General features: G+C 42.5%; 2 protein-coding genes across 7 annotated transcripts; one reads left to right on the top strand and one right to left on the bottom strand.

The window, feature by feature from the left end:
• Nucleotides 1-2,194: 2,194 nt before the first annotated feature.
• GPD2 (glycerol-3-phosphate dehydrogenase 2) lies at nucleotides 2,195-89,147 on the bottom strand. 4 transcript variants are annotated; one of them, XM_080399288.1, is made up of 18 exons: nucleotides 76,517-89,147; nucleotides 66,309-69,664; nucleotides 52,579-52,687; nucleotides 43,025-43,196; nucleotides 39,465-39,589; nucleotides 38,382-38,479; nucleotides 37,213-37,376; nucleotides 22,538-22,702; nucleotides 21,633-21,777; nucleotides 16,562-16,755; nucleotides 13,777-13,911; nucleotides 13,359-13,534; nucleotides 12,710-12,841; nucleotides 12,093-12,251; nucleotides 9,431-9,543; nucleotides 9,257-9,335; nucleotides 9,038-9,136; nucleotides 2,195-5,317 (listed from the first exon to the last, which is right to left on the bottom strand). In XM_080399288.1, the coding sequence occupies exons 3-18, from the start codon at nucleotides 52,678-52,680 to the stop codon at nucleotides 5,192-5,194; spliced, it is 2,184 nt and encodes a 727-aa protein (XP_080255414.1). In that variant the 5' UTR covers nucleotides 52,681-52,687; nucleotides 66,309-69,664; nucleotides 76,517-89,147; the 3' UTR covers nucleotides 2,195-5,191. The 4 variants fall into 4 exon arrangements, with proteins under 4 accessions (XP_080255414.1, XP_080255413.1, XP_080255412.1 ...); XM_080399287.1 differs by lacking the exon at nucleotides 76,517-89,147 and having other exon boundaries at nucleotides 66,309-69,791; XM_080399286.1 differs by lacking the exons at nucleotides 66,309-69,664; nucleotides 76,517-89,147 and adding an exon at nucleotides 65,848-66,269.
• Nucleotides 89,148-89,149: 2 nt separating this feature from the next.
• On the top strand, nucleotides 89,150-129,222 carry NR4A2 (nuclear receptor subfamily 4 group A member 2). 3 transcript variants are annotated; one of them, XM_080399285.1, is made up of 7 exons: nucleotides 89,150-94,445; nucleotides 95,137-96,300; nucleotides 97,073-97,202; nucleotides 97,290-97,453; nucleotides 97,880-98,082; nucleotides 98,521-98,699; nucleotides 98,803-129,222. In XM_080399285.1, exons 1-7 carry the CDS (start codon nucleotides 94,137-94,139, stop codon nucleotides 99,057-99,059), a joined length of 2,406 nt encoding a protein of 801 aa, XP_080255411.1. In that variant the 5' UTR covers nucleotides 89,150-94,136; the 3' UTR covers nucleotides 99,060-129,222. The 3 variants fall into 3 exon arrangements, with proteins under 3 accessions (XP_080255411.1, XP_080255410.1, XP_080255409.1); XM_080399284.1 differs by having other exon boundaries at nucleotides 97,073-97,378; XM_080399283.1 differs by having other exon boundaries at nucleotides 97,073-97,453.
• The last annotated feature ends 115,900 nt before the right edge of the window (nucleotides 129,223-245,122 follow it).

Here is a 245,122-nt window from a genome sequence, read left to right as displayed (position 1 = left end):
AGTTAATTGTAGATATGCAAAAATAAAAAAAGAATCTGTGTGCTTCAGTAAAATAAACTGAGCAACAATTTAGAAGAGAGAATGAAAGGCAGCAAAGTCCTGTGTTTATTCTGGGGAGGGCAGGAGGCTGGGGAGGCAGGCAGGCTGCCTTTCTAAGGGACCTTTGAATCGGTTACACCGACCCAACTCCCTTCACTTTGTGTCAATTTTACTGATCAACCTAATTACATTTACATCAGTTGGACAAACAGATTACGGTATCTTGGTGAGACAGAACCAAGTTTGCCTTATTTAGTCAAATAAAGTCTACGGAAGGGAACTAGTGACACACAGCCAGCTACAGCATGGCCCTGTTGCAGACGTTTGCACAGAGAAGACACAGCCCCGCTGCACCAGGGCCAGCAAAAATCACAGCTGCCGCCGAATAAAACCAGCCTCACCTGCTGAAACATGGAAAGTTTAACACAGCCCCAGCCTGCCGAGTTCCACCAAACAGTCTTGGGCTGTGATGGTTCGGGATGCAGACAACGCACAGTGGCCGATGCTGGCATTTGCCGAGCATCAAGTTCAGTTAAATATACAGTTAAAACTTCCCAAAATGTTACAGAAACCAGTCCTCCTCCTCCTCATAGCCAGCTGGATAATCTGCCATACATGACAGCCCTTGCACAAGACTGTTGTGAAGGAAAAAAAAAAAAAACCCAACAAAAAAACCCCACCAAACACCCTGCCCCACCCCCAAAACAGCAGGCTAAAGGCTTGCTCAGGGGAGCAAAATTTAATCTCTGCCTCTATTTGCAAAATAAGAAGAGGCGAAATGATCCCAGCACATGCCTGCATCAGCGGCATCTTCCGAGTGAAGAAAGTATCGATTCTGAAACGCAGCCTGTAATCTCCAGCCACAGCAGCCCTGCACATGCTTTGTGCAGCCAGTGCTCCTGTGTCAGGGTACAGGCATGTAAGAATGTGGGGCTGGTGAAATAGGGGGAACGAGGAGTAAACCCTTGACGCAAATACACCTACAAATCTGAAAACCCTTCTTTTTCAGTGAGGACAAACAGCACTTACTTAGCAGCAAAGATTCATCCCCACTGAAGATGGTTTTCTCTCCTCGACAGATGCAATCAGTTCATATCTGACACGGGAAACACCCAGCTCAGGCACCAATGCTTAAATATTAATGTTGCTATGATATTCCGTATCATATTTCTAAAACAGGCTGCAAAGCGCAAGTGAACATAAGTTGCAATAAATCTGAATTTTTGAACGTTCAGTGGAGAAATGGTGCAAAGCCAGGGAACCCAGCCCCAAAACACTGTTCTAGAAAAACTCCTATTCATTTCAGTTCTGCCTCAAGTAGCAAATTCAGGATCATGACCCAAGGCAATTTTAGTGCTGCAAAGTATTTGGGACAAAGATGACTGTAGCAAACGTTTTCTGACATATTGCTTACACACCACAGATTAGATAAAATTCATAATCTTTGTGATTATACTTGGGAGGTTTCCATCCTGTTTATTTCTGGGGGGGACATGCTGAGGGGAGCTACTCTGGCCACACGTACACAACCCCCATACTCAGTATAGCTACATCGCAGTTGTAGAATATCCTTATTACAAGTGTAAATTAAAACCTATAAAATAATATGTAGATTATAAAAAATGTGTTAAAACTGATAACAGCTTTACTGATTTACTGACAATGAAAATATATAGCATTTTTCCTGTCAGAACATTTATCAACACATGGCAACCCTGGACTAACTTGACATGTAAAATGATCAAAATGGATTACGAAATCTCTTCCATTCATTTCTATTGATTTTAGTTATGATAAAATTCATCAGTGTGCAAAGGAACACTTGCGACTGGCATTTCTCACACACACACACAAAATCCAGGCCAATTGGCTGGCTGTAATTTTAGTATGTGATGGCTGCAGAATGCCTTACCCTGCATGTCACCAGCGAACACACACAGTTCCTACATCCCAAGAATGCTAAGTGCTGTATTAACTCCTAATTTTCACTTTTAAACTACGAAGTATTAAATTCTGAGCTAAAATGGGAAAGCATGGATAAAATTATGTTTACTACAAAGCATCTATCTGAACATTTTTCCTTTAAAAATAAACTTTTTCGAGGCTAATCAAAGTTATTTTTGTAACTGCCGTAACAAACTGCCAGTGAAGGGACCATTTTTAATCAGTTTTATTGATTCATGCTTTCAGTTCTTACTCTGTTAAAAACAAGGCACATTAAATACATCTTCTTATTGCTCTATAAATGCATGCGGCTCATTCTGTATATCAAAAGTAATAAATAACGGCAGTAAAACACCAAGACAGTTATAAAAATGACAACCCAGCCTCAAACACAGTATTTAACAGTTCAGTCTAGAACAGTAACCTGACAAAATATGTAAGTGCCACACGTAAAACTTGCGGTGCGTATACATGCATGTACATATATAGATATATTTGTACACACATAAACACACTGCATGTATATGCATCCCCTGCCCCCAAGGCGAGCAGTTTATTTAAGACACAAAATCAACCCCCCCATCCGGAAATCCAACTCCCATCTTAAAAAAAAAAAAAAAAAAAAAAAATTACATTACTGTTTTTTCCACCTAGGATCAGAACAATGGAAAACAGTGACATTTTACAACTCTTTCTACAGTACATTCACGAAAACAAACAAACAAAAAAAAACCAAAAAACCCCCCACCCCAAACAACAAAGCCATCACTCCTGAAAACAGATGTGAGGTGATAAATAAATACTTCTAGATTTTTTCCATGCATAGATTTAGCTGTTTTAAGTAACACGTGCAATCTTCTCTTGTTACACAAGGTAGTCATACGAGATCTTGCTGTGCCATACAAAAGAGCCGAGAAGCATGACAGTAAAGTGCCTGAGATGCAAAGCAAATTCGTATCGGAGGACACACATATAGCCATGAATATCCCAAAGTCACATTCTGTATGCAGCATTACTAAAACAAGAGAACAAAGAGTATACTTTGGGTACAAAGCAGAAAATCCTGGCTTTACAGGTAAACTTGTATTATTAATTCTTAGCAGTGCCATTTATAGAGTGGAGAATTTCTCTTTAAACCGTACAAAAGATGTTAAATATTGTAAATATTTTTCCTTATGTACCCTGGAAAAGGTCTCATTACTTTTTTTTTTTTTTTCTCCTTTAATTATTGTGAATCATAAAATCCTAGCCCCTTTCCCTCCCTACCTTGCTCACTGAACCAAAATAACCTGTGTATTGTACATTCACTTCCCTCCAATTCTGCAGCGTATGTAAAATCTGTTACTGTGCTCTTATCTGAAAAGGGTTTTAGAAATACGAAGCTGTGTCAAACACTACAAACTTAACCTGAATATACTGGAACATATTTCAAAAAGAAAAGTTTAGAGGACCACAGAAAAAAAACCCTTTGTTCATAAAAAAATTCTCACACTGTCAAATGTTCTAACTCCTTATTCACCTGTGCCTCACTAGCACAGGACTTGAAGCAGAAAAGCCACAACCCTTTAACAATCTCTGCATTTTGGTACAAGGCAGCATCAAAAAAAAAAAAAAATTAATATGCAGAAACTATCTGAAAGGCATTTTACCCAAGACAATCTCCTTCCCTCCAGATTTTACCAATTTTTTGGACTGACAGAAATATAACCAGTACTGGATTTTAAATGAGGCTTGCCCATTTTTTTTATCTACTATTTTTAAACACATGAATTTTAAATTATTTTTTTTAAAAGGACTCACCTCCTCAGACAAACACAACATCTGCACTTACTATGCGACATACTAACGCTCCTCAGCATCTCCATTTTGTGTATGTAATAATTTCCCCCTTTAAAATATCAAAGTAATCCTTGGTGTTCATTCCTGTATTGTTCTTTTCCATTAGTGAAAGTGGTGATATCAGTTAAAATAGATCAGATTTTACACAAGTATAAATTCTGACATTTTGGAACTGAAGCTTGGTTTGAGTTGTATACTGGTATTTACACTCAAATACTAGAATAGAACAACAAATTCATCAATAAACTATTCTTACATTTTTCCCTTCCTTGTTCTATATTAAGCAGAAGTATTCCATCTGACCTCAAACCTAGTCGGTCTAACAACAGAAAGGCAAATAGCCACATACAACATTGTTGGAAACAGCTCAAGTGAGTGGTCCTAATTTATTTTTTTTTTAATTGATCTGCTGAAAAATAGCCCTTTTGCTTTTACAGAAAAGTTAGTGGAATGCAAAAAACATTTCATTTTGTTTCACGTTGTGGCTGAGCATTTTCAAACAAACAATTAAGACTGTCACACTGTCAAAACCTGCCACCTTCTACATATAACCAGTGTTTGTCCAAAACTTGAAACAGTATGAAGCCCTTTACAGCACAGAACACCACCTGCTAGACAACGCTATTTATTAAGGGAAGCTTATTTTTATTAAGATGGGAGAAAAGAAAGCTGTCCCCTAGCTTTTAACTAAATTATGAGCTTGGGTGATTAATCAAGATGTCTTGCAGTTTTCCAGTTTCATACTGCTGATATTTTTGTCTGGCCAAGTACTGGTACCACTGAAATAACAGAGCACTCGAAACAGCAAAACCAACCACCTACAGAAGGCTCATGACAGCTCCTCACCGTAATCACTACCTCAGGAAGCGTCAGGTTTGTTCCTTCTGTGATACCATCTTCAATCCAAAACATCAGCCTTCCCTCGCTTTCTCTTTGCTGAAGAGGACAGATCAGCAGCTTTCAAATACTAAACACGTTTTTTCACATTTAAAGGCAGGATTCACTTTCTGAGCATCATTGTTGTTAAAGGTAACGGTGATATAAAAGTTAATGAACAAGGCAGTATCTGCACACGTGCTTGTGCGTGCACCCAAATCTTTCTAGACCGTATTCCTGAACTCTTGTTAATAAACCCATCTAAAGAATATCCAATCAAAAAGGCCACATACTGGAGTATTAAGAGCTGCACAGAAAACCATTAATAATAAAAACAAATGCACCAACGTATTTTTGTAAGAGCTACACCGATGGACTGATACTGGTCATCTCGGACACACAAGGACAGTCAGAAGCACTGGAATGTTTTTCAGCAGGGACGCAGCTATGTGGCTCCATCAGCTGCAGCTGGGAGCAGACATTGTGTTTGAACTCACAGTCCGCCACCGCTCCGGTCCACCGGAATCACCATCCGCTGGCGCAGATTCTCCTCGGCAGTCTTCATCAGCACAGCCAGCCGGCTTCCAGACACGTGGCCCTTCTGAATGGCACTCATGAGCTTAAGGTAGGAGAGGGAGAGCATCCCGTTAACTCATTTGCAAGACAAAGAATGAAGGTAGAAGGTACAGCCCCTGATGGCCAGGCCTCAGGAAGCAGCCAGAGGGACACGGGGTAACTGGGCCAAACCCACAACCAACAGCAGTCCCTGAGCAGGCACCGCACCAGCCCTCCGCTGACAAGGCTTAGGGGGCACAGACACCAGCTCGGTGCTACTCCCTCCTCCGCACGAGGCGGAGTGGAACTGCTGGCTGTCCTGCGCATGGGCCACCAGCGGTGGACACTGGCACACTTCCAGTCTAAACAATGACAGAGTTAATTACTTTGTCCGTGAGCCATTAGCAAGTGTTAATGAATATACAGAACTGATTTTTCCATACATAAAGCAAAACTGCTGTACGGTTTCAAAGACTCACCTCGAAGCTCATTTACATTTTCCAGAAATATCAATGAAAGTTTTGGCCAGGCATGGGTGGCAGGAAGAGTAGAAGTACTAAATATGATCCACTTGGAAGCGACGGTGCAGGCAACCAGCAACACCAGCTTTTTTTCAGTGACATTTAAGAATGCAAGATAACCCATGTAACTGCACAGGCTTGGGGAGGGGGGGTGGGGTGGTTTTTGTTGTTTTATTGTTGTTTTGGGGAGGGGGGGTGCTGCTTTTTTAAAAAAAAAAAAAATACCTGAAAGATGTAACTAACAGAACACCATTCCTCACCTACCATTGATCCCAGACCATACACCTTCCTCATTTGCCCTTCTTTGTAGGGATAGTGTACTTGACTTCCACAATTCTTTCAAATCCAAATTCCTTTATAGACTTTTAAAACTAATTTGCCTTTAAGTCCTGGAAACTGGACTCAGCTCTATCTTAACGAATACACACTAGTGCTAAGATTTTAGTTAATTCTTTTTTATCCCATGGATAAAGCAAGCATTAGACTTGAAATTACATGCAGTCAGCTTGTCAAAGACTACTATGGAAAGCAATCGGCACTTAGAAAATGCAATTTCTTACTCCCACTGAGTGCTAAGAATCCTTCAGATTTCTTTCCCTCTACAGGAAAACCTATTCATTAGATCTGCAGCTGGACCTATGCAAATGTGGCATCAACCCTGTCAAGGCAGGAACAAGTGCCAGGGAGGGGAAAGGGAGAGAAGGGACCCCCGTGCTTTACAGAACCAGCTGAGGATGGCAAAACCTCCCTGTGTTTTAAAGGAGCTTTGACTACCCTGTGCAGCCCCGAGGCAGGACAGATGACAGAGCTGGGAAGGAGAAAACCAACAGTAACAGCAGTAGCTACTGCCAGCAAGGGAAGCTGACCGTTGCTTGGGCTTGGCGTTCTCCCTTGGCTCCCTTCCCGCTTCCAGAGCAATCCCTACACATGGATGGGAGGCCCTACTCGCACACCCATTCACCCCGCTTGACAACACACCTGACTACCAGTGTGTCCGGTCGGACTACACTGCGTGCGCTGTGTGGAAGCGACCACAAAAAAGATGGCTGATCCTCTGGCACTGCCATGAAAGCAAGAGTTTCTGGTACAAGGGTCCGTCAGGTTGGGAAACAAGCTTCCTCCTGATTTAACACGGGGGGGTGGTGCATTTATGTACCAAAACTAATTCCCAAGGTCCCCCTCGTTTCTTAAGCATAAATGACAACAGCACTAGGCTTCTGTGTGCAAGTCTCTGGAAAAAGAGTCACTGCGGTAAGACAGCTCCGCACGCTCCTCAGCGCTGTCAGCGCTCTGCCTCCCTGCTGCGGTGGAACGACCTGTTTGTATTAAATGCTGATCAATGCAGTCCACTTTCTCTGTGTGAAACACCTGTAAGCCGGTGAAACACGGTGTCTGCTGGGACCAGTCCTCACAAGACCATTATTTGAGTTACATTGGCAATCTGCAGTTGGCCAAATGAAAGCCCTTGGCATTGCCCTGCTCCCACCTGGAGAGCTATGCAGCCACCCTGGTACAACGTGTTCCTATATTCTAATATAAACGTCCACAAATATTTGCACATGGCTTTCCACAAGCATTCTGCGGTAAAATGCAATTACTTGAAAGTTTTCAGAAAGCAAACACAAAAGTATTGGGAACTGACTTAACAGATCCATTAAAAAAAAATTAAACAAACATTTAATGTATTTTGTTCCTTCCATGGCAACCTCCTGTTAATGTTATTACCATGCTTCTCCTTAGCACTTGGCTACGCAGCAGCTCCCCATGTGCTGCTCTCTGCCTCTACGGGAAAGAGGTGCATAGGCACAAGTGATCATTACTGCAGGGCCAATCACTAATGTTAAATATTTAGACTGCATTGTGAAATGTACAGAAGAAGCCACAGAGTTACACAGTTTTGCAAAAGTAATTGTGAAACTACACCAAAACAGTGACTTGCCTTTTATGTTTTACAGATATTATGACTCAGGGCAGGCAACCCCTAATGAGACGGTTCAGCACAGTAAAGCAAAAACTCCAGAAAGCCACCAAAAATCCACAGAAGACATAATTACTAGTTGTTTCAGCTTCTTAACAACAAGGTATCCAAACTAACCAAACTGTAGTTTAACACAGCCCTTACAATAAATGGTGGGTTCCCCCCCCACCAATGAAAAGTTTTCACATGCAAAGGGATCTAAGACGGAGACCCTTTTCAATAGCCAGAAAAACAGCTGTGGTTTTCTTTTATATTTGAATACGTAAGCACAAACTCCCAAAGCCATTGTTTCTTCTTTCCTCCCCATGGTTTAGTTGGGGTATTTTTTTCCTCTTACCCCAACTGCATTTCATTTACCCAGCTAAATTGCTGCATTTTAGGCAAATAAATAGTCCTTTTTTCTAATGCTGGACACAACCTGTGAAAATTTTCTGCATTTAGATTCAACAATGCTGCTCTTATCTACAGCTCATCTCGAGAGAGACAATTACCATTTCCTTTGCCTTGATCTTGTTTGTTTAACTTGACACAGTGAAGAAAGGGCTGACATTGACCAAAATCCCTAGCATTAATTTATCTCATGTTCGGCATTCATCATTGCCACCATGCAGGAAAGACATGGCAGGCACTTGAAATACCACACCAAGAAAGGGTCTACAAAAACAAGGCTGGCGGGCAAGCTGCACATGCAAGAGGAGCTGGGCAAACAAACATTTCAGTAGCACCCTTAATTTTATTTTAAAATCCTGCAAAAAGTAGATGTGTGGTTGTCAACGTAATGTCTTCCATACAAACTGAGATAATGTTAGCCCATCCAGGAATTAAAATGGGATTATATTGACTGGATGTGCTTTAACTACAAGCTCGTTCTTTAAAATAATCAAAATAGTTTAGAAACTCTAATCACTTAAAAGACCCAGATAAGTGCCAGTTGCATAGCTGTGCCATATACCTTCCAATGGACAATTCTAACATATTGAATACATTTAAACAGCATTTCTGTATTAAAAAAGCCAAATTCAGGTCTGTACTTTGTAAATTGGACCTGTTCTTTGGGTCCCATTGTTTCTGTACAAGAAAAAAAAAAAGCTGAATTGACGATGGCTCTGTGTGTCACTTATCTTGTGATCTGGCAAATAGCATGAATATTCCAGCATTTACCCAAGTAACACTCACATAGTCTACAACCCAGCCCTTCAGCAAAGAGCGTGTGTGTGTGGAAACGAAATACTTATGCCTTTGTTCATTAAAGTTACAGCTTATCTTGTAACAAAGAAACACCTACCTGCAAAAACTCATTGAGTTCAACCTGTCCATTTTTGTTCAGATCCACTTCATTTAGAATATCATGAAGTGTATTTTCAGCAATTTGCACACTGATGCTCTAGACAAAATAAAAGCACAGAAGTATGTCAACTGGATTGTTCAGCACTATTTATGCCCCACTCTGAAATTCAGATAAGAGGCTTAAAAAGGAAACTAAAAGAGCACAAGGAAACGTTACCTCCAAGACACGCTGTACATCCAGTATAGTAATAAACCCTTTCTTGTCCTTGTCAAACATGTGGAATCGCTTCTTGTACCTGCAAGATAAGGATTATCAGTGGGAAAAACTGCACTCAGAAGAATGACAGGTATGAATTCCTAGCAGCACAGGGATCTCTTTTACTTTACTTACCTTTCAATATCTGAAGGCAGTAGACTGATTTCAGAACTGTCTGTTAATTGATCCGATTTTACTTTGTAGCCCATTTCATAATAGAGAAATTTTTTAGCAGCTTCAAGTTCTTCCTGCAACAAAAAAAGAAAAACTGTATATCTCAGGAATAGCAAGTTCTTACACAATTATTTTTAATGTAGTGTTTCTTAGATTCTTCCACTTAACTAGAACTTAACTAAAGTCCAAAAATTAAGCAGATGGTAGCTGAAAAGTATTAAAAAAATAAATTAGGCTTAGGCAATTTTTAATCTTGAAAAGAGTTACCAAGTCTAGTTAAGACTTCTAATTACTGTGTAAAAGCTTTTAGGACCATACCATGCCTTCAGTCACAAATGGTACATCTACCTATTTCATGAAGAATGGCACTTGCAAGTCAGGCCCACAAAATGCCATTTGAATCAGAGCTCATATCTTAGCAGAATGTTTCACTTACCTGTCTAAAATCAGGGGGGAAAAAATACTGGCTCAACACCAGGCAAGTTCTTTATGTTTTGAACTAGTTTTCCTGATGGTAATGAAATTAATTTATTACCTGAAAGTTCAGCGCAAGGCCTTCCATAGCCAGGTTTTTTAATAAGTGATAAAGAACTGACATATATAAAGTACTGTCAAACGCAGTTCTTTCTACAGCCATGAGTATACCAAATAGGGTTCTAAGAGTGATCAAGCATCTGTCACATGGACAACAATATTAAATGGTGTGCGCTGCACTTAACAAACAAGAGTAAGCATGCTAAGTAACAGCAGCAGTAGCAGTAAAAGATTCCTAGGCACGTACACATAAGCCACTTCATCTAGCAAGGACTTGTTCGTGAAGGCATATTAGGAGACCAACTAAACTATACCAGACTACTCTTACATACTTCAATATAAGCACACAAATTAGCCTTAAAGTCCCAAACCAACAGAGACTTATTTAATGGTCTTACTATAAGATCTAAATTAAAGAATGCTCTTCTGGATAGGCATTGAATTGCCTCGTCCGTCAAGCTGAAATATAGCCCATGCTGTAGAAAAGTAGCACTTCAAAATGGCCCGAGACTGGTTACAGAAGGGATGCTCAATAATTAAGGTGGTCTAGCTTCTTTTGAAAGAAAAGGAGACTTTTCCAAAAGAAACCTCAGCTGACATTCAGGGAATGCAGAGGCTGCCTTGCTAGCATTAGTAAGCCCACACAAGCCACAGGCGGCTTTGTAACTTACAGGTGCACGCAGTATTTGCTAATTGTTCTTCCAGCAGGTTACCATGAGAATGGGTGCCGAACTACCCAGCTACAGGCTGTTGTAATTAAGGCTGTCCATGCAACTTTAACATCATGCTGGTTTCAAATTCTTTGCTTTGCAAGCTTCCCATTTTCTAATCTATTGTTATGGAAGAACTGATATAGCTATAACACAGTCAATTATTATATCAGCAAATCTCATTGGGTATGGGTGAGACACATCTAACTTCAAACACCTCTGACTATGAGGTTGCTCAGCATACATGCATGCCAGCAACACAGGTCACATCTGTGACACAATGGTATCCCTTTCTTTATGCATTCCTGTGGGAAGACTTTAGGATCACAGCAGGTCCCCTGGCTAGGAGGATTCTAATGAGCTCCTTCCAGAATGTTAATCAAAATTCTAACTGGCTAAAAGGTTTCAGGAACAGTCCAATGGAAACTTCCCATCCCCTTTGCAGTGGAAGAGCTAGGTGAGCATTCACAGGTTGTGTTTGCTTCTGAATCAAAGAAGCCCTGAACCACGTGTTCCGTTAGGGTACAGCACTCCTTGCGCTGCCTTTCCTCCGTCGTGCTCTTGACAGCATTGCAAGCGCAGCCTCCAGTATTCTGGGCATTTATCTTTTTATGACAACAGAAAGAAGTGATAATCGGTAACTTACATGATGTAATAGCTCAGAAGGAGCAAGATTCATGTCAGTAAGTGGGATGTCTACATCTAAGCTAGTTATCCAAGGTACTCCTGGCAGTTTCTGGAGATCTAAACAGGGCTGTAGGGTGCAATTCAGTGCACGCACAGCAGATGCCTTCATTAGGGTAAGTCATCTGAATGAAGTTTGTTTACTACAAAGCAGGCATACAGCAACCAGCTCAGAGAGAGACAGCCTGTTACGACACTGAAAGTAAAAGAGAGACGAGTCCCATGCGGTATGTCTAAGCGAAGACCCACTGGGGGCAAAGGAAGCTAACAATGACCTTAAACATTGATTTAGGCCAGAGATGGTGCAAACTCAGTATCGTAACTTTTCAAAAGTCACAGCAGACAAAAAGGAGTGACATGGATTACAAGATCCTCCTTTTCTGAGGCAGATCTGTTGAAAAGTACCAGTAAACAAAATATTTGAACAGGAATTGGATAGCAATGCGAAGTCTGCTTTCGTTTTTAAAGCTGGGGAACAACAGGATACAGATTTCACTTTCCCCTCCACCCCCCAGCCAATACCAACTCATTTCACAGCTATTTTGATAAAGTCTTTCTAATGAAATACACCAAGTGAATCATCCTCTCAGGGAGAAAGCATCACTTGAAGTTTTCTATTCTACTGATTTAGATCGTTAACATGGAAACTACTTAAGAAAAACAAAACAGTTTCAGATGAAAAAGGCCCTTTGTACCTCTTTTTTCTGCTCACTCCAGTGAAGTTCTTTCCCCATTATATCTACGATTCTTGGCAGGGCTTCCTCTGCAGCCTGAACATTCAGAAAGGCCAAACGAGTACGTCGGGAAATCATATCCACTGCCGTGCGGGCATACTCTTTAACACCATAGACAACCTAGAACAGTAAGACAAAGGGGGAAAAATGCAGATGAGAAAGTAGACAGACATTGTCAGAAATTATGCTTAGTGTCACAAACCACTCTGGTGGGCTGGCTATACAAAATGAACTTTCTGTAACTACTTCACACCCAGCCAAGAGCAGGGCTTGAAAAGCTCCCTTTTCCTTGAAACATTTTATAAAATGCATCTGGCATCAAACATGTATATATGAAATAAAAAAAATAAACATTATCTAGTTATAAATATTTAATTATATATATTAAATATGTGTGTATATAAACATAAAAATAAAGCATGCTTCAGGGAAGAGAAGAAACAAGAACAGAAAAAAATTCTGGACCTCACCAAAGGAAAGGGCTTATAGAGAGGTTTTCCAGAGCAAGACTGACCTGCTCTAGAACCGGTTTATCCCAAGAAGAGAATCAAAGAACATTATATAGTTTTTCCACGTACCTCAGCTTCAATATAAGGAAATTCTGACACAAGACGCTTCCCAACAATAGGCCATCTCTTTCCTGTAACTTGGGCTATTTTGGCCACTTCAAAAGCCTTGTCACCATAGGTTGAAGCTAGATGCTGAGCCACCTATGGAGTTCAAACCAAATTAAATATGCTTCTGAAAGAATAACAAATATACATGTTTTTCTTGTCAATTCTCTTATCAGCAATAAGAAATAGGCTGAAGAAGTTATTAGATTTTGATTGTGTGGGAAGAAACTATTTTTGCTGTGAATGGGTTAGATCAGCACTGACACCACTGCGTATGTATCAATGCAACTGTGACCAATGATGCTCCGCTCTTCTGCTACGCTGTGATCACATCTGAGGTATAGATTTTGTTGGGCTCCAAGACGACAGACCCCAGCATGTCAGAACATTTTAAAGCAGGAAATAGTCAAGATTAGGAGGAAGGGAAAAGGGAAGACAAGAAGAACAATTACTAAAATGTATTTTTGTTAAAACTATCTTTGCCCCAGCCAGATAATAAGCTCTTATTAGGTTCAACAGACCTTTGTACAAGTTATGCTGATATTAAATTTAGTGGAAAAACAAAACCCTCCAACACAGAAACATCAGAGCATCAACAGACACCATGACTCACCTCACTTTCAAGTCCATAGTCTTGGACCAGCCTAATGTAGAGAGTGGGACTCCAGTCCTCAGCCCCTTGTAGCTGCAGTCTAATAGTTTTACTGGAACCTGCCTTCAGATCATGTGCCTGAACAGCTGCATCGATGGCATCCTGTGCCATGGCACGGTAGGTTGTCCACTTCCCACCTGTAACCACACATTTACTTCTTTATTTGGGGAATGCAAGAAGAATACAAAGGCAGTATGTACGATATATATATTTCACATCTTCATTACTAGACTTGCTCTAAAGAGCCAGTCATGCTACCACTGACAGATCATTATCTAGTCATAGGTACATGAAGGATTAACCTGTAACAAGAAAAGTTTTGAATAAAATACACTGGGAAAGCCCAACAAAGCTATACCTCAAAGAGAACTTCCAGTACCTGCTATCGTGACAAGGCCACTATCGCTAATGGTAACAACATGATTCCGGGATATTGACTGTGTGTCTTTGGAGTTGGGGTCTGTGACCAGAGGACGAATGCCACTCCATGCTGCCAACACGTCTCCTCTTCTCACTGTCCAGAACCAAAGATCAGCCAAAGTCAGCCAGGAACAGATGGGTATTATTATCTCCTATCCCTCCCACGGTCCTTGTGGCATTGCCTCCAAGTAGATACCTGCTGTGAAACAAGGACTGTACCACACAATGCTTGTTAGCTGAGCAACTCACCACGCTGGAGAAGATTCTCCAAAGTAATGGAATAAGCTGGGCTCCAGAATTAAAAACAGCACTGCCCTGGCTGGTATCAGTAAAATTCTCTAGCCCAAAGCAATATCAGAGACAGAAAGCTCTGTTTTTCACACGGTTAAAAATCCAACAAAACAGAGACATCCTGGGAATGGATCAACCAAGAAAGATTCAACTGCTAAATCCACCGATCAGCTCAAAAAAACCCCAAACCCAAAAAACAAACCCTAACAGAAACAACACAGAGCCCCCAGCACTAAGTCTTCTCCTTGTTTGCTTGTGCTGACAGGACAGTCATACAGAACCACAGAAGATCTCAAGTTGGAAGCACCACTGAGTCCAACTCCTTAATTACATTTCAGAAATCAAAATAAAGTTCTTTCCACATGAGTGTAACATTTGCTTTTAGGACTTCAAAGGTTTTCCTCTAGCTTGTAGGTTATTTTTCCAAGTTTTCTTCTTGACAAGTCATCTTTATCCACAGCTTTAATCATAAGTGCAGTTACACAGATAGACATGGAGGAAATTTATTGGCAAGGTTGTGGCTGGCTGTAGCACATCCCCAAAGCTTGTACCCTTATGCCAGCGCTTGTCACGGCACAGCAACCCAAGAAGGCCCAGCTGTCTTGTCAAAACCACCCAACAGAAGTCCACATCTCCTAACACAACTGCCTCTTGCAGCCCTGCCTTCTCTTCCTCCTTATCGCTGCATCAGGAACACCATGCCACTCCACAAGAAGCCTGACCTAACGGCCATTTACTACTTTGTTGCCCCGTGCTACTCTTCTGCTTCCTGTCCAGTTACAGGTATATCCCCAAGACCAACCCTGACTTCTCAGTAAACTTGGAGGAAGAAAACCTGAAGGCATCAAGTAGTCACAAAAGCCCTTCCCATTTGTAGAGAAATACCATAGCCTCCAAAAGTCACCTTTTTAAATATAAAAAACATTGGACAAATAGAGAATTTAATGAAATTAATTTTGTTGCTTATTAAATTTGCAATATTAAGATTGACAGATTTACTTTATACTGAAGTCTTTGGAGCATATTTTTGTTACACAACTTTCAAGTAAATGATAATTGAAAATCAGTAAAAGGGTGTAAAAATATCCCCCAAAGAACACCAAATAGATTTCAGAAATCAATGGTGCTCTGCCAGCATGTTTAACCTGCCAAAATGAAGTGTTAATCACAGAAATAAGATACCATATTACGTTTATAAACTAATGAAACTAGAAAAAGCAGCATGCGTGACACTATAATTAAACAGTTGGAACACATCCAAGCCTGTGTAAGTTGATAACCCTGGCACTGTCTCTGGCAGCAAAAAGGCAGGTCTGCAGTGAGTTGATATGGCCAGCACAGTTGTTAATTCAATAACAACCAATCTATAAACACTGCTAATTGCATATGTGAAAAACAGCGTGCACCTAGGTAGGTTTCATTCAAAAGAATTAAACACTTCATAATGTACTTCTGTAAAATAACTTGCAAAATCTCCATCTTATTCCCATTCTTAACTCTACCAGTCTGGCCTACTGCACTTACTTATTATCGACTTCTGCTGAAGAAACTCAAGGTACATTTCCTAAAGATTTTTTTTGAACTTCACACAATACAAAGCCATCAGTTATCCGCTTCAGGAAACAAGTAATCTAGCATTTCCAACCTCCAGACAGCAAGTTTTCCTAAATGTTGCAGAATGTTGCAATGTTACTGACTGAGTGCTTTTCAGATTTATTTTAATGCTGCTACTACAACAGAAATACAGAAGTACAAATGCTTTCACAGAATAATCAAATAAAACCCACCCTCACTATGAAGGAAAGAAACATCTCTCCTTTAAACCAGCATTGAGTCAAAGCAGGCCAGCACCTTACAACAAATGTGTTTTCAGCTCAGCTACTGAAGGCAACAACTGTCAACAAGTAATTTTTATAAACTCTCCTTTCTTCCCATTGTACTTTCCCCTCCCCCGGAAATCTGACACTATTAAATATTCACCATATCAAGAAACGTAAATTCTAAGAATAAAGTGCCTAGAAAATGGAAATAAAAACAAAGACATGGGAAAAGTCAGGGCAATTTTCCCTTTAAGAAAAGCAGGTGAATCACTTGATGTACTTGTGTTGATGTATGACCAAACTGTCCCAGTCCTGCAAACCTTGACCAGAATGACCTGGCCATGCAGCTGGACAGCTAGCCCCAGGGAGGTGAAAGGTATGTGAAATCTGAACATGCAACTGTCAACAGATTCGCATTTAAATAGTCCAAGTAGTGCAGGTATACCGGGCAAAGCATCATTTTATAGCTCATGATGACACTTGTGACCCACCTGTTTTAAAAACTCCCAGAGGCACAAGAACCATAGCTATCAGAGTCACAAAAAAAACGGAAGACAGACAGCACTTACTCAAACTGAAATGCCACAGACTCATCAGTACCTTCCCAGGGAAAAACAGCTGACAAAAGTTTACCTTCAACATCAACACTAAGGTAGTTGCGCACTTCATTCAAAATGAAGTTTATATCTTCTTCTGTTGGTATGGGATGGGAAGTGACATCAGTTGGGCTGTCTGTGGTCCCTGCAATAGTCATCTTCTCCCATGGCAGGAAGAAAATCACTCTACCATCACTGGTGGCTGGGTCAAGCAGACCCATATTATCAGGGCTGAAATAAAGAAGGGACATGGTTCAAAACAGGTCAGGCATATCCAGGGATTCTGGTTTTGCACACCTGGTACCCCAGATAAGGTATTAGAATATTACCTTTGTTCTTAGATCAAATTATTTAAAATAAATAAATAAATTTTTTTAAAAAAATCAGAGATTTCACATGTGGCCATGACCTGACTTTATATGGTAGTCCCAGAAGATCTGAGAGAAATAAGGCCCTTGAATGTGATGCTCAGATATTACTACAATTTGATTTCCTAAGCAAGCTAGTAGACCACAACCTTAAATCGAGCCATCAGGCCTTTGGCACGTCACATCTCCATTCACTCTGGAAAATCTTGCTCATTGCAATTTCAAATACAAACATTTGGAAATTTTAAAACAATTACTTGAAACTCATTAGAAATGAACAACTGCTTTTAATCAAAAAATGAACAATCGTCTATATTATGCCACAAAGGAAAGGGAAGGCTGAAACAGAATGCACATTAAAATGGAAGAAGTAAGCACAGAACCCCAGTACTGTTTTGATGCATCTAGGTATGTCACATGAAAATTTAAAGATTAAATATTATTAACCCAAGTTATCAATTATCTGCACCCTAAACAGAGGACAAAAGACATACATAATCCCAATGACTTCTACACCCTGTATTCACAAAGAATGTAGGGCAGGAGGGGGCGAGCGTTAGCAACGGACAGAAAAAGTAAAGAAAATAAGAGAACAGCAACAGTGAAATCATAAGCATTATGAGTACATTTGAACCCTAAACTTCCAGTGATACCACAGCCCGAGTTTGTTAACCACATGCCACTTCAACAGGGATGAGCACCCACAGACTCCTGAGGGATTCTGACCAAGAATTATACTCTGAATGCTCCCGGCTCTTGCATTCCTGAACGGGGAATCGTGTTTTGAGGAAAAAAAAGACAAAAGAGACACTAACTGGATACTGCTATTCAGAGATTTTTCATTTGTTTATGCCAGTACTACAAACAGAATGATTCAGTAAAATGAAAAAACTGCAATTCTTCGTACAGGAAATTTTAATTTATGTATCAATGTTTTCTGGTATAACATCAAAACCAAAAATAATCCTCAGGTACAAAACCGTTTATCTTCATGAATTATTAAATAGCTCTGCTTACATTTCAGAAAACAAAAGGCTTCTATAGACATTTCAAAGTAAACAGCTTTTATATATGAAAACATTTAAGTTGCCCCTTTTTTTGTTCATTTTCATTCAAAGGAAAGATGTGGACTTCCCTTTCAGGTGCTGGAAGTCCTTGTAAAAACATCTGCAGTCTGTTTAGCAGTCTTCAGGTTTTGCATCTATTTCTGATAATGGAAGGAGGCTATAGGAGGTACATGGAAGGAGGACGGGGGGGTATGTCGGTGGTGGTAAGGACCACCAGAGGGGAATAATTCAATGGACTCAAATAACTAGTAACAGAATAAGCTGAAGGCAGACAAAGACCTGCTTGGATATCAATTACCTATTCAAGAGAGCCACAAGCTGAATCACTGAATATTTTGTTTTTAGGAAGTCTGAACTGACTACTGAAGGTAAGTTTTCAATATCTGGAAAGGCTAGAAGAGAAGCTGAAAATTTTATACATAGCATGTATATTAGAACTTTTTAAAATGATATTTATAGACAGCTTAAGCATACAGTTGGAGAAGTACAATTTAATAGGGGAAGTCAACACAGATTTGTGAAAGGTAAATCGCGTCAGACAAATGATTACTTTTTAAAATGAAAAAGCTATTGATTTAGAGACAGAGAAAACTAGAGAATTAATATACAGTATCAGAATATTCAGAAAACTTAAAAAAAGTTGTACTTTGAGAAAATGTCTAATGTGATTTTGTAAAAGCTGTTAAAAATAAGGAAGAGAAACAAGTAAAGACTTAAAACTAAGTTTCACCGCAACACCTATGGACTGGAGTGTTTTCAATCAGATTACACAGCAAATGATAAGAAAGGATGAAACAGTTTTCCATGTGATGATTAACTTGCTGAATTAATGACTACCAGCTGTCCTGGTAAGCTCTCTCAATTTCCTATTACTATGCTTGTTTCATCTTATATAAATAACTGAAGAGCCACTAAAACTAATGAAAAATAAGGTGCTTCCCATCAAAAAGAAGCATCCTAATACCTAAATACTGGCTGTTCTGGAATGTCTCTAGAGTCATGCCACTACACACCAAGAATAATTCTGAAACAACAAATTTTTATAAGACATGAATTCTTATGATTACAGAATGGATGCGAGCTACAGCAATATCAGCCATTGCAAGATTTCTCTAGTAATTCTGAAAGACTATAAAGACTACTAACATGGGTAAGTTCAGGATTGTAAACTCTAATATGAGGTATAAATTAATGTCTTTACACGGAAATAGAGTAGCAAATGGTCTTGGAGTATAATAAGGATGGCTCTGAAGTGACTGTCAGCAAAACAAACATCAAGGTACCCAGCCTAACGATAAAGCAAGAGTATGGTATTTAAGAATTGACTGAAAACAACTACTTTTTAAAAAGCCTCCTTTCCTAAAAAGAAGTGCAGTTAAATTGGGCAATATATGTCGAACGTATGAGAAATCAGGAAGAAATCTTGGAAAGAGATGACTGAAGTATACATAGAACGTAAGAAGCTATAGACTACTGAACTAGACAAGATGATTCAGCTGAAGGACAGATCTGAACTCTTGAGCTTGAAGTCAGTACATGTTCATTCCTAGACATTAAATATGGCATTTTACAGAGCAGACCAGATACACGGAAACCTCTAGTTGAAGAAGCATTTGACCAAAGCACCACAAATGCAGTTAAAGAACGAAAAAGTATCTTTTCGTAGAGTAGAACTAAGGTTTAACACACAAGTTTACCTGGAATCTGGAATGCAGAGCAGAGAGGAAAATTCAAGACAGACATAAACCATCTGAAATTTGGCAGAAAGAAGGGGAAAAAAGTACTGCATTCATAGACGATTTCAGGCAGGAAGCCTATCTGAACAAATGCAGCCAAAATCCTGTCATTTTAGCAGATAACATACTTAAACAATAGGGAGTGAAAGAGACTTGCATAGCTACTAGAATAGACATGCACGTACTAAAAATAGAATTAATGAGAGGAGGAATAGTGGGACTATTAACGAAGAACCTAAATGAATAAGAAACCCATGGGAAACGAATGCATTAGGTTAGCATCAGTTTTACAAAACTTTAACTATGTTTATATATAAAAACCTCTACCTGTTAAAAAAATGTTCATTTGGGTAAGCATGGGCCAAAATTCTATAAAACATTTACCACAAGGCAAATGGACACACTGAAATTACAATCTTTGTTTGTTGAGGAATATTCCTTGGCACCAGGAGAAGACCTGATACAACTAAGATTAAATAACACAAGTATTTTCTATTTAGCAGACAGCTCCTTGGTTTAAGCTATCCCACCTCAAGGAAATTCAGTACAGTTTTATCTAATCAGCTGTTCTGTGGAGGCAGTATGTGGGTAGATACTATTTTACAAGAAAAGTAATGCCCACATGCTGACATACACAGGGGAACAAGGAGAACAAGAATTCTCTGTATTTCCAATTAAAATTATTAAGCTATTACAGAATAAATAAATTAGAGCCCTCATATATATCAAGCCATCTTCAACTTTGAATTTACAAAGTGAGTCAAAGTCTTAAACCTTTACATGTTTTTGCTGTAGGGCCATAAAATCAATCACACATGCCCTTCTCATAGTATATGAGCAAACCAGGATTACAACCCATTTCCCCACACTGCTAGTGCTTTACAGCTGCTATCAGGCCATTTTCCCATTTTTCATGTGGAAAGACACCAAAACCCAAAAACGGAACAGCATGCAAGAGTGATCTTACGCTAGGCCAAAACCACCTCGATTTTACAGTCTATGGTCATGCCCTGTTGGGACAGCTCCAGCAAAAGCCACCATGTTGTGCACTGGAAGTCTAAATTCATATTCACAGAGGAGTGCAATGATGATATGGAAGGCATTATTGTAAAGTGCACTGTATCAACAGAATTGGGATAAGTCTATAAATGTGAATTTCCATTAGGATGCTAATGACTTCAGAAACCAAAGGTAATATTTGAGTTTCAACTGACACGGCTTACGTGGTAGAAAGGGATTTGGTTCTGCACAGTAAATAAGGAAAGAGAGCGCTCTCAGAGTGCCACGGGAACCTCTTCTGCAACAAGGGCAGCAGAGGGAGGCAAGTCCTTTCCACCAAAACAACCATGGGTGTGTGTCCACCGCAGTGTCAGAATCTAATCCTGTTATTTTGAACTACTCATTACAGTGCTTACGCGCTGCATTCATACTTGCTACAAGTGGAGTCGTAATGTGGCAGGGTATAGTGGCAGAGTGTCATTGCACAGACAGCTTTGTATTTAATAGGACAAGAGTTTTTTTATGAAGGTGGCAACCCCTCCGGAAGGTTTCATATGCTTTTTTGTTTTCTTAAGGTGGGGGTGAACAAACAGTCAGCACACTCATCTCAAACTCATTATCAAAAAAGGTGCCTTTCACAAGTCTGTTGTAGATGCTTTGCCTAAACACCCTTCTGCTTCAGCACAAGTTCTGCCTTGGTGAGTTTTAACTAAGAACTACAAGACCTCAGCATTTTCTGAATATGTGAAACTGTTCTTCTAATAGGCACAGTGCCAGAATCCTCTTTTTAAAAATAAATAAATAAATAGATAAATAAATAAATAGAGAATTGTTCATCCAAAACTACCGTAAAACCCACAAATGCATCTCTGCAAGCTTATTTATTACAGGCACCGTCAGAGATTGTTACAAATGGTTTAGGCTTTGAATATCGTTACCTGTAATAACCAGGCATCACAATATGCACGCCTGCACTTGGCTGACAGATGTTTGGTACTTCCTGATCATCCATTTTGCGCACAGAGTCTGTGAAAGGTCCTGTAGCATTGATAACACATTTGGCTTTGACATCAAATTCCTGCCCTGTGAAAGAAAACAGTATCAATCACATACACCATTTGTTTTCCTGCTCACTGACACTCACTATTATTAATCTATCTACGAACTTAACCTACTGTAAAGTATATCGTGCTTGTCTGAACAGAACAGCTGGAATGGTTTTTAAAAATTAACAAAGCTTTCATGTAACACCAGATTTGAAAGAAAATGTTTTGCAGTGAAACACCATCTTATCTGTAAAGGCAGAAGAAGATAGACTGGGTGGGAGAAGTTCAGCTGAAATCTGCCTCTCAAACAAGAGATTTCAGTCTCAACCTGTAGACTCGGTAAATGGGATTATTACTGTACAGCACGTAGCATTTTACAATATCATCTTTGCTTGACAGAAGGGTTTGGATGTAAAGCTTAGTCTACTCTGCCAAAACACTAGGATTTGAGTGAAAAATCTGACAGAAGTTAAACATGATTGACACTAATGGTATGCCACTGCACTCTGGGAAGATGGCTCCTTTGTCGGTTCATTGATATTTACAAACAGCAGTGTTTCCCACTCCTCTCTTGTTTCGTTATCTCTGTGTTTCTCTAACGAAAAGAGTACGGTCTCCTCAAGGGCTGCACTTCCTATTCAGCTGTGGCACAGTACAACCCACCGCAGGTTGCTTCCACCCGCCGAGCAGGGTGATGCAGGTGGAAGGGCATGCAGTGCTGCACCGCTCGCCGACCGACCAGCGAAGGTGGGCAGGCGGCTGCCTTTGGGTCCCCGCGCTGCTGGGAAGGCACCCACCTGTTAGGACGTCCCTGCAGCGTACCCCACACACGCGCTCCTTCCCGCTGGCCGGGTCTGTCGTCTTGAGCAAGCGCAGCACTTCAGCGTAATTGGCCGTGGCAGCGCCGTACCTGGCAGCAGTGAGGGCGATGGCGAGGTTCATCCGTGCATCGTTGTGCTGTCCTGCAGCGGGGACGGGACCAGAGGAAGGACACCAGTCACCTCCAGCCATGGACTTGTGGTATGGAAGCGTGTCAGAACCGATCTGTCACATCTGTCCCTGTCACACTGAATAGGCGTGATGGCTGCTCGCATCTAACGAGAATTATTTAAAGATACATTCCCTCTGCTGTGCTGGAGCATCCGACCGCTGTATGGGAAGCAACACACCCCCTGCGTTACCCACACAGGCCTATGTAGCACCTGAGACTATGAGACCATACAACACGCCACAGCCTTTGCATGTTACGAAACTGAGAACTAGCACTCGATCGCCTGCAAATTAGGAGCAGACAAATCGCTTTTTTCTTTATCTCTTCCTACGCAATCATGCTGTAATTCCGTAACTGTATCTAAGCATTCGTTTGACAGTCCAACCAGTATTAATCAACAATTCCTACTAGCAAGTGTACCACACAACATTCAACATCCAAGAAACAACCTTCCAGAGACTGTGCCAAATTACCAGCTTCCTGTAACTTTTTTCTTGTATATGCATTTTAACTTCCCAACATAAAACATAAAAGCATCAAAAAAAGAGAAATAAGTAGACAAGAATTAATGAAGGATCCTTAACATATATCATTAAAGATTTATTACTGAAATTCCCTCGTTAAAGAAAACCAAGAGAGAGGCGGAGGGACCACGAGGGGAAGATGATTAATTACTCTGAAATACTGGCTTCACCTGAGACTTTTGCTATTTATTATTGCCACTGAAGTTAGAAGTCCTGGATGTTGGCTAGAAAGAATTACTATACATTGAAGGGGCCAGGCTCTGTGTGTCCTGAATAATTAATTTACAAGAGGGCTAAACTTCCTGAGGTACGGTTCACTTCCCCACGTGTTTGGACCACTTCTATCAAAGATAATACTGATAAAGTGATAAATTTGTAATAGATATTGTAGTTGATTTATGTTGCCGGCATTCCCAACATTTAGTATAAATGGTTTATGTAAAGTTTGGTCCTTCTGATTCTGCCTGTGCAATCTCAAACCACTGCGCAAATAATCTGTTCCTAGCTAAAAGGGCAAAGTTATAAAAATGGGATCAATGGCCTCAAAGGTGCCACCTCCCCTCCCCAAACTTCTCATTCTAACACAGCCGAGACCATACAGTGCAATCAGTCTTCAACTACAAGAAAAAAAAGTTATGCGAGGCGTACAGAAACAGTAACATGATAAAGCACCGATGAAGAAACAAATAGTAACTTCAATTCAACTAAGCAAACAATGCCCAGAATAAACTGCAAAAAAGAACAGCAGAACAACTGAGCAAGATGTCAAGAAAAGTTGGGGATGCTCCATCACACAAGATGCATAAGACTAAACAACCATCTGTCAGAAGTGGCAGGCAAATCATTAAATAAATGCATCAACATTTACGTTGCAGTAGCATCAGGGAATGGATAAAATGACCTCACGACAGTTACCTCAAACCTTAACGTTTTAGTGCAGGGTTGAGAGAATGTACATCTCATATACGGAGGGAGAAAAAAAGACAAAGAACAGTGACAAGCTGCATTACAGTAGCTGCTTCTATGTAAAGCAGAATACAGCACAGATTCTAAAGTAATCCAGGCCATGCTCCTCCAGCCTGAAGTCGAAGGCTTTTGGAAGTGCAGTGTTCCAAAGACACTCCTCTTTATCGTGGTGCTTGATTTGGGGGACCACCTGACCCACAGGATACTGCAAGTCTTGGCTTCACAGGACAAGAAACCCATCACAAACCAGCAATGCCACCCTCAAACAAGTGAGGTCTATGCATAAATGAAACCCTGAAGTACCCGTGTCTGTGTGGTAAGATTTATTTTTTTATTGTAGGAGGTCTACAAGGCCAAGAGGGTTTCCTTACTATTTCTTGATCCTCCATCAATATGTTTTTGCCATCTGTGCATAAAGTGGTACTCGATACAACTTGGTCATCTCTGGCTAATACAGGGTGTGGGTTCACCACACAAAAGCAGCACAATTTGCAGCATTAGCCAATATTAGTTTTGGTCTATAGGAAGTCTTACTGTTTAAATTTTGCAAGCTTGCCTCTTCCCAGTTTTGTGACTTATTTGGCCAGACCCAAAGCCATCCATAGAAGCCAATCAGCAGAATAAATCATGTAGAAACAGGTATAATTTCTAAAAAAAACCCCAAACATCTAAGTAACAATTGTTTATTAAGCTCCAAATCCAAGAGCTGCTCAGCATTTTCTTGAAACTCCTAACACTCATAATGTCAGTGAGCTAAGCGCATGTCTGGTGCATTTCAGGTTTTGGACCACTGTGTTCAAGAAAATGTTTTCAGGCTTCTCTGAAACTCTCATTTATTTTCCCCTCATTATTCTGATGTGAGAAATCCCTTGCTATTACTCAATTCTCAGCTGTCCAAAAAGAACTCTGAATGCCTATGTAATGTGTTTGCAGGGAGAGGACTGGGAAATAACCAGTTCCTGATTAACTACACATCTAGAAAAACCACTGGCTTCAGAGTGATGTGGTCTACAGTGTGGAATCCTAGAGTATTTCATAGTATAAACAGCAGAGATCTGTAGAGGTCTAGATTTGAAAGAAATGAAGAATGACTTACTGGCCCAGAAATTTATCATCTGTGGAGAATAATACTGCAACAGTTTGGTAGAGATGGGGTAACAGTACAAAAGTTTTTTTATACAGGAACAGCTATTTGGTTGTGTTGTGTTTTTTAAACCCTCCAACTCACATGTGCACATTTTCCCCCAGACAATTACATTAAGATCCTCCACTTTGTATGCAACTGTCATTTTTTCTCAAAGTCTGAAGAAGCAGTTGCTGTTCTTCCATGCACGCACCCCATCCTAAAGGTACCACAGTCAGATCGGTTCTTATTACAGCACTATTCACAGTTGACAAAGCATATTTTCTGCTGATTAAAAGCAACAGTCAGTATTTACATGTGTGCCAGTTTGGAATCAGGAATGTTTATTTCAAGGAGATTAGTATGTGTCCTGGTACTTAAATGATCCTTTCTGCTCTATAGAGAAATAGAAGGATGAAGCAAAGCAAAGATTCTGCATCTCAACCTTTCTGACTTTTCAGTTAAACACTATTCTCCCCACAGATCCTCCAAACCCAAAATAAAAGCATCTCCAAGCTTAGCTTCCTCCAGAACAGCCACGTAAAGCTTTCTGGACACGAGCACTATTACCATTTTCAGAAGATGCCCAGGGCACTCAAGGCTAGTTGTGTGATAAATAGCAAGGCAACCAAAAGCTCCTGTGGAAGGTCCTGAATTACCCACTCAGGACAGCTCTGCATCCATTGTCCTTCACAGCAGCCACTGGTGCTCCAAAGCAAAACAACAAAAATAATTACTCCCCCTTGCTACCAGCAGTAATCCCTCTATGATAACATGGGTTTCTTTCCCAAATTTTGTAAGTCAGAAAGTTATTTTATAACAGAATGGCTAAGCTAAATTAATTTGGCATCTTTTTTCCATAAATGAGTAAGCTCCTGCAGATCTCATAACTAACCTGTAGGCAATATAGTGAAATTATAATTATGACATTCACCAACAGCAGATGTTCATAAACACCCTGCCCTGGAGAGGTCACTGCTGCTTCAGTCCTGTTGCCCAAGGGCTAGTTTTCAAAGCACTTGTTTGTAGTATGCGTGTCAGTTGTCAGCTGGATGCATCTCAATGGTGGTGCGAAAGGCAGTCATACCTCAGCATCTTTGGAAGAAGCGTCCAAGAGCCAACTGATGGAACATGCTGAGTTTTCTTTACAACTTCTCCCACGACAGGTCTCAAAAATAAGAGGATGTTTAAACCCTTAGTTATTTCTAGCAAGAAAAATTGAAAGAATCATCCATCTCATTATTCATTATTGTCATCTGCTTGTAATAGAGTAACAATGGAGTAATACTTTGATTTGTATTAAGGGCAGTCAACCTAGCTTTTAATGAAATGCTGGCCTAAGTGCTTTCACTAAATTAACACTGAATCCTCTTTAAAAAATCCCTTATTCTTAGAAGGCATACTGCTGAAGACATTTAGGGTGCAAAGACATTTTGTGTAAGTGTGTCCTACATCATGGTGAAACCAACAGTGATGCCATTTGGTTTATAATTTCTTTTTTGTGTAATTTAGGAAAACTCTATTTTCATTCCTTAGTAGCAAATGTTGTACTTCTTCAAAGACGAACAGACAATGCTTCCGTTGGCACTAAAAGAATCCTCCCACAGAGTGCACATAGTGTACATTCAATTTTATTTTTATCAATGCTGAGCCACTGCCAGTAGTGGTAACAAAGCCCACAGACTGTAGAAATTTGTTTGTGACTGATGCAGTAGAGTTGTGTGAAAACCACAGTATTAATAAGGCACTCTGGTAGTTCTAGTATATTCTGTCCTGTGTCACGCTCTGACACCTATTATGCTTACACCAATTCCTGCTTTCTCTGTTGCAACTCTATTCAGTTGAAGATCAACAGCACAAAGTAGCCAGTGACTGTATCTTTTTTTAAAAAGCTGGAAGCTCTTTTAATCCTAAGAGGGTAGCTTTTGTTCATTATAACCTTTTTATGATATAAATATATATATATAAAAATAAATACATACTTATATTTATACTTCACTACTGAGTATACCTGCTGTGTGACAATTAGTCTTGAAATAATGCACGTAAGCAACTGCCACAAACATGGCTTTGGCTCCTACTGCAATGGCACAGCTGTAATATGTGGGTTTGCAAACTTCTTGCTTTAAAGAGCAGGTTGGTCCCTGCAACAGACATGAAAGCCTTCTCACCTTTCCACAATTCACAGTCTTTTCTGATTAGGCATATCTAGTTATTGCTGTGGAGGTCAAGTTTAATGGAGAGTTGGAAATTAGCCATGCAAAAAACTATATGACAGTCTTAATGAACATTCAAGAGGGCAGATCCTTCCATAGAACCACCTACCAGGCTTCTTTTGAAGGGAAAAATACATTAACAGAAATACTTGAATGATACAACTAGGCCCACAGTACGGTCACAATTCTATATCCCACATAATGCAGCCGTACAAATAAGCAGGTGTGGGGGTTTTGTCTTCTTTTAAAAAGCTGAGGGGATAAAGGCAAAACAAATACTTGCAAATTAATCTCTTGCATGTACGTTGCTCCTTTACTGACACCAGTGAGCTCCACTTACTTAGCTAGAATACTCAGCTGCAACTCATGAGGCAGTCACTTGGATTTGGAACATACCCAAAAACCTATCACCCAGCATCAAGACAAAGATATTACTGGATCACCTCAATAATGACACCCATTGTCCCCAAAAGCACGGATATCCTAAAAGCTATGTTAAAACTATATTTCTGTACCTGTACGTTATATTCTCACAGCAGCCTTGCACTAGATAATTGCATGCATATAGTGAAGAAAAGCAATGCACAAAGTCAAGCAATTTCACGTGCATGGAAGTTTTCTCGCTGTGTATATGCAAACTTTACCAAAACCCTACCAAGTTTAAGGCTAATGAGTGATAATTATACATCACTATAGATAACTAAGTTACCAGGACTACCCGTTATCCTCTAATTTTTAAATAAGTGCTTAATTGCATGAACAGTTTTATTACAAGCATTAAAACAGGAACTCAACATCTGTTGTACATATGGAAATCAGTTACATCCAAGTTTAGGCATTATGAATCAGCTGGAGTGACTCAAAATTGTTCCAGACTTCTCTGAGAAAGAAGTCAGCAAGTTCTTTTCCCCAAACATAAGTAGAGTAAGGTCAGAGGTAAACATCGAATTTGACTTGTGAGTCACAAGTCATTAAAAATGCCCTCAGACCTGAACTATTTCTTGCTCTCTGAATCACATGAAACTTAAGTCAAAAATTCACTGAAAACTAACAGACTTTCTAGGATACGTAGCAAGCACGCATTTGTTCTTGGACTGCTTCAGAGGGAAGAGCCTTCTGACTCAGTTAAATCAGTTCCATCACACCCACATATAACAACACAGCAATATCACACCAGACTGTTAATAAGTGTCATACAAATCATGTATAAATTGAATTCTGCTTTCCACAGTGATATCCGTGCTGCTGAAATATGGCCCAGCCAGGTGGGAAGAATGATACAGAGCTAAATATGCACTTTGCACCGGAAAGAACCACACACCCCACATATTTTAGGTCTTGAAGATCTGCCCTGAGATGCAGGTATTTTCAGCCCTCACTCTGTAGGAGCTTTAATGGAAAGGAAAGCCTTCTCACAGGTAAATTTATCGTAACATTCAAGCTCAGATTTGACACATCAAGTTTAAATAATCCAGTAGCAGTCATTTTAAATAATTTCTGCTTCCTCCATTTAGCACCATCTTAGGCCACAAGAAATAAACTTCCTTTTTCCTCCGAGCCATAGAGGTGAAGGGGTAACCATCAGCATCTGACTTCTAGGTTCTGCTCCTCAAGGGTCTGAAAGAACTAATGCCCATTTACCAGTAACAGCTACATTTATCAAACCTTAACACACACAGCTTGAGAGTACACTGCAGAGACCACCCAAGGTGCAATGTAACCATTATTTTACAAGACAAGCCTAGGGAACTTAAGAAAGTCAAGATTATATTCATCAACCAAGATTAAAGGAATGAAGGAACCTATGACCAAACAAATTGCATGTATGGATAAAAACAAGCAAGATCATAATGAAGATTAGGAAATGAAAGTATGATACATTCCAACTTACATACAGAATTATAAACAAACGAGTAACACAAGCAAGAGACTGGAAGTCCATAAAAGCTTTTAAAAAAAAACAAAACAAAACAAAAACTAAAAACCACAACACCCTGAGAATGTCTGTCTAATCAAGTCTACTGCCAAGTTACAGTACAGAAGCTAAAACTTGTACGGAAACTAAGATATCAGAATACAAAAATAAGCTGCAATATCCAGGCACATCAAGTGAGAGACAAAATTTGGAATTATTGTTCTGTGCTACTGCTTTATAATTATGTTGTTTCCCACTTCTTTTGTATCAGCCTTCAACTTGTCACTACAATCATATTGCAATGTCAGTGTAAGTAAAAGCACAGTGTTAAAATGAAACTAAACATTGTCACTGTCAGTTTATGGAAACCACGCTAAAATGTCACCGTGCACAACTGTCACAGCAGTTCTGCTGCGGCCATGCCACCGTGCCAGAAAGAAACGTGATGATGTCAACAGAGCTCACTGCGTACCCGCATGGCACAAGAGCTGACTAGTACTCCCAGCACTCACGTTAACAGCCTAAATTTGGGGCAAACTTAACTTTGAGGCAAAGTTTGCTTTGCACACCCCAGTAGCTATTTTTTAAGCCTAAACAAAGCAGCAATCGGTTTGTCAGCTATCACATGCTGTGTTCAGCAGGTGGGACACACATGAGACCGGCCAGGGGTGGGGGGGACCAGCCAGGGAGCAAGAAGTCACGGGAGGGCCAGAGTGCTGTGCCAGAGCTGGGCAGAGGCAGTGAAGCCGCCAAGGGCAGGGACGTGGCACACTGCAAGTGCCCGGGACAGGCAGGCAGGTGCCAGCTGGAAGGGATCTCCTGCACCAAGCGGAGAGCAGGCAGGGCTGCCACGGGGGGGGGATCCACCCCATCTGTTCAAATGCCGCTGCCTGATCAGATTCTCCCCTGAACCTAGAGAAACCCAGCGCGCAAATGGATACAGAAACAGGCTGGGCGAGGTGAACTCTGCTGATGGGAGCGGAGGAGCATGGCGAGGAAGATGAGCAACATGCACGTCCCCAGCCCTTCCCGAGGACCAGGGTTGCTCTGGACCCATTATGCTGACACAGGGACAGCCACCAGAGCAGGGGAAGAAGCAGCAAGACGTACAGGCATCCCATAATCTGTTTTCCTTCAACATACATATAACGATATCTACAATACGGAACCGTGTACATATTAACTAATGACCGACCATTAAGTTCACATAAAATGCACACATATAAATTACAGCAGAGTTACATGCTTCGATGGAGTCTTTCCCCTAAAAGCCACGACACACTGGGGAATGCTCAGATGTTTGTGGCACAATGTGCAAATAATGTCATTTTGCTCAGGAATAATCTTAAATCTTTTAGGTAACATGATCTGAAGAATTATTCCCCGTTCTCTTCTTAAGGGACACAAAACCCATCCTTTGCTTATATGAGCATTAAAAAAAGAAAAGAGAGGGGCACAGAATTCACTAGAATATTCATCATTTCCAACCTTAAACCCAGAGCGTACAAACAGACGAATCCAGCAAGTCAGAGAGCAAAGCCAATTTAATCTGTGGCTCCCCTGAGGTAAATGTAGTTCACAGTCCTGCCCCCACCCCAACCTCAGCCATAATCCCTGCTTCCTGGAGGTAAGAAAGCACTGGAGTGAGGAAAATTCTGCAGCAGGATATAATGATCCAAAATGACAGGGACAATAATGACAATGAATTTCATGTCTCCCAGTCATGAGCTGGGGATGCTTGACTGGGCTGACTTACACAATTAAATTGTTACAGGTACAGCAGGAGATGCAGTTATCATCTGCATGCTTTTGGGAAGGATGCCTCCAGCAAAAGGAAGAAGAGTGCTGCGGATGCACGGTCCCTTTTGTTCGGGGCAAACGGCTGCTCCTGCAGGGACGTTCATGTGGCTGCACCCTTTGACAGAGGCAAAACTGGGTTAAAGATGCAAGCCATTTTAGGCTATTGATTTTATCCCTTTTGAAAACAATAAAAAAGCTCTGACGGATAAAGCACAGTATGACTTGAGTCACCGTGCACTGAGAAACATTACAAGCCAGCAGAGACCCAACGGATTCTACCAGAGAGTTGGGAAGCACCGTTTATAACGGATCCCCACTAGTGTTCATACTAGTGCTGGCAAGAAAAAAATCCTACCACTTCCATCGCTTCAGCTGGAGACCTGCATTCCATTTTACATGCATTCCACTAGAGGAAGCCAGCGTTACCTTTACGAGCCCTCTCATAGCAGGCTGCCGGTTTTCTTCAGGATTTCACATACAACTCTATTATATAGAACATGGGACAAAATGTATTTGAAAGCAATGGGATATGGAGAATACGCATAGTATTTTCCAGGTTATACCTACGGTTAGTGTGCCTGCAAGGCTTCTCTCATTCATCCAGCTTCAGTTTTGAAATACCAAGAAATATGGTTAGCCGTGTATTTCACCTATAGAAAGTATTTTTAGTGACAAACTGTCAAAGAGTTTTTATATCCAGGGAGGGAAAAAAAGTCATACACTTGTCTGCATCTGTAATAGGGTAATACCCCTATTACAGCTCAACATTCGCAAAATATTAATTTGTCAAATATGAATTATAAAGCTATAACATTTCATAATTCAGGACACACTCAAACACTAGGAAAAATAGCTACAAGAGCCCAAATAAAAAAAAAGCATTTATTCCATTTTTGACAGCTTAATGAATGCCCTACTCTTTTGCATTGATTTTTGTGTGTATGTCCGTCTGTGTGTGTGCATGTGTGCCTGGGAAGGATTTCTCATGGGGTTTGCTGTAAACAAGGAAAGCTAAATCCTCTGCCAAAGCTTCCTTTTCTACCTTTAAATAACCTCCATATTAAAATATTTCAGGAGAGAATATATACAAAAATACTGAGAATGCAAAAAATAAACAAAAATTACTTATTCCAGCAAATATACTGGAAATTCGTAGAACAAGACATTAAGCAATCAAATACCCTGATGTGACAAAACAGTCACACAAGTGGTATATGTTATTCCTGCTTTCAGAAAATAGCAGTAAATTCAAAGAGCAGGGTCAACAAAGCCCAAAAATCTTAAATTCAGGACTGATTCCAGAACACAAATTTTCCTTACACACCTAAAGGCTCATCTTGCAAGGCAAAAATATGTTAACAAAGAGGTCTGCAAGCACCTGGAGATAGAAAAATAATGCATCCTAAAAATAATTGTGCCACTTAGAATTTCTAAACACTTTAAATTGAAATATTCTGGCCAGCTGGACCTCTGCTTTAATGTTTTTCCTAGTTCTTAACATAATGAACTATATATAATTTAAATGGAGATTAATTCTTCCATTTAAAGTGCTTTAAAATAATTCTGCCTATGATCTTGAGATCTCAGCCCAGCATCGCCATAGTGCCTCTTCTCCAGTCTTCCTTGAGCTACGTAAGTGGAACTGACAGATCACTGCTCAGATAGCAGCCACGTTCTTCCCCCAAAATGTTGCCTTTTTGCTATTCAGGAGTATCCTAATACCAACAAATGCTAAATGAAGTCTGACATGTACCCCTAAGAAACAAACTTGTAAGTTGTGGCTTCAAAGAAAACCTTGAATAAATAGGACACATTGTGTACACCCAGGCTAACATCCAACATATGCTTTAGTTTCCTGATGCCGAGACAGAGCAAGAATAGCCTCTGGTAAAGTCTGTGATTTGCTGTTGCTGGTACTTCCAACATTTATAATGTACTTTTCCCTCCCACCCACCCCCACCCCCCAAAAAAAAACCAAAACAATTTTAAAAATGTAATTAAGACAACCACAGCAACATTTCAGAACACAACATATTCATGAATAATGGATTATTTGACATGCCACTAGTTTGATCAACAATTACAAAACAAAACAAAAAGCTTTCCCGATCTTTCCTCTGCAAAAGAACGTTGTCACCAAAAAGTCACAACTGGACAGGTGGTTTTATCAAACAAAAACATTCATTATGTAGGTTACTTTTTTAATTCTTCCCTTTGGTGGTGGTGATCAACATGCCAGACAGCAAGATGCTGCTAGTAGGTGCTGTTAACAACTACAGATACAGGGAAAGTATGATAGAAATAGGCAAGAAAAAAAGATAAATCTACATTCAACTGCACATACACAATCAGTTAAGACACACCATTCTTAAAAGGCCAATTTATTTATTCATTATTTAGGGAAGACAGAGAAAGGATGGACAGAGAAGACACAGATATGACCTACTTTAAGACAGGTACAGATACACACACACACACATATATATATAAAATTTTGTCATTATTTAGTGGCTTTATTTTATGACTAATCCTTCTGAAAGAACTAAAAGGAGTTCAATTTGATCTTATCATCCCTTTCTCCTCTTTAAGGAGGATTTAAGTTCAATTCCCTTTCCCTTTTGTCCTCCATGTCTCCAAATTCAGGGCATGAAGGTATAATATTAAAGTATAATAATTTACAAGATCTAAACGGTGCTTGCTGAAACATTATGGCTTAAAACAAATTCACTGTGGACAGAACACAGTTAATTGACCACAATAAAATAACATGTTACAACACAGCATGAGTACACATACACCATGGGCCACAGGCTGACCTACAGAGAAGTCACTGCAGATAAAATTTAGTTCTGAAATGTAGCATGTTAAGAATTGATTTAACATTGTAGCTGGAAAGTTTTTATTCTGGATTAGGTACAGCCTCAAAGAACCCAAATGTACATTATGAACTCACGAATTTGATACTTTCCTTCAGAACTACTTTAGTCTTCTAGGAAAATGAGGTTTAGTGGAGCTTTGAGAATTTCTTTAATTTTTTCACTGCAAAACACCGTTTCTTTAAATTCTGCACTAAAAATGTGGATAACCAAGCTGTACTCTTACAAGGAAAGCAAAATAAGGCCAGATATACTGGCATGAATAAGTAGCTTCACTGGCAGCAAAACTTCAAAGTCTATTTTCGATATCTCTCATCAAATTAGTCCAAGAGTCCTGCTAGCATTGCAGTTACTCCTCTGAAGGAAAACTGTTAAGATGCTCTGTCAGCTACCTGATTTTATTGAGATTTGTATGAATAAACAGAACAATTACACAATCCTCTTTCTCTTTAAACTGTTCTTCAATAATCCTGTACGTTTCCTTTTTCTTTCTCTTTTTTTTTTACACTTCTTTGTGTCCAATATGCAGAGTGCAGGTTTGTCTCTTATTGCTTGGGAAGGCAACAAAACCATCAGAGACATCTCTCAGTCATCCAGAATTCTGCACTGTATTGCTACACAGATGTTTTCCACTAAAACTCCACATGGTTATCTTCATGCTGAATTTTTAGGTTTATTATAACACTGTTTAAAATAATTACTCAGCCAAGAAACCTGAAAACTAATGTTAAGGCTATCTTGTAAATGTGTATCTTTGGAATGCTGGGGTAGTAAATAGCTATGATACATCCAAACTATTTATTTAATCAGAAAAACTTCAATAGATTATAAATAGATTTCAAGTTATAGTGCTCTTATGAGAAGTGTAATTACAGTTAAGAGAACCACTTCGTCGTTCTTGTATGCTCCTGGGATCCCTTAAAACAGTCTAAGGGATAGCTTATGATAATGAAAAAATAAATCTGAATTACTTCTATGCATGCTATTTACAGCAGCTCTTGTTACAGTATACAAAAATACCACATAATCCCACAACAAATTTGCTTCTAAATAACCTCTTATTTCCTCTAGACCTTAAAAATAAGATAGAAAAGATGCAGTCTCCATCAGAGATAAGTAAAAATCAAGTCCATCCTTTAAATCTTACCCTATCCCCAAATAAGAACCTACACATATATATTCCTGCACATATATATACAGGGGGTTTTTGTCATTCTGTGGGCTCTGTATGAGCAACCTGCAATTATCAACACATGCTTTTGCCAGAAGCCTCATAAATACTAACTCCAGTGTGTTTTGAGAGTCCCTCCTACTTCTTCCCAGTACAAAAGCCCCTATTGATAAGCTGATGAATAGTGTAAATGCAGTTCTAAAAAGGGAAAAGAACTACCTTTACAATCAATTTTGTGTGAAGACCTTTCTGGCTGCCAAAAGGTCAGAAACTACATCTTCAGGTAAAAACTAACTAGAACTGCACCACTACTGAAGTAAATCAGTATTTAAGCTATTTATTCTATGGAGGGCTCCTCCAAGCCTGCAAAGAATCTACGGCTTTTTGCCCTATCCTGAACATATTTGACATTTTGATATTACCTAGCTGGCCCCATTACCAAGAAAGTTTTACCAAACTTTCAGTCTTGGAAGGGAAGTGGAAGGGGGCTGGAGAAGGAGGAATACCAATCTAATTGAAACCACATTGTGAAACAGCGTACAACTCTGCTGCAAAGAAAAGGTATCCCATCTTCCAGGTCTGCCAACATAACCAGGTGGATCAAGAAAGCCATTATGACAGTACACCCTGGAACTCCAGCTTAAGCAGTGGACTTTCCAGCATTTAGATTTTGTACAAGTTCAGTATTTTTTAAATACTGTTTGGGGATAGGACTTGCATGACATTAGAAAGTACTGAGATACAGCAGTTTGGATAAAGCTCAAGGCACCTGCACATCAACACGAGCACTAATGTTCTGGACAAGCAAAGTTTCTGTCAAGTAAGCCAACTAAACCTTCACCAATTCTGCTTCAGACTGCCTTGTGTATCTGTAGAGTCTGAAGGGACAGAGTTAAATCCTTTGCTTGGCAGACCCACTGCAGCACGAACCTGTTGCTATACAGCTATGTTAGAGACTTATTACCAGACTTATTTCACAGAACAAGGCAAAAAGGCTTATCCATTCTTGCATTACAAACAAGAGTGACGCTCTTTCCTAACATGAATACACATGAACACTTTTGAACATGAAAATTGCTATTTCTAGATGACTGCAATGAGTTCTATTAAATCATCATTTTATTTTGAATGAGCATCAGAAGACTTGCAGAAAGCATCTTTATTTTCTCCCACTCAGACACTGAATTTGTGTAAGCGTTATACACAAACATACCTAAAACTAGCTGATATAATAGATTAAATAACTTGTGCTGGAGGCGTATTTCCTCTCATGAATTTATAAGCCTTAATTTAAAGGGGTTTTAACAAAACCATTCATATCTTATATCAGTCTCTAGTATCTGATTATAATTACAATGAACGCTGTCTTTGCAGAGCAACCAATTTTACTGGTGATACAACAAGTAATTGATCCAGGCAGGCCTCATCCAAGCCAGTGCAAGAACCACAACCAGCAGCCAGATCAGCTAGATAGGTCTTAAGTTATTTGCATAGTCAAAGTGCTACAGCAAACCATTTAACATTACCAGAATGATCACATTTTCTTGACTTACAATACCTCAGAAGTGTTCAGTCGAAGGAAGTATATAGCAAAAACACGCACAGCTGGAAAGTTGTAGGGAATCACCAGAACATTAGAACGCTTTCACGTATCACTATACCTACTAGCCAAGAAAACTAATATATTCTCTCTTATGTCCAGTAAGTTACTGTTGTGAAAAACACAACTTAGCTACCAAATTAATGCTTAAGAGGCAAGCTAAATACTTCCAAGTTGTTGTTCTTCCCTTTAGAAAGTCTATGTACGTGACCTATAATTGCATACTTGTGTTTCTCCCCAACTCAAAACACAGCACCACATAATAATGAAAACACAGAAAGGCAACATACCATCGTAGTAGACAATAGCTCCAACAAGCTCATCTTTGCGTAGCATTGGAAAGAGCTCCAAGGCTCTTGACTTGCTAAGGACATAACTGCTTCTCAGACACTGACTTCCTGCCACGAGGTCATAAAGTTTTATTCCAAGCCAGTAGTATGGCAACTGCCACCATCTGCAAGAAAAAAAAAATCCCCAGGAAATGAAATAAATAAATGCAAAAGTGTATGCACACAATGTTATAGTAATATAGAACATGGTAAGTAACACAGCATGTAGTATTACACTAGTTTTACTTTGTACCATCACTTAAGTTCATGGTATCACAACAGAATGCAAATACGCAAGAACTTATCTATTGTTCACTACTGTTTTCAACTGATCTACTCACTGCAGTTAGTCAAGCAGATTCAAGGCTTTATTTATTCTAGAATTAGGATCACAAACCTGCTTTTTTTACTACAGTGTAAAGTGAGATATTAAAGCTATGTATTAAGGGAAGAGCCAGGCTGCATGTGCAAGCTGAAAGGGTTCCTCAAATGCACACCTTGACTAATGCCTCCTGCACAAACAGGACCAAATAAATGCAACTGGCCGCTGACCTACACGAGCTCCACCTATTACAAGCCCCTTCTACTAAGACAGGAATAAAGCCATACATTAAGATCTGCTCTAAGTAGCCTGTTACAGTGAGAAACTGTTCCAAATCACTTACAGTCTCTTAGATGAGAAGCATCAGCACTAAACTGTCATGTGCTGTGAAAGGCAAGTGCACTGAATTACTGCACTGAACAGGGATGGTTGCATGGACTAAATGTCACATTGCTAAGAACACTATGATAGCATGTTGAAGACATGGACGTAGTGAAAAGAATATCAAATAATGTGCTGGGAATGAGAGTTCATTCCAGCTGCAAACTCCCCTCCTCCCCGCTATTGGGGTGGTCAAAATGCACTGAACTGGTGAAGTCCATGACGAGCTCCTAGCCAGCAGTGATAACTGGTTGGTGCCACAGAAGAATTTCATGGTCCTACAATATGACATCATCTCACCTGCTGGAGGACAAAGCTTATGACAGGTTTAATGACATGCTTGGAAAAAGGCACCTGCAAACTCTCCAGGGAAACAGCTTGCTTGTCAAGAACAACGCTAAAGGAGAGATACTATAGCAAAGCTTACTTGTAAACAGGCAGCATTATTGGCAAAGGAGCCGAGAGGTGAGGAGCAATTTCAAGCAGATTTGCACGCTCCTCAAGTGCTTCTTTCACCATCTTGTACTGAAAAACAGAAGTGTACATGTGGATCCCACGTTACTCAATTTTGTCTCCATGTGCAACATTTAATAAGAAATGGTTTATCAAAGCAAATATCTTGCATAACTTTTACTATTCTTTCAGAAACACACAAAGATTTGCTGAAAAACTCAAAAGTTAAGGAAAACATTTCCCAAGAAAATGAGGTTTTGCTAGTTTCATTTTGGCAGGTCAGCAGAATAATTTTTAATTTGAGTGTAAAGCGCAATAATCCTAACTATGGGCAGGAGGCACTTGAAGTTTAGAACTCATCCCACGGTATACCTTCTGTGCCAGTTCCCACAATTAAATCCCATACTAACTCTGAGCTGCAAATGTAGAAGTGTTCTTCTCCAACTCCATCAATATGAATCAATATGAAGTTGTTCTTTGGCAAAAAAAGCTTGATTTCTGTAGCTGGATAACTACAAGTTTTACATATTTTTCCCTGAGAAGTCATCATTTCTACAGCAGTATTACAACCATTAAAATATACTTGAAGTTAGAGAGGTTGCAATGAGAAGACAAATCAATTTCACAAAACAAGAGTATCAGCTTCCTCCGACACAAAAATACATGAAAGCATTTCTATATAATCACTCATTTACCATATTTTCTTTCCTCATTCTACAATAAACAGGACAACCACCCACTCCTCCAAATTCGGTTCATGACTGGTAGGAAGCCCTTTTTATTCTGAAATCAGCCCTGTCTCCGCCTTCCTTCCCCAGAACATACACAGTCTATAAAGTATGGCAATTGTATTGCCCATACAACAATTTAGCAAAAGGCAGGAGCACTGATTTCCATATCCTAGAAAGCTCAAAGGGAGAAGATGCTTTTTCTATGTACAGCAGCTTTGAAATACAACAGTCAAGTATTGAAAAAATAAAAAGGAGACTTGGATATAATTGGGATAGGGGAAGTGTCTACTAGCAATTTTTGCTTAACAACCAGCATAAACAATTACCTGCTCAAAATCCAACTTCATGATGGCCTTCTGAAGATATCTCACTCCACCATGGATCAATTTAGTACTCCTGCTGCTGGTCCCTGATGAGAAATCACCTCTTTCCAGAAGGGCTGTTTTTAGTCCTGTGTTACCAGAAAACCAAATTAACTTCTTAAATTACACAATTTGTATGTAATTCATTAAAGACACTTCTCTAGGGTAGAGACAATCACAAGAAAAATTACTCTGTACATGGATAAATTTGTATTCAAAGTGTAGTGCACTGTCTATATTGTAATGAAAAATTTTAGCTTCCTTCCTAAGGGAAAAGTCAAAACAGAACTTAAACAGAAGCACATTAAAACCTGGATATTTCACAATAGAAAGGCATTACAGTACATTATAGGGGCCATGCTCCCTCAAGCAAATTATAGTTCGTATTCATGGCAAGAACAGAATATTTTCATGAATACTTTTAACTCTTTGCAGCAGAGAGCTCTAAATCTATCACACTAATGATTTAAACAGCATACCAGAGAGGCAGACAACTGGCATCTTTCTCTGCTTACGAGGTACCCAAAACTAAAGGAGAGCCAGCCATGTGCATGCTCACCACTCAGGGACAGCTCACCGGAGAACATGATGCACACGTATACAGAATTCTGCCATATACATGAAATAGGTTTGATGAGGCTTAATACAAAATATTGTAGCTTACCTGGAAGCGTAGCAAAGTGAAAAAGGAAGTTCATCTCCAGTTCACTATGCAGAGCACTACAGTGCTCATACAGCACAGACATCCTCCTTTTACATTACATAAGCCAAGGGCACACATACGCAAAACATTCGTTAGAAGATACCACTAATTACTTCAGAAAGGAGTTGACTCAGAAATGCGCACACATGTTCCCTGATGCTGGCAGGCACCAACAGTTTGACCAGCACAAGGAAGGAATAACCACATGGTTCACAGATGTTCACACAAGTCCAGAACACAAACTGCTTTATAACTGAACATCATAATGCTTACTCCACCAAACACTTGGAATGAGGTTAGCATGTGGGGGTTTTTTACACAAGTTGTGTTCCCAGTTACCCTGAAGGCCAGGAAAAAGCATTCCATAGGTAAAGGCACTCTGCTCTGTGTGAATTGCTACAAAACCATATACCCAAATACTGTTGACACTACATCCCTTGTACAGGCAAGTGCTGGCATCTTCTTCATGAAGGAGATTGACATCGAGTTATGTGATGGAAGTTAGGATAAGGGAAGAGTTGCAGGAAACAGATGATTAGCAGATGCCTTATAATGGTAAGATACAGGCAACATCCTTTGGCACATACCTAATACCTACAACACAACCAACAACAACTTCCAACATCCAGCATAAGTAAACCCAACCAAGATAAGCACCATAGGACAAGCATAAGGCAGTCTTTCACTTAAAATGTATGTGGAAGGACAACCTGTGTTACCCAAGTTAGCAGAACAGACCCCCTCCATCACCAGCAGAATTAGGTAGGCAAGGAAAAGAGTGAGTGACACTGTACCAAAACCAACAGCAACAACATGACGACGCATACCCAAGAAGAGCATCATCTGCATTAGAAGTTATCCCTTGGGTCTTTCCGTCACCCTCTTTGCAGGGTGCTTTATGCTACTGGTTGGTGAACATACATTTTAACATCTGTTGCTCTCCCAAAACTTTTATGTCCTTAAAAAAAAAAAATCTAATTATTACTGGTAACTTCCAAAGATCAGAGTAATTTATTTTTGTCAAATGTGACTGAAGATTAATGGATACAATCAGAAATAATTTGGCGAAGAAGTATCAAACACATGAAAAGCAAAATTTGTTGTTAAGTGAAGCAAACATAATAAAAGAGCAAGTTCCATGAATGAACAGCAACAATACACAATTCATTAACCAAATGCCTAGGAATATTTCACACTTCAGAAATCTACTGATATAATCAGAATATCCAGTAAAAGGATAAACATAGATTAACTATAATAATTTCTGTATGCTTTACAACTGCATTTTCTACCACAATATAGCAAAGGCAGAAGCGAAAAGATCCCAAGTTATATTTAATAACACATACGAAAAAAAATAATAACCAGGTATGAGTCTGTATGTATCTACCAATGGCGCAGATCTTACCGCTTTATCGGTTTCAAAATTATCACACCCTCTGGGCAAGTATTTTCCAAACCAAACTAAAAAAACACTCCTGGAGTCATGTTTTGTCTCTTATTTCCGAGGTATATCTAGAGGTTAAAGAACCTACAGAAGAACTTTATGGCTGCCTACCATGTTTCACCTTTTTTTTTTTCCATTTTAGTTCCAAAACCAGAAAAAAGGTCTACAAACACAGAAACAAAGGAAGACACGTTCTCTCTCTCACTGGCTGACTGTATGGAAAACAACAACTGACAGTACACATTGCAAAACAAGCTTTTCTCACCAATCTTTCATATAGCTTTTTGGATTAAAATATGATATTCTGGGGGAATACCACATTTCAATAGAATAAAAGTTCATGCTACAGCATCTCCCACAGGAGCAGTACCAATGCATTCTCATCTCTGCATCTGAAGGTCTATTTTCATTAAGTTTGTGCAATGACTTACTCTCTCTGAAAGCTCTCAAATTTGATTGAACCTGGTGGCCAATTTCAAAGTTTCTGTGTAAGGTGGATGACACAGAGTGGGCATTAGTATCCTGTTTTTTCAACGCCTGAACAGAGCTCTTCCCATGTCTGACCAACTGCACAAGCTATTGGGCAACAACTGCACATCTACTGAGCAAAACTGACTGTCACCATACAGATTCTCATCCTCCTGCAGAAGTCAGGTAAAAAGCATTAGCTTAAACTCATTTTACCTTGAGCATTCCCTAAGTTAAAGCTTTGCATAAAGTTAACATCAATTCTGCTGCGTCTAGTAGCTTCTTAAACCGGTTACACAGCTAATCCCCCAAAAGAGGGGAAACAGAAGTACAGATCTACTTTATGCACCCTCAGGCTGAGTGGTGCTAGTACCTTTCACTGAAAATTCAAACGGGCTTCTCCAAACCTGCAATATACTACAACTGCAGCTACAATGCATTAGGAGAAGTTGCGGGGACCTCGAGTTACAAGATGGAGAGCCACTGTGCCTCATCCAGAATTCACACGTGGCCCTTTCAAAACAGTTGCTAAAAGTGCTGTAAAAGTCTTGTCTTCTCTTTGCTGCCAATATTCTCCTGCACAAACAACTGAAACATGACTACAGACAAACCCACTAAATAAGGAGCAACAGAGAATAAGAAGTCCATCCAAGATCATCCAGCAAAAAGGTTTATAGTAGAAAACTGCATACAAGCACCTAGACAATAAAGACTCTGCTGAAACAACAAAACACAATGGCAATTTTTTCTTCAAGTTCATTTTAGCTTCTGAAAACAGAAGGAGTTTTATAACCAGGCATTTAGAGTACACTCTATCTTCAAGTACTTTTGAAAAGCCAACCTGATAAACTTATTATAAACCATGTAATCCAAGAATAAGAATGCAATTAAATTTTCAAGCCTTACCTCTAGTGACTGCATCTAAAGCACAGCCACATCCTGTTGCTCCTCCACCTATAACAAGGACATCAAATTCACCTGTGGTTTGCAGTGCCAAAATTTGTTGTTCTCTTGTAGGGAAATGGTTCATTATTGGAACAGTCACAGCTTCTGCAGCTTGAGCATGCACAAAGGTACCCTGCACAGATTATAAACAACACATGAGGATCTGTATTTATTGTGTATACACAAATGTGTACACATACATACATACACACACAACCAAACCACAGTATCTAAACTCAAATATTCTCAGTCACTTTACCTATATATAATAATAATATTGTATTAAAACATTATGGAGCAATAAACAGTGCAAAAATCATAAAGGGTTAGCACAAATCTACTTAATCTTGCCTACTTCAATATAATGCTGTACTCAAGTGCTACTAGCCATATAAATTATTTCCAGGAATAGTCTTTTGCTATGTCAAATGTTACAGGATGCTCAGGAAGTATTTTAATAAACAGATGCATGGTTTGGCTCTCAACTCTCAAAAAAAAAAAAAAATCCATCAAAGCAAAGGACTTAAAAGATGAACGTACATTTTATGTTCTTGTACGGTGGCCTTAATCTAAGCTTAAATTTGATCAGGTTCATGAGATGATGTGGTTTACTGTCAAATATACTATACCAAACACCAAAGAAACACTACTGCCATATCCTTTTTGAAAATCTTCCAAGAAAGCAATTTATATTCTACAGCATGCTAGAATTCAACTTTTTTCCAAAGTGACAGAAGTTAACAATGTGGTGGTTTCCAGACAAGTTCAGATTTTACTAGAATGGCTTTGAGAATCTCTCTAGTACGCTGCCTGACATTCCACAAGCCTCCGCTGCTCGCCATTCAATGACCAGGCTAAGAAAGGCTGACATGCTTTCTCAGTCAACTAATATGGACCATGGTTTGATTTTTAAGGTTTTAACCAGTTTCTGAAGACTCTCTTCTGTTAACATTAATTTAAACTTAATTCTGAAAACCTTTACAGTCAGAGGTATCCCCAAACCCTATCACTTGTCATATACTTCATAATCTATATTATAAGCACCGTCGCTGTGGGTTCATATGCATCACACTAATTTTGTATTCAGTGGGCTGCAGGCAGATACCACAGTGTTTCAGACAGTTAAATGGAGTGGAAGGCCACAAGAGTCATGTTTACTTTCTCTTTGCTTTCAGCTCTAGCTTTGCTTTTTGTTCTAGCTTTTTCTCAAAAAAATTTCCTCATTCACCATTGTCCCTCTGCACAAAACTAGACTGTGAATTCCTCTCACCACTGATTTTTCAAGACCCAAAAGACCCATCTTTTGCACAACAGAGTAACCACTTGCACATAAGTGAACCTGGCAGACAAAGCACCTGAATTTACAAGAAGGGTAGTCAAGGTACTGGCCATAGAGCCAGAACACCTGCAGCACATCCCAGCTCAGCAGCAGAACCCTTGATGACCTTGAGAACATCGCTTGAACCAGCACTTCCAGAAATAACCACATTTTGGACCTCTGAAGTTTTGTTTGATTGAGAGGAGTGCTTTTATTAGTACACAGCACTTTCAATGGAAGTGTTTTAATCACTGCTGATTCGAAATACGTATGTGAAAACAAATAAATGCCTACACCTCCCAGGCCAGGACAGAACTAATTGGCCAATTCAGAATGGATCAAAATAAACCAACAGGAAATGAAGAATTAACATTTTCAGAGTTTCCTGAAAATTATAAACACTTTCAACACAAGAAAAAAACTGCCTAAACCCTATAGTCTAAGGTCTGAGCATGATCTAGTCTTTAGTCCAAATGACAGACTTAACTGATGTAAAACAGCTTGTGTCCAGAGCTCCTAGACAGGAAAGTGTAAACTAATACAAATTCAAGTGACAAAACACAAAATAGTGCTTTCTTACTATGATCTAAAACAATCTGTCTAAACGCTTACAATGTGCAAGGAAATTCTCTCATTTAAGCTTTTATTTCCAAACATTCCTTGAATAAACTGAATTAGGCAAGTTGTTCAGTTACAGAAATAACTTTATTACTTATTGCACCATTAACAGTGAATTACAATTGCCACAGAAATAGCTCCTAAACCCAGTCCCACGCTGCAAACACTCCATCACAAGGACCGTTTACCCTGCCTGGGTGTTTTATCGTTGTGCAGCCCACATGTTGAGTTTCCCAGATAGATCACTGTGGTTATGAAAAGCTGTCTGACAATATAGGCCACCTCCAGCTGTTCAGAACTCCAGCCACTTCCCCCAGCGTTTGCAATGGGGAGGGAAAATACACCTGCCATAGGAAAATCACTTGACTGACAAAAGGTAACTCAGTTGCTTGCCACCATCTGCTCTCATGTGCACTGAATGGATTTCCATGAGCAGCTACTCGAACGGCATAGTTCCTCTTTAGCAAGCAACCCACTGGTGGTCACAGAGCTCTGTAAGGAGACCATGTGAGTTAAAGGTAAAAGCGATTCTTGCAACACATCCACTGTAAACTAACAGCCAATCCAGCCACATGCAAGAAGCCTGAACCCATTATATGGTGCACAGAACCTAAATAATTTTGTTCAAAAACATTTGTTCATTCTTCAGCAGTGTTGTGATTGAAACACATTATTTCTGCATGTTCCTATCACAAGTGAGAATAAAATCTAATAACCAGTAGCCATGCCTAAAGGAAGTGCATATTCAAAAGTAAGTAGTAATCAAGTTCATCTTGTAATCATGGCTTATATTGACTATAACGCAAACAGCTCATGCAAGTCACTTAGGATAGCAGCACCCACTGTCATTGCATTTGTGTTACAATTCATTCAATAAGGAAAGCTGGACTAGAGAAAGAGTGCTTCACTTTATAGCAAGGATTTCTATCTTACCAGAAATGAAGTGAGAATTAAGATTTAAAACAGCTGAAGCCTGGAAAATTACCGCTCAGGCTATAGTATTACCATGGATTTTTCCCAAGCACAGCACTGGTGGTTTCCACTGGGGTCACCTCCGGCCGAGCCAGCCCAGCGAGCGCCTGGGCACAGGCTCACCTCCCGGCACATGAGCAGCCACATTAAATGCTCAACCAACTGCAAGCCCAGGCTTAGTCACCGACTACAAATGCACAGTAGCGAGAGGTCTCCTGATTAGAAGCTTGTTTAAACCCACTGCAACCCTCAAAGACAAAAATCCCCAGGAGTTCCAAGGAATTACGAGACACACACAGACAGTGGAGAGGTTGAATCAAAGTGAAGCAGACTGGTGAATCTTGATAACCCTCCCAATTACAGCCTGCCCTTGCTCTCACATGTTTACATACTAATATGTGGCAGATGGCAAAGATCATCAAATGAGGTACAAAGTTTTGGCACTGCAAAGAAATTCAGCTTCCACATTATTCTTCTGACCAATGAATTCTGTACATTCCCACTACTTTTGCCTCTTAGCCTACTCATCTCCAGCAGTGCTAAAAATTTTAATATCCCTGCAAGTACGACAGAAACTATATCCCTAAAGTACAGTATACCGATGGAGTTCCAGAACGTGCTTTTCCAAGGAGCGACAAATAGAAGGAGGGAGGTACTGAGAGGATCCCACCATTCCCATTTACACACCTTCGTCCATGGCCATAAAGACAACCCTCCTGCGCCTGTGCTTCTGCAGAGGTTTGCTCTGCCCGTCTCCAGCAGTGGCTCTGCCCAGACTCCCCTCCCAAAAGGGGATGAGGAAGCAGTGCACAGAAGGTTCTTCCCCTTGAATACCTGAAAACTGCGACAATGCTGCACCTTTCCGGGTTGCATAGCAGGTGGTACTGCCTGGCTTCCTACACAGGTCTCTGGTTTTTCCTTGGTAAGCTGATGCATTAAGCATACTTTTTAGTGCTGTATCATTACAGAGTTCAGACAGACAGTTGATGCCAGTTTCCCAGCTTCCCTAAGTATCACCCTGTGACTTGGAGACAACAGTGACAAGAAGCAAATTGTGAAGACCAAAACCACCCGTGGCTTAGTCTTGCATGTATTCTGGCTGATCACGTTCAGCTACATATCTCAACTTCCTTAAACTTTAAAATCCCCATCTCAAAATTAGTTTTGCACTACATTTCCAGCCATGCCTGCTTCAGCAAAACAAGTGACTACTTTCAAAGTGTACAACTTAACTTCAGGAAAATAAAAGAACAAAAGAAAACCAAAATTCAGAGTTCAAGAAGTACTACCATCACTTGGTTTTGACTGTATTTTTTGGTTTGCTTTTAAACACGTTATTTACAAGAAATGGCTTATAGAAAAACACAAACCAGAGTCCCAAGCAGACAGCCACTGGTGTAGCAAGAGTACAGAGATTAGCACTGAAATATAAGCAAAGTGATTAGCACACTAGGAATTGATATAGATATGATTCATCTTACTGTCAATTAAATGCGAGAGTGAAGAAAAGCTGCATACAGGGATTCCATCTGCAATAACGTGATTAGTTTGGCAGTGAACAAGTATGTTTACTGAAATAAGCAATTGCTGTTTATATCTACAATTTCTCAGGCAAGAGTTCCTTGAATGGTTTTGATTACACTCTTAGCGAGAAGGAATTTAGTTTGGCAGTTTGAATTTAATCATGAAGTTATAAAGTGATCTAGTAATCCATAAGCAAGCATTCTTGTTAATTTGCTAATGTAAATCTCCAGGTAGGTTTGCAGAGTCAAATTCATCATCCTTACTCACTAAAAAAATCCCCCAAAAACAAAACCCCAAACCATCAGTGGTCTCCAGTTCAAACTCGGCACATCAAATACCCACATCATACCTAGTACTAGCACACATGGCTTGATGCATTAAAATAAAGGCACAAAAAGCAAGAATGCAGCAATTCAGTCAGCATCTACATGAAGCAAGAGAAACTGGTATTTCCATTTCTCCACCACCATTAGTGTTACAAGCTGGTGAAACAGCTAGCAAAGGCTGGCTCTATCACCTTTGCTATTCAGGTATCTAAGTATTTGAAGCCAAATCAATCATGCACATAGCCTGCGTATTTTATGTCTCAGAGGGGTCCATTTTCATCCCAGATGCAATTCTTTTCAGGAGCTCGTGATTGGTAGTTAATTCAGTGTACATGGATTTGAGAGTTCCTGTATGATTTAAGATTAAATTCATTTACAGTGGTGGCACTGGAAAAAAAAATACTTAAGTCCATGCACACTTTTGCTTTGCCCAAAAACAGTTTAGGAAGGACTAGTTTCTTCAGACCTCTGCACAACCTGCTGTGAAGAGTTCCCCAACCATCCCCTTTTCTCTGGAAAGGGTTTTTTTCTTTTTAATCTAACCAAAAGCCTCCTTGCCAGACTTATTCCCTCAACAGCCAAGACAGTAAAGTTGCACAGAAAGCCTGACCAGCTTCCTTAAGGGTAATGGTTATTAAATATGAAAGAACCACTCCTGTGTGTTTACTGAAAGAGGTTTTGCTTGAATTAGTGTCATTCCTACTTATTCCCTTACACATAGCATTAGGCTAACCCAGCTTATTAATTCAGTAAATTTCCCAGTGATCAGGTTACTATAAAAGACACAGAAGTGCAATATTCATCTATCAGCTTATGAGTTAAATTCAATAACAACTCTGTCATGTCAACACATGTTCCCATCACCCCTTCTGCTCAGCAGGAACTGTGTGTTGTCAAAAAACACCCAACACACAATAAGGGCAATTTTCTAAACTGCTCGTATGCCTGCAGATGTCATGCATAGATATACATACTCTCAGGTTATGTTGCCTCAATTGCTATTGCAGAGCTGTTCCAAAATGTCAGCACACAGGCGCGTGTTTAGAAACAATAAGTTAGGATAAAAACCTTCAAAACCAGGGCAGATCTGAATCAATGGAGCATTCTCTCTCCAAGGTGTAAACACTTTACAGCTGTTTACACACAGACAAGGTTAACTGTGGTAACTGTGCCATCCCCCTCACAGTAAGGCTTTGACTCTCGAATGTAGCAAGGACAATTTAAATTTCAACATCAGAAACTGTCAAAACTCATCTCTCTTAGCAGACAAACCACTCACTAGTATGCTCAACTAACAAATCCCACCCGTTCTCAAGGGCCAGAACTTCACCACCCTTCAGCCTCTCCCTTGGCATTACCTGAGACAGCAAAGTTTCACAGAAACACAGAACACCAGCTGAGTGAACATGCAAAACAAAGGAAGACAGATCAACTAGGCTGTGTGTCCAGGATTATTAGCCAAATGAGGCTATTATTCTGTAACTGGATGCCCCTAACTCCAGGCTGCTGGCCATAGCACAGACATCTAGTCACTGAAGCAATACAAACATGGGTAAAAAAACTGAGCCTTTTATTTTTGTCTTATTATGTGATGGATTCTGTGCCTGAAATAACAACAAATTTCCTACAATGTGTAGCCAATTAGTGCACATCTTGGGGCAATACCCTTCTCTGGCAAAGGAAGACAAGATCTTTGCCCTAGCATATATTTGATTGGCAGGCATTATTAAAAAGACGACACTTGGGCTGGGGGACATGCCCACAGCTTAGATATGTCAACACGACAAATGGACTGTCCTCCTTTGTGTCAATCCCTCCAGTTATGTTCCACCTGCTGCCCTATATTAGGTGTTTAAGGCAGCAGCTTTAAGGGACATCACGTGGGAAATGTGCAAGTTAGTACAACATGAAAACAACCCGCTGTTCACTTGACAGATCCATTTGCTGACACATATGCTGGAAATTCTCAGATCCTCTGCAGACTGATCCTACACAAAAGGTTTTGAAATTGGGGGACAAGCGGTTATTTCAGTTTGACATCTTGATCACCTTCTGTAAAACCTGGGGGTTTAATCCATCTCTGGAAATTTGTAATGGCCATCCATTTCCACAAAAATGAGCATTCCCTGAACTCTAGAATACAATACTGCATATACAACAAGCGAGCTATCCAGATCACTTTTCCCTTGCAACTCCTCCTCTTAAACAGTCCTAAAATTCGAAGCTGCCATTTCTGACAGTAATGAAGCCAGAGTGTAAAATCCTGTGATAAAGGCTCCAGAGAGAGTTAGAAACAGTATTATCAGCTAGGTGCAAGACAGGCAGCCCAATGGGAAGCTCACTTTAAATGCTAGGTTTTATTTTCTGCAACAGTATCTGAAGCCATAAGGATCCTGGCTTATTCACTTCCCAGCCAGGTTGCCCAGAAATGACTCATCTCATTCATTTTACCAATACCTCAGCTGCTATTCCTCCTCCCCACAGAAACAGCCAGAAGATTCAGATTATCATTTATTCAGACGTTACACACACCTTTCAAGGAGCTCTGTGAAGACTTGCTCCCATTACCCACTGTTTTACCTTCAACCAGACCATTAAGATCCACTTCGGTTCCTATTTTCAGTTTGCCAGTTTGAATGGCAATTTATAGTAGATGTGTGGTAACTACAGAGGTTCACAGAGTAACAGCTTGTCTAAATAAAGAGCTGACTGATTACATTTCTAAGGTGAGAAGCAGAAAACACCACGCAAAATGAGCACCTGCTCACCTAGCTGCTCAGACTGATACCATCTCAAAGGAAGGAGGAGGCAGTCCCAACCTTGGGTTTAAGTTTTTTCCAAATCCATATTGAAGCAAATCAGGCCACAGCTCTGACTACACCTACATCAACCATTCTGCAGAACACTGACTGCAAATATTTTTGGCCAAATGCAAGGTGCCAGCCTCACAACCCACATTTAACACAAGATCAGAGAGATGTTCCCTTACACACATCTACTAAGCCCAGACATGGTTATTTTATAAAACCATAGAATTGATTAGGTTGGAAAAGCCCTTTAAGGTCATTGAGTCCAATCGCTAGCCCAGCACCACCAAGCCCACCACTAAATCACATCCTTAAGTGCCACATCTATATGTCCTTTAAATACCCCCAGGGATGGGGACTCCACAGCCTCCCTAGGCAGCCTGTTCTGGTGCTGGACAAACCTTTCGGTGGAGAAATGTTCCCCAATACTCGATGTAAACCTCTCCTGGTGCAGCTTGAGGCCGTTCCCTCTGGTCCTGTCGCTTGTTACCTGGGAGCAGAGCCCGACCCCCCTGGCTGCAGCCCCCTTCCAGGGAGCTGTAGGGAGCGATCAGGGCCCCCCCTGAGCCCCCTCCTCTCCAGGCTGAACCCCCCAGCTCCCCCAGCCGCTCCCCATCAGGCTTGCGCCCCAGCCCCTGCCCGGCTCCAGACATGCTCCAGCACCTCAATGTCTGTCTTGTAGAGAGGGGCCCAAAACTGAACAAAGTATTCAAGGTGGGGCCTCACCAGCGTCAAGTACGTGGTGACCATCCTGCTGGCCACACTGTTTCTGACACAAGCCAGGATGCTGTTGGCCTTCTTGGCCATGCTGCTGGCTCATGCCCAGCTGGCTGTCGACTAAGACCCCCAGGCAGCTTTCCAGCCGCTCTTCCCCCAGCCTGTAGCGCTGCAGGGGGCTGCTGTGACCCAAGTGCAGGACCCAGCACTGAGCCTCGTTGAACCTCACGCAACTGGCCTTGGCCCATCAGCCCCACCCAACTTGGTGTCATCTGCAAATAAAACTCTATATAAACAGAGTTTTACAAGATACATATTTTTAGTATGTATTATTATAAAACTGTAAAGCAGAGAACAATTGCATTAAAATGGGCACTTAGTTGCTTTCAAAGAATGGTTGTTGATCCACAGCAGGTCTGCTTAAAACCAGTCCACAAGTCACGTTCCTTTTAAAGATTTCTCCTTGACTTCTGCATTGAGAAGTGAGTTAAACAGCATGGCAACTCCAACCCTACTGTGAGGAGCAGATATGCCAATGAAATCTATTTTCTGCAACGGCAAGAATCAATACACAAACTGACACCAGAATGTACTGCATCTCTTTCTGATACCACTACTTTAACAGTAAGTCCCCAACATCATCATCCTTTGCTGCTGGAGAATTTAACCTGTCTGTGTGCCTTAGTCACCTGGAAGATGGCACTGAACTGTGCCTCAAGATTACCAGTGTCTAGGTTGAGCCCACCAGAAACAGGAGGCTTGCCACTGACTTCTCTGACACAGATCCTATCGTCAAATGTTTTTCAGCTTTTTAAACTGAACAAGAGCTGGCACCATGACTGTTTTGAAGCTGAGATTTTCAGAGGTAGCACTAGTGGTTTCACTAGCTTCAATTTAAGCTTCTAAGTTTGAAAATACCATCCAAACTCTACTTAGTGCTTATACTTCAATCAGTACTTTCCACTCCTCCTGCAACTAAGTAAAATCCCTAGCAGTACACAAAGGTCATTTTTTAAACATGAAAAATCATTTACAAGAATCGCACTTCCCCACTGGTTAAAGACCTACAATAGTGAAACATCGTTTAATGCCACCCTCCAGATTAGCACCTACCAAATCAAGCTGAGAGGCTCTTGGCATTCCTTTCCAAACAAAACTATTCGTATAAGCCTAACATACGCTCAAACAGATTTTAAGTTTCATATTTTATCAGAAATCATAATTAATACTTACGTGTTTGTTTCTATACTGAGAAAATTGAGAGAGGCCAAAAACTGTTGCTATGGCACCTCCTCCAATGAGAGCAGTTCCTTTCACTGCCTTCTGAAATGCCATTTTTTTACTGTAAGAAAAGAAGATAAAAATTAATAGGCAGCTTTACCATGTTAGAAACTAGGCTACACAGAATAGACCATTTGTAGAAACTAATGACAATGTTGTGACAAGCTGAAACTTAGGGTAGCAATATATTAATTAGCAATTTTCATTGCAATATTAATAATTTCTAAACAAAGTCTAGACAGAGGCAAGCCAGACTGCTCTGGTATTTGCTGTGAAAGCTGAACATACAAAAAAGTATGTAGATATACAAGTAGATACATACACACACACCCCATTTAAACTCTAAATACTCATATATGTGACAAGTGCTTAACAATACTGTGGCAAAAGCAGAACAAGAACACCCCATCATCAGCCAGATGGCCATCAAATCTTTACCACAACAGAACAGCTGATCTGCTTGACAAGATCACCTATAGCTACCCTCCCATCCCATCAAGCTACTTCTACAATTGCATTTGCCTAACAGCACTCCATCGCGCCTTCCGGCCAGGAATTACAGTCCCTGTATTTATTATATATTAGCAATGCTTGTCCTACCCAGGAATGGTGGAGAAGCGATGCACTGCTAGTTAGGAAGCAGGTCCTTCAGTTCGAAGCAGCGGCAAAGACAGCGGACAAGATTAAGTGGCTTGAAACAAGCACAGAACTTTACCATCTAGCCTTATGTGGGTCAGACTAATTCTTAAAAGACCCAGTGTTCTGATACTGAATGAAAAATTTGCATGGAACTGACCTGAATCTTAAGCAGGCACAACCTAATCCATCTTCCCAGGACCGTAGCAGCTCGCATCGCATTAGAAACAACATACATCAAGTCTGAAGGACTCCCGTCAGTGCTCCAAGCCCTCCAGTTATCTTTGTCCAAGCCTCAGATTCACCCAGAAGTCTCCACGCATGAGATTTAGCACCATTAAGGCTTAAAGCAGAACAAGGCAACATGTACAGTCCTGTGCCAACACTGGAACACCAGCAGACTTAGAAGGCAGCGGGAGCGGCCCCGGGCCAGGAGCAGGGGGCAGGAGGGAGGTCCCGGTAGCCTCACCAGGGGGATCGGCCCTTGCTGTGGCCCCGGGCAAGGCCACGTGGGCCAGCGCTGCTGTCCAGGTCCAGCCCCGTGCGAGCATGGTGCCTCGCTGTGCACTGGCTCATCTAGAGGCTTCACTGCCCTCCCTCCGCAGCTGCTGCCCATCCTACACCAAACACACCACACTGGGCTATAAACCATTACTTCTGGCAGCACACAGCTTTCATGCCAAGAATTGCAGCAAACTACCTACAACTGAAAAGTTGTTTCTTCGGCCGTATAAATACAATTAAACAGGAAACACTGTACATTACTATATGTCTGTACACATTTCATCTTTTTTCTCCTGTTAGTTCTTCCAGCTAGCATAATTTTTTCTTAAAAAAATACACCAAGCATGTTTAAGACACAAGCCAAACAAGAAATTTTTAAGACTGTAGAGATGGTAACTTCATTCCCTGTGCACTTTGCTTGCAGTACACACTGGGGGGGGACTCCACACACAGTTATTGTACACCAATATTTGATGTACAGATGTATGTATATGCAAGTGTTGTATGACTATGCAAATTATTATTGTACAGAAAGGCAAGACCTGAAGCTTCCCACAAGTTTTTGAAGAGCAACATGTACACTTTTGAAGATTCCCACCATAACAACCTTTCTTGGTATGTATGGAGAGTATCACATTTTCCACTTACTTCATACTTTGGACTCACAGACGACCAGCTTCATCTTTCCTTTATACCACAACAGGAGGAATAAAAGGGAAAGGCAACTGTCAAAACCCCCATAGCAAGGGAAGTTTCTGAAAGGGAAGTTACCATGGAGGAGCTACAGCACCTCCACAAAAACAGGGAGTAAATGTTGAGTCAGGGGGCTCGGACCCCACTGCCCATAACAGCAAGCAGCCACACTACCACCAGTACACAGCTACACAAGACATGCACCACGCCAGGGTGCTATCCATCACAGGTAGCCAGGCCGCTGCACTGCTGCAGCCACCCCTACACCTCCCCTTATTCTTGCCACAGAGCTCACTACCACCTTAAATCTGTTAAGACAACCTTTTGTAATATAATTTCTACAGACCTGAAAATGCCTACGGATACTCATGAAGTTGTAACACAATATGAAATTCAGTATTGCACAAGAATTAAAACAGCAGCTGGAAAACTTGCACTGCCATCACCACACTCATCATCTCCTGCAAAATAAAAGAACTAAGACAATCAACATCAGTTCACATACTGTCTATAGCCACACGAAGCATATGGTGATGGTAGATACATACATATTATCCAAGCACTCTGTGTACTATACACTTCTAACATAAGGTTTCTTCAAGTTGCTAGGATAATAACTCATCTTTCAGACTGCAAACTGGTGGGAGTCTTGAAGTAGTTTCACACACCTTACGCATCAGCAAAGGAGTCACTTCAAGTAAGAGCATGAAACCCTTGCAAGTGCCTGTTCTGGGAACACAATATGCTCTAGAATCCAAGGGAGTTTAAAAAGAACAAATTAGCATCTTCCAACAAGACGGTTTACACGTCTGTAGAGATACTGGCTTTCAAGCAAACAATGGAAGTGCATCCTTTCAGTGTTTTACCACGTTCAGTAAGAAAGGGTGATGGCTGAAGCACAAATCCCTACTTATCCCTGTTAAGCTAAACTCCAAAAGTCCATTAACCATGAGCAAACTAATTGAGAGCCACAGCTCAGCAGCTGGTGTCAGACAGCAAGCACAGTCCAAGAGGGTCCTAGCCATGTGCTGACCACCCCCCACCTTCCACTGCACAACAAGGCACCCTCCACCCCAGGCCAAACCCAGCCTGCAGAAGGGCAGGCTGCAGGACCAGGGTACCCGACAGCACAGCCAGCACTCATCCCTGCTCCCTGTCCCCTGGCCTCCTTAAACCTTTTCAGAGACTTCATTTGGCAGACCAGGTGCACACCTACCAGAGTTAAACCATTACACTTTCACTGAGGACTGAACTAGAGCAGCACAAGGTATACAAGCCACTGACTAAAAGGCTCAGTGATCACCACCCATACCAGTTCACTCCAAAAATGCCATTTTCCACACAGCTTTGGAAGTCATTTATTTTTCTTTTTAAAACAAAGAAATCATGATCTCAGGACAGCATGTTCTACTGGACCTTTTTAACAAGAATTTTATCAATACTTCTGAACAAACAAAAAACCCACAAAACCGAAACCCACCCAACTTTTTTAAACTGAAGAAATAATGTACCTCTTGGACCTTTACATCTTTAGTTACAGGTTCAAAAACCCTTACTGCATCAACCTAAATCTAAAGTTTCTCTCATTGTGAATCACACTGGAAATATTAATATGAAGAAAAAAGAACATTAATTCCCCCAAAGTTGTGTAGTAGATTTCCAAGTTGTTTGTACAACAATGCTGCACAAGCTTATGAAAGTAAGCAGAACAAACAAACTCAACACTCACCACAATTCTGAGTTACATTGATAGCCTTATACCATTTTTCAGTAGTTTGAAGTATCTATTCTGGTAACTTTGTTAAAAAATTCCAAACAGAATAGGCTCAGTACTGAATAAAAGCTGTACTGGGACAGTGCTGGGAAATAAGATAATGACTATTATTACATCTGCTCTTCGTGTTCAGTGAGCTACATCTCCTCTGTTTCCAGCTCCCAACAGGCCCCAGCAAACAGCAGGCACAGACCCAAGGTCTCTGCTTTCAGCCACTTCAGTTAAAGGAGCTCCCGGTGCCATCTCCTCTATACTTCCCATCGGTGTCAGCAACCCCCCATGCTAATATACCTTCCCTAACCCCTTCGCTGCTGTTGTACTCACATATGCTGACAGGCAATGTTTTGTTATGGATGCCATAGGTTCTCATTTATTAACTAGGATAAACACTAGTTCTTCCAGATAGAAGAATTAATTTATAAACAAACAAACAGCAAAACCAAAAGCCCCCACAATGCTTCCTTTGATCCAGAAAGCTCTGAAGCACCTGTCACCAGCTCTAACACAACACTATAGAGGCAAGCAAACAATTTTTAAGCTTCCTATACAAAATCTCTGCTGGGAACCTAACAAACTCCACTGCCAATTGCATGCAATTGCACTCCTTCCTACATATAAATAAAGGACAGTCAGTCTTCAGAGGGTAAATGAATATTGAAATAAAATGAAAGTCCAAGTCAAAATCGGTTTCTTGAAAATTTTAGGTGAGATACAAAATCTTTAGAATGGTGTCTATTATATCACAGTCTTTTGGCACACTAACCTTTTGCACTTTCAAATTTCTAACAGTGAAACTTTTTACCCTATAGAACCCAGTGTAAGCAACGCAGCACAGAGAAGTCTGCAGAGCTCCACCAGCACCTGGAAGCGCTGACACTCAAGCACCAGCAGTTGGGGCCAGGGAGCTGGAACAGCCGCTGCCCGCCGGCCCGCCTGCACCGCCTCCCAGAGCTGGCTTCCTCACGTGAACCCAGACACAAACGCGTACTGATAATAAGGGGGCAAGTGGCAGGGGGGGCAGGGGGTGGGGGAGAAAAAAAAGAGAGACCTGAACGTACCTATATACCAGGCTGGAAACCCCAGCGGTACAGAAGCTGCTTCAAAAGCAGCAAAGGGAATAGCCTCGAAGGAGGATGGGACAGGACAGCCGAGTGGCACTCGCCTCACTCACCTCTGTTGTCCCAGTTTAATACCTTAGAACACAAAACATGGTTGCCCACACACTGTTACAACTTGATCCGTCTGCCCCGCAGCTTCCTCCCACAAACGAGCACAGTTTTTTCACTGCACACGTAACAACACACACAGAGCTGTGACAAGCCTTTTTACTGACACGACCTATTTATAGCAACTCAGCTGGCACCAAGGACGAGCTCGAGGCACTACCACAGTGGGCACGAAGGCATGGGCGCGTAGGGAAGGGGCTCCAGGATCACTCCTGCAGTGGGACCTTACACCAGTCTCACTGTGGATACAGTTCTCCTAACCACACTGAAGTGAAATTAGATACGCAGCAGAGAACAGTTTTGCCACTTTCATTACGCAAGATTATATATATAACACAAACAAAGCGGCAGGCTCCATGCCCTCTATACAGGAGGGATTTCTAGCCTCAGCCCTCAGCTGTCGGCAAGGGGCTACCCTCCGCACGCCCGACAGCCGGGTATGTGTGTCATTAGCTCTACTCGGAGCCGATAGCCAGATTATATGCAGTTCTCCAGAGAAAGGAACGCTCCCAGGAGACCAGCTGCTCAAATTGCCACATAAATCTTGCTCACCATCAGTAAGAGAAGCTTATTCAGGGACAGAAAGGAAAATACGGCTTAACATAAGCCACTCCAACACAAAGCTAGACAGACATTCAAACCTACAGACAGTGCTTTTACACCTAGAACATCTCAATTTCTTCCTAGGAACCCGCAAGCCATATTTGCAAGGTATGAGCAGATGTATTTGGATTAGGCTGAACTGAGCTCGGGGCATCAGCAGGTACTGCAGACAGGCACAGCCCCAGACAAACAGCCAGTGGAGACACAGTCTATACGTGCCTGGCTGCCATGCCGAGCCTCTGCCCTGGATCTTCAGTGGAGCTCTGCTGGGGCATACCACACCTTCCCCCTGCCCAAATGCCCCAGCTTCATTCTGAAAGGAACTGTATTGCATGTGGGAAATGGCACTCAGCAAGGTCTCCTCCAGGCAGGACAATGGCTTAAACACTGCCTCAGTGTCCACAAAACCAGAGAAACCAGAGGCTCTCTGAACATACACTTGTTTTTTTTTTCCTCAAGTTCTGTCCCAAAACAGCTGGTAAAGGCTGCTGTCAGCACCAAGCAGGATAAACCAGAGCATCGAAGATGAAAGGGGAAAGAGTGCAGTCCACAGAATTACAGAGTGTGATCTACACACAGAAGAGCCTACACTTAAAGAACCCTCATCTTTTTCAAGTAGGTAATAAAACCTGACTGTCTTCCAAGCCAAGATCAATAGCTTGTGATGGAAACCTAAATTTTAATGAAAATCATAATAGCAAACAGCATAAGTGATACAGTCAGAAGTCAGTCATCTTTCCTTAACACAAACACTTTGAGTCACCTTTAAAAATGGCTGAAACAGTGTACAGTGCTTTAATGCTGCCAGTGCCATCTGACACTGTAAATAGGCATGTTAAGCCTTATCCTTAGTTTCAATACAGGCCATAAATGATACCCTTTGGACCCACACCCTCGATCTAAGGGTGGCCTGAAGTCCTAAACAGGCTCTAGAACAAGCTCTGGCAGGAGCAAGGAGCTCTTGACTGGCATGGAAGGAGTCAGTAGCATGCTGCACGGGGTGGGTATTGTGCAAAGAGTTAAATAACCCACAGGGAACATTTTTCAGCGAATAGGTAAAAATTCACAGGGACGTTAGCTCATACTTCCAGCTATTAAAGGACTCCTGATAAGAAGAAATAGGCTTTAAACTTGAAAAGAAACAGGAAGAGGGTGGGGGGTGGGGGTGGTGCAAGGAACTAGTCTACACAAATGGAAACTACAGAAAAGACATAGCAGGACAAGCTCATGCCTTCCGTTTCCAAAAGTTTAAAAAGTTAATACAAACTGTCATCACAGCAGGCACTGCTCCCTCTTGCAGTACATTCTTAACCAGCAATTCAGTCACATCAACTTTGCTGTATATAAGCATGCAACAGTCACTTCCATAGGAAGCTACCGGGCTGGTGACTGGTGACCCTGCCTCAGCGAGGTCCCCGGGTGACTCTCACAAGCTAACAGACCCTGGACCTCCCACATCATGGGCAAGGGCTCTGCTTCATCAATTAATATACTTCTTAAACACAGGATTCTTCTGCTTCACTTTCAGCCTCACATTTAAAAAAAACAAAAAGCATACAAAGCACAACTTACATCACGTTTTTTAAAGATGTTATTTCAACACCATCTTCAGCAGATACTTCCAAGTAGCATGCCCCACACGACAAACATCTGCCACCCTGCAGCTCTCAATTAGGCTGATACAAATCCTAGGAGTGACTTGCCTTCCTTATTTCCCATAATGCCCAGCCCAGGTAGCTGCAAGACTGTTGGCTGGATCTTATTTTCAGTTGCGTAACCCACTCCCACCCGAGGAGGCCTGGTGACTGAAAAGGAAGTGCTGCAATTGCCAGCATTTCTGTACTCAAGTACTTTCTAATTATTAAGATATTGGGCTGGACCTAAGCAGTGCACCGCCAAAGTTGGGGGAAAGAATGAGAGGGATGAGGGAAGAGGGAGGGAAGGGGAATGGTGGAAAATTCAGATGCAGAATCGCGAGTTAGAGATCAAAGAAAGATGACTACTTTAGCAAAAGTGAAGAGACAGATGGATACAAACTGTAGAGCTTAGCAATAAGAGTGCATGACGCCCTGTATGCTGCCATCAGACATGGTGTATGAGACGCAAAACCTGTTAAATTAAGAGAAAAAATCCAATCTGTTATGTTGTATATCTGTGTGCTTTATGAGGCCATTACCATGGAATCTGGGTGCTTCACATTCCATTTTAAACGAACACATCTAATAAAGTGAGTCACTCAATGGAAGACTTAAAAATAGAAAACTTATAATCATCACCACTACTGTTTGCATAATTTGCCATTGGCACAGTAGCATGGTTTAATTCAATCTTTCTCATTCCTTCCAAAAGGTTCTCAGGTAAGTTTTGGGTCATGAGAGACCCAGACCAATGTCCCTCCAGGCCAAGTCAAGAGTCTTGCAGCACCTCTGCTTCTCCAAACAGCTAAATTGTTATCCTCAGCTCCCTCTAGTTCAGCTTTTGATCCTTCTCACAGGACTACTTAAAAGGTGGCCACTGTGATGGTGCACAAAACAGCAGTAAGACAGGCCACAGTTACCACTGTGGGTAACAAACATTTAAAACTGTACTATTCTGAGAGCTTTACTGGCAGTTTGTTGGGTGTGTCAATGCAGGAAGTGGCCAGATAACAACAAAAACTGAATGTAATCAGAAAATAATCCTATTAGCATCTCCCCCTAAGATCATCTACCAGCTTTCTCTCGTTTGCTTTTCAAAAGACTGAAGTGGTTAACACCAGCTTACATAGGATGTCAGACCATGCTAACTGAAGTAAGCATCTTAAAAGCAAGTGGCTAAAGTTTAAACCAAGCAAAACTGAAGATGTTTACCCTGCAGCACTCCCAACGCAAGCATCTCTCTCCTCAGTTGATACGAGTCTCATCTCCTAGGGTGCCCTGCACACTTGTTACTCAAAGAACAACGGCAGCAAACAAGAACAAAGCGGCATGCTTTGAAGGGCAACCAAAGCTCCTTATCACCTTGTCAGCAGAAGTCTGTGCCACTGATTCATGTCCTCGTGACTTCCACGAGTAGTTGCTGTAAGCCATATGTGTAAAGAAGCCACAGACCAAGAAAGAGTTCCAGTGGGTACGAAACATGGCTGACACATCATGTCAGAGTCCATCCTCCAGATCCCCTCCTAAAGCCTAATGAGGTTGGCAGTGCTCGAGGCCAGGCTGGACGCTGCTTGGAGCAACCTGGTCTAGTGGAAAGGTGTCCCTGTTCATGGCAGGGGGTTGGAACAAGATGATCTTTAAAGTCTCTTCCAATCCAAACCATTCTATGAACGCCTTCAATGGTTACTTTGGATTTTTAAATACAAGTTACGGCACTTTAATTAAAGCAATTATCCAAGAACTACCTCACCAACCAAGCACAGAAACATAACCCTCAATATCTAGAGAGCTCACAGGGTTACAAGTGCCTTTCAGCCACAGACCATGCCACAAATGTCTAAGTTCCTGTACATAGAACTTCAAATGCAACAACCCAACAGGCCACCCTGCACTAATAGGTGGAAGCAAAGCAGCAGTTTACCATATGGGGAAAATCCTTCCCACGCTCCAGTACAGGCAACTAGCTCAGCTATCATGCCCAAAGTAGCAGCAGCACTTGTCATGCACAAAAATAAAGAAAAAACAAAGCAAAAAATAGGCATACTATTCTCACTCCTTCTCTTGATCCCAACTGCTTCAGACTACTTAATTTGCCTTCTGTACTTAGGTACCAAGGTTTTCCCACCCAGCATTAGATGATATCCCAGCTGCGTTAACCTGTATCCTACAAGTAACAAAGTTTTTTGGCTTCTCTTTCCACTATTTTTATTTTTAATCTGACCAGTTCTTTCTCTTCAATTTCACTACCCTCCCTACACTAAAAAAAAGAATAATAAAAAGTCTTACAGATCGTGAGGGGAAAAGTCTGATTTGTAAATCTTTCTTGGGATTTTAGATAGTAATAATCTTGCCAGGGAAAGCAGTATGTTTCTGAGAAGAGGCAATACTTATAGACAGTGATGGCTGTAATCCCAAGCACTGTACCTAAGAACAGGAATGCAAAGAAACACTGAGGTCACGAGTATTTTGAGCTTTCTCACCATACCAACTTCATAATAAATTTATCAAGTTTTATGATAAAAGTATTTAAATTCCCTCCTGTCCTACGCAAAGACTACTTCGAAATCTGCCATCCAAGGAGTGGGAAAACTAGTCTCCAGCCTGAATAAATGTACACATGATGATTCCCATACTTTTTTGTTCTTGTGCCAACATTGTCTTTAGCTTAAATAGTCCAAATAGTCATTCTTGCTTTCTAGAGTGGGGATTAATATCAGCCATAAAACCCACCATACACACAATACAATACAACACTATAAACCAATTACTGTAATTAGAAAGATGTGTTCTTGTTAGATAGTTAATTTATAGCTGTTCAGCCTTTCTGATACTCTTCATTTCCCTTCATAGTTAATGCAGCTATTTGATGAAACAGTCTACCAGTTCAGCTTAATCCTAATACTGAACTATATCCATGGGGTTTTTTCTGCTCCTCTAGTCAAACACTAAAGAGAAAGGATTAGAAAATACGGTGTTTCACTTACTACAAGACTGGACACAGATCTGCATATACAAACAGGTATCTGCTCAAAGAATAACTACAAATTAGGTGATTACTTAGGTGTGTCAAGGAAGTAGCCTAGTTTTATGTACTGGAATAAAGATTGAGACCTGATAGTACGTGCAAATCTAATCCCAGAGGACAGGCATGCATTCAATAGCATTTTGAAATCAGAATCAACACTATGTTTGAGAAACCCCTAGCTAAGAAGAGGAAAAAAAAAAAGGCACAATCCAAGACTTCATGCCCAGCCAGCAGAGAAACAACAACCCGGGCTCCACTGGCATTACTGGGCTGTAGCTCTGGGCAAGTTCATCTGGCATTTGGAAACCCCTTTGAGACAGAACTGCTCAGAGTTATTTAGGGATACGGCATGTTTCTAAAAGCAATACGGTGATACTGTAGGAGAGTTCTGATTACAAACTGTTTCTTCATTACATAAAAAGAACTGGTTTTGAAAGTAATGCTTTCTGGAAGACATAGGCTACATCTACATTTTTATTTCATCATAGTCTCCCTTTTTACCCAGCACTCAGCTTTCCAGTGGTCTCCTGCTCTCCCGAGGGCACCCAACAAGGCAGGGGACAGGCCTGTGCCCAGGCCAGTGGCAGGCACAGCTATCCGCACCCTTCTGGACCCTGTAGTCCTGCTCACATCCAAGAGCTCGCAACAGCCCGGGCACACCCACGATGATAAAGCTAATCCCCGGAAAAATGCAGGCTCAAACTACAACCCGAAGGCCAAGCAATATACAATAGATTAACTAATTTATACAACTGGACTATCACACTTCTGGTTTGAACAGAGTGCAGCATATGCCCGTGTATTTTAGAAAAGGTAAAATAATTATTTAAATCCTGTTTGCCAGCATGTAAACAAGCACTAGGATAAAAGTAAACCATTGCTTAACAGAGCCACTTGCAAATGCAAACCCTTCTTTTGAAACCATCGACGTATTTACATGTGAAAGTAGAAAGTAACAATTGCAAACTGACTGTGGAAAAAGCACATTTCTTTTAAATATTTGCTAAAGCTTGCAGAGACTTCTGTGAAGACAAATCAAGTAGCAGAAAGGAACTTGTATGAGCTTTCCTTTGGAAAACCGGTTTGCATTAACGGCCTTTCAACTTGCCACATCCATCCAGCTTTCTAAATTTGTATTAGTGACAGATTACCAGGTAGAAATGGATCTCTAGAGAAAATATTACATTATGTAATAAAGGCCTAGCTCACAAAGTTATTATTTCTATGCTCCTGTGCATGTGCACATATGCACATACGTAATTAAGCAAAACAAATTGTATATCCATATGTATACAGCCAAAGTAGCACTAAAGGTAAAAGGTGTGTATAATTTTTCATGCACATGCATGCCTACTCAAAACTTTCATGGAAAGTTAGACTAAATAAAATTGGCAAATGTCTAACATTAAAATTTATAATATTCTGCTTATTGCTACTACAGAAGAGCCAACATTGGATTTTGCCTTAGCTATCAACCCTTAAATATCTTGAAATATCAGATAGAGTCTTTACTAGCTAATTGTCAGTCACTGCCAATCACTAAACATTCCTGAGGAACTGTACCTACAAATAAGTGGGGAAAAAAAAAAGGTCTGAAAACCTGATAAAAGGTCAATTAAAAATACGCCACACTCCTGACAGCTGCGCCTCCAAGCTTGCTTATCTGTGGTCAGAAGATGATTTTACAAAATTAGTCCAGAACCTTCGGGACAACATCAGTGTAATTACACTCAAGCAAACCTCTCACACAGGGAAACTTTCTGGGTGAAAACCCCACTGCAGAACAGCGATCATGGTTCAAAGCGACTTGGCAAAGAAGCAGACTGCAAACACTGAGAGTGAAGGTAAGACACACAGAGAAGGCTAGCCATGACCCGAGAACCACTAGAAGACAAACGCAAAGGTTTGTAGTGGTAGCAGAGCAACGTAGCTACAGGGCTCCCAGCCTTCAAGAGAAAGCAGTCCTTGCCCCCGCAGCTGTCCTGCACAGAGCTGGGAACCAACTGTGCCCAGCAAAGCTGGAGAGGCTCCTGGGCAAGGCTGGAGAGGCTCCTGGATGGCGTTGCCCTCTGATGGCAATAAAGAGACATTGGGAAGGCTAATAAAGAGCTGGGAAGAAAACTGCAAAGGCTTCAGCGTGGAGAAGAGAGGCCCTGCTTCCTAGCAGCCGGTAGAAAGCAACTCACCTTCAGTGCGCCTTTACTACTGCAAACAGTAGAGTAAGTTCAGCAGGTAATAAATCTGGCTCTTTTAAACTTCAGGTCTACACACACACACACATATCTTTTTCTGTAGTGATGGGCTTTAAAATGTTTACTGAAGGGATTGGTTAGAAGAGATAAGAACTCTAGAAAGTTTAGGACTTGTTACACCAATATGATCTCAACCAGAAATGGTCCCATGAGTATGTTCAATGCAAGTGAGAAGCAGCTTTTAATTTTCCGAAGTCCAGTGTGGCTATGCTACTCTTTGCCTATAATTCACCCTTTTTTAATAACAGGAGATGCTGTATTCTACCAGCTCCATCTGAGAATGAAAATCTAGTTAAGAGAGTTCTGCAAACCCTATTTGTTAAAGATATAGATAACTGCACTTGATATATTTAACAAAAATACAGATACCTGCAGGCCTGCAAACACGAGCCAGGGCCATACTCCGGGTTGCAGGGGCACTCTCGGGGGGCTCAGCCCCCAGCAGGGTGGCAACGCGCGGACAAGGGGGCCAGCTGCCAAGGACTTTATGCTACTTCCATAGAACTGCCACACACTCGATTTTGTTGGTCATTTTTTCCATCCAAAAGCTTAAAGAGAACGGGGGTAGGGGGCTGGTAGCCGCTGGCAGCGCAGGCTCCTGCTGTACTTCGCAGAAAGTGAAGGTCCGGAGGAACGCAGAGGCGGCCGCAGGTCGGTACCCGGGGCAAGCCAGACTCAGCCGCGGCGCGAACACGCGTGTCCGGGCAGCCCACCCCCGGCGCGCCTCCCCTCAGCGCGGCCGGGCGCGCTGCCGCCTCCCCAAGCCCCCCACCCCCGAGCCGGAGACGGCGCCCGCCCCGCCGCCGGGCCCAGGTGCGAAGCCCTCGAAGCCGCCCGCTCCCCGCCGCCGCCAGAACCGAAAGCCACTTACTGCTGGAGCCCGGGCGAGCCCGCGTCCCCCTCCGGGCTGCTCACCGGGCGGCGGGAGGAGGAGTGGGGGGGCGGCCGGCTCCCTGCGCGCCTCCCCCGGCCGCGGCACGCCTCGCTTCGCCTGCGGCGGCCAGCCGGGTCCCCCTCGCTCCGCCCTAACCCCCGCGGCGCCTCCCCGCCCTGCCCGCTGCCTCACCCAGCCGGGCAGGCCGCGGCCGGGCCTAGCGGCGGGCCGGCTCGCCTCAGGCAGGGAAGCGCGCTAGGCCCCGCGCCGGGGCCTGTTCCCGCCTTCCCGCTCCGGCGCTGAGGGGAGCGGCGCGCCCGCCTCACCCCGCTCTGTGGCGAGGGGCGTCGCGGCCCACCCCGGCCCCTCCTCCGGCCCGGGCTCCGCCGGCCGGCCGGCGGGGGAGCCGGCTGCTTCAAGCGCTGCCGCTGGGGTTTCTTGGGGTCGTTTGCTCTTGCCTTAGAAGCCGGCGCTGGCATTTGGTTGAATCTATCGTCTTCGCTTCTGAGGGGTTCTGGTGGTGGTTCGCTTTGTGGTCACGGAGAGGATTCTGCCTTACAAATAAATGGGGGACAGATCCACGATGTTAACACGAGTTGTTGTAAATATATTCTGTATTATTACGTGTACATATATTAATGTGCATTATATTGCTGACCATTCATCTACTGCAGATTCCTTCCCTGCTTGCCTAGTGGGTTAAAGTGCAGTGCAGTGGAGAGAAGACCTTTCTGACATGTCTCTCCAATTGTAATAACACCGTAATATTCATATCCTGGATGATTCACAGAGGAAATACCAGACCAGAAAAATGCTAAATCTCTGAGGATCCACCTTTATTTAAAAAAAAAAAAAAAGGACAAAAAAGCCCCAAGCAAACAAACAAAAAAACCCCCAACAAAACCATGGTGCACAATGGTTGTACAGAAATTCATGCCTCCTCTTTTTCAGTTGTCCTGCAGTGCTTACAGCATGGCATGGAGCAAGTTGAGAAACACCTCAGCGGCTTGATGCATCTGCCAGCTCCCTTACTACAACTGAAACATCTCATGAAACCCCACTGGAGCCATGGATTTCCAGCAGACTTGGTAGAAGCACAGTTTAGCCGGTTAATGCAGGTCTTCGTAGAAGCCAGACTTTCCACCTGCAGTCAGGCTGCACAGCTGCCCCTCTGGGGCACAGCTAATGGAGCCCACCACGGGGTGACACACAGTCACAGAGAGGAAAGTCTGTGCTGGGACAGGGTGAATCTCACTTCAGGTTTGCAGCACAAGGTATGCAGGCTTGCTTTTCTTTTTGAGGGCTTCCTGAATTGAAAGCTTTCCAATTCTTTACCTCCCAAAGACAGCAGATTTCCAATCTTGAACTTCCCTAGGCACTTGCTGTGGAAGGCTTGTGAGTTTTTGACTGAGTGACACCTCAAGACGCTTTGTGTATCCTCATTCTTCTTACTTTCTGTTCTATGATACCAAGTGACAAGACTCAGAAGGGCCGCTGCCAAGAGTTACAGTTTTTAATGGTCCTCTTTGTTTCTCATCCTGGTTCCCACACTCCTGGCTCCTAAGGGACACAGCTGACAAACATAGCTATGTGTTTTGGGGGAATCATCTGGAGATTCCTGCTGGTTGCTTCTTTTGCAGTGAGAAAGCCAGACACACGTGAGTGATAAGCCAGGATCTTCATCCCCCTCCAGAACTCATTGCTGAACTTTTGGCTGTACTTTTCCCTGCAAGTTTATGTCTTCAGGGCACTGCAGCTGTGGTTCCACAAGTGTTTGGGATCTACTTTTCCATGCTGGACCAAAACATGAGCTGATCTTGTGCCTGTTGACACCTGTAAGCCCATCACAAGTCTGTCTTTGGCCACACACTGCCTGTACCAGTTGTCTGACACGATTGGTGTCACACACACAGGACCCCTGCACACCCCATGCACTGTACTGTCCGTGGTTCCCTGCTTTCCAGGCATACAGGAATCAGCTGTGTCTCTAACTGTGCTCCTTGGCTGTCTCCCAGAAACTGCTTTTATTGCTGTTCTTCCGTGCTCACTGCTTAGTCAACATGCTTTACAGGCAGCATGAGACGTGTTTTCTATCAGGCACAGAAAAACAACCTGCTGCTGCCGTGAAGGATGGGGCACATCTACCTCCCACCATGTCCTTCAGGCATGCTGCAGTCCCCCCGTCAGCCAGCTAAATGTCAGCAACAGGTCCCATCTGAGGAGACCGTAGGAACCTAATCCCTCTCTCTTGGGTCAGATATAACCAGATGAGCTAAATTGGAAGCTGCAATGATAATGTATGGCTATCAGCTCTCTAGGTGGCATTTGAAGTTGGTAAACAACTGCAAGGGTTGGATTTCAGAAGTTTTGCAAAGTAAGTGATATTCAGGCGACTTATGCTGGAAGCAGTTTTTATCCCAGACACATTAAGAGACATGGTAGTGCTCTTAAAAGGAAGATGGTGGCAGCTGGAATTAGTATACTCCATAGAAATTCAGCCTCAGAATCCACAGGAATACTTCAACTGAACAGAGAGAACAGAAAATGAAAGGAAAAAGGCCCAGAAGTGGCTCATGGTTCTTTGGGGGTATGTTTTTTGTGTTGGGTTTTTTTTGAGAGAGAGTGTTAGAAAGGAAGAATAATAATCAGGCTAGGGAGAAAAAAAAGGATTTAAAAGCAATTTGTGGTGAATAATTTCAGCATGATCCAACACACGCAAGTCCTACATGTGAATACCTACCCTGTATATGTATACTAACATAGCACTACATGTTATTGCTTTGCCTGTCTAACAAATATTCAAAATATCATCATAAATTTGCAAGAACTGGGAAAATATCCTATCCTCCCGCCACTCAAGGTGGTTGTCTACCCAGATGCAGCTACATTGTCTGTATCAGTTTATTATGTTTGATTGATTCAAAACAAGGCAACATATGAGTGTAAATGTGTCTATGTCCAGTTTCCAAGTGAACAGGCTCAGCCTCCCAGCACTTCTGTGTTTCGTGAACTCTTCCAAACCAGTAGAATCTTAAAGGGTTAGAAAATGAAAGTGCCTTTTCATAAAAGGGAAGTCCAAGAATGAGTGAAAACTTTTATAAGGATGACATTTACCTAACCGTCTCCCTTTCCAGGACTGGTTTCTTACCTGTTGACGGAGAAGCTACCAACAAAAGAGGGATGGGCTGTTCTTTGCTTCCTTGATTAGGCTTCTTTTCAACTACAGCTGCCTCTTTATTAGTTACTTTTCAACTTTGTTTTTATCTTCGTTACTGGTTGGTAAAGATTGCTTTTCTTAAGTTTTAATAGTGAAAGATTTTTACAAGGTTAAGCAAAAACATGAGGTGCCCTAAAGTATCACAAAATTCATTCCTCTTGAGTCTGTTTTTTATTTAATGTCTAGATGAAAATATTACCTCCTAAGTCTCCGTGCGTGTGGCTTGGTCCCTGGGACACCTGCCAAGACAAGAATTTTAGATGCCCAAAATCATGTGCTCAGCAGGTGTAAATTGTGTTCAGGGAGAGTTCACCTTTTGTCCTTAACCCCAGAGGCAGTTTCTCTTCATTAGCAAGGGAAGATGGAGAAAAAGATTATCATCATTTCCTGACTGCATGCCAGAGTTATGTATCATAAGAAGAAAATCTGTTCATATGTTCACAAATATGTTTTCTTCTAATCTGTCTTCAGGAAAAAGTCTTTGTGGGGAGCAAGGGGTATTCATAATCACAGAAGAGTTGAAACGAAGTGACAGAAACAGAAGCAAAATTTATCTACTGAGATTTTTTCAAGCAGGATCCATGGTAGGTCCTCGCACTGGAAAATAGAAGTACTTAGTCATAACTATGATTAAACATTTAAAGCATTCCCATCTCTGGCTGCTGGTATCAAGTATCATTCAGAAATACAACTGTATTGCTTCATATCAGATACTCGCAATACAGCCTGGTTCAGCTGGTAAACCTAGTGTTTAAACATTTTCCCCCTACACTGCAACCGATAAAAACATCCACTCTGTGTGTGTATCTGAAAAGAGAAAGTGGCTCATTTTTCTATTAAAACTAATGTGTTATCATCATAATTATGTCTTATTGTTTGCTGTTATATAAAGAGAACACATCAGGGCTGAGTCACAGAAACAAATGCAAAAATTGCAGTTTTAAAATAAGGTCATGGGTCACATTATTTGTTGCAGAACAAACACAATAATTAATCGGCCTCTCCCTGCAATGATAGCACCAGCAGCTGAACTATGGGAGAGCCAGGCAATGGAAAGAAGCGATGTGCAGTATCCATGTTTTTCTGGGGCAAACAGTCAACTTAGGTCTAATAGAGAACATGAATTTCATTGGCAGAGAGAGAGAAAAGAAAGACAGTGTCTTTTAGAAAGCAAGACTGCTTGGACTACCCAAGAGTATTTATTTTCTGTTGTTTAAATATCTTTGTTGTGGCAGGAAATATGGAAAAAAAAATTTAAAAATTATTTTCTCTTTATGTGTGCCAGAGTGAGAGATTATATTCAGAAAGTGGAATGCAAAAGGCTTTTTGGAATTTGTGCTGATTTATTTTTTTCTCTCAGACAATGACAGACCAAAACGAACCCCAGTGAATATACACATCTGCTTTTTATCCAGGTATTTTCTCCATTGAATTGATTAGGGAAGATCTTAGAAAACTTGTTCAAAGCCATATGCAATCACTTTGAAAGCCCTAGCCTACTATTCCAGTACATCATGAATAAATACAGGACTTGAGTCTCTTGTTCACTTCCAATGCCCATTTCACTAGCATTGCTTGGCTCATGGCTTTTGTTTGTGACCATTTGAATAGTATCCGGGACAGATGTTTTCAGGGTGTCCACAGGTTTACAAGGAACTTGTGCAGATTGCTAGTAACATAATCAATAGTTGTGTTGGGAAAAGTTATTTTAAATAACCACATATATCATTGTCAATTTGGGTTCAGTGACCTTTTGTAATCCAGAACTGTTCAGTTGAAAACAAAGGGATATATGAAAATCTGTAAGTTTCCACTTTGCTGATATCTGAGACAAATCAACATTACAGGATGTAAATGACTTCTCTCGGTGTCCAAAGCCTGTAGATCGGATATCATACCTCAGCTTTCTCTTAGTACTATTTTTGACCACACCAACCATTCTGTAGCTTGCCCAGAATTTAAGATGATACATTTTCATCTACAGAAATATTTTTTCCCTGCAGATTTAAATAATTAATTGGGACGTGCCTAGTGGGTCTTGAGATAAACTTAAAAGAGGCAGCAGATACGTGTGACCAAGTGACCTTTTGCTGTCCTGCTCGTCCCTGCGCTCTCACTGTGCTCAAAGGGACGCTGTCAAAATTGCTAGGCCTTAAAACTTTAACCTGCACTGACAAGTTGTTCTACATTATAAGTCTTAACCTAAAAGATTACCACGATTGTTTTGTTTGTTTTGTTTTGACAATCTTTGCTGAAGGCTCCACAATGTGTATTCATTTGTCCTTTTGGGTAGGTGGATATTTTTAAATGCCCAGCTTATTCCGTGACCTGTTAAAATCAAGTTGATGTGAGTGTACTCCACTCAGCAGAGAACTCGCCAGGAATGGTACAATTTTTCTGCACTCTGGAAACAGAGAGGAGAGCATGCTTTGGAAGCCTTTAGTGAAGAGGCTTTTAGAAGCCATTTTGAAAGGCCTTCAGTTATCCTTCATTATTTTGAGGGCCAGTAAGAAGTCTTAACTGGACTTCCCTGGTTATATCAAGTGTTAGTTAAACATGAGGAACTGGTGATCAGGCAGTTGGTTCTTACGAAATGGTATGTTATAGTTCAGGTTGGTCTGAATTACTCCTTTGGCATTATTTCTAACAAGATCTCCATTTAATGCAGCTCCACACAAAGAAGTGAATCAGAGCAAGCAGTACTGGTGCACTGAAGCATCACACTTTCTCTTTTTTATATACCAATACAAGGATTGATGCAACACCAGTTTTAAAGCGGGTGGCTGCACAGCTGCAGTCTTATCACATGACATGGGAACACATGTCTGTACCAGCTAGGGAGGAGGGAATGAATGACAACCACTTGCCCCACCTCAGGTAATCCACACCTGCGGTTATAAGCTTAATTTGAGCTGTTTTCCTGCTACTTAACTATCAGTCCCTTCCTATTGCAGCTGCTCCAGCTGAGCGTAGGATGTTTGAGGCTACAGGTGCCCCTGTGTGACAGCACCCTCCTCATAGATACACAGGGGCAGCCTCATAAGATGCTGTGTCAAGCCTTAGCCAGAAGCATCAATATCAGAGTCCCTTTAAAGGTGACCTGGAATGGAAAAAAAATTTTCCTTCTGTGAGATAAAAGGGCCTAAGAAAATCCTTTTCTTTCCTCCTGTCACAAGTTTTGTCTTCCTTGTTTCTGGTGAAGATCTATGGCACCTCCTTAGTTGCCTGAAAGACTTTTGAACTGAACCAAAGGGAATGATGTCCTGAGTCCTGACAAGATAATCCCTCTCAGCCATTCATCAGATATTAGATAGAAACATACGAAAGCACGTTTTAAGCAATCTCACTAAAAGAGGTTCCCTAGGTGCTATAACCTTATTATTGAAAGCTGGAGTCTTTATGCCATTCAAGCCATCTATTGAACTTCTAAAATTGCATATGTTTCATGGGTGGCAGCTATAGCATTTGTACTTATATTTTGTTTAGCACAGTAATTTACTTGAATGATCCTGTACTTTTCTGCTAGCCTTACACAGAATGTATCCTGCACTGAGGTTCTGCAGAGACTGTTCTCCCAACTGTTTCGATGATTGAGACAATGAACTCCTAAGGGCTCTTCATCTCACTGGAATAGGATGCAGATTCTTAATCAGCTGAACCAGTCCTATGAAATTTTAACCAGGTCTGAGACTCTGGACCACCAGTTTCTGATATTACAGGTCTTGATTCTCTCCTTCATTCAGCGCTGTCCTACATACAGGCATTTTTAAAGGGAAGCCAAGTATGAGCCTGTGTCATGCAGCTCGGAAAAGGGTTTTTGGAGCATTTTCTAGAGCAACATTTGAGCTCCAGTGAGGCATATGAGTTGCCCAACTCCTCCTGATTTACAGAGTTCTCTGTAGTGCATCAGCCAACACCCACAGATACTCGGAGCACATGCAAAACGTGGTCTAATGTACATGGGAAACTGATTTCTAAATTATTAAGTATGAGTGCAAGAACGGGTTTCATTTCTACTCTGGGAAGAAGAGGGGCTTGCTAACGGTGCAGAGGTTGTTAGTGTGCACAGACATTGCCAGATCCATTCCCCGCCAGCCGCTCTCTGCTTTGCAGTGCCTCAGCTCACCAAAAATGAAAGGGTGTGCGAGATTAAAAGTAGGGAGGGGGAAACTGGTTGGTCAACAATTGCTATTTACTGCAACATGGCTAACTTTCAGATATATTAAAATAGTGAATTAGAGTCTTCTCGAGATGAATATTTTTTGCCTGACTGCTTTGGGATTTCTGGTCCTGTGCTTGCCTGGGTAAACAGTTTTTCAAGGCTGATTGATTCAACTGTAGGCAATAGCCTAAGTAACAGTTATTACTTGAAGTATTTACTGTTCCTTTCTGCCAATGGAAATAAAGAAGTTGCAAGTAAACTTAGGGGAAAGGGAATTGTGATGGCCTTGTTACTGGCTAGCATTGTTCCTGTGGGCCAGGGGTGACTGGGAAATAATTGTCACCTGGTATACAACTGGCTGGTGAGCAAACTGTGGTCTTAACTTTCTTTCCAGATTCACTGAGAACAAAAGTTTTGTTCAGCTTTTGCTTTTACACATGCAGAACCCCCCTGCCTTCCACTGAGCTGAACGTGCAATGGGGAGCAGTTAGGCAATAGCTGCAGGACTGGTAAGCAGAGGATGCTCTATAGGGAAGTTTATGTTTTGGTGTTAATAAATGTTCACACAGGAAATTGGAACATCTGTAGTGCCAAATTACTTGTCTTTGAAGAAGAAAACACCTGCTTGCTACCTTTAATGAGGTGGTTGGTGGTGGGTGTTTGTACTGTCTGGAGTGTGTTCTTAAGCACAGCTGTTCTACTCATACATAACAGCTTAATGTTCCCTTGCTGCAAAACGCTTGACGTTTCTTTCCCTTGAACTCTTTGGCTCATGTGTGGCCATTCTTGGGAGTGTGTCCAACACAAACTAAGTGTTGAGACTGTACTTAATTTATATTGGGACATAGCATCATTACCTCTCAGTGCAAGCAATGGCGTTATGTCGGTGTGTCGTCACTGCACAGTAACATGGTACTGAAGTGTCAGGATCTGTAGCACTGCATCAATTGACAAAACAAAGAGACCTAAGTCTGTATATTGTACCATGATGATCCCTTTATCTTGTGAGTCCCTAAGCCTTAACTGGTGGCATTCTCTGGCAAACTCCTTCCAGGATGGAAAAGGAACAAAAATATACCTTTTGTAACTTGGTCTGAAAGCTTTTAAGTGTATATTTATGGGTATATTATACAATTTTCTAGGGTTTTGTTATCCTTTAGAGGAATAAATGTATAAAGACATTGCTAACTTTCTAAAAAACTTCCCCCCCCCCCCCCGCGGAAATAGCAGCTCAGAACTAGTGGCGGTAACACGGAGTTAAAACAGGAAGAAAAACATGTAAAAAACACGACCAGCACGCGGGGAGGTCGCGGAGGAAGAGGCTGGCAGGAGCACCTTAGCAGTGTGCATTGGTGGTTCAGTGGTAGAATTCTCGCCTGCCACGCGGGAGGCCCGGGTTCGATTCCCGGCCAATGCAGCATGACTTACCTTTTTCGTCGGCGGAACAACTGCTTGCGTTTCAAGCGCGGAGCAATTGCACCACCTTTTGCTTTTCCCTGCGGGGTTCCCAACCGGGAGCAAGCGGTGTTGTGGGTGCTAAGCCAGGTCTTGCCGGGCACCCGGCGGCGGCCTGTACCCCGATCAACGGCTGCCGAGCAGCGAGAAGGGAAAAAAAAAAAAAATGACAAAAAGCCGCTGGAGATGCCGGGGATTGAACCCGGGACCTCACACATGCGAAGCGCGCGCTCTACCACTGAGCTACATCCCCGGCTGGCGAGCTTTTGCGCCGGACGCTATCCGAGGACAGGACAGGCCAGCCCACTCCCGGCCGCGTCCCCTCGTCCCGAGTCACTCCTTGGCGGGGCAGCGGCGCGGGACACAGCGCCCAGGCACCGCGCTTGGCCCCTGAGCGCGGAGTAACGACCCCCGCCCGCTTGCACCCGGGCTTCGCTCCGCCCGGGAGCGGCACAAGCGCCGGGCTCCGCGGGGCGGGGAGTACCAACGGGGAAAAGCCGCCCCCCGCCCCCCCCGCCCCCCCCCCCTCCCCTCCGCTCCGCCGGCTTTTCAGACTGCCGCCCCTTCCCCCTCTGCACCGCAGGGCCCGGAGCGGCTCCGAGCTCCAGGGTCCCCAAGCCCCGTTCGGGATCCCCGGCCGGCGCCGGCGACGCGCACATGGGGAGCGGGGGGCGCCCAGTGACGCCCCCCGGAGCGCCGGCTGCGGCGCCTCCTCGTCTTTAATCTCAGGTTTTCCTACCACATCTGAGCTTCCACGTTGTCAGGTAAGAGGTTACTTACCGTGACAATGAAATGCACCTTCTCTAGGATAATCTTCCTATCAAAATATGGACTCGCCAGGTTTAGAGCCCTGATACTGAAAGAAAAAGAACCCGGCCAGGTTCTTTCGGTGGAATTTTCCCAGCAAAACCAGCCACTTCCATTAGCTTTAGTGGGAACTATCTGGCCCCACTCTCCATTCCGGTTTATTTTCAGAACCTATGCACTGCCTCCGTGATACGTGCTGTTCTCCCTTCAATATGCACCTGTACTACAGCACATAGTACCATTGTGCATTTAATTTGTACCCCTACAAGAAGCTGCTGCCAGCAGCCGTGCCTGTTGGACACAGCCTGTGCCAGGACCCCTCCCCGGGGAGCACAGTCCCTCCAGTGCACCCCAGCTGGACATTCCTACCCTCAGCAACTCATGTTTTTCTATCCTGTCCAAAAGCAGCATTTAACAGCTTGCCTTTCTTCAAAACAGATTTTAAGATGCAGCTTCCTAGGAGTTACTGAATTTGATTTTCATAATTAATGCAGTGTATGAACTATTTGATTTGTGCATTAACGTGAAGCACAGTATAGCAGTGGCTCCTAACAAAGCTGAGCCAAGGGTGCAGAGCAGGTTAATACCAGCCACTGCAATAAAAACACAAAGCAATTTAAACCTCCTCTCCATTTTTTTCTCCTTCTGTTTACCTTTCTGTATACTTCAGAATAGTAGAAAATGAATAATACAGATATTACTATGCCTTTATGGATTTCTCAGCTGTGACGGACAGTCAGTCCAATTGTAAAACTTCCCGTCTGGGAGGTGGATCAAGGCAGAGCACATTTAAGCTGCTGAGAAGAGCAGCTACAGATCCAAAGTGTATCAGCAAGTATTTAATTACTACCCCTGTGGAACCAATACCAGAGCTTATGTGCTGCCTATATTAAAGTGGAACAATGCTTCTATTGCAGCTAGATCTAAATATCCTCTAGACCATCACCTACCAAATACAGAATAAATTGAACGGTTCAGGCAAGACTCAACATACATATGCTACGGGAGAAAATAAGATGCCTTACACTGAGCCGTAGAGTAAAACAAAATGACCCATAGATGGCTACTCGCTGTAACTCCAGGCCTACCAGAACTGCACGTTCTTACAACTTCAGGATGCAGAGGTGGAACCCTGTTGCTGCCGTAGCATCAATACAGCTCCCAGCACGGCCACATGCACATCTCATAGTCCTTCCCGACTATCGCCCACAGTGCCGGTCTTGTCCAGATGTCTGGAGGCAGCCCCTGGTTCCAGGAAACACTTTGTCATCTTGTGCGAGCAGCTTTTAATGCTGCTGGATGCCAGGGCACAAGCTCGACATTCAGCTTTCTCAACAGCTCTCTCAGAGGACTACATTCACCTCTTTGTGTTTGGGTTTCTGTGCTGACATCAGGGAAAAACAATGTCACTCTGTTATCTGGCAGCTCCTCCGCATTCCTTGGTGGGATTAACTCATTCCTGGTACCTCGCAAACCTTACACTTGTCAGGGAGGCCTTCCTTCTCCCTGGGGACTGGCTTTTCACTGGATCTGCTCAAGTTGTTGCATATTCCATCAGTTCTCATTAGATACACGCTTAATTTCACTCTATTTTTTCACAGCAGTTTTTCTCCAAGCTGATGGATTTCTGTAGTCCAGCCTGAAAAGAGTTCAGTTTCAAAGTTGCCCCATGATCACAATCAAACTGAAGAGACAGGCATTTCTGTGTTTCTTTCTGATATAGTTTCCTGTCATTGCACTTGTTCCTAGCATTAAATGTTTGCACTCAAAATTTCTTTTTAAAACAAACAGTCTCATTCAATAAAATATAGAAGCAAAGCATAGCAGTATAAGCAAACATGAAGAGTATTCATTTCATTGATCCAGCTCAGCCATACACATTCATCACCTTGCAAAATCACAAACCTGCCTGGCCTGTGTGAGGTTTTCTGCTCCCTGCATATCACAGGTTTGGGTTGGAAGAGACCTTGAAGACCACCTCGTTCCCACCCCTGCACTGGGCAGGGACCCCCCCAGCCCAGGCTGCTCCCAGCCCCATCCAGCCTGGCCTGGAGCACTGCCAGGGATGGGGCACCCACAGCTGCTCTGGGCAGCCTGGCCCACCGCCTCACCGCCCTCACGGGGAGAGGTTCTTCCTTATTATGAAATCTAAATTTACCCTCTTTCAGTTTAAAGCCATTCCCTCTTGTCCTGTCACTACATGCCCTTGTAAAATGTCCCTCTCCAGCTGTCTTGTAGGCCTCTTTAGGTACTGAAACAGATCCCAGAACACTATCCTCTGGCTCCACCACTTAAAACAACAAGCAGAAAAACCCCACTAAATGTGCTATCTTCATTCTGGTTTTGACACTGCAGCCCTCTGTGTGTTGCTGTGACAAGTCTTGACCAAGCGCGAGAGCCCGTGGCAATAGCACCAGCCATTCACGAATAGCTGAAGATATTTTTCTTCTATCATATGATCATATTGTGCATTTGTTTGAAGTATCCAAATGAGTCACTGCAGAATATTCACAGATCTCTTACATTCATTTAGCACTCTTGTCCTCCTTCAAAAAATGTTCCTGCTGGGGATTGGGAAAGCCATAAAATGACAGATTTCAGAGATTATGAACCAACCACACACTAACCACTTGTTTATGCCACTTACCAACCCATTTCAAATAATCAATGTATTAGGAAAAAGATGAGGACAGAGTTGTGATTTGCAAAGTTAAACTTAACTACAAAAATTGCCGACGTTACATTTACCAAAGAGTTTTTACCTACTGCCACAAATCAGGGAATACAGTGCTCAGAATAACCATTACAAAGTTCTGCACATATGTTAGACTGAATTTGGATGAAGTTGCCACCCTAAGTCCTCCAAATACAAATCGCTTTTTCTCATGTATTTTTACATCTTTGATTTTTATTGAATCAGCTCCCTTGTTTGTTGTGGTGAAATGGAGGAATAAAGCAAAGAAGTCTTTCATTAATTCCTAGTCATGCAAGTCATACTACACAGTCTAAGTGTGTAGCTCTTTTTTGTTGTTCCCAATGAGAGCATCATGAGAACATCCCAAAAATACAGGTTACAAATCAGCCCATAGTAAAGAACTATGGAAGTTAGAGTTTCAAAAGGAGATAAAAAGGCAGAAAAAAGGATTAAAGTACTGAACAGGGTTGCAGACAGATAAGTAAATTATAGCCCTGCAGAAATTATTTGACTGGCAAATTAATTACACAATATTACAATGGTTTTCTCAGCCAAATTTAGCCCTCAGGAAGCAGGTAGGAGTCTGTATGACTTAATAAAAGGAGCCTCAACTGGTCTTCAGCTTAATCAGAGATGAAAATTAACATTTCAGGATTCGAGGCAAATAGGAGATTTTTTGTAAAGCTCAGAAAGACAGTGACTAGCACAATTATACAGGTTTACACAGATTATAAAGCCACCCAGACAGTGGAATGCTCCTGCTTTCTCTACAGGCCTTTAATTTACAGACCTACCCATGAAGCCAAGGTAGAAGCTGATTTGGAACCAACGTGGCAGTCTCATTAGGACAGATCATTCAACAGGGCACTTCATGTTTGTTTACAGAATGCATGATTCTCTGCGAAATATTTTACTCCAACCCTGTAAACTTATATTATTATTATTATTATTATTGCTAGTACTACTATCATTATCGTTATTTCCTAAAGTGTTGACTTATTCTCTGAACCTTATTCCATGTCTGCAGTTCTCACTCTGTCCCCAGCATGCAGAAACATAATAGATAAGAAATAATTTTTTTTTTCCAGCTTGTTTGCTAAGTATCATGTCTTTTTAGGAAGAGATATTATGAGCTTTCTTTTGGAACAAATGTTCTTTGTTACTCCTGGAACAGCTTTGGAAATACATATGTCCCGATTGAAATACATCACCTTCTAGTGAGAAGTATCATACAGCATGCTCATTAACCTAGTTTGAACCACAGTATCATTACAAATATTAAGTAAGAACTTTTCTGATTGCCTGAAATTATGCAAGAAGAAGGCAAGGCTCATACTCATCGTCTTAAATCAAGTCTAACTCTTACTTCAAATTACTACAGAGCATTTCAGCTTCCAGCACTCCATTATCTCCAGGGGAATCTCTTGATTCTCTGTTCTTCATGTTCTTCAGGTTCCATCTAGAATTCAAGACATAAATATTTTTTTCAGACAAAAGGAAGATGTAAATCTTCTGGAAATAAATAACTTCTGAGATATTACAGGATGAGGTGTGTAGCCCTTTAAGATTAGGATGAAAATGTATACAACCAGATGGACCTGGAGATCCTGGAGATGTGGCCTTAAATTAACAAACACTTTTTTGAACTTATTAATTATTTTTCATCCTTGCAGATCCAACAGCCAACAATTTCTTCTATGCATAATGCTGTCTTCTAGTATCACTGAGAGTTTGATTTCTGCATGGACAAAACCATTTAAACTGAGTAAGGGGACCATGGGTCAACCATCTTGTCCAAGAAGCATGGCATTTTCACTGGTTTTACCAAAACAGGCTGCATTTATCGAGGTTTTGGGAACGATTATTCCCTTTGCCTCCTCTGCAGACCAGGGCCCTGCTATGCTTAGCATGCTCTCCCCTCAGAAATCATGAATATTCTCACGCAAAACCATCTTTTCCCACTTTCTTCATCCATATGGGAAAATGGGCTCCTTTACCCAGGCTCATAGAGAAAGAAAACCAAAATGAGGGCTACTACTAATAGCTCTTGCAAAAAATGCAGCTGGATTTAATTTTTGTTACTAGGCTACTTTTGAGCTGATAGGAAACTTTTTGTTTTCATTAGTATTATAATTACTTAATTGTAATAATAATTCAGTAATTACTGTATATATTTTCGTCATATAAAAATACCAGTACAACTGCTTTATTTATCTGCACTCGTGCAAGTAGATTAACACAAATACTTTCTTAGCATCTAGAACACATTTATCACATCCTGTTGCGGTTCTAATGCCGGACAGCCATATTATAGCGATGAACCTAAAAATAACCGTGAAAAAGCATCATACACCAAAGGACAACAAGAATTTACCGTTAACAAAAAACTGAGCAAAGTGAAAGTCTCACTGGACATCAAGAACACAAATAACTGAGAAACCCTCAGGACAGGAATTTACTGCTATTACTCAAGTGAACAGATTCCTGTAAAGGGATATTCTGCGTGGACTCTCAAGTTTGTCTCATGGAAGATAAATGAGTATATGTCATGGTAACTCCTTCAGTGGACCTTGAATCCTTCAATGTTGTTATAATGCTAAGACTGAGAAAGAAAAGATTACTCAGAACCAGAAAGTAGCAACAGAAGAAAACAAACAAAAAACCCACAGAAAAAAAAAAAAAAGAAAAAAAGAAAAAATTAAAAAGGAAGAAAAAGACTTTGACTTCAAGAAATAAAGAGTATTTTTCATTTTGGAGCTTGAATTAGATAAAGTAGCAACAAACCATAGTGTTTGAAAAAGGAAGATTCTGACCCATAGTGTCTCACCCTGCACCCCTGAAATTCAAACTCTAGTTAAATCATAGAATCATAAAATCACAGAATCACAGGACAGTTTGGGTTGGAAGGGACCTTAAAGCCCACCCAGTTCCCAGCCCTGCCCCGGGCAGGGACCCCCCCAACCCAGGCTGCTCCCAGCCCCATCCAGCCTGGCCTGGAGCACTGCCAGGGATGGGGCACCCACAGCTGCTCTGGGCAGCCTGGCCCACCGCCTCGCCGCCCTCACGGGGAGAGGTTCTTCCTGATATCTGACCTGCATCTGCCCTCTCTGCGCTCAAAGCCACCCCCGTGCCCTGTCACACGTGCCCCTGTAAAATGTCCCTCTCCAGCTGTCCTGTATGCTCCATTAGGTACTGGAAGGCTGGTGCACCAAGGGCTTTTTCTGCCCATTCCACCTTTCAAATATATTGACAAGATTTAAAAAAAAAAAAAAAAAAGTTCTCTCACATCCACATAATCATTCCTCCTGCCTTTCCCTGTCTGCTGTTCTACCATCCCCGAGAATCGGCTCTTCTCTGCTGGCTGCATTTATCGCAGTGGCATTAACCATGCCAGTAAGCACCTTGTAAGGCAGGACCAAGAGTTTTGTTGTGTTTGCATTTTTCAATATACCAGCACATTCAGATAATTCCTGATCTAATTCCCACTGAATAAATTTCCCAAACTCATTGTGCTCAAGGCCAGGCTGGATGGGGCTGGGAGCAGCCTGGGCTGGGGGGGTCCCTGCCTGGGGCAGGGCTGGGAACTGGGTGGGCTTTAAGGTCCCTTCCAGCCCAAACCGTCCTGTGATTCTATGATTGCCCACATGTTAACCTGCTGCAAGGTATGGTATATTTAACAGTGGAACAAAAATGCAGCTCTACAACTTAAGTAGCTACTTTCCTGGTCATGTTTATCAAAGATGTTTTCACTGGCCTCGATTTTCTTAAATGCTTGTCTAGTTGTTGTGAGCTTGCAATGTCAAAGTAGCTTGATGTAAGGCTGAAAAATAATTAGACACACGAGGCCATTACAGTGTGTGTTAAATACAATCTGCATACAGCAGAAAGAATAAATTCTTACAAAGCCATTAAACGACCATTTTTTTAGGTAAATGAGGAAGATTAAAATTTTAAATTTCTGTAAAAATTCAACTTTTTATTTCTTTAAAAACCTTAATAAAACAATGTCAAAGTCCCACAGAACTGGGAATTCAGCCAAACTGATTCTTGCCCCATCACACAGAAGTTACCATGGACTGCAAAGAAACGTGTCCAAGCTTCACAGCCCAAAGACTTGAGATCAGAAAGTTGTCCCTTTCCTTGCTGTTATTAATCCAGACTCATTCCATTTGCAACAGTGGAGATTTTTTTATTCAGCGACATGGTACAGATTCTGTGCTCTCCCAATGCACTCTGTCCAGTAGGGACCGCGGCTACATGGGTGCCGTCAGCACGACACAGTCCACGTCTGTGTGGGTGAAGAATGTGGATTTATCCCGACCCTCCCGACGTGAGCACAACTGTTCCCCAAGCACTAGACCCTCCCTTGTTTAAACCAGGCTTCAGTGCAGCAGGGACAGGCTCAGGTCACCCTTAGAGCACGGAGCCCGCGCAACCACGTCCTTACCTCCCTGGCTGGAGCATGGATGGAAAGGTCAGACTGGTGTTCCGCTCAACAGCTGCAGAGAGAAAGGTTCAACCATTGCCTCTGCTCACTGTTCCTGGCCACAGAGCCGGTACTGGCTGTGGTGGCTACCAAGAGCCTGGCAACATTTGCCCACCTGGCCTGACTGCAGCAGAGCTTGCGCGAGGTCGCTGCTAGCGAGCGGCGGTGGGTTGCTAAATCGCTATGAACCAGAAAGCAATATACTTACATCTTATTATCGATATGTCAATAGGGGCCAGGTCTGTAGATTTGCTTGCTGAAAAGTATGGGCTAATTTAATAGGGATTTGACCGATACAAAAATTGACTTGGTCTTCCAATGATGTCTTGTACTGGAATGTTGTGATCTGGAAACTAATATATGTCTTCTTGCTTATCACATCAATATAGCCTCATTTTGTTGGCTTTTGTATTGAGCAATCTGGTGAATATACAATCCAGGTTTGATTTCTCTCTTTATGATACCTCTTATTATTAAAATGCTCTCACCCAAAAAATAATATATTTTTATTTACTGGTAATATTAATGGTATTCAATTTTTGCCTCAGATTTAATCTATTTTTTTCATCTTGAAGAATCAGATCCTACTTAGTTAAAACTGAAAAAAGAAACAACCCAGTTTTCCTTCCATTCTGCATGCAGGTTGAACTACACTTTGGGTATTTTTATTTAATACTACTCTTTCTCAAATTAGTGTTTATTACTTGCCATGTTTCAATGTTGCAAAGGAGACTGCACTATTTATTGTGTGTTGCTACTTGCCGGTTTCTCCGTAATTATTTCATGGACTGGATATGGTAAGCATTATATATATATATATATATTTATATATATATATATATATATATTTTATAATATATATATAGCAAATATACTTTGTGTACCACTGGACGTATGTAAGCACTACGTCTGCACACAATTCCAGCAAAAATTTGCGGGGGACGGCAGGAGGGGTCGAAGCTCTGACGCCCTTCTCAATAAGTTGTTGAGAGATGGAAAACGCGGGTCCTTCCAGGGTGATTTTTGAGGTTTTGCTTTCCATCCCGGCAGGGCAGATGCCCACACCGCTGGGCATGCATGGGTGGGCGCTGTGCGAGCAGACCACTCGCGGGCTCTCGCTGGGGTTACAGCTGGCAAATGCCTCCAGGCACAAGCAGCGTGCACCACACAGAGCCTGTTCCGTGTTCACCCCCATGCACGCGACCCTGCCGTAAGCACTCATGTTAACAACGTGACGTCCACGTGCAATGCGCTGCAGACGCCAGCGCTGCAGATGATGCTGCACAGCCTGCTTTGCCAAAGGAGCTGGTTACTGTGCAACACGTGCCCAGCTCTAACCAGCGTTTACTCCCCACAAAAATGCTCCTCTGTTTTCTCCTGATTCTTGCAAGATGTCTGCAGCTGCTCTGTGAGCAGTGAGCGGCTGTGGTGCTGGGTCCTTCACCAGTGCACGCTGCCAGAGGTGGCAGGAGGCTGCAAAGCACCCAAAGCCCAGAGGAGCGGGTGGGTGTCCCCTTCTCAGCCACCCTGGCCCAGCGCTGGTCCCCGTCAACCTGGGGCTCCAAAAAGCGGTGCAGGAAGAAGACCCCTGGCTGCAGAGCTGCACCAGCACCTCGGGGCCCTGGCCAGAGCCCAACCGCAGCATTGTGCCTGAGAAACCACACCGGGACTGGGAGACCATGAAGAAAAGCCACCAGCGGCAATGCTGCTGCGGGTGGGACAGCCAAGAGGCCACAGCAGCAAGTCAAAATGCTACCGGGGAGCCCCTGTAACGGCCAAGGCTGCAGCTGCGATCCACCACCACCGGCATTCCCAGAGCTCCAGAGAAAGCCCTGAAAAGGAGTGGGAGATACCCAGGAGTAAAGCACATTTCTTAGTGAAAGTAAAAATAAGGTTTGGCTGATATTCTACGACAGTGTCTTAAACCTGATAATTAAAATACTGTCTTAAGAATTTTTGGTAAATCATTTTCAGCTTAGACTTTCCTTTTTGAAGCACTGGAAATAATTAACTTTTTTAAAAAGATGACTCCTTCATACTTGGTGTTAAAGCCAGGCATTTCAAAAAGCAAAATGATAGTAATAACTATTCTCATAATTACAAACTCCATTCTTTCTACACGAGTCCTGTTTTCAATTAACATCTTTCATTAATGGGTTATTCTCCCTGCTATTTACCTCTAATGACAGCAACCGTCACATACATGAAGAGTTTTGCAAAATCGTAACTATCGTGAGGGTTTTTTTCCTTATTTTTACCGTTTTCTGAAGGCTGCAGTATGGTATGAGCCATTTACCCAGGAGATAACCAGAATTCTCGTGAGATTCCATTTCTCAGCCTGTATTCTGGACTTTGCTAACTGCTCGACACCTGTCGTGGAGCCAGCTATAGGGGAAGGTCACTGTCACAGGAGCAGCTGGACAAACACACGATGCTGATAACTCTGCTCCTGGTGACTGTCCTGCAGCCTGGGCCCCCTGTCCCATTAGCATCAGCACCTTCAGCAGTCAAAAAAAAGCTTTAGCAGCCCTCTTGCCGAAAAAGGCCTGTATTTTATAACTCAGGCTTAGTTCAGAGCAATGAATGCAAAATACAGCTTGCTCACCTCTAGAAATTGAATGTGCATGTGGCAAAAGATGCCTTCCCCGGGACCGCCTGAGGAAACAGGGAGATGAAAACTGGCCATCCCTGGGGAGAGCCCCTCACACAGGGGACACATCTTAGCTGTGAGGGACCCGGCTCCGATGGGCACCTGGTGACACAGGGTGCCCTGGGCAGAGCTGCTGGCCAGCCCGGAGACAGCTGGGTGACTGGGGGGGGGCAATTGTGCCGCAATCACAGCCCAGATTACGCCGGGATGGAGGAGGAGGCTGGCACCCGACAGGGTTGGCATGCTCCACTGCAGCTCTGCGAGATCTGCGTGCACGAATCGCCTACTCAGTAGTCATGAGCATAACAGTTTTCAAAGATATTGTGTAAAATACTCAAAATATCTCTATTTTGGGAGGCCTCGAGGCTTACAGCCTCAATGGAAAATTATTTTCTGAAGACTGGAGTGGAGGGGAAGGATTGGGCCCCAAAGCAGCGCACGTCCATCCTCCAGCACTGTGGCAGCACGGGCAAGGCCCCCCGCACCGTGGCAGTGCCAGTGAGGCCGTCGGCACCGCTGCCCACCTCCCCTGCACACGCAGACTGTGCACCCACTGCTTTAAAGCCATGAGGGCTTTACACACAACTCAGCAAGCGAGGGGTCACAGCGTCCTCTGGGGCGATGAATGCACCGCGCCAAACACTTCCTGCCTTTGGCAGCGCCTCCATCCCGCAGCAAATTGTTTGAGAGGACTTCAGCTAATTGTTTCTAGTTGTGGATTATAGGAATAGACTCATGGTAACTCGCTTGAATGAGACATTCCTCTGGCATTATGTTTCACATCTGTGGGGCTTTATGCAAGCGACCGCAACGCAGGATGGAAGATAACAATGCCGTGATGTCCCAAGAAACTCCCTCTCTCGCACAGGCAGTTTCGGCACCCGTGGGCAGGGCTCCCAAGCCCAAGACCTGCGCAGCCTCATGCTGTTGTTATGAGGCTCCATTAATGAAAAACATATTGGAGGAAAAATACTTTTGTGTATGTGTCAAGCGCCTTTCCTGGCTCTAACTCCAAGGAGCACCGGCCCTGGGCAGACCCAGAGGTGCACACAGAGCTCATCATCGACCCCCCCGCGCACAAGGACCTCTGGACGGTGTTGTCCATCTGGAGATGGGGCCAGCAACACCTCCCAGCATGGCTGGCTGCGGGCGAGGGCTGCGCTGCAAACCTGTCCCTTTTGCCAACTCCTGTGGATTTTTGTTTTCCCGCAGTTAAATACGGCAGCGTCTTCCAGGGAATGTATTTCTGAGGACTGCATGAGGGGGAAGGATCACAGATATGTCAAGAAAATCCCTCCCCACACAAGCAAGGATTTAACTTAAAACAACAAAAAGGATTTCTCTTGAATAAAGTAGCTAATTAAACCAGATTCCTGTGTGTTTTGTCAGTTAATTTCCCAAATATGGGGAAAACAATGTGTAATTTGTGTAATTATGGTATTTTAGAGTGCTTGTGGCATAAATACTTCACTCAAGTGTCAATTTTTGGGGGTTTCCAGAGCTGGCAGAACAACATGGCTCCAATCACTGAGACAATTCCCAAACAAGCCAGGCTATGGCTAGCGGGGACCCCGGCCACCCCCACTGCCACCACAGCCAGGCACCAGCCTCCGGGACACTCCGCATCACCTTCACCATCCTGATTTTTCATGTGGCGCTAATGGGGGCTTCTTGACGAAGGAGACACACGTGGGCAGAGGGAAAAGGTCCCCTTCGGGTGCGCAGCGCTTCGCTGCCAGCCAGCTGTGGCAACTGGAGGCAGATGTCTGCTGCTCCTGCAGCATCCACCAGCCAGAGCTTCTGGCGACAGCCTTGGCAGCAACACGCGAAACAAGGCAGCAAGCAGCGAGAGGACTCGAAAATCATGGCTTGGGGCTCTTGTGCTTTTAAATACGGATGGATTGCTTGGACTCCAGGTGATCTGATAGTGCTCCCTGTGAAGAGCCGGCCCGTCTTGCCGTGATGACTGGTTTGTGCATGGTCTGGGTGTTGGTGGCCAAACACGCCTGTCCAGGTAGGTACCTGCAGCCTGTGGCGAGCTGCTTCCTTGGGAGCATCTGATCCACGTGCAGCTCCACGGTCTGCATACATAAATTTGGGGTTAAAAAGATGTAGATACATTCATATATCCTACTGGAAGTAAAATGACTGGAAGAGCTGGGATGGTTCATCTCTGCTTGTCTGCTGTCCCATCCCTGACCTGCTGACGAGGCGGCAGTGGGCGGCTGCTGCCCCTTCCCCGTTGCCTCCCCAGTGCCAGACAAGAGGCTGGTGCCATTCCTGGGGCGATCTCGGGGTTGTTTTGCTGTTATTCCAACCAGGCTGGCAGCCCTGTCAGATAACAGAAATTCAGAAATGAGAAGCAAATCAGAAGCTATAATAGTCTTTGCAGCGTAGTTACTACTTTTGGCATTTTCAAACCATTTAGGAAAACACTGCCAAGTTAAAAATCCAATCTGCATATGCGTTATAGTATGTATGCGTGTGAGGGGGGTGTTTAAGTATAGGGGGGTGTGTTTTATGTAAGAAAACTTTACAAGGTACTTAAAATAGTCTGTTTTCTGGAATCGCTTCCATCCAGAGGCTGCTCAACCATGACGATGTCTCCTTGTCACCGAGGCGAGGAGCTGGGCCCGGGGCAGGGCAGGACCCGTTTGGGCCTCAGGTGTGAGCAGACATGCTGATGTGGGTGCATTGAGGCGTGTGGGGCTGGAGAGAGTCCAGCAACGTTTCCAGGGCCATCCAGCCCCAATGAACCCAAACAGAATTGAAGTGGGATGTCAGGGAGGAGGTAGGGGAAAAAAAAATAAAAAAAAAAGAACCACTACCACCCCCAAACAACAAGCAAAACAAAACAAAATAAGCCCAAGACAAACTGAATTGGAGTTGGAAGTCAAGGGGTGTGTGTAGAAAAAACCAAACTAAATTAAAAAACAAAGGATATTCCCCCTCCCCCTCGAAAATCCCCCCAAAGCTGAAGAAGACCAACTGAATTGCAGTGGGATGTCAAAGGGAGTGGGGGGTGGAAAAGACACAAACTAAAAAACAAAGAACACCCTCCTCCTGGAAAACAAAAGCCCAAGAAGACAAATTGGATTGCAGTGGAATGTTGGGGTGGGGGGTGAAAAAAACAAAAATAAACTAAAAAACAAAGAAGACACCCCCCCAAAAAAAAAATCCCCCAAGAAGCTGAACAAGACAAACTTGATTACAGTGGGATGTTGGGGTGAGGGTGGAAAAAACAAAATAAACTGCAAAAAAACCAAAGAACACACGTCCCGTCCCTCCAAAAAAAAGAGAAGCCCAAGAAGGCAAAATGACTAAAAAAACAAAGGAAAAAAAATCCTCCCCCCTCGTAAAAATCCCCAGAAAAGCTGAAGAAGACGAAGTGAATTGCAGCGGGACGTCGAGGGGGTGGGGTGCGGAAAAAAACCAAAATAAACTAAAGACAAAGAAAAAAAAACCCACAGAAAACAAAAAATCAAAGAATAAAAACCTCAAAAAACCAAAAAACAACCCACATCCCCACCCCAACGAACTCCCCCTGGGACAGACTGAACTGCAGCGGGATGTCAGGGCGGGGGGGTGGGGGGTGGAAAAAAAAAGAAAAATAACTAAAAACCAAGGGAAAAAAGCCCCAGCAGCCGGCGGAGCGCTGCCCGCAGGGAGCGGCCCCCCCCCCCCGCGCCAGGCCCCCCGGATCGCCCCCCCCCCCCCCCGGATCGGGCCCCCCGGCCCGGCCCCCGGGTCCGCCCGCTCCGCTCCGCGCTGCCGTCACGGGGCCGCGGCGCTGACGGGCGCTGACGCGCGGCGGCGGCGGTGGCGGCCGCGGCGGCGGCGGTGGGGCGGCCCCGGGGCCCCGGCTGCGGGCGGGCTGCCTGCCGCTCCGCCCCGCTCCGCATCGCCCCGCTCCGCACCGCACCGCTCCGCTCCGCTCCACGCCGCACCGCTCCGCACCACGCCACTCCGCTCAGCAGCGCTCCGCACCGCGCCGCTCCGCCCCGGCGGCGGAGGCAGGCAGCGGCGGGCGCAGCGGCAGCGGCAGCGGGAGCGGGCCGGGGCAGCGGCGGGGGGGTGCGGCCCCGCAGCCCAGGGGGCAGCGGGAGTTGCAGCGGTGCGCGGTTCCGGCAGCGGTTCCCGCGCAGCTGGATCGCTGGGGAGGGCAGATGTTGCTAATGGCAGCTTGAGCACGGATGGGCAGAGCGCAGATGGAATGCAACACGTGCCATATGGTCCGTTTAGCCTTTCACCTCGAAGGACATCAATCACATAGATCCTGGGAAAACCGCCATGGCTCTGCGCGGCGGGATGAACGGCTCGGTGCAGCTCCGGTGCCTTGACCTGTGTAAGGACGAGACGGTGCGCGGATCGCCCTGCTGCTGTGCCAAGGAAGTGGCCAAACCCAGCCAGGCTTCAAACACCACAAACACCCCTCTGCACTGAGGGCCCTGACAGCTGTCAAAGCAGGAAGCGCTGGCGTGCCACCCGTGACGCGCTTGCTGGTGACAATAAAGGGAAAGTACGGCTGTACGGTCATCCGTAGAATAATCACATGTGAACAAGAATATAAGCGGAAATAAACATTACTGTGGTAAATAACCCGATATCATCTGATACTGCCAGTGTAACGGAGTTGCAGGAGTGGACTAAGAGCAGGAAAGAAGGGAGAGTGATGCTTCTTCGGAAGTTTTAGGAAAACATAAGGGGAGTAAGGGAGTGCTCGTGAGCCGCTCTGGTCACATCCCAGTCTGGCAGCAATCCCCCCGCCCACGCTCTGACGGCTTTTGCTTCACACCAGGGCTCCACTCCACATCAGCATCCAACATCCCAGCTTCTGTCGCAGCTGCTCGCTTGCTGAGGGGAAACCTGGCAGTTCTTGGGGAGCACGTGTACCCCCACATGCTGCTCCGTGTACCCCCATGCGCTGCTCCGGGGCTGGAGCTGTCAGCTGCACCGGGAGGGGATGGCAGTGCTGGCGCTGCAGCCACTGCGTGAAGACACTGATCTTCAGCCGATCTCTGGTGGTGTCGGGGCCAGGCACAGCCACAGCGGTCATGTGCAGCCTGCCTCTTGCTCCGTTTGGGCGTGCAGCTGGGGACATAGCACCTCGTATGCTCAAGTGAAATTGGACAAAAAAGGTGCTTTACTCATCTGTCCCTCTGGAAGGTGCTCACTGAAGTGATGCTACTCATTTTGGATCTCCCGGGGAAGATGCCAGTATGTGTTGCTGTAAACATCCGTCAGCAGCATGTGGGTTCACAAAGCATGGAACGGATCACAGGAGCTCTGGGGGGCCAGCACCCCCCTGTCCCCAGGCTGGGGAACATGGCCTTGCCCTGTAGTAGAGTGTCCTGAGATGTGGCAGCTTGTACATATTGTATCTTCTGGTGTCCAGCACCTTTTTATAAGTCTTTTGCTCTGCTGAAGAGGAAACAAAGCTTCCCTCTCCCAAAACATCGCCCTGAAATGCTTGCCCAAGTTAGACAGGGCGCACGTGCATGGCTCATGGCGCGGGTACTGGAGGCGTGTTCACACGGGGAAGGGCCGGCAGCGGCGGATGCATTGCCGGTGCGGCAGCCTCTGCGTCCATCCGGCAGGGACGTGGCCCTGTCATACAGGGGCACCCACCGAGGCTGGCTGGCCTGGAGAATAGAAGGAGCAAACCTGGGATGCTGCCGCAGGACACCCGTCTGACCGAGAAGCCAAAGCTGGGTTTGCCCATGTGCAAACAAACGGTTGCTTTTTGCACAGTGAGTTCCTGCCATGCTGTGCTGCCCAAGAGTGCCAGACACAGAACACAGTTCAGACTTTATGCACTAACAGAATGGCGCAAGTAGGTGTTTCACGGAGCTCATGATGTGTTGCAGTCGCTGTGGGTGCTAACTGCAGCGCTAGCTGCATCCAACCGCGCTGGCCGCGTCTCCGGCACTGGCTATCGCATACCTGGGCGCAGCAGCAGTGCCTGGCCAGTGCGGCTGCTGCCCTCGTGTCTGAGACACCGAGTGTTTTATCATGGTGGTTGTGATCCAGTGACGGTCTTTCTCCTAACGGGCATACAACTGCACATCAGTTCCTGCGCTTCTTAATCTTAAACAAGCACTGACTTTCCTTGGGACCCTGCTGTGTGGGCAGATGGGAGTGACATGGATTTTTGCACTTTTCTTTGAAGTGACGGTCCCCAAAGCAAGCCTGTGTGCAGGTGGTTTCCAAAATACAGCCTACAGGCTCAGTTGTGGTGTGTCCTCCTGTGGCAGCTGTTCTAACGAGCTGCAAACTGCAAAACTTCATTAGCCGTGGGCAGAGCCTTCCAGGAAGATGGATTTTTGCTTTTTGGAGCATGTTTGGGGATGGTCCTCCTATACGGGCCGTCCAGGGTCAAAACCACTTGTGACTCACCATTGCATCTGTTGACCGCTGACAGGAGGGCGTGGGCTCAGTGATGACACACCTCGGTGTGCGCACATGTGTGCACCTGCGCTTTTTCCTCGGGGAAGGAGGTGAAGCGGGCCCCGCGACGGGAGGGAGCAGCACCACCGAGCGCGGTGGGTGTGAGCCCCACGACGGCTGGCTGTTCCTCGCCGGCGCTGCTTGTACGCAAGGCGAGCACGTCTCACCTGGGCGCGAGGGGTGTTGCAGTGACCACCAAAAGGTTTTCGCGGGGGACCTTGCTGTGCAGGTTTATGTCGCAGCAGTGCCACCCTCTTCCCTTGTCTCTGGTGTTGGGGATGGGGGTGGGGTGAGGCCCTCTTCAATTTAGCAGCTGCTTCGTTTTGAAGCATTGCTTTGCTAAGGGAGCTCAGCCTGCCGCGTGCAGAGCGCCCATCCGTGCCATTCTGGGGTTACCCTTCAGGGAGGCTAATGCAGCAACAAGGGACAAGGGGCACTTCATTGTTAGTACTTTGGGGGAAGAGCAACGGTTCTTTTTTAATTAAATGTGTTCTTTGTGCTCATGTATTTAGATACCAAAATACAGCATTTCACCACATGTATAAAATTGTGTTTGCATTTATTTAATTTACAGTTCTTTTTTAAAAGCATGTAGTCTCGAATGTTTGTTCTCATTTTTTTTTCACATCATTACTCTGATACTGCTTGATTAGCTCCCTCCCCAGTCATGATTGGTAATTAAAATAGGCATTAAAATTAGTCACTTAGCAATTTTGCTGTTCAATTGGCAATTAAATTACTTAATTGCAATTAAAGTCCTAATTTTAATTGGCAAAATGATAGATGTAGATTTAAGATAATATGTATAAATACTTTAATAAGTGTCTATATAAGGATTACTTAATTACTCAACTTCAAGTTTATGCTGTTAACTTTAGAACTTTTAAGTGAGTAATGAAATTTATATTACATCTATTCTAAGGATATGGTAATTAGATGTATTACTTATCTCTATAAGGGCCTTTGCGGTAAGTTTCTTCGGTGATGTTCAAACTAGAGCCTGGCCGAGCTCCCGGGGTCAGACCGACGTGGACAGTTCCGTGGCAGCCCTGCAGCGGGAGGCCTGGCAGCTGAAGGCATGCGCAGGGCGGCCGGCCAAGCTCCTCTGGCACCCTTGGGGTGAGCACAGCAGGGACAAAGCCAAGGCAGCGCATCCAGACTCGAAACCGTCATTTCACATAGTCCTGGCGGATCAGAGGCACCTTACAGCATTGCATGATTTCTGTACTAATTTGTCTCATCTCCTCTCCTGTTGGATAAACCTCAGCAGTAATTCTGTAGGAGCAGGAGAATATAACCACCGAGTGGCAACGACCGTTCTGGATGTGAAGGAGCCAGACGGCAGCAAGCCGTTTGTCTCGGGTGTTTGAGTTTTTACAGCGTAAGCTGAAAGGTAAAAGCGTTTGCTGAGTGAGAACGATGACTGAGTTACAGCGGGGGAAACGTGTTGGGAAGGAAGGATCATGGTTTCCCACAAACCATTCCTATGTAAGCGCTTTGGAGGGTTTTGCTGCAAGGCAAGGGTTTGGGCTTGCAAAAGTTGGCATTTGAGGTGAAGGTTGCACCGCGCTGGGTGCTGCTGTCTGTCGTCCTGCTGTTCTGCACAGAATGGTATGACCGGGCCCCATGTGCAGCACCTTTCCCCGGCCTTCACTACACCTCACACGCTCTGCTCTCTTGAACTTTTCAGAAAAAGCACCCGCGAGCCAACGCACCGTGCCTCGTGTGCGACAGCGTGCCTGCCCCGCAGCCATGAGACATGATCTTTTGCCTTTTTCTTTTCCTTTTTTTCCGCGGGCTGGGTTGCAGCAGAGGGGCCCACGGCCAGTGTCAGACCCACCTTCTGGAGCCCGTCCGGGAGGAGGCCACGCGTTCCCTCCAACCTCGGAGCAGCGACCCCTCGGAAGCCCCGCGCGCCATCGCAGCTCGGCAAAATTAAAATTTCTGATAATTTTTATTAAGTGCAGCGCCCTTCATTACATTGAACCGCTTCTGCTTTGCATCCTCCCCCTGCAACTACCTCCTCCGGCCCGCGCCGGCCCGAAGTTGCGCGATTACCGGTGCAAAGCGGCTGGGTCCCCCCAGAAACAACCGCGGGGGGAGCGACCCAGCGCCCCGGGAGCTCCCGTCGGGGCGCGCGCTATTTTTGGCGCGCCGGGCGGTTGCGTCAATGGTGACGCCGGCGGGTGGCGGGGTGGGCGGGAGGCGCGCGGCGCCACGCCCCACTCTCACTTTTTCCCTTTCGCCGGGCGGGTGACGCCACCGCCCTCTATGCAAATGTAGCCCCGCCCCGCCGCGCTTTAAGGTGCCGTCGGGGAGGGGAAAAGGGGGGGGCGGTGCCCACCTGAGGGCGTGTCCCTCGGTGTGATGTCACCGTCGGAAATTTACCAAAGGGAGCGCGCGGCCAAAGGGGCGGGGGAAGGCCGGCCCCTCCGGCGTTCTGATTGGTCGGAGGGGGTGGTGACGCGCGGTGACGCGCGGGGGCTCGAGGTGCACGTTGGCTGTGGCACAGGGAGCCCACATAAACAAAGGCACATTGCGGGGAAGGGACAGTCCGGCCGCTGCGCTGCCGCCGCGCTCCCAGCCGCAGCCCCGACGTGTTCCCGCCGCGCCGCGCCCTGCCCGCCGCCCGCCGCCGCCCGGCACTTGGATGCATGCACAGGTCTCCGCTCCCCGGTGAGTGCCCCCTCCCCACGCGGGGCTCCCACGCGCGGGGGGGTGCGTGGATGGAGGCGTGTGTGTGTGTGTGTGTCACCCGCCGAGCACGCGTGGGGAGCGGGGTGCGGCGCCGCGCGGCTCCGCGGCTCCGGTTCGGGGAAGGCTCCGTGGGTAGGGGGGGCTTGTCACGCTGCCCGGGGTGGGTGGCCCGTGGATGTCGTGTCACCCGTGGTGCTGTCAGGCGGAATCGGCGGGCTGCACGGCTGCGGCTGCTTGCCCGGGAGGGCTGTCACCGGGCGGCGGCTCACGGTCCCGCGGGGCGCCGAGACCCCCGGGAGGGGGGAAGCCCCGCGCCTCGCCCGGCTCCCCCGCGGACGCGTCTCTCGCCTTAGAGGAGGAGACGGAGGAACGCACGGGCTAAACAGCAGAGCGGGGGGCGAGCCCGCCGGCTGTCCGAGATGCGAGCGATCGGAGCCCGCCCGCTGAAAGTTTTCCTCCCGCTTAAAAAACCCCGCAAAAATAATAAATAAAGCGAACAAGCCCGGCCGGCCCGGCGGGGGCTGCGGGGGTGCCCAACTCCCCCGGGAGCGGGGCCGCAGGGGGGGCCCGGGCCGCGCGTCGGGCAGGGTCTGTCGGGGGTGCCCCTCGCCCCCCGCTGCCGCCGGCCCCGAGACAGCTTGAAGAGCCGCTGCGTGTGTGTTTGTTGCAGCCAGCGCGCTGGGCAGGCTGGAGCCCTCCTCCGTGCTCTGAAACCGCGGAAACTTCGCTCTCCGCTGACCTCCGACGCTGTCCGCCTTCAGTTCCTCCGAAAACGCCTCTAACCCGGCTGAAGGTTTGTGCGCTCCGCTCCGCAGCCCCCCGCGGCCCCGGGGCGGGGAGGGCCCCCCCGCCTGCCTCCCTCCTGCCGGCGCCGGCCGGGGCAGCGCGGTGCCCGGCGGAGCGGGGCGGGGCGGGGGGGGCAGCGCGGTTGTGCGGGCCGAGTCTATATGACCGTGTTTCGTTTCCAGCCATGCCCTGTGTTCAGGCTCAGTATGGGTCCTCGCCTCAAGGAGCCAGCCCGGCCTCCCAGAGCTACAGTTACCACTCTTCGGGAGAATACAGCTCCGATTTCTTAACTCCAGAGTTTGTCAAGTTTAGCATGGACCTCACCAACACTGAAATCACTGCCACCACTTCTCTCCCCAGCTTCAGTACCTTTATGGACAACTACAACACAAGCTACGACGTGAAGCCACCTTGCTTGTACCAAATGCCCCTGTCCGGACAGCAGTCCTCCATTAAGGTGGAAGACATTCAGATGCACGGCTACCAGCAGCACAGCCACCTCCCCCCCCAGTCCGAGGAGATGATGTCCCACTCAGGCTCCGTGTACTACAAGCCCTCATCACCCCCGACCCCCTCCACGCCCGGCTTCCAGGTGCAGCACGGCCCCATGTGGGATGACCCCAGCTCCCTGCACAACTTCCACCCCAACTATGTGGCCACCACGCACATGATCGAGCAGCGCAAAACGCCCGTCTCCCGCCTCTCCCTCTTCTCCTTCAAGCAGTCGCCCCCTGGCACCCCCGTCTCCAGCTGCCAGATGCGCTTCGATGGGCCCCTCCACGTCCCCATGAACCCCGAGCCGGCCGGGGCCCACCACGCTGTGGACGGGCAGGCCTTTGCCGTCCCCAACCCCATCCGCAAGCAGCCCTCCATGGCCTTCCCCGGCCTGCAGCTGGGCCACGCTCCCCAGCTGCTGGACAGCCAGGTGCCCTCGCCGCCCTCGCGGGGGTCCCCCTCCAACGAGGGGCTCTGCGCCGTCTGTGGGGACAACGCTGCCTGCCAGCACTACGGCGTCCGCACCTGCGAGGGCTGCAAGGGCTTCTTCAAGGTGAGCGGGCGGCGGGCAGGGCGACGGGCAGCGGGGGGGGGGGACCCGCCGGGGCAAAGAGCCGCTTTCCCCTTCAGATGGAAATTGGTTAGGACAGAGAACTGTGTCTGAGCTAACCATGTGGAACAGAATTCCCTGTGGTAAAATTAAGTGATCTCTTTATTTCACCATCCTGATTGAATAATCTTATCATTTTAAATAGAGAAGGTCTCCAAGGAATGTAAATAATATGAATGCCCACGGATTTGTATTTACTGAGCATCCCTTTCCCTCCTCTTGGCATATAAAACACAGCTAGGAGCTGCGAGGTTAGCTCAAATGTTAACGCTATCAATTTTCTCCTGTTAAATGCCCTGGGAAAAAAAAAAAAGAAAAAAGGAAAAGAAAAAAGGGAAAAGAAAAAAAAAAGACGTGAAAATAAAAACAGTAAGGGGAAAATAAGGGGAGAAAGAAAAAAGGGGAACAAAAAAATGGGAAAATGGAGAAAAGGGGAAAAAGCAATTGTGAAGGGGGAAAGAAAAAAGGGGATAATGATAAAAGGAAGGGGAAAGAGAAAAAAAAAGGGGAGACAAGAAAGGGAGAAAGGGGGATGAGAAAGGGGGAGAGGGGGAAAAGAAAGGGAGAAAGGGGGAAATGGAACATGGAAAGAAAAAGGAAGGCGGGGGGAAGGGGGGAAAGGAAATAAAGAGGCGGCCGGGGAGAGGGCGGTGGGGAGCGGGGCCCGCAGCAGCGGCCGCTGACGCCGCTCGCCCCGTCCCGTCCCGTCCGGCAGCGCACGGTGCAGAAGAACGCCAAGTACGTCTGCCTGGCCAACAAGAACTGCCCGGTGGACAAGCGCCGCCGCAACCGCTGCCAGTACTGCCGCTTCCAGAAGTGCCTGGCCGTCGGCATGGTCAAGGAGGGTGAGTCCGCGGGGCCGCCGCCCCCCGTCGGGCCGTGCCGGGCCGTGCCGTGCCGGCCGGGGCGGCTGAGCACCGTCTCTCTTGCAGTGGTGCGCACAGACAGCCTAAAAGGCCGGAGGGGTCGTTTGCCATCCAAACCGAAGAGCCCCCAGGAGCCCTCTCCCCCCTCTCCCCCGGTGAGTCTGATCAGTGCGCTGGTGAGAGCCCATGTCGACTCCAACCCGGCTATGACCAGCCTGGACTATTCCCGGGTAAGCGGGACCGAGCTCGCGGGGGGACCTAGCTGCGCCCACCCGCCCGGGGAGGGGGGGCAGCCGGCCCCGCTCCGGCGGCTCCGGCGGCCGGCGGGGAGAGGCGAGCCGGGGGCCCCGCCGCCAGGCCCGGCCCGGTGCTGCCCGGCGCTGCCCGGCCGCCCCCCCGGGGGTCCTGCTCCGCCGCCGCGCCGCCCGCCCCGGGATCGGGCTCGCGGAAACCGCCCTCTGCGCACGGAGAGCGGCGACCTCGTAGCGCCGTTCCTAATTGAATTAATTGCCCCGGAACATCTCATTTCCTCACTGGTCAGGGAGAGGTTTAATTGTTATAAAAACTCGGCTCCCCGACTAGAAGCGGGGTTAGCAATTTCACGGGTTATATACTTTAGAGAACCTCATTAAGTGCTTTATAAAATGAATTTCCAGTTCCAGGCTAACCCCGACTACCAGATGAGTGGAGATGACACCCAGCACATCCAGCAGTTCTATGATCTCTTGACCGGCTCCATGGAGATCATCCGAGGATGGGCAGAGAAAATTCCCGGCTTCACTGATCTCCCTAAAACAGACCAGGACCTGCTCTTCGAATCCGCCTTCCTGGAGCTGTTCGTGCTGCGCCTGGCATACAGGTACGTGGCCGGCTGAGGGGGGAACTTCTGGGCAGTTATGAAATCAGATCCTTTCAAGGTCCACTGATCTGCGTTTTATTAACTCCTCGGTAATTAGGTGCCTCTTAAATCCTTCATTTATTGCTCTTCAAGTAATTAGTTGTTTAGCTCCCCCCACCCCCCATCTTCTCTCTCTTTTTTTAAAAAAAAAACTTTTTCCCTTTCTCTTTCTTTTTTTTTCTCTCTCTTTTTGCTTGTCTTTCTTCCTCTCTGTATCTTTATTTCTTCCCGTGTTTATTTCTTCCTCTCTTTCTCCTTATCTTTTTTCTCTTTTTTTACTTTTCATCTTTTGCTCTTCTTCACCTTTGCTTTTCTTTCTTTTCCTCTTTCTATCTAATCTACCTTCATCCTTACTCATTCATTCATCTGTATGTGTTGGGGTTGTCACATTCCTTCCAGGTCAAATCCAGTGGAGGGCAAGCTTATCTTCTGCAATGGGGTGGTCCTGCACCGGTTGCAGTGTGTCCGTGGCTTTGGGGAGTGGATCGATTCCATTGTTGAATTTTCCTCCAACTTGCAAAACATGAACATCGATATCTCTGCCTTCTCTTGCATCGCTGCCCTAGCTATGGTCACAGGTCGGTGTCCCCCCTCCTTCCCGCTCGAGCCCCAGCCGGGCAGCTCCTTTTCCCTTCCTCTCCCTGTCAGACATGTAACCTCCTGCGTCCTTTTGTTTTGCAGAGAGACATGGGCTTAAGGAACCCAAGAGGGTGGAAGAACTTCAAAACAAGATTGTAAATTGTCTCAAAGACCATGTGACTTTTAATAACGGGGGCCTGAATCGCCCCAACTATTTGTCCAAACTCTTGGGGAAGCTCCCTGAACTTCGCACGCTTTGCACGCAGGGGCTGCAACGCATTTTCTACCTGAAACTGGAAGATTTGGTGCCACCGCCAGCAATAATCGACAAACTTTTTCTGGACACTTTACCTTTTTAAGACTCTTCCCGAGCACTTCCACTGAACTGAAGAGAATCTTCACCTGTCTGAAGGGGAATTCATCTGGGCCCAATGCAGCACCTCTGGGTGCCAGCTCCCCATCCAAACCAGTGTTGCTAACCTCCTGCAGGCAGAACGCGAATGGGCATTTTGGCTCTGGGGCATCATGGATGCAGATCATGGACAACACAAATACCATGGTATAAACTTTTTATTATCAGCTTATAAATGAATTTATTATTAAGGACTTCTGATTAAAGAGATGAACATATCTGGCAACGCCGGGTGCGCAGCTAAGACTCATACGGTGACAAAGCGTTAAGGTGACCCACAAGTCTCACCCTCCTAAAGACTAAAGTTTTCTGCTGTAAAAGAAAGCTGTAATATATACGAAACCTAAATGTTGCGTGGGTGGCATGTCATTAAAGGCGGCAAAGGCTTGTAAATTTATCAGATGCAGTTTGGCTTTTTAAAAATTATTCTGTGCCTATTTATGAAGAAATATGGAAAACAATTAAAAAAATAATTACAAATTAAAGCTAAACGTGTTTGCAAAAAAAAAAAAAAAAAAAAAAAGAAAGAAAAAAATAAAGAAGGGAGAATAAAGAGAAAGAAAAATAAATTTCTCCATACCAGGAAAGCATGACGATTCTAGGGTGACAATGTTATAGGCACTTGCTATTTCAGTAATGTCTATATTCTATAAATAGTATTTCAGACACTATGTAGTCTGTTAGCTTTTATAAAGACTGGTAGTTATCTAAGCTTCAAACATTTTCTCAATTGTAAAATAGGTGGGCACAAGTATTACAAAACCCGAAATCCTCCCCAAAGGGACACATAGTGTTTGTAAACACCGTCCGACATTCCTTGTTTGTAAGTGTTGTATGTACTGTTGATGTTGATTAAAAAAGAAGTTTATATCTTGATTATTTTGTTGTCTAAAGCTAAACAAATCTTGCATGCAGCAGCTTTTGACTGTTTCCAGAGTGCTTATAATATACATAACTCCCTGGAAATTACTGAGCACTTTGAATTTTTGGTTTGTTTTGTTCTGTTTTTTTTATGTCTGAAATTGTCGGTTAATATATTATTTTATGTTCGAGTAATATTTTTAATATTGCCATATCCTGTAGTATTTTTCTTTGTGTATTTCCAGTATGGCACATGACACGAGTCACTGCCTTTTTGGTTGGGGTTTTGTTTTGGTTTTTTTTCTATGGTGTATGACAGTTAGAAACGCTGTTGGTTTTTTGGTTGGTATTTTTTTTTCCCCCTCCTGATAACTCTTTCTTTGAGAAAGACAATTTTAATGTTTACAACAATAAAACATGTAAACGAATAGAATCTCGTCTTCTTTCTGTCCAAGCGAGAAGCGCCCACCGCCAGCATCCATTGCACATAAGGACAATAGCCTCTACAAGGTAGGACTAACCCACCGAGGAGAATGGATGGGGCGCTTTGCGTTCACAAGGCGGGCGGCAGGACGCGCCGGCTCGGCGGGGGGACGAGGAGGAAACCCTGAGGCTCCCAGGTCGGTCCTTTCCCAGATTTTTCCCCGTCTCTGCAGCATCCCCAGCCCGCTCCCGCGCCGGCCCTTGCTTCGGCAAATACCTCGAATTGGGGGAACGGAGCGGGGGTGTCTCGTCGCTGCCCCGCAGCTGGGATGGGCCGGGGGGTGGCTGCCCTGGTGGGCACGGCGGGGGGGCTGGGGGGGCCGAAGGCTGGGGCGCTCCCCGGCGGGGCGGGCGCGTCGCTCGGAACGCGGCTGTGCCGGGACCCGCCGCCCGCAGCACCGACCGCGGGAGGTCCCGGCGGTGCGGGGGGCAGCCCCACAGCCTCCCCCCACCGCCCCCCTCCAGCCCCGGCGAGGGGCTCGGCGCGGACGAGGAGGGGGTGTCTCGGCCCCGCAGCCCGCGCGTCCGGCGTGGGAGGGGGGAGGAAGGCAGCGCGGTGGGACGGCTGGGACGGGGAACTTCGGCCAGCCACAAAAGAGAAAAGCCGGGGGGGGGGCACCCCTGAAATCAGCCTTCAGCCCGCTCTGCCCCGCGTCCCGCCGCGCCGACACAGGACGGCTCACGGCGGGGGGGAGGGGGGCGGCGGGGCCGATGCTGGGGCGAGGGACCGCGCAGCCCCCCGTGGCTGCCCCTCACTCGCGGCCGGGGAGCCGGGTGGCCCCGCGCCCAGCCGCCCCCTCGGCGGGGTGACGCGCCCCCGGCCCGGGCTGCCGGCCCGGCGTGGGGCAGGGGGTGCGGGCCCGCCCCGGCTGTGCGGTGCTGCGGCCGGGGGGGAACGGACCCCTCGGCTGGTCGCGGGTAGGGATTTTGTGGCTCGGGATTCCTATAAAAAAATTTAAAAAGAAAAGTTGTAAGAAGAAATAAAAAGCGGCGTACGTACTGCGGGGGTGCGGGGGCAGCGCGTTAGGCACAGCGGAGGGGCTCGCGGCCCGGAGCCGGGTGCCGCCGCGGGCGGGGGCTGAGGGCACCGCGGCTGTAACCCTGGGCAGAGCCTCCCCCCGCTCCCGGCCGCTCCCCTCCGCGCCGTTCGGGGTCACCCTCCCGAGGTGCCCACGCCTCACCCCGGGGAGCAGCAGCTGTCCCTCCGACGCAGCCGTCTTACACCTGCCTGGGCTTTCCCGCCGGCCGCCACGCGGTCCCGTCTTCCCGCAGGTTTCCAGGCCCTTCCCCCCGCTCCGCATCCCCCCGGGTGGGCTCCGGCCACGGCTGCGGCCCGGGCGGCGGGGCCGAGGCCGGAGGAGCGCTGCCTGCCCGGCCGCCCGGGCGGCTCGGTCGGGGCTCCCCGCAGGTAACGCTCGCCGGGCGCCCCGGGGCTCCGCGGCCCTCGGCGGGCGGCCGGACGGGCGGCAGGGGAAGGGCTGCTTGTGCCAGAGGCCTCGGTGCCCCCCGGGCGCTGCCGCGCTCCCCGCTTCGCAGACCCCCAGGAAGGACGGGCGGACGGAAAGCCGGACCGAGGGGCTGCACAGAGGCGTTCGGAAAAATGTTGGGAGGGGAAGCTCGACACGGAGTGCGGAGCTGAAGGGATAATTTTGAAACGGTAGTTATCAATGGGAGGATTTATTAAAAGATTTTACTTCTGTAGGCTCACAGTATTTCAGATCGGTAACTGGCTTAATTATTTTAGCTCCATGCTAAATTGTGAAATTTGTTACTGCTCTTTCTGCTTGGCTTGTGGGAGAAGGCAGGCAAAAACCATTCTGTTTTGTTCCGTCAGGTTTCCCTTTTTTTTTTTTTTTTGTAGTTCATTGTCAGGCCGCTGGGCTGATATAACCAAACTTTTTTGCTCATGTCATTGCACTGTCTTCTACACAGTTACTCCTTCTATGCACCGATGCATAAGGACGGAATCCATTTGCTTTATTTATCTAAAAGTCACATTTCTGTTTCCAGTCGCAGTTACATTGTGGATGGTCTCATTGCTCCTCTGCAGAGCCGGACACCTTTTCCCTCCTGGTGTGGAAGGGTGAGAAGATTGCACTAAGGCACATTTTTCCAAAATACGCTAGGGTTTACAAACTCGACAAACAAACTGGGGGTGAATTCAGGTTGGGTGTTTGCTTATACAGTACATCGTATTCAACTTGTGACATTTAATTTAAGCTTCATTTATCTGAGGGCTGGGATCATGTAATGTATGCCTTGCATATGTTACGCTTCGAGTTCCATAAAGCTGTGCTTGCCTGCAGTAATTCTGATATAATTCACAATCGGTGACTTAGGGACAAGAAAGTGTCGCGATGTATTCTGAAACCGCCTTTCCTGAATGTAGCACCGGGAAGATGAATTACTGCAGGCACGAGACCCGTGTAGGAGCTTTATTAGTTTTGGAATGCAATCAGCAACACTTGCTTTCTTAGTCCTTTACCTAATTATCCTCATTGCATATGTCACATACACAGAGAGCAGCCAGGAGGAATCTATGTCTAGGGTAGTCGAAGCTAGAAAATTTGTGTTTTATGTGATTTTACCCTTCTGACTTTTCTTTAGCAGTAGAAATCCCTGTACGGGCTGCATACGTAAAAGCACTTCGGATGCACCTGTAGCTGATTTTTTTTATGTATAAGTAAACCCACTGCTGCATAATCTGCACTTGCTGAAACGTTAGCCCTAAGTAACCTTTACAGCTGGTCGTGGTGCAGAGGGAGATGTTGGTATTCATGAATGTTTTGACATATTTGACATTTTCTATATGGTGCACTCTTTCTCTGGTTTTCTGATTTCCTCCTGTCTTTGCTCCCCTATTTTAGTAGTAAATAGTAGCCTTCACCAGGCTGTTGTGGTCTGGATTGGTTTGGAGGCAGAAGGGTGGATCTGCAAAGAAACTTAAGCTTTCTGGTTTGTGGTTTGTTTTAGTTTGGTTTGTTTTGTTTTTTTCTTTCTTTTTTTTACGTTATTTTATTTCAAAGTATGCATTTAGGTAAATAAAGGGATTACTGCATTTTAACGTGGCGCGACCATGATCAGAAGAGCTCATTTTGACAAAATAGGTGATTTGCGTTCTCTTTCAAAAGAAGCACGTCTGGCATACAGATTTGTAAAAATCTGAAGGCAAGGGAATTCTGCATAACTAGAACTTAATGTAGATGCAGTATAAATGTATTAGGTTTATTACAGTACTAGCGAGGCAGCCCTACTTAATTCAGCAAGGTGATTTGTGATCGCTTGAGTTTCCAATGCAATGCTTTCCGCAAGGTGGAGAACGTGCCAGGCTATGGAATGACTGATGAGAAAACTAATTTTGGATAAATGTAAACAATACATCGAGTTGAACAGGCCTTACGTCTGTTCGATAATTTCTAGCTTTTTATCCACATCTATATACAGTGTTCTGTACGCAACCAAATCTCATTAGTAAATTTGGGACCTTCACTAAGACAAGAGAACTTCTGTGATGCTGCTAGGGTGTTTTGGTCACTTAAACGTCTTTCTCCTCAGCTCCCTCTGTGACGGTTGAGTGGCTTTGGGAATGTAGGAAGAGTTTAATACAGACTAATGCTTCTGTTTAGGAGAAATGATACTCAAACAACTTTTCTATGTAGACAGCTTTTTCATGTAACCTCCCTATGTTGGACCAGAGCCTGGTTCCTCCAGCTCGCTGCAGTGGTGGTGATTACAGCTGTTTTTTTGGCAGGCAGTGGGGGTTGCTGGGGTAGTGCTCTAAACTGCAGCACTTTGGGTTTGGTGATTGAAGTAATGGCTTTAATAGGACAAATCTGCTGTACAGCACTGGTGAAAGTAGCTTTTAATTCTTGTTGCATACCCTGTTAAAGGCAGAGGGGCTTGCACATGTTAAGAAACACTGAATAACATTACTTAAATATTTTTTCTTGACTAACTTGGTTCTCTACAGACACATCAATCCAAAATTTTAATCATTCTACGATTTTAATGTTCCATGCAAATTACATGGTATACTACAAGAACCCACTCAGAACTGCAGACAATAAAACATAGCTGTAATCCGGTTGTAAAATAAACGGCAAAAAGTCTTTTCTGCCTGTTCCTGTTCTCCAACAAAACTTATAAAGATGTTCGGGATTTGTAATCCTTAAATGCTGTGAAAGTGCCTGCGTTTAGTTACTGGAACAGCTGCTCAACTGGCGCTTTGGTAATTGCGTGTGTTTGATCCCAGGGTGAGATGTCACTGATGCACACTGCGGTGTATAGCAAGGAAAACGCCAGGCCTGCGCTGGTGGCACATCTCTCTTAAACAGTTAAGGTATGTACCTTCAGACAAGAAACCCTCCAGCTTATTCATAAAGAAATAAAGTGAAGCGACAAGCTCTGGAGCAAAACTGGAAAGGCCAACAACGAGGGGCTCTGCTGCGGGAGGAGGGAGTGGGTGCTTCAGCCCCTCTGGAAATGTTCTGATTCCGGGGAGAGAATGTCACCATGAGCAAGGGATGGGCTCAGCTCACAGCGTGGGGAGTGGAACCGCTGTCTTTCAGATTGAAAGCAGTGTCTTAATTTCCACTCGATTGTACTCAGTCCGGGCTTGGAACAGCCATGCCATTTGATGGGCAAAATGTGGCTGAGGCGGCAGGTAGGGATGCCGTGTCCCGGTGGATGCCCTTGCATGGGTGAGGAGGGAGCAGCAGCCGGAGCCCACCCAGGGCTGGCAGAATGGACCACAGCCACAGCGAGGCATCACAGTGGGTGCTCCGCAGTGGTTGTTCCTGAGCCTGTTGGGCTACTTAAATGCATTCCTGGGGAACTGTAAGCATGGGCATTTTGAAAGAAAAGGTGCAAACTGCGAATCCTTCTGCTGCGCAGAGACAGGGGCCAGGCTTCTCTGGAGGGCGCAGCAGCTGCCCTTCTGCAGAGCTCTGTCGGAAGGTTCCATGGGTGATTTGGTACCTCTAGCACACAGAGTTTGTTTTTTTAAACACTGACATAGCTAATTCTGCTGGATTGCTTCTAAATACTATGCTCTTTAAGACTGTCCCCGGGTTTGTATGGGCTGACATTTTTTTTGTCCCAGATATTTCTCCTGTTTTTATCTCCACTTGCTCCTTGCCAGCTGCTAGCACAGCTCCTTGCCTCCAGGCGGGAGGGCAGGTGAGCAGCTCTCCCTGGCAGCAATGCCAGGGTTGCTTTGCTTTCCAAGGCTGCTGGGGTGGGTGCTCCCTGCTCCATGCCCTCTCCCTGGAGTGGGATGCAGCCTGACTCCGAGATGCTCACCTTGGGGGAAGGTGTGGGATGGAGCTGGGCTGGGGGGGTCCATCAGCATTTTGCAGTGACATGCGCTGCCTCCGTGCTCTCAGCCTGTGGAAGGCAAGCCCCTGGCATCAGGATCGCTTTGTAAAGCACAGCTTAGCAAGTATCCCCACAAACTATGATTTTTTTTTTTTTAATCTCTCTCTCTCTCTCCAGTTCTAAAAGTCCTTTAGTTGTTGGGTATTTTTGTTTCAGAGTCATTTAAGTAATCCTTATTTTTGACAACTTTACTCTCCTTTTATAAGAAATGGAAAACAGAAGTGTAAAAGCAGGAATCTGCTGAGCCCATGGAAACAGAACTCGCTGCTCCTGCAAACCGTGCTGTAGCTGAAGTTACCTAGTGAAGGTTCAGGACTATCGTATTTTTAAAACACAACATTTCCCTACAGCTGCAATTAAGTGTTTTGAGAAGCTAAGTGACTAGGTGCTATAGGGTGCTTTTTTCTGTTTCCTGTAAAATTGGGTATTGCCCTGGACAATGTGTTCAAATAATGTGGATAAGACTCTTGAGTAGTGACACGACCTCCAGTATGTGGCTATGAGTTTTGCTTTACAATGGGAGTCTCGTTTTACAAACCTTAGGCACGTGAGTATACTGGCATTAATAAACGGCTGAAACAAGGACTTGTTAGCATAGCATCATACCATTTTTAAATTATATATGTATATACAAAAAATTAATGTAAATGGTAGAGGGTTCCAAAGAATAGAAACCCCAAATGATGTCTTTATGATATTTATAGCAAGAATGATCTGCTGTGTAACTGAGGGCATAAGCAAGGACAATAAAACACAGTTGCGCCTATTACAAGTTAATTTCAAGTCATATACTGATGTCTTTTCTCCTGAAAAGCCTCTATAAAAATGAATCTTTGTGCTAATTCCTGAAGATAGAGCTTATAGAACTCAAAGAACTGTAAAATTTTTACTTCATTGCATTTCCTAACAAAAACAAATAAATTTCATGTTTTCACATTACTTCCTTAATCATTTGTATGTGAGCAATATGGCTAGGACTGAGAAATACACATTTCCTACAATACTTTTGTTTTAGAGTCGTATTTTTAGCAGATTTGCAAAACAAATATGAAATAATAGCGTAAAGTTATTTGGAAAAAGACATTGATATTAGCAAAACCAGAGCGGGACTGTTAGCTAAAATTAACCACAAACATCTGCTATCTATGCCTGTCTTAAAATCTTAGGAAAGAAAGTTGCAGGTTCAGTAAACGAGGGGTAGGTAGAAACCATGATTTTTGTAATCCTAGAAATACCTGTGCCATGGAAACTCTGAGCAGGTTTATTTTCCGTAGTGATCAGAGGATGTACAAGCCCTGAGAACATTTGCAGATGTTTCTGCACCAGAGTGCAATGTGAGAAAGAAATCCTGTGTTGTTTTCATTTGTACGTCTGTGATTCCTTTACAAGTTAAGCAAATATTTAATTGGGATTAATACTGCGGTGTTCTTTATTCAGATAAACATGAAACTACAACAGGAGTGGTTAGTCCTCTTAATGCAGGAGAAGCCGTGCCATCATATCCACTGTTTTAGACGGAATTACAAATCAGTGCGTGGGAATGCAGAAGATGGCAATGTATTTGAACTTTTAATGCAGTACCGCACAGAATCTTGCTCGAAAGATTAATTAACAGGGGCCAGGCTGCGAGCGCTGTGGCGTGGCTGGAAGCCAGCTGGTGGACTGGAAGCCCAGCACCAAGGCAGTGCTGGGTCTGGGCAAGGCTTCCAGGGAAGCTGTTACAGCCCTTGGTGTTAAGCTCAGGGTCTTCAGCACCGGTACTGATGATTTGGAAGACAAACAGCAGGTGTGTCATATTTTTAGTGAAATTAATGTGGTGGTTTGTTTTCTTTTTTCCAAACAATTGGGTTAGTTAGAGATTACCAATGTATGTAGGGCCTTTCAGAAACTGACAAGCGAATGCAAACTGCTCTGACTCCCTGAGACAAGCTGGGTCTAGGAATTAGGGTCAGGCTCAGGATGACTTTATTTTCCAGATTAACTGTTACTTTGCTGTCTAGTGCAGAAATAATGCAGACCAACATATTAGTGAGAAGGAAGTCACTTTAAAGAAAAGATGTTAAGTTGGAGCTGGAAGGAAATGTAGCAGGATTTAATGAGCTTGTTGTGGGACATGCGGCCAAAATTAAAATTGGAAGTGTGCTTTGAGGTGAAAAGGGGAGATGTAGCAGCCCCCTCTTTCCGAATGCAGGAGTCCAGCAGAATGAAATGCTGAGTACCCTGTTTAAACATGGTGGCTGTATTCGTGATAGAGTTGGTATTAACATTTCTATTCGGCTCATACTGTTGCTCCTGCTAGTGCAGGATTGTTTCTGTACTGCTCGTGGCTGTTTGCCAAAGCCAGTGGCTATAAAGTACAGCAGGTGACGAAAGCGAGCATGCCATAACCGTAAACTAGTAAAACTTCCCTGTGTAACCTGAGCGGGTTTTGCCCATCTGCTTTTTCACGGATTCTGTTCAGTCAACAGGCTTTTTGCATGGATATTTCTCAGGATCTGATTTTAATGAGAAAAATAATTCAGGTGTGGCCGCTATTAGCTCATGGACAATATTTACTGCCAACTCATAAACCCCTTGGAAAACTGATTTTTAAATGAAAGTGTTAATATAGCTCTAAGCATGTTGTTGCAGAAATGTATAATTTTACTCCCTGCCATTTGAAAATACCCACTTTCCAATCCTGCTCGAGTCACAAACAGAAGTGATCTTGAGAGTCCTCCTAATCCCTACTGGATATCCCTCTGTTTCATAAATAATAATAAAACCTCTCTGCCACACGGTTTGGCACAGCGAGGCACAATTGGCAGCTCCTCCGCAGCGGAGGGCTGGGACTGGGTGAGCAGATGTGTTGTAAGTCTGCTCCATGGTGCAGTGGCACAGCTGTGCGAGGAGGCTTGTACAACAAATGGATGCATGGGCTTGGCTCCAGTTTGCAGTTCCTACAGCTAGGCATCTTGGAAGCAGTAGAATCTATAAAGGTAAGATATTAGCCATTGCTTTTTTTTCGCAGTATTTGCAAATAGCAGTGTAAACAGATGCTGCTGCACAACTGTCTTTAATGAATGTGTTTCGCATAAACAGTTGTATTAGATGGTAATGGGGAAAAAAAGGAACAGTTGTTCATGTAAAAAGTACTTATTAATTAAGCTTGAGAAATTTTACGGAAAACTGAAAGCTGTGATTTTTGTCAGAAGTGCATTAATTATGGTTCACTTCCAGTGTCAGTGGTGCTTTGCCAATAGCAAATGCTGATGTGCTCCTCTAAAACCTTTCTCTGAGCGGAGGGGCGACACCCCTGCAGTGGTGGACTGCGGAAGCGTGGGACCAGACAGGCATGACTTCATGGTGCGTTCATTCCCTTACCTGCGATACTAAATCTCAGCACACCTGGGGATCTGCGCACCCGCCAGAAGCGCAGTGCCTGTGCACCCAGAGCATCGAGGCCTTGGCACAGGAGCTCAGACACATGGTTACCGCTGTGCTCAGGGACGGATCTGTAGTTCACTCAGCTGTTCACACCTCCAGTGTGCATCCTGGGTCTTCTTCGGTCACTTTGAACGGGACATGATGGTGGTGCGATCCCTGTGGGGGGGGAGCTGTGCTGGCGGGGGCTGATGCGCGGCGCCTGGGACCGTCCGTGCTGTCAAGGGAGGGCAGATGCTCGGGAGAAATAACGCGTCCGTGCCGGCAGCCTTCTGTCTCGCATTGGTTTTGGCAGCTCCTGCAACATCAAGGGAGAGCAGTACCTGGCCACTGCTAATACAGCCAACAGGATAAATTCAGCAATCTAAATGAGCCCTTGCAGAAGGGAGCTGAAATCTGAATTTTTTGCTGATGATCTTTGCAGGTGGCCCCACTGCTGGGCTCTTGTGAAGTTTACATTCCCTGTAAATGTATTAAAATGTGTGACTCCATTTGTTAACTCATCTTTTTCTCTAAGGTGTTGGCAAAGCTGATGACCTTCTTTGCAGGAATGTGTGACAGACCGAGCTGTGAGAGTATGGCTGCATTTTACAACTCTCTCACCAACAGCGAGCCTTGGCTGTATGCTTTGTGCCTTTTTTGTTTTTTTTTGGTGTGCGCTTTTTTTTCTTTTCTTTTTTCTTTTTTCTTTTTTCTTCTTCTTCCCCAGGTAAAGCTCATTGAAAGCCAAGACACGTGACTTTCCTCAGCAGAACCCAGGCAGTCTGCCAGCGTTGGTCTGAACTGTAGGGCAAGTTTGGTTGGGCAGACCCAGCAGTTTAGGAAAATATCCCACATAAACTGCAGTCCTGGTCCCTCCTTCAGTGACAAAACAGCATTTGCCGTGCTGTCAAAACAAGGTGGTTTTACCTAACAAGATGGGGAGAAAAAGTGCCTTCTCTGTGACTTACTGAGGTTTTTTCATGATTTTAATCAAGTGAGTTAACACTTGGATAAAGGGAAAGCTTTACTTTCAATTGTCTGTCCATGTTTTAATTTTAGGTTTTTTTCCTGTACCATGGCAGTAGTTAGTCTCATGTGTCAAAGGCTGTTTCCACAATTATGGTCTGCCTAATGGTCCTTTTGTTATAATTCATAGGCTAATAGAAGTCAGAGATGGAAAAGACCTATTAGATTATTGAGTCAATGCCCTGCAAATGCAGGGTATAATCTCCTAGATAGAGGATGTATCTGATATTATTAAACAGATTTTACACTTGATCTTAGCTAAATTATGGTTAGTAGTCATTCGATTCCTTGAACAGTGTAATAACAATAGCTTAATATCAGGTTTTGGGAGAGTATATCTGGATTTAAGTTTACCATTCGGCATTTCTCTGCATTACTTGTAGATGTGCATACTTTCTGAAGGAAAGATTACATTTTCCTACCAGACAGCAGTGTGTGGGGAAAAAAACAATCCTTCAAATATCTCTAAAAAAGCCTTTACATTTTCCTGGGTTAAAGCATTGCAAAGTATCAACTTTGTAGAGAAAAGAAAGCTAGAAAAGGGAAAAAAAATCCTCATCAACATAAGCATCAGCAATAAGTCTTTATGAAATCCAGCTAGTTTTTCTTTGGTTTTGAGCTGAACTCTGAATGCCTCTGGACTGGGGCACAAGTGAACTCAAAATATTAAGGGAGACTCAAAAAAAAAAAATTCCACAGAGGACAAACCTACACAAACCTACCTTAATGATTTCTTCTAGAGATGTTAAGTTCGTTGCAAGAGCAACCACCTTGCCCAAGTCCAGGGAGCAGGCTGGGGACACGCCAGGCTGCGGCGTGTTGGAGATCTTGCAGGCAGGCAGGCAGAGAGGGGGGGCAGCCATTCCGCCCGGGGGGGGGTGCCCACTGAACTAGTGCTCCCTTCTCCATGCACCAGCTAGATCCCTCTGCAGCCCAGGTGGCTGTTCATGGCAAGGCTTCCCTCCGTGAAGCTGTGGGTGACACCAAAGCAGATACACATCAACACTGGCCGAGAGCCCTGATGTTCTGATGACTTTGGAAAGCAGACACATGGCAGTGTTTGAGCCCCGGGTTCCAGTGAATTAAGTGTATTGCAGTTTAACCTCATTAAGATCACATGCCTCATGCTAACGAACTAAGAGGAGAACTGTCCATTTAGTTACCGTGTGTTCAAAGTGTTTGGAACCTAGGAAATGGGGCTGTTTTAGCATGGAGTGCCTTTGTAAGGCATTGCTGAAGTCGGACATCTCGGGAAGATCACCTGCGGTTTGCCCTGTTTCTGCTAAGCCAGAGGTCATCAATGTAAGAACCGCTAAGGCCTGAGCAGAGACCTTACGTGCTGAGCGGTAACCCTGCGTTTGTTATCTTCTCGGGTAGTGCTATGTAATTATGTACTCCCTATTTCTGTTTCCCATTTTTAATTTTTTGATTTGCATGTGACTGTTCAGAAGAACCAACACAACTAACATGCAGGATGCAACTGGTCTGCCTTCAGCCCCCTTGCCTAACCACGTCTTTTCTCTGTTTCTTTCGGCCTGCAGCGAGATGTTTGGGTAACGCCACGTGTTTGCTCACTGCATGAGGAACGTTCGACTGCAACGTGTCTCAGCCTGTCAGCAAGGTCTGGGCTACTCCTCGTTGTTTTAGAAGGTCTGAAGAAGTGGTCCTTGTCTGAGTGGGGTAAATTAAATGTCTTTCCTTCTGTTGCTTATATGAACTGATGTAATAGACAGCGTAGGAGGCTGATCTGCTTCCAACAGAAGAACTTGGGAACAGGACTAATGCTGGTTTAAGCAATGTCTCCCTGTCTGGGGATAAAGGAGCTGTAACGAGGAAGCCATCCCACAGTTTGGGAATCATTTGGGAAGATAAGAGCTGGAGTGGGAAGAGTGTGTTTACTTAAACCATCTGTAATTAAAAGATGGATAGGCTTTATTGTCTTGGAAAGCTGCAATTAGAAGATGGGTAGGTTTCCTCCGAGGCAAAGACAAGATGTGATTTTTCAGGTTTGAAAAACTGTCTATTCTACTTGAAGTTCTTCATTGGTGGGCTCTTGATCAAACCCCATTACCTAGTTAAAGTTAACCACCCACATTGCTCCTCTTTGTCTGTGTATTAGGTTATGCCCAGTTTTAGCTGCTTTTTCCGGGCAGTCTTCTGAAGGTGTCTGGTACTGAATCTGTGGGATTTACAGTAAATCTGCTGTCAGTTGTTCTCAGATCTTCCTTGCAACAGATTTCCCTGATGATAATGCTGCAGGGTGTGCAAGGAGACCTTGGTAGCTATGACACCGTGTGAGAACGTGGCCGTGTCCTTGCAGAGGGTCAGAGGTGTGGTGTCGGTGGGGGGGGCTCAGCTGAGAGCTGAAGCACGTGTGCCCAGCCCACGGACACCGAAGGAATAGCTGTGGCTGTCTTCCTCCTGTTAGATATTTTTTTGGGGGCATACTTCAACTCAACTGAGTTTCGTTATGTAAAATTAATATATGACACAAATTTAACCACCGAGTTATCTTCAGTACTGTTTTCATCCACTTTTTGAATAATAAATGTATTGTGTAATATCTCAGTAAGAAAGCCCGGCTGTTTTGTTAAAAAACAGTTGTCACTAAATCAATCGGAAAAATTGGAACATAAACATGAGCATTGCAAAGATTGAGCAGAAAATGTTGAGATTTTTAGATGGGATTGTAGAAATTATTACAGCACTAGGTTTATGTACTTTATAATCTCACATATCTAAAAAGAGAAGTCCATAACATACTATGTTTCAGCATTTTTCTTCCTGTGACTATTATGTCAGAAAGCCTTGTACTGTTTTTTGGGAGTTAAGTACAAAAAACATTACCTACATCAAAATGCAACTTTTAAAAGAAGTTGACGGAGACAATTTTTTTCAGAAGTGAGTGGAGAGACTCTGGGTACCTGCATCTAGACATGTTAGAGATATAACTGGTTTTCAGTATAAGGAGTCCTCTACCATTAAGATATTCTGAGGTTACATGCATAAAAATGCTCACCAGTCCTGCAAATGTAAGCTTTTCATCTTGGCTGGGTTGATGAACAAACAGAAGGACTTTTAAAAATGTCCACGTTTCGAGGCTTTCTCATAGCTGCTATGAAGTGTATTGTTTTTTATACAAAAGGATTTGGTTTTACGTGCATTATTTCAAATATGAAGAGGATATCTGTGACGCTGGCTTTTGCCTCTTCCTTCCTTTGCAATTTCTGCAGCTGATCTGTGCAGTGGCAAGGTGACAGTGAGGAAGAAAGCACAAAAAGAGTAAAGTAGTGCTTGTACTTCACATAAGTAAAATCATAATTTTTCCTAATCAGTAGTAAGGAGTGTTTGGAAACATGTGTGCAGGGGACATCTTTCTGCATGGCATAGAAAGGGTTTTCTACATCGTGAGCACATTCCCCCTGTAGCAGGTACGCTTACGGAGTCTTCACAATGCCCTTTACCTGTCAAACTGTATTTGATCTAAGTTTTCCTCCTCAGGGTCTATAATAAGCTTTAAAAACAATATACGAAATATACCTTGAGGACTGCAAAACATTGGAAGCCAGGGTTCCTAGAGCATTAATAGGGGGAAAAGTGATGCATCTCCATTGGTGTTTACCCACTGTTGCAGTGTGCCTGAGAAGCGTGTAGTACAGTATGCCCATGAGTAATGGAAGTCTGTTTTGTTTTGGGGTCAGAGAAAATGGATTTTTCTCTTCTTTTGCCCTACCTGGACAGTAACTAGACAGACATTTGCAACTCAGATGATGTAATGCAATTAAGACTCTCTCACACCAATCTGATTTGCCTGTCTCATTATAGAGAGTGACACCATTCGAAGACATGTGTTGAAGCTTTCAAAATGATTATGGTATGTGAGGATACAAAGGACATGGATGATACAATTTGTTAGATCTTACATGCCTGCCGTAGAAGTGTTGTGCACAGATTCTCATGAACAGCTTAGTCGTGTAGCTGCCTTTGGAGAAAAATAACAGATTACGAAGGACTAAGTCAGGGCTACAATTAACATTCTTGAAGTTTAATTGCATTTATTAATAGGAATAAGGGCTTTTTTTTTTTTTCTTTGTCAACTTGAGGCCAAAAATCTGAGAAAAAACTTTAAAAAAAGTTTGCTTCTGTTGTCCTCGTACGTGTATGTGTATCAGGAGTAAAAGGCAGGATGAGTGCACAGCATAGGATATTTCAATTTTCTGTATTCCTTGCACTTGGCGAGCAGTCAGGGCTGGGCAGCTCTTAGTGTAAGATCAGACAGTTGTGGTATTGTTCTAATAGATCTTCTGGTCCCCCTACCCATGGGCAAGGCAAGAAGAGTATGACTTTAGGGCAAGACTCCCCCATCACTAACAGACGGAGGCCTGCAGCGGTCAGGACAACCTGGGACGGGTAGTGGTGGCACTGGGAGCACTGGGGGATGGCTCTGACATCTGTGGCAGCAGCAGCTGCAGACAAGCCAAGGTTTCTTGCAGCTGGTGAGCGCTGGCAGTTACTGGAGGCAAGCATGGCTAGCGTTCCTATTGCCTGTTTCCTGATTTGGTTTTGCACTGGTTTTGAGAGCCTTCACCCCGAGGCACCTGCATTGAAGGTTCCCTGGGACGTGTATCAGGCAGGTGAAAACCCCATTTCATGCCTCTGCGTCCCCATGGAACCTCTCCCGTAAACCAAAATTCCACCCTTGCTGCCAGCACCACGCTACACTTTTCTCCAGCCCAGTATCTATTTGTGGTACTCCTTGCAACAATCTTTCTGTTTTGATGCAGTGTGAAATCCATGTCTTTTTTCATTACTTGTAAATAATATTACAGTAACAATTGCAGTTCCCTGCAGAAGGAGAAAAATCTAACTAATGAGAGTTTTCTAATTCCAGGTTTCTAGAGGGCAGTTGCTATTAACATCTATGAGTCAAAAATAATCAAACAGAAATTACAAAATATACTTCTGAGTGCTTTGATTTTTGGGATGAGAAGCCAGGTAACACTCTCTGCACAGACATGGCTATGGTATAGGATTTCATAGGCAAGAATCTTGTACAGTATTTTCAGTGTTAGAACTATTGAAGCAGTAAGTTGAAGTACTCTTGCACTACTAGGACTGGTAAATTTATGGCCAGGCCACCTCCTTTATCTCAGTAGAAAAACATATAAATTACAAAATGAGGCTATTTGTTATTTTTGTGGGTTTTAATCTAAGGTCCATGCCCGATCTGTTTAAAACACTGCAGTGGAAGTTAAGGTATAGAAATTATATGCTGGCCGTAATATTTCTCACTGTATTGGGTTTGACCTTGTTTTTTTAGACCTGATTTTAATACAGTGGTAGCACTTGCCTTGTGATAAAAATGATACTTTATCCTGACAACTGGGGCTAGTTCTTCTGGGAAAGCAGCGAGTGATTCTGCTGACTTAATCGGCGACTCTGCTGAATGTGTCTTTCGGATGCTAAAGGGCATGTGCGGCTCCTTAGACCCGCAGGTACGTGTGTACACTGGCTCCTCGGGGTGTGGGCTGTTCAATCCTCATCCAGGAGAACAGAAACTATCAATCTTAAGGGGGAATAGTTTCAGTTTGTGTTAATAAAGCTAAAGGCCAAGAGCAGACACAGCTAAATGAGAGTCTGTGGGAGTCGGAGGCGCATGCAGGGCAGGTGAGGACAGCCCTCTGCCCAGAGCCTTGCTGCCAGCAGGAGCAGTGGAATCCCTTGGCACGTGCAGGATAGCCAGGAATCGACTGCAAGCTTCTCAGGTGCAATCACTTACCTGCCTGCCTTACGATCTGCATTTGTGCTGCCTCACAGCAAGCACATAAGCTTGTTTTCTGTTCTGTGTGTTGTCATGGATAACGTGAGCCCGTGTACACGTGCTGTCTGTATCGCAGCTGTGGGCTCAGAAATCGCACACATGGCCCTATCATCTTTGAAAAATATTTAATGGAAATGTTCATTCCAGCAAGGGAAATGCGAAAAGCTTTCAGTTGCTTAATGAATGACTAGGGCGAGTTTGTCTCTAGCTTACTTGCAAATTTTTTTCTTAGGCAAGGTAAACTTGTTTTTTCTCTGAAATGCATTATGTTCAAAGCTATGGGCCAACCCTCATCCTGAAATGAGTAATAAAACATTTCCCAGAATCAATGAGAGCAAAGCTGGGATGCAACTAGTAATGTGAAAGTTATGGTTTATTTTTTCTATGAGATTATTTCACTGTTTTGGTTACATTTGAAGATATATGGTTATGTTTGGAAGTATATGCTTAATCCTTAAGTGAGCAGCCTTTAGCTTCAGTAGGATCTTGTGCCAGTAGTGAATAAATTAAAATGGAAGTTTTGGAGTCTGATTTTTCTCTATTTGAAGGGATTAATAGTTTATTAGATAATTTTAGTTAATTTACTAATCCTCAAGATTAATAAATACAGTTTAGGCATACAGACACTAAGATTAAGCTGTTCTTATGCCAGTTCTCTATTGCAGGGCTTGAAATTTGAGAATGTCACAGAGGAGTCTCGTAGTACTTCCAAATTGTTACAAGCACTTTCTCATTGCTCAGCTCTTCTCTAAGGACATACTGAAATTGTTTTTCCTAGCCCCATATTCTGACCCCCTTAGCAGGTGATATGCTGTACCCTTTGGACAAGCCCTGGTCACAAGGCGAGGAGGTGGTCCTCACTGTGGCCTGGATTCTCCTTTTCTCCTCCATCAAGAGCGGATGGATTTATTTTTAGCTACTCATTCCTATGGTAATCGCTCTCCTGCTTAATCCTGTTTGGAAATAGAAATGTGGTCTCTGAAATTTCACATATTTAGAAATACCATCCCCCAAGAAAGATGTGTGTAATCTGGATGAGTAGCTTTTAAAATATGTAGCCATATATTCAGAAAGTGAAATGACTGACTTACCCATAGTCTTTCATTGGTTTGTCAAGACTCTATCATGTCTTGATTCAAGCTCTTAAGAGGTAGCTGTAGGGTTGTAGTTTCATAAGCTGCCTTAATTCCCTGTCTTCAAGCACAAATTAAGTGCATGTTGTTTGCCTATGATTTATGAACCTCCCTAGAGTGCTGTTTGGGGGACAGCCACCATGCTGTGCTCCCCATCGGAGGAGGCTTGGGCTTGGGCAGACCCGCAGCCTCACAGATCCATGCAGAGCTCTGCCAGCCTGCGGCTGACTCTTGCAGTTTGACTAATTGTATGAAAGTCCTTCTTGGAAAACCAACCAGCTCCAGCCTACAAATGTTTAGCAAACATTCGGGGAATAAATACACAAACATTACTTAATTACACTAAAGTTGTGACTTGGCTTGTGGGTATCACCTGCTGTGTTTGAAGACTGGGTGAACGGGCAGATAGTTTTTATTCCCGATAGGTAGCTGGTTATTGTTTAGAAGAATTTGATTATTTATTTCCACTGACTAATTGGACTAGGAATGTGAGTTCTCTCACTCTTTGGCCTTTCAGAATAGATTATCTGCCATGACTAGGGGAACTAAATATTAATCCATGCATAGCTATATAATGCAAATGTGATTTTTAGTTTTACATGGTGCTCTGACACTGTTTAAAAAAACCAAAACAAACACCCCCCCCCCCCAAACCCTACAACCCAAACCACAGTAGATCTACTCACCCCCTTGATATTTAAGTAATTCATCATGTTGATAATACAGACCCTTTCTTGGTTTTTAGTAATTATTTTTGAGAGGAAGTCTAATGTAAACTAACACTGCTATAATGCAGATCAAGTCTGTTACTCTTTCGACAGCACTGTCCTAGTGAACAGGCAAGTAATTCTCAAGTTTGCTGGTGAATATTGAGTTAAGTGTTCCTGGAAGATTTGGTGTTTTAGTCTCCAGTAATACTCCTTTGAAGCACAACCAGGAACACTTCAAAATCTGCAGACAGGGCTTGCTTTGTGGCAGAGCACCTCAATAAACCACTGCCTCCTGGTTGCCAGAACACATTTAATACTTCTGCTCCATAAAAGATCACTTCTTTCTAGGGAGAATTAAAGCAAACGGAATGAGAACGGTCCATATGTATAAACCATGCAGGGTTATTCTTACAATTACAAGTAAGATAGTGATAATTACCATGGCAATTTGTTTCTTTATGGATGAGATTTCTTCAAATAGATGCAGAAATATCTCTTCTCTGTATCCTTATGTTTAGCTTTTCTCTGAGATAAAGGTTTCACAGCAAACATTTTAAGGAAATTGATGGTACTTACAGGAAAACCTCATTTTTAAAAATGTTATAATGTTTTCCACTAGTCACATAACTATCTAAATAAAAGAATGTCCTTAAGAGTTCCCATATTGTATTTAATAGCCAAGGGGGATCTTGGTAGCTAACCAGACTAGGGAAAAATATACAAGTGCGTCATCATCCATATTGCTGGTTTGAATGAACATGGGTTACCAGCAGCTGAAAGCTAACAGGGTTATCCTGTGGCCCTGTTGATTTGCTGAGCTTGGCTTAAATCCTTTCCTGCAGAGGAGGGTGCTGCCTTGGTTACCTATGGATTCATTGACACCAGATGCTCTTTATTGCTTTCCCTCAGTTTACCTGCTAACCCACCCTGCCTTCTTGTCTACTGGCTCTGAAAAACACGATTAGTGCCAAAAGAAAAATCAGTTTTGCCCACACAGAAGTCAATGGGATGTAGAAGTGGTTATTTACCAGAAGAATTGATTCATCAAGTAAATTATTCAGTAAAGACGGCAAAATTAATTGAATAACATGTTTAACAAATGGAATCTGACTGGCTTTATTGTGCATGTTCATGAGACTAGCAGTGGCTCTGCCTTTTGATTTAGGTTCCACTGCTCAGTTGCTTGGCAATATAAATTTCAATTTCTGCATCTACTTCGGGAAGTTTACTCTTTGCTCTTAACTTTGTAGATATTAGCATTACGTTCTTTAGTAAACAGCAATTCTAAAACTGAGATTAGTTAGCAACAGGTAAACTTGACTTAGGTTATGATGAAAACATTTTTGGGAAAGGAATCATGTACATGTTTTTATATTGAGGGATTTAATAAGATCTATTTATTATTATACAAATTTAGAACCATATCTTTTTGCATAGACCTGGAGATATGCCCTTGAAATACATTTATAATGCAAGCTTGAAGTCCATTCCTTTTGGTCCTCTAATGAGGAAGGAGTACTTTTCCCAAGCCTAATAAATACTTTTTTTTTTTTAATTGCATGTACTTATTCAGCATCCCCTGTAATGTTTAGGTTAAGTGCTGTGGTTTTCCAAGTGCAGCATCGGAAGCATTGCTGTTGTCTGCCTTTGTTGTCTGTCTGCCCCATCACAAGTACTTATTTGAAGCACATGAGCAACATAGACAGTGAAAAGAATCTGGTTTCTCCCTGCAGTTCCTCAGATGCTCTGAGTTCAGAGCCACCCTTTTCCTATGGGCTGTTCAGAAAACCTGAAGGTAGATACTAAAGGGTAAGTCATGTGTGTTACACAAGTGCTGTACTGGGGTATTTAGTTAATTCTTGGGCCTCGGTCTCAGGTCTGGGAGCCGCAGCTCTGAGCGCATCACCTCTTGCAGGCAATGGCGTATTCTCTCCCTGCCAGCCTCAGTCTTGGCTCTGCTGGCTCTAAACCACATCCAAGTCCTGTAGAGCACATGTTCCTCAGAAGTCATGAAGAGAAGAGCTACTAGTTTCCTGACGGTGCTTTTCATTGTGGTACGTATAATTGATAGGAACTGCTTTCTTTAGGCCTGCTGTATATTTAAAAGGTTATTTTTCTCTTTGTCATTAGAATCAACTTCTGATTTCCTTACGGTAAAGTTTTTCAGTAGATTGTATAGCCAGAAAGACAAATCTGTTAGGTCAACTTTGATTACATTGAAGAGACATATTCCATTGTATAATTCACTGGGGTCTGTACTGTTCTTAAAACAAAACATAAAGCTACCTCTAATGTCGGAGTGTGATAGATTCAAAATGTGTCCCCTCCAAACTCTATGAGGCCTTCTAATCTTTAAAGCTCTTCTTGCTCCTCCCACCCGTGCCTTCCAGAGTTTTATTCCATATCAGAGGAACTTCTCCCAGTAACACTTTGGACAATTTAATCTTGCTTCCATGATCGGGCTGGGATGAAGCTCATGTTCCGCATAAGGGAGGGAAACTTATCACAAATATGTAAGTGGCTTCTCTCTTTCATTTAAACACAATCAAATGTTTTGAGGGTCTAATACAAAGCACAAAAATGCAAAGTTGTGCATGCAAAGTAATACAAAATAAGTGCAAACGTGACTGGTAAGGTAGGTGCTGAATGAAATGGTGTCTGCATAAAGATGTATTCTAGTATGAGATGCTTGGTAAATAGATAAAATGGAATTGTAGGGACACAGGGAATGATTACAAAATTGTAAAATATTTCTATAAGGACATTAGTGGTCTGGATAATAAACCAAATGGAAAACACGCACAAAAAGGGCATTTTAAGTTGAGAGGTAGGAAATTCTGCAAAATAATTTCATTTGTGCTTTTAACAAAATTTGACTGGATCCTATATCATAAAAAGAAACCCCAAAAACTATATGCTATTTGTAAGCAGAAATGAGAGCTCATAGTGGGACTTTCATGTTGAAGATGTTTATGCCTAGCATGTGTTTTTCTGTGCTATCATTGGCATAACTCTTTTGCAGATTTCAGGTTGATGTTGTAAGCATAATTAGGTGGTATGGCCGACTGTATGGGTTAGGATGTGAAGCTTCCCAAAACCTGAGCGAGTCAGTTTTCTTCTAAATAATTAGAAGAAAATGTTAAGCAGTATCAAAAGGCATATTGAGATGAAGTTGTGAGGAATTTTTTTCAAAATGGAGAAAAAAATTAGCTTTGAGCTGGTTCTGATTTAATATAAGACAAATAACAGATAAACTTTGATTGCAGTGTTGTTTTTTCTCTGTTTATTCCATATAGAATCTAAATTTCCCTTTTTTGCAGTTTTGTTAGATACAGTGGAAAAGTTTTGTGTAGTTCGTCATGGCTATGTTTTGGTTTTGCTAGCCTGAGTAATACGCGCTATTGGAAAACATACCCATAATACTGCAAGCAGAGGACTTCTGAATAACTGAAGTTCTGACTGGTTGAACTTTGTGAATAGTAGAGTTTTGTCAGCAGCTAAATCTGTCTCTGTGCTAACTGCCTACTTTTTGTGTTGTATAATTACTGAGTTCAAAGTGGAACCCAAACGCTGAAAGTTAAAGAACTACTTGATACCCTGTTCTTACACAGACCACTTGTATTTTAGCTCAGTCACATCCTGAGCATGTTTCTGTGACAGTTTTTTGTATGGCTACATAAGGGACTATTTCCCTATTGGTATGTGCATTTCTTGTCTGTGGGGCATTATCTAATTCTGCATGTAAAACTCAATGACGTCCACAGGGACTGGGACTGCAGAATCTTTGATGTTACCATTACTACAACTTAGCAGAGGCTAGCAAGTGACCATCTTCTGCAAAAGCATCCATGACACTGTATGGTTCAGTCATTAGTTATATCATATAACAGATCGGGGCATCATGAAAGTGTGTTACAGAATAAATGCCCATTGCAGTGCAAGCAAGGGTCTTGGTTTTTTTTGGTGTTTTTCCCTGATGGAAGTGTGTTGTACAATGGTAGTGTTCTAGGGCATTAACAGAATCTCTGCTGCTTTCTTAAGCTGGGGTCTGGATCATGGCAAACAATTGCATAACACTTAGCATTTTAAACACTGGCAAGATTAAATGATGCAGTGATTTACTTAGTTTCATAATCTTTTTGTTGTTTAATATAAGAATTACACTTTTGCATGTATTAACTATGTTGGTTTTGTGAAATATGAACTACCCGTGTTTCAGGATAAATCTTACTCCTTTAGATTACAGCAAAAAGGCAATTTCTCTCCTTAAGGAAAAAGGCAGAAGTCTGAGGCAGAATCTTACTCTGGGGAGTGCTGAAAGGAAGGGTTTGCTTTAGCTACCTTGGTTTGAAGCTCTGTCAAAATGGTATGAGCAGCAGAAGTCCTTGTGCTTATCTCCTTTGCCAAATGAGATACAGGCACAGCAAGGAAGAGACTGGAAAGCACAACTTCTATCAGTAACCACTTGTACAAAGGTGAGATCAACAAGACCGTGGAGTAGGAAGGAAACCAGCACTCACAGGCTGTGTCACTGTGTATAGCACCGCTTGGAGAAGCCCAAGGATTGTCTCACCTTGTACCAGATCTTAACTGCTCTTAGGAAGTTGCCTTTCAAGACTCCCTGCTATGGCAGGCAAAGTGATTTTGCAGAACCTTATTGATTAATATAGCAGAAGACTAATGTGAATAAATTCGTGACAGCCACAGAGACTATCGGAAAACCTTTTCTCTCCATGAATTTCACAGCTCCAAGACTCCTGTCTTTTTGACAAGAAACTCAAAACTTGGTCAGTGGGAGCTTCTTGCTGTGTCTGTGGAGTATCTGTTGAGATCTGTGTGAACAGTGATATTGGAAATTGCCCTTTGTCTCTGCAATTTTTATCCTTCTGATATTTTACTAGAGGCATCTTTTATGTGAACATGTAGACAGTGCATGCTTCAGAATTCTGGGGACGTTTCAGACTTTTTTTTAGTTTGAACTACAGGAGAATGTCTCTTTATACTTCTATGTTTCTTCATGCCTGGATATACTAACCATAAAGGGATGTGGTAACTCCTATATGTGAGATCAGTGGTGGTTCTTTGGAGTTAGTATTGGCTTCTGTTATGGAAGCTCTCAGTACTTGGCTGCTGCTTATGAGGCAGTCCTTGTCAGTTCTGACAGTGCTCCTGTGGTATCTAATGATACCACCTTCATTTTCCTATGGATTGAATATCAGCAGGACTTGATAAATACTGGGGTGTTTTTGTTAATGGTGACTGCTGCAAAGTGTTGTTAAATAATAATTATACTGTCATGTATATTGAGGTTTCAGAACTCACTTGGACTCTAGAAATGTTAATAAGGACTTTTGCAAGCTTTCTGGTAGTCATTTATGAGAGGTGTTCATTATAAACGAAGCTTTCTGTCTCAGATCCTCTCTCATTTAAAAGATACGGAAGTTAGTTTCAGTATTAGCTTCAAGATTTCCAAACCAACACTGTGCTGATAGAGAACACCCTTCTTTTTTTGGTTGTCATCTTCCTTAGAGCTATCTGCCTCTTGCTTCCTATCTTACCTCTTTCTAATGCCCTTTCCCCATCCCATATTCTCCCCCTCTCCAACCAAAAGGAAATAAAAGGAAGAAACAGTTTCATGAGGTAAGTATTGAAAAGGCTTTTTTCCCTCAGCTATGAAATTTGTCATAATATAAGGAGGTTGTGCAAAGGTGCCTGACTATGTAAACTCCATCTTGAAGCCTTCAGGTGGACCAGAGAACCTTGTTTGAGCTCTGGGCCCAAGAGTGAATTTCATCCTAGATGTTATTAAAAGTTCCTGTGCTTAACTGTGGCATGGCTCACTTAAATCTCCAAAGTAATAAAGACAGATAAATTACAGTAATGCGAAAATCTGTGCTTCTACAAAAAACCCCACCCACCTTAGTATTATTTGAATCGCGTCTGACCCACAAATACTTGGATATCAGTCTTTCAAAACTGAAGTGAAACTCAGTGTGAATTTAACTGTTCCAGGGAATTCAAGTTGTGAATCATGGTGCCTGAGTAAAACCACAAAAAAATCATAAACAGTAAAACCACGTGACATTTGTTCTGTCTCAAACAGTTGTGGTTTCTGAGCTGGAAGTTGGAAATGCTTGTTATAACCCTTTTCAGGAGTTATGTACCACTAGGGTACATGACAGAGAGGCATCCACGTATAGACAGGGTATAAGAGGTTGATAAATCACAAAAAAGACATACTTTTATGTGGAAAAAAATGCATTCAGCATTTTTTCCTGAGTAAAGTATGCAGAAAACCTGCTTAAATGGGGCATATAATTTTTAATGAATCAGACCCTTTCTCCTAGGAAATGAAGCAAGTATGATAAATATGATGGAAACTGGTGAATATCTAGGGTCTAGTAATCATATCATATTTGAAATCCACCTGGGGGTTTATATGAAAGGTAGTAGCTCAAAAGGATTAGTCTCTAGATTAGCAGACTTTGAGGAATGTGGGATAAATTGAAGAAATTTGATTGTAATCAATTAACAAAAAAGATGTGCTACTAAAAGTAGGGAGGTACTAGAAGAACAATTAGAAAGATATGAGGCACATTAATTTCAGTAAATCAAGAGCCCAGTTGCTTAAGAATTTATTTTTAAGGAATCCAGCCATTACTTTCTTGGGAATGCCTACCTTGCAATCTGATTTCCTTTACTTGACCAAAAATTTTCGTTTGCTGAATACAAGTAACCCAAGTTTTAAAAATCCTAGGAAGAGGAAATTCTTCCATTTCAGACCTAGAACTCACCCTCTGCAGGGAGTCAGTTCTGGAGGCGTTCATCCTTGTTTAGAGACACTGGGCAGAGCTGTGGATATCGTTCCCAGTGGTGATGGAACAGGAAGGCCAGGAGGGCAAAGAAGGTGACTGAAAAAATTTAAAAGATGTAACTGTGGGAAGAAAAAAAAAAAAAAAAAAAGAGTCCATTGTTTTCACCGCAGCACTGATACAACTGCAAGGAAAAGAAACCTTTTTTTTGTCTGGACAGTAAATACCTTATGCCAAAAAGCTTTGCAGCCAGCCAGTTAGATCTTGGAGGGATATAATGACAGAGTACATCAAACCTTGTGGGTTGCATTGCATGTGTGAACAGCAGTAGAGAGCTAGTAAGAAAAGCGGGCCAAGAAGGTTGTGACTCTGGTCTTGCTGACAATAGAAAATACCACTGGAAGAAGCACTGCTGCTCTTTTTATGAACTTGAGTGGAAAATGAACTGGAAGAGAAGGTAGCTGTTGGAGGCATTTGGAGGCAGGTCTAAAATTAATAAGCAGTGAATTTAGAGACAGGCTCTGAGCTCCCAAACTTGGATGTTGGTTTTGAGTTTCCATATTTGTAAATGCGCTGGCCAGGAACTGTGCATGTGACCTGAAATATATAAATGTAAAAATTTATCTTATCTTGAACTGCACAAGCACATTTTCTTCGATTCCAATAATCAAACACATGAAAACTCCCAAACAATTGCTTTCCTGTTGCTGTCCATCTTTGAGAACGAAGAAGAAGCTTTTCTTCATTTTGGTCCTAGTCACACATGCGGAGTTTTCTCAGGAGCAATATATAAAAACCAAAATTGTTTCCTGAAGAGAACTTCTGACAGCTATTGGAAGTTTATAGGGACCTTAACACGTAGAAACATTTTTATCTAACTAGCTTGCGTTCTTTCTTTTCTTTTTGGTATACAACAAAATTGTGAGATTGTTTTGTTAAAGTGTTTCCTCTTTAGAGATGGCATCTCACATATGATAGGTGTGGTAGCTTACAGTATCAGCAGATGAAGAAATTTGGATCTTCACAACTTGCAAACACTAAAACTGTTCATGTATTTCTGTATTTCTAGAGATTTACATAAAGCTGTTGATACTGTGTTCCTTGTACAGAGCTCATGTTCAATGGATATACATTTTCTGCAAGACATGCTGATTGACAAAGATTAAGTCAAAGCAGCATACAGCATTTGCATGCCTCTTATGGAGATAATGAGGCCAATAAAATAATTCATTACTTTTAATACTACACTATAAACAGCAACTACAAAGAAATACAGGATTTATGGCAGAACAAAATACTCAGTTTATAGAAACCAGAAGGGAAATTAAATAATGGCCATCGGTATTGATTAATCAGGGTTGCAGTTTTGTTTGATCAGGCCGACAACTAGCCATAGATATTTATGCAATCCCTGTAACTTTTTAAGTAACTGGGGAAAAAACACCCAACAAAACACTGCCTGCCCCCCCCCGCCCCGCCAAGAATCAACCCCATGGCAATCCAGTCCTTTTTAGTGTACTTTTTTGTTTTAGAATACTTTAAAGTTCTAAAAGTAATTACAAAAAATTTGTATCTGGGAAGATAAGCCACAAGCCCAAAGGTTGTACATAAAATTTCTAGTGGATGTGGGGTTGTACTATATCACACTTATATTCTCTTCACTTTTTCATTCATGGGGATGGTAGTCATCAAATGGACAGGGCAAATATATCTCAAAGTAGATCAGTGTAATTGGCAATTAATATGGAATACTTGAAAAAACAAATGTCCTGTGAATACTTAGGGTAGAAAGTGAATATGATAATATATCTGCAAAACAGTCGGTGACCCTCTGTTCTTTGTGCTGCCTACAGCATAAGTCCTTGTGATTTATTATTGCCTTGTCTGGTGATTTGGATGCAGGGGATCACTGTTGATCATGGTAATTCCAAAATAAAAATAACTTGCATTTCAAAAGAATATTTTATGTCTCATTTGTAATTCTCCCATGCAAATTATAACAATTTGACAGTTCTCCTTTGGTGTGTGTATTGCATTGAAAGCATATGAGATGCATTCATACACTATTTATTGTAATTGACTGCTTTTCATTGGCAGGATGACTGCATTTTCTCTACTTACTTAAAAGGAGTATTTTCTAATACTGGCCTCACACTTTAATCATTTGCCACTTACAATTTTATCTTAGTGTATATTTATCGTGTTTCTCTTTGACATTTTTAAAAATCCTACACTCTACAGAAACTTTCTGGATTTTATAGCTTCTCAGTTTATGATTATTTCTTTTTCTAAGATTAAGTACTTTAATGGGAGTTTTAAAATGGTAAGAAACTTTTACCTGTCTTGCTGAGATCCTGGCATCTTTGGTGGCAGGGCAAGCAGGGAAAGGAGAATGTGTCATTTTGTCTTTTAAAATCATCTCTCATGGATCTTCAATAAAACATATTCCTTGGGAAGTCAGTGCTTCCTGGGAGAGTTTCACTGTGAAAAGGCTATTAAAGAACTAAGATAGTTTTAAAATGGTGTTCATGAGGCCTGGCCATATCTCAATCAGATGTGACTCTAGGGTTGGGGAATTTTATATTAGATTTAGGGTGTATGCATGTGACATCTTTTAATTATGCCCATCTCTTTTTCTCACAGTTTGCATCTATTTCAAACTTTACTTTAAAATCCTTGAGATGTTATTAATGAATGTGCTTAAAGTGGCAAACAATGGGCTTACATCTTACGAGACAGACTACCTTGAGGCTAACTACCTACGTTCGTTCAGAAGAAATGTATAGATGCTGTAGCATAAATCTTAAGCCTGAATGTTTCCAAATTTAATGGGTTTACTTGGACTTGACTTACTTATTTAAAAGACAATGGTTTGCATTGAATGCAGGATAGAAAAGGAGTGGCATTAGAATGCAATGAAGTTACGCAGGCAAGCTATTTCGGGTGAATACACAGGACAGCAGTTAAGTGTCAAGGGCTTTAACATTTTAAGATTAAGCGCTGGTGAAAGCGCTGAAAAGTGGAAAGAAGTTACGCAGCTCTGGTACTTTAGGATGAAGATTTAATGAGGATCTTGCCCTGACTGCTGCATTAAATCAGATTCTGCATGGTGGCGTTTTCATGCTTTTTGGAGAATTCTGAAATTCTTTTGATTATAGAGGAAAACTGAGAAGTTTGGTTTTGGGAATTAATGTCATGTTTCGAAGAATGAATATGAAAGGGTAGCTGGAATATGAAGTTAAACCTAGAGTGTTTTCTCTCATGCAAGTTTAGGATGACACTTGAACACCATTCTTGCTTACTGTGTACAGTTCCCTGCCTTACTTTTAGTCGTGCATTTTCTTGTTTTGACGTCTGTAACTACAGAATTGTAGTAGGAGTGCCGCATTTTTAGGGTGGGTCTGAACAGTCATCCACCGTCCTTTTCTTGTGGACAATTCTACTGAGGTTCGTTCATTCAGGGGAACAGCTGCTGCAATTCTTTGTTGTCACCAGCTTCCTTTCCAGGACTTCTTGGCAAACTGTCCTCTCCAAGTCCCAGGCAAAGTAAAGGGCGTTTGCAGAAGAGCAGACGTCTCCACGGTGTTCTTCTTGTAACTCGTATTGGTCATCTTTGCTGCTCAGCATAAGATGTGTCCTCCATGGCACCCTCTCCCTTCTCAGCAGCTCTGACACGTGCCTGGTGCGGCCCTGTGCTTCAAATGGCACTGCAAGATGTGAGAGTAATTTATTAATTGTGAGAGTATGTGGGTATTGGGCAGGAAATGCTGGGCAATGATAGCGTGAATTAATTTTGAGAGCTTTCCTGGGCAAACCCAGTGCTTGTCTGACGGCAAGAAATGAGGCCCACCGGTTCTATGTGACCTCCAAGGGAAAAACCCTTCCATTTTTCAGTAAAAGCCTATTTTTTTGTCTACAGAGTGACTCTTTTTAAGACATGCCTAGCTCTCCCCAGGTTATTCAAATTAAATATTTTTATGTTTATGCCTACAGCCATACCCACGTCATCTTCTGAATGCAAAGTGAACCCTGCAAGGCCCCACTGCTGCTGTGGGTGTCTGGGCTGGGCAGCAGCCACTGGCTCTGTGTCCCCGGGCTGGGCAGGGCCGGGTGGGGCTAGTCAGGGCTCGGCCGGGCTAGTCAGGGCTCGGCAGGGCTAGTTAGTTGTCAGGGATGGTCAAGGTTGGTCAGGGCCAGGCAGGGCTAGTCAGGGATGGTCAGGGCTAGTTGTCAGGGACGGTCAAGGCTGGTCAAGGTTGGGCAGGACCAGGAGGGCTGGGCTGGGCAGGGCTGGTCAGGGCCAGGCAGGGATGATCACGGCCGGACAGGAACGGGCAGTGCTGGTCAAGGCCGGGTAGGGGCTGGAGGGCTGGGCTGGGCCAGGCAGAGCCGGGCAGGAACGGGAGGGCCGGGCTGGTCAGGGCTGTGCCGGTGAGGGCTGTGCTGGGCCGTGCTGGACCGGGCCGGGCCAGGCTAGTCAGGGACGATGAGGGCCGCCGAGGCCGGTCCGGGCTGGTCAGGGCCGGGCTGGTCAGGGCCGGGCTGGTCAGGGCCGGTGAGGGCCGCCGAGGCCGGGCCGGGCCGGTCAGGGCCGGGCTGGTCAGGGCCGGTGAGGGCCGCCGAGGCCGGGCCGGGCCGGTCAGGGCCGCGCTGGTCAGGGCCGGTGAGGGCCGCCGAGGCCGGGCCGGGCCGGTCAGGGCCGCGCTGGTCAGGGCCGGGCCGGGCCGCGGCGGTGGCGGCGCTGCCCTCTGCCGCCCTCTGCCGGCATCGGGCCCGGGCAGGGCCGGGCAGGGGTGCGCGGGGGCGGGCAGGCGCTGGCTGCGGATGTTGCCCCTTCCAGGCCGTCGGTGGGTCCCAGCCCACGAGGCTCTGCCGTGTTTATTCCCTGGAGGAGCTTCCCAGGTGTGGGAAGCACGACTGCGGGTCCAGCGCCTTAATGGTGGCTTGGGTCGGGTAGGGCACAACCGGCAATCTCTGTCTACTTTGGGAGAAACTCTTAAGCGTCATGGCAATGAAAGTTAAAAAAACAACAACAACCCAACAAAAAAAGGCTTACTAACGACTGCTGCGCTGCACCCCAGCGTGCCCAAGGAAGGCTTCAGGCCCTCAGCTGCAGGTCGGCAGTTTGGGAGCAGGTGAGTTTTTTGGGGTTTGCCTGGCTGGTGGGTGCCGGGCCTGCATGAGCACCGGCGGTGGCCCTGGGCCCTGGGCTGGCAGGTCACAGTGGGAAGGGTGATGTGCCCCCAGCGCTGCCCTCTGCACTGTGGGTAGCTGGGGTGCAGAGCAAGGCAGGAGTGCTGTGCAGTAGCAATGTGTGCGTGACATTATCCATGCCCCTCCTAGCGCTGACCATGCCTCCACTTTTCATGTGTGCATCCTGCATGTGAAACACGGGTGGCTGAGGCTCTTGAAAATTATGTGGTATGGGAGAGACACAAGCTCCTCTCATTTGAAGCTAAGGGTATGTCTAAGAATGCAGACAAATGTTGATGTGTTACTTTATTCAGAAGTATGATATGACGTGGTGATTATGCTCCATTACAATATATATGCTGCACCTCCCTTGCCTTTGTACTCTGATCCGGGATCACATGTGAGGCCCAGCTGCCTGATTTTTATGTACCAGTAATATACAGGCCATTTTTATAAACAACTCTGATGCAGCCAAGCGAGTCTTATTAGATTGTTTGTTTTGATCTTACTGGTTTCAGGAATACAGCAGTGGAGCTGCAGAACAATTGTACATTGTTCACACTCAACAGAGATATATAACCATGTGTAGAGGCAAGGTTATGTATTAGAATGTTTTAAAAATACATTTAACCAGAACAGATAATTGCTTTATATATGATAATTCAGGCTATTTGAGGTGTGTATATTCTTAAAATGTAATGCAAAAAAACCCTCACAGTAACAGCAAACACACACAAAAACCCTAATGAACTTAGTATTAGGGTGAGAGATGAAGTAGAAGTTACCTTCTGTTTTCTGAAGCTGGTTTGTCCAAAGACTGAGCAAACAGTTTTTCTGTGACTGGGTGGACTGTGGTGTTTCCTAATGCCTGGTACTTCCATATGCAGGTAAAATCCTTCACTGCCCAAGCCTAATGTAGATACGCTACGTGAACCTGCAAACTGGGGTTATTCATTGTATGTAACTTGTCTTCCCAGGTCATGTAAGACAGACTGTCGCTGTGACTCAGCTGCAGAAGCATTTATTTACTGTACTTTACCGGATCTTCTGAAGCCATTATTCCAAAGGTTTAGGGCTCAGAATCATTCAAATTTATTGCTTGTTTAATTCACATATTTTAGTTCATAGTCTCATGATCCTCTCAGTGCTGCTGTGGTTTGGGTCACTGTGCACCACTGAGGCAGAGGCACTAAACTGGGATTTTGCTGGGTAAGGGTATTCCAGAGGAGAGGTGAGAAAATCTGATCCTTGATAACCATACAGAAATGGGGCCTCTGTTTTGAGGGTTTTGCCCAAAAGTTTCCCAACACAGTAAACTGCATGGAAATGAATTTCCTTTCAAAACAAGAAATGAGGGAGATGTCTCTGGGATTTAATTTTCCATTTTAGGAAATCTGCATTGTTTAAATCCAATCCTTCGAGCTCCTTTGCTGTTTAAGGTGGATGCAATAAAAATATACTGAATAGATTTTCAGTGTCAGTTTCCAGTGGTGGCAGAATGGTGAAAAGTTTGGGATGTTGGTCAAAAGATGGATAACTGCTCACTGTTGTAGCTCAGTCTGATGGCCAGAAACAATTAGAAGTAGCTGAACAAGGCAGGTGTTTATAAACATTTTGTGATCTTCCGTTCTTTGGAAGGTATGTACCATTTCCAAGAACTTTCAAACTAACTTGCTCACAATAAAAGCATGTTGCAAATGTGGATTTCCATGAGTGTTGGTGCTGGAAATGCTACATATCCCTTTCAAGCCGCTTTGGGCTGGGAATCATTTCATAGTGGTGCAGATACTGTCGTGGCTTTACCTGGGATGTTTTGATGATCTTGGTGGCAAACTGGTGTGGTGGTTTGCTTCTGGTGATGTCCCAGGCCTGTGGAGCAATTGCCAAAGAGGTCTTTGGTGCTCTGTCCTCTATGTTTCTTCTGAAGTCCCTTCACAGCTGATTTCTCACTGTGAACATCTACATTACAAAGCTCATGCTTCAGAGCTGATGCTAAATTGTTCATAACAGAGAAAAGGATGTGTGTAATCTTTTATGTGTGTAGCTAATTCATCCAGATTCACGTTTTGCTGTAATTAAATACGTTTTATATAACAGGTATAATTAATATTCTAGGACATCCAAAAGACAGTGCTTAAATACCTAAATTTTGTTAATGGATTCAGTATATGAGGCTGTTTTGTAAGCACAGGACTACATAATTGTTCAGGGATTACCCTAGATCTTGCATTAGTGATCTAACGTACCACCCAGGCTCAACCACCTATTTATCTGGAGGGCAATTGATTATAAACACAGATTTAACTAACAAATCAATCATAATAGCTGAGATTATACTGCCAATCCTCTTTTAGTGGATTTTTATCAATTAGTACCTAAAATGTCACTTATTAATGTCTTCTATACCTTTGTTGAGTCTTGATAAAATTTGGATAGGATACTATCATGTTTCAAAAAATAGTGGAAATGCTGTCTTTTGGGGGGTGCCCTGTAATTCTAGGAATTATTTACCAACATTCCTTTGTTTCAGAAACAAATACATAAATTAAGATTACAGGCCTGTTCTGTAAGCACAGATAAAATTGTAATGAGCTTGTGGTTTAGGTCTTGACTCAACACTTTATGCTTCTGTAGGACATAATCCAAAATCCATAGGAGGGTAAAAAGTTTCCATTGACTTCAGTGAGCTTGGGATCATGACAATCAGCATTAGCATCCATGCAAGGAAAAAGGCAGAAGTTGGGATCAGAGGTTTTCAAGTACTTCTAGTTCTCTCTGAATGCCTATGAAATGTTTGTGTTCAAGAGTGAAGTTCAATGTTTCATATGTTTTCCCAGAGGTATGTGTTAAAGGAATTAGGCAAGCCTTGCGTATAAGAATTCAGTAAAATATATAAAGGTAAGATTTACAGGGCCAGGTTCTTTCATTTGTTCTTGGCATCATCATCATCATTTAGAAATCTCCTATAAAATCAGTAGAACATCTTGTGATGCAAGTGGAACATAATACTGAGTATGGGGGATCAGGGTCTGTATTGGAGCACATCCCATTAGATGCATACAGTATCACCTGGTAGTGGTTGAAGGCGTCTGCTCTAGAAATACCTATGAATGATCAAAATCTTAAGGTTTATGGCCTCTGCATCATGCCAGAGAAACCTTCCCCCCCCCCCCCCCCCCCCGCCTTGGACTGCAGCTTTGTAACTATGAGCAACAGGGCACATACAGCTATATGAATTCTTTGATGACACTCCTGCCTGTCAATGTCCCTGCTGCACCCTGAGCACAAGCGTAGGGACCAGAAAGAAGATCCACAGGTGCAGGTGGTGGCCCAGGGGATGGCAAGCAGCAGCCTGTTTGCCTGAGTGCATTGAGGAATGGGAAAAGAGACTTCAGTTAGCAGGCACTGATATATCTTTTGTTTCCTATTTTCATATAATGATGTGCACGCTGCATTGTGCAGCAGTTAAATCTCATACTAGCCCTTAAGCATGTTAAAATGCTTTTACCCTGTATGTGACTTAATCTATATAATTTTTAAAGTAACACAATTTTATACATGTTAGATGGAGAACAACTCTGTCAGTGTACTCCACATCATGTTACTGAACATCTGTCTGCGTTCAGCATTGCATTGGGTAAGCAAATGCCCCATGACTTAATGGATTACCTTTTTCTTCCAACAGCTTCCATGTCACTTTGTAGATCACAGAACCATAGAACTGGTTAGGTTGGAAAAGACCTTTAAGATCATTGAGTCCAGCTGTTAATGATCACCCTGCCCCACAGCATTAGTGACTGAATGGGAAACAGGACCAGAATTACATCATACTAAAAATACAGGGCTACCGTTGGGAAGCAAAATAGCAAAAAAAATTATGTCAGCTTGGTGTCAAAAAGCTGTCTGATGCTTTTAGGGATAAAAGAATTGTTCTTGGCTTTTAAGCATACCTTTAAAGTATACCACATTGCTCAGAGGCTTCCCGACATGTTGGATGGATGTAACTGGCTTACAGTGGGGTTCTACTGACGCAGAGCTGTGGTGCATCTCCCTTCAGGGAGCAGATGGCACTGAAGAATCCAGAACTGGACAGGTCTTGTTGTTGATTCTCTTCTCTGTCCCGTGCAAAATTTGGAGTCTTCTACTCTTCGGGACCACAGATATCTTTTTTCATATTGGGTTCAGAGGTCAGCTTTTGTATGGGACTGCTCTTTGCAATATTAGCGCTCTGGAAGCAACTGACAAGCAGCAGAATTATTAAAATTCTTGAAAAATGCTGATTAATCTTTAACCTTTCTAATATACACCCTTTGATGACTGGCTGGGTTGTTCTTCCATTGAATCTACTCAGGGATTTGCCTTAGTGTGAGCAATAGAGTGTGTCATTTGGATGCATGTAGGGAAAGAGCACAGAAATGGAAAACAAGTCTTGGGTTGAAAATAGAAAGTAAATTCTTAAAGGGCTGTGTTTGTCCTCTCTTACATTTGTCCTTTTTTCATTCACTTAACTAAGTGCACACCTGATTTTGTATAAAACTTTTTTAATATGTGCATTCAGCAGCTGTCTGAAGGTTTAGTGAGAAATGTAGATTACATGAGGTTAGGGGATTGCTGGGGAATGGAAAAAGAGTTTCTATTCACTGTTCTTGTTCTGTGTTGTATTCAAGAATCTGATGTCTGTCACCTCCAACTTTCTCAAAATAAGCAGATAACAATGTATTGTTCGTGAGGTGTGTTTTAAAATTGTGATGTTCTTTGTACTACTAGTTGTTCTCTACTTTCTGCTTGGTCAGCTGAACTCTCAGTGTTTCAGGAACAAAATATGCTCGTACAAAGGTGAAATTAAGGGTTTTGAATATTTTTTTTTTCTGTTCCGTTTTTCTTTTTTTCTTGTTTACCCATCAGTATCACAAGTGGGTGAGTATTAAAGGGCTTGCGTAGATTTTTGTTTTATGGAGGCTAAATGAGCACAGGAAGATGATACTTCATGAAAATAAAATTTCTAAATGAGGGAAGTTTCTTTTTCACAAATACTTGCCTGTAACTTCTGTGGTAAATTCATAACATAGGATGGATGATTCATGACTTGGGGATGTGTGCACACCTTGAGATAATGTTAGTTAGATAGTTTTTATGGATATGTTGAGATTATTATGATCATCCTAGTAGCACATTTGATAAATGAATGTAATTACAAATACAATAGCAATTGATGTGATCACAGTGTTTACAAAGTGAGGTTCATTTTTTGTATTGATTAGAACTTTCAGCAAAGATATGGAAGTATTCACTGAGATCTCGTAAAAAAAAAAGCCATATGGCTGCAAAGAAAGGGCTTGGTCAGAGGCACCGATCCCTTCACAGTGAAGACACTGCAGTTAATCTCTGCTCAACAGCACTTTGAGTAGAGTAAAAGTGCATGAGATGGTATCTTTCCTATGCAGTCTCCTTTTTAGAGATTTTTGTATATGCTTGATTTGCCTTTTTTCTTCCTGGAAGGCAGATAACAAAATGGGTAGAGGCTACCGTACTGAAAACACCAGTCTTGTTTCTTCTCAACTTAAGAGTGAGAAGGATAATTTGTTTTTAATTACATAAAAGATTTATTTTAAAATAAAAACTAAAAAACAAACCACAAACCAACCAAAACCCAGCTATGTTTTAGTCCATGGTTAAGTATTACATACAGTAGCATGTTTTAGAAAGCCCGTATTTTGTTAGCTCAGGCTAGTTAACATAATTTAGGACATCAGCAATTATGGGATACATTCAGATATGTAGCAGTGAAGACTGGTAAACATTTTCCTTTTGGGGTACATGCTCCTCATATAAACTGATACATGAAAAGGAAAGCTGTAAAGAAAAAGAGATCAAAGTTAGAATTGCTCAAAAGGAAAGAGATGATACTGTATCAGTCACAAAGGAAATACTGACCTAGATCAGAGATCAGCTGTGAAACTGCAACTAGTGAGACTTACCCAGAGGAACCTACACGAGTGTTTGAGTAGTCCTAAATGAAGGAGGCAAACTGGGTTTAAGAGCTTTTCAACAATGGGTAAGTCTGCCCTAGCTCTGTGCATTCTGCTGGAATTAGAAGGGATTCTTCATGATAAGTACCAAGTTTTATGACTTTTCAAAAAACCTGTTATGCTTGCATGTATTTAGTGACACCTGATTTCTGATGTATTCGGTCTCCTTTCCAGTGTTCATATAGCTGTGAGTGGATTTTTAACTTCCAGTTTTTGCAGTCGCCTGGTGACTTCTTTCCTTAACTCTGCCTTTTTTAGTGTCCAATGATCTATAAACCAATAGACATGACTTTGCATCATGGTGGTATTTTTGGCATACATTTGGTCTCATTGCTTCTGCTGCTTCTCTTCCCTGCTGTCCTTTTTTCCTGTGCCTTTGTTCTTGCACATCTCTGTCAATTGGGAGTGAATCCAGTGACATCAACAGGACAGTAAGGGCTTATAAACAGTGAAAATAAGGACACCTTCAATGTTTGCATCCATAGCAAATCATACCTTATGCCACCTACAGTGCTCTTTTGTTTTCATATACCAAAAGGCAAGAACAAGTTAAAAAAACACGTGAGCATTGGTTTGTCATGCAGTCAAGTTAAATGTGTGATAGTGGGGAAAAGGATCTTCTCATGCAGCCAGGTCTTTCTGTTTGGAGTTAGCTGATAAAGAGAAACATAGGGCTGTACTAGGTCCATATTATTTAGATCAGCCAGTAATTACTGGGACCAATATTTCAGAATGGTTGTTCAGTCTAACTTATGGAGACAGTATATTAGTGGCTATTTATATTTCTTGCTATATACCACTTATTTTTCCACAGAAAGCTAATGGTACAACATTTTTGTTGTTGTTGTTGTTGTAATTCTGTTTAACATCTTCCAGTGGTGGAATTTCAATGCAGGCCAGTTTGGTTTTTTTTCCTTGCTATTAAGTACTTTGGTTGTACTACTCAGGAAAGAGGAGGCACGGTTATCTTAAAACCAAAAATTTAGAACTGTTGAATATCTAAATTATTTTAAATGTCTGTGGTCCATTTCCTTCCAAATGATTGGAAACCACACACTGATATATACATTGTACACATAAAATCATTTTACTTGCTTATTATGTAGCCACGAGTAACAGGGGAATAGAACATATGGTTGGCAGCACATTCAGCATCACAGTGCTCTGAAACCTCTAACGGTAAGACACAACAGAGCAAGAGGAGTCTGTGTCCAGTTGAAATCAAGGGTGAGACCAGCCCTCAACTGACTATAACCAGAGCACTGAAGTTTTTTTCTGTGTATTCTGGGGTAGCGGTGGCTGCACTGCCACATTCTGCAGTTGCTGTTGATAGAGGAAGCCTTCAGTTCTTCTGCTTCTTCTGCTTCTTCAGCTTCTTCTGCTTCTCTCCAATGTCCCATCTCAAAGAAGGACACTTGGAAGAACACTTCAAGATCTCAGCTGAGAATTCCCATCCTTTGTCAAATCAGAAACAGTTCATCTTGTGAGCAGTTGATCATCCTTAGCTCATCTTGGCTGAAACGTGATTTAAGAGTACTTAGTACCTTGCATTAATTGGCTCTAAATGTGCGAAAGGCATTAAAATGAAAATCTTCTAATTAAGTGACGTTAACATCCAGTATTCTAACACTCAGTTATAAATTGTTTTGGAAGTCATTACATGAGAAGTTGGTCGGTGCATGTGTTCTGGCCATGGACAGGGTTGCTGCTGCCGTGGCTGGAGTTGCCATCCTGGGAGAGGCTGGCAGTTGCAGCTAAGGTGTATCTAACTCACCCCGAGGCAGAAAAACTGGATGAGAAGGTTCTTGTTCTTGGTTTGCTTGTTTTTTGCCTTCCTCTGTTTGCAGAATTCTTGGCTTTGGCAGCTTCATGAGCCAGATCAACAAGGAAGTGTCTGTACTAAATTCAGCCTTTTTTAATACTTCTCTTGATTTTCTGATTGTTCTGGGTATTTTTTCCCTTTAGAGAGTGAATAACATTTAGAAAACTTCAGCAGGTTGTAAAAGAAACACATTTTAGTAAAATGTTTTGCTGTTGCATCTTCAGTACTGAAGCAGTCACTGCCAGAAGTACAAGGTGATGCTGAGTAGCAGTCTCAAAGCATCAATTTTAAAATATTTTAAAATCTTAGAATGTTTTAAGCAGCACATTATTGTCGAGTAGCTGTTTATAGACTTCAGCAGAAAACATCTCTCCCCATCAGAGAGGTGTGTCGATTACTTGTGAAACTGTAGGTACTGGTTACCACACCATAGACTGCCTATTACAAATGCGGTCTGATCACAAAGTTTATGCTCATTTACCTGTTGTACCATTGTGTTCCTCCTGCCAAGTTTCCTCTGCTCTGTTTAAGTAAGCTTTATCACTCTGATAAAGTAGTTGTACAAGTGCTAGTGCAGGAAGGAGAAAATCTTACTTCGCGCAAGCTTGACTTTTCCTTTTTATCCCATTTTGATGCCATCAGCTCCGCATAAACCGCTCCCCTCAGTGAATGTAAATTTCATTAAAGCCCTCTTGGTTCCTTGCCCACTTCTCCACCATGAATCCAATCGCTGTCATTATTTCTGCCTGTGTCACTTTTATTTTCTCTTACCTTTTCCCCCTCGGTTTTATGTAAATAATGTTTGGATAATGGAGTGAAATGGTTTCCATGGTGCTGAACAAATACAGGTCACAGTGTGTGGGACTTCTCTGCACCTGAGCATAAAGGTGAACATGTATACAATTTTTAATTATTTGGTTTCTTACAACTAAGAAATAAGTTTTGTGTGTCATGTAGCATCGTTTTGCTGATGATAAAAATAAGTTCATTATGAATTCTGCAAAAATAGTTTTGCCTTTCAAATGGTAATTTTTTCACTGTATTCACACTTTTTTTTTTTAAATTACACTATCTTGCATTACACCATCTGATTAAAAAATCTGCTGGAATAATATTTGCACTGAACATCTGTCATTGGCAGCTGTAAATACGTTCTGTATTTATCTACAAGAAATCAAGTTAAGAGCCCCTTGCAGTCAGCAGAACTTTTACTGAAGGGTAAGAGTGTCTGAATGCCTGGTTCCCCTGCATTTTAGATAGAGATGTCCTGAAATAGGTTAAACATATGAATCATTAATTTTGAAACCAAACTCAAGTTTATAATGACTATTTTTAAATGCTCCACAACAACAGTTACTGCCATGGAGAAAAGTTGTAAATGTAACTTTTGGAGGAAAATTAAGGTTTCATCGTGTGGGTTTATTACTCTCCTGAGAGCAAGACTGGAGCCCTTGGGATTGGAGAGCACTGTGGGCTCAGAGCTGCGTGTGCTGAGAGCCAGAGCACTGTGTTTTTGCTTCCATTGCCTCATGGGGAAAGTGAGTGCAGGAACTTCCTCGGTGTTACTATCATGCTTGCTTTTTTCCATGCTGGATAGGAATAATACCCTGGACAAAGTCAACAGGATAGGTGATATGAAAAGAGAAATACATATTGATGTCCTTCCATCCTATTTTGTGTGCACTGCTGTCTAGGTTTCATATGATTTTCTTACCCTCTGCAAACAAGGAAAGAGGTTTTATTTCATTCTCAAAGAAAGAGGATGATAAAATAGATTTTATGATCTTTGTCTTATTGTCCAAGTTGCCATCCAAATAGAATTTAATTGTCTAATCTTATGTAGATCCTGTCTTTCCCTGTACACTCTACAGAGAAGCTGAGTTAGATGGGTTCAGAGCTGCTTTCTCAACAGCTCAAGTCACTACAGCTGTGCCTTACAAACTGCTAGAAGGCAGGAGTGCGGGCAGCAGATATGATGCCATTTCTGAACTTAAATTGGTATATTCATCATGTAACATGGTAATGCAGCATCATATTGAACAAGTGATGATGAATCCTAGAAGGAAAGATTAAGAACTTGTCTTTTAAGATTCAGTAGCAGTTGTTTTGCTGTTCATAAACCTTACCCTTCTTAGGAAAATTTAGGCTGAATCTTGGAGCAAAGGAGGGAGTGACCTTAAATAATGAAATCTGCAGCAAATGAATACCTTGACTAGCAGATAAAAGTACCTTCTCAACTCTGCATTATGTGAAAGCTTGCAGAAATGAAGTCATGCCTCACTCTCTGAAACTCAACCTGGGCTGTATTTATCAGGGAAAAAAAAAATCCAGACTGAAGGTTCTTTAACTGAAAATTCCCTGCCAGAAGGTTTAAGGCATTTACATCTGGACTGAGTTCCCTGAGCTGTGGATATGAGCCTTTTTGAATTTGTAGGGTAGCTGTCAATGACTAGAAATAACATCATGTGACTTAAATGACTAATCAGACAGAAAAATAAATGCTTAAGCCAGTAGGCTTGAGAATAGTGTGTGAGCAATCTTTAGTTATCCTTGATATTGTAAATGAGTCATTGAATAAATCAGGGTAATTTATAAATGAATGTAATAAATTAGTATCAACGGAAGTTTGTGTAGGGATAATTCATAAGCAGAAAAGGGTGGTACATCTGTCAAAAAAATTTTCACTGCAGATAATTCATCTGTTACCCTAATCATCATCTTGAATTGGTCCTGGTGGTGAGTGAGGAATTAGTATTGTCTCTACCACAGTGATATAAAGATATATTGTCTTCAGCTGACGGCATTAAATAATCCCACTGCCACATTCTGCACCAGGTGGAGAGTGGGTGACCTTCTTGCACAGCTCTGTGCTGCAGCCCATCACAATACTCCGGTCTGAAGATGACAACAGGATGGTCAACTATTATCTTACCTGAATAAGGTAAATTTTTCCCTTTAGAGAGTGAATAACATTTAGAAAACTTCAGCAGGTTGTAAAGGAAACATATTTTCGTAAAATGTTTTGCTGTTGCATGTTCAGTACCGAAGCAGTCACTTCTGAAAGGAGTTCTGAACATGCTGAAGTTCTGAAGTTCAAGTACTGAAACAGGACCTTACCTGAAAGAGTTAAGTGCTGGTGTGCTAAACCCACGGATAGACATGCCCAGAACTATGCAGAGCCCTGGGTGTCTTTCAGTCTGCCATTCCCTGCCTGGGCACCTGTTGTTTCAAGTGGAGCAGTAAGCACAGTACGTTAGGGATGTTTTCACCTTGCTGTCAGCTGGTCCCTTGGCAAGTCCCTTTCTTGCTCCCAGAAAGGCAGCAGAGTAAGGTTTGAGAGGGGACCTGCAGCTAACGCATGAAGTAGAGATGGAAGTGAAAGACTCTGACTTAGCCGTGGTACTCCCAAAGCTGTTTAAGCTGTGGAGTTAGTTGTAACATTAATTATATTTTCCCCTCACCATCCTGAAGGACAGTGCTTGTGGTTGCTCTTGTGCTGTTGCAATGGATACTCTAGAGTGTGGTCAGCAAACAGGTAAATATAGATTAATCCCTTTCTCCTAATGCTGCTTTGCAGAGCAGGAGAGTTCTACAAGGATAGCATTGCTTTGTTTCACGGACATCCAGCTTTCCTACCCTCCAGATGCCCCAACCTCTGCCAGCATTTTCTCTTGTTCAGGGTTTTTTACGCAGCAGCCCAGACTCTTGACAATAGAGATTTGCCTCAGAGCCGATAAGAGCAAAAGATGCATTCTTAATCCTACTGTGCCTCAGGACCAGATGAAAACAGCCTGGTTGCTATGATGCTCAAAGAGGAGGGTGGTCAATGGTCCCCATTCAGACCAAACAGGGTCTGTTTGGGTCAGTGGTGGCAGGGATGTGCTGGTCCCACCATCCACAGACTGGGTCAGAATACAGGCACCATACACAGTGTGGTAACTCAGTTACCCCTCAGGTGAGTGTGAGTTTTGGGCAAGGGCACTAAAGCAAGAGCCTGGCCTCCCAGGCTGGACAATTCTCTTTTACAGTATTCTGTTTCGGAAGTGCTCAGTGTGGTGCAAGCAGAAGAAACTGGTGGGTTTGGTGAAAACAATTACATCGTACGTGTCTTCAACTGTTAAGGTATAGCTGTCAAGAATTACTGTGATACGGGACAGGCTTCCTTCATCATTGTTCCCTGATTATGGGACAAGAGTTAAGAGGAAGAAGGTATTTCTTAGCGGGGATGTATGATACGAGGTTGTCCCTAGGCTGACTTTCATTTAGATCCTACAGATTCTCTGTCTCCACAGCTAGTTCTTCAATAACAAAGCGAGTTGTGTGCAATTTAGAAGTCCTTTTGACTACAGTCTGAGAGTAAGGAAAGTATTCTGCCTAGATACATCGTTTCCACTGTCTCTTTGGGATATTTTAAAGGGACAAGGTACTGTATCATTCGCTATGTTTGGAATAATGCTGCAGGTCATCAGTTTCAAAAAACCCAAACAAACATGGAATTTTTATGGGCTGGTACATCAGACCTACCTTCATCCCTTCATTCTCTTTATTATTTAAAGGAACAACTGTGTATATTCTTCTTCCATTGTAGCATGCAAACATTGCTTTTTTAGAAATCATATTTAAATTATAAAATTAATATAGCTGTCTTTTTCCTGCTGCATCATGTTACAGATTAAGGATACCAGACTGGTAACAACAGTCTTTAATAGGTATTAATAAATATAATTTTCCCTGAAGTTTTGACGTCAAAAAGTTTGTGAAGAGAATTATGGTACTTATCAGCAATATGCTATGGTCTAAATTTAGTTACTGATGTTGTAGGAAACTATGGAAGTAGTTTTGGTTTAGATTGAGGCTGAATCAAAGAAACCCACCCTTCCCAGAAATTAATGGATGCTTTCATTCTTCCTGGCAGAGCTACTTTATCATTCATATGACTAAACAGACAATCAATTTAACAGCAACGTATGGGAATGGAGGGAATGAACAAATAAGCTATGAATGATGAGAACAGAAAAATCAAGCCCCCCTCCCTTATTCCCTTTTAATGGCTAATACCAACAGGGACAAGACCAGTAAAAAGAGGTTAATGAATTGCAAAGATCCTTTAGAAAGTGATTGACTGGTATTGAAGCTCAGTCAAATCAGTCATAAATATTTACTTTTATTTGCAACAGTGGGTTGCCTGTTATTTTCAATTGATTTTTAAAGCTGTCAAAAATCTACCACTGTGACCATTATCAAGTGTTTTATTTCATCAATATTTTCAAGCTACAAAGAGCTGAACAGAACACTGTCCTGAAACTATTTCCTTATCTGTTTGGTAAGTATTGCTCACAAATGATTAAAGAAGGAAGTTAAAATAAGATTCGCTACACTGTGCAAGCTAATCACCCCGTCATTTCCCTGCAACATTTAGTCCCTCGTATTTAATGTCGTATCCACTTGGGGTTTGTTGTGCCATGATGATCTGCATCAAAGCAGCCACGATTCCTAAACCTGTAGTTCTGCTGTTTATTTTACCATTTTGGAAGAAGCTGCGGTAGGCGCCTGCTAGATGCTCTATTTCTCGCGATCTCCAGGAGTTAAACTGGCAGCGTGGTGGCTGTGGTGAGCACCACGCTCGGATTCACCCACACAGAATATCGCTCTCTGCTGTGAAAAACTGGGGGGTGGGGGGTGGAGAGAAGCCTTCCTAAAGTTGCTGTCTAGACAAGCTGTGAAATGAAAATATTTTCAAGGTGGTGCTTGCTATGTTGCAGCCTAATAGTATAATTCAAAGGAAAATAACAAAAGGAATTTCCTAGAGATAACAACAAAGAGTTAACATTTCCCAGGGCAGACAAGTTTCCAATTCAATTAGTTTTAATGAACCTTCTGCTCACTGGTTACTGAACTAGAAAGAACAGCAATAAATGCCCAGAGGAAAGAGAGAGAGGATATTAAAGGAGGGTTAGTGTATAGTATATAAATTTCCAAGTTGACTAAAAGAGTAGCCTTGATATAGTTTTAGGAACCAAAACTGCAATATCATATATACTTTCCCTTTTCAGCAAGCAGTTGTCACACACACTGGATAAACCATGATCTCTCTTGATTCTGCCAAACTATCGACCGTCTATTGTCTCTGGAAATGCTGCAAAAAAAAATAACAAACTGTATTTTCAGTTATTTTTTTAATCAACTGAAGAGCTTTTTTAAAAAAATGGGTTGCAGTATTAGTATTTCATGAGTTAAGCATAGAGAAAACATGAGTTAATAAGAAAACGGAAAAGCAAATACAAAATCTGTAGTGAGAACTCTATTGAATGTCTTTTTAATATAAAATGCACAGTATTTTTTTTTTAAAAGCAAGCTTTGAGGATATTATTCAGCTTGTTAGTAACAGCATTTCCATGCATGTTTGCTTTAAGTTTAAATATTAATTTTATATGAATTTTGGTCACTTTTATGCTATAGAATTTCCCTCTTGTATTTCCAGAGTCCAACAGTATGTGTCAGATTTTGGTTAACATAAAATCACAGTTTTGCATATGTTTACACATCCATGCTGACTAAATATTTGACAGAAATAATAGATTTTAATATATGCTGCACATTGTATTATTGTTTCAAATAGCTTTTTCTGTTATATGGGGCTTTTTTTCTCTCATTCACTGAATTTCCATGGAATTAGCTATATATACTTAAAATATTTCTTAGCCTGCTTTCTTCTATTAGCAGTGTTAAATACTTGAAAAAAATTATGTCATTCTAAGCTTATAGTTTGTTGTTCATTTGTAATCTAATATGAATTTATAAAGAACAAAAATAATTTTTTTTTTGTTTTGCATATTGATATAGGTAAACAGCAAAATTCTGTTTGATGTTTTTGAATAATGATATTTATCTGTTTAGTCACAGTGGTGTTCAAGCAAGCAGATTTTCAATTATATATAGTCCTATTTAACTGTAGATCTCCAATTCGCTGTTCTTCATTCAAGCTAAGCTTGTATTCTTTAACCTCCTACATCTTTACTGCAGCCCGTATTTCAGTATAGGTATATGATGTCAATGAAAACCTTTTTTTATAACTACCTTTAAATACTAAAAATGATTATTCTAAAATGAAGCTTTGCTGTTATCTAGGTTTAATAAAAGAGTTCTCACCTCATTTTCTTACTGTTTAGTTACCAGTGTCAGTATCAAAAGACCAAGAGCTTTTAGACTGTATGTCTTTTTAAATTTTCTTATGTATACAGTAGAATGACCAAGTTTTTGTTAAAAATATAATCCAGTAACCTAACTGCAAATAGGGAAGGTCTCCTTTCTTTGTTAAAGTCCTGATATAGTCAAAATTCTGTTTTCCATACCATCATTTTAGGGCCATGTAACCAGCTGTTAAGAGTATCTAGAGAGTGAAACACAGCAGATGACAGCCTTTCCCACTGCTTACCAACTGGATTTTTTCAAAGAACAAGGCACAAGGCCCTAACCTCTTCTTTTAATTTTTTTATTCTCCAGTGTTTGTAGCATCGTATAACGCTAGAGTAATTTTACAGGTGGTGTACAAATGAACAAACAGGCAAGGCAAACTTCTTCAGGAATGTAAATATTCCTGTTTATAGGAACTGTTTTGGGGCAGGACTGGGCGCTGAGGAGCGGAGCTGGAACCAGCCAGCGCCTCTGCTGGGATTTGCCCTGTTTTGCGGTGCTGGAGAGCTGAGGTGGTGTGTTGGCAGGACTCAATTTCTAATGATGGAAACAGGGGATATAAGTAGGTACCTGAAAGCAGCCAGTGGGTCTTTAATTGTCGCCCTATAGATTTTCTTGTGATTCACTGAATTTCACCCCTGTTTGCACTAGGAATATTTGTTCTTCAAAGTTACGTGTTCAGTGGTGAGTCATACGTTCATTTTCAATAGCAGAAACCACACCACTGGTATACCATGACTTCCAGAGTGAATATTCAGCATGAAGCAGGCTGACAACTTCCTCTTCAGTTTGCTAAATCCCAACAAATCGCAGTAGAGAATTATGGGAAAGTGAACAAGAACAATGGAGAAGATAGAATAACTCTGCCTTCCAGTTTCTTAAATAGCAACTAAAACTCCAGAACTTGCCTCTAAGATATTACAAGAACTTTGCCAAGTAGCACATGAGAAAATAGAGCCCACAGCCATATAGTAAGCAAAAAAATTCTGTTTGAGTATTGACATGACAGTTTTTGAAAGTTCAAGCAGAAAACCAATTATAATGAGCACTGAAAAGCCCGGAGCCCTGCTGTTCAATAAATAAAAAAGTACAACAAACTATTTTCCAAAAAGGTTCTAGAGAGTTTCTTCTTGTCCCACTACTTACAATATGATTACATAAATAGTCTCTATTTGCTGTTGAATTGCCAGGCAGCTGTATTAAAGTACAAATCAAATCAAGTCAGGATTAGAAAGTAAAAGAGCATGGTTTAAAGTAATCTATCCCCCAGGAACTGTGCTCAGATTCATCAAACAGAGCTTAAAGTACAGTATATCTTATACCCTTGTGTTTCCATGCTGCACTGCTGCAAAACCAGTTATTATTTTTGATATCCAGAGAATGTTGCTCGTAGCTTTAGGAGGCTCACTTGCTTATTTAAAGTACTATATACCTTCTCTGTCACTTATTATTATTTCTCTGGGTTAAGATTCATGAGAAGGACGTAAGCGTGGAAGACAAGAAGCTCCTTTATTGATCAGATCATATTTGCCTCCCCTGAATTACTCTAAATATGCGCTATGGATAAAGGAATGATATGTTTTCTTCCAGGTTTCTGCTGATCTGCAGGTGCAATATTTTTAAAAGCTTAAGCACTTTGCGTTGTTCTGCCTCATCAGCAGCAACACGTATTTCCCTCTTAGTCAATGTATGGAGGACCTCAGCTCTAAGGAACCGGGTCAGTGGTCTTTACGTGAGCCAAGGCACTGACTCCTGTTTACCTGACAAAATGTATTTCTGTTGGTTTAGAAGTATAATGGGCCCTCTTTTTACTTTTTACAGATGAACAGCAAGCTATAAGCTTAGAATGACATAAATTTTTTCAAGTATCTAACACTGCTAATAGAAGAAAGCAGGCTTAGAGTAAATTATATGATAATTTAAAAAAAACTAAAAAAAAATATTTAAAAATGACAGTAAATTATATGATAAGCATACCTTTATGAAGCTTTTTTGTATTCCTATTTTGAGGCCACAGAAGTGTAACATACCCTTTGTGTAAAAGAGGGTCACACTCTGGCTGGTTTGCCCGAGGAAGGGCAGAGGCTTGACCTGGGTTTGTGTCATCTACTGGTTCAGACTGGGACTTGCAGAGAGCAGAGCCAAATTCTCATCACTGCTTATTGCAAACAGGTGACATACAAACCCAGAAATTCATAAGCATGAATTTGAGTATAAGAACAACGTGCTTCAATACATAGCAGCTGGTTAGTAATAGATACTTTCTGTTTCCTTTTCTAAAGGACACAATGGGCATCCGTAAGCATCAGCTGTCTTTTTAGTAATAGCCGTTGGAGCTTATAAGGTAGATTACAATGCAGAGCTGGCTCTTCATGGTAGGGTGTAGTTGTAGTGTGTTGCAGTCCTCAGTGTACTTCTAGGGCTTACCTTGTTGATCAACCCAGGCTGCTGGACTGAGCAAAAAGGAGTTTGGAAACTGGAGATCTGATGCGACCTGACAATAATTTCCTGCATGATCTGCCTTACCAAAATGAGTTGTCTTCATGACTGCTTCCCTTGCCACAGAACAGGGAGGCTAACTGTTCCCCACCACCCGGGATGGGCTGGGGGATGGCACAGGGAATGGTTGTGTGGTGCTTGGAAATGCAGTGTGTTCAGTAGGTGCAAGGAGTGAGTAGCATGGTGAGTGCATGCTTTTTTTTTTTTTTTTTTTTAAATACACTAAAAGCAGAGTAAAATCAAATAACCAAACAATGATGGTAAACACCAAAGCTTTCCACGCAGTTAGAAATACTAGCATTGCCTGTGCGGCTTGGTGGAGGTGTGATGCTCTTTCAGGGTCTCAGGGGAAGCGTTGGTCTCCTCCCCGGTGGCTGCTCTGATGGCTCATCATTGGGGACCTCCAGCTCTGTGGTGGTGTTGGAAGCTGATTTTTGTCACTCTGCTGAGGAAGATCATCCTAAATTAAAAACAGGGTAGTGCTTTGGTAGTACTGGGTGGTTTCGTTAAGAAAGTTAAAACAGAGCATCTGAAAATTAAATTTATTGGTAATGTTTTGGCTGGAGGAGAGGTGAGAGTGGTTAAAGCAAAGCACTTGTTGCACTGCTTCCCCAGAAGTTTCATACTGGGGTGTAACTCCCTTCTTTAGTTTGCTCTTCTTTGGCTTCCCAGTGAGCAGAGAGAGAATGAGGCCATTCTCCTCCTTTTGCCACCTTTGTGATTTCCACAAATTGCACGTCTTTATCCCTGTTATTTTATAAGCTGGCAGTGGATAACGCAGCATATATGTAATTATATAAATGTTAGTGGTTTAGATATAAGTACCTTCCTTTTCCCCCAGTTCGTCTCCTGTGCTCAAATTGGTCTGAACAATTTTTGGGGAATCTTTTAATGAAGTATTGATTTTTATCAAGCACATCAAACTAAAGGTAAATGTACCATTGTGTCATGTTTAAGAAAAACAATACAAAAAAACCCAAGCCCCAGTATATTACAGATAAACTAAGATAAATGACTTAAGTGCTCAGTTTGTGGAGTAAATTGAAACCATACATCACAGGCTTTCATTATTTTATATTATAAATACTGTAAAAAGTAGGAAAGATGATTGAACAGTAATACAAAATTAGTACTAATTGTCATGACTCCGTTGATGAGGAAATGTGCTTTTAATATAAATAATGTGGAGTAATCATTATAACAAAAGTTAATTTTTTATAGCTAGTGATTGCAGGGTGATAATCAGAAGACTATGACATCCATTAAATTGCCCTTCCCCGATCCCGCATGAAGAAATGAAGGGATCTGTGTTAATTTTAAAGCTCCCTTTGATTGGGTGAACCTGTCTCCGTTTTGCGTGACACTCTTGCCACAGGTCATTGCCTGGTGCAGTGTACCATGAAACAAACAAATAGAAAAAGGCACCTTCTGGCACTTTAAGTTTCCCTGCCATCTGACTGCAGCCCCGGTGGGTTGAAATGATGAAAAGCACAGCCTTGGAAAAATCTTCCTATGGTTAGATTGGGAAAAATGAGTATGATTATCACATGTGCTGGGAAGGGCAGGATAGACAGCTGAAGTCATCTCAAAACTCCAGAGAGAAGAAGACGACAAGAGGTCACAATTATATTCTGGTATCACACTCCCTTTCACGGAGATCTGATATATTCGGTTTGTTCTTGTATGGTGCTTAGGGAAGTTCTAATTAAGGGAAGAAAGAATTTTGACACATGTGAAGCAGAGATCAATATTTAGCACTATAATCAGCAATTCCTGATGGTTTGACAATGTCACTATACACACTGTAACTATCCATTATTCTCTGAGAAGGGAGCCAGGCGGAGGCTAACAGGCTTACTGCAAGCTATCATGAATCACACAAAGCAGTGGCTCATTCACTTCTATTTGTCTTCCTTTTCATCTTCATTCATCCTTATAAAGCAGGCTGCGCTGCCACCAGCCTTGAAAGCCACCATGCTTCTGTGCCGCGCTGGAAGGGAACATGGCTGCTAAAAGCACGTGTTGCGTGAAAACAGCAGTGATGCCTATGGGATGGGTGGAGGTTTGTGACACCCAAGTATATGTAGTGCCCTGTAATATCGGTGCCTGGTGAACAACAGAGTGTTTTGACAATTGATAGTGCAACAGAAAGCGGTAACAGGCGTGTTAGCGGTAGCCAAAGCCCCCGACTCGGTCTCCTCTAAAAAGAAATGGAGAGATCAGGCGAGTTATTTTTAGGGTATGATCCTGTACCTGCTTAAATTGATGGCATCCAGCTCTAATGGTGTAGCAGTAAAAGAAAAATGGAGCAAGAGAACGAGCTGAATCTCCAGTTTTTTCTACTTGTACATCTCAGACAATCAATCATCCTGTTTACTACCTGAACTCTGAGCGTAGCTGGTGGAGCATTAGAGAGAAGGATGACACACAAACGAAGCCCCCATTTATTTTTGTTCTGTTCTCTTGTGATCATGGCTTTAATTGTTTGAATGTGGAGATCTGCAAGGTATTTGTGAAGTGCTCACATCTCAGCATTTTACATGATTCCATACAAACAAAAGGGTATGTGTATCCTGTGCCGCTCCAGTCATCATTAGTGGTTTTGCTTTAAAAATTGGATTCCAACAATTTGGGAGGAGAAATAATGCAGGTGACTGGTCATGTCTGGGCACACCATGAATATTGAACCTTCAAAGCAAATTATTTAGAAGAAATTCTGAGCTGAGAGTTATCTGAACTGTTCAAGTTTACTCACAGATTATGAAGACATTAGCAGATGCCCAACTCAGTTTATGAATCTTTCATAAACAATGATAAATTTGCAATAGAAAATGCCATCAGCTCCAGTTTGGGTGTAATGTTGATCATAATAAAATGAAAGCACAATTTGTTTTGGTGGGAATATGTGAGTGATACAGTATTTTGGATGACAGTGCCTGATATGACTTGATTCAGGCAACAAACTGACATTGCCAGCTAATTTAAACTGAAGGTGAAATTGTTAAAGTAATAAAAATTAAAATGTGAAATTCAGGATGCCTTTGCATAATTCCTTGAAAACATCTGCTGGCAAACTTCCAGTTACAAGTCAATGTAATGGGGATACAATTTTTGCTGCTTTTTCAAATAATTGGCTGTTCACTATGGAATACTACAGTATGTTTTTAATAGGTATAAGCAATCCAATGCTTTAACATCTTTCTTTTTTCTTTTTGAATAAGAAATAAGGATTTTGTATTCAGGTAGCTGAATAATAGTATTTTGATTTCCATTCTGAGTTTTTAATGATCTGAAAAGTGATTTTGATATTTATCTGTTTATTCTTACATCTCTAGTAATATATTTTGGTAGAGCAGCTAACTTGCATAGTTCAAACTTAAAGAAATAAATACTTAGTAAAATGTAATAGAGTAATTTGAGGCCACTTAACATAAAGAACATTGTTTCCTGCATTTCTCCTAACATTACCAGTCATGCAGCATTGTATTACTGTAGGTGGGAGCGAAAGAGACCCAGTGTCCTGCATTTCAAATTGTCATCTGGTTCTCAGTGCTCCCTCCTTCCTGCTGAAGGGCCAGATTGTGGCTGGTGCTGAGCACATCCTGGCTGGCCCCCCCCCACCAGCTGAGCCGGCAGCATCCAGGCGTGCTCAGAACCCCACTGAATTGGGATCTAAGTGAGATGCTGACACAGGCTCTCATCCTGACTATCCCAAGTAGCACTAATTAAGGGCTGTCCAACTGTGCTTTCTGTTGAGCCGTTTGCTCCGGTGGGTGACAGGGAACAGCCTGGGATCTGTCTGCAGAATGACATAACAAAGAAGGGGAAAAAAAACCCTAGCCCTCAGAGAGGGTGGGCTGGGATAGACAGACCTGAACTAGGCTTGAATTGCATATTTTGTTTTTATAAATACGTAATTTCAGATTAAGCACTGTGGCATGCTATGTTTTTGCTTTCATTATACATTTATTAGAGCTCCAGTGGTTACTCTAAGTGATAATTATAGAGAAGCATAAATTCATAAATTAATAAGGAACTTGGGGAATGATCTTCCCTTTGTTGGAAAGGTTATCAATAAATCTTCCTCTTTTTTTATATAACAGTGGTCAGTGTTGCTATTCTCCAAACTGTAAACTGGGAGGTACACTGCAGCCAGGTGTGAGGGAGAGGGGCTTGCCCGGGTACCAGCGAGCTGCTCCATGCAGGGGCTGGAAAAAGAGATTCATTCAGCAGTCTGCCTTGGAGCCTAATTCAGCCCAAAGTTTACTTTCCTATTTATAGGCCCCTCCCCAACATGATCCCCAAGCAAGGCCTTTCCAGAAACCACATCATTGCTTGCAGTGCCCTAGCGTGGGCTGGAAAAGGCAACACTTCCAGGGGACTTAGAAAACCAAGAAAGGCACCCAAAGTGTTTCCCGGTGCCTGGCTGGGGTCACTCCTATCTTCGTTATCATCCTCTGAGATGACATTACATTAGTAACGCATAACAAGACCCAGAGTTTTACTGGGAGCCCGAAGCAATAACACCTCCTGCTTGCAGCTGTGCCTCATAAATACTGTCTGTCCCACTACGCTACTGTCCTTTTACAGTGGTATCATTTAATTGTAAACCAAAGATCAAAGGTCTTTAACTCTTTAACCAAATTCCAATGTCTGCCAAATTCAATAGCTGTCATTCCCTTAGAAAAAGCCAGTGTAATATGTGCGTTCTGATCTAATTTTATAGAAAAAGACAGAATTTACATACTGTTTATTTAGTTAAGTCTCTAAAATCAATACCTTTGTCTGTAGCTCTTTTATTTAAAATACATCATGACATTGCAAACTGCTATATAAATGAATTTTTCTAAACCACACATGTTGTTAATGTTTTTCTATTGCACATTTTTTTAAAGTTTGAATCATAGCATTTAATAGATCAACTTAAATGTATTTTAATATTGGATTACTAAAGAATGTTAAGTTTTACATTTCTAAAATTATAAATATTATTTCAAAAGGTCAGTCATTTGCCCAAGACTTATCTGTCCAATGGAGAACATATTTCAAACCATCCAGACACAGAAACTGATCATGTTAAATACTAAGAGAAAATGAAATCTCTTAATATTTTTTTTCCAGTAGTAGGGAGAGAGGAGAGAGCAGTCTTGGATAAAAAGCTTAACAAAACTACTCCTGTAGGCTGCCAGCAGCACTTCAGAGAAAGAGAACCTTGGTTTTGTGAGAAAGAACTGTAATTCATGGTCTTCATTTACATGTAGGTTAAAGTGTGTTTTGGAGTCTGTAACTAGATGTAGCAAGAATTTTATCACTGTTGCTTTGGCCTGAGCTGAGTACCATGGCTACACTGCCTTCAGTGCCCAGGTCAGCTTTAGCTCAGGCATGCTACATTATTGACATGGCACATTATTTAGGAGCTCCTATATGATTGAAGTATCCTTACTGTGCTGAAGAGTCATCAAAGACCTGTCAGTGCCAGAGGCAATGGCATTGGTAGATTTCGTGTACGACAGGTACCAGTACTTGCTTGTGCAGACTTAGGTGAAAACTGTCTTTCTGCTTAGCTTTTGATCAATCATATGGTTTTTTATGCATGAAGATACCGTATTAGCTGTGCCATGAGGAAGGTTTGTACGAGCAGCACAAAAAGCCCTGAAGCTCTGTCTGTGTGAGTTGGTTGGAGCTTGTGGCGAGTGGAGCTCTCTGGTTTTGGATTTGTGATGTAAGCCACCCTCCTCAAGAGTAAAGGAGGTCGTGCACGAGCGCCATATGCTGGAGGTCCAAAACTAGGAACAGTTTATTTGGGACTACAGAATTGTCTGTCTCATCAAAATTGAAAACTAATTTGTTTCTCATTTTGATCTTGGGCAACGCCACGAAGTCCCGCTGGGAGGCCAATGACCAGTAGTGTACCCCAGGGTCAATGCTGGGGCCAACACTCCTTAACATCTTCATTGGTAATCTGGATGATGGAACAAATGCAGGCTCAGCAGGTTTGCAGAAACACAAAACACGGAGAAAAAGTCTTTGTAGCACCTCACTTATGTAGTTCAAGATTAGTGTGATCTTCAGAACTAGGTCTTCAGTACAGTGGCATGTAATCTTGCTGCACTGGTCATAAAAATGTCTTCAAATTTGAATTTTATTTACTTCATTAGCTGTATAAATTTTGTGTGTGTGTGCATTTTTGTATCTTACTTGACTGATACCATACGCTTGGGCTCTGAAAATGTGAATATTGAGCCAACCAACTGTACCGAAACGGCTGGTGCAGGCAGAGCTGGTTATGAGAACACCTTTTTTCTGCTGCTGATCTCAGTGGACAGGCTGTTCATACAGCTCCTGCAGAGGCACGTGCCCCTGAAGAGCTCCAGATGATTGCCCTTCCCTCTCCCCCAGTGCAAAACGTCCATATACATAAAGCCCAAAGTAGTTATCTTCTGTGTCTGTATGCACAGGGTCTTGCAAACAAGTGCTTGTTCTCCAGTGGTGAGCTGACCAAACAGCAACAGCAGCGTCCGTTGCTGGTGTCTGATCTGTCTGCACACATATGCAGACACCATGTCTTTTTATAAAAAACCCTTATGCGTGCCTTTATACCAGCTACCATATGGTTGTCTGATGTACAGTGGCAGACTGTTTTGTTTTGTTCATTTTCACTGGATGCTTCCATTCATTTCCCTAGAGCTATCGGTGTCTTAATTGATGAAGTAGCTCCTGTGCTTGGGCAGATGAAGTGGAGTATGACTGAACAATGCCAGTCATTTTCAAACCCTGTTAGAAGTGACAAATCAACAGTAGCTTCATATTTGAATCCCTCCTCCCTGCTTTTAACAGGTGTATTCAAATTTTACTGGCTTTTTTTTTTTTTTTTTAATATATGGGTCTTTGTATGGAATGGAAGTTTTGAAACCTAGAAAACATTATTGTGACTGTTTGCTGTAAGCAAATGGTTTGTGCAGTAGCTTGTTCTTAAGCACTTACTTAAGGGTGATTAGTTGTAGAAGGGAGCAGGACTCCACTCGTGAATGTATCTGCTCTTTGTCTGTGATGTCTAACTACTATGTGAAAAATGGCTTCCACAAAGTTTCAGCTTTTTTTTATGTGATGAATCATAGTCCTGACTAGTATATCTAGCTTAAAAATGGGAGAACTTAATTGTCTTGCATAAATAAAACCAGAGAAACCTGATAAATAAAATTATTCTATATACATTTTGCATATAATAGTTTATGTGGCAGTAAAGACAAACTTATTTTGAGAAAGGAGTTACAGTATAATAATAAATAAATCCATAAATACATAATATATAAAAATAGAACAGTTATGATATTCTTGAATTGTTCATTTTAGTGTTAAATCTAAGTTCTTTGCTTTCAGTTAGAAGTGATTTACTTATATTTATCTTCCTCCTTCCCCTCCTCCCCCCTCCCTGATCATATGAGACTTTTGGAAGAACTTTACTCAAAATAAATGAGCTGCAAAGTTGATATTTACTATGAAATAGCCATCATAGAATTGCTTTCAGTATCTCAGGAAAAAAACTGATTAGACTCGACAGTTACAAAAACAACACACTATGCATGCCTGGTAAATTTTGAATGTACTTTTCCCTTGCTTATGAGGTCGATAGGGAAGGTAGGGTACCTGAACATATGTGCGTGTGGCTAAATTGGAAATGAAATTCCATACCTGCTGCCCAGGCATGAGTATCCAGGCTCTTCCAGGGCTCCAGCTAAATTCTTTGGGTATAAGAGATGGGGTATGAGTTTATGAGCCTGGTTTGCTTGAGCTTGGCTGTTTTTAAGTGGATTCAAAAGACAATAGGTCTTTTTGCAGTGGTCCAACACAGAGGCACAGGATGGGACATGAAGTAAGAGTGACTGTTTGGACATTGCAATGTATGCATGGTGGCAGGCTTCTGCTACTTACATGATATTAATTTTAAGCATTCTGAGTAGTGCCACTGAAGGCAAAACATGTAATTTCAGTTGTTAGAATTCATGTTATGATGAGTTATCATTCAGAGTTGCATGTAAGGGTGATGGTGATCTCATGAGGCTGCAGGAGTTGTGTCATTTGAACCCATTATCTCCAGCAGCCTACAGCTCACAGGTGGCTTTGACTACTGTGTGTCCCTTGCTTCTGTTTCTGTCATTGTTTTCCACCCCTGTGGTGAGGTGGTAGGTGTGACTGGTGTAGCTGGGAATGGGAGCTGGTTTCTGAGTGACCTTGGCTCCAGAAAGTGAATTTTGAAAAGAATCCAAAAATACATTCTGTGCTGCTCAGTTCTGTGCGTGACATAATGTTAGCCATCAGGTGAGCAGTGCTGTCATCTGGAAAAGGCGTGATTTCCCACACCCTGTGAAACTTGGGTTGTTGGAGTTTGAAGAAAAGGTCTAGGAATTTAAGAATCAAATGTGAGTGCTTTGGAATTCTGCAGTTTAATACTTATGTTGATGACCTGGAAGAAAGTGTAAAATCATTACCGGCCAAGTCTGCAGGTGATACCAATAGTAAAGGAATAGTAAATATTGACTATGGAAGATCTCTAAAATGGAGTAACTTGGTAATTTTTGCTTACCAATTATGTATTTAGGCTACACTTCTAGGAATAAAAAAATACATTTAAGGACTGAGGGCATGGGAGGGAGGTATAATCCTGGGAATCAATCTCTCTGAAAAAGGCTTGATCATCATCACAGTGAGATACTACAGTACCATGTCCACTTGTGCTGTGATGAGATGGACGTTAATGAATTTCTGAAAGATTAAAGGAGTAAAAAAGCCCCCATGATTTTTAGCTCCCATGATTTATACAGAAAGACTACATATAGAAGTTCACCTGCCTATCTGAGCAAAGGCACAGTTAAGGAATTGTGTGATCAAAACCCAGAGGTCCTTACGAAGGTCAAACTTTCTTAGACTGAAGAGCCTATTAACAGAGGTTGTTTTGTGGATGATGTGTAAGTGTCAGTAACACTTGCTCTTCCAGCGCACGCTCCTCTTCTGAGTGACGTGGGCCAGCACTTGCCGAGCATCCCTCCACAGGTGGGAGCTGCCGGTCCCCTGGTGCTCTCCAGAAGGATGGAGGAGTCCTTCCAGCACATCGCTATCTTATCTTAGGATGTTCCTTGGAAATCTCTTATTTTACTGTGGGAATGTGTTGCCTTCTGGTGTGGAGGTTATTGCCTGTTCACAGCTGTGGGAGAAAGAGTGAAGCCTCAACTGCCACTTTTTTAGTTTCAGTATTTAGATCCTTGCCCTGCTTTTCTTAGAAAGGGGACTTATTCTTTTGTGATTTCTCATTTAAAAATGCAAACAAAACCTTTTTATTGATTTGTGTGTATTGGCAGAATTACTGTAATTGCATCAAATGACATAATTGGTGTAAATAGGTATAATGATGTCATTAGCATTTGTGATTGTGACATTTAACAGTGTAATTAAAATGTATAATGACATGGTAAAAGTCCTTATTAAAGTATGCGAGAAAAGCTCTGCAGGTGGACGGAGCATGATTTAAAAAATTCAATATTGCTGTCATTCCTTCATATTCTTTTCAAAACAGCAAAAGCCATTAGGTTACATCAAAACTGATTTTTAAAGCCAGAGGTCTAATGCTGCAAAGTCTTTCTCTACTGGGTAGGTTCTGGCAGCACCCTCAGTGACTTCAGGGGACCTGTTTTCGGCAGAAAAATCTACTCCTACAACTTGTGCACATTTCTGTTCAAGGCTTTTTGTGGAATATTTCTCCAACAGCTACAAGTTGCTTTTCTTTGTGGGCAAAGAGGGTTCATAAGGCTGTAGGATAACTCAGGTTGGAAGGGACCGCAGGTGGTTATCACCATCAACCTCCTGCTCAAAGCATATCAGCTATGAGGTTTCATCTCCAAGGGTATTTAAAATAGTGTTTAAATCCCCAAATGATGAGTTAGTATACCCAGTACCGAGGGGCTTTCATTACATTTGCCTAAACGAATCTGTAAATATATAGGAGGTCTATTTTCAGAGAAGGATGCGGTATGTGTTGTACAAATCCTTCATCTGCAGGCTTGTGATGACACTTGCAGGCAAAATTATTGATTCTTCAACCCCCTAAGAGCTGGTCTGTGAAGAAAACCCGTGACTGACTTCAGTCTGAGTCCTTTGGATGAACATGTGCATGTGGCACATCTTGTGGTACAACAGACCAAGGAGGCACTGAACTGAGCAAGTGTCACGCTGGTGGAGCTGGTTCCGTGTGGTGAGTGCCAGCAGGGCTCCCCGGGACGGCTGCCCTTCCCCTGGAGGCTGCAGGTGCGGGAGCGTGCTCTGTGGAGGGGCACCATCTCGTGAGACGTTAACTACAAATACTCTGTTGGTTGAAAGCACTGTTGTGTACATATGGTACAACCACGATCACTCTTACTAAAAGATTTTTTTCTTTGTTTTTCATTGCGTTTATTGTATGAATCAATGGCTTTAGGAATTCCACCCCACCCCCCCCCCCTTCTTTTTACTTTTTACTCAGTTTATTAAACACTTCCTTTTTTTTCATTCAAGCAAAACTGGGAAAAGTATGACTGTACCTTAGGCCAGTGTACCTCTTGGAGTGCTGCTAAATCACCTCCTGCTGAGGGTGTCCTTCAGTGGGCTTCAGCCCGACTGTACCGCCAAGTCATCAGAGCTCCTTTGTTGTATATTTCTTTGATTTGCCAACCAAAATAGATACGTAACCATATTTTGGAAAAATCAATTGCTTTATTGAATATCCGGATTATTCAAAAGTAGTAGAAAAAATAAGACTTTTAAAATGAATCCTGTTTTACCTTTTATCTTGTGAGCTGAACACTTTGTCTCCCTAGAAAACAAATATGATTAAGGAACAAAATGCCAGACTTAAGTGCCTTTTTTTTTTTTAATAACTTTCTTTTATGTGTTGGCTTCTGCGTCAGGTTTAGGTGGTGTGATGGTTGCTGTTGCCACCGCTAACTTTCTGTGAAATTTTAGTGCTAGCATGCAGAATCAGTTTTTTAAGGATCTCTGATATGGATAGCCACTTCAGCATAGCTGTACTTGATCTAACAATACGTACTCATTTATTTTAGTGGTCTTGAGTTGGTCACAGTTATGTAAATTAAAATAGTTGTTACTCTGCTGTATTCAAACAGTACAATTCTGACAGTAGTGTGAGAGTAAATGAGATCTGAGGTACAGCTGAGATTTTTATTTTTTTCCTGACCAAATAGATAGGTGGCTGAAAATACAGTTGTGGCATGTATTTGAAACAATTTCTGAGGTCAGGCAGAGTCTGTACAGATGGTTTGACTGAAAAAGTAGACATGCTGAAAAGAGAAGACAAAATTTTTAAATTTGACATTTTCTTTCAGAGTTTTGCAAATGGAACTTTTCACTTTTCATTTTGAAACTACCCTTTTCTCATTTAACACTGACCAAAATAAAATGAGAAAAAGTTAATAAAGGAACTAATGTATATGAATATTTTACATTAGTGAAAACATTTCAGCTTGATCTAAAAGAAAAGGACTTTTTTTTCTGGAAAAACAAAGTTAAATTTCAGTTCTTCGTCCTCCTGCCTTTTTAACCCCTAGCTTCAACTCCTAAAATGTGGATACACTCAGGTCTAATACAAGGTGCAAGATGAATTTCTCTGCCGTGTAGGAGTAACAACTGAAAGTTAAGGGATTCAGACTGGTTGTTGTTCATTGATGTGGAGCTTATAGCTCCTGGTACCCATTCGCTACATGTGTAAGTCAGTGGTGGCAATAAGGACGAGCACGTGCTCAGGCTGCATACCTGCTGGTCTCTGCCTAGAGAAATTAATTTCTGCCCCAGGAAAAAGGTTGCTCTGCTTTGGTTTAAGCTCAGTCATGTACTAAACCAATATACTCTGTGGACGGTCGTTGCTGATCTGTTTGATTAGCAAAACAGTCTGTTCCATAATGCTATAAAGTTAAATCACTGTAGGACAAATTCTTTTGTCCCTGTACCTTATTCCACAAGCGGTCTCAACCGTTGCATCTGTAGTCAGATTGTGAGCACTGACTAGAAAAAAGTGGTACGACGAGTAATGATAATTGTGGTTAATGGGGTCCAGAAGGCTTTCTGCACGGAGAGAGAAATCTGACAGTCTGCAAGAGTAGCAGAGTCTGGAACTATGTTGATTTTAATCTGTTCAATTAACTTTGTGGCTATTTTATCATCAGATCTGGTGCCTGGTGGTCTCCACACTTCCTTTCTTGAAACTCTTCTTACAACTAGTTGCATGTTGGAACTATGCAAAGTTTCGTGGTTTTCATGTTAATGGAAGACCATAACCAAACGGAATGGCTGAATGGACCCTTGCACCTCTAATTCTGGAGTGTCATGCTTTCAGGAGTTATTGTGATTGTCTGGATAAATACACTGAAAATGGTTCAGTCTGAAGAGAAGTTTTCCTATTCCTTTGTCAGGTGAATGTACTTTCATCTTATTATCTTTCATGATTGTTTCGTCTTTTTCAGATGTTCATCTGTAATTTAAGTTCTAAGACTTGCTGTTGACATTAGAGTTGACAAATACATTGAATTAGGTAACTTGCTGAAAAAGTCTCCCTCCCCCCCAATAGTTTGTAAATAGAATATGCTTTTCTCTTGTTTTGCTTCACTGTTCTGAGTTTCATTGGTGGATAATTTCTGGAATTTTATGATTTGGCTTGTGAATGTTACTGTTATACATAAACTGTACACTGTGGAAAGTATAAAAGATATCCCCTTTTATATAATTTCCTTAGTTAAATTGTGTGAGGAATGTAGAACCCTGATATATTCCCTCCTGCTGCTGTGCCTGCCTTGGTGTTCCAGACTGGGAACAGAATCAGAGCCAGCACCCAGAAGAGCAAGGGGCTCCTCTGAGTTGGGGAATCTGGATTTTACTCTTTACTCCTACTAATTCAGTGGTGACGTTTTGGGAAAGGTTTTTCCATGACTCGGTTTCCCCAGTGACAGAATTGGTACTGCTTCCTGAAGAGCTCTCAGATGTGTTTACGAGTTCCAAATGCATTATTTTTGCAGGACAAATGGCAAATTTGAGATGAAATATATCACTAAACTTTAATTTCCAGTGAATGGGCACCCTGAAGATGAACTTTTAAAGATTATGCTATCCAATAAATTTTAAAGACTGAAATCCTCCAGGAAGTGAAATTAAGGAGTCTGTGGACAACATTGAGTGAAAAGTTGTTTGATGTATCAATCTTATATCTATGGACTGATTTTTCATGGTGATCACTTGTAGCTATAGTCATGTTTGTGGGTAGCATGATTAATTTATTAATTTTAATTTTTTGACCTATCTAGTGTTTTCTGTGACTTTAATTACAGCCCTGAGGAGCATGCATCTTCCCACGCTTTGCAGCTGGTTCTGTATGGATACTTTTGCACCCATGGAAAGACAGCTCTGAAATGATCTGCAGAGTTTGGGAAATGGTGACTCTTCAGACTCACATGCAGCTCAGATGGTCTGGGCTCCACTGTCTTTCTGCTCACCATTTCCCATCTTTGTTTTTCCAACACTTTGGCTTCACCATTAGTATGGGAGATGTTAACCCATCAGAAAGAGAGAAATCAAAATGTGTTGGTATTGGTCACGTGCTTTCTCCCTGCCCATAAGTCTCACTAATTATACTAATTTTATTCCTGAAAGAAGTCTGGCTGGGCCATTGTTTAAAACTTCACCTTTTGCGTTCATTTTCTGGAGGGCTTTCAACAGCATCTGATAGAGCACCTCAAGCTTCTTTTCTGAAGTAGATTCCCAATGATCTTTCCCTGCTTTAAAAATGATCCTTTGTGATTCCAATATCTTGAACATTTAATTGCAGTGTATCAAAACATAACTTGGCGGTTTTGGTCACTTCATGTTTAAAACAAGTTATTCCATGTCAGATCTGCTGGAATCAGTCAAGACAATGACCCAGTTCTGTGACCGTTGTGCTCACTGGTTGCAGTGGGATCAGGATCTGGTGCTTGTGTGAGGCAGAAGTGTGTTTGGTGGCCTCATGCCAGAGAATAACTTCTAAGTTTGATAGAGCCAATGACTAGCGCAGGGTCCTTGGAATATCGTACCATACCACTGCGTTTGTTGTGAGTCTAAACCTTGCTTTGAAGTTTGTTCCTTGTCCAAAATCTGGTCAGTCTGGTTGTATTGATTACAAGGGGCTGAAACAGCTGCTTTGCTCTTGTGCTGCCTTGTGCTGATGAATACAGTTCAACCATGGGAATATTGGAGTGTTTACTATTCGTAAATTATCAGGCAAAGCCCAACCACAATATGAATGATATTCTCACTGATTTAATAATGCAAAGCATTTTTTCTCACCTAATGTGTTAATAATAGCCCATGTTGACACCACATGGGGTGACTTCATTCAGAGTGCATGTTCTGCAAGAGGCTCATGTGAAACTGTCTTACTGTTCTCTGAGAGTAGGTTTGCCACCCCACTTTATTGCATCCAAGATGACACAAGTTCTGTTCAGAAGTATGTATTTTTCACTTAAACCCCACTGTTTTTCTCAGAATGTTTTACTTTGTCTATGACAACGCTGCTAAGAATAACAGAATGAATAAATATTACTACCCCAGCAGTGAAAGTCTGAATAGGTACTGAATTATTCTTGCAGCATTAAAGAGCAGACCCAAGTAACTGCATTCAAGCCTACCTCTAGAGTTCACTTTATTTCATTATACTTTTGGATTGGAGCAGCAGCATGGAAAACTGTAAGATGTTTCTTTATATTGTATCAATCTTCTATCTAGAGGCCTCTGCTTCAGCTTCTTTAAATTTGAACCTGATGATGTGATACATTAAATTACTGCTTTATAAGCAGGTATAGAAGTTTTTGAGATTTGTAACTTGCAGGACTTCTTTGGCATTAGAAATGCACATGATTATTTTTTTTATTATTAAATTCAGTATAGTTCTCTTTCCGTGATGGTCAATTCTGTCCATATATTCCTTAAGTTTGTTGGCTTTGAGCATAGGAGACATGTTGATACTGTGCTGTGTCTGAATCCACTGACTGCAAAGTATGCAACATCAGATTATTTTGGTTTTGAGCAAATAAATTGTTTCAGAAAGGATCTGTGGTGTCAGATAGTTGATGGAAAGACATGACGTGAAATTGCTCAAACTCAGTTGTGTGGAACATGGTGTGACTACTTTGGTGGCTCAGCAGGGTCACCCTGTGCTGATTTCGGGGGTATGGCATGGGAGCTTTCCCCATAACGCTGTCCTCTAGCACTTCCTCATTAATCTGCATAGACCTGAAGTGGCCACCCTTCAACCCTGTGCTGGCCATTATGGGGTCTGTCTTGTCCATACCACCATGCAGACTGCGTGCCAACCTGGCCCACCACTTCCTCAGTGGATTAGGTATTGTCACCTCCCTCCCTTGTCATTCCTAGTTTAAAGCTCTCCTTACCGGGTTGGCCAGCCTGCTGGTAAAGATTCATTTTCCCCTCTTGCTTAGGTGGATCCCGTCTATTCCTAACAGCACTCAAAGAAGGTTCCATGGTCATAACAACCAAAATACCAGCTGTGCAACCAACTGTTGACCCACAGGATGCATCCATTGGGTTATGGAGGGTCTCCCAATTGCCTGAAGCGTGGGTTTATAATAATTTGCAATATTTCCATAGATTCATAGAATGGGTTGGGTTGGAAGGGACCTTAAAGATCACCTAGTTCCAACTCCCTGCCCTGGGCAGGGACACCCACCCCCCCCCCAGCCCAGGCTGCTCCCCAGCCCCATCCAGCCTGGCCTTGAGCACTGCCAGGGATGGGGCATCCACAACTTTTGTTCTAAATACTCAACTATGCTTAGAAATTCTTGCCTACCTTCTTTTCTCTAATTCTGTGAAAGCCTTTTGTGTGCACTTAAAGGAAGTGATCTCTAGTGCATCTTCATGGGGACACTTCCATGGCAGAGATCTCTGGCTGTTGCTGTCTGTGAATCATGCTTCTGGCAGCTGTTTCTGTGCTGAGGCCATGTCATGCAAATGGGTTTTCCGTATCTGCAGATTCCCTGCAGATGTGAGATGTACAGATGTGGTTGTGTGGAAAGTTGGTAGTGTACCCACCACCACTGCGTTACCACCTCCAGATACCCAGGAGGCATCAGTTGCTGGATGGTGAGGCTGACTCTTGATTGTGAACACCACCCGTGAAATGGTTCCCAGCAAACTGTGTTTACTATTTCAGCATTGTTCTTAAAGAAAATCCTTATAGCAAACTGCAGCCAAGTGCAAACATGTCGGGATTAGACTGGGCAGCACGAACACCGTGCCTGCCCAACTCCAGTGTGTGAAGCAGCATTGCTATTCTGCTGCCTCGCACAGCGCTTCAAACACACAGTATTAATTCACTGCCAAACAACATAAATTTGACAGCAGAGAATGCCCTCTCCAGACTCGCTCCTCTGACACTGGGAAGACTAAACTGTTTGTAAAGACACCTATCACCCACTGACTTCTTTCCCGTGACACCCGCTTGCTCTGTTGAGATGCTTTTTTAATCCTGCCCCTTCAGTCAACGCCTGACATAACTTGAGAACTAGTCACTCACATAGTGGTCAGTCATACTTCGATAATGTGTCTGTCATCATGTTAAAACAGTCATATGGTGACATACTTCATGGGCATGAACATGTTTTAGAGATGAACAAAAAGGATTGCCCTTTAAAAAGAAGCAAGGGTAGCATTTCCTTGCAGTGAAAAGACATATAATTTGAAATAATAGTATGTCAATAGTGCTTATAGGAAATTGTTGTAAAATGAGAGTCGCAAAATCAGCCTTTAGCTGGGCAGGACAACTGTGGTGCTTTCTAAACCAGGTCCCTCATCTGAGCACAGCTCTGAAAATACTTGTTGCGAAGAGCTGGTGTGGTTGTTGTCAATGTGCTTCCATTAGCTGAGCTGCAGTGTTGTCACCGCCGCACAGCACTGGGCTGAATCCTAATTGCATACCTTTTGACTGGTAATATCACATGATTTCAAAATGATTGAGTGAATGGTTATTTCAGATTAGGTGTAAAAGCTTACAGTTGCAATTATATATACGAATCCAGTACTTAACTTACACAGTGCTTTTTTCAGGATGTATGTCTGAATATGCATTATAGATGTAATTTTAAGTGACTCCATTCGTTAAATCACAGATTATCCACTTCTATCCCAAACTATTAAACTATCCAAGCTATAGGAGGTCACTGTTAATACAGCAAATAATTAAAAAGGCAGAATGCTGTAAAGGGGTTTGCTGCCTGAGCGTAATCACTGGACGTCATGCTGTATTTGCTCATTTAACAAATGTAACAAATCCCAAAGCAGCTAGAGAGTTTTATTTATTTAGATGTGGATTCTATATTATTTAAAGATGTTTTATTCATGTGATTTTAAACTGGTTCATTGAAACCACTGCAAAGAGAAGCTACAGTTCTCACTGTAATTTACTCTCTCTTTTTTTTCCCCTAGTTCCATTCGTTATTTGTGGGAAGTTAATATTTCAATTTAAAAAGGGGAATTTTATTACTCTAATTATTGTTTGCTAAATTACAGAGTTGCTCGTAGTTATTTGAATGGGAACTAAATAGTTCTTGTACCATGTCAAGGTTAAAATATTTCATAATAGTGTATGTAAGAGGTGTAACTTAAGATGGTTATAAGGGTGTATCAAGCAAGGCAGTTAATTTCAGAGTTTGCTTAATTTTCTAAGTGCTTCTATTTTCTTAATACATTTATGCTATAATGTCCTCTAAACATATTAAAATGTGTTATCAGTCAGTTAGCAAACCTCCCTAAAGATGTTTGTATTCATGAGGCAAGTGTAAGCAGAAGAACCATAGCTTTATTTCACTTACTCTGCTGCTTTGTTCATTAAGCTAATTACTGTATTCTACATTCCTCTTTTTCATCTAGCTTGTTTCTGGAGCTTGATCCTTTCCCAACCCTGAATCGACTGTTACTGAACAGTTGAAGCTGAACAGGAAGGAATTGCAGGTGTCAACTTACAGTTTACAAATATGACATCTCCTCTGGCATAGCTGGAAATATGAAATATTGATTTATGTGCAGTAAAAGGTCTTATAAAAATGATCACATACACATGAGAGATTAATGCGCTGGAGATCAATAGAAATTTCATTCTTGACGCTAGACTGTCACCTATGGTGAAATGCTAAAATACAGAAATCAATATTATCTATGAAATGTCAAATTTATTATAATTATGAGGATGAAAGCTGGCCAAGTGGCTCCCAAGAGAGAAGGAAGGATAGGTTACTGTGCTGAAGCATCCTTCATGTCCCTTGTTCACTTGCTGCCAATTTGAGAGCAATATTGGTGCAGGGGGTTTTCAGGCATTATGTATCACTGTGCAGTAACAAATTCCTCCTGGAATATTTAACTCTTGAAACTGACAATAACACAAGCGTCTCCATAGTCAAACGGTTCGTGAGGTTTAGGGGAATACAGTGCCTCTTGTGTGTGCTTATGTGCAAAATGCAGAGACATTTCTCAGCACAGGTCATCTGATCCCAGCCTGTGGTGCACTGCTTAGGAAAGCTGGACCTGGGGAGTTGCACGACGTTGAGACGATCTTCCTGAAATTTAACGTACTCTCCCTTCTGTCCTTTGCAGTCATGTGATGGAGGGAATTTATCTGTTACTAGGCTTTGCATTTTCTATAGTCTTAGCTACCAGCTTGACTCAAAATATTGTCCTTTGGGCCCTACTGCCATGCGATGATTCACTGAAGGGATTTTTACAAGTTTGGGGCAGCTGACCTGCCGTATGTATCAAGTTTACAGAGTCTTCCAAAAACTAACACAAAGCTAAAATGTTATGAACTCATAAGAAAAGAATAAGAGATTACAGGTTCTTCACATTTTTTTTTCTTTGTTTTGGAGATCTGATGTAAATGGGAACATGCTCGGAGAATATTACTACAGCACATATGTATGTGAGGAGTCTGTGTCAGTGTGAGACCCCTTCTATTTTGGGAATGTTGTTAGAGATACGATGCCATAGCAAAGCTTCTGAGGTTAAGGCTTCTTGTAGCTGAATAATATCTTCTTTAATAACATGTATGTTACCTTTTATTTCTGTTGCATAAGGTATTTGATTTCACTTATTCGGTGTTATCCATGTAAAAAAATTCCCTTTACGTTCCTTTACCCTATACCTCTTTGGTGCTTCTGTACTACTTTTACACCTAACCAGCCAAAGCATCCTCCTAAGTGTCTTTATTTCCCACTAGAGTTTTGTGCTCCGTGAGAAGACCTTCTGCCTCTCACATACAGCAGGTAACATCCTCGAACCCTTTTTGAATGGCTGTTGTGTATAATGAGTTTCTCTTTATTTTTACGGCCTTTCCTCTGCTTTTCTTATTTCAGTATTACCCTCTAGATGGGAAGGTGAGAATACTGCTCACTCACCATAATGTGATCTTGGCTACTGGTGCCTTTATCTTTGAAAGAAAAAAATTCTTTTGGCTTATTAATGTTTCCTTTTCCTGATCTGTCATGCACACGTCCTGATCTTGTCTGCTTTGCTTAGGGCTTTTTTGGGGGCAGCAAACTGGTATTCTTATGTGTCAGTAAAAGCATAGACCTGCAGAAGTGGTAATAAATTTGGGTTAGAGCAAGACCTGAATTTGCCTGTACTCTTTTAATCGGCAAATAGCCTTTGAAATTTTGATGTGTATATATATTTATATTAATATTCAGAAAAAGAAAACTGCTACAAATACCAATGCAAAAGAACATTGCGTATTACTGCACCGCTGGTCTGCTGTGACACCTATAGTCATGAAGGCAGAGCTCCTTCTGAGTTAAGGGACTCCTGGGAAGGAGAAGTCCTGCTTTCCTACTACTTTTATGTGCTTCAAATTAATTGGCAGAAAAAATATTGCTTGGTCCTCCTGAGAAATGGGGTTTGAACTAGAAAAAGTAGTTAATGCTTTGTTTTGTTTTGTTGTAAAAAAGAAAGCAATTTTTCATGAAGAACAGGGTAGTGGATCACAGTTGCTTGCCTGGGCAGCACGGTTTGTTACCTGTGTTAGTCCCAAGACTTGAAGTTGACGTTGAAGTCTTTTTACCCCATTTTACAGAGGATAAAATTGATTCACAAGGAGATTCATGCCAATTTTAAAAAAAAAATATTCTGAATTTAGTTGTCCAACTTCATATGGTTTGAGTCCAACTTTCAGGGATGTTGTTCCCAAGCAGAGTTGTGAAAAACATGAGCCCAGGTCAGGTTTTGGGCTTTTAGTATAGGTGCACATCAACAGAGACTGAAATACTTCTGCTCTTAGGGCTTTTACTGAATGCAAAACATGTTTGTTTGGAAGGAGTAAGAGCCTAACAGAACCCGCATCTTCCACGCTGTGTCTCAGCATGGCAAGACCTCATGGTAATAATCGTTCTGGGAAAGGATGGTTCAAAAAATAAAGATACTTCTCTTCAAAGGCTGTCTGTGGCCATCACATACCCGCCCGATATCTTCAATGAGGAGGATTCAGTTACTGCTGTTAAAACTGAATGGACTGAACAGATGATTACAGTGAGAAAAGAAGAATTTTTTATCACCTTTAATTGCTGAATGATTTGTTATTCATACATCATTCATTTCATAATACTTTCCTTTTCCAGAACCTTTGCATTTTAATGCGTTTCTAGTTAAGGAAACGTGTAGATGAAGTTTACTTCTCTTTGTAATACACGCTTTTTTTTTTTTTTTTTTTTTTTACTTGTGGGAAGAGGCAGAGGAGGAAGAAAAAGATTATTTTTATTACACTGTAGCATTTACACAGGTTTTCTAAATAGAGATTTGGGGAGATTTTTCACCTTTTTCCCAGCTTCTTAAGGTTTTCTGTACCTCAAGTAGCCAAAGCAGTTCAAGTTAATACTTAATGCAACACACTTTAAGAGATAGGCATTTCTTGCAGTCAGGTCTCAATTAAGAGATAAAAGACAAAAAGTGCAAAGCACTTGATAAAGCTCAGAATACAAGGACCGGCATGGAAGTGCTTGAAGCTGTCCATAGCGATAACTGGATAGTCAGCTGGAATCTTCTTGAAATGAAGTGGGTGCTCTAACTTATCAAATTCCACATATGGGGAAATTATTGGTGCCCACAGGGGTGATTAACACTAACTCAGTGGGTCAGAAACAAGCTGGGATAAAGGTGAAAACTGTATCTGACTATCAACACCAAATACATCCATTTAGAGAAAGATAGTGGTATTTTTTTTGCCTCTCTATATATCTTCAGTTGTGCAGGTTGTCAGGGTAGTCACACAGTAGAAGCTGCATATATAGAGTGTGCTGTATAATGCGCAAATTGCAGTGCACATTAAAATGTAATCTATTTTAATAAGTCATATTAAGATTACATTTTAGATAATTGTATGTTTATCTTATACAACAAATATTTGCCCTGCTGTATATATTCTCTGTCTCTGTCACTCTCTCTCTCTTTAAATTACAAGTACTAGCACCAAAAGAGAAAACAACATAACATTTAACTGATATAATAAAACAATCAGCTGAAGCTTGGGTAATCAAACCTAGGAGGTGATGTTTGGCTTGGAAGTCACCACATCACCACCGAGATCCCTGCAGCGGCAAGGAGCCACGGTTCCTCTTCATGCTGACAGCAAGTCCATGGGTAATGAATGGATCTTGGGCTGGATGGGGCTCACTGAGGCTGGTCAAGAATGCAGGGTCCAAAATGGTCCCCATTGTAAGCAGGTATGATTATGTTCAGTCATAGTCACGGCGTGGGTTCTTTGCCCTGGGTTTGAAGGCTTTTGGTGGCCCGTTCAGGTGTCCCCATCCCACAGGCAGCGCAGGGCTGCATGGCTCCCTCATGAGCAGCCCCCAGGCACCTTCCTCCTCCTCCCCATGCTGCCCCTCATAGTCCCGCAGAATCTACTGAGTGACCATACTGTCTGCCTTCAAATCCTTCCTTAAAGGTCACCTCTGCCGTGATTCCTACGAAAAAATTGGCAGTGAGGAGGCAGCTACTGTGCCGAGACCACCGCTGCTACACTGAGCATCACCCTTGCCTGGCTTCTCCCTGCTCCTTGTCTCCTGTGCTCCATCACTGGGGGTTAGGCTGCCAGTTTTGGGGGGTCAGGGCTCTTTGTGGTATAGTTTATACAATAGCCGGTGTAGGGCAGCTCAACCCTCTTGCTGTCACTACAGAAATAAACATACATAGGGGAGAGGTCCTGTTAACGGGACGCCGGATTAAGACAGTATTTGATGCTCAATTGTGAAATTATTTGAGTATGGATTCAGGAGTAGTATCATTTGGGTGTCCTTTTTCAGGCTTTTGTGGTTTACTTACCAACTAATTCCTAGCATTTTTCTGGTTACTATTGCTCACTGTCTTTTTGTCTCCTGAAAGCTGCAAAACTGTTTGAGTTTTTTATTAGCTGTATTGGTAAGGCAGGAGTTGATGAGGAGTTGATAGCTGCAGTGTTTCAAAAGGCGATTAGGACAGTGACTGTACTACAGCAAAGCCATGATCTGGATAGTCTTTCAGAATGGTATTACTCCCATGGCTTAAATCATTAATGTATGGTAAGCTGGCAGTGTTTGCTTTTTATTTTTGGTGAGAATTCAAATGAAAAGATTCATGGGTATCAGTTGCTGGAATATTCGACTGCTTGTTTCTTCTTGCTAGAACTGTTGCAAATCCTAGATGCCCATCGCAGCTGGGGCTGTGGCAAGTGTCTTTGTTTTGCACGTAAACTGTAAAGTTGTTCAACGTCAGAGCCCATCACCCTTATCTGTTTATTCCATGAGCAATTTTTTTTCTTTTTGATAGATCTCTTCCCACTTTCTCAAGTACACAGTATTTTCAAACCTAGTATTTGCTCAGCTGACAGAAATTTTATTGGTGACTGAAAATAAGACTAAATAGAAGCATTTCTTTTCTAAGAAAGTGTTCAGGAACAATCAGATGAACAATGGTGTCAGCAATAAAACTTTGAGTGAAATTGGACTGGCATTGGCTGACCCTGGCTGTAATCTTTGTTCTTGCGTATTGGACTTAATGTCAATAGGTTAGTCATGGTGACATCCTTCAGCCTTGAGAATTGAGGGCACCAAGCGTCTTCTTCCCTGGCCACAAACAAACTAACAACTTCAAATGCCTCTTAACCTTCATCTCCATGAGCTTCAAAGGATCAGCATGAGATGCATCTTCATTCCTCATAGCAGCAGAAATCCAAGGACAATATGATCAGTGGGCTCAGGGGCTGTGCCTCTTCTGGAAATGTCTTCTTTTATTCCCCTTCCCTTAAAAAGTAAACAGGTGGGAAGACAACATTTTGGTGTAGACCCTTATTTCCTGCAGGTATTTATACCCGTGGTAAAGTAGATCCAAATTACTGATGTGAAAAATGTCTGATAAGACTAAGATCTAACCTGGAGTATTTTTTTACATTTGTTTTCTATTTATTGCTTAGAGTCAATAAGGGAACATTTTGGTACCCAGTAACCTTTTCTTCTTTTAGTGTTGGTTTTTTTTTTCTTTTTTTTTTTTTTTTCCTTTAGTGCTTTCTCTTTTTGCTGTGAAAACTGCACATAAAAACCAATGTTAAAGCAGTGCCAGGTTTGAATAATTTATCATTTCTGAGTCAGGATCTTCAGAGTGTAAGATGACCACCTAACACTTGTGCACTTTATTTCTGTTCATTAACACTGCATCATTAACTCTGTTCCCCCATTAAAAAGAGATGCTGTAATTTGCCAGAGGTAGTGCAAAAGCAGAGGGATAGATACTGTCAGTCCAACCACAGTGTTAACGTGGAGTGGTAGAGGGGACTGATACTAACTGCTACCTGGGATGGGGGTAAGGCTGTTAGGAAATGCAGTTACGCTAAGGGTACTTTCTAGAAGTTGCTTAATATTCCATGGAGGTGTTTTGTGTTGCTTGGGCTGGTGCCTGGGGAAATACCATCCACTCCCTTGAAAAAAGAGGAAATGTCTGCAGCAGCATGTTATACTCTAAGGAAAGTAAACTCTGAGTAAAGTAAAGGTTAATCAAAGTTGTGTCTTGGTAAAAGGAACTTTCAGGCTTAATTGTGCTCCTTGTTATGTGGCCAGAGGCTGCATAAATCCAAGAACGATCAGTAATATTGCAAGTATTAAAGGGACCATGTTCATTGCTTGTTGCCATTTGTTTTTACCCAGTGGATTCAGTTTCCAGCTGCTCAGTGATGCTTCCAGTTATTCTTCAGCCAACGCTCTAAGTCGGCTGTGACCCAGCTATGGCTGCAGCTTCTCAGCTGCCCATAATGAGCGGCCTGTTGGAAATGCCAATATCTCGCCCCTGGCCTCAGGACACAAGTATTCCTTGGAAGACCTGGACCAGAACAGGCTGTCTGATAAACCTGCACATCCCCTGAGAACTTCTTCTCTTGCAAAAAACCTTTTGTGAACTGGCTTGTACAACACTTGAGTTGCAAGTCCAAATGCATCTCAGTCCAAGTCTGATGGTCAAGAACATGAGAAAAGCAGCGGGAATTGACTTCAGAGGTAATAGTATGGCGTGGAAGAGAATGAGGTGAAAACTTGAGTGCTGCTGAAGATGAATTTAATTGAACAGAACTTGTTTAGCCATTTATCTAAGCCATTTCAGGTTGAAGGGAACGGCAGAAATCTCTGACTGAGCTATCAGGATTTGGTTCTCTGTTTGGACAAGATACTGACTTTGAGGGTCAAGCTCTTGTACACCTACCAAACAGCAAAGTCCTTCAGCTTCTCCCTGCTGTCACTAATTACTGCCTTGTAAGTATGTGACATTCCTTTAGGCAGTAGACTTTCTGGATCATCAGGATCTTCTGGTGCCATGCTGAGGCATGCAGTGTGAGAGCTGAAGCCCATGCTGGACCTTCTCTTAGACCACCATGTGCCAGCAACTTCTCTGGGCAGCTGCTTCCCTGGCAAAGCACCGAAAGCAGCTCTTTCCTCATCACTCCTGTGAAGTATTTGAGATGTTTGAATCTGTTTGGGAAAACCACTGTGCTGTTTCCAGCCTGTGTTAGTGAAATGAAGGAAGGACAAAAGCGGTAGCAAGCATCTCCTGGAGTGTGGTAGCTTTGCCATTTATTGCTACGAGAGAGGCTGCAGATTTGAGAGTCGCCTGCTCTCTCCAGAGCCTTGGTCCAGGCTGAGTGCAGAGAGGGAATCTCATCCTAAGTTAGGCATGGTTCTGTCTTCAGCTTTTATTTCTCAGGTTGGCAACTATTGCTGAAATCACTGAAAATAAGCATAAGGAATATCCCCGGAAAGAGGGAGGAATGGTCATTTGTTAAACACCAGCTTTTCCTGGTCGAAGGAAAATTATGTCTTAATTATATTTATTATTTCAAGCAGTATGGACTGCCACTTCTAACATCACAGCTAATATAGCAGTCTACACAGGCTTTTCTTTTTCTTTTTAAGGCACAGGGCAGAAAGACAACTCACATTCCAGGGCCTGTTTGATAGCATGCCACAACTTGAGTTAAGCAGGTGGCAGGGTGAAATATAAAAGGCTCGCTAAACAAAGAATTTTTATTTCCTGGTTTGTGCCTGCAGGGGAGGAATTATGAAAGCAAAGCAGAAACCTGACAGCCAAAGAGCATCCAGAATTTTTAAATGAACGATTTTATTGTTCTTTTGTAAAGCTATGCAGATTAATTACAATTTACAAATAAAAGGGTTTTTTTGCGATGATGAACCATTAAAAAAATAACAAATGACAAAATGGTTCATTATACCTTAAGAAATTGGTGTCTAAAGCAGCCTGAATAAACTGTCTTCATCCACTTGACTCTAGTCAGGGGACTCTGCGAGAAGCAAAGCTTGGTTAGAGCACACGCTTTTTAATCTAAGGCACTGTGAAATGCCATAGAAATGGTAGCAGCCTCATTTTCCTGGGAGGCCAAATGTTTTTGCTTGGACTGCTGAACAATTGCCTTATCAGTGTGTGCGGGTTTGGGGCGACCCCACGCTGAAGGCTCCCAAGCCTTTGCTTCGTTTCCTTTGATAACAGCCAAATAGGCAAACCACCAGCTGCACCGCAGTCTCTTGTTTTGAAACTGTACTGCTTAAGCAATAAGCACCCCTTGCATTTCTGAAATTAATAAAGTTAGTTTGAACCTCAAATGTCACTTATTTGCTTTCCTGTTTTCATAGGTGATTTCACTAAGCAGAAGCACTTGCTAATCCTGCATTCACATAGATAGAAGGTCAAAGTTGGTCAGTGAGCCAAGAAATACCATATCAGGGTTTCTTTCCTCTCCAATTGAAAGAGGTATAAATTGTGGAATTAGTGTATTGATTGAGGGCTACAACTTCAAGCAATCAGTTTTTCTGGCTTGACAAGATTATTTTATCCTACTTTTCTTTTATTATTATGTGTTGTATTTGAGTCATCCTTCAGGCAGATGAAGTGACAGCTTGATTTAACTCAATAAAATCCACCAGTTAGGAAACCTACTGAGCCGAACAAAAGATGAAAACGACTGCAAGGGGAAGGTGCACAGTTAGTGTAAGCAAGCATAGCATGCTGAAAGAAGACAATATTAACTGAAATTATGCTCTAATCAATGCATTTCTATGGAAACTTGGGAGAAATTTGTAAGACCTTCGTGCTGGGCCAGTGAACAGATAATGCTGGCTTTCTTATAAAAAAGTAAAAATAAAATTTCTGCAGCTGAGTACTGAAAACAGTACTTTCATCGTAGCTATGCTTTTGTGTAATTGCAAAGACTGGATAATGTTGTTTTTCTGACAAATCTGAAAGGAGGTGCTTACCCAGGAGTTTATAATTGTGTGGTAATTAAAACAACATCAAGTCTTTGGACAGTAGGTCTTTGCTTTGTTATATATCAAGGAAAGCAGGCTTGTTCTGTGTGTGTAGCAGACACAGGACTGTGAGCTGAGCTTGTAGGAGGGAAGGGGATGGAGGAGGAGAGCAGCTGAGGCCCAAGTAAATGACACCTTTTTCACTTCATCTGCATGGGAAATGGGTAAGGTGCTGTACAGTGGAGATCATAATGTGTTACAGGAAAGTGGAAACTGGCTGAAGCGAGTCTCTGAAGTCATCCGTGTTGGCTGTTGGTGTGAAGATGGAGGTGGCCAAGGTGTGGCAGACATTACCAGCAAAATATGGTACACGCGTTGCATCTGGATTTCAGTGGTGCAGCCATATCTACTCACTGATGTTGGTTTCTCAGTAGGTGTGATTGGGAAAAATACTGCACTGGTGTGTGAAAAATAATGTCAGTGCATTATTATTAGGAAAACAAAGTATGAGAGGGTAACTTGCGATGTTTTAGTTTTCTGATTGTTTAGTCCTTGTTCTAATCATGCTACTTTCTCCTCCTTTCATCGGAAGCCCCCAAGTCTCCTCTGACTAATATTGTGTTAGCTGTCCTGTTCTCTCAGTATTTTTCTCCTGCTTTCGTGGAGACCTGCCACTGATCCCTTATCAGCAAGGTAAGTGAATCCTTTCAAATGGGACAGTGGGAACCGTGTAATTCTGGTTTCTGTTGTTTCTGTGGAAATAATGGTTTAGATGCAATGTTCATTGCCTGTGTGCTGGTACCGAACAGTACCTAGTGAGACACTGAGTGTAAATATAGCAACTTTATGGTTCTCTATGCTGGCTATTAAGTGGGCGTATATGGCACAATAAATCTGAATTGTAGTACCTTGTCCTATCCTGGTAGGTTTCCTAGGCTGTTGATACTTCCCTTAGCAATTGGCCTAGATTTCCTTTGGGACCATGTTACTGTTTGATTTTTCCTCTGAAGAACTTTGCCAGGAGCAGGAAGACACAGTTCTGACTGTGAAGAGGTCACTAGTGTTTACTCCTTCCCAGCCGGAGGGAAGGTGCAGTCCGGCAGCAGGAACAGGCGGGTGCATCCTTCACAGGGCGTGAGCATGTGGGGGCACAGAGGGGCTTAATGTCCTACACGATGAGGCAAAGGCTTCTTGGTGTGAGGGGCTGGAGGAAAGCAGCTGGGGATTCTGCTGGGAGGTGGGCATCTCCAAGAGAAAGGCTGGTGGGGACCTGCAGGCACAAAGGAGGGTGAGTGCCTTGTCCCGCAGTCCCGCAGCGGTGTTGCACCAGGGTCAGCATCACTGGGTGATGGCTTTCCCTTGCTGCCTTGCCAGTGTCTGTGTAAAGGAAGGTGGTGCTAGCAGCCCACTTGGGTAAGTCCAGGGGGGAGGACTTTCTTCAGAGTCTGCCCTTCCCTTCCTGAAAGCCTCAAATACCATATTTTGGTCATTATCTGATTTGGGCAATGAGCTCAAGATCAAAATAATCAATGCTAATTTGTAAATAATCTCTTGCTAAGTTACCTGATAAGGCCATTTGATTTGCTACTAGGTTTTGGCTGGGTTTTATTTTTCCACTTAGAAGAATATTTTGTACACGTGCAGTCTGTAGTGTTCATGTGTGTTAGAACTGCTTTTAGAGTTGCATCTCATAGTATATAAATATATATAAAATCCTATGCTTTAAACAGCATTCCCGTGACTTACAATTGTAAACCAGTTGTATAACATTAATGTACTTCATCTGACTCTATTGCAAATGATGTCTGGATTCACACTTTTCTTGCCTGTTTCATTTAAGTTAATTCCATTAAGGTGATGTAAAAGGGAAAAGGACACCTCCCATTTAAGGTTTCATGTGAAAGACCGGACTGGTGCATGATTACTTTAAAAAGCATGGTTTGTAACTTCTAGGGGAGTTAAGACTATGCATTAACATTCATTAACTTGTGTGTAATTTCTCCCACCCAACATTTCTTTACTATTTAAAATTGTTTTCATCTTTCTGAGGCAAAGCACATATTGTCGTGATCTCCTTAAACTGCAGTTTGGTAAATGACTTGTTTAAATTTAAGGAAAAGAGGTTGTTGATAAGTATAGTTTTCTAATACTCTTCCTCAGCTGTCATTTACTTTGACTAAATTTATTTAAACCACCTTAACCTTTCAGAGAAAGGCCAGGAGATGTTTAAAAGAATAATATGTGTCTGACATTTTGGTTTACCAAAAGGACACCATCGTAATTCTGTAGTGCCTCTGTTAAAAATAAGCTAAGAAAAGGAAACTAAAATCTCTTTTTCTTTCTGCTTAATTTTGAAAGAATGGAAGGAAATTTGATTGATAGTTGCATTAGAAAGTGACCTGCAAAGGTAATCACCAGATGCATTGATTTGTCACTGCACCAAGATGTGTTGAGCATCTTCCATGTACAGGTAGTCTTTCCCTCACTTAATGAACACCTGAGTGTTTTATTACCAAAGCATGTTTTTTTGTGTGTTCTTTCTGGTATTGACCATCGACTTCTCCCGCAGCTCCTGCCGTGGCATGGCACTGCCAGACACCACCTCATGCTGTGCCACAGCGTCAAGCGAAGGCTTGCTGAGGTGCAGGCTGAGCATGGTTCTCATCAGGTAAGGTGACTTTAAAAATACTTGATGAGGTTTTCATATTATTCCATTATAAATGCTCTTTGCTTTCTATTTTTGTGTGCATTATGATTGATTTGTATAACCTAGAATTGTGAAAAGCAGGATGGAGAGCCTAAGTGCCCCCCCCGGTGGTTTGCAGAGCAGCGTAACTGCGTGACTCTCCATCGGAGCTCGTGAAGCAGCTTGTTCTGCAGGAGACCAGGTGGCAACTGGTTTGTCTTCTCTTAGGTTAGAAATGTCTTCGACTTTGGCATGAAAAATGCAAACATAGGCCAACTTTAACATAATTCTGTCTTGCTTTCAGAGTGTTTCCTCTTTGTAGCCATTTCTATTTAAACATCTCAAGGTCTCTTGAGCTTATTTTGTAAGTTAAAGAAATATTTTTCTGATTATTAGTGGTTTCAGAGTTACAGAGCTTCTTTCATGTGTGTTCTTGTTCTCAGATTGTGAATTACAGCTACGTGTCAGTGGACAACACAAGTACAAAAGTTTTACACATTGTAGTTTTGTCATCCAGTGAATTCAGGTGCAAAGACACCCGGTAGTTTCAATTAAATTCACTGTTTTCACTGTTTTTCCACAGGTCTGGCAAACATATCTGAATTTTAGCACTAAAAGAAGTGGTCAGGCCAAATAGGAAACAAGACATTGCCATGTATGTGACTTTATTGTTGTGTTTCATTATTATTATCATAGGGCTTGTGAGAACTACGTGGCCAGTGTGGTCGTTCCGAAGTGCTGTCATAGGAGAAGGTGCAGGAGAGAGGAGTCTAATACACACTTCCAGCCAGTTTCCTCAGTTTATGCTGGGTGTGCATTTGTTGATGGGTTACAAAAGAGACCCAAATATAACTTTAATGTTTATTGTTGTGGGAAATCAGCAGATTTATCTTTGCTTGATGATATCACTATTGGCAAGTGACAGCTGTATTTGGCAATCGCAGAGGAACCTGGAGCTTACTGCAGTGTGACTTTATCAAGGGTTTTCAGACCCTGCTCAGTAATCCCATACTCTTTTTGTCACCCTCTGTGCATAGTGGCAAAAGCAGTCTTGCTTCTAATTATACATCATTCCTTCAGAAACAACTGCAGCAAACACTGGCATGCAGAACAGCTGGCTGTGCTTGAAGCTTTTTGGCGTGACTCAGGCTGGGTGGGAATAAGCGGAATGATCAGGAATATGTAAGTGTTTTGAGCTTTGTGGCCCATTACTATATAGAATTGGTAAAGGATTGAAGGTATTGTTTTCATTTTTAAGAAGTGATTAGGTGGTAAGGGATTCTAATACGCAAATAATCAGGGAAATACTGCCTTTTGTTTGAACTGATGGTTTGTTCTTGTCTTCTTGGTGCGATGAACTTTTAAAGCCCTACTGCTCCAAGGGCACATAGTATTTTGATTGTATTGTACTCTTTGGTGAGATTTTATTCTTCATTTCTTTATAACATCCAAAAGGCACAGTGATGTCAAAGTCATATATCCTGTCCCACACTAGTATTCACATTATTAGTATTATTTAATTTCTACAGTAAAACTGGGATAATGAATTCCTTTACAGGGTGAATGCTTCATGATGCTCAAGTTCTCCTCTCTTTCCCTGGATGGAGCAATAATCCTGCTTGGCTGCGGATCCCTAGTCAGCAGGTGTTCCTTTAATGGACACAGTATTTTGCAGTAAACTAAGACTTCATCAGGTGTTCTAACCTTTCCACTAATAAGATGCAAAAGATAACAAAATTCATAACTCCACGACAAAAAATGAGTTATAACGGCATGTCTGTGTGCTTTTTGTTCACTCTAACATACCAATATATTCATTTGTGGAGGGCCACCGAGGAGGTTCAGGGCTGGAGCACTTGTCCTGTGAGGACAGGCAGGGGAAGCCTGGCTTGGTTAGCCTGGAGAAGACACACCTTTGGGGCAGGTAAACAGCAGTCCTGCCTGTACGCGCAGGGAGGTTACTGGGAGGGTGCAGCCAGGCTTTTCACAGCGGTGCATGGCAGGAGGATGAGAGGCAGCGGGCAGAAGCTGAAATAGGAGAGGTTCAGACTGGATATAAAGCAAACTCATTGCAATGGGATAGCAAAGAGTAGAACAGGTTGCTCAGAGAGGTGTCTGTCTTTGGAAGTTTTCAAGCCCAGGCTGGCTGAAGCCCTGGTCTGACGCTGTCTCTGACCTGGCTGTCCGCAGGAATTGGACCAGGTGACCTGCAGAGGTCCCTTCCAACCTGGATTATTTTATGATGCTTGTTTATTATTTAGAGTGTATAAATGATTACAGCGATAGTATTTGAAACAAGGCATAGAAAATTAATATTTTTTGGACTGATGATTTTGGAAAGAATTTTGGATCCATCAGATCTATCTACACTTGACAGTTGTATCTGCATAACGCAGGCATACTTAAGCTACTGGAGCCCTGGGCTATAAAGTAGTAATGGTGCAGGTCAGCTCTGCATAAACATACTGGTTCTGGGTGGGTGTGCATAGTTTCAGTAAGTTAGGAATAAGATTTTCCATTTTTTTCTAGAAAAAAATGGAGACCGTTTGCACAGCTTGTTTTAATCACCTCTTTCTTGAGGCTTGCAAATAGGGGTGGACTCTCCAAGTTCAGTTTGACTGTCATTTTGATTGCCCCTTGTCATTTGTGGGTGTAAAAGGAGCTGGTCTCAGGTTTTGGATTTATTGAGAGAGATAATTTACATGATGATGTGCCATGCCCTTGTCCATCTTCTTGTTTTGTGCGATGTGGCCAGAGTGCATAAATAACGTTATCTTGAATGTGCTCCAACCCTCTATTTGTAGAATTAGAGGTGTCTGTTTTCAAGTGATTAAAATCCTCTTTTTCTTAGCCTCCTCCCTTCCCCACCAAGATGAAAAGAAAACCCCAAACTTTTTAAATACTCACCACCAACAGGGAAGACTAGAAAGTAGATTCCTTATGCATGGCAACCCTCTGTTCTTCTTACAAAGCCAAGGTTGCTCTCTTCAGCCGTGAAGACCCAGTTGGGCTGCCCAGGGTGGGTATGGCTGGCAGAGCCTGTGCGGTCCTGCACCGTCACTTTGCTGATGACACTGTGCCAGGCAGGGCTGTGACACTTGCCTTGTGCCAGCTGTGCCAGCATGGGTGCACGGACACAGGTACTGCTACTATTCCTACATACACAAACCCGGATTGTGCTGCTATAAGCTTTTTCTGCTGTTTCTCTGTAGTTATTCTACTTTGATCGCACCACAGGAAGTAAGTGCTTTGGTTCTTGTAGAGAAAATGTGGGGTAGTACCTCTGTCCAATGTATCTACCTTCAGGTAACACTGTTAGCTCCTCTGCCCCACCACCACGATGAAGGTCTACAACACCCCATGCAGCGAGCATAGCAACGGCTTCAAACACAATTGGTAATTTCTGCAAAAAATGTTTTCTTCTATTACATATGGGGATTAAAAAAATCTTTAAAATGTATTAATGCATGGATACAAAATTACAGAAATCAAAGTCTTCAAACTTTAGACCACGACTAGAGTTAACACTCTTGCCCTCCCGCCCTTCCCAAAAGTCGTGTGAATTAAGGACAGTGTCAGCTGTGACTTTGCATTTCCCCGCTTTTGTCAGTTTGTGTCACAACCTTAGCATTATTTAAATGAACTTTTTTTTCTTTGTATTTAATATTCATATTCAGGTATTCAAGCCGTAATTTCTGTTAGTAAAAATGACATTTTGTAAAGTTCATTATTTTTTTGCAGAGAAAATCTCAGGCACTTCAAAAAATAGACATTAAATAATGCAACAGCAGTGTCTCCAGGCTAGCAGTCCTCCCTACAGTTTGTCATTTTAATACCTGGATACCTGTGAAAAAGAAGTTTGATAATACCTAGGTTATTTAGCCTGACCCGGCTGCCTGAATACCTGGGAACTGCATCCGTCAGTGCGAGCTGCATCCCCGCACCTTGGTGGGTCCTCAGCATCCCACAAGTAGCCTGCTTCTTACGACACTTTTGCATGGCATTTTCGAGATGCACCATGAAAACCTCTGTCAGGTTTCTCTCCAGCTTTGGTGTCATGAACGTACAGCCCGGTGTGGGCATGGCGAGCTCTGTCATCAGCAGAGCCATTTCCGGCCGACAGTGCCTCCCCACCACGGTTGTAGGTGACATGCATGAGCCAGTACACAGAGGTGAGGACCTTGGGACTCCAGCAATTGTGAAATGAATTTTATTATTAATAATTTTTATCATGGAGAGGAAAGGGAAAGAACCAAATAACTTAAGATACAAGGGAGAAGTGGACTAGAGGGGCATGTTCGTGATGTCTTCCAGAAGTCTCCCATGCAGCAGTCTGGCCATTTGGACATTGTGGCTGGTGTTCCCTTTTGTTCATCTTGTAGTGAAGTATGTATAAAATCTCAAAAGGAAAGAGTTGTGCCTGCATTTATTTTTGGATGACATTGCCCTTCTTTGGAAGAAGATTATGTTTACAAAGGAAAGCCCTCCTTTTGTACATTTGTCTCAGCATTAGTTTGAAAAAAGGGACAGAAAAAGGCAGGTTTTGCATATTTGCATAATATGTTTTGAACAGATTGTAATACAGAATCTCTTCCTGTTGGGAAGACCATAAGTGTGCCTGTGGCCTGCTTTCAGTTTGTACCTTTGCTCCATACTTACTTCTGTTTATTTGTTTGGTTTTGTTTGTTCTTACCCCCTTTTTTTGCAGTTTGATAGCTGTGGATGCCAGCTGAGACCAGCACACCCAGATGCTGCTTTTGTAACTGTTCCTTATTTTTCTGCAGCCTGCAGTGCACTGAGCTCCAGAGCATCATCCTGAGCCTGCATCATCCTGAGATGCTGCAACTTTGTCAAGCACGTAATCCCCCCGCCTGAACATCTGACTCTGTGCAAGCTCTTTTAAGTTTCCCCTCCCAGAGCAGCTAGCAGGTCAGTACCTCCTTCAGCAGTCCCTTAGCATGGCCATTCCAGGTCCTGAGAACACGGCTGCGTGTACTCCAGCTTGAGGTGCAATGCCACTGAGAGCAGGCGCGCTGAGTGGGACACCGCTGTGTGAGGGAGTTCTCCGTGGTGCTATGGAGCAAACAAGGAAGGTTTCAGGAAATCCTTTATTTTCTAACTAAAAACATCCAACCAGCATGTAAAGACTGATATTTGGAAGTCTTTTCCTTTACAGGAACACAATCAGAAGGAAAATAATTTCTGCAATACTTTTCTTAGGGTCCAGTTACACAGATCCGTTACGATTTAAAATAGTAATTCACATGTGTAGTGGGCAGATATGAAAAACCACTAAATATGAGGAAATTTGAAACATTCCTGATGTTATCAAAACATAGAGTGCATTTAGCTTACAAGTAAGTGGAGTAAACTTTGTTGATGTCATTGGAGCTGATCACACAATTCTAAACTGAATTTGGTTGGAAATTTTATTTTAATACTTAATTGTCTTAAGTCATTCTGTGCTTGAAATAGCTTTAGATTTAGGTTCTCTTTTAAAAATAATTTATGAATTTGAAGAATTAAGAGCTTGTTTGGCTGTGAGCTATTCCTGTCTCTCAAGGGCAGGTATTTAAGATCACATGACAGTGTGTTTGGTTAGTTAGTTAGATTGGGTTAGTGAGTGATAGAGTTCTAAAAGGTGCTAGATGTCTGAATAAATATGAATTTCTGACAAACACAACAAACATACATGTTACGTTGTCCCTCTCTTCTCCAGTACTGCATTAGGAATCAGGTTTTTTTTGTTGTCTGGAGATAATTTAATCTGTTGTGTCCATTGTTTTTGACAGACCATAACAACTCCTAGAAACTATTGTACTTTCTTCTGATACAACTATCTTTAGGCAAGAACGTCATATTCATGTATTGCTTGGCCTTCAAAAATGTTGGCAAATACCAAGTAAACACTTGCTTAGAGCCATATTTCTAGGAATTATAGCTTCAGTTCATTCTTTCTGTAGCTCTTGGTAATTCCTAAGGAAGCCTCAAGTTAATGAATATACATTTTCCAGCTTCTTCTAGTATCAAGGAGTGCCAAAAGCATGATTTCATGCACTGGTAGTACTTTCTGTTCAAGTCCCCAAGCACCAACTCCAAAAGTACCACATCAATAAATGCCCTGTGATGTTGTTGTGACAGTAAATATCCTGCTTTTTAGAAGAAAAAAAAACCCCACAGAACCACATGGAGAATGAATATGAATTAATTTTAAAATCTACATACTAAAAAAGAAAGTCAAATGCTGTAGGTGTCAAATGCCTGAGAAGGCAGGATGTTTCATGAGAGCTGAGTGAACTGTCTTAAATTTAGATGAAACCTTAGATTTTTTTTCTTTAGCATTCAAAATTTCTTGTTCCTTTTTTTTTCTTTTACTTGTTTTTTCTTGGTTTTTTTTTTTTTTTTTCTTTTACTCAAGGAAAGTAAGTAGAGTAATCTCAGTTGTTCTGGCTAAATGCCAGCTCAGATATTTAAGGTTTAACTTTGTCGGGTGTGCTTCCAAGAGCATCTCTCAGTTTTATTGTGTGTTCTGTAGCACTGTACCTGGAGCGGGGAGCGGGAGTGGTGGTACCTCTTCAGACTTGCTTCAGCCACCCAAGGGATCACTGGCTGGCATTGTGCTTTAGCAGCCATCTACATCTGGAAACTTTATTAATTCTCCATTTCCATGGACCTCTTTCCTCATGCTTAGGTTTCTGTAGGGTGGTATTTTGCCGTCTTTGGTAGCATTTAAGGAGAACTCTGGGTCGGCACTTGTAATAACATGCATCTTCAATAAAATGATTTGGTAACTGAGAATATAGGATCCTGTAAGTAAGGAAGAGAGAGGGACCTGTTTGTCACGCTCTGTGCCCAGCCACTATCACCAGCCGATTTTTGTAGTATCTGAGCTGAATATTATAAGCCTTTTAAAGGGGCAGATCCCCCTTCAGTTGCAGTGATGGTCCATCAGGTGCCTAGTGTCACATACCTTGTATGACAAACATTTGATGTGACACTTATGCACGCAGGTTGCTCCAGAAATATTTTTATAGGTCAGGCTAAATATCACACATCCAACCCTTCAGTCAGGTAGTAGAGCCGTCTGGTTGCAGCTAATGGTCTTGGAAGTTGCTATGGTTCCTTGTAAACAGCATCCCGTGGCTTCTGCTCCTACCTTTGTTGGAGTGAAGGGGCAGGGACATTAAGTAAGCTGGTGCCAGCATTAGCTCCAGGTTTCTCAGACAATTTCTTAGACAATCAAATTTCTTAGACAATCAGCTAATCCATTTGGCTGTAATTTTTATTTCGTTTTCCCTGTTGGAAACTCACCTGGTATCCATCCAGCTATTCCAATGGATCAGCTGTGCTTAGCTTCCCTGGCCACTGAGTGATGGTACAATCCTCCTCATCCTCTGAAAACCTCTCAGGGGTCTGTGTTGCCTGAACCACTTGTCCCCAGCCAGCTGTTTCAGCGAATGATTGGAAAAGGAGTATATAGTTGTGAAGTCAAGGAGAACATGAACAGGCAGGGACTAGAAACACCTACATGCTCTGTAAGGATTAGACAATCAGGCAGGATGTAGCAATGCTAATTCTTACCCCCTGAAACTCCTGGGACTGCATGTGTGTCCCAGAGACCTGGGGACACCTAGTGATGCTTCTGATGGGTTTAGCGTACAGCAGGGCCCTGAATGCAATGAAAACAGACTGTCTTATGGAGTTTAGCTGCTTCTCTTCCCAGTCCTTGTCCTGAAGCTGCATCCTGAAACTAAGAAATGAAAAATAATTTGAAAGCTAGGGTGAAGAGAATTTTAATTCTGTAAAAGTTGTGAATGATTTTTGGTATCCTATCATCTTATGAAAAATAACTAAGGACAGTGATAGTTGGGACTTGGAAATGTAGTGGTGTAAAACAAATATGTGACAGCATTTATTTTGTATCATCTCAAAGATCTATTTTGTTGATTTACAGTATATGTTTCCTCATATTTCTCTGTTGTCTGTTGGGAGACTCTCAGAGAAGAGGAAGGGAACATTGCGATGTTGAGAGTGAGCGAGCAATCCTCTTTGCTTTGTCTTCGGTCTTCCTCCCACCCTTGCAGCTTGCTACAGAGGTAATTCAGCGCAGGAATCTCTGATTAGCTCAATTTTCAATTATGCTTTCCCGTCACCTTTAAACAACCGCTGTTTAACCCATGTTACAGAGAATGAGTTGCAGATTCAGAAACAGATATCTAGCCAATTATATTCTTTTATGTATTCCAGATAATGCCAAACAGGTTTTATATTTACTTACATAGGTTATTCTCATGCTATGTGTGCTGTGGGTGCTTTTTATCTGCAGTTGACACCACAGAGACTCTATCACAATGTGTGTCTGTGAACAACACTGTCTAAACATCTTAAATGCTCTAATAGAAATACAGAAAAAAAATCCACGTAGCAATATTAAACTAGTACAAATGTTTTACTGATTTTAACAGTGTTCAAGTGGTAGTTTTTTTCTTCATTAAGATAAACAGTGGAACTAATTGAAATGCCATGGAAACATCTGTTAAGTAACAGGAGCATTGGGAACTCTTCCTTGCTCAAAGTGACCAGAGGAAGCTGTTGGGAGATGGGGCAAGAGGGTACCACTCATGTGCTTGGGTAAATTTTGCTGTACATTTGAATTTTGCAAACAAATGTAATATACTGAATTTTGGAGGCATGAAACCTGCAAGAAGATTAGAATCCACAAAAGAATCTAAGGAAGGGAGGCTGGAGGCATGCTGATGGAGCAATTTTCTAAGATGAAACAATGAAGAGAGAGAATTAATTAATTATCTGTATTGCAATACCATTATTTATTGTTTTAGGCACTCACTTCTATGTTAGAAAACCTTCCTGTCAAAAACTATTATCAGCTAACGAGGCAAGAAAATGGCTGGATAGGAGGGGGAGCAGAAAGCTTTTCCAGGGATGTCTGTCAGAGAGAGGAATGGTCTGTAGATCTTGGTGATGCACCGAAGAGATCATCCTAGGCAGTGATGATTTGTGATGTTTTGCAGGTGGTGTGGATGCTAGACTGTTTCTGTATGTGCTCTAGAACTGTAGCCATTGGTTTGTATTTCGTCTGTTTTCTGTGGATGATGTGGATTATAGTAGTCTGTAGTGTTTATGAGTGCTAGACCATGCTGTAGTTTTCAAACTGAACTGGTGTCAACAGTGTTGTGTTATTCTGAAAAAGACCAACTTCACACAGGACTGTATAAACAAGACAACAGCCTTAAAGATGTGGAGTGTCATTTGCTCACCAAGGGTAAGACCTCAGTTGTGCTAGAGTACCTGATTTGGGGCAGCCTGTTTCAAGAGTTAGGAACTGCTGGAGGGAAAAACAAAATGTGTGATGAGAAATGCAGCAGACATGACCTATGGAGAAATGTTGAGAGATGAGGCACCACTTATTCTACAGTATACTAGAGGAAAATGTATCGAATGTATCAAATACACAGAAAGTCTGCTGCTGGAAGTGGTAGGATGATCTGCTCTCCACATTCACTTGGATACAATGGGAAATGGTGCATTTATATTGTAGACAGGGAGAGCTGCATGAGGTATTAGGAGTTTCCAGACAGTAAGATGAGGCAAGGATGGAAATAGGTTCAGCCTGTGGGGTGTACAGGATTCATTACTGGAGGCGTTCAGGACTGACATGGAATGGGTTAGGTACGGGTGATGCTGTCTGCATAATGGGGGGGTGGGGGGGTGGGGGAACAGCGGTATTTTTTAGAACTCCTGTGTTGTTACTGGTGCGGACTAAAGAATGGTTCAGTTATGTCTATGTAAATGTCTGTTTAATTACCTGCTGCAAACAAGGTTTAGGTATTCTGGAGGTTTCCCTCCCTGATCTGGGAGAAAAGAATTGTACCTTTCCGTGTAAATTATCACTACATCGTGGTTCCTTTCCTTGTAGCTGTTTTATGAATGCTAAATAATAGCATGCACTTGTAACGCTACCACTCCGTGTGGCCTCCTCCTACTCACACGTTTCATCCGGGCATCCTCTAACGTAGTAGGTTTCAGTACACGCTGGCTGCTTTTTAATTCAGGGTTTGGGTCAGTGCAAAGTTCTTTGAGTTTCAATCCAGTGCAGCAGACAGTGAAGATCAGCTCATGTTGTTTTTTCCTGTCACTCATTTGTAGTGGTGGATTCTTTGGGCAGGACTGACGCAAGGTTGTTTTTTTCTCCCCTGATAAATATCCAGAAAAAACGTTTGAAAGAGTGTGGTTAATGTGTTGTCCCTGTCCATATGGTCTGGAGCAACCAGTGAGACACCTTCATGGTGTCTTAATGTTGGTACCCCGAGATGAGCTGGCTGTTCTTTCAGTTTTGGGTGCCCATGAAGTCTGGTAAAGTAACAGCCTGCATTGCTTGGGGTGCTTTGAGTTTGATCAACATCATCTCCACATATGTCTTGTTATACCTTTCTGATGCATTTTAATGTCTAGTTTCTTTTTTACTGTCTGTCTGCATTTCAGCAGTCCTCAGCTAGTTAGTGATCTGCCTTTACTCCCTGCCATCAACAAACAGCTGTTGGTATTTTCCTAAGCATGGTTTGTGTGGTTAATATTGAGTATATCAAGCTGCTTTTATTGAAATTTTTAAGGTTAGAGGATTGATATATTTGTCCTTAATTTCTTTAATTTCCTAATAGTTCTTTGGGTTTATATTTTAATGGCCTCCATGGGTTGCACTGTAATGTATTTATGGGTAGACATAATCCATGCTGAATTTACATTTTGAGTTTAATTTCTGTTTTGACAAACACTGTCTTTTCATCAAGTACTATCAATTTAAAATGAAGACCCCTTCTCTCCTCAGGCGAGAGCTGAAGACTTTTCCTGGGGTGGGAGGAAGGGACCGTGACTCGGGACCTGTCGTCCTGATGCTCTTCCTCCTCAGGAGCTGTTTGCTTGCATCAGACTTCCCAAATTAACGGTGTCCAGACTTACTGTCATCTGGAACTGATGTTAGGTTTACCCCAAATTGTTTGAACAAAGCTCAAGAGAGGAGGCGGCTGTCTCCAGACTCACTGTCTATGCCTTTTATCCAGTTCTGACATAATGTATTGGAAATGAGAGGAATTGTTTCAGAACAAGTATCTCTGACAGCTTGGCAGATTGATAGAGAGGTTTTCTGATTTCATGTCTTTTTTTTTTTTAATTAAATGATGCTTTCCTACCATTTGCCAGTCTCTCAAGTATCATTGGTGTCATGATATCAGATGCCGAGATAGCAAATTCCTGAATTAGCATTGCAGGGGGGAGGTCGTTTAATTTACTGTGGTCTGTCTTTTGGCTATTTACCCTTTAAAAAATTCCTAATTTTTTTTTAGTGACGTGGAATGCATGCAATGAGTTTTATTTAGCCTAGGAAGGACTACACCAGGTCACCTCACATGCCATAGGTGCTGAAATGACACCTGGGCAAGCTGTACCGTTTAGGATCCAATCCTGCAACAGGGAATAAGACAAAATTCTCACTGTCTTTCTTGAGTAAACACTGTGTATCTTCTCCTCAGTTTCAAAAATGAACTTTAATAGTTCTGTGTTTCAGGAACTCCCATATTTTGCCTTAGGAGAAATACAAAAATGAAAATAACTTTTTCTGGTTTCCTTTTCGGTCACATCACTTAAATAGTGCCTGGGACCATCGGCTCAGTGAAGAACATTTCCCAGAAAGAGCAGTGTGTAGTACGGCTTGCTTGCAAGTCATAGGCTGTCATTTCAAACAACATCACATGAGCATATATGTTGATAAAGACACCTTAAAGAATATTACCAAATTTGTAATTTTTATAAGATTTTTTCCTTCCCTCAGAAGAAAAAAATAAATAATTCTCAAAGAAACCCCTTTAAATACTAGGGTTTTTTTTTTAGAAAACAAGCAGCTTGCTAGAAAGGCTCTTCCTCTCGTACTCGCCTCCTTATCTTCAGCTCTGATCCTGTGAAACATGAGCTCAACTTCTGGTAACAGTTCTGTGCCATTCATGGAGTATAAATATTAGGTACACAGGTCTATTTTAGTAGATCTAGTCCCCTGCTGTTCTTATGGCTTACCTGATTAGGTGACTGATGTTAAAATGAATTATAGTCACAAATTATTTGTATTCAGAAAAAGAGGCATTAAACTGGGTTATTTACATTTTTATGGGTTTCAAAAATTTTATATATGTATATATGTTATGTCCAAGAAAGACATGGACCTGGTGGACTGAGCCCAACGGGGGCCACGGAGATGGGCAGGGGCTGGAGCCCCTCTCCTGGGAAGCCGGGCTGGGAGAGCTGGGGCTGTTCAGCCTGGAGAAGAGCAGGCTCCGGGGGGGCCTTAGAGCAGCTCCCAGCGCCTGAAGGGGCCGGCAGGAAAGCTGGGGGGGGGCTTCTTACAGGGGCACGTGTGACAGGGCACGGGGGTGGCTTTGAGCGCAGAGAGGGCAGATGCAGGTCAGATATCAGGAAGAACCTCTCCCCGTGAGGGCGGCGAGGCGGTGGGCCAGGCTGCCCAGAGCAGCTGTGGGTGCCCCATCCCTGGCAGTGCTCCAGGCCAGGCTGGATGGGGCTGGGAGCAGCCTGGGCTGGGGGGGTCCCTGCCCGGGGCAGGGCTGGGAACTGGGTGGGCTTTAAGGTCCCTTCCAGCCCAAACCGTCCTGCGAGTCTGTGATTCTTGCATCCATTTCTCTTCTCTATATGTGCCATTTTTATATAAGATCTTGATCTTTTGCAAAATGTTTTAATTCTGTTCCACAGTCCTGGTGTGAAAGCTTGAGTGTCCCGAGTGGCACAGGTAGTGCATTATGAGTATGGGGAAGGTGAGCTTGATGGGGACACAGAGAGCTCTGACAACTTTTCCAGGCACTGAAAGCCTTGATGAAGAGTCATTATAGTGGTGTCTTTATGGGAGAGGAGCAAACCAGAAGAAGACATTGTGGTGAGAAATGTCATTTCCTTTAGGTATATTTTCCAAAAGAGAGGTGGATGGAAATAATTTAAAAATATTGATGTTCTGTCTGTGTAATTGTGATGATATATCTTCATCTGAGCTTATATGACTTTTTGTTAATATTTTAACTGGCAGTTTCCAACTGAAAAACAGTGAAAATGGAAAATGTAGAATCTGAATTACTGCTTTGATAACTGTTGGTCCAAAGGCAGTGCAGATACTGGCCGACATCATCTCTATCCATTCCAGTATATTCCTCTTTTTAGGGATGTCTGAGGTTTAAATCCTTGCTTCCCACATATACACACATGCAAACCCCCTTTTTTCTGTAAAGTCACTTTCAGGTGCCTGCCTACTAGAATTTTAGAAGTATTTATTATTCTCTTTCCTAGGTTTCTCCAGATGTTTAGCTACAGGGTAGTATTACTGAATAGATTAGTGCAGCTGGTTAGGAGACACTGCTAAATAAGTAGAGCATCTGTGGTTTGTCTGGGGAGGTTGAATTTCAATTAATTAAATGTGCACCTAACTTGCAAGGATCTTTTGCATTTCAGTTAAACTGACTTCAGAGCAGACCTAAGATTTATTCTCGCCTTTTAAATTAACTGCCAGATCCTTAGCTGATATAAATAGTTGAGCCTCTCTTGACATCAGTAGAGCTCAGTTTACACCAAAAGGGATATGGGTCATGACAGAGAAATAGGTTTTGTATGAGCCCAAGTACTACTTGGCTGCTACAGTAGTTCAACGGAAGCAAAATACTTATTTACTTGGAAAGCAGAAGAATTTTATTTATTATTTATATTTGTGTTAGTTTTCCCCCTAGGATTATCATAAAATGTATCTTTGTGAATATAAGAGAATAACATGGTTTAGTATTTTAATTAAAAATCGTTATTTAGAATTATAGTGGGGTTTTTTTTAAATGTTTTTTGTTGCTCAGTGGAGCGAAAGAGTGACTCAGTAATTTTTCCATGGTAAAATGATGTTGGCACAAATATTTATCAGAATCATAGCTGCAGACTACACCACTTATGGTTATACCTGTGACGTTTAGATGAATTTCTGCCTTAATACTCTGTCAAAAGTTCTTCTGTCATTATTCAGATATTTGGAAAATGGATATTTATGAAAAGACTTAGTGATACTGAATGCTATTGAAACCTTTCCCAGAATATCTCCAATGAATTAAAGAACCCGATATATAAAAGTTAAGTATTACATAAGATAATTTGGAAAATGTGGAAGTGTACTGATTTTTTTTCTCATACACATTAAGTGCTTTGAATATATATCTCACCTTGTGATACCATATTGGTAGCCCTGACCTCGAACCACACATGGCCCCTCTTCCCCTGGTCGTGACTTCACCCAAATTGTTGGTCCTGGATGGAGGAAAAGCTGAGCACCTGTACATAAAAACATGTAAGACCTCTCTTCCTCTGACCATTTCCATGCCCATCCATGGGGCAGTGCTCTCCTCCACAGGGCATGCTGCACACCTGGCACCCAAGGGGCTTGCCACTGCTTCCTTGGCATCCCAAAGTCACCAAGACAATTAACATGTCCTTTAAGTCACGGGAGAAACTTGCTCGTGAATTTCTAAAAGAGTGAAGCATTTCTCAAAATCTTTGCGTGGTTGTAGTCTTTTCTTTGATCTTTCCTTTTGCATCGCACATCACCAGCCCCTGAGCTGATCCGTTCTAGGCATGCAAGCATCATCTTCCTCCCCCTGCCCTGCTGAAGCTGCAGCAGGATTGTGAAAACACTTTTCCCCTCAAAAGGCTAACCAGCCCTTTTCAGATTCTTTTAAATAGGTATCAATACCTGGCTTTTACAAACAAGAGAAATTAGACTTTGTAGCATTTTGCTATTTGAATGACCTACTCAGTGGAATTACAGCAGCAAACTAATCCTTTAGGAGAGATGGCTCTATCAATCTTTGGATTTTTCTAATGTGGAAGCTACTCAATTGCATCTCAGAAATCAGGGAGGTAATTACTCATGCAGACAGCACAAAATGAAAAAAAAAAAAAGGCAAGTTCTGCTGAGTATCCCTTTTAGAACAAGCAGTGGAACAAGGAAAACAGCCTCTATAATCAGTCAAATTCTTCCACTAATTTTTCAGGTGTTGAAGGCTATAGTGAGGATACATGCTATGAAAGTTAACAAAGCAAAGTGGCTTTAATAGAGGGTTTTACAAGAGAAAAATGCCTCTTATTAGGCAAACATACTATTTTAGATGTAGTTCCCTATGTTACAACTTCATTGTTTAAAATAAACGTGTTCTGAGATAAATACATTTACAGATCTCTTCTGAGGCATTTTGCTGCAGTGATAACATCTGACTGTCCAGTAATCGGTGCACCAGTGTAGGTGCTGATTCCGTCTGGTGAGAGTCACCAACCTGCAGATGAAGTCGGGGGGCACAACCTTGGAGGAGCACTCTCACCCTGTTATCATGGATAAATGGTGATGTATTTGAGTTTAAATTCAAGTGCTACTAGATTGATACAAAACCAGCATATGTAAAAAATAACAAAAACCCTGTAAAAAATACCAGTTGAAACAATTGAAAAGAACTAGTGGTTTTGTACATCTTGGATTGCTTTGAATCCTGTCTAGGTTAGTAGTCTAAATTGTTATTACTGGAGGTGGACAGACCCTCCTTCAGGAGAAGTTGCGATAAGGGAGTGTATAGCTCTATTTACTAAGAGGCTTCTCATCCAGGGGAAATCTTTCAATGCAACATCTAACATGAACACCAGTAAACTTGGGATCCAGGTAGGAATGGACCAATTTCTCCAACATGACCCCAGGAAGCCAGTTGTGATTTTCAGATTTTTCTCTCTTTGACTCTAATGTGATTTTGAGCTAACTGCAGCCATGCCTTCAATCTAGTTACACCAGATGAAGGCCATGATCAACCTCACTGCTGTTAGTTTTGCTATAACAGGGTCTACTTGTATTTGGTACTCTGCAGATCTTGGTTGTCAGTGAAGGTGTTGCTGGTAGTTAACTGGAGTGGCTGGTGCTTACTGTTAGAGGCAGTAAAACTTTTATTTTCCTATATGATGTATGACTTCTTTTTTGACATATATATTCTGATCTGTGCTAAAACCAGCCACTGAAAATACCATTTGAAAAGCCACCAGGTGCCCATGAGTACGGTCATCTGAGCTATATGGGGGTGTACTTGATAACTTGGTATCTCTGGAAGCATATAACAAGGTTTCACTTTCCAGATAGTCAAGGGAGATTGATTTATCTTTCTGTCTAGCTGTGTCCAGTCAGGTTTTGAATATCTCCATGGATGGAGACTGCGCAGCCTCTCAGAGAAACGTGTGCTGGTGTTTGGCTGCCCTCACAGTAAAAAGTTTTTCTTGGGTTTAAATAGAATTTCCTGTATTTCAATTTGTGTCTATTGCTTCTCATTCTCTCTTGGCCTTTGCAGCCTAGTTCCATCTTTTTTATTGCCTCCCATCAAGTATTTCCACACTTTGATAAGACCCCTCCTCAGACTTCTCTTGCCTGGGTTGCACAGTCTCAGCTCTCTCAGCCTTCCCTCATAGGAGAGATGCTCCAGTCCCTTAATTGTCTTTGTGGCCCTTTTCTGGACTCCCTCCATTATGCCCGTGTCTCCCTTGTACTGGAGAGTCTAGAACTGGATTTAGCACTCCAAGGGTGGCCTCATTGGTGCTAAGTAGAGATCACGATCACCTCCCTCAGCCAGTTCTCAGTCCACATCACTGTCATTTACGTGGTCCTTACTCCATCATTTTGTCCATGAGACACTATCCATTCCTCTCCCCTTGTTCACTGAGCCAGACATGTCATTGTAGAAGTCTGTCAGGTTTATTGGGCATGATTTCTTCTACATAAATCCATGATACTATTCCTTCATATGTCAGAAAATGGTTTCCAGGATTATTTGCTCAATCACCTTCCCAGAGGGCAAGCCTGAGGTTCTCCAGATTCTCCTTGAAGATAAGAGTGACATTTGCTTTCTTCCAGTTTCAGAAGTGTCTCCTGATCACCAAGATCTTCAAAGATTATCAAAAGTGGTCTTGTGATGACTTTGGCCAGCTGCTTCAGCACTTGTGGGTGCATCCCATCAGGGTCCACAGACTCATGTCTGGTCATTTGGTGCAAACGCCCCCTAAAGATTTGCTCCTCCAGCAAGGGTGAGTCTTGTGCTGAAGTTTCCAGCTGATAGCAGGGACTTTGGGCTGCTGAAGGCAAGTCCTGCAAGACTGAGGTGAAGAGGGAATGGACTACCTCAGCCTTTTCCATACCCTTTGACACCAGATCCCCTGCCCCATTCAGTAGCAACGTTTTCCCTGGTCTTCCTTTTGGTGTTGATATAAACGCGTAAGGATGATAACCACGAAACTGTTCAAAAATACCCAGCTCAGAGTCTTCCCAGTAAAGAGTAAAATATGCTTTTAATGTAAGCCACGCACCTTTAAACATCAGTAAAAGATTAAGCAAATACTTTGGAGAGCATTACTGTATGAAAACAGCAGCGACTGCCATGTACTTTTGTTGATGTCAGTGTGGGCCTGTTGACATATGCGAGGGTCTCTTTCAAAAATTCATGAAGTGCGAAGTCTTACTTTTTGTTTAATTTTTGAGACTCCTGAGGAAACAGGGAGGTAGCAGGGCTGCTATCAAATGCACCGTCAGTTAGATTAAAAATCAAAGGGATGTGTTTGAATGAATGCGAGGGCCCAGAGGGTCTCTTTATGCCAGATGCTGGAGCAGGGGTGGAAGTATGCTCTGCGCCTAACTTGAGAATTCATACTGCGCTTTGCCTGTGTTTCAGGCAGCCCAGCTTGTTCGCTCACGTGTGGTTCCTATTTTAAAATAACAATATTTGGAGAATACTGATTGAGCATAAATAAAGAACATTAAATCCCTTAGTTCTCAAAGCTTTCTTGATTTCAGTAGAGTTATGGTAGTTTACGCCCCTCCAAATCCAATTGTGAAAGGCAGCAGGAGTGTACACAAATTCCTTCAGTGGCTTTGTGTCCAGGTCACTCCATCTTACGTGTTGCAGCCCTGAAATACAATTCTGTATCAAGGTATTTTGGAAGTTGCTCTGTCAGATAACAATTCACCAGTCCTTTTTCTTTTTAAAGCAAAACCAGAAACAATGTGGAGGTAATATGTTCTCTACTTTGCATGCTGCCGCGGACGTGTGTGTTGATCTGCCATTTCACCAAACCTCCAAACCGTCCAATGAGTCTAAAAAAAATTAAACCCGCCACCATGAATGGGCTATGTTTTGCGTTTTCCCTTATGGTGCTCCCCTGGGTGCTGGGGAGCAGCCAGTTCTGGGGTGACAGTTCTTGGGGTGGGGAGACAGCCCAGTGGGACAACCTTCGACACCATGCGTGAGCAGAGCACCATGCAGGTTTCCCCTGCAGCTCACCACCCACTGCGCTCATCGGGTGCTCTCCGTGAAGGACTCTGCTTCACCCTCTGCTTGCTCCGAATTGGAGCTTGGGCAGCACGGAGACCATCCCGGCTGAGGAAATACTAAAAGGTCTGTGTGCTGGGGGCAAGGGCAATCAGTTCCTGAAGACTGAAAACCGCGTGTGGGTGCTGCAGGCTGTACAGCCCTTCATGTGCTGGAGACATTCCTTTGTGCTGCCTGCTGCTGCCTCTGTTGATTTCTCACCGTGATTAGCTGTGCTCATCTCTGGGCACCTGCAGCAACATCTGGGTTTTGGGGTCGGTTTGTTGGTTATTTTTGATAACGGTGCTTGACTTCACCCAAACTACCCCACGTACAGCAGGATGCAGCAGGATACGTGGAATTGAAGGTGTGCCCAAGACTAAAACCATCTCCCCAGGCTTTCTGAAAAAATGGAGGTAATACTCTCAGCCTGGGCAACAGCATCGAGTTTGTCCAAACCTCCCCTGTTTCCAGCTGAGGATGAAATAACTCCAGGCTTCTGTCCGAAACTGGTGACGCTGCTGTGTCTGGTGCAGTTATCTGTTTTCATCACTCAACTCAGGGAATGGTTCAAGGCTTAATTATTCAGTATCTGTAAAGCACCTTGAGATCTGCAGATGAAAGACTCCACAGAAGTGTAAAGTATTATTTTTATTATAGGTTTCACAGACAGAAGTGGGGGCATGCTTGACCTGATAACGTTAAAAGCCTGGTGGGCTTGCCAAGCTTTAATATGATCTGTTAAACGCAGTATTAGTGGGGTGTCTGGGTCTGAACAGCTACAGTTCTGATGACACGTAATTCACATTCCCTCTCTGCTATAGGCAAAACTCCTTGTGCAATTACCACTGGGATTTGTGGAAGGAGAAGATGTTTTTCACTGATGGTTCTCTTTCTCATTTTTTTATCCATTCATAGCATCCTTCTAAATATTCAGACTGAGTGGACATTTGCTAACACTTGATTTTTAAGGGTTTTTATTATTAAAATATTTTAAGGAAACTAATCTTTTTTCAGGTTTTATCAAACGTGCCAAATTAGAAATATTTCTCCTTCAGAATTTACAGATGATATATTTGTGCATAACTGATACAACTCATGTCTGTACATTAGCAAAATAATTGTACCGTTTTATCTAATAATATATTTATCTAATAATTTTAAAGAAGATTAAAAAAGAAGATAGATCATCTCTTGCAACATGTACATATTTATATCTATACAGACACAGTCATTTATATGCATATATAAGTATGTGTGTGTCTGCTGTAATGTATCTGTTTGGGATATTAATAAAAGCTTATGATTTGTACTAACTTAACTTCATAAAATCACAGACCCTCCTCCAAAGCCAATTCATTAATTGCTAGAACAAGAACACAAAAACACAATCTTTCAAGGGAATCATTTTCTAAAAGTTGGAATCTGCAAAGTAGCTTATTTTTGATATCATGAGTATAATGACAATATTCATAGAGATAAGAAACTCCCCTGTTTCAGGACTGAAACCTTTGTTGCTCTTTTTGCAGTGGTGGGAGATTCATGTCTTCATTATAATGATCTACAGTATATTTAAGGGACCGGTCATGTTTAAAAGTGTTGCTTCCTTTAAAAAAAACCCATGCATATCTGACGCTTCAGAGTTATCTTAGGTTGCAAAATAGCAAATACATATAATGCAGCGCATTCTGCAGAAGCACCTTCCAGGGGAAGAACCCTCTGAAACCAAACTGCACGCACACAGCCCACCGTGTAGATTGCAGTGTTCTTGTACAATCTTTTAAAAATCCTAACCAGATTTAATATGATGGATAGAATTAAATTAATCTGTAATCGTGTATTTAGTTACAATTTCAGCATGGCATCCCAGAAAATGGTACAAAATAAAGCACTTCCAGATAAGTTTAAACTTAAGTGTTGCTTCCTTACATGAGTTCTGACGTTCACAGAAGGTCACTGCCTTATGCTCGTCTTCATACCGGAATAAACTTTATTCAGTATATTTTAAGTTCACAAAACATAAAATACTTATTTATTTTTAATCTCACTGAGGGGGGAAATAGATCTTCCAGCATCACTTCCATTATCCCTCTTTCACCAATTAGGTCATCAGCACGCAGGTGTTAATTGCTGGCCAGGAACCTTTGACCTTTGGTGGCCATCGCACCAGCTCATCAGAGGGACATGTTTGGAAAATCCGCCAGAAGGCCCATAATTACAAAGATCTCCTTCAGTTCTCTGTGAAGGTCAAAGGAAATAGCACATGTAGAAAGGGTGCCAGCACCACCAAGAGCCTGAAATACATCTGTAAGGAGCGAGGGGTTTCCAGGAAGGCTGGGCTGTCGTTCCTCTGCATTCCTGAGAAGTGAGGGACTTCCCTGGGAGCAAGCCTGTAGCTAAAGCATCATTATCACAGAGGCCTCAGTGCATGCAGAATGGCATCACCCTCATGTTTGAGGCAGGCAATCAATGAGATTCACCTCATCTGACCTTAAATACATGTAAAAGGAGCTTCTTGGTCTAAGCTAGTTATTAAATCTTCTTCCACAGATAATGGAGACCACTCTATGCTCCTAAAATATCTTGAGATAAACATAAGGCACTCTGTCTTTTTTCTCTAAGAGGGACATAAGTGATCATTTACACCTGCTAGCTGGCTAGAGCTTGGTGTGATAAGATCAGCACCAGGGCCTGGCAGGTGTGGTACCATCAGCACATCTCTGGGGCTGAGCTGTTGGGGGCAGGTCTGCCAGGTTCCTGGGACCTGTGCAGAGTCCTGCCCTGTGCTGGCTTCTCCTGTAGCGTGGAGGTTTGGTCAGACTCGTGTCTTCCAAGCCTAATTAGGCTTCCGAGCCAATGTTCTTTTGAACCAGGTATGTTTTGTCTCTTGTTTTGTGTAAATGTTCAAGCCAGTCTAACAAATAACCTTCCAAGAGCAGCTGTGTATTTTTTTAATGTGATGTAGTTTATTGATGAATATTGCCTGTTTAGTTAATTCGCAGAAAAGATGATCCAAGTGACCTTCCATCAGTCTCACAGTGATTAAGAACAGTAGATTTCAATAGTTACTATCAATTTATGTTTACTTTTCATGTCTTTTTCTGCTTATGTGACATAATTTGAGGCTCTTCGTGCCGATCCAATAACATATTTCCAGTTCCTTCTCCCCTAAAGAAAAGTTTTTATTTATGACTATGCCTCCCTCCCCATCTGCCCTTTAGCCGATGTCAATCCATTTTATGTTACATTTATGTCTATTCCACTTCCTTTCTTTCTTTAGACCTCAATCTCTGTGCAAAGACCTTAATCTCTGATGTGGAACTTTGTCAAATGCTGTCTGGGAGCCTGAACATGGGTTGCCCACCGCAGGAAGGCAGATGTCCTCCTCTAACAGCAGAGGTATGGCTGGGCTGGGGAAATATTGTAGGTTTGTTTTCGCGAAAGTTTCCAGGCAAAACTAGACTAGTGAGCCTTCTCCATCCCCCTGCATCCACCTACAAACCCACACGTTCTCTGTGGGTTATTTCCTGTTAATGCAAATCACCTATCACTTGATGCAATTTGTTCTGTACTGGGAATATGACATTTACTAACAAAATAGCTCAGCTAAAATCGATTTTTAGAAGGAACGCTTTGGTCCTTATATTTGACCATGTATGGAGGTGATGGTTGTGATCTTGCCTTAAATATGCAACAGAATAACAACAGCAGCAGCAAAAACTTGTTCTTGTGCCAGTTCACAAGGTCAACTGTTTTCAAACATGTTATTAGATACCTGAATCTATGAAAAACGTAAGTAGATTTCAGCATTACCACATTGTTTTGTGTAACTACTTTGTTTCATAATTAACCATTTTCCATGGTCTGCCTTTTATCTTCCTTTCCTATGGGTTACTAGATTTTTTTACAGAATGAAACTGTTGAATAGGAGGCCTTCAAGTGCATCAGGTGATGAATATTTGCAGGTGTATTTGGCTCATGATTTACAGTGCTGTTAAGTAATTACCAGATGTTATTTTTCTTTAAGTGTTTCATAGGGAAAAGTTAAATTGAGGGCAGGAAAAGTTGTGGGTTTGGGTTTTGTTTGTGCATTGTTTTTTTTTTTTTAATATCAGATTTAATTTGTTCAGGAAATAAATGTTACCACATTTGTGTAGAGAAGCACTCGATGTCTATGGCATACTGTTAGTTTTGCCACTGCCAAACATTTGGGAACTCTCTTAATCTTTATGTGCATCAGTGTTTATAAAATAGGTGATGTTTATCAGTTAGTGTGAGGGAGAGGTTTTACAGCCTTTGCGTGGGAGACCTCTTGGAAGTACAAAGAATTTTGGTGCCTGTGGTTTCTTGCTAACAATTCCTCCTTTCTGACTCATCTGTGATTTTAATAAAAAACAAACCCAAAACTTCTCCTAAACAATAAGCAAAACAATATAGCAAAAAATGCAATAAACAAACCCTTTTACTGGCCTCTACTTCATCACACCCGGCTCCTTCCCACATGCCTGGCCAAACAAAGGAAAGAAACTGAGAAGCTGCTTTTCCCAGAGCCAGACAACAAAAACCAAGAACCAGCTGAAAGTGAGGCGATGTGGTGCATTTCTCATTACTCATCAGCTAATTGTTCCTTACATTTCCAACTACTTTCTCTTCCACACCTACATGAGCTTGCTTATTCTGCCATCAAATGCCCCTCTCTCAAGCTGAAGTCTTGGTGATCGTCAGGGTATTGATGCAGCCCACGAAAATATGTTGCATGTTGCAAGTGGAATTTACCCTCTGACCTCCAGCTCCCCCTCTCCTGTGACCAGCAAGTATTGTTTTCTCCTCTTCCACGCCCCCCCGCACCCCCCCCACCCCCTTTGGCTGGTGAAAGCTGCTTTTCGCTTGCTGCAGACACTTGGTGCCGTGCCAGTGGCTGGTTTCCTTCACGCCTCCTCCTTTTTATGAAACCAAAGAAAATGTAAACCGGACCGTTTGCAGATGGAAAACCCCCACATCTTTCCAAATCCACTCCAAACTCCACTCCAGATGTTATTTCTGAGTGGTGTCAGCAGCGGAGGGGCCATGGGGCCAGCACGAGGGGTTAGACCTAGTGAGGTGCCTAAGCTGGGACTTGCACGTGCAGTTTCTGAGCATTAAACTAATGCACTTTTCTTTCTGGTGTTGAAAGGTATGGCAAGGCAGTCACAAAGAGCCTTGTTTTACCTTGCTTTGTAACAAGGAAGCACTTTAATTTCAAGTACAGTCATTTTAGAAAAAATTAAAGGCGATGCCTCTCTCCGTGCCTGCCACAGAGGGTTATCAAGCCGGATGCTGTGGCAGGATTTAGGAAAGGGCTCAGATCATTTTATGGTCCCTAATAAATTTTGTAGCTGCACAAAGTAAAGCAATAATAAAGGTGATTAAGTCTCATGTATCAAAACATAAACTGATGGACAGTGAAAATGGAGGAAGGAATGGTATGCCGTATATACAGCAGAGCACAAGAGGCGACTGTGTTCGTATTGTGTTAATTTGCCAGTCAGCATAGGAAGCAGTATTCTGAGCTAACGGGATGTGTGCGGAATTTCCCTTGCTTGAGGAGCTGCTGATGATCTAATTGAATTGCTGATAGCTCCCAGAAAGGGATGTGCAGGAGGTGGGGTATCTCCTGGCTTGGGTCCTAGTTCTGCTCTTTTGTCTTCCTCACTTTCTGTGTCCCTCCTCTCCCTGTCCTTTACTGCAGGTGATTTTCATGTTGGACTCCTATGGCTCTGCACAGTAATGTGTGCTGCAAGAAGCATGTCATGATTCTTCTGTAGAAGCAGTCTGCAGTTTCTGAAAAATTTCACATACGTGTTGAAAAGAAAACTCTCTTAAAAGGTTCCTCTCTTGTTGTAAGGAAGAAGTTCTTTTCATGTGATGCTGTTTTATCAGTATTGTGCAGGCATCTAAAGAAGAGGATTGGGAGGAAGAGTAGATAAAACTAGAAAAGGGCTCCAGACAATAATAAACCCCCTCCACGCTGCTGAATATTAGTGAGGAACCGAGGAAAACCATTGTCCATTTGGAAGCTGGTGTAAGAGGGGAAGGGTCCCTTCCCCTCTTACACCGTCTTTGACTTCTTGCAGTTGTCCCTTCCAGCACCACCTTTTGGTGGCTTTGCCAGGAATTGCCAACAGCGGTAGAGATGCTGGGTGCTTGTAGAGGCTCCACTGCTCATTGTTTATCTGCTCTTCATACCTTAATTATTCACCTATGCTTTTTTGTGGATTTATATAGTGAAAGTGTAAAAGTTGGTTTCAAGACAAGATGAACACACAGTATTTCATCAAGGTAGCTCTTTCGTCTTTTCATTATTAGCCAGTGATCGACCTTTTGTTGATGATATTTTTCTTCCTACTTGATTAATACAGCCAAGTTAACCCCAATTTTTGCATTACCTTAAGGAAGCTGCTGATTTTTTCCACTGAGATTCTTCAACTGTGATTTTAATATTGTATCATCATAATAATAAAAAAGTTAGCAAATAGTTCATAAATATTCTGCAGATTAATAAGGATTGCTTGTTTTTTGAAGCTATTGCTACCACTGCTAATTCATGTAGTGCAATGCTGCTGTTTTAAATATACTTGCAGAACCCATTCATTTATAGACCCCTGTTTTTCTGTTTAGCATACATAAGTACACAGAGCGAGAGAGAGACTCTGGTTATAATGAAATTAAAATTAGCTGGATCTCAGAAAACTTTAAATCAGATCCTCCTAAACATAATTCTTTACTACTTTGGGGAATAGTGCATTAAAATGAAATATAATTTCAGAAAGCAGCAACAGGTTAAAAAAAATGTGCAATTTGGCATGCTATATTTTCATGTGCCGCTATTGCTCAGTTCATATTTAATTCAAATAGAACCTAAGCCTGTTTATTCCTTCTGTTATATTGTTTTATTAGAGAAGATGCTAGCCTGTATTAGCCACTTATTAGATAAATACAGGAAAACTGCTTGTCATTTATGGGTTTATCCATTATCATCTTGAACATCAGATAGAGTATCCTGATTTCAAAGTGACAGCTGGTGGAACCTCTTCTTGATACATGCTAATCCAGTTTTTATTATGGAAAAAATTGCCTGTGCTTTCAGAGAGTGAAAGGCAGTTACGAGATGTAGCTGCTGACGGTGGAACCTTACGATCTCTGCTGTAACAGCCTAAAAATGAACCATTATCTTCCAGGGTAATAGCATGCTGGTAAAATATGGACATAGGATAATTTATGGCATGAACATGTCAAAATGTACAGTTACTCTTACTGTCTCTTTCATGTGGTAAATAAAAGATAGCTAGTTCTCCAGTGATGCTAATTTGCGTGATTAATGATTTTGTGGGAGTGGACAGAGGTGCACTTTTGGGCTGCATCTGAAGATAATGTGGCGCTGGAAAGATGCCTCTCTACTCTCTGCCCTGGGTGGCAGAGAGCATTTAAGAATAGTATTTTGTGAACCCTGGTGCCATGGGGAGGACGTGGGTCATAACTGGTGCTCAGGGGTCCTGCAGGCAGAGTGCAGGCTCTTGCTCGTTAGCCTTGATTAGGTCTGCTATGGTGGAGTCAGCACCTGAACATAGAGTTGAGATGGACGGAGTAGAAGTCCCAGTAAAGGCAGTACAAACCTTAGAACCTGGTTGGGAGGGATGGTGAGGGGCTGAGCTTCAACACCGGAGGCAAGGCGCGTTATCCCATCGTACTGTGCCTCTTCTCCTTTGCAAAATCCGAACCAAGATAATGCAGCTGCTGCTTGTGGAGCGCAGGGAGTGCAGAGGAGCAGCTCGCTGGAGTTTCAGCTCCTGGATGACAGATGGAAGGATCAGCTGGCTGTTTTGTTGCTCCCCAATTATTAATTTATCACTAAATTTATTAAGAGTCACTAGATAACAGAGTATTGTTTAATTGGAAGAACAATAGATGTTCTAAACCTTGCTTTTTCTTTCCTCTGAATTTATCAGATCTTGTTCACTCCAACGTGCCTGTTCAATCTCTGATTTAAGTCAAACACGCTAGTTTAAAATTTGAATTAGAAAAGAATTAGCATCGTGTCATCCATACTTGACTCACTTTCTGAAGCTTAAAGAAAAAGTTCTATCAAAACTGAGAGTCTAAAAAGGTTAAGTAAGTACCCCTGAATGTACAGATCCTTAAAGACACTTTCCGTACAGACACTTAAAGAAATAATCTCAAAAGGAGGTGTGTTAGGGGAATAAAACAATTGGGGGGGAAGACAAAAAACATTTCTTCTTATCTCTGCCTCTGCTGCTTACTTTGTAGAAATTATTTGTTTTACCCTGTGGATATATGTTCTGTATGAGTAATACGATTTTACTGGTCTCAGCTAGGTTTGAGGCAAGGCAGCATGTATTTCTGTGTGTGCACATATGTCTAATTGCGTAACAAATTTTGAGACTTTTAGGAGAAAAGTTTAATATTAATTATGAAAGTAATGCTGAAGAAAATAGACCAGTGGCTTGGGGGAGCCTTAGTTTTGTCAGAGCTGGGCTGGGCAGTCCCAAAAGATTGGGTTGTTCTTCTCCAATTTGAAGTTGTGCTGTTAACATCATACGTGATGTTGACAATCACGGTTCAGATCAAGCTTCTTCAAAATGGGATTGAGGGCTGTGCAGAAACAAGAGAAGCCGTTGCTGCTAAAGTTTGATCTCTGAAACTTGATGCAACCTCCAATGCTGTAAATAGATTAAGAGAATGTATAAGAACATATATAGACAATCTGCTCTCTGGTTCAATACCCCTGTTGCTTTTATTTGGCTTCCTGAATTTAGCTAAGACCCCTAAGTTTATATGTTGCTATAGGGAGCTTATACTGTTGTTTAAAATACTATATTGGCAATGATTTATGGATTTCCCACAGTATCTAGAACCTGCATTTTCTGGAATGCTGTATTACCCTATTGTATTACCAAGCAAATTAATTTTCAAATGTGCCCAGTGGGGAGGGAAGGTATAAATGAATATGTACCATGCAAAAACTGGTACCTATAAAATTGATTTTGTCAGTATTCCATAGAATGGTTGACCAGCTCTGGAGGGATGAAATGTGTATTTCTTCCCCATTGTCCCCTTTTCTCTCCCTGCTAGCAATATTTCCTGTCCATCTCAAAATCGTTAGTCATGGCAATCGACATTTAAGAGAAACATTTAACTTTCTTGCCTTGATTAATATTTTTTAAGAAGTATAACAGTTCTGTAAGAGCTTAGCTTGGCACTTAAAAAAAAAAAAAGTGCTAATTACCACTGACTTTCAGTGAAACTGCAATTGATACACTTAAAACCTTAAAAACATGTGCAGCCTCTGGAGGCAAGCGGAGAGATGTCTAATTGATTGACCGCGTGTTCACTCGTACGGGGCTAAGAACGGCGGCAGAGCCCAGTCCCTGCACAGAGGGAGCCGTGCTGGGATGGCTTTCTGCTGGGAGATGTGGTGGAGGAGCCGGGGCCAGCGAGACGTCCGCCCCGCGGCCACTGGTGGGTCTTTGTGTTGGTGACCGTGGGGCTCCCAGCCTTTGTCGGCACTCCCGTCTGCTCCTGGGGCTTACGACAAACCGAGTAATTAAAACATTAAAGCACCATCCTGCTCCCGTTGGATTTAATTGCAACGTGGGGAGGATCATATCCACTCTCTAGTATTTCTGGGGAATAAAAGGAGTTTCTTAACAAATTCAGTAAAAACTAGGAAGCTGTTCTTTGCAAGAATGCTGGGGCCGGGGAGAAGGGGAGAAGAAAAAAAAGAAGCTTCTTATGTGTGTGGGTTTCTTTGTTGTTTTGTTTTCCCATTTAAAGTAAATTTGGACTCTAAAGGAACTATTGCCTGTCCCTGCACTAGTTAAAAGAGAGTCTGAGAACCTTTCTCCCCAGCATTATTTATTTACTGGCTCCCAGCTTCTCAGTTTTATGACTGAAGCTGAAGACTCTCCCTGCCTCTCATTCCCTAACGTACTTTGATCTCATTGATCTGTGAACATTTACAGTTTTCTCAGGGACTGCTGTTGTAAAAACCTGGCTCTGCTACAGACGAGAACACTTGCAGCTGATGCAAGCTGGATCCCCGCTCTGGTACATGGTGGCACCTGGAAGAGTTTAGAAAGAGAGCCAAGTGTCCCCCAGTATCTCTGCTGTTCTTACCCAGACGTGGCTATAAGGCGGTTGGAAGCCCTCTCCAGAGGGGTGTTTATGCTGTCAAAATTCGATTAGGCAGTTTGCTTTGATCTGGAACATCTCAAGTTAGCAAACTGTCTTTATATAGTTACAGGAGCAAAGGAAATGTCTCCCAGGTGTAATTCAGAGAGCATGAATTAGATGTTTGAGGATAGGCGAATGCCGCCCCAAGCGTTGAAGAAAGACCGGTGAGTCGGTCCAGTTTGAAAAGTTTGAAATATGAACGGGAGATGTGATTAAGTATGACTTCAAAAACATGGTCAGCAGTTGTTTTTTGGTGATCTTAATTATTTTAAAAAAATAAATCAAGTGCGCAGCTGCAGAAATGGCTTGAGATGCTTGGAAAGGAGCTGGTTTAAGCTCCCAAAGAAGAAGGGGGACAGCGTATGGGCCGTATACGGGCCAAAATTCGTGGCTATGCAGGGTAACAGAGTGGCTTTTCGAGTGCAAACCGGCCCCTGCACAGTGATTCGGGGTGCAGAGCCCCCCGCGAGCTCCTCTTCCATCCTGCTGCAGCTGAAGTCTGGCCATAAACTTTTTAGTGGAGAACGTGCTGTGAACTCGTGCGAAATAGATTTATGTGGGAGTGTTGGTGATTCGCTGTGTTGAGAAACTGTCTACAAATTAATATGATGATACTTACCAGTACCTCCCGTTCATACAGAGTCTCGTTCACCGCAGTGAATGCGGGCAGCGCACGTCTGACAGGTCTCGTTCTGGGTTTTGAAGTGGGCACGTTCTGTTGTGGAAGAACGTTTCCCATACGCATGGTGCGTGTTGTTTTCTGCCTTCACGATGAAATGCAGAAGTCCTAAACCTTCACAAAAATGCAGGGGAAGGATGTTGTGGGGGTGGGGGGACAGGGACGCCGCGCAGCCAACACCGCTGTTCCCAGGGCTCCAATGCCACCAACCCGGGGCATCGCAGGCTCCTACAGGCAAAGGCACGTGGGCGCGCTGAGGGTGGCATTTCATCCGCGATTCTGAATTTCCTGGGTTTTGTGGATTTAACTTATTTGAACACAGTTTTCTGTGATTTAATGTAGAATTATTTTAGATCAAGAACTGGTAGGAAAATAGCTGACACTTTTTGCTGCAGCTACTCCCCCCCCCCATCCCCCCCCCTCTTTAAAGGAAAGAGCTTTATCTTAATTAAAGTTTAATTAAGGATCACGTTTGGCAGTACTTTTCACACCGATCTACACCAGCAGATTTTCTAAGGCTTAACTTTATCGTGCAGAAAATCCTCTTTTATTACTCCCAACCTGTTGTAAAAGCTGTTGGCACAGAGCGATGGCTGCTTCATTCAGTGGCCTTGTTTGCCGCTGGAAAATTCCCAAGTCTCTAGAGATAGCACCACTGTGGTTCAATTTAATATCTGTCCTATCACTACAAGACTCTAGCTCATTATTAATGATACTATTCATTAATTTCTTGTTGGGCTGATGTTGTTATTTATTAAAATATTAAAGAAAGCTCCTGAGACACATACATAATGAGGGACACCTCCATTTCGTGAGCTATACCAGCTGAGGGAATGAATATCGTGTAGATTTACCCACACCGCCATGCTATATCCCTCCCTCATTAGTCCTGCTACATCTCTGAGTGACACTGTAAATTCATTTTGTGCACTGTCCAATCGGAGCCTAATACAAATGTGGGGCTCTTTTTTTTTTTTTTTTAATGAGCCATTCCTATGCAAAATGAATTGACTACTGTCTAACTCATCTAATCTGCCTGTATTTGGGGGAAGGACTAAATTGCCTATATTTATATAGGGAATAAATAAAAGTCGACATATTTTTCCCTTTTCAGTCTTACATTTGGAAAATTTCAACATAATAAATTCTACGCTTTAAGAACCTGCCACCTTAGTTAACTAAAGCTCAGCATGACATTTAAACACGTGATAGTTGGATTTAAAAAAGCCTCGACAAGCAGTTTGTACACTGCATTGGTCATTTGATGTCTTTCCTCATGCGCTCAGGTATAGCCTACGGAAATTCCAAGTACACTTGATGTATTGCTCACCCTTTTAATCAGAGGGATTTCAGGCCGCATCTGCTTTGAGCATATGAGGCTGGTCAAAGTCGTATGAAGAAACCACGTATGGCAAAAATAAATCAAATAAACTTGTAATTAATTTAGCAATGATGTCACACTTTTATTTTGATTATTGGGAGAGGGGCTGGTATTAAGGGTCTTTTTTGGCTGAATGAAAATGATGAAATCTGCATAACAATTGAGGTCGCATCTGAAGGTAAAGTTTTAATTTGTTCTATATGGTTGTTATTTTCACCCCGTGCAAATAATTATTGTGGTGAAGAAATACCTCACTGTTTTCAGAGGATTAGCTGGGCATAATTGCAGCCTGTTTTGATCCCTTTTTTAATAATGGGCCCTCTCAAGCCACATCCCGTACAGCAGCTTTGTGTGGATCGAAGGCTGCTTCCAAAGCATTTATATGCACCTAGAAGGTCTTTGTACTGTAAATTTATAGTCGTTTGTTTCTGAGGGGGGAAAAAAAAAAGTGTTACCTTGGTACTTCAAAGCAGAAGATAGATGGCACAGCACCCTTAGTCCCAGTGAAAGACCAAATAACCACGGATGCCTGGCAGAATGAATTGTAATGACATAGTAACCGGCTGCTGAATTGCACTGGTCGGGTGGCAGTGAAAATTTCTTTAGAAAATGAACTTCTGGAAGCTCTTCTGCCTTTTCTACTTGTAACAAAATAAGAGTTTCCTGAAGTGACTGCTGTGTTTCTTTAATAACGTGCCTATAAATTTAAAAACTCCCCTTGTTTAAACAGAATCACTTTATTACACATTTCTCTCCAATAGCCTGGTCTGGCCACATGAATTAGTTCTTTGGTTTCTTTTCTCAAAGTTGACGCCAATTTAATATATTTACAGACCCTGTATCTGTACGTGCCATCGATGGCCTTAGCTGGCAGTGGATCTGCCGTTTGCAGGCAAAGTTCAGGAGAGCCTGACACTGGGATGCCTGCCTCAGCCCCCGCTGCCATGGTGGTCAGGGTGAAGTACTCCCAGAGAAGGTTTCTAGTGTCGTCTTTAATCTGATTTTTATAATCCCATGCAGTGGATTAACACACAGATCACTTCGTTGTGTGATGCATTATGTGATCGTGCAGGCTAAGCGGGAGCATTCACGGGGGTTGTACATTACGATCTGCCTCGCAAAGGGCAGCGCACGGATCCTGACCCGCTCCCCGCTGTGTCACGGTGGCTGCTGGTGGTCTGTGCCAGCCAGGGGTGAAACGCTTGTCCGTGCTGCAGCTGTGGATGCTCCTGCACAGGACACGGTCAGTGCAACCCTTCTGCATGGCAGCCTTTCCCGCTGGGATGCTGGTTCTGCACTGGGAGGCACTGGCCAGCATGCAGTCTGGTCCTCCGGTCTGGCCTGGGATAATTAACACTCGTTTGTGTCAGCAGGGTTTGGCTGAAACAGTTGAAAGGGGGCGGTTTTTACACTTTTCACTGGTGTGGTGGCAAACATGTTGAAGGTGTGTCAGCCTAAAGTGGAAAGTTCAATAAATTTGTGGCTTTTCCCACAGTTTGGTCATGTTAAACATAAAGTATTTTACTAGACAGTTTTGAATTTAATTTTTGAATAAACATCGTGGGAGGATGTTTCCTGCAGATAGCCCTGACGAGTGTTTTCAGAAATCACATTTAGGCTTTGAGGTGGGTACGGCTCCCTTGCAGGAGGGTTTTCCACGTGCCTTTGAGAGCTTGATCAAGTAGAACTGTATTTTTGGCCACTTGCTTAATACTCCGTTCACACCATCAAAATCTCTCTGATGTGTGTATAGAGACTGTGTGTGACGTGAGGTCACCAGGTTATGGACCAGGAGGATCTGCAGGTGAAATTTTAATTTTGCCTGGACTGAGGAAAAAGTCTGTTCTGAACCTAAAACTGGAGGCATGCCGCTTGGCTTCACAGAAGGTGTTCTGGTGCTCCTGTAAGAACTGTAACTTGTGCTTTCTGCTCATAGTCAAAACTCAATATTATTAATGATAATTAAAAAGATTGGGAAGTCTGGAATTCCCCAATAGTGAAAGGTAGAGCAGGTATTGAATAAAAACTGTAAGGAAACAGGTTCAGAATGCTGTGTCCCCGAGATCTGAGAAAACTTGAGGAAAAAAATTTCTGCGCTGCAGCGTCTGGGCATTGACATCTCTGACCGATGTGAGTAGTCAGGCAAGTTTCTTTGTGTATGTTAAAGATGCTCAGGCTCTGCTCATCTGAACTCGTGTTTTTTCAACTAGTGGTTGAAACTCAGTTGCACAATCAGAGTTTTTGGTCTGTTTTTTGGTGTTACTTTTTCAATGTCATTCTCTCATAGGGTTTGGGTTTTTTTTTTGTACAGGTATAGAGCTGCAGTACTGCCAAGTCTGTTGTAAAAAGCACTATGAGAACACACCCGAGAATTTTCTAAATAATAATAAAAATTCTTTCTGTGCTTTTGTTTGAATGATATATTTTAGTCTTTATGTTTACCTTTTCAAGGCATTATAGTTTGCTTCAAACCTCTCTTGCAAAAACGGGCCGCAGAATATATTTGTAATTTGTCATATTCGTGTATCTCTGGAAGCATCCATAATCACGCGATATTCCTAGGCTGATGGTTAAAAGTCAGGAGGGCTGGAGCTGTTAAGCACCAGTAAATCCCCGGCTCGCCTCGGAGTTGTCTGTGCTGTGAAACTGCCAGCGCTGCGCCCAGAGTCCAGCTGCAGCGTCCACAGCAAATCCTTATCAGCAAATGCATCTGGAGGGCAGTTCTCGCTGTGAAATTAAATAACTACTGTTGCCGCTTTCAGAGGGACTGGGGTATTTAGTACAGTGCTGTAATTAAATAGTCCCATCCATTTGATCATGAAAAATCATTTCTGAATAGTTCCATGAGAAGCCATCACAGCAATACAACATTTTTATTTCAAAGGCTATGACTTTTTTTTTTCCTTTGACTTCTTTTAATTAACTGTTAAAGGTTTTCATCTGACTCTGTGATGTAAGCTTTTACTGAAAATATGTTGCCAAAGCCAGTGGAGCCCTCGGCACTGCCATTGCCTGTGGTTTCTGGGAAGGGACAATTTGCTGGAGGTCTCTGCGGCTCTGTGGGGAGGGTTAATAACTCCCGGAGAGGTGGGAGAAAAGAAAGAATTTTATGTCTCCTGCAAGACTATGAAATGTTTCCAAGTGTAATTTTCTTGAAGTTAAAGTTGAGGTTATTAAGGTTCACTTAGCAGATAAAGTTTGCCACAATTTTCTTGGTCTCTATGGTAAGATGACAAGATTTCTAATTTATAAAACCAGAACAGTATGTTGGGGGCTATGAACCATGCTCAAGGGATACACCGAGGTACTCTGAGCTCTTCTCTTTCACATGTATTTTTATTTACAAGGAAATTTGAAAGCAGTGTGCTTGAACTTCACTCTGTAACCTCTCATAGCTGGTTTCAATTTGTTTGTCTTTGTAAATAGCCTGTGGTGTCCGTGTAACTGCCATGGAGGACGGGGAGCTGGGGGTCTCGCTGGCGATGGGGCTCCTTGGAGGCTGCTGGCACCCCGGGCCTTGGGGCTCCTCCAGCCCCCACCGTTTCACAGCGGTCACTCTGTTGAAGCTGCTGGGAAAAGGGGTTGCCTTTGAAAGAAGAACAGGTTGATATCTATGTGGAGAGTGAAAAGTGATTTCATGTAGAATTTGGAATATTATTACCTTTCTGACTCCCGTTGCGGTTGTTATTTGGGTGCTGTACAAGGCACGAAGGGGTGCCCTGGATGAACGTGCGCTTCTTCCTTACAAACACGCAGGAAAAGCGCATCCAGGATTTCTGGGGTGTGTTACAGATGACGGAGATCTCCTAAGTTTGTAGTGGCATCGTTATAAAAACCAACTCAGAAATGTAAAGCTTAGCCAAAACCAGACTCCTTTTATGCTGTCCCTCATGGGTCGCAGCAGAGTGCTAGCAAGAAAAACTTGCTGCTCCCTTCCAGAAAGTGTAGAGCCCCGGGCAAAAGTGAGAGCAGTGGAGCTTGCCCTAACCCCTGCTGCGGGGTTAGACCGCTACAGAATATCCCGCTTTGTAATACTAGAAAACAGATCTGTAAGCATTTGATACTTCCATTGTTTCAAATTAATTTGAGACTGAATAACACAAATTCTACTGGAATTTTAGGAAAGGGGATGGATTCTGCTGTTCTTCCTCATCCTCTGTGCACCCCCACGTGCAAGTAAGAGGTAAGGTGCTGTACAGTTAGCAGCGTACCCCAACAAAATCTGTTCATGTACGAGCCTTGGGGACAGCACGTGCAGCTGGAGCCCGTGATCTGTCATGTTACCAGATTCCCGAGGTGCAGGTCAGTTATATCTGTGCACAGCGTTGATGTTAAGCTTGACAAAGTCTCCCTCTGCTTCCTGCCTCCCAGACAGGGAAACCCTCCCTATCCAGCCTCCTGCCCTGAAACTTCTGCATCAGAATTGCAGTTGCCGTTTGATCCGAAGGACGTGCCTTACGCACAGGGGCACTCCTGCTTTAGAAACTCACGAGCTGGGGAGTCAGCTGTGCCACCTGGAAAGCTTTCCTGGTAACTAATTAGCTGCACTGAAAAAGGTGCAGTTACTTCTAGTCCAAACGCATCTGCCTTGAAACTGCTGGCTGTTGCTGGATCTTTTTAGTCTTAGCCTAGCAAATTAAGGAATTCTTTGCTTTCAGGAATTTGTAACTGGAACGAGTAATTTCAGTTATGATCCAGTCAATTCTTAACCTTTTGAATAAATTGGGCAGGTTGAACTTCATATGCCTCTCCCTATGTAGCTCTTCTGCAGAATCTAGTCACTCCCGTTGCACTTCTCAGGACCTTTTTAAATTTTTCAACATCTTCTTTTGAAATGTGGACACTAGAAGAGGATAGATTGTCCCATTAATGGTTTCACTGATAGCATATACGTTGATAAAACCATCTTCCTATTTCTACTTGATATTCCGTTTCCTGTCACTAGACATATTAGACTAAGAACCAGAGAGAGCGCAAGAAGTTATTTCTGTCATCTTGCAGATTTATTAGTGCAAGAGAACAGCTACCTTTCATATCAGCTATGTTTGTTGTATTAATGAGGGAAAAATAGCCGTTAACTGGCCTTAAGCATGTACTTGAATTTCAATAAGTGGTTTCTTTGCATAACCAGGAACAGATTACAGACCAGACTTAGTGGCTACTGGATATGGCCCATTTTTAAAACATGGACACTTCATTTGTAAGGTTTTCAAATGCTAAGATGGATATCTTAAATTAAGTACCTGATCATCTAAACTCATCCAGTGTGTATTTTTAGGTCTGTCTTAGCACCATCCAAGCTAAAGATGAAAGGTCAGGCATTAAAAGTGCACAAATATGCTCAGTTACTCAGCCATCTCTAATTGCCTAACACCCCTCTACACATTACTTAAAAGCGGACCATGACTTAAGAAGACTTATGTATATTCCATAGACAAAATGTATTGATTTCTTGAACAGGTCTCACGGTAGAAGAAAGCACCAAGGCAGTAGTATGTCTAATATAGCTATTTAAATTCTCAGGAACACCTTAGTTTTAGCTATAACGCAATCTTCTTGATCATTGCAATACACTTAAATATTGAAAGACACGCATTCCCTCTCGTGTTCTGCAGAAATCAGTTACAAGAGCTTCAGGATGGGAAAACAGCAGCTGAGACTCCCTGGGGCAGGCAGTGCCTACCTTGTTTTGAATCACACACATAAGAAGCTTTACTTGCTGCTGCAAATTGATTCTGAGCGCACCTCAATGTTTGAATCCTGCCTCCCTGCTTCCAGGAGCGTGGTCGTCCCAGGGCAAGGCATTCACATACAAACCAACGCGGGATCACATCCTGCTCGGCTTCACGCCCCTAGCAGCGCTGTGCTTCTGGCTTGCTGCTTTCTCTGTTTCCAGGCTGGATTGGGAACGTTTTGTGCATTTCACAGCTAAAGCCTTTCTGCTACGGTTTAAAGTTGCCTTGAGAGCACCAATAAAACAGGCTTATGGCCTCAGTTTCTAATGAGTGAGTGAGTTGTAATCAGTACAGACAGAACCCCTTCAGCAGGGAGAGGGAGGGGAATGTGACTGTGCTAATGTGTCCTGGTTATTATTTTTTTTTTTAACTTCCGCAACTGTAGGATGTTATCCATACTTAAATTGGTAGGCAGAAATAAATACCTCGGTAAGACGTAGGAGACTTACTGAACTCTAATCTTCCTCAGTTGCACATGCCCTAGAGAATGCGGCGCGCTTTTCAGGAGATAATAATTACAGCCAAAATGATGTTCTGCGAGCTTCCCTTATCTTAAATTAGGGTAAGATTAAGGTCTAAGGAGTCTGTTTGTGCTATGTTTTTGGAAATAATGGATGTCTCGTTCAGATTTTTTCAGCATTCCAGAAAATCTATTTAGTGCTGAGTTTTTCTTCTTGCTGTGCACTCAGCCTCTTATCTTTCATAGTGAAAAATGTAGAAGTATAAATCTATGTTTCTCAAGTTAAAAATTTGGTTGATAGGTGCTTCAAAGTGTGGATTTATATGCATATATAGCAGTCCTTCTTCCAGGCATATTTGGTTTTTAAAGACATTTTTACCAAGAAAATACATATAGATAGTAGCTTCTCTGTTTAAAGCCACCGTATTAATTCTAGAGTTATGCAAAAATATGTAGGTTCATATTCAGGAGGCATATCTGTTATATGTAGACTATTCATGCTGTCAAACTCTAAATCTCTCCTAAATTTTAAATTAAACAAAGATATGTGTAAAACTTTCAGAAAGTTGCAGGAAAAACCCCCACATGACTTTGCCTATTTACCAAAGCTATCTGTATGAAAATCATTTTTATTCCCTTCTTTTCAAACTCAATGTACATATGTTATGTGACTGTAATTACGCTCCTCAGGGTGTGCAAGGCAAAAGGTGGTAGTCAGGTGAAAAACAACACTGGGAGATTGATGATACTGTGTTTTGCTAATACTGTGCAAAAGATGCTAAAAGATTATGACGCTCACATTTGCCTGTTCTGTTACTGTGGTCTAAATGTTGTTTCCTCAGTAACTTCTGAACTGATATTTCACTTATCTCAACTGTCTTTATTAAAAAAAATGATTAAAGCCCCCCAAGAAAAATGAAAACAGGAGAACAAAATAATCTCACCCTCATTTTCTATGAAACCACTTTAAAGGCTCTCAGGACATTGTTTTTCATCTTCAGATTAGAGATGTGTGCTTATTCAGATAATCTCTTCTGCATACATGATGGGCTAATACTGCCTAGTGAGATGCAGAGGGGAGATGGAAGATAGGAAGGCAACTAATGCAAACAAGGTTCTGATGGACTGTTAATTGGGCAATAATGCATTATTGTCCATTAGCTTCCTGAGGACAAGGTCAGGTAAAAACCATTTAAAAATAGATTTTAAATTTAAGCAAGTGGTTTTGCTTGCAATGTAAGTAGATGTGAGTGGATTTGATTAGCAGTAGCGGATTACAGTAAGGTCCACATGCCATTCATATCCTGATGATGGACTGCATTCCTGGTTCTGAAACATACTGGAAGGCTGGAAGATCCGTCAGTGTTAATCTGGGTTGATATTTTGAAAGTGTTATATATTTTTCAACTCTCAGGAGTTCTTCAGTTACCTGATCCTGGGGTGGATTGAATTTAGTGACCACTCGGTACAAAAGAAACAGTGGTTGGTGTGGTTGGACAGTCTTTGCTGCTTAGCCTCCAGCTCAGGAACAGCCAACATTCCCATTTCATGTGCAGAGTTTTCCATGTTATTTCCCTCTGCTCCAGGTTTCTGTGCATCCTCTGCTCTTCAGAGACCTCCCGCTTGCAGCTGCATCCATGTGTGGTGGGTTGAGGGCACACACCTCTTCCCGACAGCTGGGCCTGAACAACAGCAACCCCCCAGGTCTGTCACATCACAAGGAAGATGCGTTCAGCAGGGAATGGGGCGCTTTGAATGTGTCGCCTTGTACCAACTTGGTTTCAGCATCTCATTGTGGTCTGTGTTGTGCCTTCTCTTCCTCTGTCCCCTTCATCCCTTCCTCCAAGAAACCAGGCTTGGGAGCTTTCCCAATATAAAAATAATAGTTCCAGGCCATTAGGTACTGTTCTTACCCCTTTTTCATCGTTGCATGTTTTCCTCTAATGAAGAGAACTTGTGCTTCTGTAAATGTAACAATAATCAGTCACCGCACTGAAGGTTTATTCAAATCACCTTTTTATTGTTGAGGGCATTTGGCCAGTCAAGGGTGGAAAGGACTTTGGTTGGTTGTATCTTGCAAAAATGAATCTGTTTCCCCTGTGCTATTAGCAAGTTGCCGGGGGTACTTGGGTGAGCCGCAGCTCCGTAATGGTCTGGCTGGTAAGGGAGGAACATGGTGTGCAGAGAGGGTGGGGGGAATGTACAGCATGGCTTTTGCATCTGCTGTTTTCTTTGTCTTTTCTATTGTGAGTTCTTCGGGGCCAGTAACCATCTTTGCTGTGAGATTAGTGCGTTACGTAGTGGATTTCAGGCCCCTTTGGCAGTTTTGCCTGCAAATACTGAGTAACAATGAAGGTAACAAGTTGGACGGAAGAAGAATGATCATTCTGAGCGCAGTTTCTGAGCCTGGAGAGACACTGAGAAGAGGACCGTGGTGTTATGTCTTCACAAAATGCTGAACAGTGATTGCTGCTACATTTGTTTTCTGGATAGTTTGACAATACGTGTATGGAAAACTGTGGGTTTTCTGTTCACAAATATTCCCAGGTGAATACTGATGCCTGGGTATATTTGGAATACCTTGTTGCGTCAATCATTTGGGTAATTATTTTCCCCCAACAAACAGTAGTCACTGATGTTTGAAAGTGGGGGACCGTACTTTACGATCTTCATCTGTGCTGGAGAAGAAGTAATAGCCCACTGATACCTGGTACAACAAACAGTACACAGCCCCAGACTTTTAAAACAAAATTGATTATATATATGGCTTTCTTTCACCTCATTGTTTGCTGTAAAAACCTTTCACTTCTTTTTTTTGTTTGTTGATAAAGAGTGTTTTCTGGCATTATACCACCTAGCAATGCCACGTGAGCAACCTGATGGTTGTTAAGCCAGTTTTGACCTCACAGCATTTGTGTTTTCCCCAGCGTAATTCTACGGATTTACACTGGGAAAGAGAGTAATCTATGATTTGGCGAGGTCTTTTGCACCTCTGAAACTTTCACCTAGCTGTGAGTCCATAAGGTGACAAATTGGGTGGAGAATTCACAGAAGGGGAAAAAGTCAGCAGTTCTGCAGGGAATGCGCTGCCTGCCTCGGTGGGTGTTGTTCCAAACACACCGCCCCGGCCCTGTTACCTTGGAACCCTTTGGCCGGCTGTGGTGGCGGGGCACTGAGATTGCCTCCCGCGCAGCGTGGGCAGGTTTTGCTGCCGTACCACGGGCTGTCACTCAGTCGGTCTCCTTTGGTGTCAGTCACCCACGTTTTGGTGATGCTTAGCTGGTTCACACCGGCTGGGTTGGCTGTGGATCAGAGCCAGAGGTGAAGGCACCTCTGGAAAGGGGGGTCCTGGGGAGATGAGCTAAGCTGGTGCATTTGCACCTTCTAGTTTGCATCGCCCCTAGGAATCTCAGCTTTCTTGATAGTCCTTGCATTGTTGCTGTTTGTAAGTTGTTTAATGTTATTGTATGTTAAATGTTTCATCAGAAGTCATGATTTTCCTAATGGAATTGCAAAGATGTTTCATTTGATGATGCTCCATTACTAATTTTTCTAACTCTTTTCTTTCTAAGTATGTGAATGCCCTGTCCTGTCTTCTATGGCAAATACTAACCAGGGCACAGTTTAACACACGAGCAACGTTCATTCTGGATTCCTGTTCCCTATTTGCAATGAACTGCAGCCCCTGAATGAACTGCTATAGATTAATTTCATGAACAGCCCAATTTCAATAGAGTGTTTATAATAGCTGTTCCTAAAAATCAAACAGAAGCACCCCACGCAGTATAAGCCACAAAATTATGAAATCAGGATGCACTTACATCAGAAACCAAAGTTTTTGACAGTTAACTGTACAAACATGACTTTTAGACTTTACAGAAATAATTTGGAATTTCTTGACAGGTTGCAGCTGTGAATTTGACTGCTTTGCTCTTTGACAAATGGGTGTTTCTGTGCACCTGGTCACAAACATTACATGTATTTTGGCTGGGTTTCTTTGCTTTTGTTTTAAAGGAGACATCCTTTAAATCTTCTTTATAACGACAGATTATTCCTTCAAAATATTTGGTGGGCCATGATTTCTCATTTTGCAACATATGCCATCTTTTTCCTTGTATTTTACTTGTAGGGAAATTCCTAGAACTGCAAAGTGGGCAATCTTCTGGTTTTTCCTCAGAATCTGAAGAGCTAATATGCTTTAAAGAAGTCTCCCAATAGGTATTCAATCCCAGCTGCAGGCAGGCATTTTTTCTCTATTTTTGATGTTGGACTAACAGAGACACTTTCAAAATTTCTCAGTAGCTTTGCACCCAAAATAACAGCGCCCTTATTTTGACTCAGGTTTGATTAGGACTGCTGTTGCTTATTACAGATTAAAATCACATTTAAAGTCTCTGCATTTTGAGCTTTACAGTAATCCAGGCAAAATCACCATCACTCATCTGATTCTGCACCCTTTTTTTTTCTAAAGCTTTTTGCCACCCCTGCGTGGAACTCCTGCTATCTGATTTTGTGTTGGTTTTTTTTTTTTATATGCTACTGCCATTAGACTGAAATGATTTTTCTTCAGTTTGCTCAAAGACAGATTTAAAGTCAGGTCCCAGAGGTAGCAGGAAAGTCGATCCCCTAAGCTACTCAGTCATTGTTTGCTTTTTTACATGTAATATCCCATTTCTAAGCCAGAGTGTAATTTAGAATACAACACACACTACATAAATACGTCCTCTGGAAATTGTGTAATATGACATTTAATGGAAATTAACTGTTTTTATTGTCATGTTTTGTTGCACCCCAACCTGAAAAATGGATAAATCTACTTTATATTATTTGGAAATACTTCTCCGTCTTTTCTTTTTGTCAGTCCTTGACTTTAAATCAATGTAGCTGTAATAATGCTGTTGAGCTTATTTAAAATATATCCAAGGATACATAATTTTAAATGCAGTAGTCCACCAAAGAATTAAATACGTATCTCTTACCCATTAGTTATGTTTTATTACCACTTGAAAACACCCAGATCTGTAGGGAAATACCGGTTAAACCCTTGTATTTATTGCAGAGCTGAGAACAGCAAAGGGTTACTTTAGCCCAGGCATTGTAAGTACAAGCAACAGGACTCCATTGGCTTTAATTTGTCCATGTCTTTCATTTGATACTACCACTATTAATAGCTTTGCAAGGAAATTCTGCAGTCATTAATCATAATAATTAATCAGATCCAATTATATTGCATATAAATGCGAACAAATTGCTGAAAAAATAATGATCTATCACCAACATGTCACAAGGAAAAAGAGACTAAAATAGTAATTAGAAGCAGGGATTTAGTTGTGTACAAGTACTCTGCAACTGATTTTAGCAGTATGATGATCTGATGATGTAATTAGTGGAAAGAAAGTGTAGCAGGCTTTTGCAGCAGACCCCTTAATGACTGTGCAACTCGGGGAAAAAAATTAAAATCCCCATATTAGTGACTGGTTTTGCATTACTGCTAATTCCTTGGTTTTTACAAAGATGATGAGAAAAATATGGCTTCAGGCATTTTAGACCTTGATATACTTAAAAAATTTTCAAAAGCTCCTCTACAATTGAGGTGGGACAGCAGCATTTTCTCCCTGTAACAAAGGTGTAATCCGGCACAGAATTGTACAGTTCAATCGAAATAATTCAAGTGGAAATATTCTCTAAATGGGACCCATATTTTCATTTCACTGCCAGGCACTGTAGAAGCAATCTCTGTTCTAAGCAGCAAGTTTGTTTTGGTTTTTTCTTTTCTTTCAATCGTACTTGCATGTGGCACGAGATGCTCCGTCGCAGTTTGTCAGCTCTCAACCCCCCCTCTCCCCCAAATCCGTCCAGCCGTTCCTTTCCCTTCAAGGCAGGTTTTCAGTGGGGCTTTCGACAACAACGTGCTCTGCTCTTGTTATGCACACTGCTGATTAGCACACATTTAATGAGGATTAAAACCTTCTTCTTAGGAAAAGCACCCCCAAATCTTTAAAATGTTCTGCATTGGTCCAGTGGATTACACTTGAAACAGTTAACTGAAGATTGATGAGCAGTTTTATGACAGATTTTGTACTTGAAAATAAATGTTAAGTTCATCATAGTTTTCAATACTAAGCACTGCACTTTACTGCCTTTGATCTCAGTGTTGTGACTACTACAAAGAAATAAAACCTTATCTTACCTTTTCCAGCATCTACTGCAGAAGACCTCAATAATGCATAAGAACATCTGGAAGTACGGTAATTTCAGCTATCAGAGATAAGAATTGACACAAAACAGGTAAACCCTACAAAGTCGTCATGTTGAAATGAGCTGATTAAGGTCTGGTAACATAAAACATCATGTATAGTGTTTTCATGCTTGCTGCATCTTCCCATTTTATATATAAAAAGAGGAATGCCAATTATTTAATCTTTTTCAGTATGTTTAATAGGTTGATCAGCTGGAAGCTATATTATATTTTTACATAAGGAGACAGAAGTGACTGCGAATCTATTGCCATATATATCTATTTAGAGTTAACTGTGAGTTCAGAGAAAATACATGGGCATAGTAAACAGGGTTTTGAAATGACAATTTTTTACTGGTTGCAAGTGCTAATTGCTAGTTTCTCAAGGGTATAGAATTAATCACCTGCTAGATTTACAGTCTCTAGGTTGAGACCTGAGGATGGAGGCAATAAGAAAAGCTCTTGAGGGACATATCATATGGTGAGTCTAAATATCAGTCTCTATGCATATGTAAATTGGCAACAAAGTTTTTTCAAAGCTCAAGTATGCTAATTTCAAACAGGCAAGACTAAAGCTAGCTTTTAGCAGCTGTTTAACGTCTGCCTGTGGGTGGTAGAGAGAGCTTAAAATACAAGCAAACAGTGGTGCATAAGTAATTAAGCAACATTTTGCTGGGCATAAATAATTCTGTTTATATTGCTCTTTGAAGAGTATAGAATACAAAATAACAGATCAAGTGCACCTTTGGTCACCAGAGGTTAACTCTGCTTCCTCTTTACCTTTCCTTTGGTTTCACATTTTTTAGGGAAGAATTAAATGAGGGTCAGTGCTACTCTCTGTCATTTGTATATTAAAGAACTTCATTTAACATTGCAGCAAAACAAATGCTTAAAAGTTTGTAACGTATCGTATTAACAGTTCAACAGCCATTCTCAGGTAATTTCACAACTTCCCTCATGCTACGAAGTGGGTCTGAAATGGACATGTATCTAGTTTTAGAGCACTGCACTTTCACCGGATTAGACAAAGTTGTTAAAATTATGCTGTATGTGCTATTTTGCTAAATTGTAAAAATCAGTGAGTCAACTCGACTATTTTCAAGGTCATAAGGCTGTTGATAATCCATAAAACAAAATAGCCTGACTTTTTGCAGTTGTTACAATCTAAATTATTGCATGCATTAAAATAATGAGAGTTGCCATGATGGTATTTTCCTAAAACAGAGAGTTACTGAAGTGACTGAACACAAAATGCTCGTGTAATTTTGATAGCTGCCCTGAACTAACAGAATTGACTAAAAGGCTGAAAAACTAAAACAGAGAGATTTAAGAAATATCTCATTTGATTCACTACAGACCTTGAAATTAATCACAAGGAAGATGAAAGATGTAACATGATTTGGAAACATCTAGTCTGGAAAAAAGGATTATAAGTACTAGCTGTGATAAGAGCCAGGATTTTAGAACTTGGTTTTGATTAAATGTTGATGGTTTAAAGAATAAGTAGTTAAAAGAACTAGAGGTTGGTAGAGGAAATCCTCTGCGCCTATGTGCCTATGTGCTGGGTTACTATAGCAAAAGCTAATGCAAATATTACTACCATATTGACAGAACTACTGGTACCAGTTTGTCATCCTGGGGAAGGCAGGCAACTGTCAGAGAGGAAAGAGGTGTGTTCGTGCAGCAGGAGCACTGACTGCAAAAGTGTGTTGCACTTGCACAACAGGGCTCGTGCCCGCCTGCCAAGGGCAACCTGCTGCGCAGGGCTGGGGGGCTGCGGCCGCTGGACGGGAGATCTTGGGAAAGCTGGCACAGGCAGAGGGCCGGCACGTCTCCTGTTTCTGATATTTCCATATTTCCTTGGAAGTTCAGTTCAGTGGATTTCCCAGGTAGGTCCCAGCTGTAGAGTCCCGTGCCCAGAGGGGGTTGCACAGGACTGGGGGCTCACTGCTGTGTGCCGTGGCTTTGCCTGCAAGACAACTCGGCTTTTTTTTTTCGCCCCGCCCCGCCCCCCCCCCCCCCCCCCCCCCCCCCCCGAATCTCCTCACCTCTTTCTTTAGTTTAATTACTCATTTCCTAATTCGCTTGCCTCTCCCTGCAGAACTCACTGGGCAATCTGTCTTTGTGGCCGAACAGCACCGCGTGGGTCAGAGCCAAGGTGTTAACGCTGGAGTTGAGACCAAGGGGGGAAATATTCTTTGAGCACAGCCACCAACATGGCTCATTAAAGACCCCAAACTGGCCATACTTGTGTTTAGTGTTACAGAAATATCACTTTGTGGGCTCCAAATCACAAGTGAGAAGCGGCAGGCAGAATTTGGGAATTCTCCATCTGTACCTGCGTCTGTAGCTGTTTCTGCCTAGTTCAGAATGGGGGCTCTTGCCTGCTGTTGTGGGGGCATCCCTCAAAATGAGCATAAGGAGGGAGGAGTATTGTAGGTCACTTTTTGGTGACCGTAGAGGGAGGTGGTGGCTGTGACACTCAGGGTGTGGACAGAAGAAAGCCCCAAGAAAGGGCGATGTACTCTGTATACAAAATAACGAAGCAGTGCAAGAAAATGCAGGTGTGAATGGTCTTTGAGACACTGAAGAAAACAAACCAAGCAGGTTTCGGTTATGCCAGATTCACAGTATTGCATATTAAAACTCAGAATCAAAAATTTAGCTTTTTGCTAAATTGCTGTCACAATGCTTGCTGTGTCAGAACAAAGCTGAAGTTGTTCACACTGTAAAAGAATATTATGTTTCTCAGTGTGTACTTGGCAGTTGGATGAGATGATTGTTGTAGGTTCCTTCTGGCTGAAATAGTCTAGTCTCTTCTATTCTACTTTTTTAAAATGCCTACGTATTTAATTCCTGAATGACCAGCCTGTATTTGCTGTTTTGATTATAGTTGTCAATTTCTAACACTTTTGCTAAAGTTTCTTCTTTCTTGCCTGTAAATATTACTTGTTCAGACTCGTTTTCTTCTCTGAACCTCTTCTCTCACCTGCTTTGGGTGGCAGGAGCTGTTCTGTATCTCCAGCTGGAGGAAGCCAGTTTTTCAAGTGTACCTGCCTTTTGCTAGTCAGCGTGAAGGAAGCAGCAGGTAGCACTAAGGACAGTCTGGCAATTGAGATATTTTTTGTTTTGCAAATATTTGGTCAGAAGAAGAGGTGGTAAATGTGTTCACATGTATTTTTTTTTTGTTCTTTTGAACGAACAAGAAGGACCCCTCTGTCTGAAAGACAGTCCATTCCCTTCATGGCTTTTTGATTTTGCAGGGTGTGTCTCTTCTCTCAGGTCATAGCTGTCAAGCGGGTTTGGAAGCCTTCCCAACCATCCAGCATGGATGAGGTTCCTCAAGCCCTCTCGTTCTTGTACTGTTGGTGGTCAAACCTGCACCACCTCATGTGGAGGGTCTGCTTCTCATCTGGCTTTATGAAAAACCAGGCTGTCCTCCCCTGGGAAAGAGGCACTTATTCATCTCCTTAAAGATTTTCCTGGTTAATCCTTGGAATTTATACTGAATATAATTCCCACTTTGAGTTAGCAATAAGAACCAAACTAAGAAAAAAAACAAGGAAGAAAAGAAAAACATAATTTGTAGCCAAACTGCTAGCTACTGTAAGAGGATTCTTGCAGAAACATTTAATACAGTCAGATTTCTTGCCAGATTTATGTTCTGGGCTTTCCCTTTTGCAGTAGCAAGGGGATCTCAGGAAACTTTTGGGTGTTTTGCGTTGGCATCATAAAATCCAGTGATGCAGGGTGGCTTTCCTTGACAAATTTCAGCCTTGATTCCATTTAGGCACCTTTCTTTGCAAAGCACATCATCACATTCAGGCTGTGCTCTCCTCTGTGTGTGCATGTGGCTTCCCCTCAGGCACAGCAGGATTTTTATCCATGTGAGAGGGGAGAATTTGTCCCTCAGCTTATCTTAGAGTAAAAGGCTCATCCGTTACTGAGGACAATGGTGCAGCTCTGGAATACTACATTTTAATAGTATATCTGGAGAACAGCATCCTGTATTGATTTTTCATTTTATTTTGTTTTTCCTCAGGGCTTTTTTATTGGTATGATTATGTGAGTTTGCTTCCACCTGCTACCAAGCACTTTCTTTCTTCTTATAGGCACTGATTTACATAAAACGTAAAAGCAAGAGATAATAACAAATATTTGGCTATTTCATGAATTTTAAAATTGTTTTCATTATCAGGGAGAAATATTTTTGTATAGCCTTTCTTTCCTACTGAATTTTTGACTATTATCCCTAAAGTAAAAAAAAAAAAAAAGGAATTTTCTATTTCTCTCCTTTTGACTACTATTTTACATTTGCTTGAACATAAATGTTTTACAGTGAAAGCAATCCAATTAAAAGAAAGTAACCTGCTGCCAGTGCTGTTAACTTCACAAATAATATTGTGGTATTAAAAAAAGAGAAAAATCCAGTAAGCCCACAGTCTAGTTAGTTTTCACCAGTCCCGGAAAGATTCCTTTCAACTCTGAGAACTTGCACATTATATTAAAAAAAAAAAAATAAAAAAAAATAAAAAGCCAAAAAAAAAAAAAAGCCCTCTTCAGCTGTCACACTGCTGTGGCAGAATTTAGTTCTGTTCTCAAGAGCTTCCTTGTCCCATGAGTGCAAAGACAATAGTACACTATATAGAGAGCCAATAAATCAATTAGCTTTAACAGCTAGCGTTCAGGAAATGCATTTATTCTCTTCAATGAAAACACAGTTTTTACTTGTAGCCATACTTCATACTGTTAAGGTCAATTTTTCATGTGGAAATTAAATCCAGTGGATGAAAAACTGCTTGTATATTCCATAAAGCAGGAAAGAACTGTTCTTACTGATGTGGGATCACAAGTTTGTTTTATTTGTAATTATCCTTCTTTAGAGTAATTGAGATTCTAAACAGTGGCTAATAGCTTGGCTGTCTCAAATTACTACTGCCTGTAACTTTACCTTTCCAAAAATAAGTGAGCTTTTCAATTGCAACACAACTACTAAAGCCTGGGTCATTTTAGAACAATTAATTGAGAGAGGTGATTAATAGCTTAATAATGGGTTGCTCTGTCAGTGCAGGGAACGTGTAGAAAGGGAATATGCAATTTTGTATCCCTAAAACATCGCCTAATTGAAAACTCAGTGGTTAGCCTTCCACGCATGGCGGGGACTTTTCTTTTGAGACCCTGGTTTGATGCCATCCGAGGCACCATGAATCTCTGCTTCCACCGAACCTCTGGGGTGCTGTGGGCTGGGGGTGCGGGGGAGCGCACAGCTTTGGGGTGACCCGCGGGGGGAGGCAGGTCGTGCCGCGCAGCCTTCGCACACGCCACGCGCCAGCTCCGCAGTGGTGCCTGGGAGCGGGCAGCTGCCCCGTCCCGTTTTACAGGTGGGGGCATGAGGAGGAACGGCCAGGAGGATCACCCAGAGCAGCAAGCCTGGAGGAGGGGACTCGGGACTTCCACTCCTGTGCTCCTTCCTCCACTTCAGAGCTGGTCAACATCCGTATTGACGGGTCTGAGGGAAGCCTGCAAGCTGCTCCCAAGGGAGAGAAAGGAAGCTGGAGAAATGCAAATGTAAAGGAAAAAGTGATTTTTTATTGTCAATGGTCTTAAATTCTTTACGTGGCAACCATCAGCCCCAAGTTGCAAATAAAAAAACCCCAAACACCCAAAGCAAAACCCAAACACCCCAAACATTAGGAAAAAAAGAATTTTTGAAGGAGAACCACTAGTCAAGATCATGCTGCCCAGGAGACCTCAGCGAGACAGAAAAAGGCACGGTATGTCGCCTTGCTGAATGTAGGGATGCGCCATGAGCAGATGCTCACACCAAACTGTGACTGGGTTTGTAAATAGTTACCAGTCTGCTCGTATGAACTGGGAGTCGCCAAGGGAGAGTGAGCCTGTTTGAGCAGAATGGGTCTCTGCAACCCCCCTGTGCAGTTTTAGGTCCTGAGCCTGGTCTAGGTGTGAGTCCTGGCTTCTGCAGTCAGAAAAAGCAAATTCCGTCCCTGAAAACCAACCTCTGGTTCACTGCCCTGTTCCTGGTCAGGGAGGAACAAGGTAAAAGGTGTCTTCTCCATGGCCATAGCACATCATGAGTAACGTGTTCACGCCTTTTATCTTTGCGTAAGCTGTGGCGTTATGCAGACATGCTTGTGTGCAAGATCAGCCCTGCCTTTGCTTTCAGGGGCAAAACCAAACAGAGACCAACCCAGTCTTGCCCTTGATTGTGGTAGGAGGCACTTGACCAGCCTTATTCCTTGTACTTTGTTGTCAATGCAAAGTTTCATTTGCACATCCCATAACAAGTCACAGTCATGGTAAAACACAGATTTACATTAGTAGAACTACTACAGAGTGTATTTTATTTTAGTTTTTATGCAATATTCCCCACAGCCTTGCTGACCAAGGGATATTGTTTTACCTGAACTAGGCAGGCCTCCTGTTTATCATTTTTACTGTAACAGGGAAAGCATTTTTCCCTTTACTTGGAATTTACTTTCAGATATACCTGGTTAAAGATTTCTTTTAGTTCAGGGAGGTCCTCTCTTCCACTTTTCTGTTGAATTAAAGATAAGCTCAACATTTTAGTTAATTGATCATTTTTAACTTTTGGTTTCATTTCCCCTTCTTTAAATGTCTAGATGTTCTAATAAATCTCTTCCCAACAAAGATTTTCGTGAATTTGGCATTCTTATTTGTTTTCTTAGTTTGTACTTTAAAGGTTTCAGGATATTTTCCTGGTGGCCAGCAGGTCCCACAACTGTAACAAATTCTTTTCACTGAAGTTTAACACCAAATAAGTTGGTTTTGTATTCACCAACTTTTCTACATCACGATTACCTTAGTAAAAATCAACTCGAACCTTTATCCAGTCCTATTCACAACTAACTTTCAAACATCTAAATTTCCTCATCAGAGATTCACCTTTACTCTCCTCAGACCCGCTGCCTGCCCTAGAGGGGCCGTTACCGGTCCTGTTGTGCTGCAAATGCTGCAGCAATCGGGGTGACATTGTCAGGTCCTTCTGCTCAATCGTCAGCAACAGCAACCCCCTTCTCCCCACCATCTGGAGGATTCGGGGCAGGAGATGCTGTTCCTGCTCTGCAGGTTACACAGGCCTGCCTCTGCAGCAGCACTTCTATTTTAACTCTTTCTTACCCTGAATGCAAATCTGCTACTTGTTGCTTTAAGTCTGTGTTATTACATATCAGCCTTCGCAGGCAAATAGCAAACACCCTGCCATGCATCCAGCGTGACTCAGCCGCACCTTCGAGGGGGTACGGGGTTTGTACAAACTCACCCCAATACTTTAACACTTTCACAGGGTTTTTTTTTTTTTTTTTTTTTTTACTCTCCACCCCCCCCCCGGCTTCAGATCTTACATACATTCGCACAAGTTTTTTATCTTACAACGTGTTTCATTCTGGTTGCTCCATAGAAGGAACCACAACCTCCCCTCTGATCCTTTACCATTGCTAATATTAAGGGATCTTGTGGAGCTAGGTTAATACCACACTCTTTTGCCACTCTGGGTGATTCCTCAGAGTGAAAAACATACCAGCATACATTACTTCATCCCATTTTTCCTCTCGCCTTAAAAATAACATTAATTTTAGCAAAACATTATAATTCAGTGTGCCGTTTAAGGGCCATTTTCTCTGTCCCCTAACTTTTACAGGGGCCACCACTGATTGCAGTACTTAGCCAAAGTTCTCTTATTCACGCTTCCCCCAGCTGCCCCCGCCATTTCCTTCCAGTGACCTTTCTTACTATTATCTCAATCGCTATCCCAGCCACAGAGACTCTAATTTCACTTACAGCTCTCTCTCTTATCCCAAGGCGTCCAAACCTTACAGTCAGGGCATTCAATTTCTTGTCGCCACCATACATATAATAATTCTTTACACCATATACACTTTAAAACATACAGAGGTTCACATTCACCCCTTGGATGTTCAAGACAATAACCACATACCAACATTTGTAATATACTCAATACAGAAATGTTCTCACATTTCCAGCATAAATGAGTATAACAATTATTAATAACCTTGTAATTATTAATTAAAAGGCCACTTTTCTCCACATTCCAGTTTACACTCACAGAACACACTTATCACTTACAGAATTACTACTTACAAAATGCAACACACAGGTATCTTTCTACAGCAACACCAAGAGCTCACTATTATTATCAAAAATATAGCCAAAATCACAGTAACAATTATCAAAGTCAAATTCCACATTCCATAAATCCGGTAACCAAAATAAGCAACACTGCAGCAAATAAGCTTGAAACAATGAATATTCCATTAACGCCTATACATATTCATTACCTGAACCCGCCTACCCTCTCTTCGTATGCTAATTAGCTTATCAGTCTTTCACGCTTGTGCAGATTCTTCCAAAAATTGTGGGCCGGGGTCTTTAGAATGTGGGCCGTGGTCTATGGGAGGAAGGCTGTAGGTCTTCCTCATGGTGTACTTTTCACCTTTTGCTCATTTGCAGTGTTCTTATCAGTCTAAGGTAATTTATGCCCTTGCTGGCCATCTGCTTTTCTTGTTTAATTATTTCTTTTACCCTTATCTGTCCTCTCCTGCTGAAGTGTTCCGCTAAAGTTTTTCCCATTATTTTGCCACAAACTGAGTTTTGAGGAGCGCTTGCGCTTGCCCTAAAGGGTTGTCTGGATTTACCCCAGAGTACAGCTGAAGGGCTTTCCTCAGTCGTTCCAGCCACTCAGTGGGGCTCTCATCTTTTTTTTTTTTTTCTTTTTTTTTTCTTTTTTTTTTCTTTTTCTTTTTTTTTCTTTTTTTTTTCTTTTTTTTTTTTCTTTTCTTTTTTTTTTTTTTTTTCATTTCATTAAATGCTTTATTGATATTCTGGCCACGGGGTACTTCTTCTCTAATCCCCTGAATTACTATAGTTTTCAGGTCCTGCATATGAGTTCTATGCACCAGATCCTGATTATCCCAATTAGGTCTTTGGAGTGGCCATTTAATATCTGCTTGGGGTCCCTGGGTTTCCTCGGTAGTAAATAATTGACAAAGGATAGATTGCATCTTATCCCAAGTATAAAGGTTTGGTCCCAGAAATTGATCTAATCTTTCTGCCACTCCGAGTGGGTCCTCAATTAAGTTTCCCATCTCGGTCCTTTTAAAATCTCGTAGGTCAGCCGAATTTAGAGGCACAGAAATATATCCGATCACAGGTTGAGGTCCCCCCATGGGCATTTCTCTTAGGGGGTATATTTGAGCTGCCCCTTTTTGACTTCTAGTTACGCGTCTAGGAAGAGGGGGAGACCCTTGTTCCGACTCTGGTGGGGGAGTGGGCGCTCTGGGGACCTCTGCAGGAGCAGGAGGAGAAATGTAAGGAGGGGGGGTTAGAAGGGTTTCGTCTAACTCTCCCTTCTTTTTCTTTTGTTTAGTTTTTTTATTTCATTCAGCGGGTAAAGTCTAGCTCCTGGTTTTTTAGCCACACTTCCGCATATTGACTCTCCTCCGGGTTAAGGGTTTTTTTTATTATTAACCCAGAGGTTTAATTGCTGTCTTACCCAATCTTCTTCTGACCCATAGACTGGCCAAAAGACATTTTTAGAAATCTTCTTCCCTCCCCATATCTTAGTACAATATTCTATCACTTTCTGCTTATCTTTCCCTAGGGTTCCAGGGAAATATCTCCAATTGTCCAAGATATATGCCAGAGGGGTATTCTTAGGTACAGTGGGTACCCTTCCCATGGGATTCGAAGGCTTGCTGCCCTTCGCCCCCATCTTCTGGAATATCCACAAACATACACTCACTCGCTCCCCTTGTTCCTGGCCCAGTCCCTCGCGGGAGATGGGAAACGCAGTACTTAAGAGTCCACACTCGCTTGGTTCAGTATATCGAACATCTCACTCGTTATATTCCAGGAAACCCAATCCCGCCTGAACGGCAAACCTTGCGAACAAATTCGCAATATACTTACGCGTCTTGCGTCTTCGTCCGGACTCCCGTGCACAGAATTTTTATGGGATTTTACCGGTTTCTCCTTTGCTCATTATTCTAGAATTTAGGTTCGTCGGTAAGGTTGGAGTAAGCTGTTGGTCGCGGGGCCGCGAAATGTCGCGGGGCGCCTCCCCGGAGGACCAAAGCCCACTGTTCCTTATCCGAGTCACGGCACCAGAAATTGTTATAAATTGAGACCACAACGGATCATAATCCAATTAAAATTTTATTAATTATAGCAAGTAGAATATGAGCAAAAACAGCGCTGGACGGCAGGGGAGTCTGCGCTCCACCAACTGCCGTCCTGAGCAGTTCAAACAGTCCCTTTTTATACATCTTTACCTCCGTGTTCATGATGTAGTGGAGGTATTGACCCTTCACTCATATATCCTTATGTGGGGTTGTCTGTCTTGTTTCTGTCGGTTCCTGGACATCTGGCGGTTATCTTATCTTTCACAAGCGGTGTCTGGTAGCTGTTTGCATAAGCGTTTTCATATATTTTTGTTACCTAAACTTTACATTGAGCTTAACATAAATCTTAATAAACAATACCCTAGTCCATAGTTTCTCACAGGAGCCCCAATGAGAGTGGTAGAAGTTGTTACAGAAGCCAAGCATGCCGTAAATACTGGAGCATTAGAAGCCGTACTGGTACTGCAATGGGGGAATTGGGTGGGAAGGGATTTTGTAAATCTCTGTTGCAGTAGCTGACCTCATGCTGAGTTTCCTCAGACTCGGGTCAATAACAAATGCATTTATTGTCTCCTTTTTGTCTGAGAAGTCTATCAGAGAGAGTGAATGGAGGTAAATAGAGCTCTGAAAAATAGGGCTCTGAAAAGGAAGCAGGAAATAAGATTTTTTTGTAGCATTTGCATAATACTCATCTTGCAAAATTGCTTGGAAATAACAGGAGGAGGAGATGGGGATGAATAGGTTAAGTAGAAGGACAGTCAATTTTTACTCATATTGGAAGTGGTAATGTTTTCTCCTCTCTTATGGAGTGGAGTTTATGGCAAGGCTACAAGAGAGTTATTAACCGAACAAAGGGTGAAAAGCCTGAGGAACCATGTGCTGAGATTCCAGCCCAGGAGACATCTGGTCAGGAGAGAGGGCTGCGAGGTCATTATTAATGCTTCAAAAAAAGTATTTCTGAAACTCTTACAAAACCCCCAGTGCTCAGAGCTTGACTTCAAGATGTCGGAGATCTTCCAGCTTACTGAAAGAATGAAGTTTTGCTTCTGCATGTTAGCGTGTCCTTAATCCTCCAGCCGATGAGTGGTGTGACCCGTTGGTTTCTGGGCTGGATGGGCCACGGCTGCGGGTGGAGGTGGTGATGGTCTCGCCCCAAGCGATGCCTGTGCCAGGGCAGCAGCTCCCTTCCACCCCAGCGCCCAGCACCTGCTTCTCTGTTTTTCCTGCCAGAACGTGTCCCAAAGCAGTGTGTTCGTGCCGGTATCTACCAGGACTCACAGGGGCAGTGTGACCACGCAGTCTGGCAGGGGGAGGGTCTGCGTGGGCCAAGAATGGTGCATGAATAACTTGTCTCAAGGACAGCTCGTGTTGCTTGTGTGTAGGCATCTCTTTTTTTTTTTTTTTTTTTTTTTGGTGTGTGTGCACAAAAGGCAAAGGACCAGGTAAAAAGAACTTACTACCTTCAATACAATTTAGCATGTATGTTGTAATTTTAATGATTAAATACCAGCTGACCTCTAGGTAGAACTTGCTGTTCTGTTCAAAACATCAGCTTATTTTTCCCATTTTTTTTGAGTTTGGTCTGCACTTGCAAATGGTGAGTGGCTTAGCGTGCATTGCCTTACGGCTCTGAGCTCGAGGGGGTTGGGTCATGGTGAGGCTGGGGAACACGTATGGACCCTCTGCAAACCAAGGCAGCAAGAGACCTTCTGTTGTCTGTTACAGGCAAATTTCTGCACTTGTACAGAGTGCCTTTGAGGCTGCCATTAGCATAATTTTTTTCTTTTCTTTGCGTGTTTTTGTTTCCCCCTATTATTGTAATGTTAGCAAAGAATATTATTTAGAGAGAATTAACTTATTTTTGAATAATTTTATTGTTAGCGAATCTATCGAGCACCTGAAGTTTCTTTACTTTATGACATATTTAATTTACATAAAATTTTTAAGATTAAATATAATGATAATGAGTAAACACAGCTAAACTGCTAGAAACATGCTTGTTTATTTTATGCTATTTTTTTGATGATGTTGTAAGATTTGGAAAGAATTTAAATTCACGCTTGAAATGTATTGATTAGTGAGACTTAATTTTTCTTTAGCTCTCTCTGATAGTGTTGTAAATATTTTCATTTGTTACGCATAACAAAATATACATTAATCTGTCAGAATATAAATGGCTTTCTCTGGCCACTATGGCTTGAGGGATTTATTCCAAGTCAGTCGTGTTACTGTTTGCCCTCAGGATGTATAATATATATTTTAAGGGAATGTGGATTACCGTAAGACACTTATATTATTTGTGTGATTAATATTAGTGTTACAATGAATGAGGTCCTGTGGTCTTACTTTGCTCTTATAGTGACTTAATCATTTCTCACAACAGTGAAGTCATCTTAATAAAACATTCCATGCTGTAGTTTGTTTTTTCTCAGATATGACAAATGCAGCTGCAGTAAGATGTGAATTTTCTGTTATTAAATGTATAGTATCATGAATTTAATTTACTGTAAGACATGTACATGATATCATGTAGCAAAGTGAAATTTGAATTCAAGCCCATTTCTCCTAGCCCGAGTGGGACTGGAAGGAAGACTGTGGTAAAACAGTGTACTTCATTTCTCAGCACAACTGACTTATTCCTGAAGTTTTGGATGTGGAATTTCACGTTCTGAAAAAGGTCAGCCCTGTAGAGGTGTATTTAAAGTTTCATGTGTGTAATTTGCCACAAATCACGCACAAACTTGGTCCTCCTCTGCATCCCCCAGGTTGCAGTACGGTGTCCCCCAGCACTGCCTCTTCTCTTTCTTAACTCCAATTACATGGTCCATCCATGCTGGGCTATCCATCCTGCTGCTGCCGGAGTGGAGTCCAGTTTAAGCAATGAAAAACCCATGGTGGGAAGGAGATAAAGGCTGACCCTTTCCCTCCATGCTGTGCTTTTTTCTAGACTGTGCTGAGAACCCTGCCGTGCTGGCTGCAGGGTGGGGAGAAATCCCAGCTCGTTGCAGATGCTCTTGGGGGATGAAACAGCCCAAGTGAAATTTGGATCCTGGGCATGGGCTGAGAGGTGGCCAGCGGGCAGGCTTTGTCCACCGCCTTTCCCAAGCAAGGTGGGTGATAGCTGCTGCTGTGGTGCTATCAAGTCCAACCACTGCCGCATGTCTCCTAGTGTGTAAGCTGTTCTCTGATTAAATTATTTAATCATATTACTTCTGAACTGCCATCAAAGTCTTAATGGCTAAATCTTAAATGAGCTAGTTCTGGGATTACACTGAGGGTGTGTGAAGAAGAGCAGCAAAGCTGGGGCACGGGGCTGGGGCACGAGCCTGATGGGGGGCGGCTGGGGGAGCTGGGGGGTTCAGCCCGGAGAGGAGGGGGCTCAGGGGGCCCCTGATCGCTCCCTACAGCTCCCTGGAAGGGGGCTGCAGCCAGGGGGGTCGGGCTCTGCTCCCAGGTAACAAGCGACAGGACCAGAGGGAACGGCCTCAAGTGCACCGGGGCAGGGTCAGACTGGGCACTGGGGAACATTTCTTCATGGAAAGGGTGGTCAGGCACTGGGACAGGCTGCCCAGGGGGAGGTGGGGTCCCCATCCCTGGGGGTATTTAAAAGATGCAGCGCTGAGGGACATGGTTTAGTGGTGGCCTTGGCAGTGCTGGGTTAATAGTTGGACTCGATGATCTAAAAGGCCCTTTCCAATCTCAGTGTTTCTATGGTTCTTCATGAGGCTTTTAGAGAAGCCCCAAAAGTGGTGGTGGAGCACTGGAAGTGCTGGGCTCCTGCGCCCTGCCTTGGGCAGAGGAATCGCGTGGGAGTTAGCATTTCATGTTAAACAGTGAGCGTTTGTGTATTGTTTTAATTAGCCTTTGGGTATGTTTACTATGACTGTAGCAGCACAGTGAAAGGTTGGCCTGGTACTCTTGCACTTCTTTAAAATCATTATGTTGATAAGATGTATCACACATAACAGCACATCATGGAGTTTGTATTTGCTGTGATGGACATTACCATGCACAAAAAAACACTGAAACACGTATACCGTGTGTTGTAAACACCTAATTAAATAAACGCCCACCTGAACGGGGTATCTGTACCCTTTCTGCATGTCTGATCACTTAGGAAAAAGTCTGGATCGATAAATCATCTTTGTGCTGTCTCCAGGTTGAAACCCTTCGCCACGGAGGCAGGTTCTCTCCAAAAGCGCCATGTCTCCAGTGAGAGATATGCTAGAGCCCTGGACAGAGCTTTGAGTGGAGAACGAAGATGTTTGTGGCAGAAGTGGTCAGACATAGTGTCTAAGGTGTGCATAGATATTGCCCCTAAAATTTAACCCATGCGCTGCTGTGGCGCTGCCTATGCTGCTGGTGGCATGATGTCAGCGTTACTTTACGATACAGCCAACGATGGATGTTCAGAAAACAAAATCCCTTCTCCAAAGCTTTGAAAAGAGCTTATGTGGTGTAAACAAGATGCTTTATGAAAGAACCTTAGTAAAACACTGGCCTTCTTACATAGCAAATATATATCATGCATTTTATGGTTTAAAAGTACTCAAAATTATTATGTTTCTAGTGGAAGTTGTCTACAGTGCAAAAGACTGATGTTGGTAATTACAATAAATTCAGCTAGGATACGGTGGACAAGAGCTTTAAAATCTTCAGAAACATCAATTAAAGCCCAAGTTCTGTGCAATAAGCATCAAAAATTGATAAAAACTCAAATTTAGGTTTTTAGATTTAGTGTTTAAATCAATCAACTGCAAACAAGATTTAATTAAAGAATATTATTTCAAAGTGTAATTACCTACTGGGATTAGAATGAACCTCTATTGCCCATAATGTTCTCCTACTGTGATCCCACACTGAAAAATGTTGAGTTTTAGATTAATATGCATCTTGTAAGTACAAGTCCTAATCTCAATCTTAAAGGACATTTAAAACACACTTGGAACCTTCTATGCAATCAAGCACAGTGTGACTACAATGTCCACCATGCTAAATTTGTGATTACATTTTTTATGTGCATGATTTAAATCGCTTTAGCAGCCGTCCAGGGAGCATTTTACCCTGCATATTAATTACACAAAGGCTTTGTCATGTGAGGGTCTCAGTGGTCATGGTCTGTAATCCAGCTCATTTGAACTGTGAGTACAGTTTTTGAGCATGCTGTGCACATCAAGCTCAGCTTTAAAGCTAGAATATGCTGAGATGGTTAACAGGTATGGTTCCTGCTTAAGGAATGAATGCCATTTATTTAGTGACATCTGCAAACTAATTGCTTAAAAATCTGAAACTGGAAAAGCAAGCTCACAAAGCCTTTGCAAATACATGGCAAACCAAGGTCTGGTATTCTAGCATCCTGTTACCCCCAAAAGCAAAATCCCAGTAAAAAATACGAGAAACCAACCACAATTCTTACTCAAATAGATACCTACGTTGTTTTGATTCAAACTACTGGTAGCTAAAACTGCTTAATAATTACTATTTTCCAGTTAGTTGTTTTCTTCCTTTTCATCTGAATACCTTTTCCTTTTTTTTTTTTTTAATCTAGTCTAAGTTTGTTTGGGGTTTTTTTTTGTTGGTTTGTATTTTTTTTTATTTGTCCATCTTACTTGGATCATAAGCTCTTAGTTTGCAAGGAAATTACTGTTGTGTGCAATGCTGCAAATCAGTCAAGGGTAACTGCAATAAAGCTGTAGTAAACATTTTTATACACATACTTCGAATGTACGTGTTTTTTAGGAAACTGCTTTAGCCATTTTAAAATCTGTCATTCTAGTACCTTTGAAAAAAATATGTCTTATGGTTAAATTTAGGAATAGAAAAGATGAAAGAGCTGATGGGGTCCCAGAGTCCCCAGTTCTAGTGCAGGAGACCAGGCTGGACCCCATTTGCCAGGTGCACTTGCACAATCTTGCTCTGATCAATAGACCTCTTGTGTCAACAAAGAGACCAGGATTTGCTTTTTTAGTTTAGTCATAGACCAGATTCTGCCATCCTTAATTATTTCTCACTTAGGAAACATTTAATTGAAGCCATAAGTAGGCCATATTTTTATTATTCTAATGAGATTCATGGGGCTAATCACCTAGCGGAGACAGACTTGGAACCTCTGTTGCCTTTCCTGGTGTGCAAGAACAAAATGAGAATAATGATACTTAAAAATGGTGCTCAGACCTTTAGAAAAAGCACTTTTTGACTAATCTGTGCAAGCGGTTTGTGGAAGGTATTGCCATGTAAAGTCAGCCTAGCGAAAGACTCGAAAAGATTTGAGAGGGACGTGTTTCTTACTGAATGTGTCTTCCATGCTACGATTAACGCCAGATTTTTTTTCTTTGGTTGATGTAACCAAACCTGGCTGCTGCTGGCTGGCTGCCGGGAGCATCTCCTACAGTGCTCTGCCAAAGCCCCCAGTGGTTCCGTGTGATGAGCTTTGCCCATTCTCAGGAGCAGGTGCCGTGGCTCTGGAGGTGGAGGGGGGTCTCCTCAACAGCACCTCCCGTCGCCAGGGGACCAGGCACAGGCATGCATTAAAAGCACAACAGGTTTGTCTTTGCCGATTCCTTCTGCACCTCCCACACCTCCCGCTCGCCCTGCGGAATCCCTGGGAGGGGAGGGGGCTGCAGCTGGGTCTCCCTGTGCACGTCTGCGCTGGGAAAGGCAGGGAGCTATGGGCATCATAGGACAAAATAGGACAAAATAGGACATGGGATAGGACAAAAAAGGTCATTATCCTGAATCACACAGAATTCCGGAGCCTGACTGCTGCGTTAGGTGTTTGCTGGACACCAGTGAGCCTCGCCACGCTTCTGCCCCGTGCTCGGTGGGGGGAAGGAGTGGGTGGGCAGGGCAGTGACCAGCAGGATTTGGAAAGGAGAATTTATGACTTGTATGCAGATGGACTTTTCACTCGTTGTCTTTCTTAGAAAGCATAAATTGCTTTTCTGTTCTTTAAGGTTGGTACAACAACTTCAGATTTTCTGAAAGCTGTATTCAGAAGAATCAACTACATTTCAAGTGATAGGAGTTTTCAGTTACCAAAAGGCAGCTCTTTTTCCTCTTGATTTCCCTTGAGTTTACCCTTGTTTTTATTAATTTTCCAAAAATACTTTACCAGTAAGAAGAAGAAAAGTGAAAGCAAATAGATTTGGAAAATGCATTTGTGTTGTTCTTTCTCTCTCCGTAGTTGTGCATATTCTGTTGGTCTTCACTGTAGTGAAGAGAACCCCAACCCCCTTCCTGAATAATCTGGACTAGGATTTGTTATAGTTCTTCCACATGAAATCTGGAGCATAGTTTGCACGGCAGATGTGGTAGGGATGCTGATGTGACTCCAGCTGGTGGAAGAAGAAAGAGAGTGAATGTCCGTGACTGATTTCTCAATTCACTGACCAAACTTAAAAGAAAAATGAAGTAATTTCAGTTGTATCATTTGAATGGAAACCTTTCTTCCATTTCGGTAAGATTTTAAAGACTACACTAGTAATTGGAAAGGAAAACACTGTTTCAAGATTCAAAACCCTGCATTGTCTGGCTTTGAAATACCCATATAAAATATTCAATTATTTTTTTCCCCACAATGGAAATTGTTCTTCAGGTTTAGACAGATTTGTGAATTTGGTGTTTTCCTGGGTTTGTTTGTTTGTTTGTTTTTCCCCCAGATATGATTAGACCAATCATAATACACACAAGTTGAAAATATTTATTCTTTGTAATTCCTGCTTTGGCAGTGTTTCCTGATGGGAACGTGTGCTAACCCCACAGCAGCTGGTTATTTCTTGCATCTGCTGGAGGCCGCGGAGCGGTGTGGCTCGGCGTGGCGGTGTCACCATGCCGAGGGCACAGCTTGGCCAGTGCTGCTCTTCCAGCGTTCCAACAGAACTGTCTCTTTCTTGAAACTTAGGCTAAAAGACCCACACAGATTTTTTTAAGTGAAAATGCCATTTCAATGCTCAGGCCATGCCTCTAATGTCTTTTATAGTCCCTTCTAATAGAGATGCACATTAATGAAATCTATACTTGCGAGTTGAGAAGCTATTTTTCTTGAAAACCTACCCCAAATCTGTGGCCTTTTACATTAAATTTTAATCAGTCTTGAATTTTGAAATCTCAACATAAAGCTGTTGATATCGGTCTCCTTTGATAAATTATAAAGGTAAACTTTAATGAACAGTGAATAGAATCACCTTTGCTACTTGGGGGTAATAGAATAAAAAAGCAAACAAACACATTTTTCTTACTGCCACATGCCTCTCCTTGATAATAAGTTTTGTGTCTTCTGCAGAAATAGATGCTGTATAAAGTCTCATTAAATTAGCTGACTGATGGAATAAATACACAGCCCATGGCTTTCCAGTCCATAGTAAACTAAGCAAGGGTCTTGATATCTTAGAGTTCTGCTTATTTACACATGCCTTGGACTCTTCTCACAGATATGTAAATTATTCTGGTTAAAACTAAATGCTAAAGTCTACACCATTAGTCTTCCACTTCATGATCTCCACATGGGGCTGTTAGAGGGATAATGTACCATACAATACACGGTTTACTTTTAATTAATAGAAAAAAAATGTGAAATGAATATTAAATGTAGCTTAATGTGAAAGAAACCTCAAAGCGGTATGGTTGTTATTTTTTTCTTAAATATTCAGCTCTGCTTCAGCATTAGAAAATAGGAAATGTAGTAGCAGCCTGGAAACATCATTAAACCATGGGAAAAGAAGGAGAAGCAGGTAAAGGCACTGGCAAAAGGAAGTCAGTCCCAGCCCGTGTTGCCGGGAGGGGGATGCCTGCCTGGGAGGGACGAGGGGCTCTGCTCAGAGCCCCTGAAACACCGAGGACGGTTACACTCACAACTCCCCAGGCACCCCACTGGAATCATACCCCACCACGTAACGTATGAATTTCAGAATCTGGTATTAAATCTTAATATAAAAAACCCTCATCAAATAGAAGCATTTAATTAAAACACAAGATCTGTTTGTCTGCGTTATAATTCAACGTGTCAAAATTAATGCCCCTGTTTTTAATAAATAGAATTACCAATTCACAAACAGTTTATCACACTGTTCTCAACAACAGAATGGAATTTTAATTATATACTATTATTTATTGCGATGAAACGAGTGCGTTCCATAATATTTGCCAACAGTACAAGTTAGGATTTAAGAAGAAAAGCTCCATTAAGTCGTGATTTTCTCGGGTGGCATCGCCTTTGTCTCATTTGGCTCACCTAGGATAAGGTACGAATCTTAGAACGAGACAAAGACTTGTGAACGGCCCTGTGGAGGCTTTAGGAGATAACAAGATACTCACTGAAGGCACTTATTTGTAAGATTAAAGGGTTTGAACTAAAGCCTGAAATTAGTAACTTTTCATCCCTTTTACCAAGACAAGCCGCTGTTTTGCAATAAAATAAAGACCCTGCATTTTAAAGCCTCTTCAGCAGGCGGAGTGTGAAACTAAATGCTACTTACTAATTTCTAAATTATTCATACATTCTTAATTGTGATGTTATCCTTATAAATGATAGTAATGGTACCATTTAAAGCCTAAAAACCAGCAAGCACCTGCCAGTGAAACGGGTTCATTTGATGCACGGCAGCTGAATCTTTAATACAGGGGACAAATGAGAAGGCTCTGCTGGCAAAAATACAGTGAGATGCTTGATTTCTACAGTGAGGCATTAAGTAACCTGAGCCAGTTGCTGGGTGGGAAGGGAGATCCAGTGCCTGGTTCCCGAGGAAAACCCACAGGCAGGATGGATTAACTGTCCTGGGCTCCGACTGGAAAAAGGGGCATAAAATACCAATGAACTCCACCTGCAAGGACTTCAACTTCCAAGGAGTATTTCTGTCTCTACTGGCAAAATGAGGTAGTGTGCTCACTTGCGTGGAACGAGGTAAAAGTGTGAACCTCAGCTGGGGAGCAGGGGTTTCAGCCGAGGGCCTCAGGCTGTTATCTCGGACCCATGGTGGTCTGGGGCAGTGGCTCGGGGATGCTTCTTGCCATGATCCTTGCTGCACCCTGTTGTAGGTAGGACCATAGGACATGCCCTCCTATAGCATGGTGTTTCTCCTAGGAAACAAGAAGAATTACAGAAGAAATATGTCCCCTAAAGAAGAAGTAGGACCTGGGGTGGTGCTGAGTCCTCTTCCAGGCATCTGGAGTTAAGTGTAGGGCTGACCGGGATAGTTCAACAGTCAGTGTTCCTGTTTTAGAGAGCGTACAAGGTGTGTTTAAAGAGGTAGCATCCCTTTTTGACTGAAATAACAAAATTGTTCTGAAGGTTGCACTTTTTAGGGATTGGCCATTGAAAACAAAAAAGGAAGATCAGAATTTCTAAAGCTTATTTAAATTATTTGAAGTGTGCAAAATCATGTGTGGTTCAAAAACGAGGTGCAAGATTGGAATTTTTTTTTAAACCCACCGATCAACAACCAAGCATTAAGCTTTCATGCGCAAATCTATATTGATTTCTCTGTGATTCCTGAAGTGGGTCACAGTTTGGGAGGCTTTTAAGAGATTTTATATCCTCTTATTTTTCCAGAGACTCATTCCTGCCAGGCTTGTTTGCAGGCAACCCAGTCACACTGCTCTTGGAGACAGCTGCTGGGGCTTCAGCTGAACCCCACCAAAGCTAATCATGTGTTTTTGCAGATGGTGGTAGTGGCAATCACTCTCCTCGTTGACTTGTGGCCACCTGGGTGGGAGGAGGAGGAAGAGGAGGGTGCCTGCTGGGGGGGAAGCCCTAGACAATTTCCTGTGTGAGCTGGTGGGGCTGGAGCAAAGCAGCTCTCAGGAATGCAAAGTAACGTGCTCCAGTGGAGTCCTGGGGATAAGAGTGTAGGTAAGCTCTTGGTGAGGGGAAGTAGAAAAAACCAAATCTGTTATTTTGCCATGGATTGTTTGTAAATTATTTGTAGTATTGTTAAAAGCAATAACCAGGAAACATTTAAAATATAATTTTTGTGTTTAGATATATATTTGAGAATCATAGAGGCTGCTGATAGCTTGTATTTTGTTTGGCTCTGATGAAAAGTAAATCAGCATCGCTTTTGTTTCTGTTTGGTTTTACTTTCTGTTTCTTGTGCAATAGCCAAAGGCCACTGGAGCACAGGTGGAGCTGGTGGGGCATGAGTGGGGCTGAGGGATGTTCTGTCTTGGGGAAATGCTGCGATATGCCTCTGTTTCTTGATCTTTTAAGCATCGTTACTGTTGGTTGCTAAAACATTAAACATGCAGTGAGGGTGAGGAACTCTGGAACTATCTTGGTAGAGCCTGAGATTCTTTGAAACTCTTTTAATGGCAAAGTGGGCTTTGGAAAACCTCGTGTGTTCTGCTTTCCATGCTGTGAGTTAGGGCCAAACTGAATTCATGCTTCCTTTTAATCTACGAATTCCTGGGTACTTTTTATGATTATTTATTAGGTGCTCCTTTGGGATCCCTCAGGTAAAGTCCCCAAGTCTGGTGGTGGCTGGGACCTTCCGGGTCTGTTGGAAGCTGTTGAAGTTAAGGAAGTCAGACGGTCCAGGGAAATGCTTTTTGTCTTCCAAGATTTGGCTGTAAAACTAGGAAAGGATGCTTGTTTATTTGGGCAGAATACAATATCTTCTTCCAGAGCAAGTCACTGACCCACCCTGTATTTACCTTTTTCCACATGGGCCAGGCTGCAGGGGGAAGAGTCCCTGTAATTGGATGTTGTATCTTCAGTTAAAAATCTAGGAAGATCTTGTCTTCAGAGTTGATGTTTGGGTCCTCACCTGTACCACAAGGCTGATAACGCTGGGAGCCTTGATGTCTGATTTTTACCATTAAGGAATATCATGAGCTGCACAGAGTGAGGGGAGAGTGGCCAGAAAAATACAGCTGTTTTCTTTTTGGCCTGTATATTAATACACTGAGTTTACAAGTCTGCGACTGTAATTTATGAGAGTTGTAGTGCAATGAGTAAGTTGGTGTTTTGCCAGCTTCTGCTGATGAGCATCTTGGCACTATCCTATTTTGGGCATGGTTTGCCATTGCAGCATCCCCGCAGTCCAGGGGCACCCTGCACTGGGCTGCAGGTGCTGCTGGTTGGGTCTGGTACATGTGTCGATCACTTTGCGGAGATCCACAGTGAAATTATCCCTGAGAATCTTGAGTCTTCCTGAGAATTCAAAGTAAACAGACGAGAATGCCACACGAATTCCTAGTGCACTTCCTCATGTATCATTGGACGTAAACTATAAACTGAAGATAACAAATACATTCTCATATTTCACAACAAACTTACAGCAAAGTATTACTAGCACTTCCAGTCTCTGTGTTACAGGAATACACTTAGCCCAGGTTTATTATAAACATCACATTTAAGATCACTCAAGATCCCAAAAGCCAAAATAAATATATTTACAGATGAGTATGTCCCAGTGCTGTAACAAATGCAGCAAATTCCCAGTGGGATTCCTTTTCCATGCTTGCTTCAAAGCGTGAGTCACAGACAATTTTCTGTACGGGTTATGCCTCAGGGCACTGTTATTAGAGGGGGAAAAGAAAAGTAGATTAATTTATTAACCAGTCTTCTATACCTTTTCTTCATAGTCTGCTCTAGGTAGAGTTTTCATTTTTCTAAATAACAGGGCCCAAAGCTCTGGTTTGGGAGTCTCCTCGATGCTACAAAGTTTAACTTTTGCACAGAATAAAAGAACACTTTCTGCTGTCTTTGAGTGTTTTGTTTTTTTTTTTTTTTTTAATCTCAGCAGGAGGAAAAATACAGTCCTGGCAAAGCACAGAACAGTAGGTAAATATGAGAGGAAATATGCACAAGAGCTGTGTTTTGAGAACAATTGCAAAGAGCTCCCTTATGATGCTGGCAGGATGAGTGGATGGAAGAAGTTCTTGCTCCTGGGGTGGGCTGGGATTGCCGATGCCATGGTCTGAGGGGCCTCTGGGTGCCCACCCCTGGGACCATGAAGGGATGCTGAGCCCGCTGTCTCCACAGCCTCCTTGGTGTTCTACATCCATGATGCTGTATGGTATAAGCCAATGTTATATAGGGCAGTGAGATTCCCCTTTCCTTTTAGTAAGGACATTTATTTAAACGCACCTGTAGTGAAATCCGAGCACAGTGGTTTTATAGACAGCAGGGGCAGCCTTAATTCTGTAGACATGAGCGTTATTTGTGAATAAATGCCCTTCGTAGTCTAAAAATTATTATTCAGGATGTCTTCCCATCTTACAGATGAACTATGAACTAATGGTTCCTTTTTGCATAGTTCACTTGACAAAGAATTGGTAGATTTTCTGTGTAATTTGCTATTATCCTAAAACTCTCAGCAAACCAAAATGCCAACCTGGGTTTTAAAATGTGATGTGTTTGAAAATGGAAATTTGACCACTCCAAATAGCAAAATCTTCATTTCCATTAGGATTTTTATGAACTGTCTGATTATAGATCAGAAAAACTCACACTGTTCTACAGCCTCCTGTGATGCACTAGACAAAATGATGAAAACAAAGGCAATTATTTGTACTGGGAATGGCGTGTTTCATTTAATGCTTTATCGGAGAATATAGTCACATTGGAGGCTATTACATTTTCAAGGAGTTATTTACTTTGAGGCTGTAAGTCTCCCTCAGACCCTGTACTCTTCTTTCCGTGGAGAGCAAGTGGGAGCGCCTCAGAGCAGAAGGCGCCGTGGCAGGACAGCATTGCCGTTAGGATGTGTCTGCATCTCCCGAACGTGCTGACCCCTCTGCGGACGCTGGAGCTGCCCTCTCTGGCAGAGCAGGGGCTGTGGGCGCTGCCACGTTCTTGCCTGGAACTGGGCTGCTGCCTCATGGACAAGGGCTGGCCAGGCACTGGGGGAGGCCAAGAGGGGTGGGCAGGGGCAGCAGCCCTCAGCCCATTTGTGCCCAGGCTTTCCGGGGAAGCCTGAGGTGACGTTTTGGAGAGGTAGATTTCTTCACTAACAGGTTTCCCCCTGCCGTTCTGTGGATTTTTCTTCAGTACATTGGTTACAGGCGGAGCACATCTGTCAGTGTGTGGGCAATACCTGGCTCCTGTGCAATCCTTTGTGCTGGCCATTCAGCTTCCCTGTGTGCTTGGGTGGAGAAGGCACAAGGGTGTGGGTTCAGGTCCGACCAGCTGCGTAGCCGATGCCGCTTCCGTGGGTAACCGGCTGTCCCGAGCTGGGCTATCAGCAGGGTTTGATGTTAATTGCTCCACGTTTGCTCCCTCCTCTCCAGGCGAGGCCCTGCCATCCCCGGGGCTCCCCAGCCGGCTGGATGTGTTATTGCCTAAAGCAACCCGGGCACAAAGGAAGCTGCGATTCACAGTAAAGTGCAATTCTGTCCCTGCAAATGTGCAGCGCAGCTGGAGGAGGTCTCCAGCGGCTCATTTGTATCTCTCCTCTCCCCCTGGGCTGAACCCATCTTTGGTGTACAAGCAGTGCCTCGGCAGTGGTGCCAAGCCTTGAGGTTCCTGCACTTGCACGCTGCAGCACAAATCCCAAGGACAGGTTTAGGATCCCTGTACGCTCCCTGACCAGATTCCAACATCCCGAGCAGACTGCAAAATTATGATGCATGTCAAAACTGCCAATGGGCAGAGACAGGAGGAGCAGCAGCAGGAGGAAAAAATATAGTTCCACACTACTCTGAAAGCTCACTTTGCATCAAATGCTTGTGCCAGATTGTGCTACGACATGTGTGTCCATTTCTAAGTAGGTCCCTTCACTTGGTTGCTAATCTATACAGTCTGACTGGTGTGAATTTGTATGCATACTGGGAAGGGGGTTGTTAATTTATTGGA

This window comes from Falco punctatus (assembly GCF_963210335.1).
Source record: "Falco punctatus genome assembly, chromosome: 8".
Classification (NCBI taxonomy): Eukaryota; Metazoa; Chordata; class Aves; order Falconiformes; family Falconidae; genus Falco; species Falco punctatus.
The sequence above is the reverse complement of the archived record's forward strand: the minus strand, read 5'-3'. Positions and strand labels throughout refer to the sequence as shown.

Coding starts and splice junctions, on each gene's coding strand:
- GPD2 (XM_080399288.1), bottom strand. CDS start 52,680: ATGGCATTTCAGAAGGCAGTGAAAGGAACTGCTCTCATTGGAGGAGGT. Junction 39,590..43,024: donor TTTAGATGCAGTCACTAGAG/GTAAGGCTTGAA, acceptor CTGGTAACACAG/GACTAAAAACAGCCCTTCTG. Junction 9,336..9,430: donor CTGCCTTCAGATATTGAAAG/GTAAGTAAAGTA, acceptor CTTATCTTGCAG/GTACAAGAAGCGATTCCACA.
- NR4A2 (XM_080399283.1), top strand. CDS start 94,137: ATGTCACCGTCGGAAATTTACCAAAGGGAGCGCGCGGCCAAAGGGGCG. Junction 96,301..97,072: donor GCTGCAAGGGCTTCTTCAAG/GTGAGCGGGCGG, acceptor CCCGTCCGGCAG/CGCACGGTGCAGAAGAACGC. Junction 98,700..98,802: donor TGCCCTAGCTATGGTCACAG/GTCGGTGTCCCC, acceptor TTTGTTTTGCAG/AGAGACATGGGCTTAAGGAA.